At 37.8% G+C, this 288,358-nt stretch overlaps 1 pseudogene; it reads right to left on the bottom strand.

The window, feature by feature from the left end:
* Positions 1–60,493: 60,493 nt before the first annotated feature.
* LOC129502006 (ubiquitin-conjugating enzyme E2 D3-like) lies at positions 60,494–237,445 on the bottom strand (annotated as a pseudogene).
* Between the last annotated feature and the right edge of the window lie 50,913 nt (positions 237,446–288,358).

Below are 288,358 nucleotides of genomic sequence, written 5' to 3'. Positions count from 1 at the left end.
TGTATAAATTATTTATATATTTTGGATATTAACCTTTTATTAGATATACGATTTGCTAATATCTTCTCCCATTCAGCAGGTTGCCTTTTTGTTTTGTTGACGGTTTCCTTGACTGTGTAAAAGCTTTTTAATTTGGTGTAGTCCTAATAGTTTAATTTTGCTTTTGTTCCCTTGCGGAGGACAATACTATATGATTTCACTCATATGTGGAATTTAAGAAACAAAACAAATGAACAAAGAACAAAAGACACAACAAATTAACTCTTAAATACAGACAACAAACTGGTGGTTGCCAAAGAGGAGGTGGGTGGGTAGATGGATGAAATGGATAAAGGGGGTTAATAGTATACTTACCTTGATGAGTACTGAGAAATGTATGGAATTGTTAAATTATTATATTGTACACCTGAAACTAATATAACATCATATGTTAATTGTACTTGAATAAAAAAATAATTTAATCATTCTAACAGCCTTGTGAAATTGAGAGATAAGATATTGTACCCATTTCACAGGTGAGAAGTCTGAATTGTAGAGATGTGATTTGTCCAAGTGATGAATCTAGAACCAGAGCTCAGATCTCCTGGTTTTTATCTAGTGTCAATTCAGTCATTTATATAATAGACATTTAATGAGCATCTCATCATTGACTGAGCATGGGAACCAAAGACAGAGTAAAGCCCTTGATCTGGAGAAGTATTTCATTATTTAGAGGCAGAAAATCATGAGAAGCATATACAACTGCAAAGAAAGTGTGATGAAGTATAAACAAATGTCTTATATGCTAGAGGAATTTAAAGATTTTCTGGATGAAATACGGCATAAATATGCATTACTAAATGGAATTGTGAGCAGGCATTTCAAAAGGAGGGATTAAACGTGCAAAGGAGAAAGGGACATAGTAAACATATGGGAGATGGCCATGAGTTTTGGGTCAGTAATTTACTCTGGGCTCAAGAGGGTGGAGGGTGGTTCTTTTGGTCTCCTTTGGGCTTCTTAGATATCTAGGAAATGGCTGGCTGTTGGGGACGATTGGGATGCTTTGCCTTGTTCTACAAGCCTCTTATTACATCCAGCAGGCTAGCCTGGGCATGTACTCAGGGTGATGACAGAGGTATAAGAATATAAGTAGAAACATGCACTTTTTCTATCCTCTCATGTGATATTGCCAAAATCTCTTTGCCCCAGGAATTACATGGCTGTGGCAAGAGTCAGAGTGAGAATATACTCAAGGTTATGTGGCAGATGCAATAGATATGGGGGGGGGGATGAAAAATTTGGGACGCATTTGAAATCAATTGGGGTAAATGCTAGAAGTAAAGAACCTGCATAATTTTAAAGTTTGGTTGTTTTCCTGAAAAGTACCAATTTGCATTACTGTCAAGTTTCTGTATGAAAGCGTTCATTATTCTAGGCGATTAGCAGCACATGAAAAAAATAGGATTTTATGTATTGACCAATTTTTAATTTTATGTAGTATGTAGAGAGGTGGAACTTTTGAAAAATAATAGGGCTTTACTGGGATATAATTCACACACCATACAATTCACTTATTTGAAGTGTACAGTACATTGTCTTTTCATATACTCACAGAGTTATGCAACCATCACCACAATTTTAGAACACTTTTATACCCTCAGAAGAAAGCGCATATTCATTAGCAATAACTCTCCATTTATCCCAATGGACATTTAAAAATTATAAAAAATCAAGTTTTCTTGCTACGAGTTCTTTATAAATTAAGCATATTAAACCTTTCCTATCACATATATTACAATTATTACCTAAGTTTCTAGAACTTATTCATTTCTCCTTTTATGTATGTAAAAGTTTTAATTTTTATTAAAAAATTAATAAAATTTTATTAAATTAAAATATGGATAAAACTTTTTTATCCATATTTTCCTATTGAATAAGTATAATTAGATGTGGATTAGGAAAAGCACAAGGTAATGCATTTGTGGAGAACTTTTCTGAACTTTATGTATACATTGAATGAACTGGATAATTTATTGCTTGTAACTAGAGGAAAACCTGAGTCTTGATTATTCCACGAAGATAAAAATCTGTATTAATCAGGGTTCTCCAGAGAAACAGAGTCAATAGTGTGTGTGTGTGTATGTGTGTGCATTTGTATTTATAAATGTAAAAGACGATATTGGCTCCTGCAGTTATAGAGGCTGAGAAGTCCATGATCTGCTGTCTCAAGCTGGAGACCCAGGCAAGCTGGTGGTACAGTTCAAAGCCTTGAGCACCAGAGAGCTGATGGTGTAGATTCTGGTCTGGGTCTGAAGGCCTGAGAACCAGGATGGTTGAGGGAAGAAAAACATCTATATTCTATCCAAGAAGTAAGAAAGAGAGAGAATTCAACCTTCCTCTGTCTTTTTTTTCTGTTCAAGTCTTCAACAGGTTGGATGATGCCCACCCATAATGGGAAGGGCCATCTGCTTTACTCACTTCCCAATTTCCTTTTCTGGAAATGCCCTCAAAGATACATAGTACTGAAATAATGTTAATGAGTTTTCTAGGTATCCCTTGATCTAACAAAATTGACACATAAAATTAATTATCACAAGGTCCATTTCTTTGGCCTAAATGCCCATAAATGTTGAGCATCGAACACAAGAATTTTGTACACAAGACATTTTGAAAATATTTTGAACACATATTTTCTTAATGTTATGTATAAATACGTATAATGCACATACTTTGATTATTAGATGGAGTTCTGTGCTTTATGTATCAAATGAAATTCTTGAAATGAGAAAAACGACCAAAGGAAAAAGTCACTTACAATTGAAAACACACTGCAACGATTAGGGCTATTCAATTTTGAAAAGTCAGATGGGAGAATGGCTAAGGAGTGATAAACACTGGCATTGATGTTTGAGCAGCTTTTGCATTTTGAATGAAGTAGTTTTTGTATTTTAAGACTATTAGGTGATGCTAATGGAATTGCACAGTAAAGCATCAACTTTGCAGGTTGTCCAGACCCTGTACATTCCAAAGAAAGGTAGACCTTTGCCTTGCTCCTGGAAGGCAACCTCTAAGCCCTTGGAATATTTTGCTTGATAAGAGTGTCTTTGTTCACCTAGGCAGTATCAGCATGATCTCTGGAGGGACTGGAGACTGAAGGTCAGTCTTATGGGCAGTTAGCCTGGACATCAAAGCTCAGATGAGCTTCCCTGGTTTACCACACACTCTGCATGTTGTCACACATCGTTGTGGGTAGAATTGGGCTGTCCATGTGAATCCACTAGGAGAGGAGAACTGGAAGCTTATACTAGGTTTCTCCTGGAGTTTGCTCTATGCACCTTTTTCCATTGCTGATTTTAATCTGAATCCTCTGCTATATTATAAACTATAACTGAGCATAGCAGTTTTTCTAAATTCTGTGAATCCTTTGAGAGAATCATTGAGAACCTCGGAACACTGGAACATACATGGCTTCGCGGGTGGTCACACGCCCCTTTTAGAGATGAAGTTGATGTTAGAAATTTGTGAATATGTTGCAAGTCTCTAAAGTTAAAAATAGATAAATGTATAAAACTGTATTCTAATCTTCAGGGAGTTCCCAGAGTTGATAGAGAATTCATCTGTGGGTAGGAGTTATGCAATAGAAGGGTGCTTTAAATTAGACATTACAAAGTGCGTCCTTAATAATCCACTGACCTGTTCTTGGGTAAACATATCCCATGTTCCCTGAAGATAGGGCCTTGGAAAAAATCTGAAAAGTAAAATTAATAAAAGCCACCTTAGCAGACATTATTTAGGAGCCAGAGAGAGAAAAGGATCATGCTTTTGGGAAACTGAATATCTATGAACATGATGAGAAAGTTCTTGCTATCTCAGTGAAAAGCCTTGACTGCAGATAAGTGTAACTTGCCTGGAGGCTCTGGTGATGAATGAGTGACGTCACTGAGCAGTGATGTTACAGTCTGATACAATAATATCAGAGGTGGGTCAAGAGCCAGAGAAGCAGAGACAGGTAAAGACAATCAGCAGGGGATGAAGATGTCAAACACGGCCAAAGAAGAACTGAAATGACAACCTAGAGGACTTCCTAAGTCTCTCAGGACTCTTCCAGGCAGTTGGAACTTGAGGGATTTCAACAACTTCTTTGTTGCCTAGACATTGAGTATGACCACTTTAGTCAGTAGAACCTTAGTTTACTAAATGTTATTGTGATTTCTTTGAATCTCAAGGTTTGAAAGAAGTTTAAAAGTTATCTAGTTCAGTTTCGCAAGGCTACCCAAACCGAACACAGTGAGGTCTCATTTGCCACATCATTTGGTCCAGAGCTTAAGATGAGAATCTAGTCCTTATTGGATGCTGGGACTCTTTCTGCTATGGGAGGTTTCAGTTAGAGGGCTTTTTTTTTTTTTTTTTTTTTTTTTAGAGTGGTACACATGTTTTGTTGGCAGGGAGTGTTGTGTCTTAGATGTCTAATAGAAAGTAATGTACCAACTAAAGAAAGAATTCTTAGACAATGGCAGCATTAACTTCAGGAATAGATGCATTTTTTAAATTATAAAGAAAAAATATATAATAACCTTCTCTTGCATACTCACAGGAGACCAGGAGCTAAGGTTCAGGTGGTGTTTGGAGTAAAACTACTCCACCTTATAAAAAAAAATTAGACATCTTGGAATTGGCCCTTGGTAGTTGAGATATTGGGAGCTGGAAGAAGAGGGATGATGGGGAAGGTCTAGAGAGGAAGTGCTTGGAACTGCAGGAGCCTGTGGCCCAAGGAAACACAGGACCCATGAGAAATACTTGTGGAGTGGCTAAGAATTTTCAGGAATAGGGAGTCTGATACTTCAATTTGAAGTTCTTATTTTACTTCCTGGCAGGTTGTGTCCCTTACCAAAGTATAATTTTCAAAAAGCTAAAATCATTATCCCGTGACAGAAGTTTTCTTTCTTTCACAACTTCAATTCACCTGTTTAAAGAATAATATGAAGAACACACACACACACACACACACACACACACACACACACACAGAGGTAATTGGGAATGTTGAAATACATGCAAAACTGAGTCATATCCTATAGGGCAATAAAGTGTAATGTTTGAGAACATCAATTTTACAAGGTGGAAGTCATTGTATTTCTCCTGGACAAAATTCATTTATGTCATCCTCAGTTTCTACAGCTTACTCCAGAGTTGTAAGAGTTGTCAGTGGAAGGTGCTGGGAGACAGTGCCAGCACTGCAGGGAAATGGCACTCATTTGCATAATTACTTATGCAATTAGCATCCTTTTCTGGGTCTTCGATAATTGGTCCTGACATCCTCCAGAAACCTTCAAGTGTCCATATAGCGGCCACATTTTAACCATGCTTTGTGAAAATGGAAGTGGAACGAGTGTGGAGGAATGTCGGGGAAAGCAAGACCAAAGAAGAAAGTACACAGAGACCACCAGATTTTAAGTGGCTGCCAAGACTCAAGCTGAGAGTGGGGTTAGAGCAGGAATCCTCAGACATCTCAAGGAACAGTCTGACCTTTGTGGCATTTGGGATGGGGGATTTAAACAATTTTATTTGGATAGTAAAGGATGATCTCAGAAGGCTGGCAGGCTTTTGGTCATTTGGCTTGTTAGAATCTTTGAATAGTAGAATTTGCGAGAGAGGAGGAGAGACTTTAAGTGAACTCTGATGTTTTCCTCCCCATGAATACCTATTTTTAGGGTTTCAAGAAAGATAACACATGATAATTAAAAACATTTGTATAGATAATACGTATCACTAAAAGCACGTCAATAAAATGCAAACAATAAAATCAATAGAAACCAATAGAAATGTTAAAAAAATTGGTAATGTATTTATTGAGAAGTCTTAGTCACACTCTGGTTCCTGTACATCCTCTTAGGGTAACTTTTTGTTACATTTTTGCATATCCTTCAGCTGTTTTTATGGACACGTGTAGAAGACTTTTCTTTTTGTGTAAGGATAAGATAAGCTAACATCCTTTATGCTGTTTTTCAAGATATGTTAGATTAAAAGTAAGGTGCAAATCTTTCCATGTCAATTCCCACAGGCCTTCCCCATTCTTTTTGAGAGCTGCACAGTATACCATTATGCAAATGTACTATAGCTTATTTTATTTTAAAAATGGACACTTGAGTTGTTTTCAGTCTTTTCACATTAAGTATAATGCTACAGTAAATAATCTGGGACTGGAGGGTATTATGCTGAGTGAAATAAGTCAATCAGAGAGGGACAAACATTATATGGTCTCATTCATTTGGGGAATATAAAAAATAGTGAAAGGGAATAAAGAGGAAAGGAGAGAAAATGAATGGGAAATATCAGAGAGGGAGACAGAACATGAGAGACTCCTAACTCTGGGAAATGAACTAGGGGTGGTGGAAAGGGAGGTGGGCAGGGGGTGGGAGTGACAGGATGACGGGCACTGAGGGGGGCACTTGATGGGATGAGCATTGGGTGTTATGCTATATGTTGGCAAATTGAACTCCAATAAAAAAAAATGAAAAAAAAATCTTGAACAGGCAACATTTCCCCAGAGTGCAGGTATAAGTGTAAGATAAATTTCCAGAAGTGGGATTGCTGGGACAGAGGCTAGGTGTACTATAATTGGTTGTGTTTTGATAATTACCCTCTTATAGGGGTTGTGCAACTTCGTACTTTCTTCGTAATAATGAGAAGAGGGCATGATTTCCCACAGCCTTGCTGTGCTGGCTAGTTTCTTCTGATCCACACTTCGGTGTTCTCCATACTGATTTAGGACCTGAGGCTGATTTTAACATTCAGCATTAAGAAACTACCTTGTCCTATAGCTTCTTGTGGGGTTCCTCCAATGGGTGGAAGACAAGGAGGCTGGAGATGGAGGAGAGAGATCATGGCACTTGTTTTCATTCCTGTTCATTTCTGTGGGTTGACTGACTCCCTTTACCAAAGGCCTCAGCTCTGTCTCCTACTTCTCTTCTCTCTGGTTCTAGTAACTGGTAACTGTGTTTGCTCCTTCAGGCCTTAGGGTGGTAGTAACTTTTAGCTTTCATTAATTTCTGTGCCGGTTGAGTTCCCTTAACCTGCTACTGTGTAAGTATTCTTTTTGTAGATAGTCACCCTATGTAAATGTACCTCCTCTTTTCTTTAAATGACTTGACTGGAGCACTAGTCAACAGATTACATGGTTAAAATTTAACTGACCAGCTGATACACTACACGAGACTAGTTTTAACTTGTTTTCATTGTACTTTGAGAAGCTGGACATCTTTTCATATGTTTATGTGCCATTTGTAATTTTTTAATTCTATGAATTGTGCGTTTTCTTTGTCCATTTTATTTACTTATGTGTTCATTTATGCCCATAAATTTACTTATATACTATTCTGGAATATTTATCTCTTACTTTCTTAGAAATATTCATTTTTTGATTCATCTCGAGTTTTTTCTGGTTATGGTGTGAGGTCTGAATTTGACTTTATATTTTTGATTCCTCTGCAAAAGTGGTAACAAATGGTTGAAAAAGACCATCTTTCAAAGAACTCTTAAACTTGACCCTCAAGCATGATGCATAAAAGGAAAAGTTGATAAATTGGATTTCATCAAAATTAAACATTTTTGCTTTGTGAAAACCCATGTGAAAATGATGAAAAGATAAACTATAGCTGGCAGAAAATATTTGGGAACCACATTCCAACAAAATCTAGAATATATAAAATTTTAAAATAATTTTATAAATTATATCTAGAATATATTTTAAAAATCTCAAAACTCAACTAAATTCAAGTAAGGAAATCCAAGTGGAAACTGGCAAAAGACACAAACAGATATTTTAGTGAAGAAGGCATACAGAGCAAGTAGACACATGAAAAGGTATTCAACATTATCCATCAGGAAATGCAAACTATTATTATTATTATTACTATTATTGTTTTAGGAAGGAGAATGGGGGAGGAGGGACAGAGGGAAAATCTTAAGCAGGCTCCAGACTGTAGAGCCTGATATGAGGCTCAATCTCACAACAGTGAGATCATGACCTGAGCTGAAATCAAGAGTCAGAGGTTCAACCTACTGAGTCACCCAGGTGCCCAAGAAATTGCAAATTAAAACCATGATGAGATACCATTACATACAGATCAGAATGGATAAAATATAGTGAAATAGCAAATAGTGGGGAGGATAGAGAGAAACTGAACTATTCATATGTTGCTGATTGGAATATAAAATTATACAGCCACATTGGAGAAATTTGGCAGTTTCTTATAAAAGAAAACTGCAATTATCATAGGACCTAGCAATTACACTCCTGGACATTTATTGTGTAGAAATGAAACCTTATATTCATATGAAAACCCATACACAGTGTTTATAACAGCTTTATTTGTAATAATCTAAAACTAGAATCATCTGCCCTTCAAAAGGTGAACAGTTAGACAAACTGTGGCACATACATATCCTGGAATACTACTCAGCCATAAAAAGGAATAGACTATTGATACACACAACAACTTGGACAAATATCAGAGGGGTACGCTGAATGAAAAAAAAACCAGGCTTAAAAAACACTGCATACTGTATGACCCATGTAATATTCTGAAGTGACAAAATTTTAGAAATGAGGTACAGCCTAGTGGTTGTTGAGGGCTGAGGATAGGAGTTGGGGCGAAGGGGAAGGATGTGAGTGTGGTTACATAAAGACAAAATGAGGGCAGCCCGGGTGGCTCAGCGGTTTAACGCCACCTTCAGCCCAGGGTGTGATCCTGGAGACCCAAGATCGAGTCCCACGTCAGTCTCCCAGCATGGAGCCTACTTCTCCCTCTGCCTGTGTGTCTGCCTCTCTCTCTCTCTGTGTCTCTCATGACTGAATAAATAAATAATTACATCTTAAAAAAAAGATAATAAATATTTAAAAAAAAGACAAAATGAGAGATCCTTGTGGTATCATAACTGTTCAGTGTGTTGACTGTGGTAGCAAACAAGCCTACGTAGGTGATCATTTGGAACTACACACACATACATACATGAATACAAGTAAAACTGGGGAAATCTGAATGAGGGATTGTGTCAATATCAATGATGTTTTATTATAATTTTGCAGAATATTGTCAATGAAGGAAAGATGACAAAGTATATGAAGAATCTCTGTATCATTTTTTTAGAACTTTACATGATTTATAATTATCTCAAAAAATTTGTTTAAAAATTTATCTTTATTCCCATAGATTTGAAACTCTGAGTTTTTCATATACTAAATTCCCTATGTATTTATGCCTATTCCTAAATATTCTATTTTATTTGTATTGGTTTTATGCCTAGACAACATAAAGATTTTGAACTTGCTGTTTCTAAAAGATGGGTGACTTAGAAATTTTGAAGTTTCACTTATTAACATCACTACCTATGGTAAATTATTTTCAGAAATGGCTCCAACAATCTGTCTTACATGACTTTTTTCTACTCCTCCCATCAAGAGATGAGATGTATTTCCTCTTCTCTTTGTTTTAGGGCCAGCCTTGTGGTTAGCATTGGCCCATAAAAAGGCAGAAATCACGATGTGTGATTTCTAGTTCAAGGACCTAGGAGTCCTTGCAGCCTCGGTTTTTGCTCTCTCAGAAACAAATCACATATAAAGAGGCTTAAGATAGACTAAATTATGAAAGACCAGCTGGAAAGAAAATGTTTCTAGCCTTCTGTCTTTGCCTAAGCCTAGACATATGGGTGAGACCATTTTGGACTTTACAGCCCAGCTCAGTCACCAATTGAATTCAGCCTCATGTGGGTCCAAGTAAGATAAGCAGAACCACCTGGCCAATATATGGAATCATGGAAAATAAATCACTATTATTTTAAGCCAATAAGATTTGAGGTGGTTGGATAGGCAATAATAGATAATTGATACATGTAAATATAACAGGCATAATTAATAGGTGAAGATGAAGAGACTTTTCAATTAAATTAATTTTTGTTGAATATGTGACCAGCCATAACACAGGCAATTTAAGGGACACATTAGATGAGATCATATATGTAAAAAAAAATTTTTTTTTTAGGTGGGAAAGGACTTTTACATTTGCATTGCTTGCCATAAGAGCACCAAATTAGGGAAAATGGGGGAGAAAGAGGAATAGAGAGGGATAAAAAAGGAAAAAGAGAGATAGGGAAAATCAGAGAAGAGAGAAAATGGTACAAAATTATTATGAAAAGTGATGAGGTGCAGGAAAGGGAGGGACAAGGAGAAGAATGGATGAGAGAAAGCATTGAGGACCAGAGGGAGGCAGCTGCATACAAAAGATGGGAAGGTACTGAGACAATCTTGGCAGAAGAGAAAGCCATGCTTACCACATCTTGCATTTGTCTTGTGGATTTCAGGAAAAGGTTTGTTCTGCCTCTTGAAAATCTGATACCCAGAAAATCTGAAATCTAGAAATTTAGGGCAATTCTTTTGAACTGTTGAAAACATTTTCAGATTTCAGAATTTATTTATTTTTTTCAATAAATGTTCTGATGGGAGTTTTGAGGTCTTGTCCTCAAGTAAAGATGTTATTTAGAATTGGGAAATTTACTTTGGAATTTTAATGGTATGTCATGTATACAAAAATCCTCATCAATTTTTCTGAATAAATAAATGAATTCACTGGCTAGGCTTTTGAAAATTTCCTTGAAATCAAGCACTGTTTGGCAACCTTATCTTTCATCTTTAGGAGGTCAAGGCTGGTTTCTACTCTGATAGCAAAGGTGCTTCTTTTGTGACCACTTTCCCCGGACAAATGTGCTTTTTAATTCTGTTGTGACCATTGTTTGTCTGCCCTAGGCCATCCCATCTCCCTTTCCTTGAGGGTAGACGCTTGATATTGTCCTGGTTTCGCCTTCTTTTAAGTGCTGTGTAGGTGACAACTTCTACACAGGGAGTGAACTCTGATTTATCTAAGGTGGACTTGTTCCTTTTGCAGATAGTGATTTAAGGATGGGCATGTGACTAAATCTAGCCACTAGGACCTGAGGAAAAGCCACCTGGGGTGCTTCTGGAAATTCCTTGCTAAAAACAATTGAGACAGGAAAAATCTCCCCTTCTCTTCACTAGATATTGTGTTCAGACCTGTCAGCCGATGCTCCCATGGCCATACTTTTTGCCGGTAAAGGGAGTCATGTGACATGTTGAGGAAGACAAGACTGAGATCTGGAAGGCCCCAGGGTCTTGATAGAACTTTAGATCAACTTCAAGATATATGGAAGAGATATTCTTGTTGAAGTTAAACAAATATTGTGAGGAAGCTCATCTTATCATTGCTGCTTGTCACTCAGCAATACATAATTTAGGAACAAAGGAAATAATAAGTCTTAAAAATAGGCTTGAAGGAGGAAAATATTTCTACTCTTAGTGACCTTGATAATGTCCATATGAGATCATATATCACTACAGAGAAGGAATAAATAATTTACAAGATTTCAAGGGAAGTCTGAAGGTTATGTGTATGACATTTCTTAACATTGGCAACAATTTTTAAGAGGTAAACTTGATCTACAGGTATCTTGATAGAATGCTCCAGGAGGGACCTGAGACCACCCGAACTTCACAGCTGGGTAGGTCACATGTAGTTAGAGATAACCTTGTCAACCTCTTTTATTTAGAAGATAAGAAAATTGGGTCTGTGAAGTTAAGTTATTTACCCACACTTACATAACTTGCCGAAAGCCGCCCAGCACTAGGACCCAGGTCTCTGGGTTTCCAACCAGAGTTGTAAATTTAAGAATACAAGTGATGAGGAACACTCAGGAATCTACTCTTCAACTGTGCTCCATTTCTTTCTCTACAAAAATAATTTCACAGCATCTGAAAGATTTGTACCATTCTCGGCAATTGTAAGCAGAATCCCAGCCACAAATTGCAGCCTGGGACTCTTTTTCCTGCTATGGGACATCAGGTTTCAGGTCATAGGAAAACAAAATCATACCAGATTGCCAGGGCTTTGGCTTCCGGAGACGAGGGAAGAGACTGGTGGAGAGAGATCAGTACAGCATCAGAGCTGGGGTTTCCCGGAGATGGTCCCTGTCTCTGGATTTGTCTTTGCAATTACTGTTGCCCTGTGTAGCTGGTGATTTTGTTCTGTGTTATTTATTGCGATTTCAGTGGCACATTGTATGCATTTAAAATGCAGTATTATTAGGATAGTTCCTGTCTCCTGCAAACCCAACCCCCTTGCTCACCCAGGGCACTTTCTGGGTAACTATTTTCTGTTAAAACAAGCTTTTAGATTTTTTTTTTTGATACTAAAAGAGAGACTCTATTATAGTATTCTTTATAGGGGGTCAGCTTACTGATATAAAGTATATCCTTACTGAACACTGTATTTCTAGTTGCTGAAGATGCCTATTACATGTTAAGTGTTCAGACATCACTTGTTGATAATAAATGAGGCAGTTACTAAGTGAGAGGAAAAGTGGGGTAGTTTGAAACAAAGAATTTATAGGAGAGCCTACCTTAATTAATTATTGGTTAGCTTGCCTGCAAGCACCTCAAATCAGGCCAGATATCCAGTGCATTATTCACCCACTTGGACTGTGGTATCTTGCGGTCTCCATCCAAGACAGCATATGTACCAGAAAATGTTTTGCTTATCTCCTGGCACTTAGTGGAACTCAAAATTAAATCCAGAGGAGGGAAGACACTGGAGCTGTTTATCTGAACTCATTGAGGTTTGGGTCTCATAATTATTCAAGTGAGCACCGTACTTCAGACAAACCAAGAAGAACAAGCTGAAAAACAATTTGTCTGATCAGACCTGTACCATTTTATGTAGTTCAATCAATTGGTTATTGGATCTTTACTAATTCCAGGCTCCCTATCAATTTCCTGCGGTGCAAAATAAATAAGATGCTTTCTGTTCCACTGAAGGTATTTTAACTCAGGAAGACAGATGCAAAAGTAACTCAAACATAAAAGCAAAATGATCATTAAAATGCTTAGTGGAGATAGAAGTGATGTAGCTGGGAGCAAAGAGGAACCTTGGTTTTGTGCTGATGGGGATTTAGAAGCAGTTTCATGGGAGAAGTGGTACCTGATTTAGACCTTGAATGATAAGGAGAATTTTGGAGAGATAGAAGGGAATAAAAAGATACCCCAGGCTCAAAGAATTATAAGAGCAAAATTTGCCAAAAAATTATAATTTAAAAAGATGTTAAGTGAGGTAATAATGATAACTGATTCCAGATTTTTCCTTTGCCACGAAGCAATTAGGAACATTCTAAGGTATAAATAACCTCTACCCAGAATTGGATAAAATCTGGAATGCTTTGAGAAAAACTGACATAATGATTAATAATTCTTATGGCATCAAGAGAGTCTAATGAGCTGTCATAACCAGAGACCAGTCAGGCAACATTTTAAACAAGTCAAATTTGCCCCATAAGAACATATTAAAGGCCAATTAAAATATTTTCTTCAGTCCATAGCGTGCTTTCAAATTTACGTGTAAGTACTATAACGTAAACAAAGATGTTGCCCACTAAAGCTGCCTTATCGTCTATCATTTCCTGACTTTTAGGGCTTGCTTAACATAGGCACAATTGGGACATATGTTTTGTTACCGAAGCCTCTTGAATTTATTTTCTGACTAATTGGGCTTTGATTTCAGAACCACAGAACAATGCATTTTCTCCACATTGTCTCTTCCATTCCTGCAAACCTCGGAGAACATGCCATTTGAGTGTAACGGAAATTATTTCACTTTTTCTTGATTCATGGTTAGTGGAGAGAATTTAAGACTGGCATCAGGTTACAGGGTTTTTTTTTTTTTTGTTTTTTGTTTTTTTTTAATTAAGCATTTTGTTCCCCTAAGAATGTTTCTCATTGCAACAGCATGTTCCAGGGCAACCACTCTTCCCACCCCCAAACATTTCCCTGGGACAAGATTCCAGGAAGCACCAGTCCTGACAGTGAAGGGTGTGGACATGACAGACAGATAGACTGCTGGGTCACTGTTCCCAAAATAGTGCCCTCAGGGCATTTTGTTCCAAGTGAGGTGTTGTCCCCTCTGGAGAGTCTTCGAAAGTCAGCGTGTTTGTCCTTATTCACACTCTTTTTTGCTTCCTGAAAGGACTTGGGACTCCTCCCAGTAAAAGATTAAGATGAGACTAGTAAAATGGATGTAAAGAATGAAAATCCACAACAAAGAATGGGGTGGGGAGTGGGAAGTATGGCAACTAAACGAACCCCTTAGTGCTGATGTCTGGACCTCTGCATTGTTGACATCCTAGGCAGGGTAATTCTTTGCTATGCACTGAAGGATGCTAAGCAGCATTCTTGGCTTCTACTCACAGGGTGCCAGTAACAGCTCCCAGTTTGGACAACCTAGGGTGTCTCCAGACATTGCCAAATGTCTCCAAGGGGAGGGAGGACAAATCACCTCCAACAGAGAATACCTGCCCTGGACTAATAAGAAAATGTCTGACTTCATATTTGCAGTTCAACTCTCTTGAAACCGTACTCCAGCATACGTTCCAATATGTTCCAGTACATTCCAGCACTTGGCCTTCATGCCTCCTGATCACAGAGCATAGCGGTGACCACAGACTGAGATTCAAACCTTGGTTTGCCACTTAATAATGATATGGTCACCTTATCTACAAAATGGGAATCACAGCATTATTTGTGAGGATGAATTGGTGTTATGTTTCAAAAGCACTTATCACAGCATCTAGCAAGTAGTAAGTGCTCTATAGAGGGTCTTTTTTTTTTTTTTTTAAACTTCTTTCTCCATCTTATGTCATGGCTAGGGCAAAAGAAGAGGGGTGGCACTTGTACTGAGCTGGGGTGGAGAAATAGATGTGTAGCACAATAGTTCTCAAGACGTATCCTAAGAAGAGTGCTTGGAAGGATCTTAGTATCTTATACGTATTTGACTCATCATGGGAAAGTCTCCCTTCTCTTCACCTGGAGACAAGTGGAACTGAATAGATGAGGAAGACTCCAGAAGAACCCAAAGGGAAGGAAATAGGAGCTTAAGGAGAATGGGTGACCATGGGATGCAGAGCAGAGGGAAAGTCCTACAACTGTAAGCCGGGTGGCCCAGGAGGATCAGGAAGGAGGGCAGGGTTTGTGGAATGCACAAGAGTGGAGGAGCCATCCCAAATTCGACCTTTTTGTGAAATCTTCTGTGAACTGGACAAGTTTTCAACAACAAATACCTTGCTGCAGGGTTGGCAAATAAAAATCACTCCTTTACAGCCCACTCAAGAGATAAATTCAGCACTCAGACAGTAGTTACTTTTGCCTTACAAGTATTGCCCCACAGTGCCCAGAGTGCCGGCTGATGACTTTGAGGTGTCCTGGCTTAATTATCATGCAACCCATTAGCCCAAAGGCAGAGGATGTTTAGTAAAAATGTGACCTTTGTATACAACTCATTCTGTGAAAACCATTGCTCAGAAAGTAAATCTATTTAGAAGTGATTCAGAATAGGAAACCTTTACAGTTATGAAGCTCTGAATTTTTGTCCTTGGAACTGGACAGCTAAAAGTTGGGCAGAATAATTTTAGTATGTGTAAGCTTTTTCCACATAGGACAAGAAAGCCTTTCCTTCATGGCTTTTGTGGAGAAAATTTTCAGTTCGTTGCTCTCCTGTTTGAATCATTATGACCAAGTGGGAGAGAATGAGGATCTGTTCCATGGGAAATATTTAAATTAGGATGGATTAAAAAATATCTACAATTATTTTGTATCATCTCCAAGGGAACTCACAGCCTCACTTTAATAATATCCTAGGAAATTTCCATCTGGAATAGGAAAGACAATGGAATCCAAATATGGGTGTCCTAGTGCACACATATGGTGCTGTTAGGAGCCAAACTTCTGGCTTTGTTATGCTTTGTGAAAATTCTAGTAGATCGACCATTGTTTTCTGGGAGAAAAATGGGACCTTCATGTGTTACTGATATATAGTTCCAAATGTTATGTTAGCTCACAATCCAGAACAAAATTTTCACAACTTTCTACTTTAGTTTTTCCTAAACACTTACACATTTCCCAGGGAGCAATGCCGGAAGCTGCAGGTAAGAGTGTGGGCCTTGTTTTGGAACCTGGAGGTTCTGGGTGGGCCTAAAATAATCGACTTCTGGAAGCATCTCATATCTGCTAGTGAACCAGTTGGGATCCTTGCCAGTGTACAGAATAAAACTGGATCCTAGAGCACTGATGCTAATCCATCAAGAAATTAGTGGAGAAGGAACCCGGTCCACCAGTTTTGGTACCTACGAGATGTGTCAATGTAATTGGTTGTGCTCTGGATAAAACTGAAAAGAGACTGCATCTTTCCTCACCCATCTAGGTAGGAATGAGTGGTAGGCTGAACATGAAGAGAAGGATCCTTCCTGGATGAAAGTTGGGGAAGGAGAGAGCACGACCCAAGTACCTCTACGCTAGGAGGTGGGATGTTTGATGGTTGGTTCTGAAGTGGAGAAGTAGTGGTGTTTCCATTTGGCAACCCTCAGGAATTTTGCACCCTTTCAACTGATACATGGAATAAGGTGGATTTGAAAAAAGTAAGCTGTGTCCATGTGGCTTGATGCTGCCACTGCCTGCCTTGTATACCTTCCACAATTTTCTATAGCCATAGTGGGGAACAAGAGACACTCATCCTTTGAGCAGACTCAAAGAGTTAGTTCAGGCAGAGAGTATGGTTGGAGGTCTTTTGCTTTCTCCAAACCCCAAAGCTCCCCAACCTCTCCATGGAAGCTTGGTACATGGGTAATGGAGTACAGCTCAGGTTAGGAGAAGTGTATGCTGTTTCAGCAGAGGAATACCACATGGGAAATAGCATGTAGGAGGAGGTTGCCTTTAGGCATGAAGACCGGGTCTCTTGGAAATTTTTCTTCTCTCCCTTTCCCATGCTTTCCTGACACCCTGATTGCTTGCTCTTCATCCATAAGGGAAGCATGTGGAACAGAACAACTGATGACCACATTGGAGCCTGAGGTGAATAGAGGCGATGACACTGGGGAGGATGTAGAGAGGAGCTAAAGGGACTGAGAGAATCTGGGAGAGGAGATCTAGCCCTACATAAGACAGATGGCCACAAGGGGGCATCTCATGAGCCAATGTCAAAGCAATCATGTCAAGGAGTTCAGAAGAATAAATCCAAGAAAGGAAAGAAGCCGCCCTGACTGAGCCCCCTGAACTACCACTTATTTGCATAAACCTGAGTCATTTATGCATTGGAAGACATGACTTGAAGATGTAAAAGCACTTTTTTATATGTTCTTCTTTTATGTGTAGTTACCACTGATATGTAAATTCATTTCAATATGAATTCAAATTTTATTATCAAATTCAAATCATAATACCATTGTCACCTAAATGTTTCCATTATCCTGACCTTTCAACACACATCCCCAAAAAACCCCTCCCAAAACACTTTCTTATACTTCATCTAATATAAATTACCATCTTTCACATAAACCTACCTCCTAAAAAAAAAAAAAAAAAAATAAAAAAAAAACAACAAACAAACAATCATAAATCAACATCAAACATACAAAAAAAAAAATCAAAAAAAAAAATAAAAAATAAAACCCCACCCTCACATACACCAAAACCACATTCAATATTACTACAACAACCAAACATTAAAAACAAAAACATCATAACACTATTTCTTCCTTCTACTTCCAACCTTATTAAATAAATACTTATACAACAATCCCTTATAAATTGAAATCTGATCACAACTCAATTCAATACATTATCCCTTCCCCCCCTTCGGGGGGGAGTGGTGTTGGGGGTGGGCCCCCCCCCCCCCCCCCCTCGTCCATGGGGGAAGGGGGGGGGGGGGGTGGTTGGGGGGGTTCCTCTTATCACTCATTTGAGGAATTGTGTGCTGGTGGAAATCCTTTTGGCAGGTTTTGCGACCCCCACATTCCCCATCACAGGTTTTTGAAAAGCAATGACAACATCAATAGTTTCCAAATTACATGGTTCATTGGTTAGAACTTAAGATAACGGGCATAGTTCTTATGACTAGGAGCCAATAATTAGTCAATACGAGATGATAGTTAGCACATACGTTATCTATTCCTGTGTAGTAATATGGCCACAAACTTAATAGCTTAAAGCAATACACACTAATTATTTCACCATTTCTAGGGCAGGGGTTTAGCATGGCTTAGCCAGGTCCTCTGGTCCTCTGCTTACAAGTCTGTGATAAAAATTTCAGTTGAGGCTGCAGAATATGAGGCTTGATTGGGAAGTATTCAGTTCCAAGTGCATATGGTTGTACCAGAACTCAGTTTGTTGTGACATACTGGGTTGCGGGCTTCATTTTCTTGCTGGCCATTGTCTGAAGGCTCCTTTAAGTTCCTTGCCACACAGTCCTCCCCAACACAGACAGTTTGCTTTTTGCTTTGCTTTTTCAAAAGAAACAGGGGAAAGAGTTTCCTTGCAAAATAGACATTACAGTCTTCTTTTTTTTTCCTAAAGATTTTATTTGTTTATTTGAGAGAGAGAGAGAGAGAGAGAGAGAGAGAGAGAGAGAGAGACCACATGCAGGGGAGAGGGGGAGAGGGAGAGGGAGAAGCAGACTTGTCACTGAGCAGGGAGCTCGATGTGGAACTCCATTCCAGGACCCTGGAATCATGACCTGAGCCAGAGGCAGACACTTAACTGACTGAACCACCTAGGTGCCCTAGACATTACAATCTTATGAAATGTAATCACATATATGTCACTATTTTTGTCATGTTATATTGGTTGGAAGTGAGCCAGAGGTCCCACCCACACTCAAGAGGAGGAGACCACCCAAGGCATTAAATACCAGGAGAATAGTATGATTATCAAGAAGATCATGGGGACTGGCCTAGAGTCTGTCTGCCAGTTAGCAACACCTAAAGACAAATAATACACGTGGCCAGAATTAGACGTAAATGTAGCTTTCCTTGCATGCTCATGCTTTGCTGATGCAGATGGGGGAAAAAGGTGGAATGGTCATATCACCTGATCCCCAGCCAGTCAGGAATGGCCAACCTGGAATCCTGTGACTGTTTCCCTCTCTTTCCTGACAGTTACAATCTTAAATTACACAAGACATGGTATCTTCTGGGATTTGCAGGTACTTCTAGGATGGGCAATACTGAATAGAGAATCATCTGACTTCTCCATTCTCTCCTGGCAGGTAGATGCGGAGTCTAATTGGTGAATTGTCAAAGGGATACACTTGTTTATCTTTTAAGGGACTAGTGTGTTATGTGTGTATGTCCTGATAGAAGACAGGTGTGTTAGATGTAGACAGGTTTTATTATAGTTTCTCTCTCTGTCCCTCTGTCCTGTACATTCCTTATTTATTACAAGGGGCTCTCCTGTTGTCATCGGTTTTCTTTTGCTGCCTGGTGGGCTTCTGCAGAAGTATTTCCTGCTTAAGCTCTCTCTTGCTCTTAGCAGTTTTGGCTTCACTTTAAAATTTTTGTCACTCTAAGCTCTTTCCCCCACAGTAAACATGCATCCACCACATCTTGCAAATACAGTTGGTCCTTCTGACGCAAATCCCAGACTTGCATCTTGGACTACGTGCTGGGTGTTTCTGCTTGGCTCTCTTCGGTTGGATCTCCCCCGTGGCAGATGCTAAGACAAGGATTTGAACATAAGTAGTTTATTTGGGAGGTGATTCCAGGAAACAGCCACAGGGAGTGGGGAGGGGAGACAGCAAAGGAAAGGAAGTATTAAAGAGCATCGTGTCTAGCAGGTTACTGCTGCATGCAGCAGGGGTTTAGTTCTGCTAGGTGATATTGTAGAGCTCGCTTCTAGAATTGTTGCCCTCGCTCCCACCCCCAGGGCAAAGGAGCTGGGATTTTTCATTCATTGGTCGAGTACTGCCTCCAGGGTGCATTAAGCCTTTGGCATTTTTGGCCTGCTGCCTGTGGTCCAAATGAGCTATAATATCCAGAGATTACTTCAGTGAGAGAGAGTGGCTGGTGCTTGAAGTTAAAAGCCATTTTTTAAAAGATCTTATTTATTTATTCATGACAGAGAGAGAGAGACAGAGAGAGAGAGAGAGAGAGAGAGAGAGAGGCAGAGTCATAGGCAGAGGGAGAAGCAGGCTCCACGCAGGGAGCCCAACGTGGGACTCGATCCCTGGACCCCAGGATCATGACCTGGGCCAAAGGCAGACGCTCAATCGCTGAGCCACCCAGGCTGCCCCAAGTTAAAAGCCATTGGTTGGGGAGCTCCTATTACAACTACTTAACTGTCTCTCAGTTCGGGACCAGAAAAACATGGTCATACTCACTACCTCATTTCTTTTTATGTTAACATTAATTCCTCCTCTTACTACCTCTATCAGACATCACAACTCCGTGGTCACTTAGACTTGAATTTCCTGGATTGTCCCCATCTTTCCAGTGAGGAAGCTGAGGCTTAGAACATTCACGTGAATTGCCTGGTGTCACGTGGCTGCTTAGTGGCAGACCTTTCCGCTGCAATCCATAGCAGGGTGTCCCAGGGATGGAAAGGGGCCAAGGCTGCTCTGCTTGCACAAAGTCACTGGCCTGATCTAAGGCAACAGGGATCACATTCCAGTAGATTTCTCTCTGGGCTTTTTGTTTCTAAACTTCCTGTTCCCCCAAAACCTGTTGCAAACCCCCTCTAGTCCTTCTCTTGGTGCACTAGCTCTCTGTAGTTACGCAGATGGTTTAATAATCCTCCTACTACTAATTCCAATTACTTCTAGAACCTTAGGTGAAGTACATATGCTCTTGACAGCCTATTTTTCTTAGTGAATTTTGGGGGAATCCCTTGAACCCTTACAGTGCGAAACAGGTAACAGAAGATTTGCTTTTTTTTTTTTTTTTTTTGGTAAGGATTTGCTTTTTAGGCTTGGTATGAAGGAAAAATTCAGTCTTATTTATGCTTAATATAGAGCATGGTTTGGATAGCCTTCATATGTCAAGCAGAAAATATCGTAGACCTTCTTAAAATATCCACGGGCATGTTCTTTGTCTTCTTGTGTGAAGACTTAAACGTGTCACAGGAATAGCTATTGATGTGACTAACTAGGGCCCAGATGGGTAAAGGCTGAGAAACATAGTGTACTGGAGATAGCATCTCCGGGAGGAACACACAGCAGCATTCCTCTGATCTTGCGTGAGTTCCTGCAGGTTGTCAGCAATCTGAGGGCAACATCTTTTCTTAGGGCAAGCTAAGATATTTCCCCAGAGTGAGTATCAAATTATCTGGAGTGTAAGGAATACACAATGGCAGAGATTTTATTTCTAATGAGCAGAGACTGGAAACACATTTGGAAGTCTATCATGATGTTTCTTTTCCTACCTCAATCTAGTGATCTCATTGGGTTGAATTCTCTGTGGTTTGGCTCCAAAGTCTTTCATTCCCATCTTCATCTTTCCAATTTGCTGCCCCATTTTACGGTCTACATCTCTCCTTCCAAGTTCTTGTTCTTCTTCATCGTCTTGATTCCTCATCTTTTATTCAACCTGTTGCAAACCCCCTCTAGTCCTTTCTTAAACATGGTTTTTACAAAAATGATTAGTGCGTGTGGCAACCAGGGGGATGGAATGAAGAGAGACTGGCAAACCTCTTCAAGCCAGGCTACCTGGTTTTCCTCTAAGGCTTTCTGTGCTCTTCCTAAATATCTGCTAATAAATGGAAGAACATCTTTGTAGAGCAGATAGGGAAACTGAGGTACCAATGACGTAATGGACTCGGTTGGGGCTATATGACATAGGTAACCAAAAGAACAAACTTCAAGTCATTTGATTTTTATTGTTATCTTTGATCCAATAAGGTGACTCTTCCCTCTAGAGCAGAGGTTAGCAGATTACAACCTATGGGCCAAATTCTGCTCACCAATCGTTTTTGCAATTAAGGTTTTATCAGCATACAGACATGCCCATTGGTTTACCTGTTATCTGTGCTGGCTTTCCTGTTACAGCAGCCATGCTCAGTAGTTGCAGTAGAGATCTTCTGAGCTGCGAAGCTTAATATATCTACCCTTTGGTCCATTATAGAAAAAGTTTGCTGCCTCCAGAAGGTGATGAAAGCTTTGAATTTTATGGGTTTGGTATTTCTCATAATTGATTCTAGGAATATGATCCAAAGCCTAACAGAAGCTTCAGAGGCCTTCAAGAAATTCATTTATTTGCAACTGTGTTCTTTTACATCATGGTATCAGTTAGGGTTCTCCAGAGAAACAGAAGCAATAGATGCTGCATCTTCTTCTCAGTCCAGACAGGAGCAGTAAGACCCCTTGGCCCATTGCTCCATGGGTGATCTCCTGGACTCTGTGATAGTTTGTGCTCCGAGGAGTCAAGTCCAGGAGAGAGGCTGTCATCGGGATCCCAGAACTGATGATGCATCAATCCTCATCTAGTGTGAGTGAAGGACAGATCCCAGGCAGGGCCAGCTCCATAATTCTCGAGGCCTCGTGTAGATAAACATGCTGGCCATTGTTAAAACAAAAAACAAAAAACAAACAACAACAACAACAACAACAAAAACAAAAACAAAAAACAAACTGAAGAGTTTCAGGATGGCAACGGCAGAGTTAAACCAAGTGCAGGACCCATTATGACACAGGCCCAGTGCAAATGCCCAGGCTGCTTGCCCAGGAGCCTCAGACTTTGGAGCTCAAAGAGACATCAGAGGCCACCTATTCATGGATTATGACAGTTGCACGTTGAAAACTGGGTACGCCACACTTCTCTGCTGATGACCTGGAGCGGGAGTGCAGCCCACTTTGGCAGCTCTGGAGAGGGACCCCCCCAGGAGCGCATGCTTCTCGGATTTGGCCTGAGCAACTGGATTGCGCACTTTCTGGATCTGAGGAGCATATTTGCATCCACAGCCGTGTGGCTCCAGCCTCCTCACCAGCTCTCCTTGGTACCTGGCTGTTATTTTTAGGTGACCGATGGTAGAGAGGTTTGGCTTATAATGTTCATGCCTGAGGCTTGAGTTTCACAGGAAATGTTTCAGAGAATTTAATACAATGCAGCACATACATGTGAACAAGGGAAGATTGGTTGTGTTCTTGTTGCCTGACCATTAGGAATTTCTATTCTTAGTCTTTTTCTCTTTTCACTGCTCCTTTCTGACTCCATTTCTCCACCTCCAGGGTCCTTCATCGAGCCAGTTCCCGGGGCCCCTTGCTGCCACACGGTTTTCCTTTCCTTGCTCTGCTGCCAACCCTGCTGGTTCTCTACAATGAATGAGTACATGTGGTTGCCAACTTCCTCTCAATGTTTTCCAGACTCCTTTCTCCTTTTATTCTTTGCTCTGATCAGGTTCTCCTCTTAATTTCCAGACCTTGAATCTAAAGACTGACTTTCTCCCTCTATCCCTCGGAACTGATGACACAGTACAGCTCATACTTCACCATGGGTCCCACCTTCCCTGTCTCTGTGGTTTTCCCGATCTTCTGTTCAGGCTTCCATCTTCATTAGATTTGCTGAAGTGCCAGGAAATAAGGGACCAGCCAGTTCTGAATACCTTATTAGTTCATTCATTTTTTTTAAAAAAAGATTATATTTATTTATTTTTGACAGAGAGAGAGCGAGAGAGAGAACACAGGGAAGGGGAGTGGCAGGCAGAGGGAGAGGGAGGAGCAGGCTCCCTGCCGAACAGAGAGAGTCTGATGTGGGGCTTGATCCCAGGACCCTGAGATCATGACCTGAGCCCTGAGCCAAAGGCTCACTTAACTGGCTGAGCCACCCAGGGGCCCCTAACGCATTCATTTTTAGCTGTTTTGTAATCATCCTCCCATCCTTTGAGGACCTTGTGTAGTTTGCATGTCCAACCTTTCCATACTGCTGAGAGGAGAATCATGAGCTCTACTGCCCCTGCCTCACACTAAAAGGAGAAACTGAGCTCATGGTATATGCATGATCTGCCTGCTTTGGGAGGTCCAGTGAGGAGGATTGGAAGTTAAACCATGTAGTGGTATAGCCAATAGGTGGTACTATTAGTTGAGGTCAACTTGGTCATGGTATTAGGTGGCTTTGGGATGGGCAGGTGCACAGCTCAGAGAGAACTCAGTTGAACAATCTGTCTGTTGCTCAGAACGAAAAAGTATATCTATAGTCATTGAGAATGCGTCACATGCCTGAATTTGCTTTGCATCCTCTTGAGTTATGGGGAACACTCATAAAAACTGTGCCAGTGATCAGAAGTCACTTGACCTCACTTCCTGCAAGTCAGCTCTCAGAAATGTGAGAATTGGGCTTGCACATTTAGTTTGGTATTTGGTTCAATATACCTTGTGTGCTGGACATATCCTTTATTTTCTTTCTATCCTTTATGTCTCATCCAATTTATTAATAGATAGACCACTTCTTTCTTCATATTTCTTCAAATAAGAAATGCTCTTATTTCAGGCTCATTAGTTATCTTCCAGCCATGATTTTCATCACCTCCTAGGTGTATAGTTGCTGGGTATGAGTAACTCTTTATTGAATGACTATGTAATAGCTACCTGACTGGCCCTATCTGGTAGTGTCAGAACTTGGCCGTCCATTCTCTATGTAAGTGCTAGATAGTTCTTTATCAATTTACAGGTAAAATTAAAGGTCATTCCTGAGCAAGTCTTCAAAATCTGACCACCCAAGATATTATACCTCTTGGATTTACTCCTCCAAATACTATGGAAACATAACTGAAACCATGAGTCACAGCTTTTTGGTAAGTCTGTTATTATGGATGAGAGATACCTAAATTACAATTCAGGACCAAAAGGACTTGGCTTGCTGATAAGGAAAGAAGGATGAGGCGAAGTGCCTAGAGTGAAATGTGCATGCACACACATTGGTGTGTACATGGGTATGATGGCCAAAGAAGGACAGCTTTTTAACATGTCATGAAATAGGACTAAGCCTTGCTTACCTCCAGGATAAATTACCACTCTTTGGCCATTTTGCGGGAATGGTATTTCCCTTCTTGTTTAGAGTCTGTTCCGTTGTAGCACATTTTGATTGCAAAGATTGTGGGAGCTCTTATCCTGGTGCCATTAGCCTTCTTATTTTGGAAAACTCTATCACCTATGTTAATGAAGATCTCACACTAATTTTTCTAATGCTCTGCATTCTCTATCTCTGCATACTCTCGCTGCTCCTTCTGATTATAGCATTTCTCTGTCTCTTCCTGTTTAATTCTTCCTACCTAAAAGTCCAGATCAAAATGGCACCATCCTCAGAAAAGCTTTGCCAATCCTTGCCAGCCAGATTAATATCTTCCTTATCTCTTATCTAGCTATTGGCTTATGCCTCTTCTGAAGCATGGATCATGGTTTGTCTGGCCTGAGAGCAGCTCATTCCCAGAAAAGTTTTCAACTCTTCCTGCATTGCAGGCAGACTCAAAGCAAGGACAATTACTTATTTGACCTTATAGTCCCCATGGGCCCAACAAAGTGCCTTGTGTATAATAGGTTCTCAATGACTATTTGTTGAATTAAATTAGATTACATTTTATAAATGTTTACAAATGAGAGAACATTGCCTTACATGGTTTACAAAAAGATAAAAAAATCTGTTGGGATAAAAATAGACTAACAAGGACTTAAGTTGAAGGGTTACATCTTACACAATGAGGTTGTGTCTTTTTGAATTTTTGGAAAGCCTCTCAGAATTTATGCTTCATAAATATCCTGCTGCTCTAGCATTCTGCTCAAATGCTAAAAGGCATCAGAACGGATTTTGATAAAATGGAATATTTTTAGGCATTCTAATCAGCCCAGCTCTGCCAAATTCTTGGCCTTTGGTATGTGCTGCTGAGTAATGTCAGATGCTCAAACGTACACACATTGACATTTACAAGGCTTGAGGTGGGCTCAACCAACTTCAGAAATAAAGTCCTCCTTTTGATTGATTGCCCCAGAACTTCCTAAGATGCATTTATTGTTTGCTACTGGAGGAACTGACAGGCTGCTGGTACCAGATGCATTTCCATTCGTTTCTTCACTTCAGGAAATAACAGCTGCATACAAGGGTCTGGTATTCTGTGAAGTTGTGGATTCATGAGGTTACATTTTCAACCATGTGAAGGGGACCTTGGGCCACTCTGGCATTGGCATTAACAGAAGCTGCACATAGGGCTGGGGTTGTTGTAGAACTCCCTGGTGTGGGATTTGCAGAAATGAAAATGAACAGGGCTCTACTCCAAACATGTACTTGGTGACTTTAGAAAATTCTAGATAACAATCCAAGAGGCCTACTCTCTTCTTTCTGAAAAATACTGTCTTTTATCTAAAAAAAAAAAAAAAAACAACACTATTTTACTTTTGTGTTCTGTAAAAACATCAGAATATATTTAGTAACTTCTGGAATTCCACTGCCTTTATAGATGGTGGAGCATCCCAAAATGGAGACATCAGGACAGTGTGTGTGTGTGTGTGTGTGTGTGTGTGTATGCATGCAGACACATGTCTGAATCCCTGTCTAGACAAAAATAGAGGTTAGGTAGGTTATAGGAAAGAATTTTATAAGACTAAGCAAAAATAATTTCTGTTTCTAAAATAGTGCTGTTTATGAAAGGTGCTTTTTTTTCACACTATGTAGTTCACTCTGAGAGTTGTGAGTTGCTGCCTCTGGAGATGAAGTACTGCTGAGAATTCACATTGCCTCTTATTTAAAGGCTACAAGAGGCTTTTCCAGCTCCATGATGCTGTTTTCCAGAATACCACCAGTTGTATCCTTTCCTAGGGATGCTGAGAATGTTAACCCTTCTGCTTCCATTAGGGCTCTGTGAGAAGAAGAATTCCCAGGGAGGTGCCAGATAGTCTAGTTAGGCTATATGCGGGAGAGCGTGTGCTTTTATGATTGGTTGAGGCCAATAGGGATTCTGGAAACATCTGAGCCATGCCCTAGCACCTTTTTTTTACCTCTTAACTCTGAAGAATCACTATTGTTAAGTTCTGAAGTCATTTTGTGGAAACGAGGCTATAGTGATGCCCACTCAGAAGCTAGCCACAGGTGGAGAAGGACGGGCTGACTGCACGCGGGGATGTCTGGTATTATCTGCCTGAACTTGGGTGAAGTTTCACTGCGCCAAGGCAATGGAATGGCCCTGGCTGCAAACTGCATTATAGCACCAGCACCACCAGGCAGTTTATGGTGTTTTTCACGGTTCAAGTTCATCTCGCATTCTGTGTCTGTCTTTAAAATAACTCTTGGACGCATGCAGAGCTGGTGTTATTTCTTCCCTCTTTAACCTGTCGGAGGAGGACATGTGACCTGCCTAGGGACATATAGCCAGTTGAGACCAAGTTGAGAGTGGAACCCTGTTCTCCTGAGGTTAATTAGGCTCTGCCCATTGTGAGACCGGGTATCAGTATCACAGCCAGAGGGGTTCAGAATCATGTACGTGAGTGTCTAATTGAAAGACTTTATAATAATAATACCTTTATATATAATAAATATACATTTATTATGACAGAGGAAGAAAACATGTATTGATATTGCTAGAACCATAATTTTCAAGACATGTTTCTGGAAGAGGCTTCAAGATTATTGTAGGGCCTTTCTTTCCTTTCTTTTTTTTTTTTTTGGAGCTTTGTTTATTTATTTGAGACAGAGAGAGGGAACAAGCCTGCATACAGAGGGAGAAGGAGAAGCAGACTGTGCACTGAGCAGGGAGCCCAATGAGGGAGTTGATCCTAGCACCCTGGGGTCATGACCTGAGCCGAAGGCAGATGTTTAACAGACTGAGCCATCAGGTACCCCTATTGTAGAGCATTTTTATGTCTCGGTTCTGATTGGAACTCAGACTCACACACCTAAATTAAAAATGTATCGGAAGGGGGATCCCTGGGTCGCTCAGCGGTTTAGCATCTGCCTTCGGCCCAGGCGGTGATCCAGAGACCTGGGATCAAGTCCCACATCAGGCTCCCTGCATGAAGCCTGCTTATCCCTCTGCCTGTGTCTCTGCCTTCTCTCTCTGTCTCTCTCATGAATAAATAAATAAAATCTTAAAAAAAAAAAACCACAACAATTAAAAAAAATGTATTGGAGGGACTTTCTGATAGCAGGGACAAAGCACAGCCTGGTGAGGTGTTATTCACTGAAATGGCAACTGTTTTTTTGGACTTTTTAAACTATTATGAAGGCCAGTTGATTCACCCATGGTTATTTGGATGACCCAGATAACCAGACTGATGATAGTACTTCCAGGTATTTCATTTTTGTATTTGGTTCAGCTCTGTAAGGACAGATTTTTCCCCCCTTTGGGCCCAAATATCCTCTTTACTGGCAAACAGAAACTGAGAAAATGTAGATTAGAAATTGATTTCAGGACTTAAATGCATCAACTTAATTTTAGAGCTTTGAAAAAAGTTGTGTGGGAACCAACCAATCATTTTACAACCAAGAGAGGTGACTAATCTGTTTGTAGACTTAAAGAATTTTATGTTCTGATCTGCTTGTTATTTTCCTATATCATTTCTATGAACCGAAGATTTCTTTTTTTTTAAATAAAACTTTTGCTCATATTGGTTCTAAACAACATAGATGTTAGAAATTGGCTTAAAATTTTGTTTTTGTCAAAATCCTCGTTTTTAATATCTCTTTATCCTTAACCAACTGCTGCTTTTATGTGCATGATTGCCAAAAGAAAAGGAAGAGAAAAATAGTTTAAATCTATGAAAATAATCTATGGTGAAGTTTTTAACTAGCACATATCTTAACCTTGCTTGTTTCAATCACTCTAAGGTCAACAAAGTCACTTTGAACAGTAGGTATGTTTACAACCATCATCTAAAATGATAGCTGGTTCTTTTCAATACCATTTACAAGTTCAAAAATCTGATAGGAAGCCAACAGCCCTTAGAAGTATCAGGTAACAAATGCCTCAGGGTTTCCCTGTATCATGATAGTAAGACTCTTTGAAATCTCCAAATATGGTGAGTTTGGAAGAGCTGGCTCAAAAGTTGTGTAACTAATATCTAAGACCCAGCTATCTTTCAGTTGCCAAAAATTCTTTTCTTTTTTTCTTTTTTCTTTTCTTTTCTTTTCTTTTCTTTTCTTTTCTTTTCTTTTCTTTTCTTTTCTTTTCTTTCTTTCTTTCTTTCTTTCTTTCTTTCTTTCTTTCTTTCTTTCTTTCTTTCTTCTTTCTTTCTTTCTTTTTTTTTGTAAAAGAGCCTGAACCAGGTGTTAGTCCTAGGTCTGATACCAATGAGCCATATGAACCTGGGAAGTCACTTAACTTCTGTGGGACTTTGTTTTCTAATCTGAGCGTGGGTTTGGCCTAGTAGACATCAGTGATTATTTGCACAGTTACTTAATTTATTTATTAAGTGGTCATGTACTATCCTGTGATGTTCTACACAAGAGTGCTACGCAGAGTGAGAACCTTACAGCTAAAGTTTAAAAATCATAAAGGAATAAAAAGAAATCTTAAGGAAATCTAACTTCATACTTATAGAAGGTTTTTCTTTTTTTTCCTCAAAGCTCATTTTATGATAAGATCTCCATGTGCTTTCTTTTTCTTAATTTAACATAGATATGTGCCCTTATTCATTCATATACTACTACATTTCTTCACTAGGTTTTGAACACTGTAAGTTTGTATGCTACATATTTCAGAAATATTTCCTTGCCCATTCACCCCTTCTTTCTTTAAGGTGATCATTGATTGTCCTTAAATGTCATTGGCAGAACAATGGTCCAATCAGGTTAGTTAAAATAGTAATGATAAAATGACTGACTTAGTAACCAATCATTTTTATTTCTCAACTAGTTGTTTTGGTGTATAAACATACAGTTTGCTGTCTTCTTAGAGATTATGCTAATTTTTGAGAGACAATGTCGTTACAGAGCCATGAGACACCTTATAAAAGGTCTTATAAAAAAAGCATCTTATAAAAGATGCTCAATCTCTGGTTATATTCATTCTAATTTGTTGGTAGACTCATCAGTTAAATTGGCTGAGAGCCATAACCGATCTCAGCCATTCCCTGGAACACTCATCTCGCTTCTGAAATTACCCGCCTTTTTGTTCTGTGAGCAAAGACCATGTTTTAATAGCAAGATCGCCTCTTAGAGGGTCATACTCTGACGACAGGTTCAAGGTGACCAAGTGCTTAACAGTATTGGTATTCACACCTCTTGATTGGAATCGAGCTTAAGAAAAGATACTTTATTTTTAGAGCAGCCTTAGAGTCAGAGCAAAATTAATAAGGAGGTACAGAGAGTTCCCATATATCTCCTGAGCCCACACATGCACAGCCTTCTTTATTATCAATATCCCCCACTAGAGGGGTTAGGTTTGTTACAATTGGTTAGCCTACACTGACACATTTTAATCAAAGTCCATAGTTTACCTTATGATTCACTCTTGGTATTGAATGTTCTATAGGTTTGGACAAATGTATAGTGACATGAATCCACCATTAGAGTATTGTACTGAGTATTTATATTGTGCCTTGGAAGTCCTTTGTGCCCTATCTATTCATCCTTTCCCAGTCCAACCAAACCCCCTAGCAATCACTAATCTTCCTGATTTCGTAGTTTTGCCTTTTCCAGAATATCATGCACAGTTGGAAACACATAGTGTATAGCTTTTCAGTTTGGACTTTTTTTTTTTTCACTTAGTAATACACATTTAAATTTCTTCCATGTCTTCTCATGGCTTGATAGCTCATTTCTTTTTGATACTGAACAGTAATCCATCGTCTGGCTTTGCCACAGTTTATTTATCCATTCACCCACTTCTAAGTTTTGGCAATTATGAAGCAGGATGCTATAAACATTTATGTGCAGGTTTTGGAATGGACATAGCATCGTCACGTCCTTGGGGTATATACCAAGGAATCTGATTGCTGGATCCTATGGTGAGAGGATGTTTACTTTTATGAGAAACTGCCAAACTCTCTTCCAAAGTGGCTGTGCCATTTTGCATTTCCTACCAGCAAGGAATGAGAGAGTTCCTGCTCTTTCACATCCTCATCAGCATTTGGAGTTGTCAGTATTTCAGATTTTGGCCATTTTGAGCTCTTAAACTTTTTCAAAGGTAACATGGCTGTTAGAAGTTTTGTGTGGAGCTTTTGGCCGTGTCTCTTGTCCAAGAAATGGGGTTTCACTCTCAAGTACTTTAAAATGAACTCTGGAGGCAAGGACCTTAGATTTTTCTGACTTGGAAGAAGATATTTCAACCTCCCCTGTCTCAGGTTCCTCCTCTGGAAAAATGGGACATAAAATCATAGTATCTGTCTTATAAATTCTCAAGAGAATGTGTGCATGGAACAGTGCTCAGCATACAAAACACTGTGTAAGTATGCGCTGTCATGATTATAAAGATACTGGTCATTATTCTTGCTATCGAGAAGCAAACTATGTTCTTGTTTCTGATGGGAGTATATAGATTGATAGGGTTTTAGGGTTTCAAGGACTCTTAAGGCCCAATCTCTCGGCCAATGCCCGAATGCCCTGTAATAGCAATGTTAGGAAGTAGGCACAACTTGTAGAGCTCAGTACAGCCCACACAGGGGGCCTGATTAATCTTGCATCGGGAATCTGAAGTACTAGGTCTTCAATATCTTAGAAGCAGATCACAACATGTATGGTATTTATTGCACAGCAAGATTTATCAAAAATCTAGATCAATTTGCTAAAATGTAGATGATTTAGTGGTTTTGGGAACATGAATAATTCAGCTGCCCTTCACATATCTGGAGAAAGCAAATCAGAAAATGGAAATTGCATAAAAGTTCTAAGGAACAGGGAAGGAATATTCCCATCCCAGACTCTCAGTCTCTTTCTGAGAGTGGAAAGAGGGACCAAGTTTTAAATTCAGCTTAGCTCCATATAATTGATAATTCTGCCTATTTTCCCAGAAGATGGACTATTTCTTTCCACTTCTCTATTTCCAATTCACATATGCTGGGTCCAGAACCCTTTTGATTCTCTGGGATTTTCTTTAGGAAACCCAGATATTCCAGCAATAATTCCCAAATCGCACAGAATCATCTAAAAATAACCCGAGGAAAAGAATTGAGTCCAGGTGGTCCAGTACTGGATGGAAACTGGTGCAAAGCACAATGGCATTGTCAAATAAAAAAGAACTTACTTCAGTCTACAATATTCATTTAAAGTGTATATAAATCGACAAGCAGGTATTTGTTGTCTAGAGGAATTTTACCTCTTAAGTTTTCAGAATTATGTAACGTGAAAGTCCATTTTAAACCAGCAACATGGTAGGAGTATTATGACTCCAGAATGTAACTTCATCTTTGTTTCTGGACATTAACTCTGAAGACTGAATCCTACTGTGGGTTGGTTGGTCATTCATTCATTCATTCACTTTGTCATACGGTATCATCCAAAGTAAGCTAATGTGTATTCCATTGTTACCCATAGGTTTGGTATTTATTTTTTATTTTTTTAAAGATTTCATTTATTTATTCGTGAGAGACACACAGAGAGAGGCAGAGACATAGGCAGAGGGAGAAGCAGGTTCCCTGTAGGGAGCCTTATACCGGACTCTATCCCAAGACCCCAGGATCATGACCTTAGCTGAAGGCAGATGCTCAACCACTGAGCCACCCAGGTTCCCTTCAATAAAGGTAAGAGTAGGGAATATTAGGTTTTAAAGCCATTCTTTGCAAACTGCAGTAATTCCCACACACAGAAGTTATCCTGAAAAGACTTGCTCTAGCATTTTCATAGATGAGGACAGTGCGGCTCAGTGAGGTTCAAGTACAACTCCAGATTTATTTCCCTTCATCCTTAAACTTTCTTCTCCCCAGGCCATATTAGAGCATTATTGTCGATTTGTCTTTCTCCACTTCCCTTTCACACTGAAAACATGTGACCTGTAGGCTCCACAGTCCCAAGATGCATATGCAGCAAACGGCTCCCTCCACATCTGTCCATCCCTGTTACTGCTGAGGCATCTGCGCAACTCGATGCACTATTGCAAGTGGTTTCCACTTGGGGTATCTGCTTCCATCCTCTGCTCCTTAGCACCCTTTCTCCATAGAGTGGCGAGAGTGATCTTTTTAACAGGTCAATCCTTCCAAAGGCTTCTCTTCCCACCTATGATAGAATCCCCCTACATGGCCCTGGCTTATCAAGCCCTTTGCCACGCAGCCATGCCCGGCTCTCAGACCTCTGCTCTTCATCCTCTCCCTCCTCTTCCTCACTCTCACAACAGGCCTTATTTGTGTTCTTTAAGCCTATAGAGAGGCTTCTCTCCCTCGGGGTTTCTCCACCAGCTCTTCTTAGGTATTTCTGGAATTTTCCCCTGTCCTCATAGAACTTTGTATCGGTAGATCACATAAATATTTTTTAGAGTGGCTATTGTTCCATATCTATCACCTTCTTTCAGACCACCCAACGTAAAATACCCTCTTGGTCGCTTTCTCTCACACCACCTTATATTGATTCTCAGTATAACTTCTGTATTTTATAAGCTACATGTAGCACACATAATTTTCTTTTTAAAAATACAAATGGCTCTTTATCTGTCGTTCTCCTTCCTTCTAGCATGCACAGTGCTGAGCAAGGCCCTCGCCTGCCTCATTTCAACTCTGCATTCTCAGCGCCCAGCCACACTTGGGAAGGAATGTCAGGCAATGCTGCATCTAATTTTTCTTATTTCACGTCACCCTTTCTTGTCATTGTCCAGCTTCCTGAGATGACAGGGTTTCATCCCCTGGTGAGGAATGCTGACTCTGAAGGCAGATACACAAGGCTCAAATCCAAGCCTGGGTATCACTTGCTAATTTCTTGGAACCTCAGTTTCCTTGTCTGTGAAATAGATAGGGCTAATAATAGGATCCACCTCATGGGGTTGTTGAGACAATGAAAGGTGTAAACATGGTGATAATGATAAAGTACACAGCCCTCTGCCTGCCACATAGTGAGGTATAGAAGTGCAGGCTGTTCTTATTGCACCATGTGTATGCATCATTTATATCCACATACTTTCCTTATATATATAAAACATGATATTTACGTGCTTTTATTATTTATCATATATCTTACATTATATATATAGTGTTAGCCATTTTTGTTATTCTATTATTTGATAGAGCAGCAAGTAAAATGTGTAATAAGATTCGTAAAATACCATAGAGTAAATGCCAGTCACTTCTTTCTTAGCTGGTTCTATTGCAAGATTCAGCCAGCTTCCTCCTCTGGTAGCCTCCTTCCTTCCTTCCTTCCTTCCTTCCTTCCTTCCTTCCTTCCTTCCTTCCTTCCTTCCTTCCTTCTCTCCTTCTCCTTCCTTCCTTCCTTCCTTCCTTCCTTCCTTCCTTCCTTCCTTCCTTCCTTCCTTCCTTCCTTCCTTCCTTCCTTCCTTCCTTCCTTCCTTCCTTCCTTCCTCTTTCTCCCTCCTTCCCTTCCACTTCTTCTCTCTCAAATTAGCTTTTATTTATTCATTGTAAGAACACACAATATGAAATCTGCCCTCTTAAGTGTGCAATGCAGTATTGTTAACTATAGGCAGGATTTTGTAAAGCAGATGGTTAGAATTTACTCATCTTGTCTCATTGAAACTTTATGTAACATTTTGGATGAAGTAAACAAGAGGCAGTAGAACATGCTGTTATGCCAAGCGTCCTGAAGGTGGCAGCAGAGGTCTAAGATTTGGAAAATGTGGTAGTTTTTTTTTTTTTTTTTTTTTTTTTTTTGTAGACACAGTATATGATTTGAAGGGGAGGGAAAAGTTATCCCACGGTCCTGTTTTTGTATCTTAAATTACCCTTTGTCATTATTATTGCTGGGAAGGGATGTGTCAGGTTATTTCGGGAAGCTGCTCCAATGCAAATCATATCTGGGAAGTGGGAGCCTGTTATTGTTCATTAAAACCTCAGGCAAAATGAGAGCATTAGTGCATTAATAGGCTGCAGGAAGTGAAATTGGTGATGAAGGTGAGGTAGAGGGTTTGTAGCAGGAAGCAAAGGGCTGGGGTTTGGGTGGGCACATCCTTTGGCCCCAGGACTCTAATCTGCAGGGAGAGGCACAGCCAGGGAAGGTCAGCTGAACCCTCTAAATTGTGGGGCCAGAGCAGAGTCCCCTCTTGAACTCCTGAAAAAACCTCATACAAGCTTTAAATAATATGTAGAGTCTACAATGTCTATGCGTAGAAGTCAGATTCTCTGTATCTAATAGACACCAGGGGAATAATAAAATGGATGGAAGGAGGCCAGGAGCAGTCAAGGGTTCAGGTGGTCACTCTCTGCGACTAAATAGGAGATACCTCACATCGACCACCAGATGGCAGTATTTCACCGCAAAACACACCCGCCGGCTCCATCCTGTGAGCAGTGGAGCTCTGCAATCACTTGTTTCCTATTTTTAGCAGGCATTGGAAGTATACTTAAAAGGAAGAGTTATTTGTACTTTTTCCATAAACGAAAAATACTTTTTTTTTTGTTAATAGAGGCTGCTTTAAGAATACTTCAGTTATTGTTTTGGGAAGAAGAGAATCTAAAAGTCGTATTGTCTCTAATTCTATGTATGTTATGCCTCAAAATTATGCGTGAAAAAAACTAAGCAGCGTGTGAATTGAGGTATAACATTCCCACGGCGAGAATATATCAACTGCTGTGAAATTGCAAGACAAAAACAACATAAAACTGTTTGGTTCATAAACTACTCTTTGATTTGCAGCCTGTGTTGTTGTTTCTTTTTTTTCTCCAAAAGCATAAACAAGATGGTGACAAAACGTGGCTTATTTGTTCACACATCTTATAACCATTTATGTATAGATTAGCTCCCTGTAAAATGTGTCTGTGTGGTTGAGGAGACTGAAAAGGTGGTTATCGAATGAAGGATTGTATGTAAAATACCTGGCACCAGCCGCACACATAGCAGGAATCATAATGAATGGAGGCTGTTGTTGCATTTATTAAGAAGTAATAGTTTAGGGAGTAAGTGCAGCAATCCTTTTTGTGGTACGGGAGCAGCTAAACAGTGAAATATTAGCCTGTTGCTTTAATGGAAACCTCACAGGCTGAGCTGTCTGCTGTGCCCCCCAGTTGACTATGTCAGGGCATGAAAAGCTTGGGCTCTATCTTCCAACAGACACTACAGACCTCAGCGTTCAGCAATGGACCATTAACACCTTTTGAGAACAGCAAACCCATTTTCCCCTTATTTTGTTCCATTTGGGTTAAAACTCTAGGGCAAAGACACTATTAGATGATACAGAGCATAACAGGCATGAGTGGCCTTCATAGTTGGGATCATCCAACTTTCAACATGGATTCTTACATTGCTGAATGGATAGGCTCCTAGTAGGCACAAATGGGGTGAATTCCTTAATTAAGCAAGGTCTCTTGTTTGGGCCAATTTAGATTCCAGTCATTGATGAAGCTTTTTTTCCCCTCTTTTTTTCCTCTCTCCCCTCCTTTCTTTCCTCCCTCGGCCTTCCTCTTTCCTACCCACCTACCCTTTTTTCTTCTTTCCCTCCCTTTTTTCTTTCTTGGCATGCCAATGCCTTATGACTTACTATATTCCATTCATTTTGGTTCCAGACATTAGCTGTAAGTACGTTATTTGACTTATTTCCACGATGAGCTGAATTCTGCACTCTCTGCCCCCTTCAACTTCCCTTGTTGAAGTCCTAGCCCTCAGAATGAACTTGTATTTGGAGACAGGGTCTTTAAAGAAGTCACTAAAGTCAAATAAGGTGGTTGGAGTGGGCCCTAATCCAATGACTGGTGTCCTTATAAGAAGAAATTAGGGCACAGACGGGTGTAGAGGAAAGACCATGTGAGGACACAGTGAGATGCCAATAGAGAGCCCTCAACAGAAACCAACTGCTAGTACCTTGATCTTAGACTTCTCAACCGCTAGAACTAGATAATTTTCTGTTGCTTGAGCCACCCAGCCTGTGGTATTTTGTTACAGCGGCCTCTAGCAAACTAACACCTCCCCTTAGAGTCTTTGCTTAGGAATTTGTGCTTCCCCCTTGCACAAGGACCATACTCAACTTCTCTGTATCGTCCTAGTTTTAGTCTACATCCTGCTGAATGAGTGCTTGCTTTAGATTCCTCAATCCCCAAATTTACCAGAGTTAAAAAAAAAAAAATTGGCTCTTCTGGACTTGAGGCCTCACCTGCTGTTGCCACATGCCAGTCACAGCACACTCAGCAGTTGTGACGGTATTGGATGAGTGTGAACTACAGCATTTCCGGACAATTTTATGGCACTTCTGACAGCACTAACGCACTAATTCATTTTAATCTGTAATATCCCCCGTGTTCGTAAGCATGATCAGGAAACAGTAGAGACTCAGACATGTGGTGGTGTGTGGGTGGGAAGGAAGGAAGACCATGACCAAAGATAAAATTTTGGTCCAAAATGTCCTCTTTCTGTTGTACTGGCAATGCTTTGCTCCCTCAAAACAGCAGACACGTGTGGTAGTGCTCATTAAAATCCCTGTGTTTGGGTGAAAATACTGGAATACTGCAGATGGCAGCATGACCTCGAACATGATTACTTTAGAGCAAAACCACTGTATCCTTGTCCCGCTTTTTTTTTTTTTTCTCCCTTTTCTTTTTTCCTAGTGGGTAAGTTACTGGAACTTAAAAAAAAAAAAAAAAGATTATTTATGGTGCAAACTTGGAAAAGCAATCATGCCTGTTTTTTAAGTTCACTCCAGTGGCCTGGGCTACAAAGTACCAATCAGTAGCAGCCCCTTGAAAGGCCTCTAGGCAAATACATGGTTACTCAGCTACGCACTTGGAGAACCCCAACCTGGACTTAAACATATTTTGAAATTACACTTCAGAGATGTTCTCAACCTTCTTTCAAGTTCCTAAAGCTAAGTTTACCAAATGTTAAAGCAACAATTATTCTCAGAAGTTACAGCAACAGGGTGATAAGACAGCTGCCTTTTAGACTGCTGCACACATGCCTCTCTGTAATGGATGGAGGGATCCATACCATTTCTCCCCATTCATTCTCTAAGTAGTTGCTTCAGGAAACTCCAATAAAGACCATTTTCAGAAAAATCTAAAACTCTAAGCCAGGGGTCAGCAAACTTTCTCTACAGGCCCAGATGGGAAATATTTTTTTGGGCCACATGGTCTTTATCACAGCTCTGCTGTTGTACTGCAAAAGCAGCCACAGAGAAAATACACCAACGGGCAAAACTGTGTTCCAATAAAACTTTATTTACAGAAGCAGGCAGGCAGGAAGATTTGGCTGTGGGCCATGTTTGCCAACATCTGCTTTAAATCTGGGCCTGCTATCTCTCTGAGGAAGACTTTCTGTGGGGTTTGAACTCATCTATACACTTAGTCTTCCCCCATTTTTTTCCCCCTTAAGTGCTATGTTCCATAGGTATTTAATTTATGGTGTTGTGTTATCTTTTTTTGGAGATAAAATGTTGGGTTTGGCGGAGTAGGAAACTGACTCTTGGGTTTGATGATGTTTGGGTCAGATCAGTCTAATCATGACGTTGGCCTGGGCATCTCTCTCTCTCTCTCTCTTTTTAAAATTTATTTATATATTAATTTATTTATTTTCTCTCTCTTTTTTATATCTTATTTCTTCCCATGGGACCTATCTGGATTGGGCCTAGTCTTAGAGATAAGGGTTTGGACTTGGGATTGTGCTCAGAAATGGTCCAGTAAGTATGAAACTAATGGAGAAACTGCTCTTTAGGTATCTTGGGGGGTAAAACATGTGCCTATTAACTAAAGAACCAGTTTAGGGAGTACATTACTTTTAATTATATTAGAGATCACATACATATACATTTATGAACAGTGGCCTGTATGTAACAATATGTATTTTTTAAATATTTTTAAAATTTTTATTTATTTATGATAGGCACACAGTGAGAGAGAGAGAGAGGCAGAGACACAGGCAGAGGGAGAAGCAGGCAGGCTCCATGCACCGGGAGCCCGACGTGGGATTCGATCCCGGGTCTCCAGGATCGCGCCCTGAGCCAAAGGCAGGCGCCAAACCACTGCGCCACCCAGGGATCCCCAACAATATGTATTAAACATATGTGTACAATTCTCAAGAAGTTGATATATTTATTAATATATTTATTAATAATCAGGTCCTGTGAGTGCTCATTCCACATACAGTCCACTTGAGGCCATTAGCCAAGGTATAGTTTCCAGTGGAAGATGGTTTAGATGGAGATAATGATGACAAGTGTGGAAATCAGCAAACATGAGGTCCTCGAGGCTACTTTCAGGCAGACCTGAGCTGTGAGTGATCCTGGACTGTTTTGCTTCTTGAAGAGGTTCCCTTGAGGGAATTGACCTGCTAGGTTATTTCTCACTTATCCAGACTGGAGCAGACTGGAGCAAATAATTTCCAGGATTTCATCTTGGTGAACTTCTTTTGGGGCAGGTTGAGATAAAGGATGCTTTGGGTAGCTTCTGGCCTCACCTTAATTCTACCCTTAAATCTAAGCATCTAAGAATGTTATAGGAGTGAAGCTGGTTATGGGTACCTCTTCTTTCACATGAAAGCCTCCCAAGATACGCTTTGTAAAGATACACTTTGTATGGATTAATTTATGAATAAACTCTGTCATCTGTATGTGCAGTATGGTACCCATTGGTTGAAAAGTAGGCAGAAACCTGTGGTTGGCCTTCAAATATTGATCTGGGGTCATTTGATTTCCTGCTTTACGTCAGCTTTCATAGGGAAGTAAAGGCATTCCAGAGGCTTACCTGTACAAGGAAAGACTGTATATTTTCATCGTTTTTGACAGTTTGGAAATCTTATTGCGTGGTCTGGGTTACAGAAATAGACAAAACTAAATAGAGAAATCTGCTCTGTGGGAACAGGCTTGGAAAGTGTGGTTGCTAAGATAGAGACAGGCTTTATGTAGGGGGACTTTCCATTATGATTATACTTAAAGAACCAGAGAAGTGAATTCAGATGAAAAACATACATTGGGTACGTGGAAAGTGTGCCTTCTGTAGACAGGGTGTATAAAACTCAATCAAGGGAATTGTCCAGAGGAAGACTTGAGAATCTGCTCAAGGCATTGGGATGAAAGGCACTGCTACATTGTTTTAATTACTGACTGAAATTTGATGGAAAGAGGAAAAAAAAAATCCTTCAGATGATACAAAGTAGACTTATTTTCTCATGCTTCATAGGTAATTTTTGGGAAACATTTTCATTTTCCACCCTTACTTGACAAGCTTTGAATATGTATTTTTGCCACATTCCTAAACATCTTTCCTGGATTCCAGAACTATGCTGTCCAATAGTGTCCAATATGGCAGCCACTAGCCCCATATTGCTGTCAAGCACTTAAAATGTGGCTCCTGTGACTAACCAACTGAATTGTTAGTTTTACTGAATTTCAGTTAATTTAAATTTAAGTAGCCACATGTGGTTATTGGCCACTTTATTGGGGCAGCACAGATTTGGAACGTTTCCATCATCGTGGACTCTGTTCTAGAATGTAAGAGATCCAATTTTTATTCACAGAATTGTTTTGAATATTGAAGACTTGGTTTTCTCCCAGATGACACAGTATAAAAAAGAAGGCTATGAAGAAGAAGACTTTGCTCCCATTTTATTCAGACAGTTTTAACATTGTTTAAAACTCTTTTCCCCTGTTCTGAGTAATTCTATTTCTTTTTATCTGCAGTATTTTGTATTTGTTTTTTTCTAGCATAGTTAAATACAACTATAGTAATTTCAGGAAACTCTTTACTTAATTGTGCTTGAAATATCCTCCCCAATCCTTAGAGTAATAACTAAATGGCCAATCCCATATTCTCAGTAAAAAAGACAAAAAAGAGAAAGGCTTGTTTTCTTTGTTTGTGCCAAACAGGAAAATGCTGTGGTTTAGCAATAGAAAATTCAGAGGGAGGAAGCTTTTTAGGTCTTGAAAATGGACTCAGAAATGTGCGTGTTAACTTACCTTCCTGCTCTCTGTAATTTCTCAAGAGAATATCTGTGAGTATCCAATTTAGGCCTTTTTTGTTTTTGTTTTTGGTCTCATGTTAAGTACGCATTAGCTCCAGGAAAAGGAATAAACCTTTTTTATTTTTTATTTAGAAATCAAAAAAATTAAAATGTATTCAGTTTATGTCAACCTTCCGCCCTGGTACACATAAAAAATCCAGAAGATTTTTCCAATTGAATAATGGAAAACAAAGTTGAACAATAGTTTGTGTGTTATGTCTGAAGGATATATAAAAAACTTGAAATATTTTGAGAGAAAAATTTTTCAGCAAGAACATTTGAGTGGACAGTAGGTTTCTTTCTTTCTTTTTTTTTTTTTTCTCAAGGTCCATTTTGCAGGCTAAGAGACTATGGACCTGGAAATTCATGATGTATTGAAGGAATTTTTATTTTTATGTCATGGTTTACAGCTTTGTGGAAATATATTTCAGGACGTACGTAATGATCTCAAAAGTGTCATAAGCCACTAAAATGATCAAAATGATAATTTTCGGATAATTCCATCAAGAAAAACAGTTGAAAGCGAAACACATTGAAATTACAAGGGAGCAAGCTGGTTGAGGGCACCAATCCTGTTTTGTCCCTGAGTTAAATCCTGGTGCCTTCACACACCTGTGCTGTACTTGGTTCTATAGAATCAATGCATTTAACTGTATGAGTCAGTTTGTCTATTATTATGGAGTAAGAAATGCTATAACCACAGGGGCACTGGGGATCAGGACCACCTCTGGATGATTTTCAAGGCTGGAGACACTAGTGTCCAGAGACACAGGAGATGACTTGGGATAAGCAGCCCCATGGACAAGGCCTAGGACCTGGTCTCTCCACCAGGCTGTCTCTCCATCAGAAAGGCAGACGCAAGTGTCAGAGACAGATGGGGTTAACTGTCCCTGCTGGCATTTACACTTTAAAGAGCTACTTGGCTTTCTGGTTGATATAAAGTAGAAGGACGGGAATGGAGGACAGTCATTTCCTAGGTCCACATCAACACCCAGCTTCCCATTCCTTCCCCTTTATCTTTTCTCATCTGTAGACTGTCAGAGAAATGCATCAGCAACATTGCACCCCACAAAAGATTGCCAACACCTTCTCCAAATAATAGTGATCAACATATTTAATAGACTTCAGCTGTCTTTTTGGGAGATCTGGCAAAAAACTTAACTGAAAAAAAAAAAAGGAGTCAGATTTTTAAAAAGAAGCACTGCTTTATTGCTTAAATGTGGAAATAATAGAGACCACCAGCTAAGCTAATAGTTTTGTGAAAAAGAAAGTTAAACAGCTCCGTTGCTACTTCAAGAGCATATACATACATGGAAGATGACAAAGGGGAATAATATGTGAAAAGGGGCTCAAGTTTGCCCCCAACTCATTATTCTTCAGAGCTCTCCATCTGCAACAGTGATCTGCATGTCAACTGAAGAGGCTAAGAAACAATCCGCAAACCCTCTAATGGTGTGGTCTCCAAATAAATAAAAACACAAGGCAATTCACTTTTCAATGTCTCCTTCCCTCCCTCCCTCCAACTCTCTCTTGCCTGTGTTTCTCCCTGAAAGTGATTCTTGCCTTTGCACTTCCCTCTTGCCCTTGGATGCTGGCTGGACTCCAAGCAGCAATGGAAACTTGTGAGTTTGGCAGACCTGACTTGTGAAATTATGCAGTTTGGTACATTTAGCCCATCGAGCCGAGGTGTGAGAGCAGTGATGTGAAGTATGCAGAGGAAGGCACAATTCTTGACAGCTGTTGAGAGCCCTTCAAAGAAATATATGTCTCCTACAAGCTTTCATTCTAAAGTTGGTGCACACTTCTGAGGTGGCCCAGAAATCATACAGCGGCTCATCTTTTTTTCTTTCTTCCTTCATCCCTTCCTTCCTTTCTATCTCTGTTTCTTCTCCTCTCCTTCCCCCTCCTCCCTTTCCTCCCAGTCCTCCTTCTTTAACATTCTATGAACTAATTTAACTCCGAAAAACCATTTAAATACAAGCAGGCCATGGTTTCAACACTTCCAAAAAATAAAAATAAGAGAGGCTGATATTTGAAATCTTGTTTTCTCTGGCCCTGCCCCCAAAGCCTCAAAAACATTTAATAATAAATAGATAAAACTCCACCGAGGACAGAAAATCCCCCCACCCCCAACAGTTTGTATTAGTTGGGGCTCTTGTCTGTTTCTATGTCTGATTTTATAGGTAACCTCTTTTAGTCCTCCCTAGTCTGAGTTTATAGGTAACCTCTTTTAGGACTCCCTACTCTTCAGTTCTCTATATAGAAGGGAGAGGAGAGCTCGGGACTCACTATAATGATGGGATTTAAAACTCCATGAATCTTGAAATATCAATAACTGAAAGGAAACCCGAATGCCAGTTTTGACTTTCCCATCTGGACTGGTTGTGGCTTCTATTTCCTCTGCACCTGCCTCTCATCCTTTTCTTTGGGAACAAACAGAGTCAGCAGGGTATCTAGAAAGGATATTAACATATTCAGGTTTCCGGTTTGGGAACAGCGAGTCCCCTGTTCCCCTAGCCGCCCTGAAGTGAGGTGTGGAAGCATCCTGATGTTTAATTGCACTGATGAAAGAGCAGGAGACAAAGATAGATTAGGTTTTGTGGAATAGGGTGGCTAGGAAATAAAGGTGGCTGGGTCTACTTATAGGAACGGTGTGCACCTAACATTTACTGCCTGCCTATCCATGTTCTCATCCTTGGAATTAGAAATGCGCTTGCTCTCCTGGCCCCCTCATTGCAGCAAGAGCTGCTACGGGTATTGCTGCTGGACTTTGTAAGGAAATCTCACGCATGCCGTCCGTGGCAGATTGCAAAATGTGGTCTCAGTTCTTCACCCCTCCTGTGTCCATGCCTCCTTTCAATGTGACTTTGCGGCTCCTTCCATCAAAGGGTAGCATCTGTTTCCCACTGTTTGCATGTGAGCTGCCCTGCTGTGGTCTTTAGAATGTGTTAGAAGTGATGGTGACATAGCAGTTGATGGACCTCTGCTATAGGCAGAGTTCCAAGATGACCCATAGTGACCCTCACCCTTGTGTAGGGTGACTTGCCTTGCCTTGGTCAGAACCTGTGAGTATGAGAAATCATCACTCTCATGATTACATTATAGCAGAAGGGGGTTTTGCAGAAAATATAATTAACTTTACCAATCAGTTGACCTTAAGACAAAGTATCTAGGTGGACCTGATCTAATCAAAAGAGCCCTTGAATCTGGGTCTGGAGGTCAGAGACTAAGGAAGTCAGAGATCTGAAGCCTGAGAATCACTGAGAGTACCCTTTCTGGTTGGAGAGGACCCTGTGATAAGGAATGTGGGAAGCCTCTGGTTTGCTGAAAGCGACTTCTAACAGACAGGCAGCGAGGAAGCAAAGACTTCAGTCCTACAACCACAAAGAAATGAATCCTGCCAACACCAAGAATAAGATGGGAAGCAGATTTTGTTCCCCCTAGAGTCTCCAGACAAGAGCTCAGCCCTGCGTATTTTTGGCCAGGAGCAGAGAAGCCAGTCATGTTCTATTGAACTTCTGATTTATAGAACTGCGAGCTAATAAATGATTGTTGTGTTAAGTTCATGGTAATTGTTATACAACAGTAGAAAACTAAGATGGTCTCAAAAGACCTGTGCATTTCTGTCCTCTCCTGGAACCTTGCCAAGGTCAGGAGACCATACCTGGACTATTCTGCAGAGAATGGAGCACAGCTGAAGCACCCCTGCTGAGGGCTGGGCTGCATCTAGAAGCAGAACCATGTTACCCCCCAGGTGCCTGAGAGGGTTCAGCCCAGAGTAGAACCACCCAGCTTATCCTCATCTATATTGCTAACCTGCAGAATCATGAGTGCTGTGGTCTGGCTGTTTGTGTCCTCACCAGATTCATACGTTTAATCCTAACTCCTGTGTGATTAGGGCATGAGGGTGGAACCCTCATAAATGGGATTGGTGGTCATATAAAAGAAGTTCCAGAGAGATCCCTTGCCCCTTCTGCCAAGAAGGTGGCTGTCTATGAACCATGAGTCAGGCTCTCACCAGACACCAAATTTGCCAGCGCCATGGTTTTGGACTTCTCAGCATCCCAAATCATGAGAAATAAATGCTCTTTGTTTATAAGCCACCCAGTCTGTGGAATTTTGTTGTAGTAGTCTGAACAGCCTGAGAAAATGAGCAACAAAAATGACTATTGCTCGCCCTGTTATATTTTGTGGTGGTGTGTTACACAGCACTATCTCATTGGCCTACCATCTATCCTCATGAGAAGACACAACCCTTTGGATGTCTTTGCTTAATGCTGACATGTACATTAGCACATTTGGAAGGGGTGGACTGATTTTTGCTGTCTAATGATGAGACCTCATTTCAGTGAGGTATTCAGGCAGCAAATTACCTAAAATCGATGAAACTGCGGCATGGTTTTGAATAGGATTATTGTCCAGGTTGTGTCAAAATTCTTTATTGCCTCTCCAATTCATGGTGGAAACATAATCAATTTATAAACATTCATTATCACCAGGAGCTCAGGGTAAATGATTTTAACAACCCAACTTTTCACAATTGGAAATATGGTTATAAATTGTAAATATGTAAAAAATGAAAGTCATCTTGCCAAATTTCTGACAATGGCTGAAAGCAGACAGGCTGTGGTAGACAACAAATGTAAAACATGAAGACGAGAGCATTTCTGTGGTGGACTCCTGTTGTTAGACTTTGAAGTTGTACAGATATTTGTAAATAAAGGCAATGTGCATCCACATGACAGTCTGAACTGCCTTATGTAAATTCAGGGAGGCAGTTTCACATACTTGGGACTCTTCTTCAGCTTGTTTTATGTTTCCTAGATAGGCAGGTGGTCCTGTGAAACAAAGATGTGGGAGGCTCAATTTTATTTTGAACTCCTGGTCTGGATATTAGGGATCTCTGATTTAGACATTTCAATCTCTACAGCATTTCAGGAATAGGAGGACTGCTATAGCATCCAGTGTTACTATCTCTGTCAAGGAACTATGGCCTAAATCCATCCCCAAAGGAACCAAGAAATGAGAGAACGGACATTGGTGAGTGGGGGTTGTGGTAAGACTAGTATGAAAAAGAAATAGGTCAGCTTTGGGGTTGCCATTGCTGGTGGGTTGGGCGAAGCTGTGGCAGGCAGAAAAATAAACAGTAGTTTGCTGAACAAACAGAGGAACAACAGGCAGGTTCTTGAAAGATCAGGTGGGCATGGGGAGGGGGAACGTCTGTGTGAAAAAATGAGGGGTTGGGAGCTAATTCAGCCTTAGTGATCCATAGGTAAGAGGAGAACGAAGTGTAGGGTGAGGACAGGGGAGATGAGTATTCAAGCCAACCTCAGAGAGCCTGTGGATTCATCATTGGTTTCTTGGATGTGGGGACCTGCAGGTATGCCCCAGGAGGGGAAGCTAACTTCTGGAAGCTTAATGTGTTTGACAGGATACTCAGCTGGGAATTGCTGTGGATGCTGAATGAGAAACAGGGTCAGTGCTATCCAAGAGGAATTCTATGCTGTGTACATCAATGAAACTGGGCAATTTGTACAAACTCTATTGCTGCTCACTTGTTTTTTGTCAGGGAGAGGTGATGAGCAGAGGGCAAACTGATGCCCAGTGAAGCCTCAGTCTGGCATAGTCCCTATTCTAGAAAAATCTGAGTATTACTAACAAGCAAAATTTGATCTGGAAGGACAGAGAGATTTCTGCAGGACATTTGGAAGAGGGGAATAATGGTTAGGACTGGGACTTGGCCGAAGCCTTGGTTTTTTCTTGTTCAGATAGAATCTTTCCTATGAAGGGTGGGGATCTCAGAGGATTTAGCTGGATTGCTAATTGTATGCTGGCCATCATTGTACAGTATACCTCTCTCTCTGGGAAACATTATTCATTCAGGTTTCTTTATCCTGACCTGTGGAGCTCCATCTAGTCTCTTTCCACACCCCACCACTCATGCCCCAATCTTCTTTTGTTCTGGGCCAGGGAAGAGCAGCTTAGTGGACAGAGTCCCAGAAAGAGGGATGCATAAGTAGGTCCATGACCCAGAGTCTTTTGTCTTTACGAGTTCCCTACACATGTGCATATCTTCCTTGGAGACTTAGGACATTCCTTTGTTCCAGCATCCATTGTATTATGTTTGAGAGTCCACTTGTTTCTCCATACTAGACCCTGTGCTCCTGGTACACAAGTCCTTTGTTTAATTCATGTCTGATGCTCAGCACACATCACAGTGCTTGACACACATGGGCACTCAAATATCCATTGAATAAATGTGACTAGATATGAAGGTACACATATGACCATTTTTCCTTTAAAATAATTTTTGGGCCATTTCTTTTTAAAAAACGATATGAAATCATGAAGAGAGAAAGGTCCCCAGGCATGATTTTTCTGTGTGGTACATAGGGCTAGAAATAGCTGTTGTACAGAGCTGGTACTTCAAAGGCCTCAGGACACTAAGTGTTGCCATCTTTGATCTATAGTCTATATCAGAGAACAAAAGGGCAGGAGAGACTGGTTAGTTGATGAAAGCAAATATCTTGTTTCAAGTTCAAAGCAGTGTTTTTGTGACCTGTTCCATTATCAGGAGTGACACATCCCACCCATGCGCCCTGGACAAACCTTTGGATGTCATCACCACCTCTGTCTGGGCTAGGAGCTACTGGCATGTCTCTTGGCTGTAAGCACCGGGTGCCTGGTCCTGAGGTGTTCTGCGCATTCTGGGGCAGACAGTGGTTGCCCACAGTGACTGCCTGCTTTTAAGCCAGGTGTGTATTTTATTTTCTGGCAGAGCTATTGTTTCATTACTGTCATAAAACATCAGTCTTAGGGGATACCTAAGGACACTGAGGGAACAATTGAGTCTCATTCCTGAAATGAGATATTTTCACTGGCAAGTAGAAATGTCTTCATCAAATAGTTGCTTCCAAGCAGATTCTGAATATGGGGAAGGATAATTACAATACAGAGTATGGCACTTTTTCAGGGATTGGATATTTATAGATTCTGGCTTCATCACATAGTATCTGTATGACTGTGGGTTACTCAATCTCTATAAGCTTCAATTTCCTTATATGCAAAATAGACATAATATAAACAGAGTATTGTGAGTGTTGGGTGCTCATTCCTTACTCTTGATGTTTCTTTCCATTGGAAGGACCTCCTTCTTCCCTTTCTCCACCTCCGTCATCAGACTAAGGATAATAGACTCTCTTCACTTCTCCCTCACTCATTCAGAATTCATTTATTCAACTGGTGGGTGTGAAAGAGCATGTGGAGTGTGTCTCATCCTCTACCATTTCTCCTGGGGGCAAGCTGCTCACGGAGAGCAGGAATTTTTTTCTTCTAGGATGGAAGGACGACAAAGAGAAGTCTGTTGCCCTCCCCTAACACCACCTGACTTGTCTGTCATAGTGGACTGTGTGTGTCCTATGATCCCCACCTCCTGGTCATCATGTCCCATGTGGATTTTCCCTTCCCCTTAAAGTGTGGGCATGGCCTGGTGACTTGCTTCTACAAACAATATGGTAGAAGTGATGAGATATCATTTCTGAGATTAGGTTACAAAAAGAGTGTGAGTTCTCTCTTTCTGGACCCCTCTCTGTGTCATAGAGCCTTGGAGCCAAGCAAGCTGCTGTTTTAGAAATGGCCCTCAGGAGAGGTCCACATAGCAAGGAACTGAGGCCCTCAGTCAGCCTGCAGAACTAATCCTGTCAATACTCAGTGAGTCTGGAAGTCAGTCTTCTCCCCGCTGAGCCTTTAGATGACCACAGCCTTTGCCAACAGCTTAATGGTAGCCTTGTGAGAGTCACTGCTGTATCCGGATTCCTGCACCCAGATTCCTGATCCACATAAACTGTGACGTAAGAAATGTTTAAGGCTACTAAGTTTTGGGGTTATTTGTTACACAGCAATAGGTTACTAATACAGTTGGCTAGACCAGGGTAATTCTTGTGTTCAGTTTTGGGAAGCCCTTTGTCCCTCAGATGTAAATGTATTCTCCAGCCTTGCCTAGATTGGTCACCTGCATTTTTCATTTCCTGATAGTTTATTAATTAGAAACCTGGACAAGGGAGAGATGTGTTATTTATCACCCACCACCCCTGCACTAAAATCCTCAACATGAAAGCTTTTCATAGGGGTTACTTGTCTTTAAGAATTGCTGCAAATGAGGTTAGTAGCTTTGCCTCGATAGCATTTTCTCTGTTTCTCTGCTATCATTAAGCATGCTCATGCTCTTTCTAGTCCTGTTATAGGCTTCTGCCAGAGGCTTATGCACTTTGAGGTCTCTCCATCTCCAAACCCAATTCACAAACTTTTCGAAGGCCACTGTTTTGGCCTTGCCATTTGCTCCTCCTATCAAAACCTCCCCATGTGAAGCCCAGATCCTAGTAGTGGCCATCTCCAGTTCATGTGAAGACAGTGGAGGAGGGATTTGGGGGCTTAGAGCAGCTGCTGAGTTTTGGGATCACTTCAGGAGGAGGATAGGTTTTGACCCCTGATGATAGAGGCATGCTCATGTTATTTTGGGGAGAAGCAAAGAGAGAAATCTGAATTATTATAAAATAGTTAAAGACTTCTCAGAAAGTGTTAACAAGGCTGTAAGCATTTGAGCATCCTTTCGTTTTTCTCACTTGTTCTTTCTTGGTTCAGGGAATTTAAATGTGTGAACTTCATTCCAAGGCTTTGGTTACTCCTGGACATGTCTCAAACATGGTCTAGGAGTGGACGCTGTATGAATAGCCTCTCACTAGGAGTCATAGCTCCCTGGTTGGTGGGGAGTGGGCACAATTTAACCCCCTCTGGAGGGAAAGAGTGGGATTCTTGGGGCCTGGCAGCTCAAGAAAGTCAAAATGTGCTGTCTCCATTTCTTCCCCTGCACCTATTTCAAATTCTGTTTTTTTTTTTTGATTTTAAAGTATTTAAAAACAGAAAAACAGCATTTGGATTTTATAAAATACAACAGATCAATTCCTACTTGTGGTTTTACCCTGGAGCCTGGCATGGAGAGCAGTTCTAACAGATATTTTTCAAAAATCATTAGGCTCACCAGAATTTAAGCTGGCCCATGACATTTGGATTGGATCCGTTTAAAAAAAAAAAATCGAATACTTTTCCACCCCCAGTGGTCTCTAATCCTGTTCCCTACAACATGAATTTAGGGAAAAAACATGTATTGGCCCACTGAAGATATACTTTAATATTCTTTCACGTTCATGGGTTTCTGAGCAAACATAACTACTTGAGTAGGAAAAAAAAGCACAGCTGATGAATTTCCCACTGTGTAGGCAGCCTCTATGACTTCGAATAATCCTCAATTTCTGATACCAACCTCTCAGTTTGCTTTGGGGCTGCCATGGTGATATGCTTATTTTTGTATCTGCATTAGATTATCTAGGGCAAAAAATGATTGGTGACAGTTATCAAAAATGGGTTTTATTTTAGGAGACATAATTTTAACATGAAGTTAATAGATAATATATCTACATAGTTAATTTGTGAAAGTATCTGTCATTTGATTAGGGCACTGGATTAGTTTCCTATTGCAACTGTAATGGATAACCCAAAACAGTATTTAAGAAAACACCCTTTTAAAAATTCTTACAGTTCTGGAGGTCAGGACTCTGAAATGGGTCTCATGGAGCTCAATATCAGCAGGGCTGGTTCCTTCTAGAGGGCTTTGGTAGCCGTGGGGGTGGGGGTGGGTGGTGTGCATGGGGGCTCTGTTATCTTGCTTTTCTCAGTTTCTAGAGGCTGCCTGCATTCCTTGGCTAATGGTCCTGCAGGGCTCCAATCTCTATTTCCTTCGTCATTATCTCTGTTGACTCTGACATTCATGCTTCCTTCTTTCACTTACAAGGACCCTTCTTTTTTTTTTTTTAAATTTTTATTTATTTATGATAGTCACACAGAATGAGAGAGAGAGGCAGAGACATAGGGAGAGGGAGAAGCAGGCTCCATGCACCGGGAGCCCGACGTGGGACTCGATCCTGGGTCTCCAGGATCGCGCCCTGGGCCAAAGGCAGGCGCTAAACCGCTGCGCCACCCAGGGATCCCACAAGGACCCTTCTGATTACAGTGGGCCCACTTAGATAATTCAGGGAAAAAAAAAAAAAACTCCTTACATCAAGGTCCTTAAATTAGTCACATCTACAAAATCTCCTTCTGCCATGGAAGGTAACGTATGCACAGGTTCCAGGGATGGGTACTTGCCCATCTTTCAGTGGACGGAGCGATTATTCTCTTAGCCATGGGCCTTTTCAGAAGAAGAACACTTACTCTGGTGTCATATAAAAGAGTCTCAGACTGTCTCTGTTGTTTGGTACCAAGGCCAGGATGAGACAAATGCTACAACCCTTATCATTATTATTGCTATTGTTTAGAAAAGATACAACAGGTGTTGTATCTTTTATTGCTGTTTTCTTTTGAATTGTCAGGTAACTCTGAGACCATTTTGGTGTGCCAGCTTGCCCTACTATAGAAGGCATCATCTTGAATTCAGTAAATAAACCATTCAATAAGGACATCATTTAGTTTAGGAACCAGCTGGTTTAGACTGCCTGAAACTACACATGTCTTGCTATGATTAAATAGTAGCAGACTGTTCCAGATAACTACATGAATGCATACACACACTTCATGTAAAATAAAGGCGCATTTCACATGTACAGAATCTAAAGCAATCACTGGAAAGTTTCCACAAAGGCAAAAAGACCTGTCAGGTGATTCTTTTGAGTTTATCTACCTGCAGAGTTTAATTTTCTGATATAATTTTTCAAGTGGAATAAAATCTTGATGATCTGTCCAAATTTCATCTGCCATAATGAACGTTATAGATCATTAAAGATGATGGCCACCTCTTGTTTCCCAACGTGGAAATCTGTTGATTCCTCACTGTCCACTTTAACTTTTCCTGTGCTCTCTCCCCTTTGTCCCTTTTGTTTTGTTAGATGAACATCGCCAAAACTGTTCTTTCCACTTTTTTTTGAATATTTTGGTGATTTCCAGCATCCCTCTCCCTTTTGTCTTATTGTCCTCTGCCTAGAAGATGCTCTTCTCTTCTCCACAGTAATCTTAGATCTACTAACTGAGGGTCTGAATCAAATTATTTGGACTTAGTGAATTCTGTAGCATCTATGATGCACACTATTCATTTGGCATCTTGAGCAGGCTGTTTTATTTGTGGCAAGGTGCAAAGTTGCAAGATGCAACTTTGAACTGTTAATGAATGTATTCCCTCCACCGCCCCCCTCCCCCCTGTAACTATTTGTCTCCTGTCTCTTTCCTCCTTTTCAGGCAGCTGCCAGAAATATTGGGGTTTTATTAACTTGTCCAAAAGATGATATAGCTAAACCAAAGAGTTAATTCTCAGGTTTTGGGTCTTGAAAGTCTGGCCTTTCAAATTTCGCAAGGCAAGTTTCAGAAGGACGTGGGGCCATAAAGTCTATTTCAAAGCCAGTGAACTGTAACCAGGAGTGTGCATGTGTATATACACTGAGGAAACAAGACTTCCCTTAGGGGTGCATGGGGACATGGGCATGGCACTCAATCAGCTTCCAGATCCTCAGATTCCCTATATCCTCTTTCTCAGGTGGCTCTGTCTGTAGAAGCACTTGGGATCTGCAGGATTTCTTCTTGCTTTCACACTTGCCCTTTCCCCATTCCCCCCTTATTCTTCCCATGGTGGAAGAGCTCTGAGCAGCAAATCAAGGGACCCTGTTAAATGGGAATATTGAGAAGGCAACCTGCTGAGATGATTGGCGAACACATCCTTTGACAACTCAAATGGCTGATTCTTTGCTCTAAATGAAATTGAAGACCTGCTCAGGATTATTGAAAATAATCTTTGCTGTTAGGCCACTATGCTGTGTTTAGGATGTAACTTTGAAAAAAGTTCAAAGAGTCGAAGGACATTGCTATAACAAAATCTATCCTATTTCCACCTACTTATTTTTTTTTTTTAAAGTTCTTTCAGGGCTGCTTATTAAAACAAAGAACAGCATTAATGCTGGCCTTTGTCTCATTCTAGCGACAAGTAATATTCATTCATGCAGAGATGAACCAATTAGGAAAAACAAGCCAGTCTTGTCTAATTTAATAAGAGATGAATTTCCGGTAGAATTTGAACTTTTTTTTTTTAACAATTTGAATTTTTACGTTTATTAACATTTTAAATATATTTGTATTGTTATGAGAAGTATGATGATATGTTGCCAGAGAAAAATTAAACAAAAAAGCACAGTAGAACCTGTATAGTCAGGGAATTAAAAAAATGTAAATTTACATTCCTCTTATTTTTTATAGTGAATTATGATAGGCTTATTTAGGAAAATTCTTTCAAGTATAATTTATTGTATTAGGATAAAGTTCTGTGGGGAAAATGGAATGGAAACATGACTTTGAGGAATGTTATAAAACAAGATCAAATGTACAATTATATTTTTAAATGGACAATGGTGTGTATCAAATTCCTTTGGAATTTAGATTCCATTGGAAACATTTAACGGAGTGGAGTAACAGCTTTATTTTAGGCTTGCAATATTTACAGCTCACCGCAAGTCACATCTAGCAACTACTTAAACTTAATGATAACACATAGATGGCAACTTAAAGTGTGTTAGGTAGGGGTACAAAGTCTTTTTTATTTATTTATTTTTAATTTTTTATTTATTTGAGAGAGAGCAGGAGCAGGGGGAAGAGGAGGGAAAGGGGCAGAGGGTGAAGCAGGCTCCCTCATGAGCGGGGAGCCTGATGCAGGGGGTGGTGGTGGTGGGGTGCTCAATCAGTCTTGGGACTCTGGGATCCTGACCTGAGCTGAAGGCAGATGCTCAGCTGAACTGAGCCACCCAGGCGCCCTGGTGTGCGAAATCTTCTGAAATTACTTTAGGGCATATTTTAGGGATGGACAAAAAGAGGTGGACACTTCAGCATATAAATCATCCATAGTGATTTAAAAACAAGATTTCAAATGTGATTAATAACCGATAGGTGGGGTGTGCCAGAGAGCATTATTTCCAGGACCAATGGAAATAATTGCCTCTGACTGTGGGTGGGTCTTGGGGGTCAGGGGATGGTGGAACTTGTGGAGTCCAGTCTGAGAGTCAGCAACTGAAGCCCTCAGGCTGGTGGGCAATCCCTGGAAGCAGGTGGCATGTGGCTAAAAGCAGGGGAGAAAAGATGGTTTCATGGGGGAAATGCCTGGGATTTTAGAAATTTTTGTTCATGTGGTTCCTCCTAGTGGGTTTGAAGCCCACAGGAATAACTTATCTTATTAATGCTCCATGTGTAGCTTATCTTCCTTCCCTGTCTTACTATTCCCACTGCCTCATTTGTGCTTCCTGAGATCATCTCCCAAATAACCTACCTGCAGACAAACTCTATCTCAGGATCTGCATTTGGGGACATCCAAAGCAAGATATGCACCATAAGTTACTTTCTTAAGTAGAATATGTTTATTTTCAATTCAATTTAGATGTATTTATTGCGTGCATGCTTGGTTGCCTTTAGGGACACCTGCTACCTATTTATCAATTAATTAATCAGGATAGAATTACTGGCAGTACCATCTGATCTTCTTCCTACTGCATGTACATAAAGCGATCTGGAAAAAACTGACCTTGCACGAATTAATCTTAAAAAGAGCTGGTATGTATAGTGAGATGCTGATCTGTCAAAAGCAAATGCAAATGACATAATAAAAGTTGAATATTTAGTGGATTCTTTTGGGATAACTGTAATTTTTCAGTAAACATTTTTTGCTTCTTATGAAATTTGTTGCTGCTCCCTCATGGCAAGCAGAAACCATGAAAGAACCCAAGTGCAGTGTCTGGTTTTAAAACAACAGTTAAGCTTTATTTGTAAGGGCAAATAAGAATCATATTCTATTCTGGAGTTCATAGGAAATAAGCAAGATTTTCCCCTTAACTTTCATTATGGCTCATGCAAATGCTGGTAATGCAATTATGTAAATGTGTAGCTGAGGTTTGGAATGCTGCCTTTATTATTTAACTGTAAAGTTATAAAATGTCTAATTTGCATATTATAATTTTTTTTCTGCAGTGGTCTAAAGCTTATAAACAAGACTCTATTTTTTTTTTTTTCAGAGAAGGATTTAAAACAGAGGCTTCTGGCAGTGAGAATATAGAATCTTACCCAGCATTTGCTTTGAGCTTTGGACAGGGAGGTATGTTTATAACTACAATTGGAGAAAACTACAGTTAGAAATAGTAAGTGCATTAGTAACTTTTATAAGTTATTAACAAGCAGAGCCAGAAGGCTTGGTTATTGTAAACTTGGAGGCAGAACTGAGCTTCAAACTGAACTTGAGCTTCTTAGATGGTTCCTCTGCATGTGTGATGTTGAGCAAGTGGTCTCCTCACTTCTGTGTTGGAAAAGATGGAAGTCATTTGTGGCCCTCCGAATTATCACTAGTGCACTGGTGTCCATTGATTTGCTTTTTGATGGTCAAAATTCCTGAATAAGTTCTTCCTTCGCTGTAGAATTGCAGCATTATGATAAAAAACAGATGAGGATTAGGGAAAAAAAAGACACAGAATGGCAAGACAGTGCCGGCTGCTTATATCCCTAGAAGTCTGATCTAGAGAGAAGCTTAATTGTAATCTACTATTTAAAAATTATTTTGGGGGCTCTTACTATGTGCTAGGCTCTGTGCTAGACACTTTAAGAAGATGACCTCATTCCATCTCGTTTGCATTTCCATGATAATTAGTGATGTTGAGCATTTTTTTTTCATTTACCTGTTGGCCAGTTGTATGCCTTTGGAGAAATGTCTATTCAAGTCTTTAGCCCATTGTAAAATCAGGTTATTTTTTTTTTAAACTCTTGATTTACTATTTGATTTTTAACCATTATGCTTATGTCTCCCTCTTCTTCTACACTCTCACTTTTGAAGTAAGGCCCTTGGAAACTCTATGATGTCCAGGATCTCTGGGGTAATAAGTAACCAGAGAAAGACTTGGAATGCAGCTTTGCCTCCCAGACAGGTGACTTCCTACTGTACCACCTGCTACCAGCCCAGGCTTTCTTGTATGACAGAGGAGATAGCTGAGGTGCCAGTGTGCTGTGACATGTAGATCAATTGTCCTCAGTGTTTTACGATGAAATCTATATGACCTTGGTAGATTTGGAGGTGCAGATCCCTTGGGTATAAAATGTTGTTCAGTTCCTTGCACTGCCTCTCCTGGATGCTTTCCTTCCCAGAAATAACCAAACAGGAATGTCCTTTGGCTGATAAATGGATATAGTTATTATTCTTTAAGTGGAAAAAATGCATCCAAAGAATTTTCAGATGACTTTTGTAAAAAAAAAAAACAACTGATAAGCAATTTTATACAAGTAGCCTGGGGAGATTTGTTTTACAAATCCTCATTCCATCTACTTTGTAGTTTTTCTGTCTTTTCCAGCATCCTCCTATTCCTGTTGACTTAGCTTCTTATTTTCATAGAAAAGCTGAGTTCATCTGAAAATGTGCGACTTCACTGTACACAACTTTTTTAGTTTTTACTAAAAATTATCCCTAAACTCCTGTTTTAAATTTTTTAGTACTCTAGTTATTATTTTTACTATTTCTCCTCATTTTTGACCTCTATTTCTATGCTAGTTCTAGACTGAAGACAAAACAATATCCTCAAACTCATGATGATTCCATTTTTTTTCCTTGAAAAATCATGTTAAAAAACTTTTGAAAGTTAGTGATTGTCCTTTATAGACCTGTTTGTTTAGATCTCCAGAGAATGCCACTGAAGGTGTGTAGAGCATGTTTTCTTTCTACCAATAAGCAATTTTTTATTTCAAGGGATTGGAAAGCACATCAAATAGCTATTTATTTATGTGTGCATATGCATATGTGTGCATAATGATTAAGACTCTGACCTAAATTACCTGGATCAAATTTGGCTCAAATTTGGTGTGACTTTTGGCAAATCATCTAACTTTTCTTTGCCTCAGTCCTCTCATCTAAAAATTTGGGGAAAATGAGAGTACCTATCTCAAAGTGGTTTGGTGAAGATTAAGTAAGTTAATATATGTAAAGTACTTGGAACAGTGCCTGGCTCAGAGTAAGCAGCATGTAAGTGTTAGCTACTATCTAGTAGTATAAAGTCTTAACACTCTGCTATTTGTTCTAGATCACCATCTAATATAAACACAATGCAGGTGGTTTCCACAATTTGAAAAGTTCTATCTAGTAGTCACATATAAAAAGGTAAAAAAATAAGCAGATGAAATTAATTATAATAGTACAGTTCATTTAATCCACCTTATACAATTTTTTCCATGTGTAATTAATAGAAACGTTATTCATAGATATTTTATATTGTTTGTATCATACTGTGTCTTTGAAGTCGGTGTGTGTATTATACTTTACAATACCTCTCAATTTGGATTGGCCACATTCAGGTGCTCAGTGGCCACATTTGGCTGGTGGCTACTGTAGTGGGCAGTGCAGATCTAGATTATCAAACATTAAGACAAAAATTCTGACTTAATACCTCTTTTGCTATGGATAGTTTATGTAACATTGTTGCCAGACTATTTTAGCAATGCTGTTAACCTAGGAATAAGGTTGGGCTCAAGAAATACCAAGAAGAATTAGAAGTTTATCTCTGATGAAATCAGAGAGGGAGACAAACCATAAGAGACACTTCATTATAGGAAACAATCTGAGGGTTCTTGAAGAGGAGGGGGTTGGGAAGATGGGGTAACTGGGTGATAAGCATTAAGGAGGGCACGTGATGTAACTAGCACTGAGTGTTATATAAGACTGGTGAATCACTGACCTCCACCTCTGAAACCACTAATACATTATATGTTAATTAACTGAATTTAAATAAAATTAAAAAATAAAAAAATTCGCCAATCCCCCATAAAAGAGTATTTCAAGAAAAAGAAGGAATCAAGTACTGTTTTTAAGTGCATTGTCTTAATTTGAAAGTCATTAAATGTCTGTGTCAGTTAAAGAAAAAAGTTTATATCTGAAGTTCCTTTACTTCTGGTTTAGTACCTTCATCTGTTCTGGAATACCACTTACTGCTACAGTCAGGATCTAAGGGTGGAGCCCACCCAAAGCTCCCTCCAGGCCACATTACTATCTCCTGTGTCCTATTCCTCCAGGACCCCAATGTGATGAAGTTTTAGTTGATTTTTGTTATTCATGGTAGTTATGTTTTTAAAAAGTCTATGCAAACACTGAATTAGCAATTAGGAAGCCTTGCTCCTAGGAGAAATACAGATTTACATTCCTGTGAGCCTCTGATCACAGTATTTTCAATAACTAATTAATACATAACCTTGTTTTATTCGCTTCTGTTTAAGGACATCTTATTTACCATATACTGTGGATTCATTAACATTGACATCATGGAAAATTCACTAGAAGCCATGCCTGAATGAAGCTTATTCAATATATATATACTGGACAGCTCTTTAGCACAGTGCTTGGGGGGGCCATTGTAAACAGTTAAATCACCAACCAAAAGCACAAAAATGAAAAAAAACCCCACAACAACCATGGCAGTGTATAAACTGCAGAAAGGACACTTGTTTTTACAGTCTGAGAGCTGAAACAAGAAGGCAGAGCATTGCCTTGTCTGACCCCAGCTTGGAATGTTGCATTGAGCAACTCAAATTTTTTGTCACTTTGCGTATATCTGTAAATGACCAGGAAAGCTCCATGAGTATTGATTTTGGGTTTACAAATACATTTTAGTGAGTAGGCAAATCTGGGAATAATGAGGATCGGCTGTATTCTTTTTTGACAGCATTTGCCTTTTCAGAGATGCTTCCAGTGTATGTGGGTGGGCAGTTGGGAAGCTACTGGGTTCCTTCAGACTTTTATCACATGGATGATTGCTCATGCATAGTGAACTGCCTACTCCCATTCCTGAGGAAAGGAACAGCCAAGAGGGTGTACCCTGGGGCTTGGGTGGGCAGAGTCAAGTACAAGCAGAAAGAGCCAGAGATTGAGCAAGGTTGCACCTTGGGAAAAGGTAAAAGCAAAGGAACTTCAAACAGTGATCCTCAAGTGCAATGCACCGGCAGGGGTGGGAGATAAGGTCAACAGATGGGGAGCCCATAAGAGGAAGCATGAACTGAGACCACACACCAACCAGGAGTGAGTTGAAAAGGCTAGAACTCTTGGATGAACACAGCTGGGGTGTCCAGAGTTGCCTCTTTTTGGGAACTGACTGTGTGGGGGCATAAGTAGATTTCTCTGGGATAAGGCACAGAGTTGTGGGCCAGGACAATACCTTGGCTGACGCCTGAGCTTACTGCGCACAATCAGCAACGGATTATGCAAGAATTATTGGTATTTTCATCTCCTTTTCTGTCTCATCATTAATCAAGTTGACCTGATTTTCTGAATTCACTGGGACCTCTCCCTTCGTCTTTATTTTCAGACCTCTTTTTGTTTGAAACAAACAAAAGTGTATTTATATGCTGTAAATGATTCTAATTTCACCAACAAAACAGCAGTATGATTAACAGAGTGATTCTGTTATTATACAAGTTTATCCATTAAGCTGAACTCTCTGGGTAACAATCATCTCAAATATTTTCCTTTATGAAGTAAAGATTGCTCAGTCCCATGCCACAGTAGATAATCTTTAAGCATGTTTGTTCTCTTAGCTAGGAATATTATCTGGTTCCATTTTTTCCAAACTGGGACTGATTTTTCCTGGCCTTTATTCTTTCAGTCTCATCCCATGGTTTTTTCCTGCCCTATTCCAAAACACTCTCCACACCCTACCTGTACAGGAAAATGTATTTATATTTTGAACAAGAGTAACAAGTCCTAATGCATTTTCCCATGTTACTGGAGCATGGTAAAAAATCAGGGGAGAACATAGGCAAAGAGTAGGAAAAATATGTCTGGAATGACATAATAAGGTACAGTGGGAGGCTAAATAAACAGATTGGAAAAGGATGCTATGAAGTCAATAAACTAGAATCAGGATCTGATAAAGCTTGGAAAAAGTTATCCATAATGTAGAAGACCACTTTTTTTGATGAGACATCAGGATGATGGTATAACAGAAAAATCTGAATAATAGTCCCCTAAGTCTTAATGCTAACACAATGCCATAAATGTCACCTGCTATTTTGCCATGTGGTATAGTGTGACAGTAAGGTATGTCTGCTCAGGTCAGATAGATTAGTGCATAATTCCAGACCCATCATTGCTGACTAAACAAGTTATTTAGGAGTATTTCAGCTTTAGTTTTCTTAGCTATATTTGACCTAAATAGATAATGTGCCTCAAGTGCTCAACAAAATAGGTGAGACAAGTTAACTTCTCACTCACATAGTTTTTTAAAACATGTATCTCGTAAGCTCCTGTTTTGTTTCAGCCTTATGGTAGGAAGAGGAAGGCAGACAAGTAAGCACACAGATGGGTAATGGCAGATGGAGGAGGAAAAATGCAGAATATTGTAAGAATATCAAACATAAAGACCTGAGCTGTGGAACCAAGAGAAAGTGATGTTCCCTGAGAAAGTGATGTTGTTATGAGAAGCCAAGGAGAATTGGGAGTTAAATAAGTAAAGAAAGAGGGGGACCTGGGAAAGGATATGTATATATATTTAGTAATTTAAAGTTTATTCTAGCTATAATGCAGGCTAAGGACTTTAAGGTAGCATCATGTGAACTTGTGAGTCCATTCATGAGATATTCTGTTGTACTTGCCTCTGTGTGTTTCACAGCACTAGGGGGTCATCTGGGTTTGGATCACATTGCAGTGAAAAAAGGGATAAAAGAACTTCAGAAACAGCTAAAACAGGTAATTACTGTGATCTTAGACAATTGAGACCAGTGCTGTCATTACTGTTAATGCTTGAGTGATACCTTCTTGTTATAAATGCAACAACACCTTAGGGCGGTTTGCAGGGCCAGTGCATAGGAAAATGAATTGTCAAGAATACACAGCATATTGATATGGGCTGTCATTAGGTCCCATAATTTTGGCTTGCCAATGGCATATGTCCTCCCAACTAGACCAGCTGTACACGCAAAGCTCCTGATGTATTGGGGATCATGGGCTTTTCTGAGGAACTAATGGTTGGCTGGGTTTTCTGGATCCTTGAGAATGAATGAAGGGGTTTCGAGGGATGAGGCTGAGTGGGTGGGCCAAGGCCACATCAGGTTAGGTCTTTACCCTCAGTGCAGTGGTAGCTGGTAGAGGACTTTCCCCTGAGGAGGGACATAATCTACTATAAGCATAGCATGAAGCAGGGCAAGGGTGAATGTTTGCTCTTGCTCTCCTACAGGGACGGGTGATGGTTGTTGACACTAAATGGTGACACAAGCAATTGAAAAAGTGAAGAGACAAAGGAGATATTTAGGAGGTCAGACTGACAGGACTTTGATGGGCTGGCTATGGCCAGTTAGGAGGAGGGAAATGTTCATCATGAGTCTTGATCTCCAGATTAGAAATAGAATGTGGTGGTGCCATTCGTTGGCAATTGCAATAGGCAACACCAGCAAAGTACCAACTTTGTAGAATATCTTTGTCCATCTATTCATGCAGACATATTTCACACTCTGAAACCATAGTGTACATTTTTTGTATTTATTTTTATTCACAGAAGAACATCAATATTAATATGCATATATCTGTGTGAACACACACAAAAATATTAGGTTGGCCATGAATGTTCTAAACTAGTGAAAACCTTTATTTAGTTTTTTTTTTAAAGAGTTTATTTATTTATTCATGAGAGACACAGAGAGAGAGGCAGAGACATAGGCAGAGGGAGAAGGAGGCTCTCCACGGGGAGCCCAATGTGGGACTTGATCCCAGGACCCCAAGATAACAACCTGAGCCAAAGGCAGATGCTCAATCACTAAGCCATCCAGGTGTGCCCCTTTATTTAGCTTTATATAAACTTAAGAAATTTGAAAATTTTACACTATGTATATTATTTCTAAAAATCTGCCCTATATGATTTGGCCATGGGTTTCTAAACAACTGTAATGTGTTAATTCACCTCATAGAATGAAATTTGAGTTCTTAGGATTTAGCATCATATTCAAGGCCCTGAGCCACTCTCCAGCATTTCTGTTCTCATCCTGAGGGTACCGTGTTTTCTTGGTATTGATTATGTTGGTCCCTTTGCCTTGGATGTCCTCTAACCACTTCTGCCCCAGCTAAGCTTGTAGTCATCCTTTAAGACCTCTTTGAAATGTCACCTCCTCTTTGAAGCTTTCCTGGGTCCTTGTCACATGGTTTCTAAATTGCTGTCTTCTGGTCTGAGTATCACAGCTAGACTTGAATGAAAGTGAAGTTGTTTTTATTAGGCTCCTTTAGATCAAGATTTCTAAAATGTCTTTGATGATTCTTCCTCCCAACCAGTCAACACTGTACCCTCTGATTTAAGTTTAGTTCCCCTAGAAGCAGATCCTGAGATGAGGATTTGAAAATAAGTAATCTCTTTTGGGAAGGAATCCCAGGAAGTGCCTTTCAGGGAGTGGGAGCTTTGAGACAGGGAAGGGAAGGAAGCCAGTAGGAGGTGCATTTCTGAGCAAGTAATAACCACTGAAGACAACCAGGGCTCATTCCCTTGGGGCCTCTGAGAAGCATGTATAAGGTGCCCTAGGGTTGGCACCCCGGAGGGCGAGGACACTGGAGAGATGGTCCTCTATTGTCTCTCAGTGGTCCAGGGCTGCTCCAAGGGGACTTCCCAGCACTTTTGGCCTCCTTCAGTCTCTCTGCTCCTGGACCTGAAGCACTCCAGCATCCAGAGGGCCCTTCATGCACAAAGTTGCAGGTATTTGCAGTTGAAACCTGTTCGTGCATGGATGCACAGGGCAAAATAATGGCTGAAGGCAGTGGTGGTGTCTGCAGTGCCCTTAAATACCTACAGCATTTTCATATTTCTAAGTCATGCTCAACAACGAAAGTTTCTCCCTTTTCCTCCAAAACAATGAAGAGGATGTAGTATTTGAGAAGGGGAAGAGTGCATTACCAGAGGGGAGCATGCTAGGGACCTGCTTTTTAAAAAAAAAATTAAAAAAATTTTTATTAAATGTACCTAAAGTTTTTAGCTAATATATTTTAATGGTGAACATATTAAAAATCAGGGTCTAGAATTTATAGTGGTTGTAGAAGGAAAGTGAAAAATAACAAGGCTCTGGAGTCTGACTGTTTTTAGCATTTAAGTGCCACCAGCAGAAGGAAGGGGTTATAAAATCTTATCACAGAATATGGGTGGCATTAGCCACAGAGTTATACAAAGGAGAATTTTCTCATGAACAATGTAATGCAAAGCCTGTTTAATGAAGAGCTCTGAATTTGGATGAGGACTTAGTTTAGGAATGTGTTACTTGAAGTCTTAAAAAATAGCAAATGTATTTTACGTGAAGTATATGCATTAAAGCGGGCTTATTTGATTTTTTTTCCCAGTAAAGAGAAAAATGGTTCCTTTCATCCCATTTTCCATATATTTATAGCATTCGGTGTCCTCTGATGCTTTTCTATTGTGTTCTCTGCTCACCCTCACTTCTTACTCTCTCTCCCTAGTACTGACCACTTTTTTAGATCTAAGATGTGATTTCTGGATTTGTGGACTACATTAATTTTTCAAGAAATGAATTGGTACTGCATTGCTGTCACAGTGCCTGAGTTATAAAGTACTGAGGTGATTCGTTATCCCTACACATCTGGAGAAAGTAGTTTAAGTTGAGAAAATGTATATAAATAAAATCTTATTCATCTGCACTATTCCTGTTACAAATACCATTTAAAATCAAAGGGAGGTAGAGTCTTGGTGGGTTTGTATTACCTTAAATTACTTTAAAGAGCAAAGTCAGACCACTCATTGGCTGGTTTTACTCTTTCCAAATCCTATTCCCAGCAGAACGCCAATAGCATCCAGCAGTTTAATTCGTTATTATGCAAAGTCCAAGTGAGTGAAATTTTAACCTCTGCTTCTAACCACTTGGTGTTGGTTTTATCTGTAATGAACTTAGTGAAAGGCATCTGATGACAGATTCTTTTATGTGCTCCTATTACCTAACTTATGAAGTCCTCTGAAGAGTTTAATTTAACCACTTTATACTGAAAAAAGTCATGTGGTAGAGCAGGAATATTAATTAAGAATTCTAGGTGTTTTCATAAGAAATCCCGAAGGGCACTATTGGATGAGCCCACAGGGGGAGTGTTTGTAACAAAGCCCTGACTGGTGTGGTTAGGTCTGGGGCATATTGTGGTCAAGAGAACACAGCACTGAAACCAAAATTAGCTTCAGAGTAACTTAAATCCATTACATCTCTCTAAAGCAATGCTTTTTAAAATTCCTTTCTCACCACTCTCCCATCCACTGTGCGTATTCTCTGCAGGTGTACCTGATCCTTTAGTTTTCAAATGTCTTTCACCTGGGAAAGCTCCTTTTCCAGCCCCAGCTCTGCAATTTCCTATACTCTTCTTCCCTCCTACCTACCTGATTCTGCCTTCAAAAGCCTCAAAGAATCAATCTGGCAAGAGTGAGAACTCCTTGGAGGGTAGAAAAGAGGACGACAGACTAGGTAAAGGTAGAACCCTTTTAATAGGGTGGAAGAATGAAAAAGTCAAGGGATTCTCATAAAATAATCTTTGTAAAGTGTACAGATAGGGGTATAGGATAATTGTTTATTTGACAGCCCCAAAGGGCATGTTATTAATGGCAGGCATGGCTGTGCCTTATAACAGCTACCCCAAGACTTTAGAGAGATGCATTCCAAAGTTCCATCCTACATTGTGACTCTTCCAGAAACACTTTCTAAACCTAGAGTTTCCATTCTACATTGTGACTCTTCCAGAACCTGCTAATATTTTAAAATTGTGCCACTCATGAGCTCCACAAGTTGAAGACAGTTTGAGAACTCTCAGATTTGGCCAATAATTCTATATGCTATCTATACAATCCATGATTTCCAGGACCTCATTCATTCTTCCAATCCTCTTTCCTTCTTTTAATCTCTCTTGTTTGGGAAAGCATTTTGGTTAACCTCCTTGGACTTCCTCCAGTTCAGCTATGTTTCCTTTGAAATATGGCAGGCAGAGTTTCTCACAGTATTCCAGGTTGTAGGAGTCAGTTTTGGATGAGGAAGGACAAACTTGTGTGATTTACTTGTAGAATTTTTTTTTTTAGCTAATGTCCAGCATTATTTTTATTGTTATGGCTTTTTAAAGGGCCAATATCTTTAAAAAATACACCATAGTGATTCCTACACCATTTTCGGTGGTCATAACCGATGCTGAGACTGTCATAACGAATCTTCTGGAAACATGGTTTGAACTAATTGTTGTACTTACCTAACCTGTACCCACAGAAAATATTTTTTTTTACACCCTTCACATATCCATAATGATCTGAAAAGATTATTAAAAATGCTCCTCCCATTTCCAATTACATATCTGTGTGAGGCTGAATTTTCTTCACATATTTTAACTAAAACAAAAGATTGCAGCAGATTGAATGCAGCAGCAAGTATGAGTCCAGCTGCCTTCTGTTAAGGAATGCGTTAAAGAGACTGGTAAAAATGTAAGACTATATTATTCTTCTCATTAAGTTTCTTTTTTGAAAACTATATTTTTCATAGAAATGTCATTTCTGTTAACATGTAATGGATTCACTATTGTTACTTAAGAATGAATAAGTTAATATTAAAAAATATGAATTTAAATTTCTACTATAGGAAATACCAATTGACGTAACCCATATAACAAAGCCCTTCGAGGTTTCTTAGCAATTTTTCAAAATGTGAAAGGATATTGAGGTCCAAAATTTTGAGAACTGTTGGACTTTGGAAATTCCAAATATCATTTCCACATTCTTTGTGCACATAATTGTTTACTTCGTTATATTTTCTTCACTCACTAGGGCATTTATATTAATTTTAGAGCATAGGGCAGTTTCCTGCTGGCTTTAAATTTTATCCTAGAGCAGAGTACATGTAACAGTAAGAAAGCACAGTGGTAACAGTATGGTACAAAGACTAATGTTAATTTTACCTTTTCTGTGGTTCAGAATGAGTATCTTAAAAATTTGGTATTTAGCCTCCAAATAATTTTAACAACTGGGCTTTTATCATGAAAGTAGAGGTTTTTCTTTTTCTGTTATGTTGATGGACATGAAGATTAAAAAAATGAGTGAGATCTGGCAATATCATCTAATTCTTAAAAAATTTAGGAATTTCTCTACTTTCCAAGATGGCTAAGAGAAAAGCCTCCAAATTTTAGAGACAATTGAACAACGTGAAAAAGGAGAGTTTATGAAACTAGCTAAGCTCTTTTGCTTCTAGTATGAGTGAAGTTGACCCCAGTGGAGCCTCTCATGGCCATATTTTACATGGCCCTGTTTCTAGCTGCAGTGAAATAAGACACAAGCAGCATTTGAGAACAAACAAGGACTGATAATTTCTCAGAAAACATGCATCTTGAAGAGTCTTTAGATGTCTTTCAAATGGAAACAAAGTATTGTGCAATAGATTAAACACTATGGTAGTGCAACTGACTGCTTTTGAATGCTTGAATAAATACACCAAGGATCTTGCATGTGAAAACAGATGGGATGTAGAGACAGATTTGAGAATTCCTAGGAGAAGTTAGATTTATTGCGAAGTAAAACAACTAAGCTATGACTTTGGCTGTAGGGAATGAAGCACTGACAGCTGGTGTGGTAAGCAGAATAATGGCCTCCTAAGCATGTCTGTGTCTTAATCCCCAGGGCCTGTGTTTTACCTTCCCTGGTAAAAAGGACTTTGCAGAGGTGATATCAAGGATGTGAAGATGGGGGAAATTATCTTGGACTATCCAAGTGGCCCAAGCTAATTGCAGAAGTTTTTAAAAGCAGAGAATCTCCCCTGGCTCTGGTCAGAGACAGGGAGATGTGATTATAGAAGAATGAATGGTTAGAGATGCAATGTTGCTGGCTCTGAAGATGGAGAAAAGGAGCATGTGTCATGGAATGTGGGTGGTCTCAAGAAGCTGGAAAAGGCAAGGAAATAGACTCCCAGAGACTCTAGAAGGAATGCAGGATGGTAGACACCTAGATTTTGTCCTGGTGGGGCTCTTAGTAGACTCCTAATCCAAGAAATGCAAGATAATAAATTTATATTGCTTTAAACTGCTAAATTTATGGCAATTTGTTATGGTAAAGAATGAATACAGCTGGTTTTTCATTTTCTCTTTGGGTGTGCTAATGCCTGGTTTACAATATGCCACCTAAATCAGTTGACCAGGGATGCCTGGGTGGCTCAGTGGCTGAGCGTCTGCCTATGACTCGGGGCATGATCCCAGGGTCTTGGGATCAAGTCCCACATTGGGCTCCCTGTGGGGAGCCTGCTTCTCCCTTTGCCTTTATCTCTGCCTCTCTCTCTCTGTGTCTCTCATGAATAAATAAAATCTTAACAAAAATCAGTTGACTAAATAATAAGATAGGCACATGTTGCTTTTCTATTTCTTTCATGAGGACCCCATTGGGACTCACTTGTAAGTCTTTGATATCAGAGTGAGTGAGGAAGGAAGGCAGTGTTCTGGAGAAATCATTCTAACATCTTCCCTTTTCTTCTGGTGAGTAAAAAGACAAGGAGTCTTAAAAATCACTTAAATCAATGGAGTAATTTATCATTGTTATTGAAGATCCACAGATAGAGAATATTATTTTGCAGAGGAGAATGGGTTGAAAGAAATGTTAAAAATTATTCCTTAAAAAATTATTTGCTAATATTGAAGCTTGGCTGGGTAATATGGCAAAAGTAGGGGAAAGGTCAAAGTGGGACAAGAAAAGAAAAATTCACTAAGCTGCTTGAAGAGAGGAGAGCAGATTTTTTTTTTCTTTTAAAGATTTACTTATTTTAGAGAAAGAGAGAGCGAGTACACCCATGTGTGTGAGCGGGAGGAGGGACAGAGGGAGAGGGAGAGAGAGAAAGAGAGAGAAGCAGACTCCTTGCTGAGTGTGGAGCTGGTCACAGGGCTTGATCCCACCTCCCTGAGATTGTGACCTGAACCGAAATCAAGAGTTGGAGGCTTAACTGACTGAGCCACCCAGGCACCCCCAATTTCTGCTTTTTCACCTTCATGCAATTTTGTTGACGTGGGGCCAGAGATGCCTGGGGGGAAGATCAGCATGTACAAAATGGTAGCATCAGTGAAGAGGGAATAAGGTAGTTACTCTGGATGCAGAATTGGAAGTGCCAAAGCAGTTTGAAGCCAGCCAGGAAGTTTGCCAAGCTATAAAGGCATTAGCAGTTGCTGTCTCTACATGCTGCACCTGGTCTGGGGACCAGGACAGTCTCAGTGGTGTTTACATTCAGCATTTTAATTTTGAAACTGCCTACATTTTGTCATTGATTTTTATTTAAAGTAAATCATTTTTGTTAAATGATTTGTCTTACATGACTTAAGAGTAATTTTATTACATCTTAGGGCCAACGGTTTTCCTGGGAGATGGCAGCTGGAAGTCGGGGGGGAAATTAGGCTCACCTGAAAGAATTTGGTTTTTTAGCTTTTTCCCTCCACTGTGTCCATTCAAAGCCTACCTGTGTTTCATAACTTTAGTGGAAAGGGAACGATTACTTGCCAAAACCTCCTGGAACATGCTGAATATCATGGTATAAAGAACATAACATCTAGTAAAATTGCTCAGCAGAGAGTTTAGAGCTACCACCCTAATCACTTGTGTCTCTCCCAGATGGTGTCCCAGATATAAATTTCTATAAGGAGACAAGAAAAGCAAACCTTTAACCAGCTGCACATTTTATTTGAAGTCTCAGGACACTTAGAAAATGTCTCGTGAGTATAAGGAAGTTTAATTGTAAGAGCAATGCATTTGGAGGTCTGAAAGGAACAAGAATGGGCAGGAAAAGTTTTCTATGTGGTCTGATTTATACTTCCCCGCTAGGGTCAGCTTGTAGAAAGTCAGCATTTTTAGCCAGTCCTGGCTTTCCTCTACTGGTCTGGGAAGATTCAGTTAACTTAGGGAATTCCCAAGGCACAAAGATGTTGTATGAACTCCATCTCCCAGCTGATGTTTGTACATTGAGGGCTATTTTTTTTCTATTTCTTAAGGGTCCAAATAATCCTTTGGCCAGTATTTTAACTATAAGGTGACATTGGCAGACACTGTTTCATAGGCACATGATCTCAATTAGCATTAACTATGATCAAATAAACTCCAAACCCATGAACAGGGGTATAAGCTGGTGTTCTGACCTAGGAGAATAATGTCTAAAATACCAAGAGGAGAATGGGAAAAATGTAACACCTTGTTAAATATAATATTATTACACTGTAATTTTTTTTTTCTGTAACCAACTCTGAATCAGAGCATCCAATAAATTTTACACGGGATGAATGTACTTTTATAAAGCCGTGTTCTTCCCTATGCAAGAGGATACTGATGAAATATAGGGGATGGGGAATGTAAGAAGCGATTAGTGTCTTGGAAGCTGCCACAAGGAAGTGCTGCTTTAGCTTGGACCTGTGGATAAAGAGCATTGGAGCAGGAATCAGAGGCCTGGGTTTCAGCTTTTCTTCATCCTTAGCTAATGGATGAGTATGGTACTTAATAATTCCTCAGGCGGATTTCTTCTTTTGGAACATTGCATCAGTAACACCTACCCCCAGTGTTATTATTGTAAAGACTATCTTCGAAAAAAGAAGCAAAGGATCCAACATGGTGCTCAACAAGGCTGGCTTTATTCTTCTGTAGCTTTGATCTAGAAACAAGGATAGTAAACCTTATTTCATCTCTTCCTCTAAGCACTCCTTCTCTCCATCCAGAGATTCTTCAGGGACCCCCTTCCCCACTTTTTTGCAGAAAGCTAAATATAATCAATACTTCAAATACCATTGTGATGAGGATGGTTGTCTTAAGAGAGGTACAGTTGTGAGAGCAAAGTGAGGGGAGAGGAGGGGCAGTAGGTCAGGGAAGCCACACAGTGGATGTGACCCTCTCCCCACGGTGGGTAGAGATGGGAAAGAGGTCAGCACTTGGGAAGAGGAGAAAGAATGCAAATATCCCAGGGATAACCTCCTACTTGAAGTTGTCACTTGATGCTAAGGCTCACGTGCTTTAGTGGCCAGGCGCTGTTGGCACTTTTTTCTCACCTTAAGGATCAGTGGCTCTCATTTAGCATTTAGATGTTTTGAGGGACATATAATTGGTATAAACCTATGAAATTTTACCAAATAAATCTGAGTAATATGGAAAACAGGTTTAATATTTTAGGGATTTAATGGTAAAATTCTATGAAATTATTTTGAATGAGGATCCTTGGCACATGAACTGAGTGTTTACAGTTCTCATTTCACTGGGCATGACAAACCCTATCTGAACCATCTGTTCCTGCTCAGTGTTAGCAATCTCAAACTTGAAAAGAGGACAGACATGTTTGTGCTTGCAAACTTTTTCCTTAAATACATTCAATGAAGAACTTATATGTTTGCCTCCGCTGCTTCATTGTTTTATTGATTGTATCTTCTTCGCAGATGAATTTCTCTTAAATTTGATAGGGGATCTGAAGAAAGATTCAGGTTCAGTGTGTGCAGTTTTATTTTTACCTTTCCCAAACCTCAAAATGTCAGTGGTATCTTAAACAAACATGTTTGTCTTTTATTTTTGTTTGGCTCGTATTAAAATTCCTTAAAAATATTATAACTCAGCAGGCTGATCTATGTAGCTGTGAATTTTGGCTCAGTTTACCACCTTCAGAACCTTTCTTTGGATATTTCTGTGTATCTAGCATTTTTCCTAAATGTGACTGCAGGGTCATCCAGTGTTTACTCAGCCATCATAATCTGTTTTTGTTTTACTGTGTTTCAGGATTCTCTGTGGTAAACACTCAGTGACTTTGATACCCTAAATTTCTTTCAGCTTTGAGAAATAATTTTTAAGAAAACATTTTAGCTCTAGAGCAAGCATACTCCTCATTAGCGCCCCTTTCTGAGTTTCATTTCATCTGAGATCTGTTGATTCACTCTTCCATTTAAGTAGCAGACACTTCATAGCAATGACATCACTGATCCTGATATAGATGGGTGTTTGTGTTTACCTCCCACTTTCCACAGCATCCATTTATTACATCCATTTATTACAATCACGAAGTACCATCTGCTTTTCATTACTTGCTTATCCAGGGAGAATATTAGTGTATATTCTATAATACAGAGGTAAAATGTTCTGTAAAGAATAATAATTGTTCCCTTGGGCTCAGAGGGAGAGGAGGATCATGAATCCTCACTGTTAAAACCATAGTGAAATTGGTTTAGCTTTCAAATTATCCATTCATTTTAGTTCCCGTTAATGTCCTCAAAAAGAGCTATCTTTATCAGTCAGTTTAGATCATTATGATGCAATAACAAACAACCCTGTAATCTCTGAGGATTACAGCTCAAAAGATATATTTCTCATTTGTGTAACATATTTGATATTGCATGTTCCATGTCTTCTTTGCTCTGAAGAGTAGAGAGCATAGACCAGTGGTTGAACAAAACAATGACTCTTAAAGATTTTTTTCAGAAGTGGCCCATATCATTTCTACTGACATTTCTTCCACCACCACAAGTCACATGCTAAGCCTATGTCCATGGAGTGAGTAGTATAATCTTCTTGCAAGGAAGAGCCAGTAGGGATTGAGCCAGTGGGAAGGAACTGGTATGGAGGAGCAGCAAATAATTTGAAAAAATGATTCACTCTTCTCTCTAATTCTTGTTAACATTTCCTTGCATGTATACACAGAGAAACATACAAACTGTGACTGTAAAGTAATGAGCATGATTTTGCTTAAAATAATCTTATCTGATTTTTTAATCTCTGAATAACAGATGTCTCTTTTCAACTTCCCCAGCATTGTTCAAAGGGCTGTGAACGTTATTTGAATATTCTCAGTCCTTTGAGGATTTGAAAATCAGAAATGGCTAGTACTCATTTGTAGTCAATCTGTTTATTTACTTTAAAGTTCTTTTAGATTTTCTTCTATTGTTCATGAAGTAATACTGAAAGTCATTTAAAAAGATGAGTTCTGACAATATTTTGAGCAATGATTATAGAGATTAAAATATGTGCATAATATTAGGAAGTGAAAAGATCCTTTGAATGCTTACATTTTGGTTGATTTTTTTTAAAGAGTACAGAAAAACCATGGGATAATATGAATTCTGGTAAGTTTTGACTGTGGGCTCTCATTCTCCACTCATGGAGTGAGTTTTGGTTGGGGTAAGGGTTTAATATACAGTTCATATTGAAAAAAATAATTTGTCTATTTTTTAAACAGATTTATTTATTTATTTGAGAGAGAGGCAGAGAGAGAAAGAGAGAGCACATATGAGTGGGAGGGGCAGAGGGAGAGGAAATAGCAAGGAGATTCCACACTGAGTGAGGAACCTGATGTAGGGCTCAATCTTAGGACCTGAGCTGAAACCAAGAGTTGGAAGGTCAATTGATTGTGCCACTCAGGCACTCCTAATTAGTTTATTTCTGATATAATCTAATATATGAACGTATTTTTGTTCAAATCGTTTCTAGAAGATAGAGTGGAAAAATTTAGTTTTCATTAACTTTGCATTAATTCAATCTTAGCTTTTGTGAGCTTGCAATTTTTGATCCTATGGTTTAGTTCATTTCCTGTATTAATTACCGTATTTTATAGCATTCTTCATTTTTTCTATTCCTTTTTCTTTTTCAAAAAGAATTTTAAATCCTTAGAGGAAATGAAACAAAATCTTTATATTCTTGGCATATACCATACAATACCAGTAATTATAATTACAGTAATAATAATAATGAACATATATGAATTATTTATAATGTGCTAAGCATTATTTTAAGCAGTTTTTCATTTTAACTTGTTTAAAGCTATGAAGTAGTCAATTTATATCATTGTCAGTTTATAAATGAGAAATTTGAGTCAAAGAGAGTTAAGAAGCTTGTCCCAACCCACAGTTAGTAGGTAGTTGAGCTCAATAGGCTCCAGACCTGATGTTCCTGCTGAAACTACATATACTGCCATATTTATGTTTGTTCGTTCATTATTTGTTCACTTAGAAAACAATATTAAGCACAACTATGTGATAGGAGGTATCTCTGGCCATAATATTGGCCTTCATACCTGACTCAGTCTACCTAGTTAGGAGGAAGAAGCTAAATGCAGTTTTCCAGTGTTGAGAGATAGATAGATGTCCTCATAGAGGAAGAGGGCCATGAAAAAAAAGTAGAGAAGCAAGATTTTGGTAAATGCAAATAGAACTATATTCTGGAGTGTCAAAGTGGCAAGACAGAGAGAATAGGAAAGTTAGGCAGAGGCCTGATGATGGCTGTTTTTGCACCATGCTAAGGATTTAAGACTTTAACCAGAAATGATGGAGGGAGGTTTTGGTGAATTTTAAGTTGATGACTTCTGAGTGCTATCCTAAGAGATTTCCTATACCTTCCAATGTTGTATTTCACATAATATTTAAAGCATTCGAAGATGATTATATTAGTTAAATGTCATTCCTACAAATTAGGTCAGAATAAATTCTGTGTATTGGACAGTCTATAGTTCAAGGCAAGGATATACATTAACCATTAAAAGATGGAAAGAAAGAGGAAAATGAACTGCAGACTGTACCTTATATAAGTATTTAATGTGCTTGAGGAATGGATTTGCCCAAGAAATTGTTGGCTGGGCCAATGACTACAAAAAGGCATCCTTTCTTTGAAAATCTACCTTTGAAAGTACATTTGTATTTACCTTGTAAATACAAGCAGATATATTTGGTAATGTTTCAATGGTTTGCTTATGCCATCCATGACCTCTAGATTTGTAAATTAATCTTTAAATGGGCACATTTTCTGAAAATATCTTGAAAAACAATTCTCTTTTGATTGTATGAATAAAGAAGTGAAAATCTGTGTTGAACTTTAATTCAGCTAAACACTGATTTAAAAAAGACCATATTAGGGATCCCTGGGTGACTCAGAGGTTTAGCGCCTGCCTTCGGCCCAGGGTGTGACCCTGGAGACCCAGGATCAAGTCCCACATCAGGCTCTCTGCATGGAGCCTGCTTCTCCCTCTTCCTGTGTCTCTGCCTCTCTCTCTCTGTTTCTCATGAATAAATAAAATCTTAAAAAAAAAAAACCAAAACTCTTTAAAAAAAAAAAGACCATATTAGAACTTTTCTTCATTCTTTCTGGCACTGTGATTGATATGTGTGCATCCTCGATGGATGAGATTACAAATGTGTGACTGCTATGCTCCAGGCAAGTTATGTTATGTAAACCAGCTGGGCTGATGAGGGCTCACTGTGGTTAATGTGATAAAGAACAAGGCATGCTTTTCTGCACGTTCTGCTAATACAAAATGATGTGATTTACAAAAGATAAAAACGTATTTACCCTTGGCAGGCTGTGGCATGCCAAATGGGTATCATTTTAACATGACTGGTGCAATGAAGGGAATGCTGTAGGAGAATCAAGAGATTTTGGTTAAGGGATACATGTACAATGTACAAAATTCCTCATTCTTTTGGGGGCTTATCCATACTTGACATTTGGCAGAATGCTTTAGCTTCTAGTTGATCTGGCTTAAAAGTGAATCCTTTAGTTTAAAAATATTATGAAAAAAGTCAATCAGAGAAAGACAATTATCATGATTTCACTCATATGTGGAATTTAAGAAACAAAACAGAGGAGCATAGAGAAAGGGGGGGGGAATAAAACAAGACGAAATCAGAAAGGGAGACAAACCATAAGAGACTCTTAATCATAGATAACAAACTGAAGGTTGCTGGCGGGATGGGGGGTAGGTGGTAGGGGGATGGGGTAACTGGGTGGTCAGCATTGAGGGCACGAGGTGTAATGAGCACTGGGTTTTATTTAAGACTGATAAATCACTGAATTCTACCTCTGAACCCAATAATACACTATATGTTCGTTAATTGAATTTAAATTAAAAAATAAGTTAAAAATTGTGTTAGCCAAGTCCGTGTTGCTATAATAACATTAGCTTTAGTAATTTGTCATGCTTGCTAAAATTTAGGCAGATATTGCCCCTGCTTCTGCAGCTAAGACTCCACGCAAATGCTAACTTCTTTGTAAAAACATTCCTGGTTCCTTCCACCTTCTTATTTGTATAGATCTCTAAAAAAACTACTTATCTGTTGAATGACTTATGTTATTATTCACATTATGCATACTTAAAAAAATTTTAATGGAGATCTAATTTACTACTGTAAAATCTTCCCCTTTGAAGTGTAAATTTCAATGGTTTTTAGTATTTGAACAAGTTGTGCAATTATGACCATATCTAATTCCAGAGCATTTTCACCATCCCACAAAGACACTCAGTACCCATTAGCCATCACTCCCTGTTCCCTTCTCTCCCCAGTCACTGGCAACCACTCAACTACTTTCTGCTTCCACGGATTTGTCTAGTCTGGACATATCACATACACTGAAGCAAGCATACAAATTGTGGCTTTTTGTGATTGTGTTCCTTTACTTAGTGTAATGCTTTCAAAATTCATTATGTTATAGTGTATCACTATTTCACTGCTTTTTATTGTAGAATAATATTCTGTTGTGTGGATATCCCACATTTTGTTTATCTGTTCATCAGTTGATGGATATTTAGGTTGTTTGTACCTTTGGCTATTATGAATTATATTATTATCAATAGTTGTATAAACTTTATTTATTTATTTATGTTTTTAAAATAAAGATTTTATTTGTTAATCATGAGAGACACACATAGAGAGAGAGACAGGGACACAAGGCAGAGGGAGAAGCAGACTCCATGCAGGAAGCCTGATGTGGGACTTGAACCTGGGGACTCCGGGATCACACCCTGGGCCAAAGGGAGATACTCAACTGCTGAGCCACCCAGGTATCCCTAAATTTTATTTATTTTAAATATTTATTCTTTTCAAGTTTTTGTTTAAATTCTAATTAGTTAACATATAATGTACTATTGGTTTCAGGAGTAGAATTTAGTGATTCATCACTTGCATACAACACCCAGTGCTCATCACAACAGGTGCCCCTCCTTATTACCCATCACCCATTTAGTCCATCCCCCCCACCTCCTTTCTAGCAACTCTCAGTTTGTTTTCTATAGTTACAAGTCTGTTTTATGGTTTGCCTCTCTCTTTTTTCCCATGTTCTTCTGGTTTATTTCTTAAATTCCAAATGAGTGAAATCATATGGTATTTGTCTTTCTCTGGTTGACTTATTTATTTATTTATTTATTCATGATAGACAGAGAGAGAGAGAGAGAGAGAGAGAGAGAGAGAGAGAGAGAGAGAGGCAGAGACACAGGAGGAGGGAGAAGCAGGCTCCATGCCGGGAGCCCGGCATGGGACTCGATCCCGGGATTCCAGGATGGTGCCCTGGGCCAAAAGCAGGTGCTAAACCTGCCTGAAATTCATCTGCCTGAGCACCCAGGGATCCCCTATAGCCCATATTTAAACCCATATTTAAAGTCATAAAAAACATGCTGTTGACATTTTGGTTTATCTTCTTTTAGACTTCTCTGGTGACTTGTATGATACTTTCACTTAAAAAAGCAAATTTTGAAACAAAACAAAATAAAGCAAATTTTGTATCGAAATATGCATACTGTTCTATAGTCTACTATTTTATTTTACTTTCCTTGTAGTATATATGGTATATATATTCTGATATAGGATTTTTAATAATTGTATACTTCTCTATAATTTATTTCAATGTTAGATTACATTTCTGTATGCTATAATTGCAATTCTTGAGGGCAGTTGCTTTGCTTTATATTTCATTTTATCCATTTCCTTCTCTTCCACTAGAAAGGTAGCATGTATCTAGAATAGTTTTTAAACAAGAGTTTGCTAAAAGTGAATTTATAATATATATGGATTTATAGAATTTCAGATTTGAATAGAATATTAGGGGTCGACCATGAATGGATGATACGATATTTTGGTTAAATTTGGTTTTAACTAAGGACTACAGTTATGGCTTTTAAAATTCATACTTAACCAATATCCTTTGATTAAACCATTTGGAAAGATTGAAGGAAGAGTAACAGGAACAGGAAATTTGTTCCTAAGTCAAATCATGAGTAAGTTTTGCCAACTTTCTGGATGCCTGAATGATAAAATTTGCAATTTGGAGGGAGTAGTCAGTGATCTTTTTGGCCAGTTTAAAGCTTCTTTAGTGAAAAAATATATTATATTCTGCAATTATAAAATGGTCAACAGTCATTAAAAAAATCTCAACTATCTCCAATGTTGTCTTGTCAGATAGTCACAGGTTGTTTCAAAAGAGTAAAATGTATTTGTTTTGTATTGGTACCAAACTTCATATTCTAACATCTTTGTTGAAACTTGGCTGGTGAATCATAGTAACATCACTAACTATATGTTGCCAAGTTAATCTTTTTCCAACTTTTATTTATTTATTTTTTTAACAATTTTTTTAAATTTTTATTTATTTATGATAGTCACAGAGAGATAGAGAGAGAGAGGCAGAGACATAGGCAGAGGGAGAAGCAGGTTCCATGCACCGGGAGCCTGACGTGGGATTCGATCCCGGGTCTCCAGGATCGTGCCCTGGGCCAAAGGCAAGAGCCAAACCGCTGCGCCACCCAGGGATCCCTTTTTCCAACTTTTAAAAATATCATGAATCTCAGCTAGATTTTAAAATTGCCTAGATTGTGGTGTTAAAATACTGTTTCCCACTATAGGAATCCAGGGCTTCTTGGAGAAATGGCTACTTCCATTTTCTGGTGCGGGAAATGCACAAAATTAGCTTGCAGGGATTTGTCATGCCAAATTTGAAGGAAGACATTAGAGACCACTGGGGTCAGTGACCACCACCAGCCAACTTGAAGAGGCCAACTCAACTCACTAAAAATCGGACCACTGGGATTTAATAAAGATTTTAATTGCTATAGAGTGAACCTCATAAAATACATTTAAATCCTTAAGTTCATAATTAAAAAAAAAATAATTGGTCATTTTGGAAAGATGATAGGGAGTGGATCTATTGTTTTGAAAACTAGTTTTAGAAAAAAAAAAAAAGTGAGAAAGAACCAGCCATTGATTTTGTCTCTCTCATATGAACTGCTCCACTGGCGAGAAACATCTTTTTATAAAAGCATTCCAATGAATGAAAAGAACTAATAGAATTATAGTTATTTTGCAACACAGAGGAGACAGATCTAGGCATTCAGCTGTTAACATCACATGACAGAAAATCAGACACGATGTAGCTCCCAATGAAAGTGTACACTACCACCTACGTAGTCTTGCCCAAAGGATCTAATCTAAGACTAATGAAGGCTTTGGACCCTGTGTCCAGTTTGCAGGAAATAGAGCAGAGAAGCTTGCTGAACTTTACTGCAAATGTGGAATCGAGGACATCCAGACAGAGGAAACCCTGCAGGTTAAATCACCTGCGGTCTTCCATGAATATGCCGGAAGATGAAGGGGGTAGAAAGGGACACTGGTGATGATCAAAGTGACTTAACAGACACGTCGATTTTTTAAGAAATTGGGTAAGACTAAAGTATAGATGATGTCTGGGGCTTATGTTCATGACAAGACTATAAAATGCAAGGCAGCAATTACTATAAAGGCAAGAGGTGGTTGTGTTTGGGATGGGCCACCTAGAGGGTCTAATGGGAGGTGAGTAAAGCTCTAGTTCTTGACCTGGATAAGGGTTTCAAGAGCGTTGTCTTAATTTCCTATTATTGCCATACCAAAGTACTGAAAAACTAGTGACTTAAAACAACAAAATTTACTATCTCACAGAAGTCCAGGTGAGCTTGACTAGATTCTCTTGACGTGGTCTTACAAGGCTGAAATCTAGCTCTTGGTCAGCGAGGCGCTTCCACCAGAAGCTCCAAATTCTTTCAGGCTTTTGGCAGAATTGAATTCTTTGTGGCTGCAGAGCTGAGAATCCTGTTTCCTTGCTGGCTATCTGCCAAGAGCCTCTCTGAACTTGTCAAGGCTGCCTACTACATTCCTTTTACATTGTCCTCTCCATCTGCAAAGAGCAACAGTGGGTTGAATCTTTTTTATACTTTGAATCTTTCTGATGACTCCTTCTTCTGCTTTCCACTTCTGTGTTTTAAGGGCTTATGTGATTACATTGGTCCCCCCTTGATAGCCCAGGGTAAGCTCCCTTTTTTAAGGTCAGCTAATGAGTAAACTTAATTCCATCTTCAAAGCGCCTTCACAGCAGTACCTACATTGCTTGTATAATCAGCAATGTTTGATTGAATAACCAGGGGGCTAGAATCCCAGGAGAAAGTTTTCAGAATTCTGCTTGCCATAAGATGTTTTTACCTTAGATGTTTGTGTTTTTTTTTTGTCATTTTATGTGTTTAGATTTTATTTTACAAATATAAAGGCTAAAAAAATCATTGAGACATGCCAAATTATGTCTTTTTTGATATTTAGAAGGTATTTATAAAAGGTGCTTACGTTTTTTCTTAACAGGAGAAACTCCAAAACAAAAAAATGATTTCTTTTCTTACCTGAAAACTTTTGTACTTTCACCATATCTAAGGATGCTTAGAAAATGTAAGTGTAATAAAAGCAAATTCTGGAATTTGCCGCTTTTTTTTTTCTACTGTAAGTAACTCTAAAACATTTGCAATAAAAGATTAGGTCTTGGGATCCCTGGGTGGCGCAGCGGTTTGGCGCCTGCCTTTGGCTCAGGGCGCAATCCTGGAGACCTAGGATCGAATCCCATATCGGGCTCCCGGTGCATGGAGCCTGCTTCTCCCTCTGCCTGTGTCTCTGCCTCTCTCTCTCTCTGTGACTATCATAAATAAATAAATTAAAAAAAATAAAAAAATAAAAGATTAGGTCTTAAAATTTACAATTTGTGTGGGGTTATTAAATATGGCTTTAAAGGTATGTTCTTTGTAGTGAGTTCTGGGTTGATAGGATATGATTGCTTGCATCCATATAAAAACAATAGCTTTTATAAGAGCCTATACTCTTTTGGTTTTCTTGCCACTTCATAACTACTTCATAACTATGTCTACGATCTTTACATTTTTTTACTAACTTAATTGGTAGTATATCAAAACTGAATTACACCAGAGGCAGGCAAACTTTTCCCATAGAAAGGCCAGATAGTAGATATTTTCAGTTTTGTATGCCATATCATCTTTGTTGTAAATATTCAATTTCATCATTGTAGCTCAAAAGAACATAGACAGGGGTGCCTGAGTGGCTCATGCTAACTGAGAGAGAGTTAAGCATCTCTCTTCGGCTCAGGTCATGATCTCAGGGTCCTAGGATTGAGCTCTGAGTTGAGTTCCCTGCTTCTTCCCCCCACTTGGCCTTCTTTCCCACTTATGTTATCTCTCTCAAATAAATAAATAAAATCTTAAGAAAAACAGAACATAGACCATACCTAAATTAATGGCTGGATTTGGCCTGAGAAACATAGGCTACAGGCCTGTGATCTGCACATTTAAATATTTCTTCTCTTATTGTGTCTGCTTAGCATTTTACTAGTGATATATTTTCATTGCACTCATTTGTATAAGCATATTATACAAAAAGAAAAGATTTCTTAGGACCAATTTTTTGAGTATGTGTAATACATATATCTGAATTCTTTGAGTTCTTTTAATTAAGCTAAGTATAATTTTGCATCAGGCTTCTTACTCATTTATTCATTCCAACAAATATTTATTGAATACCTAGTATGTGCCAGGCACTATTCTAGGTCCAAAGATAAGCAATTAATCAAACAAAGTTGCAGCCATCACCATGCACGCACTCTAGTTGGCCTACTATTGACGATGTCAGGAGTCCAGGATATAATAAGCTTCCTCTAGTAGCTTCTCCCTGACCAGCAGTAGAATAGCATAAAAATACAAATGTTAATGCCCTTTAATTGTTATATTTAAATATTGCTTGCATATGTTTTCTCAAAAATTGTTCAATTACTGTTGAAAAAATCTGAAAGGGTATATTATATATTCACTACATTTTGTTTCAAATTATGCTGGGATACTATAAAATTCAAAATTATTTTGCAAAATTTTATCATGTAAAAACCCATTGAAGACCTGGGTGATGTACCATTACACTTTATTGTCTTCTAGTTGTACTGTGTGAATTTGAGAAACATTGCTTTCATTGTACATACTGCTGTGCTTGAAATCAACCCTTGTTGAAGAATCAACTGGTGACAGTTGGACATTTTGACAGCTTAACTGGGGTCTTTTCAATTCATCACAGCCATCAGCAAATTTTCTTCAAAATTTTTTCACCAGTGATGCAAACCCATTTTTGACTTTAGAAAAATTTCTTCTTCTTACTTGGGGCAAAGAAAAAGATAAAAGACTCCTAAATTTACCAAAACTCTATAGAGTGGAACCCCTTTGTCCACAGTTTTGCCTTCTGTGCTTTCCAGTTACCTGTGGACAACTGCAGTTTCGGAGCCGATGATATTCTGATGTGTCATCAGAAGGTCAATAGTAGCCTAATGCCACATCACGATGCCTGTGTCATTCCTCTCACTTCATCTCATGAAGGCATTTGATCATCTCTCATGAAGGCATTTGATCATCTCACATAACAAGAAGGAGCATGAGTACACTACAATAAGATATTTTGAGAGAGACAGAGACAGAGCCAGAGAGACATACACATAACCTTTATTATGGGATGTTGTTATAATTGTCCTATTTTATTACTAATTATTATTGTTAATCTCTTACTGTGTCTAATTTAGAAGTTGAATTTTGTCAGATGAATGTATGTATAAGAAAAAACATAGAATGGAGAGGATTTGGTGCTATCTGTAGTATCAGGCATCCACTGGGGGTCTCTGAATGAATGCCCTACAGATAAGGGGGAAGGGCTATAGTTAAAAGAAAAAGTCAAACTTTGACCAGAAATTACAGTAAGTGCACAAAGTGTGAGGCATTTACTCTCTATTGAGTAACTAACAGGCTGTGCTGAGAGCTTCCATCCTTGAGCCTTTCCTGGCATGGAATCGAGTGCATTACCTGTGTCCTGCAGGCATGTCCTTCCTCACATACTTTTACATGAGTTGACATGCATAAGCCTAAATGAAAAAAGATGTTGAGCTACAACTTACCTTCTCAATCACGTTTACATTATGTTTATAAATCATCCACAGATATGATTAGAGAAACTTTATTCTGAGATCTGAATAAAAACAAGTTATTCTGATGACATTAGTTTCTACTCTGTTCAGTAATGGTGGGTGTGCGCATGCTTGTATCCACAAAGTGTTTCCTTTTCTAAAAAAAAAATATTACAAATAGTTAAACCATATAAAAACGTGAACCACAAGTTTGTAGAACTTTTGGAGTTTCTCCCTAAAACCCCAAGGTTCTGTAAAACAAGACTGAGAAATTTGATCTAAGTCAATCCCTTTATTTTCTGGATGAGGAAAATGGGGCCCAAAGAGAAGGTGTGTCCAATGTGGCAGCCCTGAAATCAGCCCTGGGAGCCCAGGGGCCTACCTCCTGGTGTAGTGTGTTCTTCATTGCTAGGTTTGACTTTGCACCCAACAGGTATAATTACAATATGTGTAATTTCCTTAACTACTTACCTACTTACAGCCCTCGTAACATGGGTTAGTGCCAGTTAGCTAGGCTTTTACTTTCTGTGTGGTCAGATACAATGTTGGCAGGACAGCACAGTCCTGTGGTGGCAGGTGGCATTCTGAGGGGAAGAACCCACTCCAGAAGCAGCTTCTACAGCCTTTTCTGTCCTACATCCTTCTGATTAACCATGGATATTTTATGATTAACATATTGATTCTAAATTTGGGTTTTCAATGCTGACTCTTGTTCATGATGGATGTTGGAAATGGGCTCCAGCTCTCCCCGATGAAATTAAATGTATTTTGAACATATGGATTGGCTTCCACTGTTTTATGAACAGGATAAAAGAATCTACAGAGGCCTGTCATGGTCTTTTTAGGGATGACAGTCATGGTTTGATTACCTAATTGGCCCCTGGTTCAGATATTGGTTTAGGAGGACTTCTGACTGTCTGGTGCCTCTGGGCCTCAGAAATATTGCTGAGTTTGTTTCAGGTGAACTTTTCATACCCAGACCACCTGCAAGGACTTTGTGCAGCCCTTTGTCCAGTACAAGATGTATAAAACTCTTTAATGCTATCTTGCTGATTAATAAATGTCTGTCTCTATGAAGGAGTTTGGACTGAGATTTGTTTTCATTAAAATCTCATAGCCAGGTTGTGGGAAGGTAGTAAATTCTCAGTATCTCAGCCATCTTTGATAGCCATTAAAAAAGAATCTAAGAGCACCCGACCAAACTGGCTTAGGTAAGTTTGCAACTACAGGCTATATCTAATTTTGAGTCAGTGGGGTCTTAAATCTTTTGCCATCTCTGTATAGTTTTTTTCCTTCTTTCCTGACCACAGCCTTTTGCTAAATTTACAAAAAAGAGGGAGTTGTAGTTATGGTTCTTTGTGACTTCCTGGGAAATGATCAATTTGTTGTCTTTCAACTTTCTTCCCTTGCTGATACTACTGCTTTTGAGACACAAAAGGTCAAGATCAGTCAGGCCCCAACACCATTCCTTGTAGAATTGAATGAGACCCAAGGTACGTGGTCTTTGCAGTAGGGGTGGGAAAATGGATATTCAACTTGGAAGCTTGGAGCTCAGGGAGTTTGTAGTTGATCAGAAATTTCAGGTATCATAGGCTAAAAATTATGTCTCCACAAAATTCATATGCTGAAGTTCTAACCTTTAGTAGTGAAGAATGTGACTGTGCTTGGGAATAAGGTCTTTAAAGGGATCATTAAGTTAAGATGAGGTCAGTTAAGGGACATCCTAATCCAATATGACTAGTGTCCTTATAAGAAGAGGAGATTAGGACATGGACGCACACAGAGGAAAGACCCTGTGAGGACATGGAGAAGACAGCCATCTACAAGTCAGGGAGAGAGGCCTCAGAAAGAAACCAACCCTGGTCCATCCCTTGTTCTTGGACTTCCAACAGAACTGTGAGACAAAACATTTTTATTGTTTAAGCACCCCTGCCCCCAAGTCTGTGGCACCTTGTCACTGCAGCCAGAGCAAACTAGCAAACTAACACCAGTTCAGTTTATTTTTGATTCCACCTCCCTGACCCCTCTCCTTTATCTGTTGCTGGGGCTTTGGTTTGGACTCTGAGTGCTCACGTGGCTGGATTGGGGTTACACCTGTGAGGTGCCTTCCACCATTCGCTTCAGTGCTGGGGTGGGTTCCAGGGGGCAGTATAGTTCCCAGCTGGCCCCACAGGCAGTGCTGGCTTCAGAAAAGAGTACTTCAGACTAGTAAATGAGAAACTTCCTGCAGGAGCTCCGGGCCCTGCTAGGAAGAGCTAACAGAGATGTAACATTCTGGAATATTTTTATTCTCCTCTCTGCAGGTGAGGAAAACTCTGGCTCCAAGTTAAAAACACAATCCAATAAATTCTCAAATTTCTGTTCTCAGTCCTTGAGGATGGACTGGGCCCAGGGTTTGTTGCCTTTCCCAGCTCCCAGAGAAGTTATCTATCCCTGAAAATCTGCCCTATCATTTGGAAAGCCAGCTTTTGATAAACCTCAAACTGATCCCAACATTAGGAGGAGAAAATTATACCCATCTCCTTTAAAATGCATCATCGATCCTCATAGTCTTAAAGTCATATCCAGAGTGAGATTGGGACATGTCACGTCTGTCTTGGTCTTTCTTGTAATATTTGTATTCAACTTGCTCTCTGTTGTCAACGACAGATACCCTGCCCCCACCACCTTCAGTTTTGTTGGCAGTCACGTTGGATATTCAGTTCTCTTAAAAACAGTTAAGCAAATCACGGGTTTTCCAAAAGAGGAACAGTGGGGTGAGATGAATCAGACTGTGGTCTGCCTGACATAATTCATGTGCCTACCAATCTGGGACCTATCAGTTTTTCATCCTTTGGTATTGATGCATTTTTCATTTGGAACAACACATTTAAAGGACTATATTGTTTACAGCAATAAAATGTTACTATATAACTTCTGTGAATCTTGTTTATAAAAGTGGAGTAATCTACCTGGCGTATCTATCTTCTTACCTAGACATAGAGGAACAAGCCAGTTGTATGGAGGCACTTGGTAAACCTGTAAACTTTCTATGATCTATCAATCAATTTCAGCTCCTCGGCTCTTGTGTCATTAACAAATCATTCAGGGTCGCTGAGTCCAGCAAAGAATTCATATTGCTAAAATCTGGAGATAAAAATGATGAAAATAAAATGCAAGTGGATAAAAGCAAGGAGTTAGTTGTTGGAGTGAGCCTGAGGAGCTGGAGAGTCTACCTGGGGGAATGGATCTGTTCTACTTCTGAATGAGTTAGGTAGGCTCTTGCATCTCTGAGGTCCTTGCCTGGGGCTATGATTCAAGTTACCTGAGTGGTTAAATCTAATGAATGTTTTCTCTCCAAGTCCTGAAGGATGTAGGCAATTATAAAGCAAGAGACATATTAGCATTTTCATACTTTTTTTTTTGCTTGTATCTTGTGATTTTTCTTGTCATATGACTAGTTTGTATCTGAGCTAAGTGTTTGAGGTAGGATTGTTGCTGAGGGTATCAATGTACCTTAAGTTCATTTCAGGGATGAGAAAGTGGGTTTAAATCCATATCCAATAACACAAGATAAACAGTGTCTGACCAATTTCTGACTGGAGAATATAGTTGTGAAGATTGGTGCTGGTGCACCGGACACTTATTAATAAACCTGAGGGAGGTGACAGAGAGCCAGGGGAAGGAACTTTGTGGAGGACACGACTCAACAAAAGGAAGTTGCAAATGATTGAAAATTTATTTTAAAGAGTAAAAGAGAACTAGAGAAATATTTAAAATGTAATAGTAATGAGAATGGTAACAATTTGAGCTTAGGCTTCTATCTTGGGAATTTACTTTGCAAGAGGGACTACTCTGTTAACATTCATGCTCTCCTGTTTGAAAAACAATGTGCACTTTAAAAAATGAATATGACCACTACATAATTGATAGAGTTAGTTGTTATGGTCCACTGTACAATGGATAAGTCATAGACTTGAGCAATTTTCTGCTTTCTGATGAAATGATAGAAAAGACCATATATTGGCTTAAATATTTTGCAAATTAAGTTATGAATTAGCACTATGGCAGAATTTATGTGTGACATTAAAACCGACATTTCCAAAGAGTGGAAATGATTCAGAGGATTATGTTTACAATTGTGGAAGCAACCGTCAAATGTAATTAAAGAAGCCAAGAGTCCTAGTGACTAAGGGCATAAATGAGATTTATGGAATTCCAAGATCCTTGGCATTGCTTGTAGTGAAACGCAGTCTTTTGGGAAATAGCATCAAGCACTCTTAATGTTCTAAAAATATTATAAGTAGTAGGTAATTCACCTACCACCCCCACCAACCTGGCCAGTTGTCCAGGTTATATTTATCATCTAGCTTTCTAGGCTTCGAAATCAATTCATCTAAGCCCATCAATTGTTGATTTCACATAGAATGAGTATAGAGTTGGTCTTTGTTGATTTCCAGGGCTGGGTTATCTGTAGGTGACTCTTCCTTTTCCACTAACCAAAGAAAGAATTTGCCTGCAAAGGGAGGAAGGATGATAGTGTTAACCTGAAACCTTTTTCTCATAATGAAGGCTCATTTGTTTTTTGCCAGGAGTTTTCACCCAAGATCTATTTGGACTTCTCCTTTTCCTTTCCCCAGCCCTCTATTTACCTCCCCCTACTGCCTTTTCTCATTTCTTTCCAAGATGTGATTAATAATTTCCACATTCTATTGTGCCCCTCAAATGGCAAAGGTGAAGCACTGGGCAACTATAGGAATCACTGGCAAGATCCAGAGCTGGCTGTAGTCACTGATGTTCCAGTGAAGGCTCCTTCTTGCTCCACGCAATGTGTCTCCCTCCTCCATGGCAAAGTGCTTCCACTAGCTCTAAAGCCCTGAGTGTAGCTCAGATACAAACTACAAGCTGTCATGTCACTTCCTAACAGGACAGAGCTTCCATGATGATTCTTGGTCTCATTAGCTTAGTAGAAACACCACTATCATGTAATGCCAGCCTCCAGGGGTCTTGGGATGACAGAGGCTGTCTATATTTAAGAAGTTTTTCATAAGTAGTTTTATTGAATAGAGAGAAATCATATTCTTGAGACTTAAGACAACACATAACAGCTAAAAGGGAAAATAGACTCGGTAGGTTTAAAAAATATCCCACATGGCTAAGGTGCTTGGCTGGGAGGGAGATTAAATGCTGCTTTATGTCTTTATTTTGTTTTAGCAAAATAAAACTAAGAATTAAAAAAAAATCACATGGGGAAGAGTCATTTGCATCAGACCCTTTGCACATTTAAACAGCAGGCACTGTTTCTCAAGACTATAAATTCTGTATTCAGTTTAAGAAAGAGTATTTTTGATTGAGGTTAACACAGTATTTAAGTTAATGGAAAACATACTTCCATTGCAGAGTATTTCCACCAGAATTGCTGGATTCTGTACAACAATCTGTTTCTATTTTGAAAAAAAAATGGTGCTGTTGTATGACCTAAATATTCCCTTTTTTTTTTCTCATTTTACTCTTCAACATTCAAGTGTTTCTTCTTTAGGTATATTCAAATAAATGACAGTATGAATTCAGATGAAGATTTTTCCTAATGGTATATATGCTTAATTCTTCAGAAGAAAAAAGAACATATTATTTTGCTTAAAGTCTGAGTTTTATTTCACTGTAAGCAGCATGAGTTCCCACTGCTGCTACCCAAATGATACTGAAATTGGGGAGAGAGAAGCAGAGTGTTTTAGAGAGTGAATCTTTTTTACTTATTTTATTTATTTATTTATTTATTTATTTATTTATTTATTTATTTATTTGAGAGTGATTGTTAAATCCCATGTGAATTCACATTTTCTGAGTAACAAACCACCCCAACAATTACTGATTTAAAATAGTCTTTCTTGAACTCATATAGTTTTCAGGTAGAAGGCTGATGGATCCAACTGGTCTTGCCTCGGCAGCTCTGTTTTAACTTGCGTCCTTCTGGGCTTGGATTCTTGCTTGTGGCTAGATTTGTCAATGAATGTTAATTCTGGGGCCCCATCTGGGGAGGCAGTAGCTACTGGTAGAGATTCTTCTCCAGGTGAAATTCAGGTGGGCAAGCAGGAACAGGGTTTGAACTTGGAACTGGCACACTGTTACTTCTGCCCATATATTGTTGGCCGAAGTGGGTTGTATGGCTGTGTCTAAGATCAACGAGGTGGGAAAATTTAGGGAGAACTGCAAAGTTAAGTGGTAGGGATATGGAAACCTGAAAAGAAGAAGTAGGAGCCAATAATTCAATACATCAGAAAGCCCAACTCATTCTCATTTTCCTGCAGGTAGGAATATTGTCATTGTGTTATCCTCCCTTCTCCACTAGGGCAGCAAGAGCAGAAGACAACTGCTCTCAGTAGTGACTTGCTCTGAGCTCTAAGCTGAGTTCTTTCTAGTGATTCTCAGACTTTTGTGTATAATGGGATTACTGGTGAGATTGGTGACAGTACAAAGCTGGCTCTTATTCTCAAACTTATTAAATCGGAATCACTCTGGGAGGGACAAGTGATTCACATTTTTAACAAGTTCCTCTGGTAATTTTGAGGCACTTTGACATTTGAGACTCATATCACTAGAATAAGGTTAATTGAAGTGGTCAGCCTAGGTCTTGAACTTGATGGGACCCTGGAAGTTTAGCAAGTGTGATAGATTGTGTTATTGTTAAGCAAATACTGCCCCCCTAACTCCCCTGCACATCCTTGTTCCAAAGCAGTTAGACCTGGTTATATGATTGATTTTGGTGAGTGGAATGTGAGCAGATATGACATATTTTCTGCTCTAGTAAGATTTTTAACTTCGTATTCTCTGCTCTAGTAAGATTTTTAACTTTGTTTATGTCATTAGGCTTTAGCTCCTATATTTCTGCCCTCTGCCATGAGAAGAATTTACTGTAGGCAGCCGTGGGTGCATTAGCCTGTGGGGGTTGTTGGATGTCCCAGGGAGTGACATGAACCAGATGCACAGATCAGCTCACAGCATAGTACTATAGCTACCTCACTGGAACATGAGAAAATAACTTTTAGGTGTTATAATAGGTCAATGAGATTGCAGATTGTTTCTTATATGGCATTATTGCAGAAAAGCTGACAAATGCATCCAATAATTAAACAAGGCAAATACCAAACTGGAACAAAAATGGAGCTTTACATTTCTTTTCACAGACTACTCTCAGATTTCCCAATGCCTTTTAAGGACTTACTTGAAAAAAAAAAAAAACTTATTTTGAAGTGTGTTTTATTTTGATCTGACATACTAAAACACTGGAGAAGAGGAAAATCAGCTTATCTAGATATTTAGCTGCGACATTGAGCACTCCTAGGATGATCTTGATTCTGAATCCCCCAACCCCCCCCCCCCCACCAGTTAGGGCCTCTATCTGTTTTTCCCTGACAAAGTAGGATTTTTTGCTTTTTTGCTCTTTGGTTGATCTACAATAATGACAATTAACAATAATTATCGGTACATGCCAGGAAACATCCTAAATACCTTCTGGGTGTTGATTTGTTTACTTTTCCCAACTACTCTATCACTCTATGAGGAAGAGACTATGATTCTCATTTCATGGACAGAGAGCTGGGCTCATACAGGCTTTATAGCTAGAAACTCACACCACTGGGAAGTCTGACTTGGGAAGCTATTCTCTTGCCCACTCCATTGTTACCTCTAGATGAAGTTTTCAACACATCACACCCCTCCTTACGTACAATGTGAACACTCTGAACAATGTAATTTCTCTTCCTAGCAAAAGAAGTTGCCTGATTTTTGCCTAGAATGCAAAAATTCCCAATCTCAGAGGTAAAGTGTGGTACGATGCATCCTTGAAGTGAAGGACTCTCCGTTGCAGTATTTGTTGCTTTAGTTTGTCTCTTTCTCTCTGCCCATCATTGTGGTGTAGAATCCTTCTTTTTCCACTTTTGAATTCTCTCATCAGGGAAACAGATATTATGGCTTTTCATTTCATTTTCACTCAGAGACCTGAAAGCAGATTATATGATTTATAGAATAAAAAATCCTCCAAAACACATTTTTACAGATTCCACAAGCTCATGGCAATGAGAGGCAGCTTTTACCAGGTAAAGTGGTAAAAATTGTGGAAAACAATAGCATCTGTTTATTCAGGACCTACTCGGAGGCATTTTACATATATTAGCTTTACTTTTCATAACAAACTGCAGAGAAATTATTATCTTCTTATAGGGGCAAAAAGATTGTGTCTTAACAAAATCATACAGCTATGTGATAGAAAACAGATGAGTCAGATTTTCATGATTGAAAATTCTGTTGTCCTGGCCTCCATACCTTATCATGTCTCTTACTTTGAAGAAAGGATTTTTAAATACCCTGAAATTACTGCATAGAACTAGTTTTTTTTTCCTATTTATTCCCATAATATAAAAATATCTGAAATGGATTTAGTTTTCAATCTTTTTTTCTACATATTAAACTTAATTGACTAGATAAGAGCTAACACAGTGTCTCCTGATACTCATATTGTTAGGGTTAAACCCTGCTTAAGTAGGGTTTAAATGTAGCAAAGAGTTCTCATTCCTAAAAAGAAGTTGCTATGCTTTTTATTGCCCTTTTCATTTTTGCTCAAGCCTGGGCATATATATTCTAAATCTATGGGCAATCTGCCCTCTGCTGCTTTTAATGATTAAGTAGAGGACAGATTCTCAACTGTTTTTTCTAGTTGATGTCATTTTGAGTTTCTATGCTACATTGTATAAAATAGTAGTTTGATCTACAAAATTGTCCCCAAATCTATATACCTATCTATACTAATTCACTGTAAGAAGACATTGCATGTTTGCATATAAAATTCTCCAAAGATGTATTTATCAATGTCAAGTCTTCTTTTGCTATTAAGAGCATAAGAAAAATTGTTTGAATAAACAACTGTTTTAAAGCATCTTGAAATTACACTCTGAAGGGAATATAATGAACACAAAAATGCATCCTATAAATCACACATTTTCCTAAATATTAAAAAATAAAGATGGAAGGCAGAATAAGAGGAAATTGAGTTCAAGGCCCAGACAAATGGGAACAAATGCAAAGATCCGGGGACGTTGGGTAATAATATGGACATATGAGTAAGAGCTCTCCAGAGAACCAGGACCATTAGCACGCGCGTGCGTGCGTGTGTGTGTGTGTGTGTGTGTGTGAAGAGATTTATTACAGGGAATTAGGTCATGTGATTATGGAGGCTGGCAAGTCCACAATCTGTAGGGCAGGCTGGCAAACTGGCAACCAACCCAGGGGAGCCGACTTTCCATTTTTGTCCAAAGGCAGTGTGCAGTAGAATCAGGAAGACCTGATATTGCACGCAGTCTAAAGTCTCCAGTCTGCTGGAGAAATTCTCACTTGCTTGGGGAATGGAGTGGAGAGAGAAGCCAGTCTTTGGTCTATTCAGGCTTTCGGCTGATTGGATGAGGGCCTCCCACATTATGGATAGCAATCTGCTTTACTCGATGTCCACTAATTTATGTGTTAATCTCATCCAAACATTCTCATAGGAACACCTATAATAATTTTTGGCCAAATATCTGGGCATCACATTGTCCAGCCAAGTAGACACATAAAATTAATCATCTCAGTGAGTGTAAAGAGGCCCTAGTCATCCAGCAATGGTGTTCAGGCAGGATGAGACACCACAAGTTCCATGGAGAAGTTGGAGAAGAAAACTTTATTAAACCTGGAAACTGAGAAAATTCTTGTAATAAACACCTGCCAGTCATCAAGGGGATATCCTCAGAAGTTGTGACAAGAGTCAACCATGTCCTGTAGCATCCAAAATACAATTGGGATATCATTCTGAAACATATTTAAGTTCTGAACCTAAGAAATAGGAAAACCATGAAAAAAAGTTGAAACAGAGTATATTTATATTAAGTGGGGTAGCCACCAGGTAGGGATAATAGACCCTGACTAATATGATTTGAAAATTACTAATTACAGAACTCAAACCAGTTTCATGGGCTCCACGTCGAAACCTTTCTTTGATTTTGGAGGCTGCAACATAGTGTCTACATAAAAGGTTTAGCCCAGCATTCCAGGTCATGACAAAACTGCCTTATTCCAGATTTTATTTCCTTCTTACCATCTTAGTCTAAGAAATCTCTGTAAATGGAGAAGATATCATAAAGAATTTCTGCAGGAGATTTCTCCAAAATTGTTTGGGATGATTAGTTATTCAGTAAGTGAGACACTTTCAGCCTTAGGAAAACTTAGAATTAAGCTTAGAAATATTTAACAGGAAAAAAAAAAGAAATATTTAACAGGGCCAAACCTATAGTATCAATAATTTACATATTGCATTTGAGATACTCTATTACATTGTATTATAAGTATCATAGTTAAGAGAGTTTGATTATATATCAGTCAAGATGGGTTTGGTTAGGTTATGGTAAAATAACCCCTAAACTGAAGAGACTTAGAAGTTTTTTTCCTGTGTATGCTGTGTGTTCTTCAAGGACAGGCAGGAAAATATGCTTAAAAATTAAACTAATTTTATTTATTTATTTTTCTAGTTTTATCGAGATATAATCGACATGTAGTATTGTGTAAGTTTAATGAGTACAGGATTTGATATGTGTATATTGTGAAGTGATGACCACAATGAGGTTAGTTAACATCTGTCACCTTACATAATTACTATTTTTTTGTGTGATGAGAATATTCAAGATTTACTGTCTTCAAAACTTTCAAGTATATAATGCAGTCTCACCATGCTGTACACTACATCCTCAGAACTTATTCATCTTATAACTGGAAGTTTGTACCCTTTGACCAGCATCTCCCCATCTCCCCCACCCCCTAGCCCCTTGGAACCATCATTCAACTCTCTGTTTCTAAACAGAGAGGCTTTTGCAGATTCCACACAGAAGAGAGAACACATGGTATTTGTCTTTTCTGTCTGACTAATTTCACTTAGCAAAATGCCCTCAAGGTCCATCCATGAGGGACAGGAAAATATGGTCATGCTGTCCTCATCAGGGACTGAGACTGACGGAGTCACCACCATCTGGACCAATGCTGATAAATGTTTCTGGGGGGAGAGAATATAGCACTGGTTCTTGAAGTTTTCTGACCACGAAACAACACATACTGCTTCTGCTCATATTTTAGTGGCCAAAACAAGTCACATGGCCAGACCTAACTTCAAAGTACATTCTTACCATGAATCTGGGAGGAAGAAATGTAGATTATTGGTAGTCGTCACGCCAACCATCAGTAGTTAAATAACATTAGATAAGGATTCTAATTTAAAATATGTAACCTGCATATTTAAACTTGTGGTTTTAATATCAAAGGTCAAAGTTTATGAATCGCATTGGAACATTTAAGAGAACTTGATGTCCATAATATTTATAAGTTTAATTTATTATATATATAGAAGAATTACTTAAACAAATGAGACTTTAATTTTTTTTTAATTGGACAATTAAGTATCCAAATATATAAATGCAATGAAAAATATTTAAAGAAACCCAAACTTACTTTTTAAGTAATTTTTAAAAGATTTTATTTATTTATTTGAGAAAGAGTGTGTACACATGCTCACTCAAGGGTGGAGAGAGGCACAGGGTGAGGGACAAGCAGATACACTGAGGACAGAGCCCCTCTTAGGGCTTTCTTGTGACCCTGAGACTAGGACCTGATCCAAAACCAGAGTCAGATGCTTAACTGACTGAGCCACCCAGGTACCCCTAAACAAACTTTTTAGGTGTGTTCCTAATTAATCTCAGTTGAGAAGTCACTGTTAATATTTTTTTGAGTTATGAATGGAGTAATGAGTTTTGTCTGTTGAACTTAAAAGTATGAGAATCAATTGGGCTTATGAATGTATTACTCAAATAAATATTAATTTTTAAAAGCAAAGTAAACTTTTGAACCAAAGGTACCCTTTCTGGGTATCAAATTCTCACATTTAATGCTAGTAAATGCTATTATAATCTCAAGGCCTCTTTTATTTTCCTTTATGAGCACCTAAGCCGGTGAAATGAGTATTATTAGAGATGTAGCATGAAGGACATAGGAAAAATATATATCGTAACAGAGAAAGACCTGAAGATGCAGTTGGCTAGGTTTCTAATAGAATGATTATCTTTTCTCTTTAGCTTACATAAAAAAGATAAAATATTAGGAGAAAAAAATCATGTTTTCAATACTCTCTAATATCTCTTTTACAAGAACTGTAATACAGGTTAAGTTAATGGTAGTGTAGGTAAAGTACCTACTGGAATTGGATGGGGGTAGAAAAGGAAGAAAAATATTATATTTGATAAAACCCACTGTGCACACTTTCTTTAAAGTATGGGCGTACATAGTGATTTGCCTCTGATGAGTAAGAGCAAGTAAGATACTCAGAAACATATGACACAATTTATGTAATGTGTGTACATATATTTATTTCTGGCTTCATCTGTACCACAAGAGAAATTGTAATGACTTTGCAAAGATCACAAATCTTTTGCATACAAGTCAAAGTGTCTATTCCATGTGGCTTAAGAATATGTGTAAAGCTTCCATATGGGAAAAAGATGTTCTGATACTCAAAGAATCAAGCATCGAAGCACCTACAGAAAAGTTTGACAAATACCACAAAACTTTGAATTCTAATTTGAATGTCTATGTATTTTGTTTTGCAATATACTTTATCATTTTATATTAGAGCTGTTCAGAACTCTCTCCCAAAGTCTATGGGATTTGATATATGATCATACTATGTGTACAATGTGTACACATATATGTGTGTATATATTGGTGTTCATTTCAATTTGCCTCCAGTTTACATATCTTACTAGATACTTCAGTGATTGGTTGTTGCCCTCACAGTGAAATTAAAGAGGTTCCAACTCTCTTGAAGCAAGTCCAAAACTTCAGAATAATGATTATATATTTGATTTATATAGTTTATTTCTCCCAGAGTGTTCATTTTAAATTAACTCCACATTGAAATAAGTGAACATGCTAATAGCTGACAGGGTTAGGTTAGGCTGACTTTGTCTTAACGTCACTGACAGTAACAAGAAAAAAAAATAACAAAAAGATGAACAAAAAGAATACTAACATAAGAAACCAATATTGTATTAAAATTGGGTTATCACATAATGTTGAGATAGGTCTTCTTCCTTATGGAGCACGTGATGAGATACTCAAGGTCCATATAATGACACAGATTCCATTATGTCTGCATGTGCACTGCATAAGTCCTAGCCCATGGCCCACAGACTAGATTTGGCCCATTACAGTGTTTCATTTGGCTTGTATAGTGTTTTAGAACTTTTTTGAGCCAACATTTTGAAATTGGAAGCTTTCACATAAAAATCCAGATTTCTGGCATCTCTCAAAAAATTAGGAGATCTGGGAACACTGGATTCACATTACCACACTGCAATCTATGGATGTCTGGGTGGCTGTTGTCCTCTTTAGACACACATGTGTTCTCCATGGTCCCCACCAGTTCCTCCTGCTTCAGAACATTGAGGGTGTCTATTCCCGCTTATTCTTCTTGCTCTATTTCTCTTTCAGTAGAAAATACTTCTTTCTATCAGTAGAAAATATTTCTTTCTACCAATGTCTTTATCAAAAGTGGGTAAAAATATGGCAGTATGGTAAAAAAATATCGATTTATATCTTTAAGTTAGCTTTTTCTTTGTGATTCTCTTCTCCTTTTCTCTCTCATACATTGAGGGGCAATTTCTCTTCTTTGTTATCCACTGAAATTGAAATGAAGATCTGAGAAACTGTTGATCAGTATAAATACAAGGAGGTTCTAAGAGACTTGTTTGCTGCTTTGTTTTTTGTCCCAGAAACCAGATAAGACTGGGCTTGGAGGAAGTAAGAAAGAAGGGGTGAATAGAGAAACAGATAAGAGAGGGCGAAGTTTGGCTCTAAGCTTTGAACTTGCCCTCTAAAGTGGGCTTAGTGATGTTGGGACCTAGACTCTGCAGTCACCTTTGGTTTGCCCTGTTAGGTTCTGCTAGTAGAGGATGAAAGAGTATGTAAGACTCCAAGGCTGGAGGAGGCTGAGGGGGCTTTGCTGCTTCTTGGTTTCTGTGAACTTCTTGTTTCCTTTAAGTTCTTTCAAGCATCACCCTACCAACACTCCTTCACCTTGGCAGGATCAATTCCTTTATGACTGGGGTCTGAGGTTTTTCCTTCACTCACCAAACCAGCTTCATTATATGACCCCTTTCCTTCACCTCCATTGCTTTCTTCAGAGGTCTAACTCCTAGCTCATGGGAGCCTCTCCTCCAAGCTTCTAAGTTTAAATATTCTGGAGTCTTTCTTTTGGTCCTTCAGCTATAAGGAAGGAAGTTGCTTCCCACAGTTGCTACTTTTATGATGCCATAGAGTCCTCTTTTTTCTCTACTTTTTTTAAAAAAAGATTTTATGTATTTATTCATGAAAGACACACATAGGAAGAGGCAGAGACACAGGCAGAGGGAGAAGCAGGCTCCCTGCAGGGAGCCCGATGCAGGACTCGATCCCAGGACCCCAAGAACATGACCTGAGCCAAAGGCAGATGCTTAACCACTGAGCCACCTGGTGGCTCAGTTGGTTGAGCATCTGACTCTTGGTTTTGGCTGAAGTGGTGATCTCAGGGTCTGGGATTGAGTCCCATGGTGGGCTCTGTGCTCAATGAGGAGTCTGCTTGAGATTTGCTCTCCTTCTCCCTTTGCCCCCGCCCTGCTTGGCCTCTCTCTCAGAAATAAATCAATAAATCTTTAAAAAATTTATAATTAATTAATAATTATTTATGTAACTTTTTCTCAGTTCATTTTTTAAAAAATCTTTATTTATTTATGATAGTCACACACACAGAGAGAGAGAGAGAGAGAGAGAGAGAGAGAGGCAGAGACATAGGCAGAGGGAGAAGCAGGCTCCATGCACTGGGAGCCCGACGTGGGATTTGATCCCGGGTCTCCAGGATCGCGCCCTGGGTCAAAGGCAGGTGCTAAACCGCTGCACCACCCACGGATCCCTCTCAGTTCATTTTTTAAAAAATATTTTATTTATTTATTCATGAGAGACAGAGAGAGAGAGAAAGGCAGAGACACAGGCAGAGGGAGAAGCAGGCTCCATGCAGGGAGCTCAATGTGGGACTCAATCCTGGGTCACCAGGATCACACCTTGGGCTGAAGGCAGCACTAAATCACTGAGCTATCCAGGCTACCCACTTTTTCTCAGTTCAAATAACTCCTTCCCAACTGGATCCTGACTCCCAGAGACAGGAAGAGTTGATTAGAGTTGTACTGCCCCAAATGCACTACTCCTCTTGGTTATTTAAATATATATTTAATTAATTCAAAAAATAAAATTAAAAAAGTTTTCAATTACATTAGTTACATTTTAAGAGCCCAGTAGTCAAACTGTGGTTACTGATTACTATATCAAACAGTGCAGATATAGAACATTTCTGTCATCACAGAAAGTTCTATTGGACTGGGCTGAAGAAATGAGGGATCCCTCAGAGTGGGGAAGAAACATGAGGGGAAGACATTCATTAGTACTAAGAGAGGTGGAAGGGACTCAGGATGAGCTCTTCTCAAGAAAGATTAGAAAACATAGATTATCTGATCACAATGCAATTAATCTAAAAATCAATAAAAGGTAGAAAACCTGCATACATTTAAGAATGAGTGATATAATAATTAAATTATAATAAAACATTGCATATTTAAATGGAAGAATCTTAGTAAAGTAGTATGTACAGGGACATTTAGAGATTTAACTAAGTATTTTAGGAAAAAAACAGGGGGTTTAATAAGTTAAGCATTCACCCCAAGAAGTTAGAAACAGGGCAACATATTTAATAGTAGGTAGAAATTAAAAAAAACCCAACAGATTCATGAAAAGATGCTTAACATCCTTTATCATCAGTGGAATGCAAATCAAAACTACAATGAGATATTATCTCACACCTGTCAGAATGGGTAAACTAGAAAACACAAGAAATGAAGGTTGATGAGGATGTGGATAAATAGGAAGCTATATGCACTGTTGGTGGGAATGCAAACTGTGGGAGCCACTGTGGAAAACAGTATATGGAAATTGCTATATGGTACACCTGAAACTAATATAACACTGTAAGTTAGTTATACTAGAATTAAAATAAAAATTTAATTAAAAAATTATGAAACCAAACATATAGAAATAGAAATTAATTAGGTAGCAAAAATAATAAAGAAGGCTAACAAAGCCAAGAGTTAGTTTTTCTGGAAAGATCAATAGAGTTGGTAAATCCCTGGGAAGATCGATTAGGAAAAAGATAGAAAAGACACAGATAATAAATGTCAGTAATGAACAAGGGGGATATTTTTAAAGATCCTGCAGATACTAGAAGAGTAATAAGAGGATATTTTGAACAACCCAAGGCCAATAAACTTGAAAATTTATGTGAAGTAGACCTATTCCTAGAAAAAATATTACTAAAACTGACCCTAGAAAAATAGATAATAGAAATGGTCCTTTAGCTCTTAAACAATATTGATCCATGATTAAATATTTCCCTTTTTTCAAAGACATCTCCAGTTTTATCTTCCTTATTCATTTCTGTTAAACATTAAAAAAAATCTTACTGGCAATCATTTACAAATCTTTCCAAAAAACAGTGTGTGGGAGCAATCCCCAATCTCATTTTATGAAAGTCTCTAAACCTTGATACCAAACCAGACAAAAGAGAAAGTTGGACAATCTCACATATTAACAAACGTCCAAAACTAAACAAAATAATCACTAATTAAATCTAACAATATATCACACAACTAAGTTTTTTTTATATTCTAGGAATGCAAGGTTGATTTAAATTTTGAAGGTATATCCATGTAATTCATCACATTAAAAGATCAAAAGACAAAAATATTATAAATATATGTAAAATAATTTGAGAAAATTTATGATTAAAAATATTTTCATTATAATGGTGTCTGGATGGCTCAGTTGGTTGAGTGTCTGACTCTTGATTTCCACTAAGGTCATGATCTCAGGGTCAAGGGATTGAGCCCCACATCTGGCTCTATCCTAAATTTGGAGCCTGCTTGGGACTTTCTCTCTTTCTCTTCATTTGCCTCCTCCCCCACTCATGTGTATGTGTGCTCATGTGTGTTTTCTTGCTCTCTTTCAACACCTGCACCCCAATGTTTATAGCAGCAATGTCCACGATAGCCAAACTGTGGAAGGAGCCTCGGTGTCCTTTGAAAGATGAATGGATAAAGAAGCTGTGGTCTATGTATACAATGGAATATTACTCAGCCATTAGAAACGACAAATACCCACCATTTGCTTTGATGTGGATGGAACTGGAAGGTATTATACTGAGTGAAATAAGTCAATTGGAAAAGAACAAACATTATTTGGTCTCATTCATTTGGTGAATATAAAAATTAGTGAAAGAGAATAAAGGAAAAGGAGAGAAAATGAGTGAAAATATCAGTGATGGTGACAAAACATGAGAGACACCTAACTCTGGGAAACGAACAAGGGGTAGTGGAAAGGGAGGTGGGCAGGGGGTTGGGGTGACGGTGATGGGCACTGAGGGGGACACTTGGCGGGATGAGCACTAGGTGTTATGCTGTATGTTGGCAAATTGAACTCCAATAAAAAAATAAAAAAATTAAATATAGATAGAAAATTTCTTAACTTAAATAAAGGATATTTACTAAAAAACCTATAGTTAAGTTTTGCTTAAAGGTAAAGTATGGAGAATTTAGAGTTCAATAAGGCTATGAAAATAAGTAAAAGCTATAAAGTTTACATGAGAATAAATGAAGTTATAATCATTCCTAGATAATATTAATAATTAGGTAGAAAATCTAAGAACCTAATGATAATTATGATAATTAATTTGAAAATTTAGTGAAGTTGTTATAATTTAGCTCAATTGATTTTATTTTATACCCCAGGATAAAACAAAGATAAAAATTTAAAAATACTACCATTACAGTAATATAAAAATATCAAACACCTAGGAATAAACCTATCAGAAGGTGTGCAAAACCTCTATACTATAACACATTATTGAGAAGCATATAGAAAAGATCTAAATAAATGGAAAGATATACTACATTTAATATTTCTTTTTGTGCATGTGTTTTTAAATCTTATTTTATTTAAATTCAATTAATTAACATATAGTGTATCATTGGTTTCAGATGTAGAGTTCAGTTATGCATTAGTTGCATATAACACCCATGCTCATTACATTATGTGCCCTCCTAAGTACCCATTACCCAATGATGCCCACCCATTCAATATTTCAATTCTTCCCAAATTGATTTAGGTTCAGTATCATCTCAATAAAAAATTCCATCTCATTATGTGCTTGCATTTATGTGTATGTAACCTGATAGGATAATTCTAAAATGTAAAAATGAGAAAAAAAAGATAGCTAAGATATTATTGAAGATGAATAAGGTTGATGATGGTAAAGACGGGTAATAGTGAGGATTAATGAGAACTCACCTTACCAGATATCAAGATTAAATATCAAAGCTTGAGTAATTCAGAGAATGGGCTGTGAAAAATATCCTCTGAGCTGAGATTGAGATGTTCTATTATCTATTATATCTGTTTTGTTAGAAATATTCAAAACAGTCTTCAAGTCCAATCTATTCAGTATTCATTTGTAATGCAATGTTGAACCCAGGGGATATGAATATGGAAGAGGATCCTGCACTTGCATAGTTCTCTTTGGTTTTGACATTTCCTCATGAACAGAGTATATGGCAATGAGCCTCTTACTTCTTTTGACATTTTTGAAATGTCTTGGACAATGATAGAAGTCTTAAAAAATTGGAAGTGGGCAAACACTGCTAAAATCAATATTAAAATCTGAAATTAAAAAAATATCTTGAAAACTTTGGATTGATGAGCTTGATTATCAATTTAGAATGAAATACTCCAATGGGTTAATTAAAGGATATCTTTTGAGCTCCTTGAAAAAACAGAGGTGCTTGCTGTGAGTGATTCTGAAGTTAATTAGAATAAGGTCCTTTTCAAATTCCCCAAATTCTTTTGTTGAATAAAACTTATAGGTTGACTGATGAGAAAAGTACTACAGGTATACCAGCCTGTTATGTTTATGCACAGCAGATGTTTGCTGTTATGCCTACTCAACATTGTCGATGTGCTTAGGAGACTTGGGGTTAATATGGACTTTGGAGGTTTTAGTGAATGTAATAGATGACAGAACAGAGATCTAGAGCCACCTTAAAATAAAGAACTAAGTTTCAGAAGCTGAAGTGTAATAGGGATTAATGGAAACTGTTACAGTGAGTTTACAAATCAACTAACCAAATATAGAATGGATAAGATGTGCCTTAACATTAATTTATGAAAAAAAGGACCAGGATTTTTTTTTTGTCGGTTATGAGATCATGACAAGTCAATGATGTAATATGTCTCCTTAGAGCTTAATTCAATATTAGGCTTCATAAATAGATAGCAAGGCCACAATGACAAGGAGGTGAAAGGTAGAGAGTAATAACAACCCATAGCCAGATTTCATCTCATTCATCTCACTTTATTAGGATGCCACATTTGGAAAGTGATGCTGATAAACTTAAAGCTTTTCAAGGAAAGGCACAGAAAATGATAAAAGGTCTGAAACTTAAATAATATTTAAAAAATTATATACATTTAGTTTGGAGGAAAGAAAACATGGTGTCATTTGGTGAGTTCTTATCAAATACAAAAGTATTTCTTTCCAGTTTTCCAGGAGATAAAATTAGGAACAATAAGAGATGGATGTACATATCTCCTCTATGGATGGAAAAATTTGTAGCCAGTAGAAATGTTAAAAAATTGAAGGGTCACTATAGAGACTCTGGTTTCAAAATGTTTGAGTTTTGAATAGTATGCCTCTAATATAATTTTCCTCATAAGTTCTGTTATTTTAGTGGTAAAGCCAAATACTCCACTGAGATTAGCTGAGATTTGTCTATACAAACCTATATCTGGCATGCAATTGATTTTTTGGAATCATAAACTTAATTTTAAGAATCCTACACTTTCTAGGATTTTTGTACATAGCACAAATAGTGAGAAATGGTTTAACTCAAAGAACTATTGTTCAAAAAATCCAATGTCCCTATTTAATCAAAATTTGAGGTATTTTAAGAGTTAATTTAATTCACTTACATTTTGTGTTTGCCTTTCCTCTCTTTCATGCATGCATATTACACAGTCAGTAGCCCTAGGGTAAAGAGCTGTTTCAATCCAAGTCTGTCTAGGAAGCTTGGCCTAACATAACGTCATTTATGGTTAAGAAAGATCATTGTTGTGCTAAGTAATTTTTTGTGGTTGGCAGCCTTAAAGGTTGGGATTGCTGGCTGCCTTTTGGATATTATATCATAAGTATGGATGAATTGCAGTACAAACATTGAAAACCTTCAATATGCTTTGTCCAAATAAAAGAATAACCATCCAAGTTATGAAGAGATACATCTCAAGTATTCTGACTTCCACAGATATTTTTTTGTCTTTTCTCTCCAGTTATAATTTTTCATGGTGTTGTAGCCTGCCAGTGTCAACAAATTTGTGTTTTCTGGTAGGATAATTGAGTTGAGATTTTTCTCCTCTGACATGAAGTCAGAGCATTAAGTTACAAACCTATGGGTTAGATCTTTGTAGTAGGAAAGCCAAGTCCTCCCTGAAGTCACCCCTGGCATAATTTAGATACAATAAGACTGCTGCCTTTTTGGGATAAAGAGTAAATTCCCTATTATTCAGGAGCTGATCTTGCAACTTGTATGTAATTCAGATCTTTAGCCTTTCCCTTTTTTAGATTTTGCTGCAAATTCTTGACTGTTTAAGCACCCTTCTGTATCTTTATATTTAGATTATCTCAACAAGAATAAATTGATTATCTAAATTTGGAGATTTCAGCTAATATTTGTTATAGAATATTTATGCAATAGGCAACCATATATATAACTGGGTATGAAAATAATTTAATATATTGTTGAACATGAGGAAAGACCATCAGCCAGAAATGTTAATTTATCCATGTCACTTAGAGTGAATATTGATAAAAGCTACTACTTGTTAAGCACTTACTATAAGCTAGACATTTCACATTGTAAATCCTAAAAGTAGTCTTAGAAGACAGGTTTTCTTATTTTTTTTTCAGTTGGGGAAGTTAAGATCCAGAGAGATATATAATTTATCAGAGTTCATACAATGGTCAAATAGAAGGGCTAGATTTTGAACCTAGGTCTTTCCTGTACGTTGTCTCTGGACAATGGTCTTATCTTGCTTTGTGTTTTAAAGAATTGGCAGTAATGTGGACTTTTTGTCTGTCTTTTCTTTTGTTGAATGGTTAGCCTGTCTTTGGTTGTTTGGAGGATGATTGCATTAGTTTAGGTGGAAGCATTGTGTCATTGTCTTTATTTGGAAGTTAAACATGGTTATAGTACTAGGATGGATGCTGAGTTAGTGAGTTAATAAGAGTATTGTATGAACTATGCTTGGTTGGTTGTTTTCATCATCAACAGCTCCTGCTAAGGCAGAGAGCCACATTTCCCTAAATCACCTTCCCTGGTGGTGCTGGGTTAGAATCTGTTATTGAGAGAAATTTAAGAGATGTTTAAAAGGTGAAACTGAAGTGGAAGCTATTACCTTGAGAAGATCCTGATGGTTAGATGCAGCTGGCATTTAGACCTCTCTATAAGCTCCCACTTAGTGGTTCTGGCACTTTCTTATACTTACCAGACTGTGATTGGTCTAGGTTGTTGCAGAGGAAGTGGTTTCCAGATCTCTCCACAAGGTCCCATTTCATGGTTGTGGCAACTTCTTAAACTTCCCAGGAATAAATGGCTTTTCCCTTCTCTAGTTAAGAGATACTCCAATGACCAACTTCTGAAACCTTCACTGCTCTATCCTCTCATATTTGTGTACTCTTAATTTCTATATTCCATCCATTTCCCCCTTACTGCTGATATCAACTTTGCTTTCCTGACCAAACGCAGACTGGTATGTAAGATGTGACTTTTCATACATATAACAGAATGTAATCATACACTAATTTTCCATTTTGGTTTAGGGGTGAGTGCTGAGGTAGGATAAATACAAATGAGAAACTGGAAGCAAGTGAAAGCTTAAAAGAATCTAAAGTTAAAATTTTTTTTTACTAATTGCAATTATTCCTTATATAAAAGTACATATTTCACAGCGTGGATATAGTATTTGATTTTATGTTATTCAGAAAACATTCTTTGAGTATCTACTATGTAAAGCCCTAAGCTGGGAATGCTGTGAAATCCATAGAGAACAACTAATTGAGAACTCTTGATGAGTTAGATGCTTAAATCTTGCATCTAGAAGGCAATCCCATCAGGTAGGTAATATTATCCTTATCTTATAGATGGGAAATTCAAGCCTAGATTGAATGGGAAACCTGGCAGAGGGCACACAGTGGTTTAAATACTTGGGTTGCTACTCTGATTTGTTTGATTTCAAATCTCCACTTTTCTATCCACTGGTCTGAGCTGTTTCCTGCCCCCAGAGAGTTTTTAATTCAATTGAGATGGATTTGGAAAAGAAAACATATTCCCTACCATCCTTGATGAATTCAAATGGATTATTTTAAAAACTACTTAGGGTCAAATTCACTTTTTTTTCTTATTTATAGCAAATTTTTATGCGTTTAGACACTATTATGGTTACAAGCAATTGCAGCTAACCAAATAGTTTTCATTCATTCATTTTTCTCCCTAGGCTGGTTTGTCAAAAACAAATTCCAAATGAGGAACTTATTGTACTCATTGAAACTGGTGAAAATTAGAAGAGACAAATGGAGGAAGGCAAGAAACTTGAGTGTTCCCCAACATGGAATATCTGACATAATATTTCAATAGAAAAAGAAAGACATTTCTAAGATGTATTAGGTACAAAATGTGCCCGAGGAACACCTAGGGTAATTTTTCTATAGTACCCGTCTAATGATCTAAAATTCTTGGGCACATGTTTGAATTCAGATTGAATTAGCATCCAGGTGAGTTCAATAAACTTTGAAGATGGATATTTAGGCAGCATGAAGTGAATGATGGAAATAAAAGATGGTATTTTCACAGGTACATATCTTTTACATGCCTGGGCAAGGTAGGTACCCAAGTAAGTAGTTGGCAGTTGGCTTTTATATTCAGTACTTCTTATCCTTGGCATAAGGGATTCTAGGCAACTAAACTTATTTTCAGAGATCTACAGTAATCCCACTGCAAAGAACAACTAGGCTAACATATTAACTAATGTGCAGAACCACGTCTCTAAAATTGGGCACTTTATACTAAAAGTATGAATTACGAGCAGATTTCATTTACTTGTTCCAAGTCTGAACCTATAGCCAGGTTTTGGTCTGGGCAGCAATGGGATTCTAAGAAGATAGGAAGTAAAGAGAAGTATGTTAACATATGTATGTTATATTCCTTCTAAATAGATGGAGGTTGGCCCTGGCAAGTTTTACTTGAGAAAGCACCTTCTCAGAAACAATTCTTATGCTTTCATTGACTTGGGTGGAAAGACAAACAGCTGTATGGATCTCTAAGTTTTGTGTGTATTCCATAAACAAAAAGATTCTCATTTGCCTGAGACTAACTTTCAGTCCTCCTCCCTTCTGAACTGAGTAACTAAGCAGAGAAAGAACATGCTGGAGGTAAGCATGGAAGCACTTAGTAGACACACCACTTTTTAGAATGTGTTCAGGCAGAAATTATACCTACTTGCACAAAATATTTGATTCTATAAAAAATTACTAAATTAAGGACTTATAAGGCCATGGGTCATGATAGATAGCTAACTCAGTACTCTTTCATTATAAGAACCTGTTCTGATTGCCTTATTACTTGCTTTCATTACAAGAACTTGTTTTGATTGCCCTTAACAAGACGGCAACCTTCTATGACTCAAACCTACCCGTTTTCTCAGAATTTCATCTAATCTTCCTCTTCATGATTGCTCTACTTTCTGCTCTCTTGATAATTGTTCTTTCTGTTAATGGCTTTCAAATGCCATTCATTGGTCAACAATAATTTCAATTGGTGAATACAGTTTGAATGTAAGTCAATACCTGGACCTGTCTTATCTCAATGGTCTTTCTGACTCATGGTTATGACTCCAAGGGACAAGCTGATTCAAACTTTTTTTTGCTAATCATGGAACTAGATATATTTTCTTGTGATCATTTGGGCTTGTCCTGGTTTTCAATGATATGTGATTCTGTTGCTAGTATATATGAAGTAGACTTAGTCCAAGTAACATTTGGGATTTTGAACTCATTATTGTATGACTGAACTAACACAAAGAAGTACATTTATCAAGGGCCTGCTGCATCTGCAAAAGTAGTGATAGACAAGAAAATTGTTGGATAGTAAGAAAGGTTATGCAAAAGTGATACATATTTGACTGAGGAGCTATTTTAGCTTAGGTGATTGAGGGACACCCTTGTGAAGATGTTTCATTTAAAATAAGATCTGAATTAAAAATGGACTTTAGTTGTTAAAAGATTAGGGGATGACCCTTCCAGGAGTGGTGAGGAGCTAGGGCAAAGTCCTTAATTTGGGTGTAACAGTGATGGGTTCAAGGAATAGAAAATAAGTCTTGTGTAGCTAGAGTCTAGTGAGAGAGGGAAAGAGTGGTCAGACATGGGTCCAAGGGTATGGAGGGGACAGATAAGGTAGGGTTTTGTAAACCAAGATGAGGGGTTTGGGTTTTATTATGAGTGTGGTAGAAGGTATTGGAAGATTTTAAATAAGTGATATGACCTGGTTTATGCTTTAGGAAGGTAACTCTGGCTTCTGTGGGAATATAAATTTTAGAGATAGCAACAATAGAAGCAGCTAGAAGGTAATAATAGGGATTCAGGTGAGGGATACTTATGGTGACTTGGATTACAGTGATACTTGTGACAAAATAGAGGAATTTGAGTTGCTTGTGAATGTTGAATTTCATTGGTTGTGAGATTAAAAATATGCAGCCAGTGCCATAAGGAAACTATGTGTCTTAGAGGACTAACATGTGTCATTGGTATGTTAGGCCCTGAAGTTCTAGTTCTAATCTAGTTAGATTATATTTGATAATTTAGCTATAGTGTGCTTCTGTATTTTCAAGTGTATTAGAAATATGTCACCCAACCTGTGAGGAAAGAATGAACTAAATACACAATGCTGTTTTTAAAAATTTAGGTAAATTTACTGTATCACTTGAGATACTTTTGGCTGTATATAGCAGAAAGTCCTAACTCCAATGGACTTACATAAAAAGGACATTTATTTTTTTTTTCCATTTCTGGTAGTCCACGGGGTAAAGTGGACTCCAGGTATAATGTAAAGCAAGTTAATGGAAGCATTGAAAATTGAAGTTCTTTCGGTCACTCTGCTGTCATTCTTAGTCTTACAACTGGTTCTTCTCAGGGAAGCAAAATTATTTTCTGTAGCAATAGGGATTTCATGTGCCTTGTTCATGTCTAGCAAGAGAAAGAGAGGGTAAAAGCCTTCCTCTCCAATTTGATTGGGCCAAGCCAAGCCATAGGCTCATCCTGGGACCAGTATCAGTTTTCTGTGCACTGATATGCCCGTAATTGACTTAGGCTAATCAGGATATCCTCATTAAAGAGGATGGGGTGAATGGCTGAATACAATCAGGATTCTGATAGAGAGAGCGCATGGTTGCTGGGTAGACAATCAATGTGATCTATGATAATTACTTAACATTCGTTTTAATCAAATCAGTAAACATATTTGCATTTTAAGATCTTAGAGGACCAAAAATATGGTGTGAATAATTCCTGAAATAATAAGAAGCTTTACCTTAATAGGAAAATATGTAGTGAAGCAACCTCAGAAACAGCTATCCAAATTAAATTCAAAGACCTTAAATCGAACAAATGTGGTACTTTAGTTTTCTATCCCAAGCTAAAGGAAAATTTATGAGACAGGTATAATGTGGTATGTTGTGGACTGTTGGAATTTGAACAAGTTGTCTTACTTGATTTTCACATTGTGATATGTTTTTCTTCCCATTCCCTCCCCCCTTGCCCCTTTCTTTAAATTCATTTAAAATTTTTTTCTTTTACAAAATAATGGCACATTAATAACATGGCAGACTTAATTTTCTATTTCTCTGTAATGACATTAGCAGAGATCCTCTGATTTGATTGATGTTGAGAAAGAGTCCAAAGAAAATGATGTGTTTGAAAGAATATGGTCTGACCTTCATGATAATGCTCTACGCAAGATATAGTATATTTAGTAATTACTCAGTGCAGACAAAAATGAAGCCTATTGTTTTGATAGGTATTAATTTTGATTGGGGTCAGACCACAACTTGCAATAAAAAATTCATAGGTGATTGTCTATTTAAATGACAATGGTTAGATACTAAATAATACTACTTTATATACAGAGGACATACTTGATACTGTCAATTTTGTTCAAAGTACCCTATTTTTAGTAAACTATTTCATTATCTTCCTAAAAGTCTTAACTCCTTTCAACATAAGCAGAATACTTTTTGTAGCCTTTCTTTCATTTAAGTCACTCTGATAGATTCCCATTATAGCTAAGTTCACAAGTATAGTGATTTATTAAATTGCTACATTATTTATCCATAATTTGCATGAAATCAGGGGGCAGGGGAGAGGGAAGGAAATACCTCCAACTGTGAAATAGGTCTTTATTGGGTTTAAAAATACTGGTATTTGGCAGTTGGCAAAGTTTCATTACAGCGGAAAACTATGCACTTTGACTGGTGCAATTATATTTATTTCCTGAACAATGATGCAGGCCTATCCTCCTGAATAGAATTTACTCAATCCACAGAATCTTAACCATACAAGTCTAACTATGGTCAGCTCTCCTTTTGACAGTATTTTTGACGTTCTTCTTTTTTTTTTTTTTATTTATGATAGTCACAGAGAGAGAGAGAGAGAGGCAGAGACACAGGCAGAGGGAGAAGCAGGCTCCATGCACCGGGAGCCCGACGTGGGATTCGATCCTGGGTCTCCAGGATCGCGCCCTGGGCCAAAGGCAGGCGCTAAACCACTGCACCACCGAGGGATCCCTATTTTTGACGTTCTTGACTCCCTTCTCTCATCTCCCTTCTTTCATTCTTGACTCCATTCTGATGTAATACTCTCTTTGGATATTCCTCTTATCACTCTGCACCACCTTTTGCTAGCTCCTTTTTGTCCTTTCACACCTTAAATGAGATCATTCATAAAATTCTCTTTTATTCATCTTCCCTGCCCTCTTCTCATCCTTCCTCTTCTGAGCCACCTCATCCACTCACACGGACTTGACTCTCATTTATATGCCTATGACTTCCAAATCTGCGTCTTTACCCCTTTCTTCTCAAAACCAGACCTCAGGTCCCCACAGTTGGCCAAGCAGCTTTCCTTGACTACTCCTCTGATATCTGACCCTCCAGATATCACCTAAATTGAATGCAACTCACAGAATTGCTCCTCCATATATAGGCTATTGATTCCCTTTCCACCTCAGCACATCCCACCCAATTTGGAATCAAAAAGTTTTCCGACTCCTCCCCTCTCTGAACTGTTATATCTGATTGCTCACTACATGTATTATGTTTCCACCCCTGAAATGTCTCTTAATTCTCTTTCCTTTCCATGACCAATGCTGCTATGCTAATTCTGCTTCTCTGTATTAACTGGACCAGAGCAATCAGTATCTTTTATCTGGACTCCCGTCTCTAGTCTCTTTATGCTTCAATCCATTCTCTACGTCCATCCATTCCTACACATTCCTTTATTTCTCATTATCTAAAGAATAAAGGCTAGATTCTCAAATGTTCTTCCCAGCCTCCCTGCCTTGTTTTTTTTTTTTAGCTTCATCCCATCTATTTTATAGTTCATCTATGTCAGAATTCCTTGTTTCCAAAAATGCCATATACTTTCATATTTAAAAATGTATTATTACTATTACTATTATTATCATTTTGCTCTCCCTCAAGCTGTTTCCTCTTCTTTGATTTCCTTCTTCACTTTCCTCAAAATCATACTGCCTCTAAGCCTTTGTATTTGCTGTTCCCTAGGCCTGGAATAGTACTCCCTAGTGTTTAGCATGGCAAGCTGTTTCTTGTGATTAGATCCCAGATCAATTGTCATCTCCTCAGAGAGGTTTTCCTGACCAACCACTTCAAAGGAAACTCTTTCCCTGTGGCGTATATCCTATATCCCAGCATCATGTTTATATACCTCAGATTACTTCTCTCAGAAGTTCTCCTGTTTATGTATTTGCTTATTTCTTCTCTCCAACTAGACTATTCTACTTGAAGAAAGGACTTTGTCGATTAGTCACTGCTCCTCAATGCCTTAAACAGCATCTCTCACATGTAGATGATCAATAAATATTATTGAATAAATTAATAAATTATTTTTCTCCACTGAGGTGATAGGTTTTGGTTCTTTGGTATATCACGTACTTATTGCTGAGTCAGGTCAGACAAGAGCCCCCTAGCTTCCCTTATTACTTCTAAATGGGTTTATTTTTGGAAATTATATTCTTCTTATGAACCTTTAATTATATGACTTTGAGGGGAGAGGTAAAAAGCAAGGAAATATTGTTGCTACTAGCAACTGTGGCAGGCTGCAACCATCATGTGAGGTCATTCTAGGTAATCCAGCTGCCAGCCAACATACCAGCTGACCCCTAAGACATGAGAGAGCCAAGTAGAATCAGCTGAGTTGCCTTTACCAGAAGACCTGCCCTCATGATTATGAGCTGGACAGTCATTTTTTTTTAATCTCTAGGTTTTGAGGTAATTTGTTATACAGGACAAGCTAACTGATACACCATTAGAATCATGAAGAAATAGAAAATCTTTACAGATCTGGAACTAGTAATGAGGTTGAATCAATAATCAAATACCTCCTAACAAAGGAAAGCTCAGGACTAGATGACTTCACTGGTGAATTATACCAAATATTTAAAGAAGAATGAACATCAGTTCTTCTCATACTATTCCAAAAAACTGAAGAAGAGGGATCACTTCTAAACTCATTTATTAGGCCAGCATTACTCTGATTCCAAAGGCAGAAAAATACATTACAAGAAAAAATATTATAGGCCAATATCCTTGAAGAACATAGGTACAAAAATCTTCAATAAAATACTAGCAAACTGAATTCAGGTATTCAAATAAAAAGATTACATACACCATGACCAAGTGGGATTTTTCACTGAGGTGTGAGGATGGTTCAACAAGTGCAAATCAATAAATGTGATACAGCAAACTAACAGAATGAATGACAAAAATCACATGATCATCTTAATGGATGCAGCAAAAGAACTTGACAAAATTTTTTTGACAAAATTTTAAAAAATTTGATCTTTCTTTCCTTCCTTCCTTCCTCCCTCCCTTTTTACTTAAAACAACAAAATGCTTTCTATCACCTGCTGTAAATAAGGTGCTCAAGATTTAGTTCTTTCTGACCTCTGTTTACCTATCTCTCATGAATCTCCACTTCATAGTTTTCCCCTTGCAATATGAAATACTTTAATTCTTCCTGTGTGCCATGTTCCTCCTTCTTGCCCCTTTGTTCTCTTCTACCTCCTTTTTACATACCTACCTCCTACTTGTCCTTCAAATCACAGATCAGATTCCACCTCCTCCAGGAAGCCTCATGGCTTGGATGCTTCTCTTTGTCTTCTCCCTGTCACATCCCTATCCTGCACTTAAGGCTTGGCTTTAAAATAGCCCCCTAGGCTAGGCTTTGAGCTTCTTAAGGGCGATGTTTGTATCTTATTCTTGTATTTCTTCTATCTGGCAGGTTGTCTGATAGTGGAATAAATGCATTTTCCAGTTTTCAGGAATGCAAAATGAATAAGATGTAGCAGAAAATAGCACTTACAACATGCGGCTATTTTTTTTTTAATCTTCTAGGGATCAGTAATAAACATCCATTTTAAACCATCATCTCCATTTCTCTGATTTCTATTTCTCTCCTACCCAAAGAGTTGCTTCCTAGTTGATATGGACTTTATTGATGCAAGCCAAAGAATACAGAATTTTTTTTTCCGTTCACAGCAGTTGTAAATGATCATACTCACATTAAAATGCTCCAAAATGAAGGACTTAGGGGTCAGACTTGTGTCTTTCTTTTTCATAATTCTCAACTCACAACTGAGTTCACCTAGTTTGGCTTTTTGGACAAATTCTAAAATTAGTTTTAAAGTTCACTTCTATGCACCCATACAAACCCACCCAGCAGGGAGACTTGTTAGCTTTCAACATTTATGATCTGCGAAGGTCAATTTTGACTGAAAGTCTTTTCCTATCTTAAATCAGAGGAGCGTTTGTGTGGCATAAGAACAGATCTATGGCAGCCAGATTAAAAAAGATTATCTCCCGATTCTCAGGTCTCTTGAGAGCAACACACTGAACTTCATTTTTTAAATTAAAAAATATTTTTTCCTTTCTTTTAAGAGGTAAGAGAAATGCCCTTTATTATATTAATAAAAAACTATTTGTATATCAAAATTATCTGTTAATCCCTTTGACTCATTGTGTTCCCCCAATCACACAAATGATAACCTATGAGTACATGAATAGGAATGAAGGTGGGAGAGAAAAGATAATCCAATGAAAACAAGAGAAATCAAAATCTTTCAAGATCACCACCCTAATGTCATTTAAAAAATCAACAAGATAAACCACATGACGTGTACCCATTTTGCCTACAAAATTGTGACAAAGTTGAGTCAGTCTACATTCAGAAAAAGATATGAATATTCTGTTTGGAAATTCTCCTCTGAAAACAAAGAGAGGAAATGACTTAGCAAGACATTTGCCCATGAGCTACTCCATGGACTCCACAGTACTATGACAGAGGCTGTGCTGCCCACAGTTCCCACTGACTTCCCTTTTAGAAATCACTGGGTAATCACTATGCTGTATCTTAAAAGTTTGTTTAGGAGTTCAAGTTTGTGGAGTTTCTGTCATGTGGCTTCTAAGCAAAATTATTCCAGTAGCTATTTTGTAAATGATGTTTTGAAAATACTGATTGTGAGTGATTCTGTGCTAAGGATTTGGGTGAAAGTGACAGAGATCCTACTGTTCATCCTGCTTACAAATGGGATGGTGCTTGTTTGGATAGAGCACAGATAATGAATAATATGATGAAGCCAAAGTGAGATCGAGCAGCAAAATTTGTGGATTATCATGATACAAGTGAAACTGTTTCCTCCATTGCAAAATAGAGTTAACTCAGGAGATATGTGCTTGTTTTTGGATTTCTTTCTTTCTTTCTTTCTTTTTTTTTTTTTTTTGGAATTATCTCTGAACTTGTCTCACATTTGCCAAATAACAGCCATGGGGAAATGGGGTGTAGGCTGAGGAAGGGAGGACTGGCCATTTGCAATCAGACAGGGATTTCCCTGCTCTGGGAAATTAATTTTATGAAGTAGAAATAAAGCAAAAGCATAGTTTGGAGGGTCAAAGGGGAGACAAGGTTTGTGGTATTACATAAAAAGTGTTATGATGTCTCTTTCTTTCCAACAGGGCTTCATTTTCAGTTCAGACCCTAATCAGAAAGTTGCTAGTTCTGCAAAAGATAACAAATTCGAACTCCTGTCCTACCTAGAGAAACATGGGATGCACAGGTCCAGAAAACTGTCCACATGGGACTGATAGCTAACGAATAGTATCTGGTATTGAACAAGGATAGCAAGAATTCCTTCTTAGAGCAAGTGGTAAAAAGTCAAACAATGAACCATAATTTGTGGAGTACTTTGGAGGCAAAGTCTCCATTTACTGTGTCAGAAAAAGGCCATTAAAAATAAAAAAAAAAAACAAAAAGAAGGGACGCGTGGGTGGTTCAGCAGTTGAACGTCTGCCTTTGGCTCAGGGCATGATCCTGGAGTCCTGTGATGGAATCCCACATGGGCTTCCTGCATGGAGCCTACTTCTCCCTGTGCATGTGTCTCTGCATCTCTCATGAATAAATAAATAAATAAATAAATAAATAAATAAATAAATAAATAAATAAAATCTTTTTTTTTTTTTTAAAGAAAAACAAAATTGTAATAAAATCCTGAGTGAAGGAGCTGCAACCAGTGTAGACAAATGTGAGCCAAAAACAGTTTGGATCAGAGTATTTACTAGTTTTTTTGTTTTGTTTTGTTTTGTTTTAGTGGAATTAGCCCTTTAGTAAAGCAATGCAATATGGTAGCCTACGCTGCGGCATCCAATAGAGTAACCACTGGCCACATGTGGCTATTTAACATTAATTTAAAATAATTAAAATTAGATTAAATAAAAATTCTGTTCCTCAGGCACATTCACCACATCTGGGTTTTGTGGCTACAGTATTGGATGACGTGGATAGACCAGTTCAATTATTGTGGAAATTTCCACTGGGCAGCTCTGGAGGAGCATTGCCTTGGGAGCCGGGGATTGAATCCTGGGTCTGCAACTTGGCAAAGGTGTGGCCTGCTTCTTCATATTTAAAGTTGTGCGAGGTAATAGCATGCACCTCCTGGAGTTGTTAAGGAGGACTGAATATGGGAGCTCTTTTCTTATAAATTGTGAAGAACCACACCTGGCATTAGTAAGTGCAATATCAATGGTTTCTAAATGAATGGATATCCACCGCCTATACTCTATAGTTTGCATATGCGTAGGCTTCTGTTAATTTTTAGTTATAATGATGGCTAACATTAATTGCACACTACTCCTTGTGAGCTAAGTGCCTTCTTTACCTGCATTGTGTGCCTTAAGTGCCATTAAGATCCTGGGAGGAAGTATCTATTATTATTACTTAATAGCTGTGGACACTGAACTCCAAGATCACTCAGTGAAGGGATGATTTTTGAACTCAGCTGACTATGACCTGCTCCAGCATTTTCCACTGTGATGAGCTACCAGACTCCAGAGTCTATGCAGTATTGGCTTTTGTCCTGTAAACTAGAAGCACCGCATGTTTCTTCTGGTCTTAGTTACAGAAATGTTTCAGTGATAACCTACATAACAATAATAATAGCTAACCTTCACACAGTATTTAAGGTACGCTACACACTGATCCGGGTACTTTACATATACTATACATATTAATTTAATCTTCATAACAATCCTGAGATAGGTACCATTATCACCCCATTTTATAGCTGGGTAAATTGAGGTTCAGAAAGGTTCAGTGTATTGCCTTTGTTCACACAGCTAGTATGTCACATGACTAAGCCATTGGGACTCAATTCTGTTTTTAATGTCTTTTTTCCTGACCATTCTGCTTCCTGTATAGGGTTTCAGCATAGAGTACAAGGGTACAAAGATGGTTGGCTTAGGAGAATGCTGTCTCACCAGTGCAGAATTGTCACTGGTGCTCACAATGGACAGAGCCAAGTAACTTCAGTTAATAGCTACTGAGCTACTTAAATAAGGCTATTTCAGTCGTGCATGCTATGCGTGCATATCCTGACTCGCCCTTTCCTTGGGGGAAAATAGGGAGAAAAGTGCGTACATGGAAATGTACTAATTGCTGCTGCACCAAATTTGGCAAGGATGGTGGATCACAGATTCTCTGCAGAGGAACACCTCGCTGCCTGCAAAGGCGTGCATTTCTCAAGCTGAGATCCACAGGATCCCCTCCACCTCCTGCTTCCCAGGTTCCCTCTGCAGCAGCTGGATCCCTGTGAGAAAAGGAAAAGTGATGTTATTTGGGAAGTCAGATCTAAGCAAAGACCAACACTCTGCTTGCAGTTCTTAAAATAATTTTCAATGAAATAAAGCCTTCTGAGTCAGAGGATATGACATTCTCATTTGCATGATTCAGAATGACAGTGACGCCACAGGCAGTCATTGAGAACAGTTCCCGAATGTGGAAACCTTGAACAATGAAACGGGTACTGTAGTTGGCACCAAATGAATAATCTTATATAACTGAAGCCTTGTTCCATTGGCCCCAGCGCAGGAAGCTGGTGGCTATCAGAACTTCACAGTAGGTGACTCCTGTTACCTCCCCTAGGTTTTCCTGGAGTGGGGGTGAGGGGCTGACAGCAGATGGTTTTCTGAGTGGGACAGAAGTTGCTGAACTTTTTACCTAGAGTTTACAATGTTTAGTACATACACCATTTTTCTTTAGAATGGCTCAGAGAATACCCATATTATATCAAAATGGGAATTTGCAGCTTGGTAGCCATACAAAAAAAAAATCTTTAGGGGATCTTATGAATCCTGGAAGTTGTATGCAGAAGGTTGTTTTTGTGTCTTGGGAAAAGTGATTCACAGATGGCCAACATAGTCTTAATAGGGGTCTCTGGCTTCTAAAAGATTAGAACCGTTTTCCTGATACAGTTAAGAGATCATGAAGAAATTTATATTGCATGCTACCATGAAGCAGAATTTTACAAGTTGGACCACTGATTATAAGTAGCAGAATCTATTGCAAGTAGCATCTTCCTCTCTCAATTTATTTATTTATTTATTTTTTCCTCTCTCAATTTAAAAAATCTTGAAGCTCTCATGTGTGGATGTATATATTTTTTAAAGATTTATTTATTTATTTATTTGAGAGAGAGAAAGAGAGAGAGAGAGAGAGAGAGAGAGAGAGAGAGAGAGAGAGACTAGGGGATGGTAGGTGGGGAGGGACAGATAGAGAGGAAGAGACAATCTCCACAGACTCCTCACTGAGCATGGGGCCTGACAATGTAGGGTTCCATCTCATGACTCTGAGATCATGACCTGAGCCCAAATCAAGAGTCAGGCTCTCACTGACTGAGCCATCCAGGGGCCCCTCATGTGTGGATATTTTTAAAACACGTGGGAATGTGGTCATGACAGTCATGCTCCACTTAACCAACAGCAGCCCACGCAGTGGCCTTCTTGTCCTGTCTCTTCCAATCCATACAAAGCTTGCCATGGTTTTGAGAATTGCTTTGTGCTTCTCCAGGAACATTTTCTACCTAAGTCAGAATTGAACGTCTCAGATGTGGATTGTCGATAATGAATGTTGTCCTTGAAAGGTGTGGCATTGAGTGCCCCGGCCTGTGGGCCGCTCACAAGGTTACATACTCTTTTGATCGGAGGACTTTTGGCAATCAAGGGCTGCGCTGTCCTAGCCTCTGTAGAGACCAGCCTCTCTCTCCCTGCACTCAGGTTCACACTTGCTTTTTCTCAGGCCAGGGGGAGCAAAAGCTTCTTTGATAGCAATATCCATCACCAGAATCCCATCCCATATGTGAGCATATCATTGTTAGAGTTTGGTTGTCGGTGTTGGAATAAAGCTGAGAACTGCCGAAGATGGATCAAATCAAGTGTCAATCATGATGGTAGGAGCCATGACAATGGAAGGAAATGAGACCCTGATTAGAGCTTTCTTTTGTGATACATAGACAATTGAAATAAACCACTCGCAGCAAGAGAAAACCTGTTAGAGCTGCTTCTGCTTTTCTCTTTTCTTCCTTATCCCTCTGTAAGACTTCCCTGCTGTCTTTCCTGGGATGATTCACCAAGGAGATATTTACTGCCAAGAAATCACTGATTTTGGCTTTGTGTTAGCTACTGTTCACTGGCTTAACCCAAACTGTACAGCAAGTGTTGGAAGAGAGAATTAGAAGAAGGTATCTTGATGAAGTTTTCTAATAAATGTAATTTCCTTCCCTGTAAACCAGAACTTACAAGAGCAAATAGTATAATTTTTATTTCACTATGGGGACAGAAAAGGAGAATTGGTATTGTTGACATCAATAGAAAATGAAAGGGAATTCTGGTACTTACCCTAACACTTCTTTCTACAAAACAGAAACTGTACTCCCCAGAATAGTTGGAAAAAATCAAAAGATCTTACACTGTGTTTGAGAATGATGGATTAACAAACTGTTCTGTTTAAAAGAAGATTTTAATGTTTTTAATAAGCTTTATAGAATTGAGTAGAGTGTAAGAATATCCACTTTCAACTACAATTTTGCTGCCACACCGAAGCTCTAGCTTCTGCTGTTCATCAGGAACTTCATGTGACACACTAAAGCTCACATTTAGAGCTTCCCAACTGAGATTGCTAACAAGCTAGGAGCTTGTTAGAAATTCAGATTCTTGGGCTCTCCTCCAGAGAAACTGAACCAGAATCTGCATTTTAACAAGACTCTCGGGGGATTTGTATGTACATTCAAGTCTGAAAAGCTCTGGTTTAGGGTAATCTTTCCCAGGCTTAGATCATCATCGGAATCACCTGTGTGTGGCGATCTTAAAGAAATATTGTAGAGATTCTGTTAATGAGCCTTTATTCAACACACTCTTTGGTTTACAAAACTTTCTCTCTGTTCCAGTAAGACGTACTGACCAGTGCCCACAGCAAGGTGACTACTACTGGCTTGTAGCCCATTCTCTAGTATTCAACAGCACTTGTGCCCAGTGTACTTGATGTATACACTGTGTTTGTTCCTAAACCTGCTAATGATACAATGTAAATAATGCAAACTGATGAGTGCAAAGAAGTAATACTGATTTATCTTTGTATGTAGATGAGGAAACTGTGATAGGAAAAATTTTAAAAATCTAAGGACTTATGTTCAGATTTCCTTAAAAATACCTTCAAGTCCTTGATCTATTTCAAAGGAACTAAAGCTGAATATCAGAACTTGTACTGTGGGTATGAAAAATGCAGTAAAGATGGGTTTATGGTTCAATCAGTAGACCAATGTAAAAAAAAATAGGTCTTCACATCAAAAGTGGGTCAAATGGGTATATTTATATGTTTTAGTTTCACATAAACTATTGTGCCTTAGAAATGTGAGTATATCATATATATATATATATTTTTTTTTTCTGATTCTTTGCTTTCTGTAACTTTTGTGTTGAACCAAATCAAATACCAGTTATAATTTTGTCAGGTAAGAGGGCTTTTATTCCACATATGCCTGTATCTCATCCCAGGCTACTGAATTAAGGCAAGGCTTGGAATATGTATTTTTAAAAAGATCTGGCAATTAGCAATGTTTGGAAATTATTGAGTTAGAGAATTCTAACTGACCAACAGTTACAGAAGGAGGAAGAATTCAAGAGTTTCAGATATTTAAAAAATGTTACTAACACATTTATTTACTAAAGATTTTCCTGGACTTTTATAATGAAAAAGCCTCAGCCGACTTCACAGATAATATTTTGGATATTGTCTACATTTCCTGGTATGATGTTTTTGAAGTTTTCCTGGGATTTGACCAGCTGGCCCCTCTGAAACAGTCCATCTGTAAACCAGGAAGAGGGGGAGTTTGGATTGTTGTCAATTTCAGAATATTTAAATCTCCTGCTGCACTCTGACCCCTCTGACGTTGGTCAGAATGGCACATATATTTACTTTGGAGAGAATCATCACTTTCTAGTGACTTCCTGTTTCCTAAGTCCCTGGTAAATTGACATAGGAAACTGAGAACAGGGGATTTTGAGGAGACTAGGGTGTATTGATTCTCAGTGGACTAGTGCACCAAGTTTGTCCTTTGACCTCCAGTCTTGTTTATCTGCTCACTATATGCCTTCTAGACTCCTGAGGAAACGTGAATGCTGGTAGGTCATTGATTTATGGAAAGATAAACAACCTTCAAATTACAGGAGGACTGGAAAATGAGATTATCACCTGCTTCTTAAATTAGAGATGACAGCTATGGTCATACCTGGATCAGACGTGAGAGTTGTCTTTAAGGCTTTAAGAATGTAGGTTTTAAAAATGATGTTTTAAATGAGCCGTCTTCTGGACCTGTCACCCCGCCTACAGTTGACTCTCATGGCTGCTCTGCATAGCTCAAATATTTGGCTAACAGATACATACCCAATGTCCCACAAGCACATTTGCTTCCATTGAGACTCTTGCTTTGGAAATTCACATTCTGGGTATTTTGGATAAGAAATGCCATGATTTATTTTGATTTTCAGGACCCAGGTTTAAATATCTGCCTGACGAAGAGGTGATTACTTGGCAGTAATGGACAACACCACAGTGACTTCATTCTTGGCTCCAGAATCTGACTGTCTGGTTATAATTTACCACCTACCTTCTCCCCTCTAATTTCCAGTGAGACTTTAAAGAAAGTGATAATCCAAATCTGAACACATTAAATGAGTCAAATCTTTCTGAGAAGCGAACTGCCGGGACTCTGAGGTAAATTCTATGGTTTTTCACAATAGGCCAGAGTTTCACAGACAAGCCTCATCTTGAAAGTCATTGTGTGTGGCATGGGCTGAGGGAGGGCTTTACTTGAAGTATATAGGCCCCCAGGCCTTCTTTCTGGTGATTTTCACTTACTAGGTCTCTTGTGGGGAGAATGCAGTGGTTGCTTATGAACAGGCAAGTTCAGGAATCACTGCTTTAATGTCATAGGATTTATTTCATGTTGATGTCTTATGGATAATGAATGTTAAGAGAATGATGGCTAGTGATGGTGGCAGGCATACTTGGCATCAAAATACAAAGGTGATGGGCTCAGCGTTTCTTGTGATCCTGAAAAAGATCAATCTGATATAAGATATACGATGCTCACTTGTTCTGAGCAGCAGGAGTATGCAAGAAGACTGTTCTGCAGAAACTATGATCCCATCTGGACTCAAGAATACCAAAGAAACCAAAATTGGCCTTGTTTATAATAATACAGTAGCAAAAGCAACTCTTGATTCTTGGGGCTTGCAAAAATTAACTAAAAATCACCTTGCAACCATGAAATAAAAAACCAATTTTCTGGGTATTTTTAAATATAAATACTATTAAGTTAGCATGTCACAGAAAAAGGAAGTTAGCTTTTTTTTTAATAAAGAATACTCTTTATATAGGTATGCATGTATATATGTGTACATGTCTATGCAGATGTGTTTTTCCATATATGCTAATATATGTATAGGTACTGAGATAGCACCAGGTACAGGAAGTTTCTGAACTGTGCTTGACTTAAGTTACCTTTAGCATTTGAAACTGCTCAAAAACTTTAAATGGAAGGGAGCTTACAAATACTGATTGCAAATGCATCATTCTATCCATCAGGATATGGACACTTGGAAAGGATAAAATGATAGTTATTGTAGGAGGGTGAATAAGGATCATTACTAAAAATGTGATATTCAGAGCACATTTTAATTTTCTTTAAAATCAACTTTATGAAAGTATAATTTACATGTCATAAAATGCACACATTTAATGTACAGTTCAGTGAGTTTTGACAAATGTATGCACTGGCATAACCACCATCCTAATCAAAATACGTAACATTTCCAATGCCCTGGAAATTTCCCTCTTGCCTTGTAATGTCAATCACCTGCATCCCCAGCTCCAGTCAACCGCTGCTTAGATTTCTGTCATTAGAGATAAATTGCCTATTTTAGAATCTCATATAAATAGAATCATACAGTATGTGTTCTTTCGTGCTTGGCTTCTTTTGTCCATTGTAATGTTACTGAGACTGATTTGTATTGCTGCATATCTAGGGAGTTGGCTTCTTTTTCTCGTTGAGCAGTATTTTATTAAATGAAGATGCCACAATTGGCTTATTCATTCTCCTGGTAATGTACATTTGGATTGTTTGTAGTTTCTAGTCATTATGAATAAGGCTCCTATTGACATTCATATACAAGTGTTTCTATGAGTTATATATTTTCACTGATTAAGTGCCTAGCAGCAGAATTTTTGGGTCATATATTAGGCTTATGAGTGGGTTTGAAGCAGTATATCACAGTGCTTATTTAAAAAATTGAGATCTGGGGATCCCTGGGTGGCTCAGCGGTTTAGTGCCTGCCTTCAGCCCAGGGTGTAATCCTGGAGTTCCAGGATCGAGTCCCACATGGGCTCCCTGCATGGAGCCTGCTTCTCCCTCTGCCTGTGTGTTTCTGCCTCTTGTCTCTCTCTCTCTCTGTGTCTCTCATGAATAAATAAATAAAATATTTTAAAAAATTAAAAAATTGAGATCTGTTTGACAATGAAGAAATGTATATAATTAAAGTGTACAATTTAATATACATATATATTGTGAAGTAATCATCACATTCAAGCTAGTTCACATATCCATCAGGTCAACTACCACTGCTGTTTTTCCTTGATAACTAGTGATCTTGAGCACCTTTCACATGCTTGTTGGCCATTTGTATTTCTTCGTTTGTTTGTTCAAATCTTTTGCCCATTTATTTATTGAATTGCTTATTATTATTAAGTTGCAAGAGTTCTTTTATTATGATATAACCCTTTGTTTGAATATGAATATCACAAATATTTGCTTCCAGTTGGTGGCTTCCTTACTATTTTCCTAACAGTGAATTACCAAATATTTTTTTAGTATCTATTTTATTTGTTCTGTTGGCTTCTTAGCTGTATTTCTTTTTATTAGAAACTACTAAGTTGCTCCTAGCCTAAAATTTAACAAAGTTTATTTAGAATCAGCGTTAGACTACCTCACACTTCATGGATCCTAATTAACACCACTTCTCAATGCAATTACCTTACAATAGAATGATTCTATTCCTACCATCCTTTGTACCATTTTGTGGTACCTTTTACTTCTAAAATAAAAAGTCTACCTTTGAATGCTGTTTTTGTTTTAAATGAGCAGTTGTATTTTTAAGGAAACTATAGGAACAACAAAAATGTTTTTGTATTTATACACTTATTTACCATTTCTAGTGGTTTTCAATTCTTGTAGAGTTGAGTTTCTGTCTGATGACTTTTTTCCCCTCTTCAGCTTGAAGAATATACTTTAACATTTCTCTTAGTGCAGATTTGATACTGACAAATTAATTCAGCTTTTTATCTTTAAATGCCTTTTGGACCATTGCTTTTAAAGTATATGTTCAATGGATATATTTACCCTTGTAGTTACATTTCTGGTCCTTTTTTTTTTAAATTTTTTTTTATTTATTTATGATAGTCACACACACACACACAGAGAGAGAGAGAGAGAGAGAGGCAGAGACACAGGCGAGGGAGAAGCAGGCTCCATGCACCGGGAGCCCGATGTGGGATTCGATCCCGGGTCTCCAGGATCGTGCCCTGGGCCAAAGGCAGGCGCCAAACCGCTGCGCCACCCAGGGATCCCCATTTCTGGTCCTTAATTCTCTGTGAATCCATATGTCCAACTGGCATCATTTTCTATATACCTGAAGAACTTCTATTAACATATTTTTTAGTGTGAGTCTGCTGGTAAGGAATTACATAAGCTTTTATATATCTTAATAAATCTTCATTTAGCTATCATTTTGAAAGATATTTTTGATAGGTATAGAATTGTAGGTTGACATTTTTTCCTTTCAATACTGTGAAGGTGATTCACTTCACTCTTTTAACTTCTGAAGAGAAATCTGCCATCATTCTTATTCTGGTTCTTCTGTATATAATATTTGTTCCTTTTTTGTGTATCTCTGGTATTGAATAATGTGATTATGATATGTCTTGGTGTAGTTTTTTTTATGTTTCTTGTGGTTGAGGTTTGTTTAGCATTTGTCAGCTTATAAATTGTATCAAATTTGGAAAAAAAAATGGCCATTCACTGTATACATATTTTTTCTTTCCTCTCCTTTCTTTACCATTAGTGGTCAAATTTCACATATGTTAGGCTGCTTGAAGGTCACTGATGCTCATTGTTCATTTTTAGCTTTTTTTTAGGATTCCTTTTTTTCTGAAGATTTGTTTATTTATTTTTTAGTTTAGAGACAGAAAGCAGAAGCAGGAGAGGCAGAGGAAGAGGGAAGGGAGAACCTCAAGAAGACTCTACACTGAGTGTGGAGCCCCATGCAGGGCTTGATCTCACAACCCTTAGATCACCACCTGAGCCCAAATCAAGAGTTGGATGTTCAACCAACTGTGCCACCCAGGCCCCCTGGGCATTCCTTTCTCTGTGTTTTACATTAGATGGTTTCTATTGATATGGATTTAATTGTACTATTTTTTGCATCCATAATATCTAAATACTGTTAATTGCCTCTAGTACCTTGTCCTGTGAACTAGCTACTTTAGTCTTCTTAGACTCGTAGCTGTGTCCTCAACCCAGGGAGTCTGCTGGTCTTTGCATATCGTTTGGCTTGCTGTGCCACAATCTAGAAAAATCTCTCAAGGCAGCAATCTGGGCAATTGTTTCTCATCTCTCATCTCCCATTGCCTGATATCCAGTTCTCAAAAACTGTGTTTCACATATTTTTTCTGTTTTTAGTGGTATCAGGTGAGAGGGTAAATTGGTTCCTATTATTCTATTTTGCCTGGAAGTGGAAATATTTTAATTGCTTTTGCATGTTGCTCTTTCAATTTGACAACCCTCAAGCTATTTACAGGTTTATTTCTAATTATAAGTAGTAATAATAACAATACCTTATATTTGTATAGCATTTTAAAGTTTATGTGTTATTTTTAGGGGTGCCTGGTGACTCAGCTGTTTAAGTCACCAATTCTTGATATCAACTCAGGTCATGATCTCAGGGTTGTGAGGTCAAGATCCACACCCCCTCACTCCCCACTGGCAGGCTCTGTCTGCTTCTCTCGTTCTCCCTCTCCCTCTATCCCACCCCCAACTCATGCTGTGCTCTATATCAAATAAATAAATAAATCTTACAAAAATAAAGTTTATGTGATATATTTAATTTTCTAAAAATTTAAAAATCATGGCATAATTATATTTGACAAATAAGGTAATAGAAAAAAATCTCTTTGAACTTCAGTTTTCTCTTAAGCAAAACAAGTGAATTGGACTGGAATAAATGTAGGGTTTCTACATGTTAATAATATTTTCAAAAATTTTTCAAAAAGTGTGTTTTTATTGCTGGGCTTGTTTTAATATGAGTTCCACAAGTATCTGCTAAGAGCCACTCTCTTTCAGAATTGCCAATTTTTAAATAATTCTTTTCCTGAAATAAACCTTATTCTTGAAACAAGATAGCTCTGCAAAAGAACTTACCAGTTTTGTTTTCCAATCAAACTTCTCTTACCATTTTCTACTGATGTCTAGTCAGAGCTCAGTGGTGATGTCATTCTTTTTCAGCTGATTTCAGTAAATTAAGCGAATGACTTAGCAAGTGGATTTGTAAAAAACTAAGGGCCATTTTAATAATGAACTAAAATATGGTAAATACAAACTCTATCCACTGACTAAACAGAAGTGGATTCTCTCCCCAGTTAAGCTGAACCCTTGCATCTATGGGTTTATTCTGCTTAATATAGGAGAAGCCCAGACCAACCACAGTGTGTGGTCTATAGCTGGCTGCTGGGTGCTTGGTGTAGTCACACTGACTCATGGGTCAATCTGAGGGCCCCAGGTGCAGACAGCCCGTATGGCACCTTGTTTGTTCAGTTGTCATGTCTAACTTTCTGCCCTGGGTTCCTGGTTAGTGTTGTTAGTCCTCACTGGGCTCTCTTCCAGCCTCTAGCCCATTAAGCCAGGGACTTGATAGTCTGCTCAGCTTTTTCCAGAGTCCGTCTGGAGTCCATAGCTCTCAAATAGTGAAAATCCTCTCCTTAACTTGTTGGTAGACTGATAACAAATAGACTATTAACTTGGAATGGTAATGACACTGGCACCAGACCCGTGACCATGAGTTTGGTCACTGCTGGGAAACCATTGCAGCCACCTTCCTCTCGTTAGATTGTATTTCTCTTGGATGTCAATGGTCCCCACATCTCTGTTTTTGTCCTTGCTCTCTTATCCTTTATTTTAGATAGAAATGGGAGAATGTGACTTCTTATGTTTTATAGAGAGAAGTGTTTGATTTAGAATTGTGTCACATAGGAAATTTTATGCTATCTTGAAGGTGATGGGGCATTTTGATGGACAGAAGGGGCTCCTTCATCATGGCATTCAAAATTCCTGTAGTTTATGTTAGCATAAACTTTTTCCTGGATAAAATCCTAATACAACTTTATGTCTGTACTTTAGTTTTCACAAAGCCTAAAAATAAACATTTTTTTTGTTGTTTCCTTTTGGAAGGAGGATCATAAATTTTAGTTAATGCTGTTAACAAACATAAATTAAAACAGTTTACTGATAAGATACTTTTTCTGTTTCACAGACTTCTTGTTTTTCATTGCTCATGACTCTGAAACTGCTAGCATTTGCTTGGCACTGCAAGTTGGCATTAGAATTTTAAGACATTTCCTTAGATTTACTGAGTCATATGGTGTTTATCTCAGATTATGGTTTGTTGGAACATAGTTCTTTAATGTTCTATTGATTTCATGTTATCCTTAGTCCTTAGCAACCCAAACCAGAATTTAAACCATATTACTGTAATAAGAACATTAATTATTGTTGACAATGGAAAATAAAGGAAAGCACCGAATCAATAGTTCTATTCAGCCCTTTTGCAATGAAGATCGTCTGTCCATGCAGTGTTTTAAAGGACTCCAGAGAAGGTGTAATAAAGGAGAGGAGGGATAAAATGAATATTTTAATGGTAGCCAATGGGTAAGAAAGACTAAGAGGTTTTTTTTTTTTTTTTTTTTTTTTTATTAGTCTATGTTAGTCTCTTTGGGAAAAATACCAATGTGAGGTAAAATGTATATGGCCTAACTATCTGTTACAATGTCATGTGATTTGGTGAAAGTGAATTCAGTATATAGAATGGTTGGAAATTTGCCTTAGCTTTGATTCGTTATTTCAATTTCTTTATGTCACCTTATGGTATTTACTTTATGTGCTCTAAAGATATGTTGCCAGAAAATGACTTTCATAAGACATAAAATTATATGAGCTTTAATTCTTATCTGAAACCAGTGTGTTAATTCTCCTGGCTGCTATAATAAGGCATCACAGACTGGGTGGCTTAAACAATAGAAATGTATTTTCTCACTGTATGTACTGAAGGCTAGAAGTCTGAAATTAAGGTGTTTTCAGGTTGGTTTCTTATCTGTTAGAGAAGGATCTGTTCCAGACCTAGCCTCCTTGGCTTGTAGATGACCATCTTCTCCCCATGTCTTTGCATAATCTTCCCTCTGTATGTGTCTACATCCAAATTTCCTCTTCTTATAAAAACATCAGTCATAGTGGATTAGGGCCCATCTTAATGACTTTAACTTAATCACTTCTGTAATGTCACTAAATATTAAATACTGTCACATTCAGAGGTACTGGGGGCTACAACTTTATATGAATTTTTTTGGAGGCACAATAACAACCAGTGCAAATTCATCAAAAAGTTAGCTTATGATTAGATATAAATTTAAGGTCAGAAAGTTTAAGAACTGAAGTCTAAAACTAGTTATATGAGTTAGGTTAAAAATGTTCACCAGTCTTCAGTGAGATATGTGTCAATGTATGATCGAAAAGTAAAAGTACTTTCTTGAGGGCAAGTGTTCTCATGTAAGTGCAAGGATTAGTTATGGGACAGTGTTTATAGCATCACTGACAGATTAAAAACTGTTTTTTCCCCCAACAATATCAGTTTGCATAATAATTTTGGGGAAAAAGGAGATCAGTCCAAAATATACAGTTAAGGGGGTTTATCTGTGATTCACCAGTATTTAACCAGTGAACCCAGCTTTGTTCTAATAATCAGTTCAAAATAAGATTCTAAGTTGTTTGGACACAAATCTTTTATCTATAGTAGAAAATGATTTAGAAGCATAAAACAGACTATGAAATTATGTGTCAACATATAAGTCATTAATCAAGGAATAAGTTCTCAGTAATTATAAGAGAATAGGCCAGTAAGTTCCTTTTGTGAGAAGTTCAAACAAAAAACATTTTTGTTTTTGTGGCTATAGGATTGCAAGTCGTGAAAACTTGAACATTTTATTTTTAAAAGTGAGATGGCTGAGAGAGACTTATGAGGGATTTGAAATTCTCAAGTGACATTTCAAGCAAAACTCATTTTAATATGCTCATTGCACCACTCATACCATAAAATTTAAATTCCTATCCTAATTTTGATACCATTTGGTTTTATTTTTTCTGTTATTCTTTTTGTAACTAAGACACTCAAGAATTCCTAATAACAGAATTATTAGATACTGGTTAAGTTTTTATTTTGCCACTTCTAAGAAGAGCCTATAATTTTAACTGAAGACCTTAAGAAATATTATTTTGTCCAGGCATTGAATAAGACAATGTCATGTGATCAGCTTCTAGGTTGTCTAGAATCAGCAGATTCTCTGAATCATGAAGGAATAACTTTTGCCTGCCTCCATGTGGCAATGTTCAAATGCTTTGTAGAGAAGAGGAAAATACTGTAACTAGAGATGGCATATCTTAGAACTTACATAAATGATTGGATGATTAAGAACCAGAAGTAAATAGTTTGGAATGTGAATTGGAGGAAGTGAAGGATCTGGTATTATTTGACATACTTAAGAGTCTTCAGTATAAAATCAGCACAAAATCACATATTCTTACAAGATACTTCATTATTTGTCCTGTTTGCTTTTCCAACTTTATTTCTTACTGTTCTCTCTTCTTCCCTTCACTTAGCCCTGCTCAACTTGCTTTGGTTCTTTAATGTTAAACTGTTTCCTCAGGGTCTTTGCACAAGCTGTGTCTTTTCCCCAATATTAGCATAAGTCTAATCTTCCTTAGTAAGGCTATTCTGAATGAATCATTTCAAATTAGCCACTTTCTTCCCTATCTCCTTATCATACTTCTCTATCTGGCTTTTATATCCATGTCATATTTCTTGTCTGTTTTTTCTTTATTTATTGGAATCTAAGCTCTATGAGAGCAGGAGTTTATCCATCCTTTTTTCACTGTACCTCCAAAGTCTGACAAGTGCTTGGCACCTAGTAATTTCATATTTAATGTTTATAGAATATATGAGAAAGAAAATTATTGTACTCCCTGCTACACTGGTTAGATATCATCTAAGGATGTTGTGAGTTCTTAGAGTGAGAGAGGGGCAAGGTGAAATATATCCAGAGAGAAGTGTGTAAAAAAACACCAAAAAACAAGAAACCAGGTTATAGGAGGAACTGGTAATAGTCAACCTAGAAAATATTTGAATGACTGGGAAACAGAAAAAGAAGTTGTAAGAACACAGTAATCAACTTGTTAAAATAATTATCTGATAATTCTGAACTGTCCCACAAAGAAGATATCCAATACAGAAAATTTTCATGTAAAAAATGCATGGCTGGGTCCCTGGGTGGCTCAGGCAATTGAGTGTCTGCCTTTGTTTTTTTTTTTTTTTTTTTTTTTTTTTAGTTATTTTTTTTTAATTTTATTTATGATAGGCACACAGTGAGAGAGAGAGGCAGAGACATAGGCAGAGGGAGAAGCAGGCTCCATGCACCGAGAGCCCGACGTGGGATCCGATCCCGGGTCTCCAGGATCGCGCCCTGGGCCAAAGGCAGGCGCTAAACCGCTGCGCCACCCAGGGATCCCAAGTGTCTGCCTTTGGTTCGGGGTTCAAGTCCCAGGATCCAGCCCCATATCAGACTTCCTGCTCAGCGGGGAGTCGACTTCTTCCTCTCCCTCTGCCTCTCCTCCCCACTCATGTGCACGTTCTCTTTCTCTGCCTCTCAAATAAATAAAATCTTTAAAAAATTTCTGACTATGTATCATGGAAGATTTAGAGATAATTTAGTAGGTGATAGAATTCAAAAACCTCTACAGTTTATTACAAATCTATTATTATAAAATATTTTTTTTATTTATTTATGATAGTCACAGAGGGAGAGAGAGAGAGGCAGAGACACAGGCAGAGGGAGAAGCAGGCTCCATGCACCGGGAGCCCGACGTGGGATTTGATCCCGGGTCTCCAGGATCGTGCCCTGGGCCAAAGGCAGGCACCAAACCGCTGCGCCACCCAGGGATCCCTATAAAATAAATTTTTATACAAAAAAACACAATTTCTTCTCAAATCTAAAACATGAAAGGAGAGCTTTATTTTATATAAAATAATACTCGGGATCCCTGGGTGGCGCAGCGGTTTGGCGCTTGCCTTTGGCCCAGGGCGCGATCCTGGAGACCCGGGATCGAGTCCCACGTCGGGCTCCCGGAGCATGGAGCCTGCTTCTCCCTCTGCCTGTGTCTCTGCCTCTCTCTCTCTATCTCTCTGTGACTATCATAAATAAATAAATAAATAAATAAATAAATAAATAAATAAATAAATTAAAATAATACTCAACTGGATGAGGTGAGGTCAACAACATTTTAAAATGTCTTGCTAATTGTGGTGGTACCCTTCTTATTATCTTTAGTGAATATATTTAAGGCAAGGTTCATCCCAGAAACTGATGAATGTCTATCCTTATCTCAAATGACTTATAAAAATAGTTATAAGGATTGGAGATCAAAGATAGAGGCAGAGTAGGTGGACCCTAGGTTCATTTCATCTCACGAACACAACTAGTTAACTATCAAGTCATCCTAAAGATTCCAGAAATTGACCTGAAGACTGACAGAACAAACTTCACAACTAAAGAGAGAGAAGAGGCCACACTGCAGAAAGTAAGAGGTGCACAGACATAGTTTAGGGGAGAAATGGATCTGGGTGCTATGGAGGGGAGGGAGCCATGGTCATGAGGAAGGAGAGAGAGAGAGAGAGAGAGAGAGAGAGAGAGAGAGAGAGAGAGAGAGAAAGAGAAGCATATAGGGGAATGCCCAAGAATATTTCCTCAAAGCCATTGGCTTGGAAAACAAGAGGGGCTGAATTACATGAGTCCTTGCAACCAGTGAGACTTAAAGCCTGGAGTTTTATTTATTTTATTTTTTAAAGATTTTATTTATTTATTAATGAGACACACACACACACACACACACACACAAAGGCAGAGGGAGAAGCAGGCTCTGTGCAGGGAACCCAAAGTGGGACTTAATCCGGGATCTCCAGGATTATGCTCTGGGCTGAAGGCAGCGCTAAACTGCTGAGCTACCTGGGTTGCCCAAAACCTAGAGTTTTAATGGTTAGTGAGCTTGGCTAAGATAGTACGGCAGACCACTTCCCATAAAGCCATCATAAGCCCCTGCCCACACTTTATCTCCGACCAGAAAGTTCTACAGGGCCTCAGTTTTGGTGGATTTTGTGTCAGGTCTCATTTTACAGGCAGACTTGAGTATACCTAGTAAAAACATGCGACTTTTAGGCCAGGACTGCATATGTCAGTCAAGAAGAGCCTTTGCAGACAACTGGCCTAAAGAATGGAGCAGCCACAACACAATAGCATAGTGCACACAGCGCACAAAACACTCCCTGAGGCAACAGGCCTTGGGTACTACATGACCTTTCTTCAGGAGGCCATTACTTTCAGGAACAGGAGACCTAATTGGATTTTCTAACACACAGAAGAAGATAAAGACTTAGACAAAATGCCAAGATGGAGGAATTTATCCCAAATGAAAGAACAAAATAAGGCCACAGCCAGAGATCTAGGCAAAACAGGTATGAGTCATTTGCCTGATGGAGAATTTAAAGCAACAATCATAAGAATACTCACTGGGCTTGAGAAAAGAATAGAAGATATCAGGGAGACCTTTACCACAGAGATAAAAGAGTTAAGAAAGAATCAATTAGAGATGAAGAATGCAATAAAGAAGAATCGAAACAGGTTTGATGCAATGAATATCAGGCTGGAAGAAGCAGAAGAACAAATTTGTGAACTAGAAGGCAAAATAATGGCAAATAATGAAGCTGAACAAAAGAAAGAAAGAATTATGTCACCTGAGAATAGACTTAGGGAACTCAGTGATTCCATCAAATGTACTAACATACTCATATTACAGGAGTCCCAGAAGAGGAAGAGAGGAAAGGGGGCAGAAAATTTATTTCAAGAAATAATAGCAGAAAACTTCTCTAATCTGGGAAGGGAAATAGACCTTCACAATCTAGGAAACACTGAGAACAAAAGCAGGCCAACACCAAGGCATACTGTTTTTTTTTTAATTTAATAATTTAATTTTTTTAAAATTTATTTATGATAGTCACAGAGAGAGAGAGAGAGAGAGAGAGAGAAGCAGAGACACAGGCAGAGGGAGAAGCAGGCTCCAGCCACCGGGAGCCCGACGTGGGATTTGATCCCGGATCTCCAGGATTGCGCCCTGGGCCAAAGGCAGGCGCCAAACCGCTGCACCACCCAGGGATCCCTAATTTAATAATTTAATTTAATTTAATTTAATTTAATTTAATTTAATTTAATTTAATTTAATTTATTCATGAGAGGAGAGAGAGAGAGAGAGAGAGAGAGAGAGAGAGAAAGAGACATAGGTAGAGGGAGAAGCAGGCTCCATGCCGGGAGCCCCATGTGGGACTCGATCCCAGGACTCTGGGATCATGACCTGGGCCCAAGGCAGACGCTTAACTGCTGAGCTACCCAGGCATCCCAACACCAAGACATATTGTAATTAAATTTGCAAAATATAGTTATAAAGGAAAAAATCTTAAGAGCAGAAAGACAAATGAAGTCCTTAAATTTCAAGGGACAACCCATAAGGCTAACTGAAGATTTCTCAATGAACCTTGGCAAGCCAGAAAGGAGTGGCATAGTACATTTAAAGTGCTGAATGGGAAAAATCTGTGGCCAAGAATACTCTATTCAGCAAGGCTATCATTCAGAATAGAAGGAGATAAAGAGTTTCCCAGACAAAAACTAAAGGAGTTTGTGACCTCTACACCAGCCCTGCAAGAAATATTAAAGGGGACTTTTTGAGTGCAAAGGAGACCAAAAGCAAACAAAGACAAGAAACGATCAGAAGAAATTTCCAGAAACAACGACAAAACAAGTAATAAAATGGGCAATAAATACATACATATATATCTATCAATCATGAGTCCAATCAAAAGACATAGAGTGTCAGAATAGGTCAAAAAAACAAGACCCAACTATATGTTGCCTACAAGAGATTCATTTTAAAGACACTTGCGGATTGAGCATGAGGGGGCAGAGAGACAAATGGATGTCAAAAGAAGGTTGGAGTAGGACTACTTAAATTGGACAAATTAGACTTTTGTTCTTGTGTTGTTTTTATCCTGCTTTGGTATCAGGGTGGTACTAGCTTTATGGAATGATTTTGAATAATTTCACTCTATTCCATTATTTGTAAGATTTTGATAAAGACTGTCATTTATTATTCTTTTAAATGTTTGGTAGAATCCACCAATGAAACCATATGGTCTTGGGGTTTTCTGTTCTGGGAGACTTTTGATTCCTAATTCAACTTTCATTCTTGTTACTGATGTAAGATTTTCTATTTCTTAGATTTAAGATTCATAATTCAATCATGGTAACTAGTGTGTTTTTAGGAATTATCTGTTTTTATTTTTCCCCCTAAGTTATCTGATTTCGTAGTAGGTAATCATTTATAAGTAATCTGTTAGCATACTATGTATTTTTGTGCTTATCTGTTGTATTGTTTTCTCCTCCATTTCTCATTTTGGTTTTTAAATCTCTTTTTTTTCTTAGTTAACGTAGTTAAGACATTGCCATTGCCAGTTTTGTTTATTTTTTGGGGGAAAAATAGTCATTACTTTCAGTGTTATGTATTATTTATTCTGGTCTCTATTTTATTTATTTCTGATTTTTCTTTGTTATTTCCTTCCTCTATTAAATTTCAACTAAGTTATTCTTTTTCTAGTTTCTTGTAATGTTAAATTATTTATTTGAATGTCTTTTCTTAATACAAGCAGTTATAGTATAAATTTCACTGTAACATCTACTTTTGCTGATTCCCATAGGTTTTAGAATATAATGTTTTCTTTTGTTTTGAGACATATCTTTATTTGCCATTTGATTTCTTATTTGGCCCATTATTTGTGCAGTACTGTGTGTTTAATATTTTTGTATTAAATATTTAAAATTTACAATTTAGATTTTCCAGTGTGTTTTTATTGTTAATCTCTAGTTTTGTACCATTGTGGTTGGAAAATTTACTTGGTATGATTTCAGTCTCCTTAAATTTGTAATATTTGTTGTGTCTTTTTTTATGTAATTTAACCAGGAGGTTCTTCTGTGTGTACTTGAGGAAAATGTATATTCTACATCTTTTAGAACTATGTGTTCTGAAATGTGCTTCAAGTAAAAAGTGTTCTTGTTAAAAAAAATAATAACTTTAACTGAGGGCACTCGTTTAAATTAAAGCATATCAGAGGGGAGGTGGGTGGATAGACAGGTGAAATAGATGAAGGGGATAAAGAATATACTCATCATGATGAGCACTTAGTAATGACGTATAGAATTGTCAAATCAGTATGTTGTACACCTGAAACTAATATAACACTGTATTTTAACTATACTGAAATTAAAACAAAAAAATTGATAAAAATTAAAATATTTTCAATTGCAGGGCTTCTTGTCATATCTGATGAAAATTGCCATTGTTTTTTTCATTTCACTATGTGATTGAAAAAACAGCTTGTCCCAAAGTAGGAGTTAGCTCTGCCATGTCCTAGTTACTTGTATTATTAGTACTGTTTCCAATCCCCAAGAATCTTTTAAAGCTATGTTCCCACTTTGTGAGGATTAGAACAACTGTTTCAAAATTGATCCATTTGATCATAATTTGAAAGTGATCACATGAGTGAAGGTTTCACTGCCAGCTCCTGTTTGCTTGTTATGATGAAATGCCCTTCTGGAGATTTCATGTATTTAACATAATAAGTGGCATCTGATATGTGGGTCTAGTGAAGATGTCATTATTTGTATTTTAAATATTAGTTGAAATTAATTTTTCCTTTTTTATATAAAAGTCAACATACCTCCTTACATGTCCTCATGTCTCAATATCTTATACTTCATATCCTCTGTTATTTATGGGCCCTGCTTTGGAGATTATTGCTTTAGCTCCTAGAGAGCATATACTATTAAAAATATAAGAAGCCCCAAAGTATTGATAAGCCCTTTCATTTAAACTTAATTATAAGGTATTAGTGAAAAAAATCCCAACCTTACAGAAGGGAGATGAATATGAGATCCCATATTAGATGAGTTATAATTCTAGTTACTTCACTCCGGGTCTTCTAGTACCAAGTTCAAACAAGGGAGCAATTAAAGTGCTGCTCCTGGTTTTGAAATAATCACAAAGCAAATACAATTCCTGTACTTTTTTTTGGGGGGGGGCACAGATATTTATTGAAATGAGCAGAGTTCTAGAGCTCAGTCCATTCTTCTGCTGACTCTTTGCTGCTGATGCTGGAGTGCTCATGGTCCCAAGAGCTCGACAGTCCCCTTTTCTGGTCCCGCATTTTACTCTCATTGTTTGAGGGACAGAGAGAAAGAGAGAGAGAGAGAGAGAGAGAGAGAGAGAGAGAGAGAAAGAGGAAGAGGAAGAGGAGAAGGAGAAGAGGAAGAGGAGAAGGAAGGAGAATGGAGTAGGGGAAGAAAGAAAAGGAGGAGAAATACACGAGAGGGGAGGAGCGAGGAGAGGAAGATAGCTCTAGTAAAATACTGAAGAATGTGTTTTTCATCCCCTTTTCCCTCCCAGCATCTTCCTGCTCCATTTGGGATTATGAACTACAGATTTTTCTAAGAATCACCTAAATGCAATCACTCTGTGCAGGAATTTAAGCAGAATTTGTATAGTTTTGAATGAAGATGCAGGAGATCCTTTATTACCCTTGAATCTCATCCTGTTAGGGCATGCCTACTCCACACTTAACAAAGTCTGTCCCTGTGTACAAGAAGTGGCTTTTTTTTAAAAAAAATATTTTATTTATTTATTTGAGAGAGAGAGGGAGAGCAGAGAGGGAGAGTGAGAGGCAGAAGCAGACTCCCCATTAAGCAGAGAGCCCGACATGGGACTCCAACCCAGGACACTGAGATCATGAGCTGAAGGCAGATGCTCAACTGACTGAGCCACTCAGGTTGCCCCAAGAGACATTTTGAACTGGGCATTCCTGAGAAACACTGATGGTTAGGAAAGATTTAGAAAAGAATGCTTACCTTGTGCTCCAAAATGGAATTAGATATAGGATTGGAAAGACTTCACTCAGAAAGCAATGCTTGCCAGAATGAAATGTGTCACTCATTGTCCAAAAGCATTTTTCAAAACTCAAAGAAGAACCACGTTTGATGGAATTTTAACTTATGGAATCTAGACTTATAGGATTGAGCAGTTCATGAAATATACAAATATTGAATCATTATGTTGTTCACCTGAAACTAATAGAATGTTATGTGTCAATTATATCTTGATTTAAAAAAAAAGAAAAATGAAAGAGAGAGAACTATTTGTGTGCTGTCATCAGAGGCTGCTGTATTAGCTAATTCTCTAGGTAAGACTGCGCCATGCGCCATGTGGAGGCACTTGAGCTACTTCCGATAACAAACTTCTTGGATGGGATTGAAGTCAGATGTCATTCATTAAATTCCATATTCTAGTGGTTCATGTTTCAGTGAAATGTCACTGTAATCTAATTTATCTAAGGACATTTTCTTCCAAAAAATATGTCATTTAGTTTTACAAATTGCCTATCATGTTTTTCTTAATAGCCTCAGAACCCAAGAAAATGGTGAAGTCTCAAGTCAAAATCTTGGCTTTCACTAAGCCATTTGATCATATTTTTCACTGAAAACTTCTGGAAAACTTTTTATTTTAAGGTTTTGCTAAATTGCAAAATGTTTGATGGGCAAATTTCAATATGTTTTTTTTCTGTGTGCAAAAACCAGAAAAGTGAATTATAAGCAGCAATTCTAACCAAAAATTTACTCCTTCACCAAAAGTTGAAAAAAATTAAAAGTACTCTGATAGAAATATTAAAAAGTCAGATTGTAAGAATATGAATATAGTTTAAAGGATGTTTGTGTTCATAGTTTATAAATAGGACTAGACATCTTAAGTTGTTTTGATTTTCTAAATTGTATATGATTCATTTTTTTCAATTACATGACTTGCTTAGAAGATTGTGGACCTAGCACCATGATTCTAGATTCAGTTCTTGGAGAGAAAGAAAAAAATAGAGAAAGAAATAGAGAAAGAGAGAGAGATGAATTTTATTACCATTAACACACATTTCCTCAAAAGAGCCTCATAATACATATGTGCAAGAGACAAGTTTTTTTTTTGGTAGTTTTTCATGAAAATGTTCCCACTGTGAAGAACATACTACTTTGTACTTGATGCCTGGAGGAAAGTCAAGCATATCTTTCTCTCTGAAGAAAGTATAATTTTACAATTATGTTTTCCAATGAAATGTAGATACTGCCCAGCAGGCTTTATCAGTGTAGTAGCACAGCAGCTTGGATTTGACGACATTGCTATCATTCCTAACTCAATTTCTTGTACTTAAAAAAAGTACCATATTAGGATTGAAGTCATAGGGATTTTTAGTTTACTTGAATATATGGATTGGCTAATGTAGTTGATTCCTACCTCAAGGTGAGTTTTTAATAATCAGAGAATGAACACATTATTAAACTGATCTGGTTTTCACTTGAAAACTTCTCATGATTTTTCCATATGTTTTACTGAATATTAGACATTTACATTTCAATATCCTGCCTTATTTTCAAATTCAACCTGGCCATGATTGAATTTATTATATCCTTTAAACAGGTGCTGTATTCAATTCTTGGATTTTGTTATTGGTATCAGCATATTTTGGCTATTTAAAATTGGAAGAAGAGGGGCTCCTGGGTGACACAGTCACTTAGGCATCAGACTCTTAGTTTCTGCTGAGGTCATGATCTTAGGGTTGTGGGACTGAGCCCTGCACAGGGGCTCTGTGCCTGGCATGGAGTCTGCTTGGGTTTCTTTCTCTCTTTGTTCTCCCTTCCTCCCTTTACCCCACAATCTCTCTCTCTTTCTCAAACAAATATTCAATGTTTATAGTATCTTTCTTTGTTTCATATCTATAATTGTAGTTCAAGTCTTCATTATTTCATGGGTCTATATTCAGTTAATAGCTTCATTAATTTATACATTCAGTTACTCAAGCTATATATTGGGCAACTACTATGTGCCAGACAGTATGCTAAATGGTACAATGGTTACTATGATAAGACAGAAATAGTTCCCACCTCCATGAAATTTACAGTCTAATGATAAAGATAGACATAGAAGAAGTTTAAGCATGATAAATGTAATGAAAAAAGCAGAGTACTACATTGACATGCATTAGGTAAACCTAACATAGTCTTGGGTGTCAGAAAACCTTCTAGCTAGTCTCTTTTTGTCCTCTATGATGATATTAGTTGTCCTGAAATGCCATTTACACCATATCATGTACCATACTTATACCAAAAATTAACTGTATCTCAGTCCCCAGTCCAATCTGAATGCTTTTGTACTAAATACTTCATAGGCTGGCCTCATCCTGCTCATTGACATATGTTTCTCAGGACAGGACACTGAATTCTAGTGAGAAAATTTTCTTCCATACTTTTCCATTCTCTATATCTCCCTTTATAACATCATCACCTTTGTCCTTGACTCCCACAGTTTTTCCCATCCTTAAAAGTCCTGTTTAAATTGAGTTCTCAGTTTTTGGTTTGAGTGGCTAACCATGTTATAATGCCATCTCTTGTATATCTCTTACAGGTCTAAGTTTACCTTCTATATTTGTCAATTTTTGGATGTTCCAGTTGGCACTTCCAATACTCCTTTCAAAGGTGATAACCAATTTCTTTTTTCTTATCCTGAAACAAGTTGTGTGAGTGTGTATGTGTATATGTTTCCATGAGATTTTGCTTTAGCCAATTTGGCCAAAGATAATTTATTATACTTGAAAAGTCACTAATAGGTCAAGATGGGAATTTATAGAATTAAGTCTTTGTTCAAAATACTGTAAATACCTGTAGTGGAATATAATTAATCATAATTTTATTTCTTCTTTATTTTGGCATTAAAATAGAAACATCCTAGTTGGGATACTTACTAATAAAGTATTAGGACTTACCATGTAAAACTGGCCTTGAAATGAACATTTCTCATACTTGGTATTGTTATAGACATATGTACATATATATATGTATATATATATATATATATACACATAAGCATACACATTAACTCACATTGATACATATATATGTATAGACTATCTATTAGCATAAATATATGTGTTAAAATATTTAAACATGGGGAATTTGGATTGGCCATTCATGAGGATGGAAAAATGTGGTTTTCATAATCGAACAAAAGCTTCCAGATGCATTCAATTGTGTTTAAAGAGCTAAAAAATTGGCCTAGTTAAAAAAAAAAAATCCCAACTTACCATGGCCTTTATTCTTAATTAGAACAAGTGTCTTTGACATATTTGAAGACATTTGACTTAAAAATAGCCAAGTTGAAAGTATTCGAGAGTGACACATGAGTGCCATTCTTGATTGCACTCTGCACTCTGTATCTGTTGCAGGCATCCATCTCCTCGACTTCAAAGAGAGTTCCCCGGAATGAAACCACTACACAGCAAAACAATCTGTCCATCTAATGCTTCCACTGTATTTGAAACTCAGCATCAGTATCTGTGTAAAATTGAGCCCAGTGAGTCTTGGCTCTAACAAAACTTCCAGGACTTTACCACACGCCAGTGTAGTTCCTTTGCAAAGCTCCTGGTTCCCAAATGGAAATCCTGTCTTGGCTCTGTGGAGGTACTGAAGAGCCGTGAGCCAGAGCAGACCAGGGCCTGGATGTGCTTTTGTTGACATAAGTGCATTGACTTGTGGATAAATTTTGCATCGTCCATGCCCAAAGTCATAGTGAAGGCAGTGTTCAAGGACATATCCTATCAGCAATACAGACTTAGTACAGTCTTTTTCACTTAAAACATTGGCACATGGACTTGTACAAGAAAAATTCGTGATCCAAAGCAACAGTCCTGAGTCCTGGTCCCAATACTTCAAAAAAGGCTTCAACTCTGACACTCAACTGTACTACCAAGGCAGGAGGACAAAGGCATTTTGAGATCTGTGCAGAGCTAGAAAGAAAGTGGTATGGGACTTTGAGGAGGTGGGATGGTATGTAGAATTTAGACTTTGACAGCAGACAAACCTGAGTTTCAATCCTGGAAATATTCTTTACTGTGCAGTCTTAGATTACGTTATTAAAACTTACAAGCTCTGTTTTCTCATATGAAAGATGGAGAGAATAATATGGATCCCATTGCTTTGTTATGAAATTAACAATAATGGCTGGCACATCATAGGTGCTTTCATTAGGATTCGCCAGAAAGAGAGAAACAATAGTAGATTATATGTATAGAAATATAATAAAATATATAGAATATATTTATGTGTCATCTACAAGCTGGAGACCCAGGAGAACTCATGGTGTAGTTCATCTGAATGCTGGCAAGCTTGAGACCCCGACAGAGCTGATATGTCAGTTTGGGTCTGACAGCAGGAAAAAACTGATACACTGGTTCAAGGCAGGCAGACAGGAGGAATTCTTTATCTGAAGAAGTGGCAGCCTTTTGGCTCTACTCAGGCCTTCGAATGTTTGAATGGGACCCACCCACATTAGAGAAAGCAGTTTACTCTGTCTATCAATTCAAGGGTTAAACTCATCTAAAACACCCTCAGAGAAACACCCAGAAATAATATTTGAGCAAATATCTAGGCATCCCATGGCTCAATCAAGTTGACATAGAAAATTTACCACCCTGTGCTTTGTAAATGTTAACTTCTGTTAATAAAAATCACTAGAAATGAATGCAGTTTATTTCCTTTCCTGAGCTCTGTTTCTGTGTAAAGTTATGCTGAAACTTAAAACTCATATTTCATTTTCATCTCAATTCGTTTAAATGAAAAATAAAGAAATATTTAATAGTTATTTTGAAACTCCTAACAAGTGTTTTTGTTACTAATAAAAGTAGTTGCTTAAATCATGAAAGTACTAGAAGTTGAAATAAAAAGAATCATTAAAATCATCTACTATTTATAAATTTATTTTTTACTGAAATATTCAATAGTAAAGAAAAAATATAACACTTGTTAGTGAAGGTCAAAAGGAATGCAATTGGCCATATAACTTTAATGCATTAGAATTAAGGAGTTTCCATTTTATAACTCTAAGTAGCAGTGCCTTCCTTTCTCCCCCTCATCTCATTGCTGAGCGTGTTGCACACGAGGTCATTTGCTGGTCAACGCAGTATAAAATGGACATGTCTAACTTCACCCACTGTAGACATTCACTGAATGAAAAGCCAAAGCTGTGACTCATCTGGAAGATCTCCATCTGTCTTTCCCATATAGGGAGTGGTAAAAACCACTCCTGTCACAGGCAGAAACTTAAAGGGGCCTTTTTCGAGGGAAAGAGACAAAATCTAGTCCTGTATGAAACAGGGAGATGGGAGTATAGACACCCTGGTTCTAATCTCAGACCCAACACCAAAATTTCCTACTACCTTGAGCAGCTTCAATTTCTTCACTGGAAAGCGGGGGGATTGGATCAGTATGGCTTGCATGCCCCCTTAGCCATAGAATCCTTTAATAATTAAGAGCTGCATTCATCTCTCACTATGACAGTTGGCCTGCCCAGACTGAGTGAGGGAATAGGGCTTGCTCTGTTGGCGAGCTCAGACAGGCTGCCTGCATGGCTCACCACCGTCCTCTGGGTAGATGCACATCTTGGAGTGAATCAGGTGGAACTTGAGGCCCTGCTGTGAAGATGATGCTGCCGTCACCCCATCTTTGAGCCAAGAGAGAAAGTACATTTTTTGCAAGTGCAGGCTCAAACTGAGCTGCTGTAACTAAACACCCTGGTGAGAGTGATATCATGACATTATGAGCTCATTGAGGACAAAAAAGTGAGAAAAGAAAGCTTCCCTGGGGCTGGGGAGTCATGTAAATATGAAGAAGGAAATATGAAAAGGAATCACTTCTCTATAAGAACAGTTAATATTCCAGAGCATTGAAAGATTTTGTTTAATTTTCCCCTTGCAACTTAAAACATACAAACACATGTATATGTTTTCTCAGTAAAAAATATTTTCGAAGAAATTCTATGGGTCGCCTGCTGGGAAGCAATATTGTCATTGCTGTGTCACTAAGAGTTTACCTATGAATTCCCTGTCATTGTAGAGTCAGAAAAGAGGGTCTGGAGAGGCATGCCTGTAAGTGAGTGGGCTTCCCATAAGTGGACTTTGAGATAAGTATTGGTGGCAGATGATTTATTAGGAAAGTGTTCCCAGGAGAAATCTGTCAGAGGGCAGGGGAAGCAAGGCAGGGATAGAGATGAAACTAGTCAATTATGGAGGACATTGAGGGAATCCCCTGATTCGGTAGGGGGACTTTCTTGCCCCTAGCTGGCAGTCACTGGCTAAGGGATGCCTCAAGGGGTTGAAAACACTCCAGCACTTGCTGCTGTCTGGGATGCCTGCAGGCAAATGGATTCTGGGAACCCCTGAGAACAGTTCTCCAAAGAATGTGTCAAGTGAGAACCATTGGAAGAAAATAGGCACCGGTGTTGGGAGGTGGAACTCACAGACACAGTGCAAGGGATCTTTCATTCCTGAGGAGTCCAGCTCCTAATTATTATGCCCTTCTCAAGCTGTAGTTGTAATTTCTCATTTCATAGTACAAGCTTAGCGTGGGAGCATTAACACATAATTGACAAATTTGACTGACAAGTAAAAATTTAAGGTGTCCAATGTGACATTTTGATATACCTAACCATTGTGAAATAATCACCACAGTCAAGCTATTTAACACATCTGTCACCTCACAAACTCATCCTTTTTCTTCCCCTTCCCTTCCTGTCCCTCCTTTCCCCTCCCATCTCCCTTCCCTTTTGTGATGAGAACACAGAAGATCCATCCCCTTAGCAAATTTCAGATATGCAATGTGGTATTGTGAACTATAGTCACACTGACTTTCAGAATCACAATAGAGCTCCAGAACTTAGTCATCTTGCATAGCTGAAACGTTTCTGCAATATCACACTTATTTGTGTGTCTTAGTCTGTTTGAGCTGCTATAACAAATTGCCATAGATAAGGTGGCTTATAAACAACACAGATTTATTTCTTACAGCTTGGAAGCTGGAAATTGGAGATCAGAGCGTTAACCATGGTTGGGTGTGGGTGAAAATCCTCTTTGGACTTGTAGACCACTGACTTCTCACTGTGTCCTCTCATGCTGAGGCACTGATCCCATTCAAGATGGTTCTGCCTTCAGGACCTCATCAAATTCTAATTATGTCCCAAAGGCCCCTCCTTCTCATACCATCACATCAGAGAGTAGGGTTCAATATATGAAGATTGGGGAGACACAAACATTCAGTCCATAATTTGAGGACTCTAAAATAGATTCAAAATAGTAGGGAGTAGAATGGTAGCCCTCCCAGGGGCTTGAAGGAGGGAGAAGTGGGGAGATGCTTATTACAGGGTACTGTTTTAGTTTCAGTTTTTATTATAATGAAAATTGAAGTACATAAGATAAATTTGTCAGTTTTATTGAGCTATCTAGTACATCACTTGGCACATACTAGGCACTTACTACTTGATAATTAAATAAGTATGTTGTAGGTGTTCAACAAATATATGTACATCTGAACAAAAAAATGATTTTAACAAGATATAGACCGTACATTTAAGTTACCAAAGACGAATAATAAAGCCTTATTTTCTAGGAAGAAAAACATCCAAAATATTCTTTTTCCTTTGTACTTAAAGGAATATCAAGAAAACTTTTTTTTTTGTTGTTTGAGAAGCAAAAATTCTTTCCACAAAGAGGAAATATTGGACTTGAACAAGCCATTATTTGATGAGAATACAAGATTGGAACACTGAAAGTTTCACTAGAAGCACAGTGTTCTGTTGAGAAGCAATCTCTAACACTTCTTGCTTCCTGATAGGTAATGGCTGGCTCTCATGATTATGGACTGATTAGCCATGATACACTCTCCATTGCTTTTCAAACATTCACTCAATCAACAAATACGTTATCTGTTGAGTAATTAGTGTGAGCCAGCTTTAAATTCTTGGAGCCAGGGAAATAGCAGTGAATAGAAAATCTTCCTGTTCCTCAGGACTTACATCCTCCAAGAGGAAGAGTCATCAGAAACATATGTTTCACAAAGAGAGAATGGCAGAAGGTGACAAGTGCTAGGGAAGAAAAAGGAAAAGCAGGGAAGCACTACGATTATCAGGAGCTGAGGTGGAAGGTACTGTTGCTTCTAGATCCTCCCAGCTGTCAGAGAAGGAAATTTAAGTGTGTGTACTAATCCATGTATCTGTACATATCTATAGATATTGTTGATATATGTATCCACCTTTATATTGGGCTGAGCATGGGTTCATACTAATGGCACCAACTCCAATCTGATATACCACAGGGATCGTGAAAACCTTCCCCACCTTGCTGGTCTGTAAGGTTCATGCCAACTCTGAGAAATTTGGCTCCCACTCGCCACTACTCATTTCTTAATTGCTTAGTTTCAGTATGCATGCATAGTTGTTTCAGATTTTTTAATCCCATACCCCTGCGGGAAACAACTTTACCAACGAGAGTAGGATACCCTTGCATACCTACTTTCCCTAAAAGTCTCACTTACAGCCTTCATTTATTTCCAGAATCCTGAGGTCGGTACCTTACTTTACCATCCCCTTCAGTGAGGTTATTTCATGCATTTGCAATACAGTTAGGTTGGTTTGTCACATTGTGGGATCCCTTGACCTCCTAGTTTTTAAACACTTGCGTACGTTAAAATCCCCTCTGTGCTATATAGTCCTGGGTTTTGTAACTACATGCTGTCATATATCCATCATAACAAATCATACAGAATTGTTTTGCTGCCTCAAAACATCCCCCCTTACTTCACCTGTTAAACTCTTCTCCTTCCCCAGCAGCCTGGCAATTACTGATCTCTTTACGAAGTCCAGAATTCTGCTTTTTCCAGAAGCTCACATAAATGGACATATATAGCATAGTTTTTCAAACTGGTGCCTTTCAATTAGTAATATGTATTTAAGATATTTTTGTGTGGCTTGATGTCTTACTCCCCCTTTTTTTTTTAAAAAAAAAACAGTGAACAGTATTCCACTGTATGGATATACTTGAGTTTGCTTATCCATTCACCTACTTCAATACATCTTGGTTGTTTCCAATCGTTAGCAATTATAAGAAAAGTTGCTGTAAATATTTATGAGAAGATTTTTGTGTGGACAAACTTTTCACACCAATTAGATAAATATCTAGAAACATGATTGCTGGACCTTATGGTAAGACTGAATTTGGCTTTGTAAGAAATGTCTAAACACTCTTCCAAAGTGGTTGTACCATTTTTCATTCATACCAGCAGCAAATGTATATTTCTGTTGCTTTATATATTTGTCAGCAATTGGTATTCTTAGTTTTTTGGATTTTAGGTATTTTGATAGGTGTATAGTGATATCTCATTATTTTAAAACTTTCTGGTTTTCAGTTCCTGCCAAGTTGCTAGCTATGTTCCCTTGGTCAAATTACATAGCCTCTCTGGGCCTCATTATTTTTTTAAGTTAAATTTTAGTTAGTTCCCTTGGTCAAATTACATAGCCTCTCTGGGCCTCATTATTTTTTTAAGTTAAATTTTAGTTACTTAACATACATTGCAATATTCTAGAGTAGAATTCAGTGATTCATCACTTGAATACAATATCCAATATTCTCATCACATCAAGTGCCCTCTTTAGTGCCCGTCACCCATCTAGCCCATCCCCCACCCACCTTCTTCCATCAACCCTCAGTTGGTTCTCTCTTATTAAGAGTCTCTTATGGCTTGTTGCCTTCTTTTCTTTTTTTCTTTTCCCCCTTCCCATGTGTTCATCTGTTTTCTTTCATACATTCCATGTATGGGTGAGATCATATAGTTTTTGCCTCTGACTAACTTATTTCACTTAGCATAATATACTCTAGCTCCACTACATCATTGCGAATGACAAGAGTTCATTCTTTTTGATGGCTGAGTAATATTCCATCACACACACACATCACATTTTCTTTATACATTTATCAGTTAATGGACATTTGAGCTCTCTGTGCAGTTTGACTATTGTTGATAATGCTGCCATAAACATTGAGGTACACACACACACACAAAAAAAAAAACATTGAGGTACATGTACCTCTTTAAATCTGTATTTTGGGGCAGCCCTGGTGGTGCAGTGGTTTAGTGCCACCTGCAGCCCGGGGTGTGATTCTGGAGACCTAGGATCGAGTCCCACATGGGGCTCCCTGCATGGAGCCTGCTTCTCCCTCTGCCTGTGTCTCTGCCTCTCTCTCTCTCTCTCTGTGTGTCTCTATGAATAAATAAATAAAATCTTTAAAAAAAATCTGTATTTTGTGTGCTTTAGGTAAATACCTAGGAGTTCAATTGATGGATTGTGTGGTAGTTCTATTTTTAACCTTTTCAAGAATCTCCAAACTGTTCTCCAGAGTGGCTGCACCGGTTTACATTCCCACCAAAAATGCAAGGGGGTTCCCTTTTCTCTGCATCCTGGCCAACACTTGTTGTTTATTCTATTGTTAATATTAGCCATTCTGATTGATATAAGATATCTCCTTGTAGTTTTGATTTGTATTTCCGTGATTATGAGTGATGTTGAGCATCTTTTCATATGTCTATTAGCCATCTAATTTTTTCTTTGGAAAAGAATCTATTCAAGACTTCTGCCCATTTCTTAACTGGGTTATTTGTTTTTCGGGAGTTGAGTTTGACAAGTCTTTATAGATTTTGGATACTAAGTGTTTCTCAGATATGTCATTTGCAAATATCTTCTCCTATTCTGTGTGTGTGTGTGTGTTTCATTTTGTTGATTCTTTCCTTCACTGTGCAGAAGCTTTTTATCCTGATGAAGTCCCAATAGTTCATTTTTGCTTTTATTTCTCTTGCTTCTAGTGACATATCTAATAAGAAGTTGCTATAGGGACACCTGAGTGGCTCAGTCAGATGAGCATCTGCCTTCAGCTCAGGTCATGTTTCCAGAGTCCTGGGATAGGGCTCACATTGGGCTGCCAAATCATCAGGGGGTCTACTTCTCCCTCTCTCTCTCTCCCCTGACTTGCGGTCTCTCTCTTGCTTGCTCTGTCTCTTTCTCTCTCCAAAAAAAAAAAAAAAAAAAAAAGTTGCTATAGTCAGGGTCAAAGAATTTGCTGCCTATGTTCTCCTCTAGGATTTTGATGGTTTCCTGTCTCACATTTAGGTCTTTCATCCATTTTTGATTTTATTTTTCTGTACGGTGTAAGAAAGTGGCACAGTTTCATTCTTCTGCTTGTTGCTGTCCAGTTTTCCTAATGCCATTCGTTGAAGAGACTTTTTTCCGTTGGATATTCTTTCCTGCTTTGTGGAAGATTATTTGACTGTATAGTTGGGTCCAATTCTGGGTTCTCTTCTCTGTTCCATTGAACTATGTGTCTTATTTTTGTGGCAGTACCATACTGTCTGCATGACTACAGCTTTGTAATATAGCTTGAAATCCAGAATCATGAGGCCTCCGGTTTCATTTTCTTTTTCAGAATTGCTTTGGCTATTCAGGGTCTTTATGATTTCATATAAATTTTAGGATCGTTTATTCTATCTCTGGAAAATGCTGGTGGTATTTTGATAGGGATTGCATTAAATGAGTAGATTGCTTTGGATAGAATAGGCATTTTAACAATGTTTTTGTTCCAATCCATGAGCATGGAATACTTTTCCATTTCTTTGTCCTGTTCAATTTCTTTCATAAATGTTCTATAGTTTTCAGAGTACAGATCTTTTACTCTTTAATTAGGTTTATTCCTAGGTATATTATTGCTTTTGGCACAATTGCAAATGGGATTGATTCCTTGATTACTTTTTCTCTTGCTTGGTTATTGGTGTATAGAAATGCAGTAGATTTTTGCACATTGATTATATCCGGCAACTTTGCTGAATTCATGTATTAGTTTTAACAGATTTGGTGGAGTCTTTTGGGTTTTCTACAGAGTGTCATGTTGTTAGCGGATTGTGAAAGTTTGACTTCTTTGCCAATTTGAAAGCCCTTTATTTCTTTTTGTTGCCTGATTGCTGAGGCTAAGACTTCCAGTACTATGTTAAATAGTAATGGTGAGAGTGGACATTCTTGTTTTGTTCCTGACCATAGGAAAAATGCTCTCATTTTTTTTCCCATTGAGGATGATTTTAGCTGTGTCTCTTTCAAAATGGCCTTTATGATGTTGAAGTATGTTCTATCCTTACTTTGTTGAGGGTTTTTATCAAGAAAGGATGCTGTATTTTGTCAAATGCTTTTTCTGCATTTATTGACAGGATCATATGGTTCTTATACTTTCTTTGTGGTATATTGTGTTGATCTATTTGCAGATATGAATAATTCTTATAATGTACTGTTGAATTTGATTTTTTAGTGTTTTGTTGAGAATTTTTGCATTCATGTTCATCAGGGATATTGTCTGGTTTTGGAATCAAGGTAATGCTGGCTTCATAGAATGAGTTTGAAAGTTTAATTCCATTTCTATTTTTTTGGAACAGTTTGAGAAGAATAGATGTTAACATTTCTTTAAATGTTTGATAGAATTCCTGTGGGAAGCCGTCTGGTGCTGGACTTTTGTTTGTTGGGAGATTTTTGATTAGATTCAATTTCTTTGCTGGTTATGGGTTTGTTCAGATTTTCTATTTCTTCCTGTTTTAGTTTTGGTAGTTTATATGTTTCTTAGAATTTATGCCTTTCTTTAAGATCACCTAATATGCTGGCATATAATTTTTCAGAATATTCTCTTACAATTATATTTGTGTGGTATTGGTTATGGTCTCTCCTCTTTCATTCATGATTTTGTCTATTTGAGCCCTTTCTCTTTTTGACAAGTCTGGCTAGGGGTTTATCGATTTTTATAATTCTTTTGAAGAACAAGATCCTATTTTGTTTATCTGGTCTTTTGTTGTTGTTTTTTTCTATATCGTTTATGTTTATTTCTGCCCTAATCTTTATTTCCCTTTTCTTTGGCTGGCTTTAGGTTAAGTTGTGTATCTGAGACTTTTCTTGCTTCTTGAGATAGACTTGTATTGCTATATACTTCTCTCTTAGGACTGCTTTGCTGCATCACCAAGGTTTTGGACTGTCATATTTTCATTTTCATTTGCTTCCGTGTATTTTTTTTATTTCCTGGTTGACTCATTCATTCTTTAAAAAAAAAAACATTTTATTTATCTATTTTAGAGAGAGAGAGTGAGCACAAGTGAGGGGAGGAAGAGGGACAAGCAGACTCTGCACTGAGCATGAAGCTTGACATGAGGCTGGATCCCAGGACCCTGCAATCATGACCTGAGCCAAAGTCAAGAGTTTGATGCTCAACCCACCCCAACCCATTCATTCTTTAGTAGGATATTCTTTAACCTCCATGCATTTGAAGTCTTTCCAATTTTTTTCTTGTGTTTGACTTCAAGTTCTATGAAAGTTGTGGTCTGAAAATAGGCAATATATAGATGAATCTTTTTTTTAAACCCATTCTGATACCCTATGCTTTTGATTGTAGCGTTTAGTCCATTTACATTCAGAATGATTATTCAAAGATATGAATTTAGTGCCATTGTGTTACCTGTAGTTGGTGTTTTGGGTGATACTTTCTGATCCTTTCTAGTGTTTGTAACTTTTGGTCTTTTTTCCTCCATTTGAAGAGTCCCCCTTAAAATTTCTTGCAGGGCTGCTTTAGTGGTCACAAACTCCCTTAGTTTTTGTTTGTTTGGGAAGCTCTTTATATTTCCTTCTATTCTGAATGACAGACTTGCTGGATAAAGAATTTTTGGCTGCATATTTTTCCCATTCATCATGTTGAATATTCCCACTACTTTTTTTCTGGCCTACCAAGTTTTTGTGGATAGGTCTGCTGCAAACCGATCTGTCTTCCCTTGTAGGTTTGTTTCTTTTTCCTTGCTGTTTTCAGGATTCTTTCCTCATCTGTGTATTTTGTGAAATTATGATATGCCTTGGTGATGGCTGGCTTTTGTTGGGTTTAATGAGATTTCTCTGTGCTTCTTGTATTTTTATGTTTGTGTCCTTCCCCAAATTAGGAAAGTTTTCAGTTATAATTTGTTCAAATAAACCTGGCCTTTTTTCTCTCTTCATCTTCTGGGACTTCTATGATACAAATGTTATTAACATTTTAATAAGTCGCTGAGTTCCCTAAGTCTACCCTTGTGGTTCATTATCTTTCTTTCTGTCTTCTATTTGGTTCATTATTTTCCATAATTTTATCTTCTATATCACTGATTTACTCTTCCGCTTCATCTATCTTCATTTTTTTTGGCCTTGTTTTTGGATAGCATTTATAATTTCAGCCTAGGATTCATCTTTAAATAAAGATAGTGATAGTGTCTCCTAAATAGAGATAGAGATAGTGATCTCCTAAATGGTTGTTGGTAGGTAATGGTTAATGACATATGAATAATATTTGGAACATATTTAAGATAAATAAGTGCTCAGTTAGCATTATTTTCCTTTAGGCTAGGAAATAATTTCACTGGATGAATATACATAATGGTTTGAAGTTAATTGAAATTAGCTATTCACTTTAAACCTTTCCAAATTCATCCCATCCCCCAAAATGTATCAAAAGTCTGCTCTGTACATTTTAGAATATAGTTCCCTGAAATGTTGCTATATATAACATTCCTCATTTTCCTCCAGCAGGATTATATGATGTCTTCACATATAAAACTGACTTTTACTTTCTAGTTGTTGACCCTCCATTCATGCCACATTTTGACATCTTTGCCTTTCAAAATTAAGCTCACTTTCACTAAACCCAGTTAATATGTCATTTCATCCATGGAGTTCCTGTTTCTCTATATCCTTGCTCCTAGTGTTCTGGATATTTGCCATTCTAATAGATAGGTAATAGTAGCTTACTCATGTTTTACTTTGCAGATCATGAGGTTAATAAAGCTATAGGGTAATTCTTATTTGTTTCTATTTCCCAGAATGCTTTGAGAAATATTTGTGTAATTAATGGCTTTATCAAATTATACCATATGAATGTTCTATTTACAATGATCAATATTTGACATGTTTTTAATCACTTAATGAATGTTCTTAAAATCTGAGACACTGGCTTTATATAGTCATATAAAAGACACAGGCTTGTAGGAGAGTATCAATGACAAGACATATTATGAGGGTCACAGCAGAGTTTTTGGTTTCTGCATTTCTGGAATGGTCATATTGATGTCTACATACAACAATTGACTAGAGATGGTTACTGTAGTCATGGCTTTCAAAAGATCAGGCTTTGGTGGTTAGAGCCAATATTTCTAATTATAGGGATATGAGTAAGGTGGTTTTTCCATGCCTGAGAAATAATAGCTTAATCAAAATTTTGATGTTTTTTAAATCTTCATTGAAAATTATGTAGTATAATTTGTACTAAAAATTTTAAACTCTTCTATTTAATTACAGCAAAAGTATTAACTATTCAATTCAGATGAGTTATGCAACACTTTCTCACCATTATAGATTTACTCCAAATATAAAGAGAATGCTGGATAGATACTTTTGGAGAGGACTTCTCTTTATATTTATGAGCATCACAGTTTTTAAGTAGGAGTATATGCTACCAGGGGATAATATGTTGAGCCTTTAGCTCTTTGGGCAAATAATTTATTATGAGTTTTAGGAATTTAATATTAAAATCTGATTATTTTAATATCTCACCTACTTAATAACTGGATGTTGAATATTCACACCAATGGACTTTTCAAACCAGGCCAATCCCTATGTAAGTCTGAGAAACACCTTGCCAAAGTAAAAAAGAGCATATGGGCTTTAAATTAGGACATACTTCTCTGACCTTAAGCAAATTCCTTAATTTCTTTAAGCCTCTCTTTTCTTATTGTAAAATGAATAAAATATTACTTATCTCACCTGCAAGGATTGCGTGAGATACTGTGGGACAACAACTCTTCAGAATTTAGCAGGTTGCTTGAAAAATGGTAAGTATTTTGAAGTTGTTGCTTCCAACTGATTAGCAAAAAATCTGAAGGGTGCTATAGAAGAGGTGACAGTTTTTTAAAAAGTTAAACAGAAAATAACAATGGATAAGTTACGAATTTTAATCTGGGAACAAGTGCAAGGTGAGGCCAAGTTATCTTCTTGTTCCAGAAAACAGGAAAAGCTTGAAGACTAGTGGGATCATGCCTGGGGGAGCTGTCTTAGAAGGGACACCACTGGTCAATTTTGGGAAAAGAAAACCCCCAAAAGAATACTGACAGGAATTGGTTATAATACTGAATTTTTAAAAGATCCATGAGTACTTGGACATAATAAAAGAGAAAGAGGAGAAGGCGGCAAGAAAAGCACTTATTTTTTAATCAAAGAAATATCCTAGTGAACAAATGTAGGAAGAAATGAGATAGCTGTGAAATAACTGACTTGGTAAGTATCATTTGGGATGCTATAATCACTGAAGAAAGAGTTTATGAGGCACAATGTTAAACTACCACCCCACAATTACAAAGAAAAACATATGTCTGTATAAAAGTGGATGAGTAATAACATTGATAATCAAGTGATAAAATTCAATGTCATTAATAGTGGGGTAACTTGATAGTATGTGTTTTCTTAAGTAATGCAATATGGAGTAACGTCATAATCTGTGTAACACTTCCCAAGAAGTATTATTTCAAAAAATGTGTAGCTGCATTTAATCAAGTCTCTAAACCAAACTTACTGGTTACAGGAAATAGAGGAGCAAGTTAAATGACTCCAAAAGGAGATAGTAAGACAAATCTAGAAGGTGAGATATTTTATAAGATGACTAGCCAAGTCTCTCTGGGTGACTGTTCTACATAAACAGTAGGCATATTCAATGTGTTACTCTTAATTGTAAACTGGATTAAAAAAAGAAAAAAATGAAAAGAAAGTCCTATTATAGGTTGTTAGCGTATTATATGTGTTATACATGTTTATGTAAGATATTACATGTATGACATTACTTACTGCTCTTAGGTGTAATAATGGCATTGTGTACAGGTAGAAGGATGTCCTTATCTATACAAGACATTTGCTAAAGTATTTAGAGTTTAAATGTCATATTGTCTATAACTTCCTTTTCAGTTTGGCAGATTTTTAACAATTGGTGAACCTAGGTAAGGCATATATGCTGTCCACTGGACAAGCCTATTATTTTTTGCAAAGTTTTGAAATTTTTCAAAATGGAAAGTTAAGTGAGAAAAAAGCATCATAAAATAATTATTTCATTTTCTCAAGTTTTAAAATTGTACTTATTGAAAAATTCTTTTCTTTAGTCAGAAAAAATTGGCATTTGTATCATCATAGAAGAAATTGGCTTTATATGCCAATTAGGCAGAAAATTTTCATTTCTTTTGGTGGCAAGATAATTCTTTCAGGTTATCTCAAGTCATTTTTTTTTTTCCTATAAGGAACTACATGGAAATCAATGAGCAGGAATTAACTTCACGGCCAGGTTTGAGAGATGCCAGGAGCAGCTGTAGAGCCTGTTCTTGTGGACTACTCTAGTCCAAGAAATGGAGGTATCTAATGTGGTGTCTCTAATCGACAGAGTACCTTGTAATCTCAGCAACAGGAACTTAATTTTCTTCCAAAGTTCTTGATTCTCTCTCTCCACCATTTTTGTTGCTACCAAATAACATTTATCTCCCATACTCTGAAATTTTTTCTCCTTTAGTTCTTTATTTCTTTGCCCATGGTTTCTATTGTATCATGGCATCTATGCTGCTCATTCTTTGTATATTTTTCAACTTTGGCACCTTCTGCCTATTGACTGATTTTGCTCTTGCATTTCTGGTTTGAATTCTCCTCCAAAGGAAAAAAAAATACAGAGAAGTTGATTATCATTCCTGGTTGAGCAGAACTTTTGTTTAGCTCTGACTCCCTCCTGGGTGGGATTGCAAGCCTTGAGATAGTTGTCAGTCCTCCTACCTTGGCCCATGAAGGTGTGTTGGGTCACAGAAAAGGTGTGTGGATGTTACCTAACAAAGCCATCTATATGTAAAGAACTCCCTAGGGTTACTCCTTGGGTAGGGCTTGTCAAAGTTTCCCTGAGAATGAAGCAATGGTGGGGCAAGAAATTTGAGGGGCCTTAATGTGCATAAAATCAGCTTTTTTCTTACATTTTGTTCACCTTGCCTAAATATTGCTTCAAGAAAGTAGAGTGTTTTTTTACAATGTGAGAATTTTATTTGCCACATAATTCATTAAGTCCAACTTTCAAAGATCTAGGAGGTTGTGTTTTGAAATCTGTGAGCTTTTCATTATTCAAGAGCTTATATTAGTCTCAGATGTCCACTGGGGAGGGAGAAAGAACACTATTGCATTTAAAAGTCCTGATCTTTCTGCCAGCTATGGCTGGGGCTGGCATGGAAGTGGTCTTGCAACATCATTTCCTTATCCTTTGTATATCTTACATGCAGAGAACACCAAAGTGGACCATTTCTAATTTTGACAAGCAAATGAGTCATTTCTCGGGGACTTGTGGTAGTTAACAAAACTTGGACAATTTATTTATCTATTTGGACTTAGAAGAATTTCAGGATAGTCTGAATTTTGGATTTCTGGAATACCCATTATATAGTAGGTATAGAGATGCTGGACTGCAAATAAAGTGGTTTTTTGTTGTTGTTGTTGTTTTTTGTTTTTTGTGTTTTTTTTAAGTGGAAAAAATCCAACATTGGCATTCATGGATAGTTGGAAATGTCATTTAATGGGGATAGCACTAAATTATTAAGAAATGGGTGACAATTGGGAGCTTATGAAGGGAAAGGGTAAATAGCCAATGTCAGAAAGAAAGAAGAGTTTAAACGTGTAGTAAATCTATTTTGTAGGCTGCCCGTTACCAAATGATTATTCTAGCAATTTGCAGTAGTAATTTCACACAATAATTTTATACCAGTAGTAGATTTTTAAAAAATCAGTTGATCTATCATATTTATTAATTTACCACACCAGTATATAATAATTATTATAAGGATTAGAGAAAGATAGTAATAAGTCAATTTAATACAACCTGTTTTTGTGAGTATATCTTACATGAGAAGCATCAGGCTTGTTAAGCAGACCAGGAGGTATGGAATCATGGAGCCTAGGTTTGGATCTTAGCTCATGTTCTTAATAGACATTGGCCTTAGGGAAATGACTTAACATCTCTGAGTTTTGGTGTGCTCATCTCCAAAACAAGAGTGATACTGAGGTTAATCTACCTCATAGTGTTGATGATGTGAAGTCTTCACAGTGCAAATAAGGTACTTAGACCCTGACTTTTAGTGCATAGTTAATAAATATTATCTATATGTTATTGGCAGAAAAGTGATACACACATGAACTCCTGCCTTATTGGGAGAAAAATAAATGTAACAAATATTATGTGGCAGAGTAAAATAAGCGCAAACAAATTATTAAGGAGATTGAAGAACAGGGAGCAATTAATTCCAACTAGGGTGACCAGAGGGAACTTTATGGATCTATATTGATTGTCATTTATACAGAAGGAGGTCCCTCAAAATTTTGGTAAGTTTATATTATTACATTCCCTTAAAAACTCTCATTTTGCAAATGCAGACAGTGAGGCTCAGAGAGATTAAACAACTTAGGTTTAAGCAACAAGTTCACACAGGTGGGAAGCAGAAGCACATTAGGAAACTTACATTTGTCAGATTCCAGTGTTCTTTCTATAAGTTAAAAATGTCACTTTAGTTATCTTTTAATATTTTGAGTATGTGTTAAGCTTTTTTACCCCCTAAATATTTGTTCAAGCTATAGACATTACTTCTACCATAGTAATTGTTTTAAGTCATATAAGGCAGATACCTGTACATAAAAGAACAGATTTTTAGACCATATCAATGTTTTTATAGTTTGTGCACTAGCTTTCTCCCTCACTTATTTTTTTCCAGATTTATTGAGATATAATTGACATTTGACATTGTGTAGGTGTAACTTGTATAGTGTAATCATTTGATATATGTATATATTGCAAAGTGATTACCATGAAAAGCTTGGTTATTACATCTATCACCTCACACAGGTTCAATTTTTTTTTTTGTGGTAAGAACTTTTTAAAGATCTCCTTTTGTAGCAACTTTCAAAAATACAATACAGTATTGTTAACTATGGTCACCATTCTGTTGTATACCCAGAATTTATTCAGCTTATAATTGGCAGTTTACACCCTTTGAGCCATCTTCATCCATTTTCCTCACTCCCCTCACCATCCCTTTCCCCCAATGGTTACATTTACATGAGCCTGGAAGGGTAAGGCATATGAACAGATTTATTTTACATATTCTCACTGCAAAAAGGGCTTTCCCTATGTTCTGCATGTAATATTCTATGATAAGTCAATTCAAATGTACAGGTAGAGCCCAAAATACGTTTGCAATTTGTCTTTTGAAAATTAGTTAGAAGAAATACTCAAGAGGGTCAGAATTGACTTCATAAAACCATTTGGAAAACAATAGTAATTTCCATGATTTGGTTCACATGTTTGGAAAGTGTATTTAAGTAATAAAATATCAAGTATGCTTAAAAACATGATTCTTGGGCAGCCCCCGTGGTGCAGCGGTTTAGCGCTGCCTGCAGCCAGGGGTGTGATCCTGGGGACCCGGGATCGAGTCCCACATCGGGCTTCCTGCGTGGGGCCTGTTTCTCCCCCCTGTGTCTCTGCCTCTCTCTCTGGGCCTCTCATGAATAAATAAATAAATAAATAAATAAATAAATAAATAAATAAAATCTTAAAAAAAAAAACATGATTCTTAAGACACACTTCTAGTATAACCTTAAAGAACATTTTCTAATTTATGTCTGGGGCTTCTAGGGCTAATGCAATGGTAAATACTTTAATAATTCAGCCAAGAGACATAGAATGATAAAGTGCTAATAGTAGAGAGGACATTGAAATTATCATTATTGTTATCATTTTAACAAACCCCTGTGTAATGCTTACCAGGTGCCAGGCATCATTTTACATGCTTTATAAATGTTAACACATTTGATCCTCCTAACAGCCATATGAGTGTTGAGTAACATCATTATTTTCACTTTACAAATGGGGAAATTGAGACCCATAGAAAGGTTAAGTGCAGTGCAATTCTAACTACCTGGAATTAGGGCAGATTTTACAAATTAAAGGTAAATGATTTCTGCACAGATTGTCCTCACTTTATTCACTAGCTGCAAGCTGTGGGGGTCCTCAGACCACCCACACTTTTGACAAATAGGTACAAATCTGGGGGTTCACAGAACTCAGGAAAGCACTATATTATGGCCACAGTCTTGTTATAAGGGATACAAATCAGGACCAAATGAAGAGATGCATAGGGCAAAGTTTGGGAAAGTCCCAAATGTAAAGCTTTCATGTCCTCAGGGCATGCCATCATCCTGGCACATGAGCATCACTAACTAGGAAGCTCAACCCAGCTTTTGTGTCCAGGGATTTTATCATTATATAGGGATAATTGGTCAAATTACTGGCCACAAAATTGAACTCAATCTCTGTCTCTTTTTGTCTCTCTGGAGGTAGGACTAAAATTACTTTGCTCCAAGCTCTGTCTAGCCACAAAGTTTGTCTTTCTGATACGATATAGCCTACCTCCCATCCTGAAACTGTTTTGAGGTCCATCATGAGTCATTTTGCCAGAATAAGCTCTTCACCTCAAGCAATGCTTTTCCAACATCTGCCTCATCCAATTCTCTTATTGAACTAATTGTATCTTATTTACTCAATGTAAGAACTTTCAGGGGAAATGCTATTCCTATTTTATAGAAGACACAAAACAAGATTCAGGTAAGTTATACTTTCATTTGTGTAAGGAGGCCATAATCCAGGCTTTCAGTGTTTAATGGGCATGCCCAGAGAAAACATTTGTTTCTCTTCATCATCAGTTGGTAGCACAGGCTATTGAAAACATTCTATAAAAGTTAAAATCCTGGGATCCCTGGGTGGCGCAGCGGTTTGGCGCCTGCCTTTGGCCCAGGGCGCGATCCTGGAGACCCGGGATCGAGTCCCGCGTCGGGCTCCCGGTGCATGGAGCCTGCTTCTCCCTCTGCCTGTGTCTCTGCCTCTCTCTCTCTCTCTGTGACTATCATAAATAAATAAAAATTAAAAAAAAAAGAAAAAAAAAGTTAAATCCTGATTTTCATACGGATAAAAGGAACACATGTTAAAGACTTTTATTTAACTCATTATCTTGAGAGATTGAGGCAGAATTTACAAGTTCAAAGAAGTAAAATAGCAGAGGTATTTATGGATCAGAAATACTGAATTGAGTTTACAAAACTAGGTCTTGTTTTGTTTTGTTTTTCATACCTAAAGGTAAAAGTTATTTACATGCCATCAGTGATCTACCAAAGGCAACAATAAGGTCAAGAGCTTCCTATGAATTAGATTCAGATAACAGAAGGGTGTACTCTAAAGGATGAGTAGTTTTACAAGAAGGACAAATGTTTGTTTATGCCATCCAACCAAGATTAATCAGGGTACCAATTTAAGATGACTTTATCTTTTTCTACAAATGGAAACACTTAAGAACTCAATAATCCTTAAGCTTTTTAATTCTAGTATAGTTTTGCTTATTCCTTAATTGTGAAAACTCATGTCTGAATATGTGACTTGGCTCCCTGGAATTCTAAATGAAATATTCCAAGAAACCTGGGGAACTTCTAGGAATGTATAAAGCTAAAAAAGTAGAAATAGTTCTACTATTTGGAAATATTCCCAGTATATCATTAAAAAATTTAAAACTGACTCAGAATTGCATTTACAAGATACCATCTATAGGAGTAGAAAATTCATGTAGGACAGTCAGGTAAAAATTAAAAAGATCACACTTATCACCCACAACTGGCTTTACAATATTAGGTGCTATTGGCAATGTAGATATCGTTTTTTATTAACTGAAAGAGATGATATAATACTGTGTTCCAAAACTTATGGTTTTAAAAATAGTAGTATATCTAGTAGAGTTTTCTTCCATGTTTTTTAACCTCATATTTCCCATATATATTTTTTCAGATTTATCATAGAACTCACTAATTTTCTTTTAGCTTTCTATTCTTCTGCTTTATATTGCTTTATATATTGTTTTAAATTTTATCATAATTTTCATTTCTAAAAGTTACATATTTTTCTAAGTTGCTTGGTGATTTTTTATAGTTTTGGTCTGATTCCCTCTGATTTCCTTACACATACTTACTCTATGTTCTTTATCTAATATCTCAAGTCTTTATTGGTTTGGTTTGGTGTTTCAGCTGATTTTCACTGAAGATGTTTTGTTTCTTTAGATTACTTCTGATTTTTTAAATATTTTATTTATTTATTCATGAGAGACAGAGAGAGAGGCAGAGACATAGGCAGAGGCTCACAGGAGCCGGATGTGGAACTCAATTCTGGAACCCTGGGATCACACCTGAGCCAGACAGACACTTAACTTGCTGAGCCACCCAGCCATCTCTACTTCTGATTTTTATAAAGAAAATCTGAACATATACTCTGGGAGTCCTGTGAAGCTTGAGTACAGGTTTTGACCTAGGATGGAGTTGCTCTTGATTTTACCAAATATTCATGTCTACTATTAACTAGTGTTCACTTTTAACTGAAATTCTCACTTTGGGCCTTTTGTATAGTACATGGTGTCCCTGATATGGTAGATGGCTTAGTTGGTAGATGACAGATGATTTCTTTTCTTTTCTATCTCTGTTATGCAGTTTTCTTCTATTTCATTCTTTTTCTTAGGGTGTGGCTCTCCTTCAGGCCCACCTGGATGTATGTTGTTTCTTCAGTCGGCTTCCTACTTCTGCCTAGATCTGAGGCTTAGTCCTAGTACTCTCTCTTCTCCATCCATCCATGCCCTTTGACCACTAGCCCACAGGGCTCTGATGGTGCTCTTAGAGTTCCCATTGCTGAAATGGTGTTTTCGCTTCAATGTAATGTGACCCCTCTTACTTCCTTATATGGTCTTCTACTAATTTCAAAAGTTTTTTTTCCCCCCTGGCTTTTTTTTTTTTTTTTTTTTGAGATATATTTCAGGAGGATTTTGAAAACTTTAGTCAAAATATTACTGGAAACAAATTCCTCAACTTGCTTTATACATCATGAATTCATTAAATTCTCTATCTTCCTCAGTTGTATGCAGAAGTTTCAAAGCAGAAGTTTTGTGTTCATTTTATTAGTAAGTACTGGTTCTACTATTACTGGTATGAGTTTGCTGCAGAAAGCAAAATCTTTACAACTTGTATTCAAGTTTCTGTCTCCTAATTATGTTGGGAATTAATACAAAATAGTGTACTATGTTGAATTCTAGCTTCATCAAAATGTCACCAAAACAGTTGATAAGTCAAAGCAGAATTTATTTTTATTGTGATAAAAAAGGACTATCTTTTCACTGAAAGAATCTTACTAGTGTCTTAGATGGGAGAGGGCAAAGTTGGGATATTCATGAGATTTTGGAAATCTGATTTATAACAGGTCTTTCAGTGCAGAGACTTGGTTTTCATTAGGTAAGGATCATAATATAATTGCTTAGGACTGGTGTGCACAGGAAGAATTTTCAGATAATGGTTTCAAAGAGTTTTGGGCTGTAAATTGTCTTTTGATTCTTTCTACTGAGGATTTGATGGGTCTTTCATGAAGATCCTGGAATGGTAAATGAAGTGCTTTGCAACTTTGATATTCCTGAGCAGATGTTTTTATTCTTAATAGTAAAGTCCTATTAATAGTAAAGCTTAACAGTAAGCTTCCTGGTGTAGATGTTTTCAGCTATCAGGCATAAAATAGTAGTAGTTTGAGAATATTTTATAAAATGGTACCACCTAATGATAAAGGAATATCATCAGAGACATGGAGTGCTGTACAATTTGGAAAAAAATGACTGGGTGCTAAACATTGTTTTCTCAAGAAGATTACCAATTGTGGTAAAAGGATAGAAGTATTCTCTGAAATGATTTAACGGAGACACTCTCAGGCATTCTGATTTGTACAAAAACTGAGGTGATGTGTTGGGGATACTACTTTATTGAAATGTTTGTTTTGAAACCATATTTTGGGGGTCAGTTTTCTTCTGCAATTCTTTCAGTGTTCTCAGACTGTCTCACACAGGGGCCAAGAGAGGACAGAAAGGCCTTATGCTGAGGCTGCAAACTTTGGATGAATAGAAGGAAAGAAGAATTCCTGATGGGACTTCTGGCTTGAGTCTTGCTCTTGTGTCCAATAACCTAAAGTTTATATGTGATTTGAACAAAGACACCATTAATTGGAAGATGATTCATCATTTTATACACCACTAACAAACCTTGCCAATGGAACTAACTCTCTCATCACCTAGGATTTTCACTTTATAGTCATTAAAATAGCTCTTTTATATTTAGAAATTTACTTTTGTCACATACTATTCTTGGACATTGATAAAAAGGATACGTTCAAACAAATGTATTCTTAAAATGCTTTCACATTTAGATAACAATTCCTCAGAAATAACTTTTGACTGATTTGAGTCATTGATTATTAGTGTTTTTCCAACAATATCATCACCTGTGCCACCAAGAATTTTTTTTCTATCATCTCTTTAATTTTCTTTCAATGATACCCATTCTTTAAACTTTGATGCTGGTACCCTTTTAGATCTTATGAGCTAATATCAAAGGAAGGTTTTCAGATAACAACCAGGATCCGTATTTCTTCCTCAAATGTTCCTCAAATGGTTTACTTGCTGATATTTATACCACCAGGAAAAATAACCAAGCTGGTTCATATGCAGATAAAGGTAACTACATTATGACAATAGCCTAGCTGCTAGTGATTGTAAAATGTCATTACTTGTGTATCTTGAAATAAATGAAAAATAGCATTTTGTATAGAAAAAGCTACTGATTATAGTATTTTTTCTTAATCCTTCTCAATTTATTCTTTATTATATAATTTTGTTAGCCTGATTTTTTTAGACCTCTAGGAAGACTTTATTTTTCTTTAAATATTTAACTCTAGGGCTAAGTAACCAGGTGGATCCTCTGCAGAGTCTCCTTTCCTATAAAAGTCTCACCCTGAAGGCCATAATGTACAATTTGCTGAATGGCATTTTACTGGTAAAACATACTTGATTCCCAAGTGGTATAACTGGAAGTTTCAATTCCAAGCTACATGACATCAAATCAAGGAACTGGCTTTGGAGAGCTCACCATTTGAGAAAGAGAAATAATATTAATCTGTCCTTTCTGGGCTGAGTTATATAACTCCCAGGGCGTCCATGTGTGTGAGCTGGACTAATGTCTGGTCCTGGAATGAAGTGAGACTAATAAATTCATTTAAAATGTCAGCTTCAGTTTTAACTACATGAACTGAGTGGTCCCCAAACAGAAAACCCAATAGTTCAATCCTTTGCTATTCAAATTTCTATTATACTCAGCAACAAACTAATCTCTAACTGTGGGAGAAACCTCAGTGGTTGTAAGTCCTTTTTAATGAATCTGGATAATATGCTGCTGACTGTAATATTATAAGGGAAAGCAGAAAAACAAAGCAATGTAGTTCACATATTTCAGAAATATATTCTCTAACCTTTAGCAGCATTGTAAATGATGACTTTAAGGCATTATTATTGCTTTTTTTTCTTAATGTATTAGCCACTGCAAACTACTATGAAGCTCTTTTGCATTTAAGCATTTACTAAAATCACTCAGTTCACTTTTTTCTTTTAATTTGGCTAGCATAACGAATCCTTTGTTTTTGGTACAGAAGGGCAAACTATTTACTCCTTGTTCCTTTTCTGAAGTCAATGTAATAAGATTCATTGGTTCCAGAGCACACTGGGGATTAGAGTGTGGGTAGGTCATCATTATTAAAGCCTCACATACTTAAGGATCCTGATCAAGGCAATAGTAAATACAAAAGGCAGAGCCCTTGGTTTCCCAAGCCTTCTCTTTGAGTTGAGTTTTTAGTTGAAGAAGGAACACACACACACACAAACTTGTGAATAACAACAGAAGCAATAAGTGCATAAAACAGGATGACAGGGCAACAGCAAGAAATGCTTGTAGCTATTGAGGGCATAAAATTGTTGACTGTTGAGTTGGAGGGGGTTTCTAGCAGGGGGCAGAATTTGTGGTGAGTTTCAGTGACTTCTTTCATTGTCTTTATAAGCAACAGGGCAAGCATTCTCATTTTGCATGTTCAGGCTTTCTTTAATTCATTCGAGGTTTCTCATTGTAGCAAAGCCAGTTGGATTTGGCACAAATGACTGGGATGGTGCACCAGAAGCCAGGGAATGCTGTCATTTTTGTTAAAATGGGCGCGGAGCAGGGTGGGAAGCTAAACAGGATTCAGCAAGTAACTTGTTGGGGTGCTCTGCCCAGCCTATCCTAGCTCTTTGTCCAGGTCACATTCTTTTTCTGAACTGCCTGACCTTGCAGGGTGCCACACTGAACAGCTCACTGCCCTGAGGTGGAAAAGTATAATCCGCTGGGTCCCATCATGATGGGAATGAGGCCAACAGAATGTATGGGGAGTACCTGTCCAGGGTCTTCCTTCTCAACATTTGTCATAACTAGGAGAATCGATTGCTTCCTTCTCTGACAAGGAACTTCTCTGCCAACCTATTTCCTGCAGCCACTGCTTCTCACTATCTACATAAGAAGTACCCAAAGTCTGGGATGCCTGGGGGACTCAGTCAGTTAATCATCTGCCTTGGACTCAGGTCATGATCCTGGGGTCCTGGAATCGAGCCCCGCCTCAGGCTCTTGCTCAGTGAGGATGAGCAGGGAGCCTGCTCCCTCTGCCTCTGCCCTCCCCTGACACCTGGGTGCTCTCTCTTTCAAAATAAATAAATGACAATTTTAAAAAAGTGCCCAAAGTGGTAAATGCTCATTCACATATAAACTATATTCTGAAATTGATGATGTTCATTTTTAGCAATAAAATCTCAGTTTTTGCTTGCAGTCAGGTTTCTTAGTGCTGTCTTAGAGATTCAGAATTGTGATCTAGCAACTGTTTGTATAAGAAAACTTGCTACCAAGCTTCTTTTATACTTTGTCAGTCAAAATGACACGACATTTTCAGCCATGACCTAAGGTATGCTCAGGATAAGGAGAGCTTTGGGATAAAGCTTCTCAAAGAGAGTTTAGTTACCCGAGTGAGCAGCCAAACTTTGTGAAGAAAAGCAAATATAGGGCCTTCTGCACTCCCTGCTGGTAATGTTCTTGAATATTACTGAGCAAAGAATTGAGCCTGAGCCAATGCCCTTACTGCTAAAGTAGATTAGCAAATATGCATAATTTTGAATAAAAAAAAAAATCCGGGATCCCTGGGTGGTGCAGTGGTTTGGCGCCTGCCTTTGGCCCAGGGCACGATCCTGGAGACCCGGGATCGAATCCCGCGTCAGGCTCCCGCTGCATGGAGCCTGCTTCTCCCTCTGCCTGTGTCTCTGCCTCTCTCTCTCTCTCTCTCTCTCTCTGTGACTATCATAAATAAATTAAAAAAAATTAAAAAAAAATCCCCACCCTTTCTTAACTGACACATGTTTTTCTCTCCCATTTTATTTGGATTGTAGTATGTCTACTTAGCTCCCTTAAATATTTATCACTTCAAATTTACAAATTTAATAAAATTTGCAAATTTAATAAAAGCCTATTATAAAAAAACCCAAATAAGATTGAAGAATTTTAATGCCTCATGTAAGACAACATTTACATTTAAGTATATTTGTATTTCCTTCTCTAAGATAGTCTTTAAAATTTTTAAATCATGATTATCTTTATTGCTAAAGTATAATTTTCAAAACGTGAAATCATGACTCTTATGAAAATGTAAACATGTATCAAAGATGATATTAAACTCCTTATTTAATGAGAAAACCAGTAAGATATTCAAGCTTGTTCAAATGAGAATATGAAGAATATATAAATTTGTATATTATAGTATATATGCATGCATATATGCATTTCTACATATGCATATATACACAATCAGGGATGTTGATGGGATGCCTGGGTGGCTCAGCGGTTGAGCGTCTGCCCTTGGCTCAAGGCATGATCCCAAGGTCCAGGATCGAGTCCCACATCAGGCTCCCTGCATGGAGTGTGCTTCTCCCTCTGCCTATGTCTCTGCCTCTCTCTCTCTGCATCTCTCATGAATAAATAAATAAAATCTTAAAAAAAAAAGAACGTTGAAATGAAATTTTTCATTTCAATTAAAGCCTTTGTTAAAGATTTTATTTATTTATTTATTTAGAGTGAGCAGGGGTGAGGGGAGTGGTAAGGGGAGGGGCAGGGGAAGAGGAAGAGAGAGAATCTCAAGCAGATTCTGAATTGAACCTAGAGCCCAACACGGGGCTTGATCCCACAACTCAGAGATCATGACCTGAGCTAAAATCAAGACCTGGTTGTTTAACCAACTGAGCCACCCAGGCACCCCGTGAATTGGCTAATAGATGGTGCAAACTTATTTATTTCCCACAGGAATAAAGTGTAATGATGGATGTTAAGCATCATCTAATATTTCTGTCAGTGAAATTTATTTGCATTGACGTAGATAAGAATTATTTACATTTAATCAATTTTCTACAATTTGAATTCCATCCCTAAAGAGTTTTAAAATATAGCCTGATCATTAGAAATAGCATCAAAAGTACATAGTTCAGTAGCAGCAGAAAACCCCTGGAGGACACCCACTATTCTCATTTTGCCCATCTCCAACTCTTGGATAGTTTTCCTGGCATCATGTTTAACTGCATTTCTGAATCTGGTGAGAAGTAAATCTAAACTTTTTAGGTGCCATTCCAGAAGGAGGCATGAACTGTCATATATACATGAACTAATAAACTCATTAGTTATAACATGTAAGGCCTAAAATTAAGGCCCAATATCAGGTGCTGCCTTGAAATTTGCTGTAAGTCTCTTTCCTACTCTACAGCCATGGATAAGGACACTTAGCCAAACAGCTTGACTTATCTAGGGGACTAGGCCCAGTTCCTGCTAATCCTCACATGTAGGGGATTCTCGGCCAGCTCTGTTCACTCTGGTGCTATGTGGCCCTGTGAAATATTCTCTACCCCCACGCTGTCAGTTTCTGTGACTGATATTACTGTCAGTCTCATCTATCCAGTGTCAAGTGTTTGTTCAGCCATCCCCTCTGGAGATTGACTCCTTCCCAATAGGATGAATCAGAGACATGGCAACATTAGCGTGGAGAATTGAATCAGAGCCGAATACGGGGAGGGAAAAGCACATATATGATGACAAACCAACTGTAATCCAGCTGAAACAGCTAGTGAAGCTTATGAGCTGGAAGAATCTGCTATTTTTTTTAAGATTTTATTTATTTATTCATGAGAGACACAGAGAGAGAGGGGCAGAGACAAAGGCAGAGGGAAAAGCAGGCTCCATGCAGGGAGCCTGACGTGGGATTCCATCCTGAAACTCCAGGATTACGCCCTGAGCCAAAGGCAGACGCTCAACCGCTGAGCCACCCTGGCATCCCAGAATCCTCTAGATAGAAGAAAATTCATGTGTAAATATATGAACCAAAGGGCAGAGTTTAGCTTTGTCAAGAGACTGAAAGTTTTTCCAAAATGGCTGGAATGTGTGGAGAGTGCTCGATCCTGATTACTTAGAGATGAACTGGACAGTTAAGATGTAGCAATGATGGCCAAGTTTAGTATTTTATAATTTATCTGAAAAGCAATGGGAACAATCAAAGGGATATGTCATCAGCAGGTTTGTGTTTAAAAGAATCCTTATGACTCTACCAGAGAATGAAGAGCATTTGGGCTAGACATTTGAAGCCAGTTAGGAGGTCTTTAAAACAACCTGGGTATAAACGTGGTTTTCTATCTGCTTTTTCAAGAGTAGAGATGTAAAGAAATGGACTTGGAGTGCATGGGTAGTGCAGTCAGCTAAATTTCCAGTTCTTGGTTTTGGCTCAGGTTGTGATCTTAGCATCCTAAGATTGAGCCCTATGTAGTCTGCTTGGGATGCTCTCTCCCTCTGCCTGCCCCCTGTGCAAATGAATAAATAAATCTTTGAAAAAAAAGGAGAAATAGACTGAATTCAGGAAATATTGGGGAAGCAGGATTTAGACGGTTTGGTGATGAATTAGATATAGGTGGGGTTGCCAGATTTAGAAAATAAAAATCCAGGACATTCAGTTACATTTGAATTTCAGATAAGGTATAAGTATCCTCTGTGCAATCATTGGGGCATGTACTAAAAAATTATTCATTGTCTAACTGAAATTCAAATGTAACTGGATGACCTGTATTTTACTTGGCAACCTCAAGTGTGTGGTTGAGGAAAAAGGAAGAGTTGGGATGACTTTCAAGTTTTGGAACTAAAAAGTTGTCAGAGGAGTGAAACAAGGGTTTTCTACTTACCCAGAATGCTAATTACAAATCTGACACTCCATGAGAGAACCCCCATCAAAAACACATCTTTCTGAAAGTGATTTTACATTATATTCCTCATAAAACATGGTATGTTTTGAATTATTTTTCTTTGGAAAAAAAGAGAAAAGGGAGAACTGTCCAAAATAGAATAGAGAAGAAGATGGGAAGACAAAGTTCCCAGTATAAGTAATAGTATGTGAGCAAGTGAACAGGGTCCAAGGTTAAGAAGATCCTGACCTTGGATTGTTTCGATATTAGGTAACTATAATCATGCTTGCCTCTGCTTTTCAATATGATTGTATGTGAATTTTACTTCATACTAAGGAATACTGTAGTAGGGTTTCTGAAATTTGAGGGCAAATAAAGAAGATTCTGGATATTAAATCTCAGCATCTAATGGTAACGGGTCACAAAAATTAATCTGGGATGGATTATAAACTCAAAAGTAAAAGCTAAACCTACAGAACTTCTAAATGAAAGCAGAGGATATCTTCACAATCACAGGTTAAATACAAGTTTCTTAAATAAGGTGTAGGAAGGAGAAAACTATAGAAGAAGAAAATTATGTTAGATTTTATAAAAATTAGAACTCTATTTGTAAATGACTATGTTAAGAAAATGAAAGGACAAGCCATACTTGGGCATAATATTCGGAATACGTATATCTGAGAAAGGAGTTGTATTAAGAATATTCTTAAAACTTCTAAATCTTGACTTTCCTTTTCATTTTTTAAAGATTTATTTATTTATTTATTTATTTATTTATTTATTTATTTATTTATTGAGAGATAGAGAGTTCAAGCAGAGGGAAAGGGAGGAGAGAGTGAGAATCTCAGGTCAACTCCCCGATGAGTGCAGAACCCGACACCAGCCTCCATCCCATGACCCATGACCTGAGCCAAAATCAAAAGTTGGACACTTAACTGACAGAGCCACCCAAGAGCCTTGTAATATGATTTTCTAACTCAAGCAAAATGATATTGTAAGAAAAGAGATAGCACATGCCAAAATAGTAGCCCAGCACCAAATGTGAAGGTGAAAACATGGTATCCTGGAAATTAAAAAGAAATCTTGAGGAGGCCTTTGAACTGAAATAGAACCTAGAATGGTCCATATTCACTAAATTTCAAGAGACTGGGCTACTCCATCTTACTGCAATCTGTGACCTTTCCAAGCTTACTATTTTTCATGGGTTTCCAACTGTGGTTTCTAGGTATGTAATTATAACATCTCTTATAATTGCAGTGGTGTTTTCTTCTCTTTAATATTTTTACATATCATTTGTATTTAGATTGTATTTCACTGACTGGTACTTACAGAAAAATGTTAAATAACCATGGAAATTATGGGTGTCCTTGCCTGCTATTGAATTTAATAAGAATGCTTTTAATTTCACCATTTGACACAACTTTTGCTTATTTTTTTTATTTTGCATATTTTATTTTATTTTTTCACATTAAATATTCATCTGTTCTTATTCTAAGTCTAAAAGATAATTCAGTGTGTAAAGCAAATATTACAAATTAAGTTTTGGGTACCTATTAGGAGACCATACACTTTTTCTCCTTTGATATGTAAATGTGATAAACTATATTTAAAAGTTTTATTGCATGACTCCATTTATAAATATTTTATTTAGAACTGTAATATCCATATTCCTTAGTGGCATTTGTTATCATCTTTTGTGATATATGTAGTTTTGGTGTTACTTTACATAAAGATTATTATTTTTTCTTTTTTATGGAATAAGGAATAGTTTGGATAACACAAGTTTTACATGTCAAACATTGGAAATCACTCCCCTCTGAAACTATATAGGTCATGAAGATAGTTTTTGGTAACATTTTTAACTTATTCTACAGTTATGATTTTCCCTAAATTAACTTACCCATGTTATTCAATGGGGATTTTGAATTGTTCATTAATATTTCAGATGGCTAGTGTTAACACTAAAACTAGGAATTTGATCTTAAATTTCATAAAATATACATGCTGCATTTCAGTCTTATTAATGAAGAAGCTATAGTTGTATTACCATTTGACATTCATGTTGAGTAGAATCAAGCAATGTATACAATATATAGTCAAAATAGCTTCTTGATGGAGCATGATAAAAATATATTCCTGTCCAAAACTTGGGCCATGTGTCCCTCAGAAAACAGGGACTGTGGTTTACTCATATATGTAATTTTTATCATCTGTGCCTGGCATACAGTGAGTATTCAATAAATATTCATTCCTCTACTGTAAACATATGGGTGCATCAGCCAACATAAACGCACCTTTTTTTTGGGGGGGGGTGCAGTTGGCGGAGCTATGGCTGAAGACCATGCACAGGGACTCTTACTGGCCCCATCTCAGCCTTGGGAGCCAAAGCTTGACCAGAAACAAGTATTTCCGTTAGTTTTTCTCTTAGAAACTGAAAAATACATTAGGCTGGTAACTGGCGCTGAATTTTTCTTGATTTATCTTATCAGAGTTTCATCATCTTTAGGGAGAAGAATCCGATGTTTTGCTTTGGAAATAGGAAAAAACAAAAGGAAGGTTAAAAGACAGTAAAATGTTGAGATTTCCCTTGGGGAAAACATATATTTTATATATGATGTGTTATATATTAAACGGAGGCTTAATAAAAAAAATATTAGCAGAGAAGTGAAAAGCAACATCCTGTTTAGACTTTTTACTTTTAATTATAATAAAAATTACCATTTATTATGTTTGGTGTAACAACAATAAATAGTGGCTTGTTGTCTTTCATTTTTATCTCATTTATTATACACGTCAGTTCTATGAGCAAGGGAATCTTTTAACCCCTCGCTTCCAGAGACAGTAACTGAAGCTAGAGAGAATATGTTCGGATGTTATATGGCAGTGAGTGGGAAGGTGGGTTGGATATTCACACGCACCGGGCTTCAACACCATGCTTTTATACACCACACAGCATAATTTGTTTCTCTTTTACTGAGGTAAATGCCTTTAAATCTTCTGAGTTTCTTCTGTATCTCCCTAGTCCCTTCCCCATATTTAATCACTTCCTCAAAAATCAACTGAATTTACCCTGCTCCAGGAAGCTTACTCAAATTTTCTACCTCCTTAGCTTTTTATCATTTTGTATGCTTCATCTTGCCTACCTCCATGGCCACGCAGAATTAAATTTTGTTCTTTTGACAAAAAGACCTCTGCTTTTTTTTTTAAAAAAATCAATTATTAATACTATTCTGGGTGCTTTTAACAACAGATTTTCATTAAAGAAAAAAATGAGTACCCTATAAACAGTATGGAGAAATTTTATTAAAAATTATTAGCATGTTCAAAAATAATGATCATGTGTAAAGCCTTTTAATTTCCTGATAAAACCATCATGAATCTAAGCTACCATCATTTCCTTTTGCAAATTTCTGGAGCAGTAAATGATCTTTTTCAAACTGTTAGTCTAATTTCAGTTTTGGAATAATAATGATTTCTTTTGTTGTTTACAACACTTGCCTAGTTTTCTTCAAAACATTCCTGGACATTTTAAGCTAGCAATCTTCCCAAAGATTGAGTACATGAAGGGTCACACTGACCCTGACTTATCTGAACATTTCCAAGTATTCTGGCTCACCCAATAGGGCTTTAGATAACCCAGTGGCTACTCAGCACATAAAAAGGTCATTGCCAAAGGCATGTCTTGCAACATTTTCCTTTCTTTTCTTTTTTTTTTTTTTTCCTGGAGTGAATTTCTGTCCATATGAGACAAAGCAACTTTTCAAATTCTCCCAGACTAAAACCTCATCCCTAGAGAAACTCACTTATTAATCTAACTCACCCGGAATGCATATGTTTTGGGAAATAAAGTTTTAAAACCTACGAGAGTTTTACAGATCAAAGCAAAGTGTCTGAATAGTATGCAGTAATAAAATAGAATAATGAATAATGAAAAATAACTATAATAATATATAAAGTAATTAGATACTATAATGATATAATATATTCTATATACAATATATAAATATAAAATATACAATGCTCTATATTCCATTTATATATTATAATAATATAAATAGTACTAAATATAATAATAAAAATAAATAGAAAGAAAGAAGTAAGAAAGTATCATGGCCCAAATACTAGTTGAGCTCAGAAGAGTATCTTGTATGGTAGAGTGACAGTTAAAGTGAAAATGATTCCTCTCCCCCTTGTCATGTCATATTTTGCTGACTCTGATATTAATTCAATTACTATATTTTAAAAATACAGTAAAAACATACAGAAAAAAGTAAAAATCACTTGTAATTTTACTACCCATAATATTATAAGAAGAAAGAAGTGGAATATATATTTTTTTTTTCAGAGAGAGAGAAAGAGAAGGACAGGAAGGACAGTAGGAGAGGAAGAGAGGGAATCTTAAGCAGGCTCCACACCCAGCATGGAGCCCAACACAGAGCTCCATCTCACAACCCTGAGATCATGATCTGAGCTGAAATACGGTTGGATGTTTAACTGACTGGTAAACCGACTGGTTTAACCCAGGTACCACATGAAAATTTATGTTCCACCTCCCTGGTTCTGCTTGCTGAAAGGACCACTGTTACTAGTTTATAGTAATTTCTAACAACACCTCTTGTAGTGGCTGCAGCCTCATCACCAGAATCTCTGGCTTTTCTATGACCTGTCAGTCTATAAAGGGTGATGAGCCATAAATGGGAGTGCAGAAACAGTACTCTGTTTAATGCCTCAAGCCATTGCTTGTCTGTCACGTGTATGGGAGCTCTGCAAGCACCCCTTTCCAACTTCTTGGCCTCATGGTTCCTTCTTGGACCTAAACTGTTTCCATGACTGCTTCTCTTTAGGAGCAGGTGACAAAACCACCTGCTGTTGACTCCATCTCTACTGGAGAACGACTCTAGTTCTACTCTCCATTCACTGGCTTCAGTGTGAATGCAGTTCCCCCAAACCCCACTTCCCTGCAGCCCTCAGTAAAAGCACACGAATTCTTTTTGTTTCAGGATCTTACTGCAGTTTATCACAGGGTGTGAAGGATGCTCTCATAAATTGCCAGTGTTCTCCCTGGCACTTATTTTCCTGCAGACAGTTCATAGTTGAGTCCCCACAGGCATTGCCCTTTTAAAAGAAACAACCTTGCCCATGGCTATAGTTATATACCTTAGAAGTGGGACAACTCACATCCAGTGTCTGATAGATGTGAAGGGTGGAGGCCTCAGTTTGGACCATCATTAGAGGGGTGACCAGCTTTAGGTTCCCTGAGGCATTGTGAGAACCTCAGTTGCAACCACAACTACTCCCTCTGCTGCATTATGCTGCCTCCACTTCCTCTCAGGTATTCCTAAGGGCCCTCCTTAATTAACCACTTGTACACAAATCCCTGTCTCAGTCTGTTTCCAGAGGAATAATAAAAGAGCCATATGAAATCTATTTTCTAGAAGGATATTCTAAAGAGAATCTGAATGGTAGTTTATCTTTTGTTTGGCAATAGGTTCTCTAGGACCCTGCCCTACCCAAGAAGGATCACCTCTTAAACTTACTTATTATCCCAATTGGCTAGTAAATGGCCATGGGAAAAATTGATCTATGTGTTTAACAGTGAAGCCTGGCCAGTAAATTGTGGCTTATGGGTAGTAGAACTATCATGCAATACTAATTAACTGTGAATTTACTTGCAAAATGTAAATGTAATTCAAGACATATTAAGTTTTGGATTTCATAAGGCTAATAGCTCCTTGAAGGGCAGAGACCAGTTTTGATGGGAGGTACTCAGTATACATAGATTTCATTTCTGAATTAATACTTCTCTTCTACCAGGAGATAATGGTTAAGTGCAACGTGGAATTTGCTGATAAATATGGTAATTGACAAAGTGTACTGACAATAAGATATTTCTCTCTTCCTTTAGCATAGAATGACTTTGACATTAGGGGCATTCTGAATATCAATAATATTCCTTAGGATTTGCTCTATATAGAATCATCCAGTCTCTAAATACATCTTTATTTCCTTCTTTCCAATCTTTATGATCTTACTGCATTTTTACAATCTTATTTCATTGGTTAGGACCTTGTGGACAATATTAAATAAAAGTAGCAAAAGTTGGGGATCCCTGGGTGGCTCAGCGGTTTAGCGCCTGCCTTTTGCCTAGGGCCTGATCCTGGAGTCCTGGGATCGAGTCCCACGTTGGTCTCCCTGCATGGAGCCTGCTTCTCCCTCTGCCTGTGTCTCTGCCTCTCTCTCTCTCTCTGTGTCTTTCGTGAATAAATAAATAAATACATCTTTTTTTTAAACTTATATTTTTAATACATAAATAAATAAATCTTAAAAAAAGTAGTAAAAGTTGATATCCTTGATCTTGAAAGTGTTTAATATTTCACCATTAAGCACTATGTTAACTGCAAGTTTTTGCAGATGCCTTTCATGAGATTCGGTTCCTTTGTAGTTCTAGTTTATTAAGAGATTTTTTAAAATCATTTATTAGTGTTAAATTTTGTCAAAAACATTTTTTATGTGTATTTAGATATTTATATGATTTTTCTCCTCTATTCTGCTAATCAATCATATTGCCTGGTTTATAAACATAAAGTCAGTCTTGAATACTTGGTCATGAGGATTATTTCTTTATATATTGCTAGATTTGACTTACTAATATTTTTATAGGAATACTTGCATTTATGTGAGGGCTATTGTTATGTAACTTTTTTCTCGTAATGTCCTCATTAGCTTTTAGTATTAGGGCTATGTTGACCTCATAGCATCAATTGGGAAGTATTCTCTCATCTTTTAGATTCTAAAAGAGTTTACGTAATACTTATAGTAAATATTTGATAGAATTAATCAGTGAAATAATCTTGGTCTAAAGCTTTCTTTGTGGCTTTGTGGGAAAAATCTAAATTATGCTTTAAGTTTTTTAGTGTTGTTAAGGTTCTTTCTTGATCTATTTATTCTGTAACTGGAAAACTTTATCTTCCACTCCTTTTCACTCATTTTGCACACTCCCTATTCACCTTCCCTCTGTTCCCTCTGACAACCATCGGTTTGTTTTCTGTATTTATAGATCTGATCCTGCTTTTTGTTTGCTTGTTTATTCATTTGTTTTGTTTTTTAGCTACCACACATGAGTAAAATCATATGTTATTTGTCTTTGTCAATCTGACTTATTTCACTCAGCAATATATATATATATATATATATCTCCTTATCCATTCCTCTATTGATGGACACTTAAGTTGCTTCCATATCTTGGCTATTGTAAATAGTGCTACAGTAAATATATGGGTACACATATCTTTTTGAATGAATGTTTTTTATTTCTTTGGGTAAATACCCAGTAGTGGAATTATTGGATCATATGATATTTCTATTTCTATTTTTAATTTTTTGAGGAACCTCCATACTGTTTTCCACAGTATACTAATTTACATCCCTATCAACAGTGCACAAAGCTTCCTTTTTCTCCATATTCTCATCAATACTTGTTATGTCTTCTCTTTTTTATTTTAGCCATTCTAATAGGTATAAGGTGATAGGGTGGTTTTTTATTTGCATTTCCTTGATGATGAGTGATGTTGAGCATCTCTACATGTGTCTGTTGGCCATTTATATAACTTCTTGAGAAAATGTCTATTTAATTTTCCTCCCCATTTTTCAACTGGATTGTTTGATGCTTTGGTGTTGAGTTGTATAAATTCTTTATGTAGTTTGGATATTAACCCCTTTTTGGATATATATTTTGCAAGTATCTTCTCACATCCAGTAGGTTGCCTTTTTGTTTTATTGATGATTTCCTAAGGAATATGGTCGGTGATATTGTAATAGTGCTGTATGGTGACAGATGGTATATACACTTGTGATGAGTATAGCATAACATAAAGAAGTTGAATTACTATGTTGTATACCTGAAACTAATGTAACATTGTGCGTCAACTATACTGAAATAAAAAATTAGGAAAAATAAATTACAGAGATGAAAAGTAAAGATAAAAAACTTTTTTTAAAGACAAATGACACTTATGTTGAGAGTGAGTAATGTGTAGAATAGCTGAGTCAGGGATCCCTGGGTGGCGCAGCGGTTTGGCGCCTGCCTTTGGCTCAGGGCGTGATCCTGGAGACGCGGGATCGAATCCCATGTCGGGCTCCCGGTGCATGGAGCCTGCTTCTCCCTCTACCTCTCTCTCTCTCTCTCTCTTTCTCTCTCTCTCTGTGTGACTATCATAAATAAATAAAAATTAAAAAAAAAGTAACAGGCCCCACATGGAGTCAGAAAAAAAAAGAATAGCTGAGTCAATATGTTGTACACCTGAAACTAATATAACATTATATGTTCATTATATGCCAATAAAAAATCAAAAAAGAATTTCTTTTTTTGTTGGTTTTGGGAATCTGTGCTCTTCATGGAATTTGACTATTGTATCTCGGTTGTTGAATAAACTGAATTATTTTGAACATAAATTTATTTAAGGGGCACCTGGGTGGCACAGTCAGTTAAGTGTCCGACTTGTTTCAGCACAGGTCATGATCTCAGAGTTATGAGATTGAACCCACCTTCTGGCTTGCTGCTCAGCATTGGAATCTGCTTGGGATTCTCTCTCTCCCTTCCTCTGCCCCTACCCACTTTCTCTCTCTCTAAAATAAATAAATCTTTTAAAAATTTGTTTAAAATATTTCCTTATTAACCTTTTGAGATATATATATATATATATATATATATATATATATATATATATAGTAGCAATGACCCTACATTCATTTCTAATATTGGCAATTGGTTAATGTGTCTTTCTTCCCTTCCTTCCTTCTTTTCCATCTTTCTTTCTTTTTAAAAGATTCGTCCTTTGGGGGGGGGGTGTTTAGAAATGTTGTTAATTATTTCAAACCAAACATTTGAGTTTTGATTTTCTCTATTATATTTTTCCTATTTTAGTAATATTAACAGTTTTTTATTGTGTGCCCACCATGTGCATTATGCATTTTATAGAATTTATCTCTAATTCTCAAAAATAATATTACTACTCTTAGTTTAAATGTGTGGAAAATAAGGTGCAAAGAAGTTAATTATTTTGTCGTCTTATAAATGTCAGGGGCTATATCTGAATTTAGGAAATATCTCAAAGATGATGTCTTTTACTACATCATAGTGCTTCATGGCAAAAATCGTAGAGTGTCTGAATACAGGAATTACAATTCTAAGTCCAGAGCTTGCCACAGCACTAATCAATACCACTGAACCTATCAGCATCGAAACATTTGGGATGCCTAATTTGCATAGCTACAAAGCCTACAGCGAGTTTTGGTGGGTTAGTTAAACCAGCATATATACTAATCACATCTAGAACAATATTGGTATTTTTAATTTGCGACAGTGTTTTTTTTTTAATTTATTCATGATATATATATATACAGAGAGAGAGAGAGAGAGAGAGAGAGAGAGAGAGAGAGAGAGAGGCAGAGACACAGGCAGAGGGAGAATCAGGCTCCACGCAGGGAGCCCGACGTGGGACTGGATGGAGAGTCTCCAGGATCACACCCCTGGCCGAAGGCGGAGCTAAACCGCTGAGCCATCGGGGCTGCCTGCGACAGGCAGTCTTATCAAGGGTATGGACAGCAACATTCTTAGAGGAACTAATCACAGACTGGAAGTTTAAGAACATTTGCCTTTTATTTCTCCATGGCAATTCATTCCACGGTAGCACAGTGTGCTCTCCCTCTGCTTTTCTCTATCTGGAAAGAAAGGTTTTGGAATTTGCCCTAATGAGACATTTCCCATTGGATCCAATCCACAGTGATGGCCTTGGAAGGTGCCAGGAAGACAGAATCAATCACATTTGATGGATTGCAAAATGACCTCAAGTCTTTATGCCTCAGAGACCAGTGGACCATGTTAGGTACCCACCTAGGTGCCTTTACCTTTACCTTAATGGAATATGGATGTTGGGTTGAGATGTGTATCAATAGGAATATTTGGTCTACAAAGATTGTTATTTTATTTTGAAGAATTCTTTAATATAGTGGGATAAGCCTATGGTAAATATAAGTATTTGAAAAGGCTACCTCAGATTGGTTTTCTGCTTTCTACATCGAAGTCAGTGGAGTAAATGCAATAATGGTTTACTGTAGGTCTTAGACTTCTACAGCTTTGGTAAAGGCACATAAATATGACTAGCAGGATGGCTTCTATTTTCCTTTGAATGTTTCATCTGCCTGTGAAGTTATATGTATTCCTGTAGTTCTGACTCTTCCCATCCCTCCCCTTTTAGTGCTTGTAGTAGGAAGTATCCATTTCTGATCTGTCCTTGACTTTTTCTGTCTCTGCTCCCAATTTTCTAAAAAAAATGTATTTATCTGTTTTCCCATTCATACGAATTCTAAGATGAGAGAAGAGAGTCAAATAACTAAATCCACTTTAATGATGGCCAGAACCATCTTTGATACACTTACCCAAGTACTAGAAAAAGATACAAATAAAAATGTAAGTGCTAGGTGGGGGCTGTTTCTGCCAATATATGAGTCTGTATATACATTTTATAAAGTATATAAACAAGGATGATGAAGTTCAAATTAGTCTAATATTAATTTGGCTTCCTAATCTGTGAAATCAACATAATAATATTATTTTTTCTTTTAAGTTTGCCAGGGTGATAAAAATGAGGTGACACATAAAAAACTATTAGTTTGGTGCTTTTGCCATATTAAACACTCAACAGACATTAGCTACATTATAATCACTATTCCTAGAAACCTAGCAGTTTAATATGTAGATCAAGGTAAAGGGATCACAATTTAATCTCTTTTAAAACATAACATCTTCCCTAGGAGAAAAATGCATTCCTAGAAGTAAACATGTACAACTGTGGTTTTTCCATTTTTTGCAATTAGTATTGCCCCTTTAGCACACATTCGAAGAGTACGTTATAACATCAATCAATCCTATTTCAGTATAGGTTTACCAAAAAAAGGTCTGACTTGAGGAAGCAGGAGAGTCAAGGTCATAAAGAAAAGGAAGGAATCTCCATAAATCAAATAAGGCTGACAGTTAGGCAAGTGGAAGCCAGATGAAGAGAGATGGCCTCTATAACACAGATGAAAACATTTCCAAATACTGACTAATCCACATTTGACTTCCTTCAAATGGCACATACTAATTTTTATAAATGTCATGTTTATAAGTGCCTTTATTACAAAACAAAAATTTCTAGACTTATCATCATGAAGGTACAAAACACACAAGGAATTAATAAAATCCCAAATCTACAAGGGATATACAGGCATGTAATAGAATTAAGACACTATGGTGTAGTTAAGGTGCTGGGACAGCCAGAAGAAAGAAGTTAAACTTGGTTGGGAGCCTTCACTCTGTGTAGGAGGTGACACTGCATCAGGATTGCACAGCATAATAGGAGTCATTGAGTAAGGAATTAGGGGTTCTGGGGAAATTATCCTTTACTGAACTTGCCTTACATGTTATGCTCTGATATTGTGGTAAATGTTACATGACTACTATCTTCATGAACCATATAATCACTATATGGGTGAATATTCTATCCTTATTTAACAAGTCTTGAAACTGATGGTCATAAATAACAAAAGACTCAACAGTTAGCTAGAGGCAGATGTGACCTCCAAATCTAGGACTGCATGACTTGATATATTTTCCATTTCAAAACACTCCCCTGAGGATATTACAGGAAAAGATCCTAGAGTGGCAAAGTTAGGGCATTTGGGGACAGAATGGTGAGTTGGAGAAAAAAATAGGTCAGGGTCATGAAAGCATGTAGTTTTGGGAAAGGTGTTGCAAAGAAATGAAGTTGAAGGGTTTTCCATATTCCATTCTCTTTAAGGCTTATTCTTTATTTTCAAAGTTTCTATTCACTCATATCTATTCACTTATAACCTTCACCTTCAATTCTTATACCTGGGGATTCATATATCACATCAAACTACAAACCCATGTTCCTAAGTTTATTCATTCTCTCTTCCACTCTCTGTATCATCTCTAGCCTCATGAAAGACTTATCACAAACATAGTGGGCTTTTAGCTAAATATTCATATTAAAAATATAGACATTCTGTTTGCCCTAAGCCCCAGAGTCCATCTTATTATTTTGAACTTAAGAATGAACCTTAAATGAACTAATTGCAACTGATCTGTAGCTTCATGTCTTTTAGGAGCCAATTTCTTAAACTTGATTTACACTTCTGTGGAAAAGCACTCTGGCCAAAATAAATTAAAGGCTAAACTCTCTATTTCAAAATCCACTGGCTTGTTAATTTGCAGTGGCATCCCATTTCACATAAAGATGGTTTGGCCAGCCCTAGTCCTGATCTAGCTTGCTCATCAGAAGTTCCATGACAGAGTTTTTGAAAGAGGAGTGTCATTAAGGAGGGCACTTGAAGTAATGATCACCAGGTGTTATATGCAACTGATGAATCACTAAATTCTACCTCTGAATTGATTAAGTTGAATTTAAATAAAAAAATAATAATAAAAGAAGTGTCCAGCTTAGAGTTTTGGACACCTTCAAGGTTAGGTTCTTAAATTCCCTTTGCGGCTTTTGATAGTATTCTTGGTTATTTTATCTGTCCTTTCTTTGTATTGTTGGGAAACTTGCCTAAATAGTCAGCTACACACATATACTTGTGCATGGCACTAAGATCCAAGTCGTCAGGTCAATAGATTTGGGAGATTCCTACAAAGTACTCTTATGTTAATAAGTAGGGAGTCTCTGGGCATCCTTCTATTCTGATATCTATTGCTGTATTACAGATCATTCCAAAATTTAGTAGCTTAAAACAATAACATTTATTTTACGAACGTTTCTTCAATTTAGGTGAGACTTGTGAAGACAAATGTTTCTGTTCCACTTGGCATCAACTGGACCAACCCTCACCTTCAATTCTCATTCCAGACTGGGTACTGGAATCATCTGATGGTTTGCTCATCTGCCTGGCTGGGTGTTAGCTGTGGAACTACACTACTGGGTTTGTTTAGGGAAGCTGACTGGGAGGCTGCTACTGCATCACATAGTGCCCTTTCCATGAGGGCCAATGAAAGTTTTCTTAGGTGTCTCAACTAGAAAAACGTTTTTCTGAAGGAATGACTGTTTTATTCTTTGCTTTGTTAACTAGGAAACTGAGAGTATAATTATAGACCAGCTATATAAATAAGATTCCATATTATGCAGTTGGGGGCACTTGTGATGGTTAATTTTATGTGTTAGCCTGGCTAGACCATAGTGCCCAGATATGTGGTCAAACATTATTCTATATGCTTCTGTGAAGGTGTTTTTGGATGAAATTAATATATAAGTTGGGGAACTTTGAGAAAAGCAGATTGCCTTCTTTAATGTGGGTGGGCCTCATTCAATCGGTTGAAGGCATGACTAAGAAGAAAGACAAGCCTTCCCCAAACAAGAAGAAATTCTTCTTGGCCTTTGGACTTGAACTGCAACCTTATATCATTTTGCATTACTAGACTGCTGACCTATCTTGCAGAGCTTGGACTTTTCAGTTGCCATAATTTTGTGAACTGATTCTTTAAAACAAATCTCTTTCTAGTATAAGTTCAAAGAGAACCCTGGCTAATAACCAATATTCCCTTCATACTTTTTTCTTTTGCCTCAATTTCTTCACCTTATATTTTATACTGCATATTTTTAAGGCTATCACGAATTCTTTTAAAAATTAAACATAGGGTAAATGTATAATTTAATAGGTGCAACATAGAAAGGGTGACTTCTAAAAAATGTTCCAGAAAAACACGTTTATAGTGCCTTTTAGAATAGGGCTATTCTCTCAACCTTGAAAGAACAAACTTCCATGCTGGGGAGACCACCACATGGTAGGGAATGGTGAATGGTTTCTTGTTGATGAGAGTGTCCCCCCAGTGAAAGCCAGCAAAATGGTAGAGATCTCAATCCTTTAGCTGTATGGAACTGAATTTTGCCAATAACCAGTAGGCTTGAAAGAAGACCACAAACTTTGAAGAGGTCATAGCCCCTGATGACTTCTTGATTTCCCCCTAGTGAGACCCTGAACAGAGGATCCTGCTGGAGTGTAGACTCCTGACCCGGGAAAACCAAGAGAAAATAAGTTTGTATTGTTTTAAACTGCTATCTTTGTGGTAATTTGTTACACAGCATTAAAAACACTGATGCAGATAAAATCAACCCAGATTCACCAAATCAAGATAAATTCTAAAAAAAGAATTAATAATACAGATATATCAGATTATCATCTGATTTGCTTGTGTCAATGCTTTATGCCAGAAGGTAGTGGAATTACATAATTATGATGTTTAAGAAAAAATATGAGCTGAGGTCTTCATATTTGGCCAAACTGCCTTTCAACTAAAAAGGTTGTAGACAAATTGCTATGAGCATGTGAGAACTCAGAATATATTGTTTTCACGAGCCCTTCCTAAGGAATTTACTAAAGAATAATTTTTAGACAACAGAATGACTGAAGAGGTATTGAAAAAAAATTAGTTGTGAGTTTAGAATGTTTACTGAGTTATGGAATTTAGACTAAATTATGGCAAAAGAAAATATGTGTAAATAGCTTTATCCTCTGGTAATGTACATATACAACACAGATATAAAAAATGGAGGCAGCATGGGGAAACCATACAAAATATAGAATACAATTTATTCACCTTATCATTAATAACTGAAAGCAAAAGATAGTACTTCAAACAATGGTGAGGTAGAGGGAAAAGACAGGGAAAAGGAATACACTGGTTAATTTCAATTTTGTTTGCAGTGGGAAATTCATCAGCAAAGTACACATGGATTTTATGTATTATATTATATTTGTATATGTATATATTTGTATTGCTCATAGTAGAAATCAATTGATAAGGACCAAAAATGGAAACCAATGGAATTTTTTAAAAAGATTTTATTTTTTTATTCATGAGAGACAGAGAAAGAGAGAGAGAGAGAGAGAGAAAGAGAGAGAGAGAGAGAGAAGCAGGCTCCATGCAGGGAGCCTGATGTGGGACTCAATCCCGGGACTCCACTCCACTGCCCTGGGCCAAAGGCAGGCACTAAACTGGTGTGCCACCCAGGGATCCCCCAATGGAATTATATAAAGATATTAATATAGGTTTTTCTTAGGAAAATCAAAGAAATTTTTCTACATGATCTTTATATACTACTGTGGAGCTATTATCTGGATATATTATTAGGTGGAAAAAGTGAGATGAAACCAAGTTTGTAGTATACTATACTGCTGTTTATCTAATACTTTGGGAGGTACAAGTATATCATGCATATGTATATCTACTTTTATTTAAAATAAAGCATAAATCATAAAATTTAAAAAAGTGACATTGGAGATTGGAGGAGAAAGAAATTAGGCTTCTTCAGATGACTACATCTCATATTGTAGATAGAATTTTGGCATTATGTAAGTAGTTTGTGTAATTATAAAACAAAATTCAATTAAAAATTGGTTTCTGATCAATTAAACTTCTAAAAATTAAAAATAAAACCAAACAAATGAACATAAAAGTATGTCCAGTGGATGAGCAGTTTTATAGAGAAGAACTTTTCCATTTGGGTTTTAAATATCGCAGTTATTTCTATAATCCAGTTGGGTTTCCACATTCCTTGTGGGGCATACTTGAGGACAAAAAGAACTGACAAATGAATTTTCTAAATTTTTTTGGGGGTCATCCATCTGTGATAGTGTTGGTAGTATCATTTGGTGCCTCTAGGTGTGGCCTCATACCTGAGTTAGCTTTCTATATGGTTTGACTCAAGAATAAAATGCTAGATTCAGAGGAATGAAAATTCTTTTAAAAAGTTTCTCTCTCTTTTTTTTTTTAAAGGTTTTACTTATTTATTCATGAGAGAGAGATAGAGAGCGACAGAGGGAGAAAGAAGCAGGTTCTACACAGGGAGCCTCAGGTGAGACTCGATCCCAGGACTCCAGGATCAGACCCTGGGCTGAAGGTGATGCTAAACCACTGAGCCACCTGGGCTGCCCTTAAAGGATTCTTTATCAAAGACAGTAGAAGAAAAAATACATATACTGGAAAAGGAATTATTTTTATTTATGTACTTATTATTTCTCTCTCCTATATTTATCCCTTTTCTGTTTATCCTGTCAACTTTTAATGTCTCTTCTTTGGTTTGAGAAGAATCTAGTCAAGTCTTGTGACATTAGGAAAGGTCTTCTACTGTTCTGGGTAGGAGAATTCTGTCATGGGAGGGGAAAGAAAAGGATGTAAAGTGCAACAAAAAGCTATTGACATATATTGGTAAAAAAATTCCCCATGGTTTTCCTTGCATGTTCCTGTGAGTTCATTCTTTTTCTGATCTATTTCCCTTTTACATTATGTTACAGTGTTATGTAAAGGAAGAAAATATAGTGTTTTTTTTTTTTTTTGGTGTCTGCCAATAAGTCCCTCATCTTCTTCCCTTTCCCCTCAACTGAATCTCTCAGCCTTAGAGACCTAGCTTGCTTTGGAAATCATCTAATGAGACCATCTCAAACCAGTTTTCCTTTACTTTTATTCCTTTATGAATTGTGCATTTATATAAAAAACCTGCTCACTTACATTGTCCTTGAATAATATATATCAAATGTGTGTCAGTTCATTTGCTTTTATAAAACAGTGACTTTTGTAATCCAATGGAACAAAAATTGCTAGAAACCATAATCATATGCCCTAAATAGTTGTGAAATGCAAACAAGCATCTGAAACAATTATTGGTGTTTGTACTGTTGCTTCTTTGAAAGATATGTGTTGAGCTTCATCTTAAATTTTTTTTCAAGCAAGAGTTTGCAGGAAATGACTACTGGAAACTCCTTTTGGATTAGACCAAGGCCCACTGATTTAATTGAAGGTGATATGGAAGGGGGCCCTTTCCCAAATATTTCCCCACTTAAGAGATGATTTATCTCATCAAATGGGGTAAATGTAAAAGTCCATCAGATCTTTCTTCTCTTCACAGCCTTTACAACTCATCCTGGACACTCTCCCTGTTCTCTCATGGGTATTTCAAAGTTCCCCCCAGCACTCTTTGCTCTTTGTCACCACTCCCCCTGCAGAAACCTTACACAAACTCCAACTTAGATCAACCCCTCCTTTTTTTTTTTTTTCTTATCTGAGTGTAGGATTCCTCCATGAGCACTCAGTTGATACTTGGCAACCAAGACACAGAGAGGTCTTAGAGGTATTGGGTAAAGGGGTAAGAAGGTTTTATATGTGGAGAAGATATGAACTGTTATAATAGGATGTCTGCAAATATGGCTGCCAATTCTCCTCAAGTCTGTGGTTATATGCCACTGTATCTTCAAGAAAGGGAAACTATTCTCCTTCTTACTGAATCTGGGGTAATACTTTATAATTTTTTTTGGAAAATATTTTCTTTATTTAGAGAGAGAGAGAGCAGAGGGAGGGACAGAGGGAGAATCTCAATCAGACTCCATGCTAAGAACGAAGCCCAATCTGGGGTTCCATCTCATGACCCTGAGAACATGACCCCAGTTGAAATCAAGAGTCAAATGCTTAACTGGCTAAGCCACTCAGGTGGCCCATAGACTTGGGTTTTAAGGAGATTATTGACCTTTTGGGATCCAGCTCTATGTAAAGAAGCTTGAGCTTCATCAACTCCCAGAATTTTAGTCACACCAAATAAGTCACCAGATAATCAGGAATAAAGTAATCTAAGAGTTTCAGGTCCAATCCAGCATCCTGTGAATGCACTGCAATATCATGAGATGCAAAGAAATCACCTGGCTGAGCCCAGGCAATTCACACAATTATGAAAACTATGTAAAACTCTATAAAATCTATAAAGCTTGCTGCTCCTTGAAGCCACTAAATTTTGGGATCATTTGTTATGCAGCAATAGGTAATCGATACAATCATCAAGTCCAAACATGGACTTGATGCTTTCAGACACACTTCCCTTATGGGAGGGGACATAGAGCATGCTCTAGTGAAATAATTGTTGGGGACTATGGAGCCTTTCCCCAGTTTCTCCCCCAATTATTCCCATATACCCTTGTTAAAGAACAAAGTCTGCCACTTGGTATAAATCGCAAAACTGATTGTATTCAGACTCCTGCAGTAGGTACAGAGATTCCAGTATAGATGGAAAAGTTTTAGAAGGAGAACAGAGAGGAAACAACAAAGGACTATTGGGAAGTGAAGAAGGTGGTGGGGGTGGGGGGGGGCAGGAACTAGGAAGTGGAAAAATCACTGAAGACGGTAGGTGGAGAATTACTGAAAATGGTATGGCAAGATGGGGTAGGACAAAGTATATTTTGTGGTGTGGCAGCACTGTTTTCTCTCGAGGAAAGATTCAGCATAGGGGCTCGGGTTACCTTGAGGATCATGGCTTAGTGAAGGTGGAAGCTAGGCTCCAGTTGGTCAGGTCTGTTCTCACAGTCTTTGAGCAAGTCATCTGTGCCACATGGGAGTTCACAGTTCACACTCCTCTATGCAGATGACCTCAAGTACTTCTTCATCGATGAGATAGGGCATAAACCCTTAGCATCCACAACCAGCACACTCTTCATGGGAGGATGAGGTGTTCTTCTGTTTAAATTTTCCATCCCTTCTCTTTTTTCTCTCCCATCCTATCTCCTTATAGACTTTGCTTCACGAAATAACACTCCTTCCTCTATTTTCTATCATAACCTCTGCAATAGCTCCTTCTCAGCATCAGGTCTCTGCACTATTATGGTGAACTCTTCTTACACGTTGAACTATTTCTAACTTCTTTTTCTTCTCTTTGCATCATGATTGAGTTCTTAGAGGTGATTATCAACACAGACTTTCCTCCCTTCTTATCATTTAGTCTAAGTAGATTTCCCTCTCTGCTGAACCTTTACTGGGACAGCTCACCAATGATCTTTGAACCTCCAAATCTAGTAAGAATACTCATCTGGAAACTTTTTCTTCTCATTCCTTTGTTTGCTTTCCCTCTCATCTTTCTGTTTGTTTCCAGGTTTGTTCATGTTTTAACTGCTTATCAATCATCTTTTTCATGTAGTGGTTGTTGACCAGGGTTTTCTCTTTGAGTGTCTTCTCTCATTAGACTCATCTTGGTTTAGCTCATTTATTCCTATGTTACATGCTGACAATTATTAAGGTATGTCTTTGGTTTAGTACCTGTTATTGGATTATTCTATTGTTTTTTTGTAGCTGTCTACAAAAAAAGGCAACAGAAACCCAATAATTCTCTGTTACCACTGCTGATCCTTGCCAATCCTTGGCTCCTTCTACTTTTTGTTTGGTGGCACAGTCCTTTTGCCAAACGGATATGTGGGCTTTCTCCTACTCTACTACACTTTTCCTTACCTCCTGGATCTAATTAGTTTCTGTGTCTTAAATATATCTTGATTTCCTCCTCCTGTCTTCATTTCCACTTCCATTGTCTTAGCTGAATCCTCTTGCCTGGACAATTTTGGAAGTCTTCAAACTGCTCACCAGTTGCTTTCCCCCCTTGTTAATTTCCAATCTCTTTTTATCTGTACTGATGATTTTTCCAGAATAAAAATCTGATCATACTGTACTTTACTCTTCAGCTGCACTCATGGCATTGCTGACATGTCATTTCCAGTATGAAGCCCCCACCATTCTTTCTTTCTCACTCTTCCCTCTCTCACTCTTCCCCCTCTTTGCTCCCTATCCTCTACCTTGCAGAAACCTCTGTTAATGCCCTTAGGACACCATTTTGCAGTTTACATGTTTTAAGGTCTTAAGAACTGCAGCTTCCTTTGCTGACTTCTTTGAACCCAACACCATGTAAAGAAACTTAGGCTCAGTGAGCCCTCAGACGTTTCAGTCACAATGAATGAGACACCATATATGAGAGTGAAGCAACTATAGAAGTTCCAGTCTTAATTAAGCACCCTGTTGAGTGCACCTACAGGAGTGACCCCAGAGAAACACCAGGAAGATATATATTATATATCTAGTTTTTTTTTTTGAAGGGATTGTTGCTTGATGTTTGCTTACCTCTCATCTATTAAAAGAGATGGCAAAGTATATCCATGGGCCATATGCATCCTCTTCTTTTTGTAAATAAAATTTTATTGGAACACAGCCATGCCTATTTGTTTTACATACTTTCTGTGGTTTATTTCATGCTACAATGACATAATTGAATGGTCACAACATAGCTCATTTAGCTCACAATGCCTAAAATATTTACTATCTGACAGACACTTTATCTTATAGAAAAAAATTGTAACCTCTGTTTGTGAATGAATGGATAAAAAGTGCCATGAAAAGGCTAAATCACATTATAGATAAAGGATAGTACATTACTTAGGGTAACACTAGCTGATACAATAAGTAAGTGCCAATATTTTTGTAATTTAAACAAAATTAAAATTTCTGTGTGGTGCATGTAACAGTTCACAGGTTAGCAAAGAATTTCTGCCACAGTTATTCAGGGAACCTGACAAATATCAGTTCCTCAATATGCAGTTTCCAAGTAACCCTCAATGCAGAAGAGTCCATATACTCAGGAAGGAGAGCAGAACATATTTTGGTGAACATATAACAGACTCTGCCATAAATAGTATCATTGCTGTTGGTATGATTTTATTAACAAGTGTCCCCTCTATGCTTATTCAAGTTAATTTATTAAGTAAACACGTATTCACATTAATTATTTTCGTAGACTTCTTCTACCAAACATCAAGGTGAGATAAAAGGCACTTTGGTAATGAAAAAAAGCAAGTTACTTTTGGAATGAGGAGAATTTTGAAGAGAGTTTAGTTCTCATATTGTGGGGCTTTTGTTATTTGGAAAAAGCATTAAAGCCTTGAGTTCTTAGGGGGATGAGGAGAGAAGTGACCAGAAGGTAGAAAGAGAAGCAGAAAAGGAAATATGAGGGTCTGGAAGAACGTTTCACATCTTTTATATGGGCTTTTCACAGCACAAAGTTTCAGGGAACAGGTAGCAAAGATGACCAGGCATTTAGGGAGTGTCCTGGAGAGGCAGCTTTGTGAGGCTACCACGACGGAGCAGGGTCCAATCTCTTTTCAGGCAAAGTGACTCACTTCTCTTTTGAAAGGTTTCCAAAATAACAGTAATAACAAAAATGATGGAGAAAGCAGATTATAGAGTTCTAGAATTTCAGTGATAGGAATGTGAAAGCCATTAAATTGGAAATGCTTTCTTCTGGAAGATCAAGATGCAGTTATATGGTTTAAGTTCTCCATGCTCATTGAGTTTTGGGGCTCATTGAGTTTTGGGGCTCATTGAAGTTGAGCCTTGGAGAAAGAAACATGGGATATACTGATTCCTTAAGAAGGAAGTTCTCTTTCTTTGTACATTGGGGGGAGGGGGAAGAGTGGTAGTTAAGGAAGAAACAATTTTGAAGGAGACTTCTTTGTCTAGAAATTTCAGGTTCCAAATTGGTTCATGGACTAATTAAGTATATACTGAGCCAAAAAAGAAAAGCTAAGATATACCATATTCCTTCAAGTAGTTTAGTTTATGGTATAAGGATATACTATATTCCTTCAATTCACAATGTAAGACAAGGTACAGTGAAACATGAATGTGTAGGATTCACTGTAAATATATGATAAATTCTCTGGGGGGTCTTAGAGGAAGTGCCAATAAGTTATGTATTGCCAAAATAATGCTGAACAGTGAACTATCTCAAAACTTAGTGGCTTAAAACAAAGACTATTTGTTATTTCTCAGAAGTTTATAGTTTTGCTAGGTGGTTAGTTTCATCTATGCCAGACAAATCTGGTCTTGGCTGAATTTATTCATGTCTTTGTGGTCAAATGGCAGGCCTGCCAGGGGTGGGAAATCTGGGGTGGCAACAGCTGGGCTAGCATGGCTTTCTTCCCTGCAGTCCTTCATCTTCTCTAGCTCAGCAGTTCTCAAACTTTTTGATCTCAGGTATCAGGACCTCTTTATATTCTTAAAAGTTATTGAAGATCCCAAGAAGGTTTGGTTTGGGTTAGTCATGGCTATTAATGTGTATTGTATTAAAAATTAAAATTGAGAAATTAAAAAATATTTATGACTATATTACAATGCCACTAACAAACCAAAGTCATCAATAATGATTTTTTACACTAATGACGTTTCCATGAAAACAATATTTATTTATTTTTATTTTTATTTTTATTTTATTTTTTTATTATTTTTATTTTTTGAAAACAACATTTTTTTAAAACAAAAAAGATGTGATAATGTCGGTTTACACGTTTTTGCAAGTTTTTTAAATGTCTAACTTAAGAGAACATAAATTCTCTCTTCTGCCTCGTTTAATCTATTTCAATGTTTTTTGGTTGAAACATAAAGAAACTTTGGCTTCACCTAAATCTCTAGATGAAATTGGTAGGAAATTGCAGACTCACTGTAAGGGTCTTAAAAACCCCTAGGATTGCTTGGACCATGCCTGGACAACTGTTCTAGTCAAATGCTCCATAACATTCATCACAGCAGCCATTGGGAAAAAGTGCTAAGAATGCAAAAAAGGCATGCCTTATAATAAATTGAGATCCATCCCCCCTCAAAGCAGGCCATTCACAATGGATGATAAAAAAACCCAAAATCTATTTCCCCTAATTTATTAATTTGTTGTAACAACAACAACAACAAAAACAAAAACCAACAACCCCCCCCCCCCTATAATTTTTGGTCCACTGCCCCAGATCACTTAACTTTCATGCTAAAAAGTGCAACAAATAAAAATTTGGGAAAAAGCTCCAGAGGATCTGAATAAATGCCTAGGCTGAATTTGATAAAACTGTGACCTTACCTCCCATATACCTTACTTTATTCAAGGGTTATTTTTTCACTACTCAAAAAATTCCAGCCAATTTCATTGAGATTCTTCTTGTTCCAGAAACTTCCTCAAGCTGAACTTTTCATTCCCTAGTGACCTGGGCAAGAATTTCTCAGAAATCAAAAGCCTGGCTGCTCAGTCAGTTTGGGAGTGGCATTTCCTAAAGTTTTGATTGGAAAAGAAGCCTTGAGTTCTAACAAATTCGTTTCAAAAAGAATGAGCTGAATTTTCTTTGCCAAATGCCTTATACAAAGCTCATTACAAATTCTTGATAAAAGTAATGCAATTAAAGAATGTGAATATGAATTATTAGTTCGGATTTTAAAATCCCATTATGTTATCCATATATTTATGCTCTACTTTAACAAGTAGCTAATGATATTAGTATGCATTCCAATGCTTATTTTAGACTACATATGATAGAATAAATGAATTTAAATAACAAGTACCTTAGAATCAATTTAATTTAATTTAATTTAATTTTTAAAGCTTAGAATCACTTTTAAAGCACAGACAACTCAATAATTATGAAAAGCACACATAAGGGAAGATAATCATACACAGTCTTCTCCGAAAGTTACCATTACCCCAGTTGAAATTTCCCCCAAAAGCAGTTAATTTTGTTGGTATTATTAATAAAAGGGTATCTTACTCCGATTTTACAACTTTTTATTTAAGGCATATGATGATTTTTCCCCCTTGTGATTAACAGCAGAGGTAGTTTTTAAAAAAGCATACAGTGTGCTTACTGAGACAGATTCTCTATGTTTGGACAAGGACTGTGGAAGGCGTTAAGAGTGACGTCAGAGGGAGAGGGATGGAACAAGTCCCCTAGGAAGCCTTAGATCCTCCCAGGCAGCCATGGCTCTGCATTTCCTTCCTATTGCCCTTGAGAGGAACGTGTGGTTTGTGCTGTCCTCCGGGTTTAGCCCTCCTGGGAGAATAATTCTGTCATTTCCATTAGGAAGATGATTTATTGAGGGCAGTTCCTTTTTAGGATTGGACAGGAAAATCAGCCTTGCAACCTGATGGTGCTTATTTCCTCTGTAAAGCCCTTCAGTGATGAGGTGGTAGCAATTACGTTGGCCTTAAACTGAATCACAGGCACCTTTCTAATTGCTTCCGTAACCCTATCTGGTAGAGCACAAAGGTAACCACTGTGTCCTCTTCGTTTTGGGGTGGATGAGAGGCTGAGAATGTAGCTCCCAGATTTCTCACTGGAGAGCATCTAGCCCAGTAACAGATATGCCCTAGGGTAATGCTAGAGAAGCCGGATGCTGAGTGGGTTACAACTGCACATGCCCTTGTAAAAGTGAATATGACTGTAGCTGGAAAAGAATTTCCTACGAAGCATATGGCAAAACATTTTGCTTCAATCTACCAGTATCTCTGGCATGCCCTCTTTATACCTCACAGAACCTTAAGGAACTTGATGGTTCAGTTTCCCTATAAAAGGCACAGTTCAAGGAGGAGCCTCTGTATCCCAGCAGAGGGCAGTTTCCTCAAGCCTATAGTGCACCACCACTGCAGGGCTCCCTCCAGCTTCTTAGTCGTGGTCATTGACACCTTGTCCTGGGGAGAAGTAAACTTGTAGTCAGGGACCTGGTTCCACAGCAGCTTGGGTGGCACTAGACTGGTCATTCACACAGATGCTTCCTTTGAAAAACAAGAACGAATGTAGTTGTGCTTGAGAAGAATGTGCACCATGGTGAGGGTGAAGAGGTCTGTATTTCCGGTCTTGGATTTGTTACCAAGTAGCCATATGATGTTAAGTAAGTCACTTTAGCTCAATTCTGCATCTGTAGTGAAGGTTTCTGGACAGTATGACCTAAAGATTTGATTTTATTTATTTATTTATTTATTTATTTATTTATTTATTTATTTTTAAATTTTTATTTATTTATGATAGTCACAGAGAGAGAGAGAGAGAGAGAGAGAGAGAGAGGCAGAGACACAGGCAGAGGGAGAAGCAGTCTCCATGCACCGGGAGCCCGATGTGGGATTCGATCCCGGGTCTCCAGAATCGCGCCCTGGGCCAAAGGCAGGCGCCAAACCGCTGTGCCACCCAGGGATCCCACCTAAAGATTTTAGATGCAGTAAAATTTTCATAAAATACCCCTATAGCCCTGATAAAAACATGTTTCAAAGCTGAGAGTTAGAAGTCAAAGAAATAGTGGTATCTCTTTAAAGTAATACTGATTCAAATAGTTTAACCAATTCATAATATAAACTTCACAGCTTGTCACCACTCTACCTATGACAGTCAAACTAAACAATCTTTTAGAACGATTCAATGGGGCATGACATTATGGGAGTGAGACCTGATTTCTGGTCCTGCGTTGGCTTCTCTTCAGCTATCTGACTGGGCATATCACCCCAACCTTCTGATTCCTAGCTTTCTCCTTAGCGAAACAGGAGGAGTGAACTAGATCAGTGTTGGCTAAAAAAGGACCAGTGACTGAATAAGTCCAGGGAAAGAGGAGTTCAAGATAAACAGGGGCTTAAACTGCAGCAAGTCTTAAGCCTCTTCCACAGAGTCATTCAACATGTATCCACAACACACCCTTTCCCAGGGTGACGTTCAAAACATTGGACATCTGGTCAACCTCTCACCTCCCAATTAGGATGAAGCCTGGATGCAGTTCTAAAGTTACTCTTGAGCCCCCCAGGAGCATCAGCCAATTGCTACTGGGTTCTGGGGAGGTCTGGAGAGGAGCTGGATTACTGAGGAGAGTGCACACTCATCCAATGGCTGTTTATTAGTTTGTATGAAGTTCAGTGGTCCCCTCTTATTCATGCAGGATACATCCCAAGATCCCTGTGGATGCCTGAAATCCCAGGACAGGGGGTGAATGAACCCTATGTGGGCTATGTCTTTTCTTATATACACATATCTATGATAAGGTTTAATTTTTGAATTAAGCCCAGTAAGAGATTAGCAACAATAACTAATAAAAAGATAGAACACCTATAAGAACATATTTTAATGAAAGTTATGTAGCTGTGGTCTCTTTCTCTCTCAAAATATCTTATTTTTGCTGTACTCACCCCTCTTCTTGCCATGATGTGAAATGATAAGATGCTTATGTGATGAGATGAAGTGAGGGGAATGGCACAGGCATTGTGACATAGCATTAGGCTACTGTGGACCTTCTGAAGACATGTCAGAAAGAAGGTCATCTGCTTTGGACTGTGGTTGCAACCAGCAGGTACCTGAAATAATGGAAAGCAAAACTGTGGATGGGGGGGACCTACCCTTAGGTCAGTATTTTGACTACTGGCATAGCCCTATAGAAAGTACCTGCACACTACCACTTCTGTACTGCTCTATGGTACATTGGTCTCTATAATATAATCTTTCTAAAAATGTGATGGCTGGATCAATTGCAGCAGAAACAGCCCATGGCTGTTCCTTAAAAATGCAAACTCCTGGGATCCTGCCAGATGTCCTAAATCAGAAGCTGCATTTTTTTAAATAAATATATATATATATATATAACCTGAAGTTTTTTTTTTTGGATTTTATTTATGAGAGACACACACAGAAAGAGAGAGAGAGAGAGAGAGAGAGAGAGAGAAGCAGAGACACAGCAGGCTCCATACAGGGAGCCTGATGTGGGCTGATGTGGGATGTGATTCTGGGGATCATGTCCTGGGCCAAAGGCAGGCGCTTAACCACTGAGCCACCTAGGGATTCCCCAGAAGCTGCATTTTGACAAGATCCCAGGTGACTTAGTATGCACCTTACAATTTGGGAAGTGCTGGTATACAAAGCAAGTCTGGTTTATAAAACAGGGATTTTAGGTGGTGCCACAGATAGTGACGAAGAAGTGCATTTTCACCAAGAATAAGATATAATAGTTTCTGCTAAGTCCTTCAACTCATCTTGCTATTGGTTGTCAGGCACACAGAACATGCCTTTTCTTTAGTTCTCTATGCTCTGGCTGGAGACTGTGAACCGTGGCTGCTCCTCTGGTTCCCTGTGACCAGGCTAACTAGTTCCAAGGAGCTCATCACAATCTTCCCTTCTCATAACTGGAGGGGTTCTTGATGGGCTCAAGGCTCTACTTTCTCAAATTCTAAGCCTAGGAACTGGCTCTCCTGCGCTAGCTTTGAGCACTGCCAAGCCATTTACCTTTTGTGGAGTTTAGTCCTCTCAATTGTAAAATGGCCTGAAAGTCCTGTTCCTCTCAGGCAGGGACTGCTATATAATTTGTGGAACATGATGCAAAATGAAAATGCAGGGCTCCTTGTTCAAAAAGTAAACTAAAAAAAAATGCAGTTAGAGTAAAATATAAAGTTTTCCTTTAAAATATTTTGTTACTAATAAAATATTAAGGGGTGGTATTGATAAATGTGCAACAACTTAAACTTGCAAAAGCAAAATAAGTATTTTTGCGTCCAAATAGAATAGTGATAATACTTCTTTACCATCAGATGTGGTAATCTTTAAATTTAATTCATATTCCCAAGCCTGTGGATATTTGCCTTGCAATTTTGTAACCAGTTTCAGAACCTAAACTCTTTGAAGAATTCTAATAGCTCCCTGATATGTCTTATTGCAGGGTCCATGTGTACACTTTTACTCTGTAATAATTTACTGACAAAGTTTATTACTTGTGTACTGGAAGTTCCTGTCCCTGTGTTTAGGCCAGAGAGTTAATATTTGTGCAGATGCTGCAGGGATAAGCTCCAGGAATTGTCGGGCCAGCTGGTCTCCCACCGAGGGTCCTTTCCCATGGGAGGCCCCTCCCCTCCTCCTGGGCAGTGGCCAGTGGTGACACTGCTGTTGTTCCTGCTGTTGCCGCTGTCACTGTCAATGCCAGACTGGGGCCTGTTCTCACGTGGCTGCCCTGAAGGCGCTGAGGTGCCCAGGATGACTCCATGTATGCACAATGATTGGCCAAGCCAAATGCTCCATGCTGTGCACTTCCACCCACGAATGGACCTATGCCAACGCATGTCCTGGCTGCCTCTCAGTGTATTATACATCCTCTGCTCTCACGTGTGCTTCATTGCCTCATCACATTAAACTTACAAAATCCAGGTTTGAAGATTGAATTATTAAAAATTTCAAGATGGCAACAGCAAGGCATTAAACCAAGTGCTAGGTCCCTTCTGAGAGTGGGTTCCTGTGTAACTACATAGATATATCATCCATGAAAATGGTCATACTCTTAGGGATAACAGAAATTATGCTTCCAGATGGTATCTATATCATTATTGATTCAGATAAACCATCCATGCTTTATGACCGTACTAATTTTATAACCTTTCCTATGGAGCCATTGATATTCATGATGATGGATTCAAATGAAACATTTAAGATCACTTTTGCAATTAGAAATTTGCAGTTAATTAATAAACCACTTCAAATTCTGCGGTCTACAGAATAAATTATTTTCTTGATTAAACATTTGCTTTCCTATAGGAAGTTAAAGATACTTGGCATATTTGAACTCAGGCTAATTTTCTTGTTGAATCTAGATGTCCTAGCCAGGCCCTTAATGAAAATTGAACGAATGTATAAAGGCCTTTTTGAGAAAAGGGTGGACAAAACTTTAACTCAAAGTAGTTAGAATTCGGCTCAGCTGTTCTAAGAATGGTGGTTTCAAACTGTCTAGGGCATTGAGAATCATTTGAGAGCTCACAAAAAAAGGAAAATACCCATGCCACTGCCCTTCAAAGGCTTCTGACTGGACAGGCCTGGGTTAAGTTCAGGGATTTGTATATTTAAGCAGAGTGCCAGGTGATTCTGATTCAAGCGATCAGTGTACCAGCAAATTCATGGTTTCAGGTCAACATAGGGGTTGGGGATTTTATCCTTTAGCAAAAACCAGATTGAAAATTTAATGGGATTGGGCAGATTATAAATAATGAATAGAGCAATCAATTTCCTGCCTATCAGTTTTTGGCTCTGAACTGAAAGAGTATCCCTTAGTTCTTTTGATTTCTAAATGTTGATATTTCTATGTGCTTCCACATCAAAATGGAAGCATAAGTTTACCTAGAAAAGACGTCATGGTAGTAGGTCATGCTTTTGAAGAAATGCATATCTTAGGTAGGGTACTGGTATAAGAAGGAAGTGGAGAGAAATAAGGATGAAAATGAAAATGAAGGAAAATGAGAAAAAATGAGAGTCATAAATTGGTGAGCTTTGAATAAAACGTGAATCCTGTATACTTATGCCAAGGACTGTGTCAGGCCCTGGGGCATCACAAATGGAAATGACTCAGTTCCTAGAAGAGGCTGCCCACAGAGAGAGTGAATGGGAACACAGAGGGAAGTACTCTGCTCTTGGCCTTTGTAAATAGTTTGTGACAGTTACATTCTGAGCAAGGTAGTTTAAGAATCTTCTTGAGTGATGTCTACGAGTCTCCTACTAATAGTCCCCCAATTGCCAGTTTCAGGATCAACTGAAGTGCTGCTGTAATACAGATTTCTGGGCCCCACCCAGGAGGCCTGGAAATCTGCATTTTAGGGGTCATATAAGTGAAGTGGTCTAAATCTGAGCACCATAGTACTCTCTGTGTGTGTGTGTATGTGTGTGTGTGTGTGTGTGTGTGTGTGTGTACATGTGTGCCGGGCTTCACACCATAAGCTTTGAGATGGAATCGAATTCAGGTTGATTTGGGGTGCACAGAAGTTCCTTTTGAGTTCAATTTTTTTTTTAATTTCACAGATTGCATTTTTTAATATAGCATCTTTCAACAGTTCACCAGCAGTAAGTTTATCAGTAATTACACAATGAAGAACTTTCTTTACCTGATTCCAGCAATAATTGGATAGATACACATTTAATGCAGATTTTGATATGGTTGTGATACTAACTTTATCTTGAAGCAACCTTTTTAAAATTTATTTTTATTTTATGTAAATTCAATTTGCCAACATATAGTATAGCACCCAGTATTCATCTCATTGTGTGCCTTCCTTAATGCCCACCACTGAATTACCCTATCCCCTACCCATCTCCCCTTCTGCAACTCTTTGTTTCCCAGAATTAGGAGTCTCTTACAGTTTGTCTTCCTCTATAATTTTTCACCATTGAGTTCAATTTTTATTCCAAAAGTACCTCAATAAACACATACTTAAAACAAGTTGAAAAAAATGTCTCATAAAATGGAAGCCTGAGGCTTGATCTTGCTTTGAGATGGGATCTTCCTTTTTTTTTTTTTTAAGATTTCATTTTATTTATTCATCAGAGAGAGAGGCAGAGACACAAGCAGGCTCCATGCAGGAGCCCCATGTGGGACTCGATCCCAAGTCTCCAGGATCAGGTTTTGGGCTGACGGCGGCGCTAAGCCTCTGAGTCACTGAGCCACTGAGCCACCCGGGATGCCCATCTTCCTTGAGTGGCATTTTCATCTCCTTCCAGAACTTTCTTTTTTTTATTTTATTTATTTATTCATGAGAGACAGAGAGAGGCAGAGACACAGGCAGAGGGAGAAGCAGGCTCCATGCAGGGGGCCTGACATGGGACTCCATCATGAGTCTCCAGGGTCATGCCCTGGGCCTAAGGCGCGCTAAACCGCTGAGCCACGGGGCTGCCCCAGAGCTTCATTTTCTTGCTCAAAAATTCTGCCTACCCCACCTCCCACCTCACTCTTCCTTCTTCTTCCCTATCCAAGAGAATCAAGATTCATGGACAGAGGAAGAAGTTGAACAAGGGAAATGAAGAATATTGTACAGGGTTTTCTTTCCTGCTGTTGTGTCTCAGCCAACTTCAGACATTCTGGATTTCCATTATTTTGACCTACCGTGGAAGAAGTGAATTTTTATATCTGCCTAATATGGACTCTATTTAAGTTGCTGCAAATTAAAGAGTTTCTGATTTGAATAAAACACAAATGACAGTTCTATTATATTTCAACATTTTAGCTTGAACATCCTGTTTTTTTATGATTTCTAGCCAAATATTTTTGATTTTCTAAGCCTTTGCTTTCTGTTGAAATGATCTGTAAGCTGAATAATTATTTTAGTGGGCTCTGGTGGCTAAAAAGAAAAGAAATTGAGAAGTAAAACATTGCTGTTTTTATAATAGGATGACTTCTTGAACACTTCAGAATCTTTATTTCACCAGAGTTCTCATTTCTGGTGAGATGTTTGAAAACTAATGATGTTAAGCTTTTTAGAAAAGCTACAGATTATCTAAAAGGTAAAGGTAAATATTGCTGTATTTACCTAAACTTGGTTTTTCAACTATTAATAATTAAAAGCTAATTTAAGAAATAATAATTGAAATCAGTTCCTTTTAGTGGATTATATATATATGACTTTACATATAAAAAACTTTATAGAACTAGTATTTGCTCTACACTCAAATTCATCAGTCAATATGAGAATCTACTTCTTTATTTTTTATTTATTTATTTATTTTTTAGAGAGGAGATGGAGAAGAGGCAAAGGGAAAGGGACAGAATCTTAAGCAGGTTCCACACCCAATGGGGAGCCTGACATGGGATGTGATCTCAAAACCCTGAGATCCTGACTCTGAGATCAAGATTTGGATGCTTAACTGACTTAGCCACCCAGACATCCCAGTATGATAATCTACTTAAAGGTGTTTAGAACTAATCTTTATTTGTAAAATTTCTTTACATAAGGTACTTGAATTCATCTGAGGCTACTGGATGTGCAAACATATATATTTTGAGGTAAGAGTTGGAAAGATTATAATGGACCTGTTGGATCACAGCATCTTTTTGTTGATGTTTATTTTTGCAGCTCCAACTCCTAGCTCAAGATACCGCAATATGTTCATTGAATAAACATTTATGTCCTTTTGATTTAATGTCGAGTATGCTTTGAATTTGATACTAAAATTGGTCTAAGAGGCAGTTCCAGGCCTCCCATGCAAAAGGCTAGATGTTGCCAAAGTTCTTTAGAACACTTTCTGAGTGTTAGCATTGTGTTCACAAGCACACCCAGGGTGTTTCCAGAAAGGCAAAGATATAGAACTTTGCGGAAATTATTTGGGTAATTCATGGAAAAACAAGAACAACACAGAACACTGATATTGAGGAGAAGAAAGAGTTAGGGCCTGCATTAAGTAGACTGTGTGTGATATAATATGTGATTACTACTTTTATTCTTAACAATTATAACAAATCATGTAAATGATCACTTAATTAAAACAATGTTTGGACCAAAGTTTTATCTATTCATAACTAAATAAAAAGAACTTAAACTCATGGAGTGTATCAATTTGATTAAACCCAGCCATGTAATGATCTATTTATTTCTTTATTTTGTGCAGTCACAGAACTAGTCCTAGGGAAAAGTAATATCATTAGGTAGGTTATCAACTTTCCCTATGCCTCTGCTCCCAGTTCTTTCTTCCATCCATTACATGTTTTCTTGTTGGCACTATTTCCCAGTGTGCTCCTCCTGGCACTCCTGCTACTTCTACTTGCTTACTTTCTCCTTAATGAGGAGATGATGAAGGTAGAAAATGTTGCCAGGTGAAAGTACTTTACAGCTTTGTGAAGGTCATGCTTCAGGTGGCTTTGACACTTATGCAAAGAATATTGAAAATAACAATACAACATTATTGTACTTTACACATTTCAAAATACTAGATTCTAAACTCTGGAAGTGACTGTAAGGTTCATATAGCCCTGCTGCCTGTTTGATACATGAATTTTCTCCTCAGCTCCTATAATAATGTCTTCTATTTTACATTTGAATGTCTCTAGTGTAGGGAAACTCATACTTCTTAAAGTTCTATTAGAAATGTCTTCCTTTTTATAGAGCCCAAATCTATTTCTCTATTATTTCTACCTGTTTATTCTAGTGTGTGTGTGTGTGTGTGTGTGTGTGTGTGTGTCTGTGTGTCTGTGTGTGTTTGAGGTAATTCAGGTAGTAATTCTAATCCTGGTTCTACAGATCAATTCTTGAAGTATTTGGTGACATCTATTCCATCCAATCTAAGTTGTCTGTTCTCCAGGGTAAATACGGTCAAATTCCCTCAACTATTCACTATATGATGTGGATATAGCTCATAATTTTAATACTTTCAAAAACATTATTTCAATTTATCCTCACAATAACTTTGTGAAGTAGTTATCTATTTGTAAGTCTACATTTACAATGAGAAAACTGAGGAATAAAGATATTTTGGTTGGAAGAGGAAAGAACATTTACACTAGCTTTTTATATTATGATCTGTTTGTGGCATCTTTAAAAAAATTAATTGTAAGAAAGGAATGGTTTACCTTGGACAAAACTTTGAGGTCACAGAAAATTACATTAACATTTTGATTTTTGGGTGTCTCAATGTTGAATCAAGTATATAAATTGCTAGAACCCCTGGATATTGTTAGTAAATCATAAGAATGTGAGACAAATCATTAGTTTTATTTATCCAGTGTTCTTCAGGAAGTATGGTTTGACTGGATTTTTATATTCCTAGAAAAGTTTCTAGAGTTAAGTTTAAAAGTCTACACATACTATTTCATTAAATAAAATAATCCATCTTTGCTATATTTTTGTATAGCCTTGATTTGCACTGCATCTTTTTTTTTTTGCATCAAGAATCCTAGAGTTTTACTAGTGAGCTCATGAATTTCCAGTCATTTTCATCATTATACATGATGAAATAGAGAAAGAATACTATTGGTCTCTTTTTAAATAGAAGGTGTACTTTCTCATGGGAAAAATACTTTACCTGAGAGGTACAATTTCATTTTTGTAAACTCTCCCTTCTAAATGTTACTTTTCATGCTGTAATGAATTCAGGAGGAAACTCTACCCTTTCCTCTAAATGACTCATGATGTAATGCCTTTATAGATTAAAAGCACAATTTGACTAATGGGCCTCATTTTTACTTGTAAGGTTTTATATATTTCATCACGTTCACCCTATTGGACACACCACAGACTACATAACTTGTTCTAAAAATAGAATGTATGAAAAGAGTTGATTCAAGAATCAGAGGTCTCATTCTAATTGAGTGCTAAGCTTGAGACTTAAACATTCATGTAATTACTAATATGGATGGGAGAGAGTTAATAAATAAAGACTATTTGCAACATTACAGAACTGTTTAAAGTAGATATTATCTCTATGAATTGTTGGATTAGAAACAGTAATCATAAACCAGGTGGCAAAATGAGCCCACTTGAAATAATGCATACCTTCTGACATATTGATTATTTTGATTATTTTATATGGAATTCATACTTATTTTGATAATAAAGAAGAAGATAGCTGATCATATCTTTTTTTGTTATATTTGTCATTTTACTATTAAATTGACACATCTTAACCAAAGCATTCACAATACTTGATATACTTTGAAGAAAATCATATAGTTTTAGGCATAACCACAGAACAAGAACAATTAAAACTACATAAGGCCTTAAAATATATCCACGGTATATATTATTTCAATATTCATTGATTTAAAATTAGACTATGTACCGTTAAATTTTATTTTTATTTTTCCTTCATTGTTTTATTCAGGTAGGATTCATTCAAGGAAATCAACTTGGTTTTTGTATGTGTTTTGTTTTTTACTACACTGGTTAATTTGAAAGTTATGAATTAAATGTTCTTTTATCTCCTGCATCCAGAAGTGAATCCATGAAATTCTCACATAGTAAGTAATCGAAAACAATCAGTCGTATTAAAAACATCCATAGTGAAAAACAACCAAATAGCCACCCTGTTTGTAGACAGCTGATGATTTCTGTTAAATTATTTGAGCCTTAAAAATTCTGAATAATAAAGTAAATAAAGTAAATGATAAAAGGAAAGCAAAAACAGATGGGGAGAAGGAAGAAAGACATGGGCATTTTGGGAGAGAATGGTATAATCATAACACATTATAATAAGGGTACTTAATATCATTTATTTTTACTTAATAATTACCCACATATTTAGGAAAATCAAAGAAGCAAGCAAGCATTAGAATATTCATTAAGGTATCCATGTTCTTCTTGTCATGTGATTCATTTAGTTATTTTAAGTAGCATATTCTGTTTTTGTATTCACTTGCTAAACATATTTTTTCAATAGACATAGAATCATATTTAGGAATTAGAGATGCATGTTTCATTTTGCTTAGGTTACTGAAGAATTGCTTCAGTTTAGACATATGGATTTGATACTTCTGAACCATTTGAGCAGAGGTGTCAGTCAGGCAGACTTGATGAGGGAGGCAGAGGAAGAAGCCTCTGCTTGTGTAGCCGTGAAACAAGCTGGGATTACCTAAGAACAGTAGACACTGTCTTATAAAATCTCAAAGAGCTTTTACAGAAATGACAATTCCTACTATATTTACATAGTCATTGGAGAGAAACTGCAGATTTAGGTCTTTCTGCCAGGCCTCCAGAGCTGAAGGAAGCCAGATCTATAGCTATAATGATTTCATTTTTCTAATGAGACAGATGATAATTATGAGCTTTCTATATTTCCACATCCTCTGACTCTTCTCCTTTCCTTTCACCCAGCTCACTGAGAATTTTATTTAGAGATTTCTTTTCCTAAGAGTTGTATTTAACATAATTATCCTATGCTTAAGTTTCCATGAATAGCAGTGGAGGAGTGAGAATAATATCCAGTTAATACAATGCAACAGTAATCGTATTTTGTCCCAGAACTTTCTTACTCATAGCTCATATTAAGTAGTTACCAGTTATATTGGGTGAAAATTCTCCTATCAAGGTTATAAGAAGCAATGACCAAATATTCCTGTATTAGGGACTAGTAGTTGAGGATGTTCCTGCTTCCCCTGAACACATTTGGAAAACCATTTCTATTTATCAGAAAGGATTTGGAAATTTCTGTGAAGAGATGATAATTTTGGAATATTAATTGCTTATTAGTAGACTATTCACAGTTGAAACAAGAGAAAACTCCAGGAAATTTGATTAGAAAGGGAAAGCCCCACCTGTCCCCTCCCTTTTTATAGGTCCTTGGAAAGGGTGGGGACAGGAAAATGAATGATATGTGTTCACCATATTAATTAGAATGGAATATAAAATTGAACATGCTGCTGATCATGAGTGGCAACAATTCCATTATGTACTGACCTTTAGAGGAAGAGGTGAAGGAGACTTGGACAGTTAGTACTTGGGCTCTAAGATAAATCAGTTCCTATTCCAGGACACAGGTTTTCTGTACGTGTTCAGGCTTATCCAAGATATTTGCAGTAGAAAAAAATTACAGAATTTAAAGGACCTCAAATCAAGGCTCTGACAAGAGGTAGTGGTGCCTCTGTACAATGAAATGGATTGTTGAGAAGCTAACCACAATGTTCCCATAACATCAGAAGGGTCTAACTCCCATCTGTGCCCTTTGGAATATTGTTATGTACCAAACAATGTGTTTAATAAACATCAAAAGGTAGTCCTCCGCTTTGTCTCATAATCTAAGACACTCATAAAACTATTTCCTGTCAAGTGAAGGACGCTATGGGATATTAAGTTACCAGCCTATATTGTTCAGCATGGTACACTATGCTCAGAATCAGCAGATCTTCATGTCTGAGAGTTGTCATTTATTAACTTTGAGCAAGTTACTTCATTTTTATTTGCCTAATTCTTTTTTTAAAGACTACTTACTTGAGAGACAGACAGACAGACAGACACACACACACACAGAGCATCACTTGATTCTTATTTGTAAGATGGAGGTAATGCACAAAATAATGTGCAAGAAATAATGTACAAAAAAAACCACTTTGTGAACTCAAAAGTTTCACATAGTATTACCAATCTTGGGGACACACACACACACACAAAAAAAAAAAAACTAAAAAAAAAAAAGTTGTCATAGAAATCCAGTGAAGGGAAAATGGAAATATGGTTGGTTTGAGCAGAAGTGGGAAGATCATAGATCACCTGGGGTGTTTGGAAGCTTTTGTTAATGATGAAAAGTGGTATAGGGGGTTATCATTAAACCATTACAAATTCTCACCTGCAGAAATTCAATTTTGTTTTATTTTATTTATTTTATTTTGAAAAATTTCTTGAGGGGGTAGGGACAGAAAGAAAGGGAGAGAGAAATTCTTAAGCAGCCTCCATGCCAGCATGGAGCTCGATGTGGGGCTTGATCTCATGACCCTGAGATCATAACCTGAGCCAAAATCAAGTCAGAGCCTTAACTGACTGAGCCAACCAAGCACCCCCTAATAATGTAATTTTAAAACTAACTTCTGTATGCCTAAGCTTAACTATAACCATTGAAGTTAATATAATCACTCTGCATTAAGTTATTATATTTATGTACATTATGTACATTTATGTATATTTGTTACATTTATCAATTTAGTACTTAAACTCATCAATTCAAGATTCTTTCTTTCCCATTTTCCTTCTTATTTCTTGAAAATAAATTGAGTCTCAGGATGGACTTATGTATCATTTTGGCTTTCATGACATTTGCTTCTGCTCCAAATTTACCAAATTTATCCAGCACTTAAGTAACTTTGTTCCAGGCCAGTATCTGTCCAGGATTGCATAAAGAAAGCCCTCACTGTTACTTCAATGATTGAGGGAAGAAAATGGTAAAGGAAATGAAAGACTATGAGAACAAATAATGAAATATAAAAATATTATTATGCCTTTGAGGGAAGAGAATTTACACTTTTTTGGGGGGAGTCCATTGCACCACTGTGCCAAGGTCACAGCAATGCCTGACGTCTAGAGCCTTCAGATGGACCTGACTTGGAGGGGATGGCTTTAACAGAAGAGGCCTGTGGAAGGAGAAGAGGCTTTGCAACAGCTCTGTTACTGCTCTAGAGATGGTGGAATGGAGCAGTGATTAGTAATCAGTAATGACCTTGAAGAGACAGCAGGAATTGTAGAGTAGAGGTGGCAACATCAAAGTAGTGGGAGAAAGCTTGCTCCCACTGATGCTAGAACAGCTCATCAGGAAGGTCCTCTCAGTGATCATGGAGTCAAAAGTCAAAGAAAGCTTCATGAGAGAGAAATACTTAATTTAATTCAGTTGTATGTTTCCTCCTTTCAGACAAAGCAGTGGTTCTCCACTGGGGCTGATTCTGCCCTCTAGAGGACACTTGGCAATGACTGAAGACATTTTTGGTTGTCAAAATTGGGAGGAGAGGCATGCTACTGGCATCCAGTAAGTAGAGGCCAGGGATGCCTCTGAACATCCTAACATGCATAGGACAGCCCTTTACAACAAAGAATTATCCAACTCAATAGTGCCCTGGGTTAGAAACCTTGAACCAGAGGAAGATGTTTTCAAGGGCTAACACTACTGATCCACTCTGTAGAAGGTTGTATACATTTAAAATACAGAATAACTTTTTTTAGACAATGTTATGCAAGAAAGTACTTATTATAAACACTCAACACAAGCTCAAGTGTTTAATTCAGACTGTGTCTGCTTAATATTTTCAAAATGAATAAGGGAAAAATAGTAATCAATGGTCCGAATGTTCTTCATAAGTTCCAAAAGAATCAGAATCCATGGGACGCCTGGGTGGCTCAGTGGTTGAGCATCTGCCTTCGGCTCAGGGGGTGATCCCGGGGTCTGGGGTCAAGTCCCACACTGGGCTCACTGTGGGGAGACTGTTCTCTCTCTGCCTATGTCTCTGTGTCTCTCATGAATAAATAAATAAAAGTCTTAGAAAAAAAGAATCAGAATTCTAATTTAGGCTTACATATTTTCTAATTTTGTCTGCTTATCAGAATTACCTGTGGAGATTGAATATCTCAGAAATTCTCACTCAGTAGTTTGTGTGGATCCCAGGCATTTATATTTTTTCAGAAGATCTAGACAAGATTCTGATGTATGATTGGGATCAGCTGTTTCATAGTCATGGTAAGAAAGTAAACTGATTTAAATAACCTTCTCACTCTTGTTCCTCTGCTTACTATGTGGGAGAGAGGGTCATGGGTATGTAGAAATGCATGTCATTCTCTCTTCATTCTGTATCCTATTTAGAGCCCAAGTTTAAAGATCTATAATGATTTGAGGATACATGGACAAGGTGTACCTATAAAATCTCTTCTCTTTCTTGCTTTTAATAGTGAATTCTCCCCAGCAAAACTGTGTGGCCCATTCAGACTTGATGAGATATTCAGGCAATCTGCATTACTATCCTTAAAGCTATGCTCTGTATTTCCCCTTTTGCCCTCTTGACCTCTGTTTGACTCCCTTACCCTCCCTCATTTGAATAAAGTTACTGATGAGGAAACAGGGTACAGAGATTAAGGTCTCTAGGTTACACAGGAAATCAGGGGGCAGATTGGGATCACATTTCTAGCAACCCATCCAGAAATCCCACCTAAGTAGTTCATCCGGAATTCTGTAAGGGCCAATCTGTGCCAAAGCAGGTTTCAGATGAAAGAAAGCACAAGCTGGTTTGCCCATTTGAAGAAAACACACACAGAGAAAGGCGTCCACACACATGTGAGGATTTCACTTCTAATTTCATTTCTCCTCATTGTTTATTATCTCTTGATTTCAAGAGTTCACTGGTCAGGACAATAGGAACCAGATTCAAATGAGCACAAGATCAAATGTTAAACCTTTTAAATTATATCTTTTCCTGAGTCTATTCTAAAGATAGTGCTTGTTTTTTCTTTGTTTCATGCTTCAAATGATGATGTTTTCTCCTTTTCCTGTCGTCTTCTGGAAAGTCTGATCCCCTCATGTTACCAATACTCAGAAATTATGGAGGGGGCATCTTTAATTCTTTGAAAAGAGATACAATATTATTTTAGATTTTGCCACTGAATCTACTGCAAGCACAGCTCAAATTATTTCAAGGCCTCCTCATTTGCATGGAAGAAATGACTAAAAGTGATTAATGTGAGCTCTTTGAGAACTTTTGATGACAAGTTTATTGGGAATGTGTATATGGAAACTGCTATCATTTCTGTTTCTAAAAACCATTGCCATGAAAAGAGCAAAAAACATTATCGAGCTCAGAAAAGCTTTGCTTTTACACCAGAAAGTGAAAATGGAATAAAAAGGCAAGTCAATATAAACATTATGTGTTCCAGATGAGTTTTACCACATGACCACAGAAGAGTGAGACAGGACTCTGAGAAATAAGTGACAGAGATTGAAGCAATTTACACTGTAAGCTCTTTTTGTATTATCTGAAAAAGAATGTCACATTTTATCTTGTGACTCTGGAAAAATGGTAGCTGATAAATATACTTTATCATCAAATGCCAAAGGCAGATGTGACTGTCAAGATGCTTCTTTTTGCCCTTTACTCTGGGACTTATAAGCAAGCAGGATAGGCTGGTGGGTGAAGAATTGTTTATTCACTTGTTAGTTCTAAAAATGGGCATAATCTAAATTTAAATCACCGTCTATAAAAAGTTCAGGCAGATTTGAAAATACAGGAAATATAGATCACCTGGAACAAGGGTCACTATTATGTGTTTTGTTTGCAGTTTATTGCATTATTTGTCAATAGAGAACTAAGGAAGACCACAATTATGACTGCCCTCTACCGTTAGTAGGTAGAGGTAGCTCTGAGCCACTAACCTAGAGCAGAGGATTCTTGTACCTGGAGATGTTCCTGGAGACTATAGAGTAAAGCAATTTGGAAGTTTCCAAAAAAAAAAAAAAAAAAAAAAAAGGAGAACTTTTAGTATGTCTGAATATGAGGAGCATATTTTAGAACTTCTGGACAGGATGTTCCAATTTGAACATCCCATTATGCAAGGCCTCTGTTCTGATTCCTCTTAGCATGTTATGTTTGAGAATGCTTGTGTAGAGATCCCTGTGGCATCTTTCTTTGTGTAGATGCTTGAGTGGAAAGGGTAGAGGTTATTCTAGAAGCCAGAAAACAGTAAGTCATCGCCATAGAGCTTGATCAAATTAGAGTTCCAGAATGTAGAGCGGAGCCTAGAGACAGTTCCTGGGACTCTTGAATGGAACTTTAGCTTGGTTAAATTCTTGGTAGAGAATATGGCATAAGAAAAAGGGGTTATGGTCATATAACAATGATTATGTTTGGTTTCAAAACATTTACTTACAAAATGATCCTCAGGGGCATGTAATCACTGTGAAATTATAGTGTAAGTTTCCAATCAAACTGTATATGATCATCAAAGCAAAGAAAGGAGTGAAGGCTGTTCAGGGTAGATCTGTGAGCCAAGCTTATAAGAGAAGACTGGATTCTAGGAGTAGATATTCTTCTGTTAACTCTGTGTTGACAGTTAAATCGCCACACTTTCAAATTCCCAGTTTCTTCAGCTGCAAATTCAACCTAATGATGTACACACCTAGCCCAGAAGACTTTTGCAGGAAAAGACTAAGGAAGTGTTTTTTTTTTTTTGTCCTCAAAAGGGCAGGTTGCTATAAAAAGGTATAAGAGTAATTAGGGCTTGCTGTTGGCCTACAAAATAAAATATATTGTTTTCATTGATACTGCAAAGTGATTTTTAAAAAAAATTTAAGTATGATTGACACACAAGGTTATATAAGTTAAACTGCAAAGTGATTTTTATATTACCTTACTTTAGAAACTGACTATATGTTCTGTGAAGTACCTGGCTTAGAATGTGCCTTATTAAAATATTTTTATAGTAAAAATAATAGCAACAGTAAATGTCACAGTGTCATAGCACTGTGAATGCTGTGCCAGACACTGTGATAGCATTTTATATGCATTTACCTCACTGACTCCCGAAAGCAATGGCAAGGCGATCTGCTGAGGAGAGATTATGATCTCCAAGTATAGACATGGAAAGACTGGTAGCGTGGAAAATTATAGATGCATGTTTCAAACCCATCTGTCTTTGGTTCTTGAGCCCTATGCTCAGGTCATGGTTATAGGTAGAATTGCATCTTCCCAAAGCTCATGGTTATAGGCAGAATTGCATCTTCCCAAAGTTCATATGTTGAAACCCTAACCCCTAGTACCTTAGACTCTAACTGTATTTGGAAATAGATGTTTAAAGAGGTAATTAAATTAGGTCCCTAATGATGGGCCCTAATCTAATATGACTGGTATCCTTATAAGAAGATGAAATTTTGGCAGATGCAGGAAGGCCATGTGAAGACACAGCGGGGAAGACAGCCATCTGCAAGCCAAAGAGCAAGGCCTTAGAAGACACCAACCCTGTTGACATTTTGATTTTGAACTTCTACCCTCCAAAATTGTGAGACAATAAATTTTGTTGTGTAAGCCACCCAGTCTGTGGTATTTATGGCAGCCCTAGCAAACGAATACAACCACCATTATATCTTGTCAACTCATTAGAGGAAAGATGTTCAGCCTAGAAATCCTTAGTTGATTTGAGAAAATCATCAGGTCAGAGACAAATAATTTCAGCTCTTTTCTATCTCTACCACATGCCATCTGGCTATAGAGACTTCTCATCCTTTTTGTGGTACATCCTCTCATTATTCAGCAAATATTTACTTTCCTCATCTCCAGGGAGCAGTGTACCTCTGCCCTATTTACGTTTACTTGGTTATGTTATTTATTATAGTCAATTAGGTGTTGCAATGATGTGAGATGAGCAGAGGCCTGAAATGTGTTTGTACACTAACCTTGGCTTTCTTGCACCTGAAAGTCAGACCTCAGAACAAACACATGTGCCAGCAGACTTGAATCTACCCTGTAGCTTGAATCAAGAGTCCAGCCTGGCTCAGGCAAACTGTAGACACTCAGACCTATGACAATAAATTCTTGTTGTCCTAAGGTACTGATACTTGAGGTGGATTTTTTTTCATTATTGTGGCAATAGCTGATGCATCTATTATTATTTTATCCCACGGTATCTGTTAACATGCTATATCTGGGTCATATTGTATAATGAAAGTCCTCATTCATTTTCCAGCTTGATTTGAGGAAAATGCATACCAAGCTTCCTCCAAAAGTTTCCCACATCCTGGATTTCAAGTCTAGAGATTCATTCCATTAAATTTCAATACTCCCTGGTCTTCTGGAATCTCCCACTAAGAGAAGCTTGGGAAGAAGAGTAACTTCCAAAGACCAAATTAGCAAATCTTATTGTTATTAAATTGTAAAGCAGCTGGGGCAGGATAAAACCTGCCAGAGAAAAAAAGACATTGAGGAGGGAGGAAAATGTATAGCAGAAAGCCAAGAATGGGCAAGAAGCAATATCAAAGACAAACTTCAAGCTCTTTACTCTTTGTCAAGGATCAAGCTTGGTCCCAGGATAGCATAACCCCAATTGGAAATTACCAAATATCCACCCACAGTAGAATGAATAAAATAAATTGTAGTACATTCATACAATGGAATATTTTATAACACTTGTTATGGTTTTAATCTTGTTCCCCCACAAATTCTCATGTTGGAGTCCTAAACCCCAGAATCTCAGAATGTGACCTTATTTGGAAATATGGTCATTGCAGATGTAATTAATTAAGAAGAAGTCATATTGGAGCAGGTTGGGCCCTTAACCTAAAATCCCTGGTATTCTCATAGAAAGAATGCCTTGTGAAGAGAGACACAAACCAGGGGAACACCATGTGAACTTGTAGGCAGAGAACAGAATGATACATCTACTTCCAGGACTGGGAGTGCCAGAGATTGCCAGCAAACCACCAGAAGCTAGGAGAGAGGCCCAGAACAGATTCTCTCTCATAGGATATTGACTTCACTGACACCTTGATCTTAGACTTTTAGCCTCCAAAATTGTGAGATGATAGATTGCTGTTAAGCCACCTAGTTTGTGGTTATAGCAGCCTTAGGATATGACCACAACAATGAAATGAATGCACTTTTATTGCATGCAACAATGTGGATGATTCTATTGACTCTAAGTTTGAGTTGGATGAAGCTAGACAGTAAGGAAAACATAATATGAGAGTCAATTTATACAAATTTTGAACACAAGGAAAAATAACTTATAGTGGTTTCCTTTAGGATGAGGGGACTAGAGTTTAGGGATGCTTTCCAGGCACCATCACATTCTATTTCTTGACTATATAGTGGGTACTTAGGTATGTTCACCTAAGTTTATTGAGCTGTACTCTTAACAATTTGTTATGTTTGGCATGCACACTGCATGCCAATATAAGTGAATTTTAAGAAGATACTGATGGGGAGATATGGTGGGGGGAAAGATTGAAGCCAGAGTATTTAGAAAAAATACTTGACATTGTAGATAAGTATATGAGAAGGGGGAATGGAATAGCATCCAAAGCATAGTGGAGGGTTTGGCTCAGATAGGAAAGAGGCACTTCTGGGCCTGTTCAGAAGGCCCTGGACACATTATAACAGAAGTGGGGTTTGTGAAGTTTCCACTTTATCAGAGTTCTCTTCTTTCCTTTGTCTCAAAAAAAGCCTTGAGTTTAGTATTTCAAAAATATTTTTTTGGCAAGTCTCTTTACATCTTCTGAAATTCATTTGAAACACCATCCATTACTCTGGCGAAGCCAGGGAGCCCTTGTGTCCATATGACATGCCTCCTGTTGCTATGGTAATTGAATGTTTACTAGAGAAAATATTACCAGTTAATAATAGCCTGGATGGAAATAATAGCTACTGCTAGGCCCTTCAGAGTTACACACCATCAATTTCCAATTTGCTGAAATAGGTGCAATTGGCTTTTTGAGTTTCAAAGTATTACTTTTTCCAGGCCTCTATGATCCTCCCCCCACACCACGCACCACAGGCCCACACCCACACACCCAAATGCTTCTAAAGAATGTTCGGCTTGTCCAAAATGATGATAGAGGGAAGCTGTTATGTTGGAGCCTTGTCATAATTTCAACAGTAGGAATAATGAATAAATTAGAAGGTTACTATTTATTGGCTTTGGTTAATAGTGAAATCACAGAGGAAATAATCGCAGAAGGAGAGTATAATTTATACTACTTCGTATACTCAATCTTATCCAGAATCTCATTCCCAAAGAGGAAACCAATAAGCAGATGTGTTGAATTATTCCATCAAAAATCATGCCTGTGCATAACAAAAATGCCTTTCAAGATATTTAGTACACTCTTTTTGCTTAGTCTGGGCTATTTACACATTTGTTTGCTTATGGATTGATTGCTTCCTTCCATTATTAATTAATTCAGCAAATGTTTAGTGAGCCAGTCATTATCCTAGTTCTCAGGGAAACAGACCTTGCCTCTGCCCTCAGAGGAGCCTGTGATATAGTGAATGCAGTGTTTTGATGAAGTCACCCCTCCTGCCACCAGCCTTCCCACTGAATGCCAACAGAGTGCAGCTGGAAGGACGCGGCTCATGACTCCGGTTCCATGTCCTTCCACAACTAGCCATCTTTCACCCACATATGGGAAGCTGTGTGAAAGTATGGGGGTGAGGAGCTGTGCCTAGGCTTGTGGGAGAGAAAACTCCTTCAAAAGATCAAACAGCACTCCTGCGAGTCCAAGTTTATGCTTCCAGAAAGAAACATTCAACTGCCCTGATGACCATCAGATCTAAGAGGGTAGGAAAATCAGTGAGCGGACCAGTTTGACCTCTTGGAACATGAAACCAGAGGTGCAGATCATCTTTGGAGATTGCATCTGGACCTTTAAGCCAGTGGTATTCTGGACCACTTAGTATACAAGAGAATTGGTGGGTGGGGGAGCAAGGGGGTTAAGAAATGGAGGAATGCATATATCTAGGCCCCACCCCTGCAGAGATTATGATTCCAAGAGTGGAACCCAGGAAAATGCACTGTGACTAGTCCTTTGCTTATTCTGGTGATGATGTTCACCAGCTCACACACCTGTCAAAGAAGGGACAGGTTAGTGTTTTAGGCAAAAAAAAAAAAAAAAAAAAAAAAACCCACTCTAATGAGAGAGGGCACATGAAATGAGGGAAAACTGGTAGGCAAGAGAGATGGGTTAAAAGAAGCATATTCTAGGTTATGGATAATAAGCCTGTGTAGCTGCAGTGGGTTTGGAGAGGAAGGATGGACTCTGGAGAGACTCAGGACTGAGAAGCAATGAAATCTTTGAGAAAGATTATGTCAGGAGGTAGAAGAGTTACAAGCCTGATCATCAATATTGCTGGGGACAGAAGTCACAGAGCAAAGATTTCTACTTTTACATTTATCATCTGGGCCTGTCTGGACTCCCTCCCATCCCGATGCCTGGCCAGGGCCACCAGATTCTTGCATAGACCAACTGAATGGAAGAAAAGTGCCCTATCACTGGAGTCTGAGGGAGATGTGTACAAGGTTAACTCTGCACTGTGGACTTTTAAAGACTGTAACTCATGTTGGGGCACCTGGGTGGCTTAGTCAGTTAAACATCTGCCTTTGGCTCAGGTCATGATCTTTGGATCCTGGGATTGAGCTCCATATCAGGATCCCTGGTCAGTGAGGAGTCTGCTTCTCCCTCTCCCTCTGTACCGCCTCCATTCATGCACACAGTATGTGTGAACATGAGCGGGCTCTATCATATAAATAAAATAAAATAAAATAAAATAAATAAAATAAAATAAAATAAAATAAAAGACTGTAACATGTAGAAATGGAGAGATTTTTAAATTTGCTTTTTGTTTGTGTGTTTTCCTACAAGAACATGGTGACAGGTGATGCCAGGAACCAATATTTGGGAGGATCAAGGAGGAGTCCAGAAGGTGTGAGACACCCTGACCATATGTGTGCCGTTGTGGAAGAATTTCTGAAGTAGACACACTGATTTGACACTACCTATTCCAGAGTGGTGTGACCTAAAAATAACTTGGATTATAATTTTCCTGCTCCTTCATGTTTCCTGGTGGATCTTGCCCCTGCTGTTTAGAGAAAGACAATGACAAAATTTCGACAGTGGTGAGTCCAGAGCGAGAGGTGGGAGGGTGGAATCAGCAGGTAACTGAAAGGACAGCCAAAACACCTACAAATGATGAGTAGGCAGGGCTGGGACACAGGAGGTGATACGGGGACTGGGTCACTCCAAAGTAGGAGAGCTATAGTCTGGAAGTCTTTGCACCAGAAATCATGTGCCATCAGCTCTTCTTTCCTTCATCAGAGTCTCATCTCTGATCACTCAACTTGAGAGAGAAAGTAGGAGAGTTGACAAGCAAGCACCTCTTCCAGCGGGGCTACCAGTGGCAGTTTGGTGACAGCTGAGCCTGCTCACAAATGTGTGGGACCGTGGAACAGAGAATACATTGCACTTATTTAGAATGTACAGCATTTCTACTGTTGGCTTTATAAGCTGCTTCTTAGGTAAGTAGTTTTTGTGGTAGCTAGGATGAAAGTCAAGGAAATAAGGTACGTTGTTTGTTCTCCTATATCCTTATTTTGGTCTCCACATATCCCTATTTTGGTACTTTGTTTTTAGAATAGAGAATGGCAAACTCCAACCTGCAAGCCAGGCCTAACCCTGTCCATCTGTTTACAGATCCTCTCTGACTGCTTTCTCCTTACAACAGCAGAGTTTCAAAGTTGAAGTCACCGTATGTATGACCTGTAAAGCCAAAATAATTTGCTAGCTGGATTCTTTTTTTTTACAAAGTTTGCCAACTTTAGAAGAATCCTTTAAAAAGCTAGCATCACCAGAATGTCTTTCCATAATTGACATCCATGAACAAAGTGATAAATTTTGATAATTAAGGTGACTAGTGTTTATCAATTGCTTTCACATACATGTTAGCCACATGATCACCACAAAACGGCTCTGAGGTATGTTTCGTGAAACCTATTTCATGGATGAATACATGGAGGAGAAGAAATGAAGCAGTTTGCTTGACTCTCACTTTGGGATACCCAAGTCAGCACCCCAATGTCCTGCGCCTAAATTTATATGATTTCCATCATTCTAGCTCCATCCTAGAGCTGAGTCTCTGCTCATGGAGAAAATCCACCTAGTATAATTTCCAAAGTGCTGAGCAGACTTTTGACTGCCTAGACATTTCAGCCCAAATCCCAGCATTAGAAATACATTCCTATGGATCAACAAGTTCCTCTCTGGAGATGTAAAATGCCCCTGGGAAGGTGAGCATGTTAAGGCTGGCTACAAGTCACTTGCATTTTCAGAAGAAGTCTTAAGTGAATGCTTTTCTCCTAACAAGGAGATATGATGCCTATTGGGGAAAGGGACTGCAGGTGTGGTAAGAAATACTTCTGTGCATGGCCAGTGATATAGGGGGATAGATCTGGGAGGGGTCCAGATATGAAATGAAAAGAGAAATGAAAAGGCCAAGTCTCCAGAGTATGAACTATACTCCTTTCCTTATTCACAGTTCTTGTTCTCATTAGTACCATAGGGAGAGTGGTGTATAGGCAAATCATCATGGGTCTTATTTATTATAGTGATTCTTACGTTCTTATCATGTTTTTCCTGCTGCCCTATGACCAGTCTCATGTTTCATCTCATGGTTGCCTAGATACCCACAGATCAAGTGTTGACAAGCTTCCCAAAGATGAAAAGTTTAGTTTTGTGAGAATTCTAGAATTATATCTCCAAGGAGGCTTCTTGACACCAGAGTGTCCCTGGAGCAAATCTGCAGACTCTAAATATTCTCCAGCAGATTGTAAATTTTGGATATGGTACTAACAAAGAGAAGAAGGGACAGCAGCAAATGTCAGGACCACATGGTTTCCAGTTAGATTGTAGTCAATGTGATATTTTGTATGATACACTGTGTTCCCTGATCAAAGATATTCTCGGGCGCAGAGAAGAAAGGTTGCATGTTTCTTTTGTGCCAAGTAATGAATAATCAAGGGGGGGAAACTGGAATGGAAAATCAGTTTTGGGTTAATGTGTTAGAAAAAGGTTAGAATTGTGAGCCCTTATGTTGGTGGCACCCTCTTAACGAAGTGGAAACGTGTTGTTTCTGTCTCACTCTGCAGTGATTGACAAAAAAAATGATGTTCCAACCTGATATGTACATGGTATGGAAATTTCCATTTCTAAAAAAAAAAAGAATCTTCTGTAGATAATAGAGTTGAAATATATGCCCTGAAAACATGAACTTAACTTGATAAGTATATTAATTTTAGGACATCAGTCATTAAATATAAGGAAAGAAGCAACTTCGACAGATGAAACCCAATGACCACTGAATTCCATAATGATGCCATCTATCTCTACTTTTTGAAGAATTTCATTAGGGTGTGCGGATCTTCCTTCATATGGTGGAGAGAAGACTGAGCTGGGAGTGACATTCTTTGGGTTCCATCTCGGTTCTTGCTTTTTAAAAATTTATTTTTATTTTTATTTTTTTTTCAGTTCTTATACTCAGATAGTGTTAGGTAGGTCATTGTGTTTTTCTTACTTGATTTTCTTATATGCACAATGAAGAGATTGAATTAGACACCTCCTAAGTTTTCTTTTACTACTCAGAATGTAACTCTTGGCTTTACTTGGGCAATCGACTCTGGTCAACATTCCTCTTCTTTTGATCACCTAAAATGCATTTTATTTTGATCTGACTCCTTAAAATTCAATTATTTTACCCAAGATTCATCATCTCTCATTCATTTTCTTTCTAGTCATTTTACCCTCTGTGTTAGAATCCTGACTTCACAGAATTTGAAGATGCATGGGCTAGAGTCTCACCTCTTATCCAAAACATTCATGATAGATCATGATCCCAAGTCTTCGCCAGGAACAGAGAGCCAGTTACTTCCAAAGCTCAATGCATTTATGCTGGCTTAATTTTAATTGTGTCAAACATGACTAAAATCTTGTATGCATCTCTGTCACATTCGATTTAGTTAAAGGTGCAGCTATTCTCTTTCTTTTTTAAACCCATTTATTTGGGTAATATAATAGGCTTTTTGCTCCTTCAAGAGTGTATCACACAACCATTCTAACCAAAGCTTATGAATCATTGTGATTTCATCAAGTTTGAAGAGGGGGAATGGCTGACTGGTGGTATGAAGCAATGCCAAAACAATCATAAAACGCACAGCTCTGTTTTTAACATTTGTGAAAGTGTTACATGTGTAATTTGCTTCAAAGAGAGGGAGGAAAGGCAGGCAGGAGAGAGACAGAAAGAGAGGGAGAGAAGGGGAAAGGAGAGGGAGAGAGAGAGAGAAAACTGGCTTAGCAGTGATGGTGTGCTGCACATTATAATGGAGGGACGTGTGATCCAGGCTGCCCTCAGAGCCCACTCAGAGCGAGATGTCTGCTCATAACCCCATGCCCATGTCTATATGAAGCAAATGCATTATATGATTTTGCTGCACACAATTTTCCCTTCTTCATTCCGATTGTCTGGAGAGCGTGCAATGAGAATAGTGTTAAGTCACCAGCCCACAGTGACATAGAAGCATTTAGCCAAGACAAGGATTGCAGTTTGGAAGCTCTTTTTATGACATAATGGGTTCATTTTTGCCTTTGAGAAAAGTTTCTTCAGTCCTGGGAATCCTTCTGGGCTTCCCTGGGAAAGCTCAGCAGTGGTGCATACACGTGCACAGTGATCAATCTCTTGATAATAAAACATTTGTGAACGCCCAGCCACCCTCCTGAGACTCCTTTTGAGTCCAAGGGGCTCCTCATGGTGGAGCAGATGGCTTACGAGCCTGGCTGCATGAAGATGGGACATGGTGATGCTGGTAGACCACTTCAGGTGCAGTCTTTCTACCGAAAATGCATCATTTGATCTTCAGCCCTCTGGTACTATTTGAGTCAGACCGTTTCACCTAATAACATTGTGTGCTACTGATTGTCTAGTTTTAATGTCAAGATCCCAAACCCCATGTCTGAAGACATTCATCTTCTTTTCTCCAAAACATGTATGCATATGCATTAAAATGCATATCACTGAAAGGAAACAGACCATCCGTTCAGACAAATCGAAGTGAAATCCAGAGGAGAGAGAGGTCATGGAAAGCTGGAGTTTTTAAACTGGGCCTTGAAAAAAATGACCAACAGAGAGGAAGAAACAGTTCAAGAGTATCAGGACAAGGGTATCTCAACTTCTGATTTATTTCAAACTTAGCTGACTTGGGAGCATGATACAATCCTTCCTCATCTACATTTGTCCCACAAATGTTTCCTGTATTAAAAAAAACGAGAGGCATCTTGGCTGTGTGTTTGGGGGGGGGGGTTTGGAGGGGGGTGGAAGATAGTATTTCCAGAGGGTTTTTCTTTTCTGCCTTTCAGTTTTTTGCAGTCTGTGTTATAGTTATTAAGTGTTGATATGCCAATCTCATTTGTCCTCAAAGTGGGCTATTTAGAATGTCCATCTTAACAGTCAAACAGATTTTCTTGGCCCCCTCACCCAGTTAATCCCCCAAATAAGAATCCCAAGTAAGCTCATATGCAATAATTGTAGACAACTATTTTCAGCAATCACAATAATCTATAAAACAGGTTACCTTGGGGTCACAAATTTTCTATTGGAGTGTCTTTTAAAATTTTTCGTCTCAAGTGGATATTTTAATTGCTCCAAAGTTGCAAAGTTAAAAATGAGCAGATAAATTGATTTTGCCAGAGTTAAAAAGTTCATGTGTGACTCGATGGTTTATTCTATTGTTTGAGAGATTTAAAATTAAGAATTTGGAGAAAGCCTGAAGATTTTGTTTATTTTCAGGCCAAGATTCAGGTTTTGTTTTGTTACTGTATTATATTGATTTTTTAATGTCGATTTTTGGCATGTGGTGTCCATGAATGGGAGAAGGAAAGGAGAAAGAATCTATAGCTCTCAACTGGAAACTGTGTGGACCATTTACTGTGCTGATTAGAATTTTGTCATTAGATAGGATGTAGACCTGCCTAGAACAAAGCAGATGTTCAGGTCAGCCCTTCAACAACCTGTCTTCAGTCTCTGGGCACTTAGTTCCAGTTTTTTCTTTTCCAGAGTTCTTCTAAGCTGAGCCTCAGATTGAGAAGTTTCTTCCCTGTCACTTTTGCCATCTGGAACACACTCTTTTGCATTTTCATCCCTCATTCCACATCTCAGCTGGGATCTATCTTTTCTCCCTCATTTTATGTCACTCATCTTCCTGTGTGTGTTGAACAAGTGCCCACAAGTCAGCGAGCAATGGGGTCCAACTTTAGTCTGTCCTGTGTACTTTGGAGGAAGCCTGTCTAGCTTCAGCCTTGACCTAGCACCTGGGCAAGAGCTGCCTGGACAGTCCAAGGCTTCCCCTCGGTAAGCACTCTTCACTCAGTACTTTTGGGGAAAAAGTCCTAATTCAGAGGACAAAATTTACTTTATAGGAATCAGTGAAAGAACTTTGTGACAGGCATGTGATAACCAAGAGTTCTGGGTGTCCCAATCTTCTCCTGAGTTCCCTGGTGTTTTAGGAACAAGAGGAAGATGTATTTCCTTTCCCCAGGGCCTGCACATGCACTCCTGCTTCTGTCCTTTGTCACCCAGGCTTGGCTCTTAGATTTCCTCTGGTTTTGAGCCCACTTTAGGTTTTTCCTTCCCAAGGTCATCCTGGGTCTCCTTCTATTTTTCTCTGTCTTGGTCATCCCAGATTCCTGCATATTTCTTAGGTATATTTTTAGTTGTTGCTGGTAAAGGCTAGTTCTGCCTAGCCACACACATTTCTCCTTCTTCTGGTGGCCTCCTGAGCTTCATTCTTCCTGAAGCAGCAGTTTAGAAGTATCCTATCACAGTACTTTTATCTATTCCTTTTTTTTTGAGCTACAAAACAAGGTGTATTGTCCATCCAATTTGCAATCCTGTTTCTGCAGAGTAGCGCTTCTCAAAGCTGAATGTGTGTGTGAATCACCTGGAGAGGTTGGTGAAAAGCAGATTCTCAGTCAGTAGGTTTGGTCTGGGCCCCACAGTGTTCCCAGCTGGTGCAGAGGCTGATGGTCCCAGGATCATACCGGGAGTAGCAAGGGTTCATTGTTCTTTATTTTCGTTCCTTGGCAGCTGTACTAGCTTCCCAGGGCTGCCATAACAAAGTACCATAACCCGGGTGGTTAAAACAACAGAAAACTAGTGTCTCACAGGTCTAGAGATTAGAAGTTCAAAATCAAGCGCCGTGCTCTTCTGAAGCCTGTGGGGGAATCCTTCCATGGATTCTGATGCATTGTTGGTAACTTGGTGTTTCTTGACTTGTAGAGTCATCAACCCGGTCACCTGGCCTTCTTCTTCCTGTGTACTTCATGTTGTCTTACCTCTATGTCTATCTGTCTCTGTGTTCAATTTTTCCTTTTTATGAGGACACCCCATTTTAGCTTGATTATCTCAATATAGACCCTATTTCCAAATAGGGTCACATTCTTACGTGCTGGGGGTTAGGATTTCAACATGTTTTTCTTTGGGAGTCACTATTCAAGCCATATCAGAAACCTACTTCCCACTTAAAAAAAAGTGTAAGACCTTTTTTCCTCTTTAGTTATTCTTGTCCTTAAATAAAGTTTGCTCTATTTGCTTTGATCATTAACTAGCTCAGTTTGCTTTGATCATTAACTAGCACATGAGAAATTAAGGGTCTTTAATTTAGAATGGGATAGAATGGGATAGGAAATGTATAGATCTGGAATCACCAAGAAAGGGATACCAGAAAAGGACTATTGAAAAGAAAAGTCTAGGTGCTCTTCCAGGACGTAGTAGTAGAAACAGCATAGTCTTTCAAGTAGGCCAGTTCTAAAATTTAAATCCTGACCTGTCAGTTACTACTTCTGTGACTTGGGGGGCATCCTACTTATTTCTGCTTAACTTCCATTTCCTCATTTAAACAATGAGTGCAATGACATCTAGTTAAAAAAGGATGGGTGGGAGGATCATTAAGGCTTTCAAAGCACCTCGCATATGGTAGACATTGAATATATGTGATCAGTAGTTCTGTAGTGAAAGTCTACATTCTGAATACTACAGCAGAACTGTCAGTGGTACCTAGCCAGGTCACTCTGTGGACCCTGCAGCGCTGCTATCTCAGCTGGCAGCAACCTCTGCTTCTCTCTCTTCCTCCCTGAGCTGCAACAGTGGCTCAGAAAAGTAAAATGGGCACAGGGATTGCATTACATTGTTTTTCTGTGATTTCCCATCCTGGATCTAAAAGAAAAATACTATTTTCTTCTATGTGCCCATATGTTGATGTATACCATTATTTTCCATGTTACATTTACGTTTTTAAATAAAGGATTTCCCTTAAGTGGATGTCATACAGAGATCTTTTCATCCTTCAGTTGTTGTTTTTGTATAAGGATGTATGTTTGAAACATGGGTGCTTCTAAAATGAATCTTGCAGACCTTACTCTGATAGAGGTCATTGCCTTTGGTGCTGGGATGAAAAATGACATTTTTTTTTTTTTTTGCCACTAGTCCAGCATCTGGACACTCATGGCAAGGTCACTGACATTAGAAACAGGATTTCCAAAATAGAGTTTGAAAGAAAAATGGGAATAGTTAACAAGGCTAAACTAGAGTTGCAAATAATCCATTTGTTTTCTAGATTTGAATCTTACACTGTAAAAGTAAAAAGACAATTAATGCTTAGGCTAGGTCGGGGCTCCAAGTTGAATCTGGAACAAGTATTACGCGCCTCTCATATGCCAACCACATTGGAAGCTTACATACCCAAACATAGTGTATGTGAAAATGGAAAACTTTGTCCTCACGTTTCTGTTAATGTTAAGGCAGACATCATTCCTGAACTGGCCTATTATTATAGGTCCATATAAACTACAGTGACCTAAGAGGATATTGGGTGTATGTGGGTGAGCTAAGTATGCAAACAATACACATACATGTAATGTGCATACTCATATATTTTTGTATTATTTTACAATTGCCAAAGGAAAAAAAATCTTGTCTTTAAGAAATAAAGGTAAAACATTTTAAAAGATTATTTGATTTCCCCCCAAAACAGCTAGTAAGGGTGGAAGCATTTGAAAGACTATCAGAAGAAAAGGCACCCCTAGATGAGGGTTTACTTGAAGTGAAGTGAAATTCTGTTTCATAAGGAAAAGAGGCTGAAAGGAACTAGCAGGACGTTTTGGGCGCTTGCATCTGGTTTGATTCAAATGGTTTCACATTCATGGAGTTTCAAATAAAAATAAAGTTCATAGCAAGAAGAAATGCTATTTAAACCATGTGAACTGGAGCCAGTGAAAAAATTCATCCTTATAACCGCAATGTGTGAAGTTTTGCTTGGTAAGTAATTTTTCAGAGAAGGTATGCAAAATTAAACCACATACACCTGCATGCTTGGGTTAGTTCTTGGGGTTAAATTAGGTCAGCTTTTCCCATTTAGTGTCTCAGTGCACAGTTTGGTCAATTTTCCTTTCTGTAACAACTATTTATGGAGCTTCTGCTGTGTGTGATTTATCATCATAGGTATGTCAGTGCTACAGTGATGGTATATGCAGCATATGGTGCATGCCCTTGAGGAGTTTACACTTAAGTGGTAAAGAAAAAAACACATGTTTTTATGTGGTAGAATAATTTATTGAGTACTATTGAAGCTGATAAAAGAATGAAAGAAGTAGAATTGGTTGCTTACCCCCTTAGGCCAGAGAGCTAGAAACAGATGTTTCTTTGACTCCCCACCCCCCAACCCTGCCCCAGAACAAACGGGGATTATTTTGTGTTGTAACAAATGGGGATTATCACAGTTATGAAAACCCTAAGTTGCTACTTTGCAGGATTTGGGGAAAATTATTCCATAGCTAATCACAAAATCTACCTGGATCAGGCACCCTGAAATAGGCATCATCTCTGTATATTAGTCAGGGTTCTACAGAGAACCAGAACCAGTAGGATGGAGGGAAGGAGAAGGAAAGGGAAGGAGGGAGGGAGAGAATGTGGGGGAGAAGGTGGGAGACGGAGAGAGAGATTTAATTTAAGAAATTGGTTCACATGATTATGGAGGGTTGGGCAGTACAAAATCTGCAGAATGGGTTGGCAGCCTGGAGACCCAGGGAAGAGTTACAGAATTCCTTCTTGCTCAGAGGAGGTCACTTATTATTCTAGTCATGACTTCAACTAATTGGATGAAGCCCAATCACATTATGGAGAACAATCTGTTTTAATCAAAGTCTACAAATTTGATGTTAATCTCATCCCCCAAAACACATCCAAAATAATGATGTTTGGCCACATATCTGAGTACCATGGCCCAGCCAACTTGACACATGAAGTTAAGCATCACAATGTCTTTGACAGTCTGGAGCACATGTGGGGATATGTTGTCTCAGCAAAGACCAGACTCCATAACATGCTTAGATAGAATCTTGCCTAGTTTCAAAGGAAAAGTATTAAAAAGTTATGACTTATATTTGCTGGAAGATGGTAGCCACAAAGTCTAACCAGAGACAGTATCATAGAAGCAAAATATTGAGTGTCTCAGGAAACCAGAAGGTGACTGGACAGTGGGGTTGCTCTGGTCCCAGAGGAACCTCAGCTTGATGGTAACTTTTCCTCTGCTTGCTTTGGAGAGCCAAGATGGGATGACTGGAGCTAGACCCTGGGTGTCTGACTTGGTGAGTGACATGTGTTGCAGGGATCAGTATGGCTAGCCAGCCAATGTCTTTTATGCTAGTGAGCACATCATGCCCTTTCCATTTCTTGATACAAAAATTTTCTTGGTACAAGAAAAAGTCTTGACTTAGTGATAAAGAATTATGACTAAAATTGGAGTCAGGTAGAGGAATGGCCCACCCCTTGTTCAAACTGACTCAACACCTGTCTACTTTTAAACCTCATAGGGTTTTTCACTCACATCTACTTTCTACATTCTATGTAATTAAGCAAAACATCAAAGATACATCTGGCCTATAGTGCTGAGACATTTTATGGCCACTCAATTTAAAATTTTTTCACTTCCCTCCTCTCCACTCTACTCCCAGCCCCTGCCAGATCAGATGATAGTTTAAGGACATTCTCTTTTTGATTAATTTTCCTCCTTAGAACTTATCCTTATGTGATATGTAAACTCCAGGAAGGCAGGGAGTTTTGTTTCTTTTGATCACTGTCTTATTCTCAGTGCTTAGAATAGTGCCTATCACATAGTAGGCATTCGATAAACATTTACTGAATTAATAACTAAATAATTCCCCTGGTTGAAATGTAGCTAGTGGGTTTGGAAAGAATTTCTCCAAGGGGAGATAATACTTTTTGGAGGCAGAAAATACCTAATACCTAATACCCTAATGCCTAATACCCAAACTTACCTATTCAGTATTTGGAAACATTAGGACAAATAAAACCTATCCAGACTTTGAGTTCTGGGTTACTATTCCTAACTCAGAATAGAGACTTGGTTCCATCTTGTTCTGGATGAACTCTAGATGGGTAGTAAATTTTCTTTGTGGGAGGAGGAATGGTTGTTTGATGAGAGAATAGATCAGGCTTTTATTTTTTAAGTTTTAAAAATTTTAAAAAGATTTTATTTATTTATTTGAGAGAGAGAAAAAAGAGAGTGAGGGAACATGAGTAGGGGAAGAGCAGAGGGACAAGCAAACTCCCTGCTCAGCACAGAGCCTGACTTGGGGCTTGACCCCAGGACCCTGAGATCATGACCTGAGCCTAAGTCAGATGCCTAACTGATTGAGCGACCCAGGCACCACTATATTAGACTTTTAAAAAGCTAAAGTACTCAATTGTTTTTTTCCTTTTTTATTTTTTTTCCATTTCAGGTAGATAGACAGTTTTCTTTGTGCCAAGAGGAGGTGCATATTATGTAAAAGCCAAAGTCCATCTAAGAGACTATCCTGAGGGAAGGAGAATAGGGAGGGATAGAGAAGTGGAGAGACCTTTGAGAATCACTTTGGGGTAGAAGAAAGGGAGAATGGTTAAGAATCAAAAAGAAAATCTGGAATAAGTAGAGGTTCCCAGAGAGAGCATGGACCCATGTCCTTCTGGTTGGTTTGGCCTTAGGTAGCATACCCTAGAGGCTGGATCTCAACCAGCACCTGGAATATGAGAGCCACTAAATCACCCCTGGGTAGAAATAAAAAAAAGTGTTAATCATGCCATGATGGACAGATGGTGAGAGACTACTTTTTCATTTAGAAATCAATTAACACCCTTGATTCTGGAGCTGCCTTGACACAGGAGGGGCTCTAGGACTGTTTGGGATTTACTTTCTTATCATCTCTGTGGATTAGGGACTCTGGAGCAGATATAATTCGATCTATAGTTTAAAAAGATACTGGGTTTAAAGTTTAAAGGAATTAAAGTTAAAAATGTGTTGGGTCTGTACACTGAGATTCAGAGCTACCATATTTATAAAACTAGGTGGAGAAGAGAGTACTGAAGGGAAAGTGAGGAGCAAAAATCCTTAATCTGAACATCAAGGGAGACTTGATTAAGAAATTAGTATCTGAGTTTGCCTGATGACTTGGCAAAGTGAGGGCAACTCATTATTACTCATCCTCTCAGAGTGGAAAAATTAGATGTTTTTCTGCCACCTCAGTTTATCTCCTGCTGCTTATCTCCAAACAACAGAAACTTATAGGCCATGCATCCTTCACCTATCTCCTCACCCTGTATATCTCTCTTCCTCTGTCATGCCTTCTCACTGTGTTCATGGCACTCTAAGATTATTACTCTAGAGCTCCATATTTAAGCCCCAATGACTGTTGATACATACAATTTTTGAATTTTTAGAAATGGACATTCTCTTTTCTCTATTTATTCCTTCTCTTTCTTCCCTCCCTATTCCCTCTTTGCTTTATCAGTTTAGCATGACTCTATTTAAAAAAATCTTTTCTCTCCAACCTCAACATTAATTTTTATCAGTCCAAATAACTAGAACCCTACAGTAGATCTATAGTTGTCTTATCATAGAAATGAGGTAATAAATATGCACATATTTTAAAAAATAAACTATGATATTTCATTACATATATAAAACTTTAAAACACTAAATAATATTTTTCAGATCACTACAGAGGCAATTTAACAGAAGATACAATATGAGGTGGTAAGAAGTTCAGATGAAACAGGAGTTTAATGGTCACCACTGCATTGGAGACATTGAACTATATTCCTTAAAGCATCAGTAATACACAGTTTTACTTTAAAGTCTGGATGATAGAAAGTTTATTGATCACAACTCCATCACTTTCCCAAGAAATTTTGTCAACTCTCTTGTCTTCGTATCTTCACTTGGCTTCTTAAGGACTGATAGGTAGAAAGCAGTTTCCTCTTTACATATGTTATTAGAACACTTTATCATAAAAATCAAAGACACTGTTATTTGATACTTTTTAACTAGGAAATGTCTACGCATTTTTTTCCAACCTAAACTTAAAGAAGAATTCATGTCAGTATTTATCAAACTATTCCAAAAAATTGAAGAGGAGGAAACACCTCCAAACTCATTTTACAAGGCTAGCATTACCCTGATACCAAAGCCAGGTAAAGGAAGTACAAGAAAAGAAAATGGCAGTTCAACATCCCTGATGAAGATAGATGCAAAAATTCTCAACAAAATTCTAGCAAACCAAATTCAACAGCATATTAAAAGAATCATACACCATGATCAAGCAAGTTTTTTCCTTGTGATACAAGAATGGCTTAACACATGGAAATCAATAAGCACAAATACCACATTAATAGAATAAGTGATAAAAATCATATGATCCTCCTGATTGATGCAGAAAAAGCATTTGACTAAATTCAACACCCTTTTATGACAAAAGCTCTCAACAAATTGGATATAGGAAGAAAAACATACCTCAATATAATAAAAGCCATAAATGACAAACCCACAGCTAACATCATACATAGAAAAACTAAAAGCTTTTCTTCTAAAATCAGGGATAAGCCAAGGATACCCACTCTTACCACTCCTATTTAACATTGAGTTGGAAGTCCTAGTCAGAGCAATTAGATAAGAAAAAGAAGTAATAGACATCCAAATGGAAAAAGAAGTAACATTGTCTTTGCTTGCAAATCACATAATATTACATATAGAAAACACAAAGACTCCACCAAACAACTGTTAGACTTAGTAAATAAATTCAATAAAGTTGCAGGATATGAGATCAACATACAAAAATCGCTTGCATTTCTATATACTAATAATGAAATATATGAAAGAAATAAATAAAGCAATCTTATTTACAATAATATCAACAATAGTGAAATACTTAGGAATACATTTAACCAAGTAGATAAAAGACCTATACATTTAAAGCCATAGACACTGATGAAAGAAATTAAAGAATATGCAAATAAATGGGGAGATACCCATATTCATTGATCAGAAGAACTAATATTCAAACTTCTATACTACCCAAGGCCATCTATAGATTCAATGCAATATCTCTCAAAATTCCAATGGCATTTTTCACAGAAACAGAAAAAACAATGCTAAAATTTATATGAAATCATAAAAAACCCAGAGTAGCCAAAGCAACCATGGGCAAAAAGAGCAAAGGTAGAGGCTTCACACTTCCTGATTCCCAACTGTATATAGTAGCAAACTATAGTAATCAAACAGTATGGTACTGGCATAAATACAGACACATAGACCAACAGAATAGAATCAAGATCCCAGAAGTAAATCCATACAAATATGGTCAACTAATTCTGAAAAGGGAGCCAAGAATAGTCAATGGAGAAAAAAAGTCTTTTCAATAAATGCTGATGGGAAACCTGAGTATTCAAATACAAAAGAATGAAATTTGACCCCTATCTTTCACTACCCACAAAAATTAACTTGAAGTTGATTAAAGACTTAAATGTAAGACTTGAAACTGTGAAACTACTAGAAGAAAAATAGGGAAAAACTACTTGACATTGGTCTTGGTGATGATTTTTGAATATGACACCAAAAGCATCAGGAACATAAACAAATATATCAGGTGGCACTATATCAAACTAAAAAGCTTATGCAGATCAAACAAAACAATAAAATGAGGCAATTATTTCCATGGGAGAAAATATTTTAGAAAATATCAGCTAAGGGTTAATATCTGAAATATATAAAGAGCTCATATAACTCACTGGTTAATAAAAATAATCTGATTAAAGTGGGCAAAGAACTTGAGTCAACATTTTTCCAAAGAATATATACAACTGACCAACAGGTACATGACAAAATGCTCAACATCACTAATCATCAGGAGGAATGCAAATCAAAACCGTAGTGACATATCTCCTCACCCCTGTTAGAATGGCTGTCATCAAAAAGACAAGAGATTAAGTGCTGTCAAGAATGTAGAGAAAGGGAAGCCTTGTGCACTATACATAAGCATGTGGATTGGTACGGCCACTATGAAAAATAGTATGGAGGTCCCTCAAGAAGTTAAAAATGGAACTGTCATAAGATCCAGCAATCCCACTTTGGGTTTATACTGAAAGGAGATAAAATCACTATCTTCAAACTATGTATGTACTCACATGTTCATTGTAGCATTACTTACAATTGCCAAGACATGGAGACAATGTAAATATCCATCAATGGATGCATGGATAAAGAAAATGGCATATATATATAAAATTATATATACCATATATATGTAAATTATATATAATGGAATATTATTCAACCATACAAAGAAGGAAATCTTGCCACTTGTGAGAGCATAGGTGGGCCTTTAGAGTATTATGCTAAGTGCAATAAGTCAAACAGGGAAAGAAAAATGCTGTGTGATTTCATTTATATCTGGGATGCAAAAAGAAAGCTTGGCTTCTTAGTCTTTTGGCTTTACTTATGATCTGGTATGTGTCTACTGGAGGGTACAATAACAAGAATGTTGGGTTCAACTTCTTGTCCTTCCCTTTTCTTAGATTCTCAAACCTCAATTTGTCTGTCTTAATAGATCTTCAAATATTTATATATGTATGTATTTATGCATATTTATAATATATTTATATATATCTATATGTCTCTAATACTTTATGCATCTTTTCTAGTTATTTTCAGTGGAATGGTTAGTATAATATGAGCTAATAAAATTACCAAATGAAAAAAAATAAAAATAAAATAAAATTACCAAATGGTAAATTAAGCCAGAAAATTCTTGTGTTAAATGCTGGATATTTAAGGACATCATAAATCATAAGCTAAAGTTTTAAATATTGTGATACTCTTGGAAAAATAATTTCAGTCTTAGATATTCACAATGATGGATTCACAATGGATGGATTCTTAAAATGGGGTTAGTAAGGCAGAGATGGGCATTAATACAGATTTCAGATAAGATCTTAGGCTTTCTAGTACCATAACAAAGTAGATGGATAAAACAATTACAATTAGGAAATTTAAAGCAAAACCTTTAAAATATCTCTGTAATTTATTTCCTCACCAAAATAATATATATGTTTTGCTCAGCATTAGCACATAGCATACTATGATCATGACTGTCCATTTATAGCCAAGAAAAAAAAAATATAGAGAGTTGATTTGAATCCTCTAAGAATTATCCAAGAACATATACTTCATTTCATTTTTCATGCTATGCTGCAATTAATATTTTTTTTGCATTTGAATACAACGTTCTAAAAATGTGAACATCTATTGCTTAAGACTAGCACACCATATGGTACTGGTAATCAAGATAATTAAAAATGGTAGGCATTCTGGGAATACGTAGTCACAAAAGTAAAAGCGTCAATGAGAATCTGTTTTGGAAGGTGAAGATTCAAAATCTCACTTTTCTTGAATCCTATCTCTTTACTTCAAGACAGTTTCCTTTTCCAAAGCAAAAATGTTGCCCCTCAGTCAATTGGCAGAAGCTTCTATAGAATATCCTTTGCAGTATGATATTGCCTTAAATTAGCATAGACGAAAGGACAGGCAAAGATGCGGGCAAAGCATACCCTATTTATCTACTTTATTATAAGATTAATTTTCTTTCTAGAATATCTGTGAATATGGGACTGAATTACTCTTTGATATGGAGGACAGAGCACAAAAGACTGTCCACGCCTGCTGAAATGGTCCAATAATTAGATACCATTTTTAGCTCCAAAAATTTGAATTTATTTTTATTTTACTTTTGCCCTAAGATTAGAAAGAAGCCAATCTTCTCATTTCACATATTGGAAGAATTAGTCTCCAGAATCCTCAAAAAGACTGAATAGCATCGGATGATTAGTGCCCTACATTGCTGACCTACTTTGTTTTTTCTGTTTAGTTCCCTTATAATTATGAACTATTAGAGCTGCCTGTAACTTCAAAAAGCAGTGTTTATGATTCTGTAGAATGGAATTTTAAGCTTCACGTGGATATGTGGTCATAGGATTGTATTATTTTTCAAAAAATATTTCCTATTTTGGTGGAAAGTTTCATATTGCCCACTTTTGTTGAGAAATTGTAAATAATTGGTTTAGAAAATAGTCTGTTGAAAAATAATTTTATTTTCTGAAGGGTCATGGGTGACTTTTTCATGGTTCCTTAGTCTTTCACAAGATGACCATAAAATACCTTTACAGCCTTCTTTCCTGACACTTTTCTTTATCACTTCTGAGCTGTAGCTATGGTCCTTCTAGCCAGCATCTGAATACATCCTGTTTGCTTGCTTGCCCCTGACTTTGCACTTGCAACTTCCCTGATGTGAATATTCCTTCCCCATTCACTCTCATTCTTCCAGACCAAGCTCAAACTGCATCTTTCTTAGAACTCCAAGTCTTTACGTAAAAAGTCATTCCTATATTTCAACAATTAACACACAGTGTGTTACAAGTATTGTGTTTATTTCTCCCTGTAAAGTTTGAATTCATGTGGAGCAAAGACAATATTGTGTTATTATTCTTAGAATTAATGATATTTAATGTGGTGTTAGGCATAAGTAAATAATTAATAAATCTTTACTGGATAAAACAGAATGAATCTAAAATCCCAAAGGCCAGCATTTCTTTCAACAGAATATAACTTCAACTTAGGTTTTCTTTCTTCTTGTTATTGCTTAATTAAACTCTATCTTGAAAGAAGAGAGGTATATTTTTTATTAATACATGGATCTCTGAAATATCTGATACTTGATATTCTATTATTTCTAAAGCTATACTGATTTTAATTACTATAACATATTCTTTTGAAAGAATGTCCATATGGTTGTGCCTAGATAGACTAAATTAACCTCTCATCCTTTTAGTAGTTTTGAGAATATGTGTAATAAGTAAAGGCAACAGTGCATTTACTGACTCAGTCTTAACAGACTGTCACACCAGCTCACTTGGGATGGAGCCCTTTGGGGGCATCAGGAGATGGGAAGATATCAAATGTCTTTTGGGTGGGATATTCTTTCTCTCTGGCATCTTAGTGCCACTATTTATCAGAAAAGAAGGAATTGGCTGTCTGTTCTCATCATGAAAAAAGAATTTACATTTCCCTAAAGTGAGAACCAACTTCTAGTTAAAAGATTATATTTGGAGATTATCACCACCTTGTTTGGTTACAGTAGAAGCTAATACACTATTCAGAACAAGGCAATATTCTCAATTATCATATCCAGTATTCTGTGAGAGGAATTTCACTATAGTACGAAAATTACCCAGATCAAGAAATAAATACTGCTCTTGCTAGTAAAGAAATTGCCTTCATAGGAAAAATAATGGCTTGTGAAGAAAAATGTTCTGAGGTTACTTAGAAATTTTCTTATTAAATAAATATTGTATGTTTACTATATTTATTTAGTACTTCTGTGCATAGGGCCTTGTTTGCCAATTTATTAATTCTGGATGCTACTCAAGTGCAACGTACAGCCAGATCCTTCAAGTTTGACAAGTTCTTCAGAATCATTAATATTTCTCTTATGTTCTCCAGCATTTTAGGTAATCATGCATATCCACAGCACAGGCCAGGGAATCTATTAAGGTTCTATAGACTTCCAACTGAGTGTGCTACTACAAGAACATTCAGTTCCTAGAAGTTAAAAACATATCTCTAAACAGCTCATAAATTCTGGCTTCAGGTTTAAACTGATGTCAGATGCCAGAGTCAATAACCCCCTAAGTTGGTGTGATCTCAATTCCATATGGTCCCATGGACTTGCTTGATCTTAAAGTGCAAATGTGCTACATAGATGATGATGTGAGTCACTCATTCTTATGGGGTGGCAAGGATCTTCAGTTCAGATATATAGATATTCATTACTGAAGTTTGAAGGTTATTTTCTTTACAATACGTGGAAATACTGAAAGCAGTCAAGCTTGTGGATCTCAATATTGAGAGTTCATAGTATTCATGGGTAGTGGTGGTGGTTAAGATGACCTACCAGGGCCCCAGCCAGAGATAATCTGGTTTAATAACCTAAATTGTGGTTGCAGATCCTGGTGATTGCGATGTAGCTGGTCCAAAGGTAATATTTTGGGAGACACTGCCTTGAGACTTCTAATCCTTCATCTTTTGTAGGCTTGTGAACCAGCTCCAGAACCACAGAAGCTGGTAAAGAGATTCTTCTGAAGAAAGGAACACTCAGGAGAAGGCCATCGGGCTCAAGGAGCAGAGTACTCAGAAGGAAGTGGGAGGACCTAAATTTTTTAATTTACTTTAAAAATATTACCACTTATCTGTGTTCATAATTCACAATGAGAAACCATCTGGGATTTTAATCACGTTCTAGTGAAAAGTGATGGTTGAAATAATTAAGGGTTAGGGTTAGTTGACTTTACATCAGTGAAGTGTTGGTGACTTTTCTCTTTGGTGATACTGAAATGAGGTTCCACTCACTGCACCAATCAAGCTTGTATCCTTGGATCAGACTCTGAAATGAATCTAGGGAACACTCAGAGCTCATTCGCTGTGTGTAACTCAGCTACTGTCTTTTGTTCATTCATGCATCTACTTATACGTACAATCATTTTTTCCTTTGTTGATTCTACTAACATTTCTTACAGGTTTATACATGCCAGGCACTGTACTAAATGATGGAAATAAAATAACGGGGGAATTTATTCTAGTGAGAGAAACGGATGATGACAGGTCATTACACCACTGGATGATAGGTGCTGTGCTAGATGAGTATGAAGCACTATGGGAGCACAAAGGAAGGGAACTTTGCTCAGAGTTGAGGAACTCCAGGAAGGCTTTCCAGGGGCAGGAGAATCTGAGCCCCGAAGGATGGGTATTATTGGTCAAACAGTTGAAATAATAGTGTTGAGACAAATTTGAACATCCTATTGCTTAAGATTAGCACACCGTGTGAGAGTCATGTGACTCTCAATTCGTGTGAGAATTGAGAGAGATCATGGAGCAATCAAAGAACCAAAAAACCAACACGTACATGGAACACCCTGAAACCTGGGTGCATATGCAGCCTGGCGTGGACTTCTGTGAGCATGGAAAAAATGAAACATCCTTAGTTCTAAGGAATTTACAGATGAGTAATGCAGGCCACTACCTCCAATAAGTTCATATGTGGGGATTGATTTTCTCTTCTATTTTTTACAAATTTATACATAAATTGGGAACACATATGGTTCAGATTCATTAGACTCCATCCATCAATTTAGATCCCAATGCAAGCAAATTGAACTATATATTTCATTGAAATTGTTAATCTGTAATTAAACTTAACTTTAGGCTAAAAATATCAAAATGATGAAGTTATATTTAATAGGTGATACACAACATACCTGGCCTCTATGTGCTAAATAAACACTTTTCTGAATGAGTTGCTACTATTGCTATATTTAATTTTTAAAACAACTTTGAATAGACATGGTTATTATTTTCCTAACATAGGTGAGGAAACAGAAGCATTGAGAGGTTAAGAAACTTGTTCAAGTTACAGCAGAGCTATTCACTGCAGAAGAAATCTAACTCCAGAATCTATCCTCTCCACTCATATTATACAGGCTCTCTGATTTCAGAAATGGCTGTGCAAAAAAGCAGAGTGATAATATCTCTAATGGATGAGAAGTATGGTTAGGATTCAAGGTGACTGACTTTAGAACAGAAATAGAGAAGTTACCATCTTTACAGAAAAAAAAAAATGTGTGCAGAGGAGGCACATCTTTCATAACTCTTGGATGTCACTCCAAAATCTTGCAGCCCCATCTACTGGCACAGACACTGCCCCAGAGCACTTGGTTTTCACCACCCTTGTGCAGATGGGATCTGATAGCATCTCTCCTTGGGTCTGCATGGACACCTCTTGCTTCCTGCTGCAAGGATTCCTGGTTGTTGCTGTGGGAACTCACTTGGTGCTCACACATGTGCACCCTGGACATTCAGGAGAGTTAATTCCATGGTATCATCTTGAATCAGTGAAGGGCAAGAGACCAGAGATCAGTGTTTTCTCTTAGTTCTAAGATGCATTTCATAGGGTTCATCGGCAGTCCTGTTGGTTTGAGCCCCATCTGTTGGAGCAGCTCGCTATCATTTAGCTCCTGGTCCCATCAAAAAGTGGTCATAAGACTTGAGAAAGATAATGCCTTCGTAGTTCATTACCTCCCCTTTCTGACTGGAACACTGGTATGTGGATGACTGTCACTATCCATCTCCACAATACTTCCTAGGATTGTATTTATAACACTCTCACTGCTGTTTAGAATAAATCCTTTGGTTAGCCACATAAAGAATGTCTAGAAGTGTGAAGGTGGTGAGAGTTTTACTCTACTTACAAACTAACCTATTAGCCTGCCACAGGTTTTTGGATGCTGGTGGAAAAGACAAGATCCCTGGGTCCGAGATGAAGGGCAGTTTATCACTCACAGCAATAGCAGTAGCTAGAAGATCTGCATTTTGATGCTGGTTCTTCAGGCCCAATTCATAGGGCCAGGTGGTATATATACTTATGTACTGGGCTGCATTACAGGCAGTAAACTCTGAACTTAGAGAACTCCAACCTTTTATAATGGGAAGATGCCTGCCCTTTGCTCTGGAGAGGTGTTATCTTTACTAATCTGGACAGTAAGCAAACATGTCCTTTACTTTGGAGGGAAACATTATCTTTATCTTCTAAGGCAAACCTACCCTTGGCTCCAGGGGCAAATACTATTTCTATCTTCCCAGGTTGCCCACTGCACAAACATCCTTGTAAATACAATTTTTAAAAAAGATTTTATTTATTTATTCATGAGAGACAGAGAGAGAGAGAGAGAGAGAGAGAGAGAGAGAGAGAGAGGAAGAAACACAGGCAGAGGGAGAAGCAGGCTCCACACAAGGAGCCCGATGCGGGACTCGATCCTGGGTCTCCAGGACCATGCCCTGGGCGGAAGGCAGGCACTAAACCGCTGAGTCATTCAAGGATCCCCCGAAAATACAATTTGGATGAAAGAGCAGGGCATGTAGAAATTTTAGAAAGCTATGGAATACTGTCTCCCAGTAGCTTTTCGAAAGAATTGTGTGGGGAGGTTTTCAGGATCAAAAACCACAATGAGATTCCACCTCACACCAGTGAGAATGGGGAAAATTAGCAAGACAGGAAACAACAAATGTTGGAGAAGATGCAGAGAAAAGGGAACCCTCTTGCACTGTTGGTGGGAATGTGAACTGGTGCAGCCACTCTAGAAAACTGTGTGGAGGTTCCTCAAAGAGTTCAAAATAGACCTGCCCTACGACCCAGCAATTGCACTGCCTGGGATTTACCCCAAAGATTCAGATGCAGTGAAATGCCGGGACACCTGCACCCCGATGTTTATAGCAGCAATGTCCACAATAGCCAAACTGTGGAAGGAGCCTCGGTGTCCATTGAAAGATGAATGGATGAAGAAGATGTGGTCTATGTATACAATGGAATATTCCTCAGCCATTAGAAATGACAAATACCCACTATTTGCTTCAACATGGAGGGACCTGGAGGGTATCGTGCTGAGTGAAATAAGCCAATTGGAAAAGGACAAACATTATATGGTCTCATTCATTTGGAGAATATAAAAATTAGTGAAAGGGAATAAAGGGAAAGGAGAGAAAATGAGTGAAAATATCAGTGAGGGTGACAAAACATGAGAGACTCCTAACTCTGGGAAACGAACAAGGGGTAGTGGAAGGGGTGGTAGGTGGGGGGTTGGGGTGACTGGGTGATGGGCACTGAGGGGGGCACTTGGCGGGATGAGCACTGGGTGTTATGCTATATGTTGGCAAATTGAACTCCAATAAAAATATTAAAAAAAAGAATTGTGTGGGGAGTATGTGTGGTACGGCACTTGCCATGGGACATATGCCTGCTGTCTGGGACAGGAGTGTTTGGTTGCCACAAAATAGGCATACTGATGTTACCCCTGCACAGATAGCGAGAATATTTTATTATCTCATTCACAAAAACCCAGGTTGCACTGTCTATTGTCAGGAAATGCTATATATCAATATATGTATATTTATAGTAACCAGCTATATAGTTAGAGCTAAGTGTAGGTGCATAGATATATAAGTGAACTCTCCTGATCTCACGACAAATGTATACATGATTTATTTTATTATTGTTGCTTCCATTTTAAGTAGGTTTTTTTTTTTTTTTACCTGTATTACATTTCATTTGTGGTGGTTTTTGGAGTTCTTATGGCTGTCAGGAAGAAAGATACTACCACCTGCCGAGTTTATATGGTAATGACTTCACAAGTCCTTCCCCACAGGGAAATATAAATATTATTTGGGTAATATGCCCTGGAGAAAGAGGAATATGCAGACATTTCAAGAATGAGTGAACATGGGATCTGAGCTGACACCAATACTTAGGGACTAGAGCATAATCGTATTCCACTGGTTTGGGGTGGGGGGCAAGTAATAAATGGAATGATAGCTCAGGTCAGGCTCATAGCAGGTGGGCTGCTTCCTCATTTTCATACAGTGGTCATTTCCCTGGTTCCTCAAATATATAATTGGAATGGTAAGCCTGGAGGTGAGGTGGGATAGTTTTTTTGATGCAACTTATATGTCAACTTGGTGTCAACATCTGCTAGGGTGGTGTGCGATGGCACACCAGGATGTATTACTTAACTTAAATTAGTGACTATAATATGAAGTTATTTTTCTAGTAGGTAGAATAAAAGGGTCTAGAAATCAGGGAAGGGAGAAGCCCAGCATACCATCACTCCTGTGATCCACTTGAATTTTAGTTTCCTTTCCCTTCGATTTTAGGTTCTATGGGCTTAGAGGTCCTCGTTCTCAGAAAGATAGTGCTTTCACCAGAGGACATAGTGAAAATGATATTGAACTTTAAACTCTTTCCACTGCCTGGTCATTTTGGGTTTACAATGTCAACAGGAAAGCAGGTAAGGAGAGAAGATGTCAGGGTAGTTGACCCTGATTATCAAGTGATTGAAGGGTTGCTGTTTCACAGTGGGGGTAGTTTGGCACCACTGATCCACTAGTGTGTCTCTTGGGAGTTCAGTGCTTGGTTGTGATAGGTAACAGGCAAGTGCAGCATCTGTGACCCAAGAATTTCATGGTGGACAGGGTCCTAGATCCCCTCAGAGATGAGAGTTTGGTTTCTCACAACAGGTAAGCAACCCAGACAACAGATGTACAAAGCTGAGGGTGTGGAAAATTTAGAATTGATGTCTATTATAGCCTTGAGACTAGTGAGAGTGCTTCACTGAGAGGACTGTAGTTCAGTGTACTAACCTTTTTTGTATGGGTTTCATTGGAAAATGAGACCAATTAGGATCCTAAGGAAGATGTTCTTAGATGGGGAGAACTTATTATCAGAAGCAAGTAGATACAAACATCTTAAATTAGGGGTCACAGTAGTGGATACTATTATATTCCATCCAGATGACCCCTGCAGATCCAAGGCACTCCTTCTCCAACCCTGAATATGTTGACTACTCATGGCTCCAAGCTACCACCTAATCTGGGAATTGCCCATGGTGGAAGGACATTCCTTCACTTAAGGTTATGCTTTCTTGCTTGGCGAAGTCAGCATTTAATTCCTGGTCATCTGGGAGTTCAAATGCTTGTTTCCCTTGTCTCATCTTGGGACATCTCTGAAGGGCCATCCTAGATTTAGATTTCCCCATGCTCTCCATGGGATAGGCTGAAGTTTGGTGTAATTAAACAGAAGTTCAACTTTTCCTCTGCAAAATCCTGCTTCCATCACTCCATTACATGTGCTATTCCTGAGAGGATGTACCAATAAGCGTACACGAGCGTCAGTGTCTGCATCTAGGAAGCCACCTTTGGTTTAGTATTTACTTAGTTTGGAATGAGGGTGAGAGATTTCAAGTAAGAGAGAATACAGATATTACAGAACTCAGTAGTTCTTTTATGGTAGATGATCAAATAAAGGGAAGGGAAAGTGCACCTTCTCTCTTTGCAATAATTAAAAAAGAAAAAAAAAACGTAAGAGGATGCCCTCCCTTTTTTGAGGCTCTGGTGCCTGCAGAAACCTGAAAGAGAAAGGCCACTCTGACTTGGGCATGGATAACTTTGTCTTCAGCACATGAAGGGCAAAATTGGGTCTGCAGGCCTGGAAGAGAGAGTAAGCGTCTCTCTCAGATTTCACACTGAGCTGGCTCATCCAGTGCTGTGAAGCTAATGAGCTGTGTTCTCATTCTGAGTCAGTGTGGGCCACACACTTTTCAGGCCATTTTTACATGACAGCGATGAGAGAGAGTGTATGTATTATTAGTAATCACCTGTTTTGTGTTCTTGCAAATTAAGAAATGTTGGATAAAAACCCTCTTTTCACTCATTTCTGGACAATTTAAATTTGAAGCATATTTTTACCATCATGAACAGCAGACAAGAAATTCTGATCCTTGACTGTATTTATTTATTATTAGATATTCTCTCACTATGGCAATGTAGTGGAGTGGCCGGCCGCCCGGGACTACTCATTTTCCCCTTGCTTCCAGGAAGCAGCACAATGATGGTTAACAGACATGGCTGTAGAAAGCTTTCTTTTTAAAATTCCTGTGACTACATCGAATTGTTTGCCAACTCTATACCTATGTAGAACTAAAAATGTGAGAAGCATGTATTTTTCCAGTCACATTTAATTGCATCAACATGGAGTTCATATTGGCTTTTGCAGCAACAGCTAATGAGCCATATGTGGAAGAATCCAGATGTTTAGATTATAAGCTCCTTCAATCCATTATACAAATGTCCATTTATGACAATGTCTTGCACTGTGTGGAAAGGAGAACGGCATCACCAATGAGGAAATACAACTGAAGGCTAATTACACAGCTGCTATTTGCAAATGTTGGGGGAGATTTTCCTGTTGAAAGTATTACTTTCAGTATGAAGTGGTGGGGTTGGGAGGAGGGATTCGTGGAAATCTTGTAACTGCTGTTACTTACATGACGGTGTGTCTGTTTCATTAACTCCCAAATACAGTCACATTCATTCATGCGTGTGCACACGCGCACACACGCACACACACACACAACCACTAAAATGTGGGGAACACAATGCATGCTTTAACAGAGATGCAAAGTGTTCAGGAGGCACAGAGAGCTTGACAAGTCATTCCCTCAAGGACAGAGCAGGGACAGCTTCTTAAAGGGGTTCCTGGGGCTACATATTGAAAGGGGTTTTGACAACTGCAGATTGGGAGGGAGGTAATTACAAATGGACAGAATTTAATGAGACAAAGACAGGTAAGGAAAAGGCAAAACATTTGAGACATTTGCTGTATTCCTTTCAACATGTAAATATTTAGGTTCTTTTTGGGACTGAGTAGGGATGGGGCATTTTAACACATCAAGTTGAAATCAGTTAATGCTATCAAGCTGTTAAGCCCAGTCTCCTTTAGTGGGAAGTCACTATTGCATTTTCTCTAACAACAATGAACCACACACTCTTCCCTCCCCAAGCCTGCAACTGGCTTGACACCTACTCTGAGAAATAGGTGAAAGTTGGGTCCATGGGCATGACCACAGGATAATATGAATAATATGAGCATATGGGGTCTCTGAAGGGTAAGGAGAGAGAGAGTAAAGCTTAGAAATGCTTATATTAGGGAAGGTCATAGAAAAGACACGGTGCTCAGATCCCAGTCGCTCTCCCGGTCTGTCCCTTAGGAGCAAAAATCAGCAAAAGCCATATTGATTTTGGTCTTGGAATTGTTAATGCTTAAGCAGAAAGCAAGATGGAGTGGATTTACAGATGTGTGCTTTGGGTCTTCTTTCTGCTACAACTTCAGTAACTCTTAGAATTTGCTTCCTTCCGTCTTTGGCATCGTATTCATTCTTGGGATTCCAACAGTCACCTAGTCGTCTACAATTTCTGAAAGTCATTTAAATTTGGGTGAAAGGGAATAGAAGGGAAGGGAGAAAAAAATGGGTAGGAAATATCAGAAAGGGAGACAGAACATAAAGACTCCTAACTCTGGGAAACCAACTAGGGATGGTGGAAGGGGAGGAGGGTGGGGGGTGAGGGTGAATGGGTGACGGGCACTTAGGGGGACACTTGACAGGATGAGCACTGGGTGTTATTCTGTATGTTGGCAAATTGAACACCAATAAAAAATAAATTTATTATTAAAAAAAAGTTGCCAGTTGTCTAAGTACCTTTTGTATTTGAAAATTCAGCCTATCCTTATTGATTTCAAAATTTTCTATTTATCCTGTTTAAAATAAAACATTGGATTTTGAAAAAAAAATAAATTTGGGTGCTTGGACATCTTTCATTTCAAAACCCTAGTCCCGCAATTCAGGGCCCTGCTGGCCCCAAAACTCTGCAGAGCAAATCTTGGCTCCTTATCTCACCATGTACCCTTTCCACATGCTTGCTTCCCCAACCCCACTTTCCTCATCCTGTTGACCCATCTCTTGGTGCCAATTTGCTACTTGTTCTCCATGGTGAAAGCTTTGACTCTATGTTCAACTCTTCTTTCTCTGAACTTTAAATAACCAACTTTAGTTGGTTGTATTAGTCTTTTTTAAAAAAGATTTTTATTTATTTGAAAAAGAGAGATAAAGAGAGTAGCAGAGAGAGAGGGAGAAGCAGACCCCCTGCTGAGCAGGGAGCCCCATGTGGGGCTTGATCCCAAGACCCTGGAATCATGAACTCAGCCAAAGGCAGATGCTTAACCCACTGAGCCACCCGGGTGCTCCAGTTGTCTTTTTCAATTCTATCATTGAAGTGACTTACAAATCATCCTTTCCTTTCAATTCTAAGTATTAATGACATGTATGGAGCTTTGATTTGTCCCAGTGTGTGCTGGTAGTGAGCTTCTTAATTGCTTCTTAATCCATTTGCTCAATCCTTGTACCTGTATACTTTCTAAAACACAAATCTGATATGATCACGATGATGTTGGTGATGATGATGATGATGGTAACAACAGCTAAATGAGGGGAGGAAGTGTAACTTCCTACATTATTCACTTGTTATGAAAATTGAACAAAATTATGTTGGTAAAGAATTTAGCATAGTGCCTGGAATGTAATACATCCTGAATAAATATTGATTACGGTCTTTCCTCATTTTAGAAACACTGTATGTGTATATTCCAGTTTCCAAACTCACTTGACTCTCCCTCACATCAGGGGCCTCTCAAGTGTGTCTCCGGAACATTCCTCCCCTCTCCTGCACCCCACCACCCTGCCTCTCTTTAATAGCTGTTCCCTATTCATTCTCCAGTCTGTTCAAAAGCCTGTTTTCATCTGAGTCTTCCCTGAGTACCCAGACCTGTTTAAACTACTTTGAAGTGCTTCTGCAGAACCTCGTATTTCCAATCTTGCACTCACTGTGCAGTGGAGTAGAAAGTCTTCACACCAAAATGCAGATGGGTAAGGAATACGAGGTCCTACTCAGTGAAGAATTCTCACATGCTTTTAACGGTACTTCATCTTTTTTCTAGGTAATTTTATGGTTGTCATTTGATTTCTTCCCTGTTTCCTGTTCCTTTGTACAGGAGCCTCCTGGCCCTCATGGTCATTCTTGTGGACCTAACATTGTTTTGGCTTTTAACATGCTTTGCAGACATAAGCTTCAGCCACATGTTATAATGGCTGCCACTCCAGGATCAACAGTTTTAATTAATTGCCTGCTTTTGGAAACCTCTGAATGGCACACAATGACTTTTGAGCCATCATCCCACGACACAGAAGCAGAAGGAACCTCTAGAGTGTTATCTCAGGGTTTTCTTCTGCTTAACCATCCTTGCAATAATCTGCAAAGGCTGATAAGCTCACTGGGCTCCAGGTAAGGAAAAGGTGTGACATTAGAGTAGTTCATCTAGGAGAAAACAAGCAGAAAAGGATATTTGAAAACTTTCCCTTTCAATCCAGGGGAGGTGGGAAGGATAAGAAGTGAAATGAGGTCTCATTTGGGGTTCTAAGACGAGAACACCTCACACAAGACCTCCCTCTCTAGATTATGGCACTTTCACAGTAGAAGTAGCAACTATGTCTTGTCTGAAGGAAGGTCCATGATCAGACTCCTGATCCTTTTTCTGCTCAGAGCATTTCCCAATACTTCCTTTCCTCTTTGCCTCCATTTTACCTTATGTATTTTCCATCATTGCACAGTATAAGTTTTTGCATTTTTTAATGTCTGTTTCCTCCTTCCAAACCAGTAGTCCTTAATGGGAAGTGACTTGGTCCTCAAAGGACAACCGGCAGTGCCTGGGGACAGTCACAACCCAAGATCTTACCTTGTGCACAACAGTTCTCTACAACTGTGATCTGTCCCCAACGTCAATAGGGCTGGGGTTCTAGACTGTAAATTCTTATAGGTAGTAATTATGTCTTATTTATCTCTTCACCTCTAGTACCTCACGTATTGTCTGGTACATAATAGAAACTTAAGAATTGCTTATTTAACGACTAAATAAATGCACAAAGGGAATGAATGAATGAATGAATAGCAAACACTTAATTTTTGGATCCTCTACAAATCTCAATTGGTTTTGTGTGTTCTGGTTAGTATGAAGTTAAGTTTGTTAGTTGAGCAGAATACCTATCACACCTAATCTCTTTAGAGATACAGATACTGGAAAAACTGAAAATTCATGTATCTTAAAAAGGAGAGGAGGGAACTAAAATGGCAAAATATTTGCAATCAGCAAGCCCTTACCCTTTCCTCTGCCATACTCTCCCTGCAACAAGTGTCAGAGTCTAGGAAAGCCTTTTCTTGGCTCTACTGGAAGAACAAAGCTTACTACTGCATACTACATTCAACAATTAAAAAGTTTCACTGTAGATGATTCTATGGGTGCCTAGCATCTGGTTTCAACAATGGCGATTGGTAGTGAAATTATGATCCACATGGCATGTGTGTGCCTCAGAATGGTTTGGCTGCATGAAGATCATCTCCCAAAACAAACCCTGAATGAGACAAATAGTGCAGAATGGTGGTTGTGTCAGAAGCAGAGTTGATAAGCAGTATAGAATTGATGCAGCGACTCTGGGTTTGCATTATTCTCAGATGGAGTTATCAGTTATTATGTCCACCAAGGTCGTAGCTCACGCCTACACATCCACAGTGCCCACTCTTAACTAGTTTGCAGAATTTTCTTCATCATACTTCTATCTGGCAGTTCTAGATATCTTAAAAAATATTTGACATTCCAGTTGATCTTTTGTCAAATTGACATGCATGAAGAAAAGAAAAAAATATTGAAGGGATTGGGAATCGTGTGAAATTATTAGGAAATTTTCTGACTTCCCAAGTGGTGCTTCATATGAAAGAATAAACTTGGTTAAGAGAGGTTTATTCTCATGTGAGGGTTACTATTTTATTTTAAGAGTAAGTCTTCTACTGCAGTATGGTGGATAATCCAAGACATATTTTTAGAATATTACTAATAAATGGATTAAAATTTGGCTGTGGAATGAAGAAATTTGCAAGTACTTATTTCACAATATCCTTAGAAATTAATAAGCACTTTTTCCTTTTCATAAGAGAGCAATATTTGCTGGGAAGAAATAATTTACGTCATGAAGGCTTCTATCAGATGAAGAGCAGAGTGAGGAAGGAAGCATTCAAGAATGGGAGGCCAAATGCCTGATCCCTTGCCAACCCTTCTATGACTTCTGATCCTCAAACAATCCCAGAGAGATCTCCTAGGAAAGATATTTATTCTTTGTTTAAAGGTTAAGGAAAATTAAGCAGGGAGAGTCTGATTCACTTGCCTCAAACCATACAAGTAGCACCTTGTATAATTCAAGCTTGAATGCCCATATATGGAAAAGTTTCTTCAATCAACCTCCTGCCTTCTCATAAGCAGATAGAGAGGCTGGTGATTCTCCACCCAGGTTGCAAATTACCACCACTTGCAGAGCTGAAAGAACACTGATGCTCTAGTCCAATGTTTGGTATAATTGGTAGAGACCCACAGATCAGTTTTGTTTTAAACTCCCTGGGTGATTCTAAATTGTTACGAATGTTGAGAATCATTGGCCTACCCCCAATCTTCCTGCAATGTGTTTTACTCCTTGTATCTGAGTGTTTATTTATTTTTTTGGACTGTTTCATGGTACTTTTACATGAAATTTACAAAGAACTAAGTATTCTATAGTTTGAGTGACACAGAGAAACTTCTTTATTATTTTTCCTAATGAGCCAGGATATTTTTTATTAACCCAACTCTATTAAGTGGGATTTACAACTTAAGCTCGGGGTTAATCAAAGATTAGCAATGTGAAGAGTAAGGCATTTTTTTCAAATTTCTATATCATACCTTTGGAATTAGTTACCAGTGGCCTGGCTCACCAATGGAGAATTCTTAAGGCAACTGTAAAACCACACACAGCTGACCAAGGCCAGGAGCCACTTAGTCCTGGCCCTAGGCCATGTAAACGCTTAGGTTGGAGGGGTCTTCAGTTTATTGCATTCATTTGAAAAATGCATTTCTTATTCTGGAATGCCTCTGCTTGTGTTTTCCTCTCTAGGTTAAAATGTTTGAAAGCCATACTGTGATTGATGTTTCTCATTCTGAAGTGTAAATCCAATCACAGTATGTTCTATGAGGAATGGTCCCATGACTGTGTCTTCCTGAACATGGAATCTCCATGTCCCCTGAAATTGCCTTTCTTCACATGACTTCTTACCATAATTCTTAACACCTGCTCTTCTTTATTTTCTAAGCTTGTACTCCCACCCTGTCACTTTTTGTCTTCTGATAGGGATTTGTGATGTCATCTATGACTATGTCACACCTCAGCGTGGTCAGCAGGGCTAAAGACATCAGTTATCCCTGAATTTAGACATCAAATTCTTTCTGTTTTACAGTTAATAGTTATACATATTAAGGGAAATGTACATCTGAGTTTGAGATTTTAGAAACAAATCACGTAAAACTACAATTTAACAAATGGTAAAGTTATGCCTCAAAACAATATACCGTAGACTAACTTTTCAAAGAAATTCAACTTTAATGTGTCCATCTTATAAAGAAAAACCCTAAACTAAATGTGTTTATTAAATACTGAAAATATATTACATGCTCCGCAAGGGGGCATGTAATAAAATGAAATAAGACAAGTCTAACCCATGCATTTATTGAAAATGGAAACATTAACATTTCCAAGAGCTTTATTTTTCTAAGATAAAAGTTATTTAGTTCTAATAATAGTTCGTTAGTATGAAAATGAGTCAATGAATTTGAATGACAAAGTTCTTTGTCTACATTATCCCATTTAAATCCTCAGCTGATATGTTCTCTTTATTTTATCTAGGGAATCTATGAGACCTTCAGAAAAGGTGGAAGAATTGGACTATGAACTCAAGGCTTTTGTTCAGACCTTCTCATAGTATGAGGTACCTTGAGATGGCCTTAGCTTAGCCCCTGGAGTGGCCAGGAGCTGTAGCCGAGCTCACCCCAGAGCTGTCCCTGTCACCATGCTGCCACATTCACAAGGACAGAGGTTGCATTTTTATAATTTATATAACTCTAAGAATCTCTATTGGCCAATCCCTTAAACTAAAAGTAATTTATATAAAGATATCCAGATTAAAAGAAAAGAAAGTACAACTCTTCATAAAACTTGAGAGGGCAAGCTGTCCAAATTGGTCTCACTACAGAGAAAATGCAGCTCTACATTTTTGATTCTTTTCTAAAGGAAAGGAAAATCTAGGTGATATTTTGAAGTTTTCCAGCCTGACTGAGCCCATTGAGGTTCAACTGTTGAGAATGCTGAGGCCCAAGGAACCCACCTCTAGGACATGGAATTCATGCTTTCTGATCCTTGGGCCCGGACTCACTGATCCCTTTCCACAGCTTTCTTCCTCCTCTACATGTACATCTATCTTGGAGCAACCTTATCTCCTTAATCTTTAATTTCTGCACCTGCCATCTGAAGTTTCCTGATACATTTTTATGTTTTATCGCATATGACAGGCTTTATGCATACTTGATTGAAGTTTATATAACACAAAATCTCTTTTCTACATCGTCATTATTGTTGCTATTATTACTGTGATTAATATTTTTTGAATCTAGATCAATGGTGTTGAGATGAGCTCTGACTACTGGTTGTAATGTTCCTGCTAAAGAAATTTGTTGAAATGTAGTCTCAAAGGGTGTAAGTACCAGAAGTACTAGATTTATGGCTGTAACATGCCACCAAAATAATTATATGCATGTATCTTTGGTTGTGTTATTTTTTCAGAATTTGGGAACAGAATTATTTTCTAACAGTACTTTTTCCTGAAATTGATTGCTCGTCATTTATTTAAAGATTCACAATTACATACTGTCCATAAGTGATGGGTTACATTTAAAAAAATCTTTTAGAAACTATTGCAAATGAGTAGTTCACTATGACCTTATTGGCTATATTTGACCTAAATTAATGTGGAGGTAGGGATGGGGGTTGAGAGGAAAATAAACCACCTCCCAGTAGTCACACGGAGGTGTTAAACAATTTTGATCCTTTTAAATGTATGGCCCCTGCATGCGGTCTATAGGGAAGAAGCCTAGAACATGGATGTATATGTCTGGCAATTGGAGATTGTGCACAAAGCAGATGTCATCTGATGGAAAAGCTTTGTGGAGAAATTAGCATATATAAAAAAAGAAATTAGCATATAGTCTGGCAATTATAGTTTAGCTTGGAGTTTGATGGATATAGGTGCACGAAGGAAGACAATAGCGAGAACAAGCAAAACCAAACACTGAATACAAAGTCAGGGAGCTGATAAATCCTTATAAATTGCTCACTTGGAGAAGAGTCTCAGTTCACTTGGAGAAAGGGATACCTATGAAAAGGGTGCATTGAGAAATAAGATTGAGAAAATTGCTGTTTATGACTGGATTCCCAAGGATGGTGGGAGATGATGTGCTATTTCTCTGCTAGTAGACATCTGGGAGACAATTTTTGGTATGAAATGAAAGAGAGTTCATTGAGAGAACTTGAGAGAACTTGAGAGAGTTCACCTGGGATTTATGGATCACTCGGTCCAACTTTTCTCTTCAAAGATGGAGGTGTCTTTGTGTACTGATCATGAGAAGAGTGTTGGAATTCAGAAGTGGAGGGAAAACAGACTCCCAAATATTGGCTCCACGTGGGACAGCTCTGCGAATTTGAGTGAATTACCCACCTTTCCTAAGCTTCCTTTTCCTCATCTGCAAATCGAAAATTAAAAAAAAAAAAAGGCTGTTGTAAGAATAAGGGAAACCATGTACATAGTCCTTAGCTTAGTGGTTGAAATATAGTAAATGCCCCCAAAGCAATATTGTTATTATTACTGGCAGTGTAAGTGTTATTACTCATGGCTTCAAAGCTACAGTTTCACTCTTCCTTGCTGTGTTTTTACTAGAATTGGATGAGTTGACTAGAGTCAGTAATCAACTATCCTGACCTCAGGATAATTTGGTAAATGCAGAGTAGAAGGGGTGGAAACTCATCCAGAAGTTGGCAGGCAGTGCCCTGTAAGAATTGGTTACCTGTGCCTTGCTTCCCGTCATGATTTCTGTTCTGCATTGGGCTATAGCACTCTGGCCAGAGGTAGTATTTGGTCAGAATGGGATTGGTAGAAATAACATAGAGGTAGGGGGATTTTATCCCCAGACTCTCTTCCTTTTGAATTTTGCTGACATACATATTTTCTAGAAATCTTCATCAGGCTTAAATCTAAAAGAATAAGGCAAACACTTTTCTTTCTTTCCAACCCTTAAAGTGCTTTTATTAAGTCATCAGATGAGTACTTTCTAAGGGAAAAATAGTTTATGTGTGGTTTGGACACTAAGCATTGACTCAGCATCAGGCTTGTGAAGGAGAAGGCCAAGCTACGCCTGCTGACACACAAGTAATAATAATGGAAAAATTAAAGACCGTCCCAAGTTTGCTAAATGAAGCCATACGTTTGGAAAAGCACAATGCACCAAACCCCTTATATGCTTCTTTTTTCTTCCAAGATTATTCTCTTTGTTGCCCACCAGCATTATATTTTTTTCCTTCCAATACACATATTTTCCCAAGTTCCACTGTTGCCATAGGCTTCTCCCATGTGTTCTATATTTTTGTAAAGTGCGAGTCACAGTTAGGTAATATTAAGCAATACTTAGGAAAGCAAGCTATTTCAAATGACTTTTGAGGCTAGGAATTTCATAGAGGCTATATGTAGTTGTTCTTCCTACTTTAGGGATTAATTACATTTATAATACAAACAATGACTGCAATATAAGCTCTGAGAGACTGACTCACTAAGGAAATAAGACAGGTTTCGGAAAACGGATCCCTTGCCATTGACGCACACGAGAGAACTTTATAAAAAAAAGCTGTAATCTGAGAAATTTAATTGCCATGTAACAGTTCACATAAAACTGATACTATCAGTACGTGGATCATAATGAGATATTCTGTGATTACATGCCAGTTTCAAAAGAGCCTTGTTGCACAACCAGGTGTTTTGATTTCTTGAAATGAAAGAAAAGGAAATCAGTGTTCAGCCTCCGGGAAGTCATTCTGCAGACCTAGAAAATGAGTTAAAGATGAGAAGACAAATTTAGGAGATGATAAAGCAAGGGAGAAATGTTTGCTGCGTACCACCTTAGCGATGTTGGAGCCTTTCATCCATCAGTCTTGTGTCCTTCCATTTGGAACAGGGAGGTACTGTTGCGGGCCAGCGCTCTGGGGGTGTATCTGGCATTCCCTCATGAACCACTACAGATAGGGGTTGAGAGAGCAAAGCAACCCAAGTGGACTTCAACTAGGACAAAGCCATCCTTTCTATTAGATTTTTACTGATTTAAAACAACGTGTTCTTTGGGAACAATATTTTGTAACCAGTGGACTGCTGGATGATTTCTGGGTCCTTTGCAGCATTAACATCCTTTGACTGTATCTTCAAGGACTACTTAGAGGCACCTCAGCAAGAGGAAAAGAAGATAAATTTTTAAAAAAAGTAAAGAAATCTGTTTCAGTTAGCAATCCCTAAAATGGATCTTGCATTACTTTTTTTTTTCTTCAAATATTTATTTATTTTTGTTATTTTGAAAGGACAGTGTCTCGGTTGCAAAAAGGTGAAGCAAAGATTTCACAGACCCACACCTTCTCTTGCAGATTCTCTTCTCTGCCTTTCTCAGTGTGACACTTTAGATGACAAGCTGCTGAGGCAAATAGCCATTTTTAAAAATTCATCATTCATTCTTCTCTTGGCTTTCCAAGTAATAAGTTCCATTTTCTTTTTTTTTTTAAGATTTTATTCATTTATTCATGAGAGACAAAGACAGAGAGAGAGAGAGAGAGAGAGAGAGAGAGGCAGAGGGAGAAGCAGGCTCCATGCAGGGAGCCCGATGTGGGACTTGATCCCAGGACTCCAGGACCATGCCCTGTGTGGAAGGCAGGTGCTAAACTGCTGAGCCACCCAGGGATCCCCTAAGCTCCGTTTTCTATGCCAACATTGGGATCTTTCTAATCAGTGAAGAAAAATCCTGAAAGTTAAGACTTATGCCCACAGATGTTTACATTCCTATAGTGTAAAAAGAAAAAGAAAAAGAGTTAAGCACTCATCCAACTTCCTTTCTACCTTTAGTATGTAAGGTATGGTTGATGGGCAAGTGGTGCAAGTGTTTGAGTGTTTGTGTGTGTCATGGGAAGAAAAGCAGAGGAAATGGGAGCCAAGTTAGGGTGCTGGAAAGTCATGGAATTCCATGTTTGCGTTGCATAGATGAGGCGCTGTAGACCAAGTGACAAGATTGTGAAGCTTTGCTCGCTCACAGCTTTCCTCGAAGTGGACTTGGTGCACGTTTTACATTTCACTGTTGGGAGTGACAGTGTGTCCTGCGTAATCTTGCCTAAAAGGAAAACCAAATCCATTCACCTAACATAAACACCATGAAGTCTTATCAGTGGAGTGTGAGCCATCAGAATCTGTCTCATTGCACCCCCACTGCCAAGGGAGGATTGACAACTTAATAATAACAATAATAATTTGATTACCACTACAGAGTTCACAGAGTTATCTCCTTGGGACAAGTCAACAGTGCTGAGGAAGAAACGAGATGTTAGCCCATTTCACATACAAGGAAATTTAGGGGAGAAATCTTGTGACTTGCTCCAGATTACACAAACAAAGAGGGGAACAATCAAGACTCAAATCCAAGATTTTCCTTCTACACATTTACTGCATCTCCAAGTACAATAGTCCCCCACTTACCTGCAATTTAGCTTTCCGCAGTTTCAGTTACTTATGGTCAACCTCAGTCTAGCAGCAGATGATCCCCCTTCTGCTATCTCATCAAAAGGTCCATAGTAACCTAAGACTTTGTCACAAATGCCTGTGTCATTCACCTCACTTTGTCTCATTACGTGGGCATTTATCATCTCACATCATCACAAGAAGTTTGAGGGGGTACCTGGATGGTTCAGTCAGTTAAGTGTCTGGCTCTTAATTTCAGGTCCTTTCAAGGAAGGGGGACTTTGCTCTTATTTTAGAAAATCTACCTTTTCAATACCCAGGATGTGCTTACTCTCTTGACCTCCTATATGCTTGTAAACAACTGTTCTCATTTACTGTTACGGCTACCGTCACATAGCTCTTGCTATCGACTCAGCCAGTTCTTTAACCTTGGAGACACAACTTTTTGTTGTGATTCAAATACCTTTCTGTCATAGACTAGCTGATGTCCCTTGGTCCTACTCTGATCTTGTTTCTAATGCTCCTAAGCTAGCCCCTTTTTAGTTTATCCCTTTTATCCAAGTTTCTTATTTTCCCCTTATCCACAGTCCATGTATTCAAAACCCCCAGTCAATGCCTGAAGCTTTGGATAGTACCAAACTCTATATACACTAGGTTTTTTCCTATGCATAATTCCTATGATAAAACTTAATTCATTAAGGATTAACAATAATAATTAATAATGAAATATCAAAATTAAAACAGTATACTGTAATAAAAGTTGTGTGAATGTGGCTTCTCTCATGCATACTCAAAATACCTTATTGCCCTGTACTCCAACTTCTTTTTTTAGTATTTGCTCATTTATTTTACAGAGAGACAGAGTAAGAACATGGGGAGAGGGACAGAGGTAGGGGGAGAGAGAATCCTAAACTGACTCCATGCTGAGCATAAGCTGAACACAACCTGAGATTACAACCTGACCTGAAATTAAGAGCCAGACACTTAACTGACTGAACCATCCAGGTACCCCCTCAAACTTCTTGTGATGATGTGAGATGATAAATGCCCACGTAATGAGACAAAGTGAGGTGAATGACACAGGCATTTGTGACAAAGTCTTAGGTTACTATGGACCTTTTGATGAGATAGCAGAAGGGGGATCATCTGCTGCTAGACTGAGGTTGACCATAAGTAACTGAAACTGCGGAAAGCTAAATTGCAGGTAAGTGGGGGACTATTGTACTTGGAGATGCAGTAAATGTGTAGAAGGAAAATCTTGGATTTGAGTCTTGATTGTTCCCCTCTTTGTTTGTGTAATCTGGAGCAAGTCACAAGATTTCTCCCCTAAATTTCCTTGTATGTGAAATGGGCTAACATCTCGTTTCTTCCTCAGCACTGTTGACTTGTCCCAAGGAGATAACTCTGTGAACTCTGTAGTGGTAATCAAATTATTATTGTTATTATTATTTCACTGCTCCTAACTGAGTTATTCTCATTTTTCTTTTCTCCACTGCTAATGTGCTGTCAGAAAATTTTCTGAGAGAACAATAGATCTATGCCCTTGCTAGTCTTCTCAGAACCTGAAAATCTAACCCGATGAGCCCTAATAACTATAATTAGGACTTGATTCTGATGCAAGACTTCCCCAGCATTGAAAATCTGCCTTGCTGGGTCTCTGTCTGCCCCAAGAAGTACTTTGCCTGCTTAATTTTTCATATATGAATTTCCTCTATTAGAGTCTGGGCTCCATAGAGGAGACAATATGCTACGTATATACATCTCTACTTTCATATTTCAGCACAATATTTGAAAATAAAGGTCTGCTAAATAAATTGCTTATTGTATGTTGTATGGTATAATATGCCATTTATTCAGCAGACTTTTTGATATCTAGTGGCATGGGTTGAGTTGTGTCCCCCCAAAAAGCTGTGTTAAAGTCCTAACTCCCAGCACCTCAGAATGTGACCTTATTTAGAAATCAGGTTGTTGCTGTTGTTATCTAAGTTTATAGGAGGTCATATTGGAGTACAGTGGGCCTCTAATCCATTATGTCTGGTGTCCTTATAAGAAGAGGGAAATTTGGATACAGACACATACAAAGAGGAGAACTCCATGTGATGACAAAGACAGAGATTGGAGTTACGCTGCCACAAGCCAAGGAACACAAGAAATGAAAGCAGCCACCAAGCTAGGAGGATGCAAGGAAGTATTCTTTCTCAGAAGCTTCAGGGAGCACATGGCCCTGCCAACACGTTGATTTCAGACTCCCTAGTCTTAAGAACTGTGTGAGAAAGTTTCAGTTGTTTTAAGCCATCTCCCCCCCGCCCACCTTTTTGGTAATTTGTTACAGATCCCTAGGAAATGAATACAGCCAGGTATTGACAAAGCTCTAGGATCAACAGCCAATAAGATAAACATGTCTCTCTCCTTGTGGAGTTTTGCACTAGATAACTTCCCTTTACTGCTGCAAATCCATGCTTTACCCCTCCCACCACCCCCCAACCCCCGCTTTAGCCTTGAAGCTGACCACCATGAATTGGGTCAGAAAGTTTCCTGTCTTCCTGCTTCTTCGTTGCAGTGGGACAGCGTGCTGGGCACAGGCAGAGATCAGAGGGAGACAGAAAAGTGAAGGTGCCATGTTTAGTCTGGTCACCACAGACTGGCTTCTCCCTCTACTGGAGTTCCCTGGCAGATAGCTTGTTCTACAATCACCCTTTCTGGGTTCTGGGAACCTTGCTCTACTCTTCTCCCTTTGGATCTGGGAGTGGAAAGAGCTTTCCACTCACCTGAAACTATCCAATCTATCCAATGGTTTCTTGCTCGGGGTCTAGTGGATCTAGTCATTGAAGAAGACACACAATGAACATGTAAGCATATTTTGAAATGGACAATTATAAATCGTTAATAATATCAATGTTAATTAATTACTGTTACTACTGAAGGAATAAATCACTACATTTTATCTTCATTCAACGTTCTAAATGAGAGCCAAAAAATAAGTTACTTTAGTACAGAATTTTGTTCAGCTAGCAACACAGAGGAGAAAAAACTGCTTTAAAGATGACAGTGTCAGGGCACCTGGGTGGCTCAGTTGGTTAAGCGTCTGCCTTTGGCTCAGCCCATGATCTCAGGGAGATCAAGTCCTGCATGGCTCAGTGGAGAGTCTCATTCCTCCTCTGCCCCTCCCCCTGCTCTTTTTTTTTCTCTCTCTCCCTCCCTCTCCCCCCACAAAAATAAATAAATAAAATCTTTAAAAAAAAAGATTACAGTGTCAGCTATGGAATAAATGAGAAGTTTTGAGTGGACAACGTCATCTTGGTGTTGATTGATTTCATGTCATGTTGGGCTTTTCTGGCACTGGGAAGATTACTACTGTATATGGCTTAGATACGATGGGTCTGTAATGCCAGAATTTAGGTTCCTTCTTTCTTTTAAGTGCACTGGGCATTGTGATTCAGGAGTGACAACCTGAATCTTTGGCACATAGAATTTTTTGAATTTCTATTTGTCCAAGAGGTAATGCATGTTGTGAGAAACAGGCTCTTTTTTTTTTTTTTCCAACCCAGGAGCTCAAAAGTAGAATGTATTCTGAGTTTGAAGAATTTATACTATTATACTTATGTCATCGATTATTTTGTATTCTCACACATGTATTATCACTTTTCCTTAATGCATACATTCTAATAAAAGTGAAGATATAATTGTGTTCTGGGGAGGATTCAACATATTTTAACAATAGTAGTTTAGAAAAACCTTTATAGTGAAATTATCTGTTCCTGTAATATCTTCTGTATGCAGCCAAATGGGACTTGGTGAGTTTAGCTGAAAATAATACAGCAGTCCCTTCTCCAAATATAAGGTCTGCAAACCTTATTTGAGAAACTTTCAATTCAATGGGGGAAAATTGAGGTAGGGCAATGAAATAATGAGTAAAACTATTGAAATTTTGTTAAGCATAATCCATGTTTATCAAAGTAGAACCATACAACAGCACACTGAGTATTGTACGATTACGTGTACCTTTACTTGGTAATTAATAGCATAGAATGGGTACATATCCATTTATATTCTTCAATCACTAGTAATTTTTCAACTTCTTTTTTCATATATTAAATATAATTCTATAAATTTTTTTGTTTGATGTTGTTTATATACAGTACAGAATTTTTCCTGTGTCACTCTGCTGTCTCCATTTCCAAGGCCTTTCTGATATTATGGCTTGGGATTACTTTTCATCACTTTGGTTTCACAGTATTTCTGCAGATATTCACGTGCATGCCCAAGGTGAAAAACGATCTGAGGATAATCTTTATTTCTCAACCTCTGTTTCCCAATGCAGAGCCGAGTGTTATGAATTCTGAGCATGGTAACTGCACAATAAATCCCCTTCCCACCCATAACCTCGGGGATATTTCCACCCATAAACCAAAAAGTACAGTTGCAATTCTTGGGATCCGTCTCCCTCTGCTCCTTTTTTCTCTCCTACTGTTTTTTTTTTTTTTTTGTCCTACTGTTTTATGGCATTCTTTTTTTTTTCTCTCTACCTTATGATATATTGCTTCTTTCTTTTCCTAACTTCTAGTTTCCTATTTCTCTAATTATCTGCAGCAGGAAGGATCTTAAATCCATGTGCACAGAAACAAAAATCCCCCTGAGGAGGCCATAGTGTACAGAGTAAATCCATCTGTACTAAAATTTCACACAAGGAGAACTTGAGATTGGCCAAGAGTGATTATTCTACACATTTTTAGTGAGGTCTCCTTGCCTTTGCTCATGATCTTGCTTCTTCCCAGAACACCCTTTTCACTCTTTGCCATCTGGGAAATGTGTATTCATCCCTTAAAACCCAAGCCAGATGCCACTTCCTCTAGGGAAACTTTTCCAGCTCTATTAGGTAGAATTAGCTAACTCCTCTGTGGCCACACTTTTGTTAGAACAAGAGCATGCTTTCTTTTCAACACCTACTATGTGCTTGGCACTTACCACATTGTATTAGCACATACTGGCTTGTGTATCTCACTTATGGAACTTTGAACTTGTCCAAAGCAATGATATTTTTGCTTTTTTAAAATCTACCTCAGGGCTCCAGATGCTGGCATCTGGTATGAAGTAAGAATATGTTGAATGAATGATGTGTGAATGTTTGAATGAGTTCATTAAATGAATTAGTGAGATTATTCAGGAGCTGGATCTCAAAATGCATGTGTTAAATATACATATTATTAATGATTAATAATATATCACATTATGATAATACAAGTTTTATTAAAATATTAATAACATGTATTTTTATAAATGTTAATTCTTTTCTTTAAGATCTTATTTATATATTCATGAAAGAGGCATAGACACAGGCAGAGGGAGAAGAAGGATCCCCATGAGGAGCCCCATGCAGGACTCAAACACAGGATTCCCGGATCACTACCTGAACCAAAGGTAGACACTCAACAAGTGAGCCACCCAGGCATCCCTATAAATGCTCATTCTTATATTTATTCTTATTGAATGTATTTTCATCTTTAGGTTTAAGCTGGATTGCACATTCTGTGCAAATAGGAACTGTGCCTCTCACTCTTGTCATTATACACTCAACTTCAGATACCTGGTGCCCTGTAGAATTTATGAATAAAAGATGAAAGGCAACAGCATAGGATGGAAATAACTCAATCTTTAACCTTTTTTTTTTTTTTCCTTAATGGAAGAAAGCACTTTGAGTCTGATTGTTTTTTTCTACCCTGGCTGCATCTCTCAGCTCTGTATTGCTTTGGTAAGTGACTGGACATGGAAAAGGTGAATGTATGGATAGCAAGTGGAGTTATAACCAATTCAGAGTTAGTCACAAGATTTTGTTTGGAAAATTCCACTCAATCCCTCAGAAATAAATGGCTTGAAATGATGGTGAGCCTGGATGTGCACTGATTTGCACGTTTTCAGACTGCCTCACACCGCATGCATCAGTTGACTGTCTGGCAAAGTCTCTGCTTTGCCCTTTCTTCTTCCTAAGTTGTTTGTTTTTGAAAGAAAAGGGGTATTCTGCTGAGAGGAAGAATGTATTTTCTCACTTGTGTTTGTTGCTTCTATTAAAATTATAGTCACTGAGAAAATCCAAGCCTCCTTAGTGTTGGTGATTTTTTGATTTGCTATCTACAGACACAAATGCTGCGTGCATTAAGGAAACACGTGGACAAACAAAACAGCACATGCTGTCCTCACAGCCAGTCACACAGAATGATCATGTGTGCATCTGGTGCCTATTAATTTTCTTCCTGCTATTTACATCATTCTTTTGAAGAAGCTCCAGCAGTCTATTGCTTTGCCCAACTGTTTATAATGTCTATAAATCAGGGACTTGAACCAAATGAAATGTCTAGGCTGTGTTTGCAAAATATTTGGATATTCTGGTTTTATTTTCTTAGCTTTACAAAACATATAGATTAAACTCCGATGGAAGCTTTTTTTCTAATTACTCATTTTTTGGAAATTGGTTACTTTTTCAGCCAGTTAGTGGGTTCAAACCATGTTTTGGTATATGGCTCAGTTTGTTTTTAAGCTCTAACTGTAATTGCAGAGAATTTTTTTTTCTTTTTTAAGAGTCTTATGAATAGGCAAAATAAAACAAGACAAAACCTTATTAGCTACATTCTTAGAAATCAGAAAGATGTGTCTGGTGAATAGGGCCACCTTCTAAGCACTTGTTTTTAACATTCAGCTGTGACTTTTTTAAAAAAAGAATTTATTTATTTATTTGAGGAAGAGAGAGAGAGAGTAAGTGTACAAACTGGGGGAGGGGCAGAGGGACAAGCAGACTCCTTGCTGAGCAGAGAGCCCAACATGGGGCTCCGTTGCCTGAGCTGAAGGCAGATGCCTAATCAACTGAGTCACCCAGGCACCCCTCAGCAGTGACTTCTTAATAACAGTTAAAATTCAACAATTAAAGTATGTTCAGATTTGAGGTCTCAGTGAGATGAATTCGGAATACGGGAATTTCTATTAGGAACCATGGTAAAGTGGACAACTTGGGAAGGAATTCAAGATTTCATGTTTGATTTATTGATTGTGTACATCAACAGCATGCTTTTAATTTTCAGAGTAACATAAAAATACTCAAAATCTATGCTCAGCTCAATTACGAGTCTCCATTTTGTATCACAGATTTGTATCCAATCCTCTCTCTTTATGTTCCAGTCACAGTTTTGTAGAGGAATGTGGTAGACAAGAAGTTAGAGCTAACAACAGGAGTGAATAAGTTACATAAAATGTTTATGAGATGCAGCAAATAACAAAACACTAAGGGGGGAAAAGATCCTTATTTCCCCCCTCTTTTTCCAGTGATTAAAAGAGAATGAACTAGTTGTCTCGACTTGATACCTAGGTAGGTCTACGCAATGTGACTACAAGTTGAATGATAACCGATGCCCAGTGGCAATTCTTTTTCCTTTTTTTTCCCAATGGCAATTTTGACTCACATCTTTTTTTTTTTTCACATGACTTCATTCTAATGTAGATATATCCAAGGAGCATGAATGTGTTTTTAGGTGGTGCTAACAAGGATGCTAACTGTATTGTTTATACCAAAATTTACTGATTAATACCATTTGCATTGCATAGAGCTAAACAGTTTACAAAATACTTTCATCCCTGATTCATTTTAGTGGAATAAGGATTATTAGACTCATTTAGATTGGCACACCAAGGATCAACAGAATCCATTGACTCATGACCAAGGGTACAAGAAAACTAAGATGCATACCAACACCTATATCCCAGTCTTGTTTTTTGAGTGTCTGAAAATATACTCATTGCATAAGATACATAAACTTAAATTATGTGTACCTGTTAAGAAGTAGTTTTTTGGAACTTGGGCTTCTATGTCTTACTAGTAAAATGGAATTAGAAAGTAATTACTACAAAGCAATAAAAGATCCCAACGTGTCTTTAAAATCTAGAAGGCCAGAACATCATTCTCTATTTAAGACATTTTGTGTACTATGCATGAAACATTTTCTTAGGGACAATACCAAGAACCTGGTAATTTGGAGAGGTGGATTTTACCCCTATTTACTCCAGTCCAAGCCATCCCATTCAGTGAGCAGAATCAGTCAAACTGCTTGGTTTCTTAGGAATAAACCAGTAAGCTAAAATCGAGCCTCCTAAACTGATGTTCCAATGAATACCAGCTCTAGGGAACATGGCAGTGGGTATTTCAAGAACAGTTTGTGCAAGGTCAAACAATTTGGGAGGAGGATGCAAATAAATCCCCTTCCTGGAGATTTAAATGACATTAGTTCTGAACTAAAGAAACCTGTTAATTTTTTCCCTAGTTTCTCTCAAATTTATTGGAAGACATACACATATGTACTTATATATAAGAATATATATTAAATATTAATTATATATTTATTAATGCATATAAATAACCTGAAGAACCATGTTTGGAAAATGTTGGAAAATGGTTCTTTTTTTACTGATGGCTTCAATTCTGCATTATCTTAGCATTTTATAAGATTCATGACTTTTACTATGTTGAATCATTTCTAAATATTGCCGTGCAACAATTAAATCAGACATTTAAAATCTAGGTGAAACAAGAGTTCAAGGTACAATAGAAAATCTTTTTTTTAGAAACACCTGTGGTTTGACATATTTGATTTTATTCCACTCTTCCAAAGAAGAACCCTCAAAGTCTGAATTTATTAACTTAACTGCAACCTGGAAATCCAGTCCTTTGCCAGCTGGACTCATCTGTCTCTTCAACTTTTCTTTTTCTCTCTTTCTCTCCCTTTCTGTTTCTTTTTCTCCTTCCTTCCTTCCTTCCTTCCTTCCTCCTCCTTCTTCTTCTTCTTCTTCTTCTTCTTCTTCTTCTTCTTCTTCTTCTTCTTCTTCTTCTTCTTTTTCTTCTTCTTCTTCTTTTTTCTTTCTTTCTTTCTTTCTTTCTTTCTTTCTTTCTTTCTTTCTTTCCTTTCTTTCTTTCTCTTTCTCTTTCTTTTCTCTTTCTTTTATTTCTTTCTTCTTTCCATAGTTGAACTCAACACTACCAATCAACTGGATATAATGGACATCTTTAGACTCTTTCACACCAAAACAGGAAAATGCACATTTTTCTCAAACTCACATGGAACACTCACCAAGATAAGCCACATTCTGGGCCATAAGATGTACCTTAAATTTAGAAGATTTATATAAATCATACAACATCTGCTCTCAGATCAACTTGTTTCCTTAATTACATGATCATATTTTGGAATTGTGTTCTTTCTTTCTCTTTGGTGAGATCTAAATTCTTTTAAAGCTACTACTACTGGGTCCTGGAGTCCACCAGACCCTTGAGTGATAGGTGACAAGCCCCAAAGCAGCTTCAGGTCATTGCCAAATTAAGACTCAGAGGCACAGCAGTCTAGCACCTCTCGAGGGCAGCTCCTCCATGGAAAGGTCCTTGCTCATTATCCGGAGGATGGTTGACTCATGGTGTTCCATGCTTTGTTCCTGGCTTTTGTTCCTTGATCTGTGATTCAGTTCCTCCATGCTATTTCCACCTTTAGCTTCATTTCTCCCAGCTGTGACCCATGGTCCTGGTTTCATCTCTGGCTTCCAAGTCCTGTTTTTTTTTCTTTTTTTTTTCTTTTTTTAACTTTTTCCATTTTTCTGCTCCTGACTTATTGCTGATGTATCTTTAATGCTTTGCCCTCTGCCCTTGGCCATGACTCTAACTGGAAATTCCTGATCAAGGCCTGTGGCTACCACCTTCAGTGGTCTGACTCTTACAGCCCTAGCACCGCAATGACTTCATCTGTACTGTCATGACAGTGATATTTTCCTTTTTTGAGTTATTACTGCTCATGTTCCCTCTACTCCTTATTTACTTGCTATTTGTTAACGGTGTTTTCTCTAGTGAACAAGGCCTTTATAGTGCACAAAATTAAGGTTTAAGACATTCTAAAAATTATGGATTATCTTTGCACAAACACTGTTAGTTTCAGTGAATACTGGGATCCTCATAGATGTTCTTGGGTTCTTTATTAAACTACATTGCAAATCTTTCATAGTCTTTGCTCTAGATCTGCCTGGTTTCAAGGGGGAAGATTATAAAAGATCAGAAGATAAGATGTAAATATTTTTCATAAGAAGTAGGAAATGCTGACATTAAAAAATGGTTATATAAGCCAAGGCTTGGTAGGGGGAGAAGAGTGATAAGAGATTCAGAAATACAAGTGAGAAAGGACATGCTTCCCCTCCCCATTCTTTCTTTTCCTTTTCTCTTTACTCTCAATATAACACATTTCTAATGAAAAATAATGGGATAAATATACTTAGGGAAAGATAAAGTAGAAATGATCCAGTAATGTCTCCAGGAATATTTCTATTTTGCTTCATGTGCTATATGTGTTAGGTAAAGATGGAGAGAGACAGCTAAGACATGTTATTTATTAATGAGCTAATCCACAGTAAAAACTGTCCCAGGTAGTCCTGAGCACATTTGTGTTTCTCCAGTGTAAGTAGTAGAGGAGATGGCTCTATGCAGGGGAGGAAGACAGAAAGCTAAATGCTGAAATGTTTTGTTGCACTAAGCTCTTTCACCATCAATCCTTTCCCTTGATCATTTCTCACCCACTCTCCTCCTCCTGATCCCCTGGCAGGAAAACACCTGGGGCCTATAGGGAGGTATCCCACCTGGTCTCCTTTGGCATAGTGCACAGAGCTTTTGAACTGGGGAAAAATTCTGGAAGCATTTATAATTGCTGATATCTCAAAGTCTAAGACAATAAAAAAGTGAGCAAGGCTCATGCTTCTCAAAATATAAGAGGCAGGCACAGTTTGCATGCCAGACTATAGTGGAAACAGACAAGAACAGAAACATATATAATCGTTCTTATTAGAAATGATTTTAACAAGAATGGAAACATCACAAAATCCTACTTAGTATGTATTATTCCTGAAATAGGTTTTCAATCTTGGTATTTTCTACCACTTTCCAGACTTTTGTATGGTGGACAAAATGTGAGTCATAACAGACTACTGTATAATGTTTCACTTCACAAAACATTTTTATAGCATAATGGTTTTCAGACTTTGAGTGATCCTAGTGGGCCATTCTGCCCTCCATCTCACCCTCCTCTGGTCTCCTGTCCACATGTCACCCAGACCTTGCCAGGAAAATTATAGTCCAGGGATGCTATTGGCCCAAATAGGGCCAACTAAGGTAATTTTTTCAATTAACATATCAACATGTGGAGAGAAACACTCTCTTCCATTCGGGAGGATATGAAGTTGGGCTGCTATCTCCTGCTAGATGAGGAGAAGATGCTTGTAGAAAGGAGCCAGTCAAGGAGCTGGGAGATGGATGCGGGGGACACATATGGTTTTTGTAGCTCTTCTAGTAGTGAGTTATAACAATGGTATTCTCATCTATATGAGCTATGAATTCCTCTTTTAAACTTGTGACAATTTCAATAGATATGCATTGCTTTTGATGAAAAGGGTCCTAATATAAATGATAAATATAAGAAAATGTTGAGCTCAGTTTACCTGACCACGTTTGTGCATGGGGGTTACGGGAGAGATATAGAGTATGACCTTGGAGCATGTCCTAACACTGACTTAAATGTTATGTATTTGGGCACATGTACTCATTCAGGATTGAGCGTCTCTGTAAGCAGGACTTGAGACATGTTTATCTTTATGCCCCAGGGCCCAATACTGACAGGCACAGAATGAATGCCCAGGTAAGGAGTAAATGAATTGAGAAATGAAGAGAGAGTGAGAGAGAGAGAGAGAGAGAGAGAAACATAAAATAAACTTGAATGCAGAAAGTTATATTAATTTGTACAAAGTCACCCATCTAATAGATGAGAGAGCCTGAATTTAAAGCCAAGTCTTTGTGGTCTTTTACCAGAGATGTATCCACTACTCCATGTAGTCTTTTCTTCAAAAGCTACAAGTGCTTCTATTAGTTCAGGAAAATTCAGGGAATGTATATGCTTGTGTCCAACATATCAAAGAGAAGATCCAATTTAGTACAACTGTGTCTATTTATAAAAGTCTTAAGTATATATAGTTTAAGCTTCTGAATACACACCTAGGATTTCCTAAGTGTTCACTTTATTATGTCTTACACTTATTTACTAGAGTCATAAACCCATTTTTTCTCCCTGCACTGGACTAATTGTCAGAGGAAATTTAATTGACCCATATTGAAGCATATTTATCCATAGATTTTTATGAGCATTCATTTGTTATACAAATGTAATTCTACATTTTATTTCTAAAAACATGAATCAACTTTGACCAAAAATTATTTTACCTGCATGTCTGAATATCTAAATGCCCACAAAATTACGAACATATTTGTCACTCTCAAGTTTAAATTTGATAAAAATTTATTTTTCCAATCCTCTATTTTCTTAAAAGACTTCAGTCCACTTGGCACTGGTCAAAAATGGAATTTACATAGTTAGTTTCTTTGCTCTTTGTCTGATAAAACCAAACATTATAACTTTAATGACTTTCCCTCAAATACCATTATTTCATTCCACAGAACAGATACTTGAATTTATCCACTATAATTTTCTTTAATTTCTTTCTGAAGTTTTGTTTCTCTTTTTTTAAGGTTAACCAATCATCACTTTCTCTCATTTCCTTGTGGCCTTGAACTATCCAGCCCATCAATGAGCATTTCCTTCACTGGATTCTTTGACAACAGTAATCAAGGCACAATTTTCCACCTCCTCTGCCATGAATTATACTATGCTAAATTCCTGAAAGGAAAAATTCAACTTTTTATTAGATTGCCTCCCACCTCAGTAATTATTTAAATTGAACAGTAGTTTTCTCTGATCGTGGTCATTTCAGTCAAGAAGGTCCTGAGATATTTTCCAGTTTTTGAATTCCCAAAGACAAAGTTAATTTCTATTCTTAGGTGACTAACAAAGCAATGTACAGCTTCCAAATCAATCACGACAAAGTTCAATGAGGAAGGCCTCCTTTTCATCAGAGGCGGAAAATAATTTTAGATTTCTGTGGAGAAGCTGGAGAATAGCATGCAATGCCTCCAAGGGACAGGGTAATAGAAAGGAAAGAATAATTGAAATGGAACCAAAGGCCCAGGTTAGGTCCTGGAACCATCTAAAATCGTGAAGTTGACTGCTTTTCTTTAAGTCTCTTTTCTTGCTTCTCATCTGAATGATACTGGTGATACAAGGGAAGGTGCCCTACTTTATGCAGTTTATCAGTGACAGGATGGAATTAATAGTCATGCAATCATTTCATAAAGACAGTAAACCCTTTACAAACCCTAAGGCCTTTGATCCTTAGGCCTTAGGAACAACTCTATGGACCAATATTTTGTAGTTATTGACTGACCACATTTACTTTTGTTATGACAGGATTAATTTTCTGGCACTAATCTTTTTGTAAAACATTATCATATGTTTTTCTTCTTTTATTACTGGAGAGTTGCCATGCAGGTACCTGGCTTTTCACATACATTTCTATTTATCTCTGCTGCTTTATTGCTATTTATCTCTAGCCTTTATTGCTTTTATTGGGTCTTTAAAAGTATTTTTTAAAACAATTATTTTTTATTATAAAATTAATGGCCATGCACTATAAAAAATCAGAAAAGGCAGAAAGCATAGATGAGCACTGTCTAAAAAAAGAAAATATTAACCACAGAATAAAAGCCTCACATGTAATTTAAAATGTTTTGGTAGTCATTCTGGTAACAAAGCAAAAGGAAACTGGTGAAATTAATTTTAATAATATATTTTATTTAGTCCAATACATCAGTATATGATTAATTTCAGTAGGTAATCAATATAAAAGTTATCAATGAGGTATCTTACATTCTTTTTCATACTAAGTCTTTGCAATCTGGTGTGCATTGTAGAACATCTCTCATCTCACTAGCCATGTTTCAAGTGTTTACTAGGGATATGTAGCTAATAGCTACCATAGTGGGTGGCACAGGTATCACAGATGTTAAAAGTTATTTCTCCCACCATTAAAAAAAAACCAATAAACTATTATTACCATTTTGGCTATGTCTTTCTAGGCTTTTCTACATTGATTTGCAATTTTTTTAAACAAAAAGAGTTCGTATCATAAAACATGTTTTGAACTTACATTTTCCATTTCCTCTTATCACTATATCATGGGCATTTAGTTTTTGTGTTCCCCAACCGATGAAGTATTTTTTTTTTTTTTAGATTTTTTTTTCTGGGAGGATTTATGGGCAGTTTTATCCTTATATGAATGAGAATACCATTTAATTGCCTTTGCAGTTAAATCCTAATTTGGTTGGGCACAGAATTATTGGACTGCAAAGTTTTCCCCTCCAAACTATGTAGAAATTTTGCTTCAGTATATTCTGAATTGTATTTTTTCAGAAGAGAAATACGTTAGTCCTGCTTTTCCCCCTATTTCCTTCTCTTTACTTTGAAGAAACTTCAGCTATTTTCCACCATAGTTGTTTCTACTTTCATTAAATATTTTTAACACCTAAGCTTTCTTCAGCTCAGAGATATTTTTGACTACTATGTCTTTGATTATTGTTTCTCCTTTTCCATGGTATCTCCTTCTGAAATTGGTAATATATGGTTCTTCTGAGAGTTCTGCTATTTTCTAGTTTGCTTTATCTTTTCATTAGTTGTTTTTACTTTCTTGTCCTTCATTTCTGAGTTCTAAGTTCTAAAATGATTTCTCGAAATGACTGAATCTATAGTATATAATTTTCTAGCAGTTTCCTAGCATTTGAAAATTTGATGATCTTGCATTAATTTTAAAGCAATATTTTATGCTCTCAAATTACTATCACCTGATGGTTTTCACGTAATGGCACATGAGAATTCTAAACCGATTCAATTTATTTTTCTGTCTAATGGAATAAGTAAGTGTGGTATAACCAAATTTCTTAACTTTCTGTGGTTGTTAGATAATTACCTAACATTTAACAGGGATGCCCAATTCATATTTGGGAGAAAAATAGTTTTATATCAAATAATTTCTCAAAATCGTATCATCTCAGGTAGCATTTACAAGTTTTCTTCTTGTGTCAGAGATGTTATTGCACCCAGTATTAATTCTTCTTTCTTAGTAGCAGAATCCTGATATATTACTCTAGGCAAGATACTCATTTCTCAGCCCCCTTCCCCCCATTATGTGAGCCTATGTGACTAAGATCTGGTCAATAGATGTAAGCAAAAGTTGAATCAAAGAAATTAGAGTAGCTTGGTTCATGTGTCCTTATTTGGAGTGGTTAGAAGTCACAACTCACTCAACATTTCTCATAAAGACTTTGAGCTACATACAAATAAAGACAATTTTTATGATGATGTTCAATACATGTTTACTTTACGACTGATCAATTAATCTTGGTGTGAAGAGAAGTAGGGAGAAAGGGAAAAATTAGATAGAGTTTATTTATCACCTCGTAGCTCAATGAATGAAACATTGATGAATTTAAGTAAGTCTGAGCCTGTTGTGCGACAATTTTCCATGTGTCTCTCACATTTCTGCATGTCTTGCAAATAAAGACACTGGTGGCAGTCATTCCAGATGACCTTTCTAAAGATGTAGAGCAACCAGCTCTGGAAGATAGAAATCGTTTCTTTGGAGCAGAAGGCAGGTTTGCTTACTGTGCAGGCCAATAAAGGCATTTTTTTTTTCTGGGATAAATATTGGACAGTTTGCCTGTAGCTCATTATAAAAAATTGAGGTTTCATAGGCAAGGAGTTTCTTATCTATGATGCAAACCTACTGTATATGCAGCATCTGCATAGGAGAGAAAGAAGATCATGCTGCTTTCTGCACCATGAGCAATAAAGTATTTTCTATTTGATCTAGGAGTCTAATATCTTCTGATTGTCTCCATGAAATTGCACCAGGCTGACCTGATAGCCAACAAGTCAGGTAAAATCTCATATCCATCTTTCTTGACAAGGCTTTCCCAGTTTCACATGGTCCCATGAAAGTCTAGTAAGCTTATGACTAGGGAGCCAGAGGTCAGTCAAGGGTTCTGTTCACATTCTAAAGCCAGAAAACACTGTTCTAAGTGAACACAAGGTTTTGTGATCACTCAGTGATCACAAATGTATCCTCAAAGCTAATAATAGTGTTCAATAGGATGGTGGCAGCTGCATTGTGTTGACCAGTTCCAAACATGGATACAGCTCTTGCTAGAAACAAGGTTCATCTCTACACTCTTCCCACATTTCTATTTAGCAACTTTTCTAGGGCCTACAATTTGAGGTCTCCAATGGACTCTTGAGGTTTATTGCACCCCATCAGTAACATTATTGATGGCATGATCCGTGATTTCCAGAACATCCATTCAGCAAATATGTATATGGTAACTGAATAGTCTCTCTGTCCCTTCTTCCTGAAATCCTGCACAGTCATCCCACTCTTATCCCCAAAAAGCCTTAAAAATATTGACCTTGGATACAAGGTTTCTTTGGTTTGTATACAAGGTTTCTTTCTTCATCAGAAAACCAATCACCTCTAAAGAATTAGAACACAATGATCAAGACTTGAGATAGCATTAAAGACTCAAAGTTTGACAACTAACAAAACGATTATGAAAATGTGAATACATGACCTTTTTTCCTCCAGGGCCCTCCTTGGAGGAAAACAATCAATGGACACAACTGCATAGCCTGAGAACAGTTTTAGATGTCTTTGCCTTATGAATATCTACACAAAAGGAGGTTGGACTAAGGAATCAGTTTCCCAGGACCTTTTGATCATGGATACATTCTTGTCATGATTCAAGTTCTTCCTGCTGTTCCCATCAGTATCATTTTCAATTTGCTGGATTGGGCTTCACAACTTCTGTTTTTACTACATTTTCAATTTGCTGGATTGGGCTACCAGAACTTCTGTTTTTACTACAAATCTTAAATTAATGAAGACTTATTTACCTATGGAGTATTACATCTTACACATCATTTCTTAATAAACCTAACACAGATTTTCTAGCGGCTAGATGGATGACATTTGTGCTATACAGTGCCACACTCAAAAGCAGGGAGGGATACACTATGGCCTGTGGGCCAGATCCAGCTCACTGATTATTTTGTATGTCCCACAAACAAAAAATGTGTTTACCTTTGAACTTTATTAAGCAAAATGTTAACCTCCCCCAAGAGAATTCTGTTTTTCTCATTAGTAGATCTGTATTACAAACAATTGTACTCAATTATTATATTTCAAATACCATGATAAAAGTATAGGGGATATTTGTTTTCTCTTTTATTTTATAAGTATATATATAATATTTCTTGCCCTTAAAACCAAAGATATTTCTTATCTGGCCCTTTACAGAAAAATATGTGCACTCAGCTCAAATACAGATCCCAGGTGGAACTGGAATCTTGCTATCCTGATTCTCTTCTACCTAGGAGTGAGTTCACTGCCTTCCACATATTCCTACTCCAAGCTGAGAGACTGGTAACAGCAGAAGGTTCTTTTTGGGTGTAAACAGAACACACAGATGAGAAATTTTTCTTTGCTTATTTAAGCCAAACTTCTCACCTAGAAATAATTCCCTCATTAGCCATTGCCACCTTAGTTCACACAAAAGTTCTTGAGGGGCTTCAATTCTCCCATCTGTACAATGGCCATGGTGATTAACAGGCCACGTGGTAAGGATATTCTAAGAGTTCATGAATATATGCATTAGCTAATCTGTGTTCAAAGAAAGGATAAAATTGAAATAACATAATCCAGCATGTTGAGCTATGATATCACTATTTTAAAAATATTATCACCAAAATATGGAAATATTGTGACATATCATTTCTTTTCTGCACAGCAGTTCTTTAGGTGATACAGTGGTATAGAAGCACTCATAAACACTGGGTAAAAGAAAGTGAGTTTGGCATATTTTTTTAAAATTACTCTAGCACTTATTTAAACATTTTTGAAAGCCCAAAGTATGAACTTTGAAAGATGTGAACTTGTATATGTTATTTTTTCCAGGAAGTTAAATAAATTATAAAGACTCTAAAAATAGCAGCTGCTTTAAAAGAATAGCTTGTTAATGGTTTGTCCTAAATTTTCTGGCATTAAGAATGATGCTATGGTTTCATTCTGCTATGATTGCCTGAAGAGGACAAACAAAGCCCAATTTCCATCAGGAAAGATTTTTGAAGGCAATGAAGACTCCTGTTTAACCTGCTTCTCTGTCCACTGTTATGATTCCCACAACTAGTCATTTGTTGGTAATAGGAAATCGCTCATCCTCAAGGCAGGCGTGAACTCCAATTACTCTTTCTTTTCACCTACATTTGGTACTAATAGAACTGGTTAGTACTGTTCTCCAGAATATTCTTACTATATCTACATTATTTTCCTTGGCAAAATGGTTTTTAGCATGAGGTATAGCCACTCAGATCTAAAGAAAAGAGAACATTTTCTTTCCTATCCTGCACCTTCCCTCCTCCCTACCCAAAGACCAAACAGATTAATTCTAAAAAAAAGTATTAATTATAAATTATCTAAATAGTCACACATAAGACTACTAACAAACTATGAACAAACCTTGCTGCCAAAAAGAGGAAGATGAAATCCTCATTTTATTGTTATAATTCTGTATTGTATTTGTTTTGTATTGCTGCATAACTAATTATCACAAATGTAGTAGCTTATAACACCATAAATCTACTATCTCATAATTTCTGTGGGTCAGAAATCTGGGCATGGCTTGGATGGATTCTTTGCTCAGGACTTAATCAAGGTGTTGGCTAGGTTTGGGGGTCCTCATCAAATTCCATGGCTGTTGGCAGAATTTACTTTCTTGTGGCTGTAGTACAGAGTTTTCTATTTTCCTTCTAGATGTTGGTCAGAAGCTAATCTCAAAGCCTCAATGCCTTCTGACATTCTTAAAGTTCCTTGACACATGGCCCATCCATTCCAGGCCCGTAACAATGCATCAAATCTTTGTCATGTTATGAATCTCTAACTTTTCCTTCTGCAGTAAGTTAGAGAGAACTTTGTTTTTATTTATTTTATTTTATTTATTTTTAAAGATATTATTAATTTATTCATGAGAGACACAGATAGAGAGAGAGGCAGAGACACAGGCAGGGGGAGAAGCAGGCTCCATGCAGGAAGGCCAATGTGGGACTCAGTCCCAGGACTCCAGGATCATGCCCTGGGCCGAAGGCAGGTGCCAAACCGCTGAGCCACCCAGGGATCCCCAACTTTCTGCTTTTAAAAGGATCATGTGATTAAGTCAGACCATCTGGATAATCCCTTATCTGAAAGTTCAGTGATTTGTGTCCTTAATTATATCTGCAAAATCCCATCATAGCAGTATGCAAATCAAAATTTGATGGAATAACTAGGAGGCCATGAGTGTACACCAGGGACTGAACTCAGGTGGGTCATCTTGGAGTTTGGGCAACTACATGTACTGCACACTCCCACGTGCATGTATAGTTGTATAATAAGTGATATTTAGAGACAGTAAAGAAAGAGAGAGACTCTAAAGAGTGTTCTAGGGAGTTAAAATAATAGGGAAAAAGAACCCTAAACTTTTTTCTATAGTCCTTGTTTTGGTAAGTGTGGGCAAACTTTCAGTGATAAAGTCTTTGGAAATATACCTGAGTTTGAGGAGAATGTTTCCCTCTAAGAATGTTAGGCTAAGTTGGAAAGTGCCATGTGTAAGTCTGATTATGAACATTTTGTGGTTTCAAGAAATTGAGACTTCCAGTCATTTTCTCTGGACTTGACAGGGTTTCTCTTCTCAATGCTTAAAACAGCACAGGCAGATGCTGGAACAAAGAGGGATTTTCTGCCTTAAACAGAAAATTTTCTGTTATTGGCTATCAATAATGATTTCTATAAACAGCACATTTTTCTGTTCCAGTACACCTATTACTCATGTAATGAAGTTGTATGTATTTAGTCTTGGTGAGGGAGTCGCAGGGATCACCAGTTCAAGGTCCTTGTCATATCCTGCTTATGTGCCTGAGCCCTTTTCTCACTTTGAGATCAATATCCCATATACTTAGGTCTCTTCTTAAACATGTCTTTCAAGAGATGCCTTTCTCTTTCCCACTATTTCATAATCATCAATACCTTACTGTTTGTATTTACGTGCTTTGTCACCATTTCCCCTCTGAAATGCAGGCCTCCTGAGAGCAGGAACTAATTCTCCTGGCTCCTCCAATCTCCTGGAGAGGGAAACTAGTACAGCAAGGATGCTGCCCCTCTTCAAATTCTCAGTGATGATTTCTTATAATCACATCTTTCTAACTCACTGTCAGTCAACTTTGCTTTTACCTGCCCCTGCGCTTGGTCCAAATGATGTGAAGCTGTTGTTTTCCAAACCTACCAATAAGTACACTGAAGAGATCCAGCTTGTGTGGGCAGATGTGATTTAAAGGACCTCTGCTTATTCCTCCTCTGTCATTAAAATGACAGTAATTCCCTCAATGTCTCCGTGTGGTGATGCAAATGTCAGGGAAAGGTAACATTCAAGATGTGTGGATAATTTTTTTTTTTTTTTTTTTTTACTGAGCATGAACATATTGTTTTATTATTTTATTTATTTACTTTTTCCTGAGAATTGATTTGAATGAAAAGTTGGAAATTAAATAAGCCACCTGGGCATCCTGTGTTGAAAGGGAAGAGGGCACACTTGAGGAAGGAAGAAAGAAGTAAGGCTATTTGAGATGAACATTTTTTTGCTTTACAAACTTGCTTAGGACCCTAGGGTCAAATTTTTGGCAAGCTATCACTGGGAACAATGGTCCTTTTATTTCTAGTGGTTAGTAGATTCATTGTGTCTCTTGCTTCCACAAGCATTGTGGATTTTTAATGTGTGGGTGTGTTCTCTATGTAAATTTCATGCATGGCTTGCAGAAAAAACACAGAGCTTACCAGAGAACCCTTTGCTGGAAAAGGGGATACCATGCTTCTTTTTGGGCCACAACTTTTGGTAAACTATGAATCCAGGAAAAGGTGGGAGAAATACCGTGCATCAAATGTGGTTTTATAACATCCTTAAATTAGCTTTCTGAAAGTAAACCCTTCTTTGGGGTCTATGAATGAGGCTGATTTTCTATCTCACTCTATACTTGAGCTCTAGATTGGCATAAACGTGTTCGTGGATGACATCTCTGCATGGATGGTCCTTCAACATCTCAAAAGCAACACATCAAAAATTAAAGTTATTACTTCCCTGCAAAGTCTGCTCCTCTTTCTGTCTCTCATTAGTGAAAGGAACCACCATTTGTCTAGATTGCCATAGAAATGGCTGCCAATCATCCCAGACTCCACACCCTATTTCAGCTTATACTTTTGGTCCACTGTTAAATATGTCAATTATTCTGATTCTCATCAGCTCTGAATTATTATTTATTATTTATATAGAGTCTTCAAACAAAGTTCAAACTTCTTGGCATGTGGAAGTGCTGGTTTCTGCCTACCTCTCCTAGCTACTCTTTCCCAACCATATTGAACTATTGACAGTTCCTCAATTACACTTCGTTTTGCATTCCTTTGTGCTTTTGTTCATGCTATCACTGCTTGCAATGACAACTCTCTTTCCCATATGCTCAACTAACTCTTACTTGTTCTATTTATCCCTCAAAATCAAAATCAGGTGTTACTTTTCCTCCTTCAGCCCCACCACCAAATGAGTTAGCTATCCTTGTCTATCCTATATTATGCTGTACATACATTTCTTTTATATTGCATTTATGCTTAATGATACTTTCTGTTTTCCTTGTCTGCTTCCCCCAAATAGAATAAAACTTGAGGTTAGGAATTTTGTATCATTCATCACTGTGTTCCTAACTCCATAAATAGTGCCATTTCTTAAATGAATATGTGAGTGAATGAACAGATGACTATTAAGAAAACATTAAAGAGTGACTGTTGAAATTATACTTCAACTGTTCAAGATGTTATGGACACCCCTTTACATTATTTAGGTTAAAAAAAAAAAGATCATATAGTCCAGACATTTTTATAAATGCAGTGAAGCAGAAGTGCATTCCCAACAACATACCATCATCAAAACTTTCAGATTTCCTGGATTCTATTTATTTATCCAAATGCATATTCCTTTTTATTTAATTGTGAAGATGGAGCAATGAGCTTTTTCTTTCCCTCTTCATTTTGTAAAGCAGACTAGCTATTTATATAGAGTCTCTTTGACCTTGAAGATAATGTGGAATGGAAAGCATGCAGATTGTCCCAAATTCCATATGTGTGTGCCATATAAGTCTCAGTTGATGTGATTGTGGATGTAGATTGAAAGGTTTGTATCCAAACTGCATTAAACTTGAGAAATATAAATATCTGTTATTGATATAAATTAATTAAATTAAATTAAATTAATTTTCATTTTGGCTTTGAAGGCAAATTTCTCTATATAATTCATGAACAAGGAAAGGAAAAATTAGCATAAATTCCTAGACTTCATATCCACAGTACAAAAGATATTGAGAATATGTTGACCATCTATTCATTTGTTAATTCAGACAACCAGCATCTATTGAATTAATAAGCTTGGTGGTCCACACTGATAAAATTAACCCAGAAAATTACTAAGTTTCAATTTATTCTGCATAAAAATGGCAATAGAATGTACTATTAAAACAAATCTTCACGTAGTTAACAAAATAGGCCTTCATCAATTATTTATGGAATTTTGGCAGATTATCTTCGTACTTTTGGGCTGCTATAATAAAATGCCTTTGACTGAGTGGCTTATAAATAACAGAAATTTATTTCTTTCAGTTCTGGTGGCTAGAAGTTCAAATCATGGTGCCAGCATAGTTGGGTTAGGGCCCTCTTCTGGGTGCAGACTTATATCCTTGCATGGTGAGAAGAGCTCTGTAGGGTCTCTTTTGTAAGAGCACTAATCCCATTCGTGAGAGGTCTACCCTATTCACTTTCCAAAGGCCCCACCTATTAATATTATTACCTTCAGGGGAGTTACGATTTCATTGTATGACTTTTGAGGGAACACAAACATTCAGACCATGTCAGTAAGCAATAGGCTCTGGAATTAGGAAACCTTATCAATCAATTCCCCATCCATCTCTTATTAGACAATAACATAGGACTATATTAAATATGTGATCTATGTGTTCTGATTTTAATAACAGTTTTGAATGAAATGGTACATATTGCCATAAGTCATATAAAGAAAAAAATATAGATGGTTGAGTTTTCCACCTGAATTTCTTCATAAAAAAGGACTATGTAAAAAGTAGAATCACAGAACTTTTATATGGGTAGAGTCCTTTTGGCTAATGCACATAGATTTAGAAAGTGATATTTTAATAAACTTGACACTTTTGGGGAGACTAAGACTCTTCTTAAGCAGTTTAAAATTAAATCTTAAGTTTGGCTTAAAGAGGCCCAATAATTAGGACACTTTTAACCCGCGTAAGTCCTGAACCAATTGAGAAGACAAAAGATTCAGACTAAATTTTCACCCATTTTAAAGAAAAAAAAAAAAAAAACCTGCTAAATCTGTTTTTGGAGAATGTGATTGCCAGTCACAGCAGAACTAGAAGACCCCAAGCTTCTTCAACAGAGACAGAATTGATCCTTCAAAACATTGAGCAAAAGGGCACAGATGAGAATACATGCTTCTTGTAGGCCTTTCACTTCTAAGATGAAGGGATCAACAGAAGGCTGGGAAAGTATGTCTAAATTTCACCTTCTAAACTCAATATTCAGATTAAGCCTGCTGCTTCCTGAGGACTGAATGAGAACACAACAGAGCTACCTGGCTGACATGAGTATTAATGGTTCTCCCTTTGCATGGAAGAATTGAGAAAATATGAGCACCTGGGTGGCTCAGTTAGTTGAGCTTCTGACTCTTAATTTTGCCTCAGGTCATGAGATGGACTCCATCAGGAGCCATGTGTGGGGCTCTGTGCTGGGCATGGAACCTGTTTAAGATTCTGTCTTCCTCTCCAACTGCTTCTCCTTGCCCTGCTCCAGTGTGCTCAATCTCAAAAATAAGTAAGTAAGTAAGTAAGTAAGTAAGTAAATAAATAAATAAATAAATAAATAAATAAAGGTGGGGAAGTAGTCATCCACCCTTTAATGGTTTATGTTTAGTTAAATTTACTCATGAACTATATCATGATACATAAAAGATGAGTTGTCTTAATATTTTGTTTTCGGCCATGTTGAATTCTTGTGTTCTGATTGCAATGAAGAACTAATGACTTCTGAAATGTATTTTTCAAATTTTCTTCTTTTGCAAACATACTCAACTGCAACAGATGAAACATATTTTCCCAAGTCCTTGCCCTGAACATTATGCCTGAAGGGGGTAGTATCATTATCACAATTATTCTCCATAACTGCGGGCACATATTTACGAAAACTAAGACTATGTTTTTACAGAAAATTTCCAGATGGAAACTAAAAGCCCAAATATACTGATATGATTATATATGCAGATACTTGGTATTTTTGTCAACCAAATATTCAGATAGTTGCCAGATTTTTCCAGTTTTTGTCTCAGTGCATATCCTGAAAAGATGATTATTTCTATTATATGCCTGAAAAATTTAGTTATTTTGACAAGAAAATGTTCATCTTCACTGATATACTATGTGCATTTTATACAGATTTAGTAAACTAAATATTTTTGTTTATGAGACACTTTTAGATTTTTGAAAATTAAATATATAAAGAATTGTAGTATGTGAATAATATCTAAGACTCCTTCACTCTGTGTGTTCTTTCATTGTAGATTTAGAAGTCAGGAGATTTGAGATTTGAAAGTTTTAAGTGAGTGGTTCATAAGGGCCAAGAGTTCATCATTGGATTACCTTGAAACATGTGAAAAATGCTTTTGTTAGTTTAAAAAGGGATTTTTAAAGATGAAACTCTAACATGTAGTCACACAAGTTTGTTAAAAATTGCCCTATTGTTTCTACAATAAATAATTCTGGGATTGACGTTTTAGTTCAAGCATCTTTCAGCCATTTTTGTACTAAACTTTTATGAGTTGACCTTTCTAGATACATTTTATTTCCTAGGTGCACAGAATATATAAAAAAGACCAAAAGAATATGGATGGAAGCAGTTGCAGACTGTATTTTAAAATGAAGTACTTGTGTTTAATTTCTTTTATCCTTTGCCACTACCCTCATAGCTTTCATTATTTAACAGACCCAGAAAAATATTGCTTATATGAATTAGTAACTTTTTTTCTCTTGCCATAGCTTTAAGCAATACATGTTTAATCAAAAACAGAGGCTAATTCTTTTTCAGACTTGTGTTGTGGTCTTTTGACTTCCTGAAGAAGCATGAATAAAACCACTAAGCCACATCATAAAATACTTTATTTGCTTTGAGGTATCAGTTATTATTGTTATGAGTGAAATACATTAAGAAAAATGGATATGTTAAAAGGCAACTTTATCCCATGTTCCTTAACCTAGTGTGAATTTTTAGTTGTTCTACAGAACATAAAACTTCTACAGAGTGAGCTTATGCAGCTTATCGGCAAAAATGAGACATCTAAGTTAAGCTGAATAGTAGAAAATTCAAGTAGTTAAAGGTCTGGGAGTAGTGGTCAAGGGTGATCTTCATGCCTATGATTTGCCTCTATTTTTTGGTTTTTGTTTTATTAAGTTTTTAAGTTTTAGTTCCAGTATAGTTAACATATAGAATTATATTAGTTGCAGGTGTGCAATATAGTACTGATTTGCCTCTAAAAGCAATGTAGCAGGGGAACTTTTTGATTCATCCATCAGACTGTATAATCTACTTGTATTCAATTTCAATGCATAAAGTAATGGACAGAGCTTATCCTCATTTATATTTATGCCATATATACTGATAACATCTAACCTTCCTTTGTTTGAAGAGGTTGGAAATCTATTAACTATAGTTCTCAGACTTCTTTGCATCTGAGGTTTAAAAGCAATGTGGGCCCACCGATATGCCTAACTCACATAAGATTTGGAAAGTGGATATAAGGGAGAAGCCGGTCTTAGGCAGATTTTAGTTATTGCTGCAAGTCAGCAAGGTCACAGAAATAGGAAGTCTTCCTAATTCAGTTTTTCACCGTGCAGTCTCCAGCTCCCAGGGAGTAGAAGCAAGAGACAGAGGTGGTAGCATTTGATCGGCCCTCAGTTTCAGAAGTATGGCTGTCCATTATTCAATCTCCAGTTTCCTGGATGTGGAGAGGCCACTGGAGCAAGTCATTTGGGCTTCCTCCTTCCAGCAGCGCTCCAGGGGCAGGCTTTGTGGATCAGTCTTGATTGTTCTCAAAGTCATTCCGGGGGACCAAGACTAGAATTTCTTCCTTCAACCTTTCCAATGATTTTGTAAGCACCAAACACCCTATTTTAAATCTGTCCTTGCTTAAAACACTTAGAGTAGTCTCTGTGTCCTGCACTGAATTCCTCCTAAAACATTAGGCAAGCAGATAAAGATGTGAATATTTAGAGCACAAACTTGTATTTCACTTTTAACAGTGATCAATATTAACGCATTGAAGTTATACCTCCACTCCCACCCTCATTAAATACTGAAAGACCCAATGAGCCCAAGTCCCAATTTATAATCAGATAAGTGAAAAGGTAAGTTTTCACAGTAAAATGAATTTTTTCATTTCATAATACTCTGAACTGTTAAGAAAAATAAGGGTCAGTTTATATCTGACTAAGATATAAATCATAGATGCTCTTAAAATACTCTTAAAAACCACATATAAAATTTCAAGGCTCTCAATATATTGTGGTAAGTGAAGAATGCAGCTGTACCTAAAAAAAGGAATAGTATTCAATAAATTTAATAATAATAACAGTGTGGTGGTGGTGGTGTGTGTGTGTGTGTGTGTGTGTGTGTGTGTTTCCCTCTGTCTGGTTAGACAAGAGGTTTATGGAGTCTGGGTGAGCAGACAGTTCTATAGACATAAGTTCTCCTTGGAAAACTCCTTGGAGCCTGTTCAAGGCAAGCGCTGTCTGAATGCGGTTAAAATGATGGCTCAAAGTGATAGCCAGCCATGAAGAAAAGCATTGGCTTGGATATCAAGAACCCAGACTCATTCAGGGAAGGTCTCATGAGGATCACTGGACCTAAAATAAAGTGAATATACTCTGTCTCCTGGTTTGGTTTCCATGGGAATTTGTATTTATGGGGGAAGCATGAGATTGTTTCATCCTAGCCAAAATATCTGGACAGTTCAATCAGTTCACCCATTCACAGAGTTCAGCCGACTGAATGTTTTGTCTTTATGGCTGGCGCCAAGTGTTGATAGGATTGACCAGGTGAAGAGCATCATCAAGCCTCAGAGTTTGTGTACTTACTGCAGACTGATAGTGGGTAAATGTGGCTTATGGTTGGTTAATGGGAAGTGGTGGTATAAGCAATTGAACTGAGTGAACTAGATGGGCTATGGGTGAATTTGAATATTTCCTAATATAAACTTTTTGTAGTTATTTAATGATTTTTTAAAGATTTTATTTATTTATTCATGAGAGACACAGAGAGAGAGAGAGACAGAGAGAGAGAGAGACAGAGACAGAGACACAGGCAGAGGGAGAAGCAGGCTCCATGCAGGGAGCCTGATGTTGGACTCGATCCAGGGTCTCCAGGATCACACCCTGGGCTGTAGGCAGAGCTAAACTGCTCCACCACCAGGGCTGCCCGATGATAAGGTTTTCATCTTTCTTGCCCTCCTCTGCCCCCAAGGGTGCAAGCAGATGATTCCCTAGATTGGTATGGGTGTCTTCCATCATGTTTATGCTGCTATCACAGGAGTGATGGAGGGATGTACAATAGTAAGATTTTCTTTTTCAAAGAAGGGGGCTGTAATGCATTTCTGGAGCTTATTAAATCAATTCAATCTAACTTAAAAATATTTGTTGTACCTTGAATCTGGGTAGCTTAAGGTGCCTGACACTGAGCATAAATAGAGGGACAACAGGTGGATCTATCCTCAAGGCCTCAAGTGGTGGTTCTTAATCGACTGTGCGGTAGGATCATGTGGGAAGCTTTAAAAAAAACCCTTGCCTGGATTCCCCTGCAGACCAATTAAATAAGAATATTTGGGGGCTTGCATTTAAGTGCTAGTGTGCTTTTAAAGTTCTCCAAGTGTTCCTAATATGTAATTAGAGTTAAGAACTATGTTTAGTGGAACACAAAGACATACACTCAAAATGTGATGAATGATAAAATTTGTGGCTAGAATTAGGTATATATATATATACCTTTTTAGTACATTAACTTTTTTTTGTAAATAGTTTTTTGAAAAGATTTTCTTTAGAGAGAGAGAGAGAGAGCATGGCACGTGAGCTGGGGGAGGGACAGGAGGGGAGGGAGAGAGAGAGAATCTAACACGGAATCTCATGGAATTGATGTGGGGCTCAATCTCATGACACTGAAATCATGACCGAAGCAGAAATCAAGAGACTGACACTTAGCTGACTGAGTCACTCAAGTGCCCCTAGCATTTTTTTTTAAATCATTTCTCTTTATGCACACAGAGTCTTTTATATGCCATAAGACTAAGTCCCCATTACATTTGCTGCCATGGCAATTTGTACTTAGCCTTTCCTAATGCATTTAATCACATTTACAATTACATGTCATTTTCTGGATTTCTTTGTAACATGGAAATTCAGTGGGCGAAAAGCACATTGCTCTCTTACCTAACACAGTGCCAGGTACATTGTAGATGCTCAACAAATAATTTTTAATGGAATGGATGAATTAATGGCTTTGCCAAAAATATATTGTACATATAAGCCAATATTCATTAACAATAATGTTTTCAGCTATAATTTAGATAACTGATCTTTCCTGAAAAATGCTATCTAGAGTAGAAGTTACAGATTTGGGCTAAGGACTACTTAGAATCCATCATGGACTCTAATGACTACTTGTCCATCATGCTTCAGGCAAGCTGTCCTCTTTATGGCAATGAAGAAGTGAGAAAAGTTTTGTATCTGGGGTTTTACTTTTTCTGCTTATTCACGGTTCATTCCTCTATATTTTTCCATTGTTATAGTGGAAAATATTATCTCAATTATATGCCAAGTCAGGATGTCTTTTTATTAATGAAAATTTAATTATTCATTGTCTTCCTCATTCTCTTATTGGCACCGTTCTAAAATTTTATTTGTCTTAAAAACTCGTTTCTTCTTCTCTCTACCAGGAGACAGCATTTTGTGAGCTGTGTGCCTTCATAACTAATGGCAGAAAGCTTAGCTAATTCAGAAGCAGGAAATCATTAGTAAATTCACACATTATCCTTTTGTTTAGACTTCAAATCCAAGGGCTACAGGTTAACATGCTTACATGTTAACATGCTTTAGATCAAAGGACATTAAAAAATGTGCTTAGAGTTTGGCTCAATGGTCAAAGTGTAAAACTTCCCAAATCTCCCACAATCATCTCTTTAAAAACCAAACAAACATCTCTGTTGAAGACAGAGCAGGCTATTAGTTAAAGAAACAATGTGTTTGAATTTTAAGCTGACTATAATCATTTCCAGGCACAAATGCATATATATATATATATATATATATATATATATATATATATAACAGTAGAAAAATTAGTTCCATAACAATTAACGCATACACAGATGTGTAATTGGCTACAAATAAGGAAAATCAAATTTACAAGATATATATATTCAATAGGTATGTGGCTTTGACAAGTGGAATACCGATTAATAGTAGAAAATCTTCTATTAATTTTAAAAGGTTCCCCAAACAGAAGTTACTATGATCTACTGGGTAGACACTGCTCTGGAAACAAAAGGAGTTGAAATAAGGTTGACATAAAGGTTGCTCGCTATGGTCCTATGACTCACTGTGAAATCAAAGAGATGGATGATATTTCAAAGTTTTTTTTTAATTTTTATTTATTTATGATAGTCACACACAGAGAGAGAGAGAGGCAGAGACACAGGCAGAGGGAGAAGCAGGCTCCATGCACCGGGAGCCCGATGTGGGATTCGATCCCGGGTCTCCAGGATCGCGCCCTGGGCCAAAGGCAGGCACTAAACCCCTGCACCACCCAGGGATCCTGATGGATGGTATTTCAAAGGGAGGGAGAAAACATTCTCTAGCATAAAAATTGCCATTTTTACCATGCACAGCTCCCCAGTATGTAATCTTTAAGGAAGACAACAGAAGTGAAAATCGTTAGTTGCCAACTCTTAAATGTTTATAACATGGTAAGAAGGAATTGGATTATCTAGAAAATTTCCTCATAAAATTCTGGGTTTTGAAGTATTTGCTCATTTAAAGATAACTTGGCATCTGGTGAAAACCAGTTTGGTGAAAACCCGGACTTTGGATCTAGACCAACGGGGGTCAAATCTCTCCTCTGCTTCTTATTGTCTTTGAGACTAGAAACAAACGTATCTTTTTTAGGCTTCAGCTTCCCCTTCTGCAGAATGGGAATAATGACTGCTTTCATCTCAAAGGGTTGTTCTGAGGATTAAACTAGTTAATATCTGCAAAGTATTCTGAATTGATATTAACCAAGACTCAGAAGGGTTGAGATACATAATAAGAGCAGTATATGTATTTTATTAGAGAAATAAACTACCGGAGATTCAGAGGACATATCTCCCTGCCTCAGAGAAACATCTGAAAATCCTCTCAATCTTGGATGGAGCCAGATCTGTGGCTGGGCCAGGGAAGCTCAGAGAGCACACAGATGCCTTTCATACTTTCCCAGAAAAAATATTTCCTGGAAGCAAGAACTACATGGCTTGCTCTCCAGTGTGACATCAATAAAAAGCTAAGCCTTGATAAGGAGCATCTCATCTCTGGGGCAGAAGTAAAGATAAAAGAAGTTAAGGCACTTTCAGAAATATTTCAGAACCTCCTATTCCTATGCTTTTTCTGCTGCTCCAAACGCTGCCCACGCCCTACCCACTCAGGAGCAATCCCATGAAAGCCCTTTCCCTCACAGAGCCAGCCACTCTCCTCTGGCTCCACTAAGGCCTGCCGCAGTTCATACCTCTTGAGGCCAGACTCCTAGGGCCTCAGGGTCATCTGGTGTCGAGAGATGTGAACTCAAAATAGCCCTCTTCTGAGCTCTGGTTGTTTCCCTCCCTGACTTCCTGAGCAGTTATTCTAGTCCTTTACCAGTTCAGTTCCCCACTATCTTTGTTTCTGCTTCCATCAGAAAATAATGGCTCTTGGACGTGAATTTGTTTTAACTTTCTGGCTCCTCTTCTTGATACTCATCAACACTTGCCCCTTTGTTAACTCTATCTTAGCAAAGACGTATGCATCGCTACCCCCAGTTAATACCACCCTTCTATTTTCTCTGTATCCCCTTGGGGAACTTGAGTCCAAAAGTTATTTATCTTCTGGTATCTTCTATATCTTGTGTTCTTCACTGATGTTATTTTCAGCCTCAATAAAGTTTTCTTTTTTCACTTTTAAGATGAAGCTCGTCCTAGACTCAGTTTCCCTCTGTAGTTACCATCTAGATGATTGTATTTCTGCTCTCCTACTGACATTACTAACCATTGTATGTTGGCCTCACACCCTACCATCCTGTAGAAAATTTACTAGCAGCCCTGAACAACGCCCTCCAGGGTATTATAGACAATGGGAGATTTCTGTTTCTCTTCTTATCTGACTCTTTTTATCACTTTAGTATTGTTTACCATTTCTTCCTCTTTCATTTTGTGCAAATATTTTCTCTTTCTCTGGACAGTTTTCAATATTCTTTATAGCTCTTCTTTCTCTGGCTTTCATGTTGGAATTCACTTGGATTCTGATCTTCTATCTCTTTTCTTGTCACCCCACAAGGGTGACTTTCTCTTCTTCTATTCTTTCTTTCTTTCTTTCTTTCTTTCTTTCCTTCTTTCTTTCTTTCATTTATTTTTTTAAGAATTTATTTATTTATTCATGAGTCACACACACACACACACACACAGAGACGCAGAGACACAGGCAGAGGAGAGGCAGGCTCCACACAGGAAGCCCAACATCGGACTGGATCCCAGGACTCCAGGATCACCCCCTGAGCCAGAGGCAGACGCTCAACCACTGAGCCATCCAGGCGTCCCTTCTTCTGTACATTCATCTGCATTCAGTTGCTGATGAGTCTCAGATTTGTTTTCCAGCCTGATTCTTCACTTGAGCTCCAAAGAAAAATACTCTGTGTCCACCTGGATATTGCCATCTGTTGTCCTGTTCCTAAACTCATTCTTTCATCTCTGCCTTCTTTTACCAACTTCCCTGGATCCTAGACATGACCCAATTGACACTCTTATCTTATACCTACCATTCACTTGGTCCATCATCAAGCCCTGTTAGTGTGTTTCCTAAATATCTTCTTCTTCACCAGTGCCATTAGAGCCTCAGCTCACCAACTAGAGGCATCTCGTGCCTCAATGGCTATGCCATTCTCTCTGCTTTTAGTATCATTCTTCACTAGTCAGTTTTTTTTAAAGATTTATTTATTTATTTATTCATGAGAGACACAGAGAGAGAGAGAGAGGCAGAGACACAGGCAGAGGGAGAAGCAGGCTCCCTGCAGGGAGCCCAATGTGGGACTCCATCCCGGGACCCCAGGATCATGCCCTGGGCCAAAGGCAGAGGCTCAACCGCTGAGCCAACCAGGCATCCCCACTAGTCAGTTTTTTATGTCTGAAATCCTGACCACTAAATATAAAATGGCATTTTTGTTACCCATAAGGTAGAATAAAATTTACTTAGCTGAACTCTGACATGACAACTTGTATACACTTATCTTTCAATATTCAATCTCTTAGCATCTCCACTAAAACTCCTTCACACACTTTCTCACATGTCCATGTATACACATTGATGAATTACTCATATCAGCTGAGTAGACTTTCTTCTCTATTGCTTTTATGCTGCTTTCTCTGCCCCAAATATCCTTCCCTTCTGCCCAGTAAATGCACACTTATCATTCAACTTAGTTTTTTAAAGGTCACCCTTGTTTTCCAGTGACTTTCCCTGAGTTCTTGTGTGGGTCTGGGTGTGTCTTCTATCATCATGCAGCATCCACACATAATTAGAGCAACTGTCTCATCACATTGTAACTTTTGTTCACAAGTGTGTGCTCTTCACTCTAAGCTACATGACAGACCCTGAGCCTTCATGCATGTTTTCTTGACTTTGGCCAGAAGCACAGCTAGGGAAGAGCAATATTGACAGAGTCATCAGCAGTGTTTAGAGATGGCATTAACTCTTTTTCTGGGGAAAGAAGAAAAGAACCATGAAAATTTCATTATGTAGAAGGTTAAAGAATGATTACTCTCGCATCATTTCTTCCATAGCACAAGATTGGTGCAGGGAAGAAAGCCTCGCATCCCAGGGGAATCCAAACTACATTACAGGAGGAAAGGTAGAAGGGATGTGGTTTCTTAACTAGAGAGAAGGATTGTGGTGGCTGTAGAGCTAGAGGTGGTTACTGTGGGCAGCAGCATGCTGATAAATTCAGTTTGTAGAAATATGTTAATGCCAACAAAGTCATTTGTTCTGTAAGGCATAAGGATCAGCGGAAGGAGAAGAGGGGGTCAAATGAATATTTTCATAGAGCACCATCACAGGAACATTAAGAAAACATAAAAATGAAATTTATTAATTAATTCAATGGACATTTTTAAACACTTACCATGTTCTAGGTTATTGTTAGATACAGTAAGGATGCAGTGTGAGCACATCTAACAAGTAAATTAAAACCCAAAACCAACCAACCAACCAAAAAAAAAAAAAAAAAGAAAAAACCAACAAATAAAGATTGTCTCTACATTCATGGTACTTGAAATTTGGTGGGGGAAGACTGAAATCAATTAAAAATCATATCAAAGCATATACTTGGATAAATGTTAGGAAAAAGAGGTATGTGGCATTGGGAAAGCAGAGGCCAGGAGGACTTTATCTGCAGCTGGTGAACACAAAACTCCATTACAAACACAGGTTCCCATGTAAACCAAAGCAAAAGGAAACTAAAGAGGCTGAGCATGTTACGTAGCTTGCTGATCTGGGATGTAATTTCCATCAGGCCCACCCTGAATTCTTTCAGCCCCTGGGCATATGGAATGAGGGACTATATTTCAGGGCCAGTGTTGCTAGGAGTTACAAGAGATTGTTAAGGTGAGATAATACTTTCTGGATCATTTATTGCGTGCTTGCTACAGTGGGTGCTGCTCTAACACTAGCCATTTGAAATGAATATCATCAGAATGAAAAGTCATTGAGGCCAATTAAGAGAGATTTACTTAAATCAAGGCCTACTCTTCTGTGAGAGAAGCAACAGTGCCACCAGAGACAGTAAAATCTTGTGTGACTTCCTTCTTCCAGATGATGAAAGCATTCCATCCATCATCACCAATTCTAACACCAATAATTAGCAGCACACACTTACAAATAATTTTTATTGAGGGAAAACATACCCAGAAGGTAGGTGGCTTACAGACATTGTGGGACTGACATCTGTCTGAGTTTTGGAATTTTACTTGGCATCTAGAAATAAATATGTAGATAAAATAGATTATGGGAACACTGATATCAGAGATGTTAAAAATGGATGAATTGAGAGATTACAATAACTTCTAACATTTGTTGAGTAGTTATACATGTCAAGGAGTTTGACAATTTCTTTACTTATCAAATGTACACTTTACCTTCACTTCCTGTTCAGCCATCCACATCTGCAATGGGTGCATCTAAAAAATTCCACAAACACTTTTGCTGCACATTTCAGCAGATATTTCGTGATTGCAAAGGGCAACCTATCCCACTCAAAATCACACTGTAGAGTAAAATAGAAATATTTCAGCATAAAGCCATTAGAATAAAAATTAAAGTATGCGAAACAGGCATAACACCTTCTTGAAAATATTAAAGGATCCAGAAATGCTGGCCCTGTTAGACTGGAGCTGGAAATATGAGATGAATAAGCTCTGAAGATCTAATACACAGCGTGGTGTCTATAGTTAATTTTGATATATTGCATACTTACTTGAAATATGCTAAAAGAGTAGGTCTTAAGTGTTCTTACCACACACACAAAATGGTGATTATGTGAGATGATGGGTATGTTAATTAGCTTGATTCTGGTAATTACTTCACTGTGTATACATATATCAAAACATTGCATTGTACACCTTAAGTATATACAATTTTTCTCTGTCAGTTATATTCCTATAGAGCTATAAAATGAAATAAATACATAAAATACTGGAAAATTGGAAGAATCTATGCATATTAGTCAGCATGAAGGGTTACTTTATTTGAATGCTCCGAATAGTCCTGAATGGAAAGAATCAGCAGTGTAATTCCTCAACATCGCAGATCTTCATGGGATCCAGCATGGCAAAAGATAAAGAAGTCACACTGCTTCATTTTGTGTTGGAATAGTCATTATTTTCTATGAAGGAACAATTTTTTAGTTGGATGAATGCTAGGTTAATCAAACACAGAAATCCTTGGTTGACTGTAGGCACAAAGGGAAACTTAGTGAACATGATCTTTAAATTTCCATTCTCTCTCCAGGCTGAAATGTGGAATTGGTATTTTTTCTTCCATTTGAAGTCACTTGTGACATAACACTCATGATCTCCCCACCTCCACTTTTTTTTTTTTTAAACACTATTCTTGTTAATATATTTCTCAGCCAGGAAAAATGACATTAGGAAAAACACATTGTACAGGTTATGGGAAGGGCAGAAATGGAAGTGTCAAAGTGAAGTATGCTTCATGAAAAAATAGTTATTTCATATCTCTTTGATGACAAAAATACCACCCACTTTTGGAAACATTTATATTTAATTTTGCTCCTTTTAAGAGAGCTGGGAATACAGATTTTCTTGATGGATAGACTTAACTACAAATTACTGCTTCCCAGATTGGGTAATTTGCTTCCCACCCCACCCCCCCTTTTTTTAAAAGATTTTATTTATTTATTCATGAGAGACACAGAGAGAGGTGGAGACATAGGCAGAGGCAGAAGCAGGCTCTCCACAGGGACCCCAATGTAGGGCTTGATCCCAGGACTCCAGGATCATGCCCTGAGCTGAAGGCAGATGCTCAACTGCTGAGGCACCCCTGCTCCCCGTTTTATGAATGCATTTTTAGATGTTGAAAAAGAAAAGTTATAGAATAGCTTAATTTCTCTTTGCCCCCAGCAAATATCTGTTTTCCTTTGCTTCTCAAATGAAAATATACATTAAAACATTTACACTCGTTTCTCACCTAGGATGTCTTATTATGTCCACATATTTGCAGACTGCAAGAATCTAATGTATGTTGTTACATAAACTCTATGTCATTTATCTTCAAATAATTAAGGGAACTCAAGGAGAAATCAAACCTGTATTTTTTATCAAATTTTATCTTCTCCAATATGCAAAAAAGAAAAAAAGAATCAAAACCCTTTTCAAAGGACAATTATAACTAAACCATTTGATACCAGTTATTCTGGTGCTTAAAGTAAAGCTCAGTTTCCAAGTTACTCTTAAGTATTTTAAAATCCAGATTGGAGATGGGAACATATTTCTAATGATTTGTTTAGTCTGGTAATTATCATCAACCTTTAACATGTGCTGAATCAACTCTTTCTGTGATTGGCGCTCTTATCATCTGCTGCATTGTTATTAAGCAGACATGTTCTCATAGGAAACGCTAGGACAAGTTACCCTGGGCCTTTGAATTAGGATGTCTGTTCAACAATTTAGTCAAGTAACTAGATTTGAGGTTGCTTGGCAGAAGCAAGCTTTTCATCCCGTTCTTCCTTTTTGGAGCAGATGATGGAGCAGGATTCCTGTGGTGAAAAATAGATACTGAGAACACCCCAGAAGCTGTTTCCCTTTCTGAAAAAGAGCAAAGCCTTGTGGGGTCAGTTTTGGGGGCTTCTCTGTTGCTCATAGCTCTCTCTGTGTCCAGTCACTCCTTTTGAGCTCCTGACATTGTTGATAAAGTCTGTGTGCCCCACCGCTTCGGGCCTTAATTCAACCAAACAGCCATGGATGCCTAATCTGGGAAGGTGTTCTCCTAAAAGCATCCAGAAGATAAGACTGTGACCTCAGCTAGCAGTTGAGGGTGGATGCAGTGGGCAAAAGCACTTTCAAAACAAGTAGAATAATAAATCTCCGTCTACTAAGTACCATCTGCTAAGTGGAGCCTGAGGAGAAGTTCAGTGGAGGAATTGACACTAGAGAAGGATTTTTTTTAAAGTTTATTTATTTATTCATGAGAGACAGAGATAGAGGCAGAGACACAGGCAGAGAGAGAAGTAGGCTCCCTGCAGGGAACCCGATGTGGGACTCGATCCCGGGACCCCGGGACCACGACCTGAGCCGAAGGCAGACGCTCAACTACTGAGCCACCCAGGTGCCCTAGAGAAGGATTTTTAACAGCCCAAGTGGAAGGCCTTCTAGGCAGAACAAACATTTGGTTTTAGTTCCCTACCAACTGATGCCAAGTTACATTTATAGTTTTGGTATTTGCTATTTAACCAGTCATTTAGTTAGACAATTAGTCAAATATTTGTGCACATGTGGGTTAATTATTACTGAGTAATGAGGGAAATGACCCCAACATTCAAGAAGCTAGCAGCCTATCAAGGGAAAAGAATTCCCTGCCACTATGGGAAATTCTCAGAGAATAAACTTTATGTTGGGAGGTCCCCATTGTGGGATGAGACACTGTTTCAACTATTGAAACCACTGGATTTAGATCAGTTGAAATGGTCAGGCTGAGGAAATTGTAACACATACAAAACTAGAAACTCATGACAGAGGTAGACTGAGCTACTGACTTGCTTGCTTTATTCATGATTTCACTGGACAAAGAAATTTTGATTGTGGATCACGGGTCAAAAACTATGCCAGGACTTGGAGGCAGAGGATCTAGGCTAATAGTGAATATATTTTAAAGAATCCACAATTTGAGAAGCGAGATTGGGCCTCCAAAATGAAATCTTAATCTTGAGAAAAAAAGAAACACCTTCAAATAAAGGCATGTTAAGAAATTCATGAGGACCAACAGATACTAAAGAGTCACATGGGATGAGACAGTTGGTTCTAGGTGGAGGAAAATACATGCAGCAAAATCTGTGCAGTATGAGAGAACATGAATCACTCAACATATTTGTTGTTGTTGCTGTTGTTTAGAAAGAGAGAGAGAGCATGTGAGTGCACATGCCCAAGTGCAGGGGAGGGGTGGGGAATGGGACAGAGGGAGAGGGAGAGAGAATCTTAAGCAGGACACTGAGATCATGACTTGAGCCAAAATTAAGAGTCAGACGCTTAACTGACTGAGCCACCCAGGTGCCCCCTACTCAACATATTTGTATTTAATCTAAGAATCCCATGTGGGACAGAAGGTTGAAAGCAGTAGATGAGGGTAAGAATGCCGTCAGGTCAAATATGAGGATGAAAAAGACACTAGGTA

Source organism: Nyctereutes procyonoides, unplaced genomic scaffold (assembly GCF_905146905.1).
Source record: "Nyctereutes procyonoides isolate TBG_1078 unplaced genomic scaffold, NYPRO_anot_genome, whole genome shotgun sequence".
Lineage (NCBI taxonomy): Eukaryota > Metazoa > Chordata > Mammalia > Carnivora > Canidae > Nyctereutes > Nyctereutes procyonoides.
This window is presented reverse-complemented; position numbering and strand designations above follow the sequence as displayed.